Below are 288,358 nucleotides of genomic sequence, written 5' to 3'. Positions count from 1 at the left end.
GTTAGCAAGAGGGTGGAGATTTATTCCAAGAGTCATTGCTCCGGATTTCCACTTCCACCCGGGTTAGGAACGCGGTACAGTACCGCACATATACCCGCTGCACCTCCACAGTACAGTGATTTTTTTTAGCTGAATCACTACCGTGTGTACAGCAATGTGCGCTCGGTCTTTCCATTTCCGGCCACCAGCCTAGCTACCTTATTGGCCACATCTCTTTACAGTCCCACCCCTTCCCTTCTTATATGGGCACACTGACACTATATGGCCAGACAAGCACTACAGCTCCAGGTAACGTATTTAACTCCCCCTTCAATATCCCCGGTCTTTTTTCTTTTATTATAAGTTGTCACTTCCTATTGCCTCCTTAGGAATTTCCCTATTTGCTCATAGCAGGTTTGCCTACAACAACCACGCTGAACTTATCTTGATATATGTAAGTGGACCAGATTTTCCTATAACTACTTGGCACCTACACATGTAGTCCACTTACTTCACTCTTATCTGTATACAGGATCGTGCAGCGATTAAATTCCCGTTACCGGTTTTTATTAAACAACTTCCTGGTATGTCCCTTTTGACCTATCCGGGCACTTCTTCACTTTCTCTTGATTATAGATTCAACATTTGAGATTGGAATTGGTATTGTGCTTGATTCCCAGCTCTGCCAGTATATTGTTATGTGATATTATGACCCTATATTGTTTTCTATGTTCTTTGTATATATTTTGTTATTGTTATTATTTTGTTTGTCATTTTTTCCTTATACCGACACAGATGTCTGTGTTTTTGTAGTAATTGATGAAGGTCACAATTGACCGAAACGTTTTCCTGTATTTACTACAATACATTTTCCTGCTGCATCTTACCTAAAGTTGAGTGCTAGGTCTCTTACTATTTATTCTCCTGGAGAAAGGGGACCCAGATCTGATGGGTCCCATGAGTATTGGTGGCAAGTCTGTTACAGACTAACTGCTTTGTTAGCAAGAGTGTGGATATTTATTCCAAGAGTCATGGAGAGGGTATGGGTATGGGTGGTAAGACTTGGCACCATCATGGGCAGCCTATTTTCATCATAGTTATAGTTCTATTATGTGTACCATTTATCTTGATTTAGCACAAGACCAAGGACAAAGTATTTAAATAATACCTCTACAATTAAATACTAAATTACGGGTGTGGTAATGTCACAACACCGGCAGTACTTCAACTTATCTGGTGCCTAAAGTACTACATTCAGTGTTTATAGAATACCGCCATAAAATTCTTCCGTTCTTCCATTCACATTTGGGTCCTAAGCCCATCCATATTGAAGAGTAAGGATTTAAAGATCAGTCATAAACAATGATCCAGGCCAGTGAATGGCAAAAGCCTCTGATCGCTGGCAGGGCCGGACTGGGACTAAAATTTAGCCCTGGCATTTGAAGTTACAAAGGCCCACTTGCCACATGGTGACTTTATAATATCTTTGTACACTTGTAGGTTACAAGTGAGGGGAGTATAACACGACTATATAACATATACAGTCATGGCCAAAAGTATTGACACCCCTGCAATTCTGTCAGATAATACTCATTTTCTTGCTGAAAATGATTGCAAACACAAATTATTTGGTATTATTATCTTCATTTAATTTGTCTTAAATGAAAAAACACAAAAAGAATTGTCCTAAAGCCAAATTGGATATAATTCCACACCAAACATTAAAAAGGGGGTGGACAAAAGTATTGGCACTGTTCGAAAAATCATGTGATGCTTCTCTAATTTGTGTAATTAACAGCACCTGTAACTTACCTGTGGCACCTAACAGGTGTTGGCAATAACTAAATCACGCTTGCAGCCGGTTGACATGGATTAAAGTTGACTCAACCGCTGTCCTGTGTCCTTGTGTGTACCACATTGAGCATGGAGAAAAGAAAGACCAAAGAACTGTCTGAGGACTTGAGAAACCAAATTGTGAGGAAGCATGAGCAATCTCAAGGCTACAAGTCCATCTCCAAAGACCTGAATGTTCCTGTGTCTACCGTGCGCAGTGTCATCAAGAAGTTTAAAGCCCATGGCACTGTGGCTAACCTCCCTAGATGTGGACGGAAAAGAAAAATTGACAAGAGATTTCAACACAAGATTGTGCGAATGTTGGATAAAGAACCTCAACTAACATCCAAACAAGTTCAAGCTGCCCTGCAGTCCGAGGGTACAACAGTGTCAACCCGTACTATCCGTCGGCGTCTGAATGAAAAGGGACTGTATGGTAGGAGTCCCAGGAAGACCCCACTTCTTACCCCGAGACATAAAAACGCCAGGCTGGAGTTTGCCAAAACTTACCTGAAAAAGCCTAAAACGTTTTGGAAGAATGTTCTCTGCTCAGATGAGACAAAAGTAGAGCTTTTTGGGCAAAGGCATCAACATAGAGTTTACAGGAGAAAAAAAAGAGGCATTCAAAGAAAAGAGCACGGTCCTTACAGTCAAACATGGCAGAGGTTCCCTGATGTTCTGGGGTTGCTTTGCTGCCTCTGGCACTGGACTGCTTGACTGTGTGCATGGTATTATGAAGTCTGAAGACTTCCAACAAATTTTGCAGCATAATGTAGGGCCCAGTGTGAGAGAGCTGGGTCTCCCTCAGAGGTCATGGGTCTTCTAGCAGGACAATGACCAAAACACACTTCAAAAAGCACTAGAAAATGGTTTGAGAGAAAGCACTTGAGACTTCTATGGTGGCCAGCAATGAGTCCAGACCTGAATCCCATAGAACACCTGTGGAGAGATCTAAAAATGGCAGTTTGGAGAAGGCACCATTGAAATATCAGGGACCTGGAGCAGTTTGCCACAGAAGAATGGTCTAAAATTCCAACAGAGCATTGTAAGAAACTCATTGATGGTTACCAGAAGTGGTTGGTCGCAGTAGTTATTTTGGCTAAAGTTTGTGCAACCAAGTATTAGGCTGGGGGTGCCAATACTTTTGTCTGGCCAATTTTTGGAGTTTTGTGTGAAATGATCAATGTTTTGTTTTTTTGCTTCATTCTCTTTTGTGTTTTTTCATTTAAGACAAATTAAATGAAGATAATAATACCAAATAATTTGTGTTTGCAATCATTTTCAGCAAGAAAATGAGTATTATCTGACAGAATTGCAGGGGTGTCAGTACTTTTGGCCATGACTGTAATTACAGCTGTATCCAGCATTACAGCTCAGTCCTATTCATGGCTTTTAGTTGCAGTACCAAGTACCTACATAACTGGATCTTGTAGATAATGAAGGGATTGAGACGACCAAAGGCTATGGAACCTAATTCTGATGCTCCATATACTTTGCCTACAGTCACTTTTGGTTCCGCTGCGCAGCACGAGACCCGGTGACTCTGAAGAGCGGTGACATTAGTAATGTCACCGCTCTTCAGATATTCCTGGTCTTGCGCTGAGCTCGGCAACTGTGAAGAGCGGTATTTTTACTACCGTCACCGCTCTTCAGAGTTGCTGGATCTCGCCCGGTCTGGGCTAGTAGTGGGGGTGTCTGATAGTCACCTCTCCATTACTTACACCAGGGATTGATAGCAGCTGACATTAAGCAGCTGACATCAACCCTAAAAATCATTACACATACCAGAATTAAATGCTCTGGTGGCTGGGGAAGGCAGAAGAGTTAGCGCTATTCCCAGGCGCTGGGTGCTAACTACAACTGTCATCATCCTTGCCTGGTCTCCCTGCGAAGCATTTCTGTTGTATTTACATGCGCTGATCTCAGGCCACTAAACGAGTGTGATCGACAATACTGAAGTCGTTCGCTTGTGTCTCTTTATACCAACTGAGAAAGAATGAAGGGAACATAGCAATCACAATTAGATCAATCTGTCCCCATACAGTATCATGTTATCAGCAGCACAACTACATTTTACACCAGCGATGTGCTGCTGAGAACAAGGATTTCTGTTCCCACATAAACAATCCAATCACTTGATGAATAGGCAGCATTTTGCTTGTCTAGTATAATACACCCCATAGTCCTCCATATGTTATAATGTGCACCTCAGTCCTCCATATAGTATAATACACTCCTCCATATAGTATAATATACAGTTAGGTCCATATATATTTGGACAGAGACAACATTTTTCTAATTTTGGTTATAGACATTAGCATAATGAATTTTAAACAAAACAATTCAGATGCAGTTGAAGTTCAGACTTTCAGCTTTCATTTGAGGGTATCCACATTAAAATTGGATGAAGGGTTTAGGAGTTTCAGCTCCTTAACATGTGCCACTCTGTTTTTAAAGGGACCAATAGTAATTGGACAGATTCAATAATTTTAAATAAAATGTACCGTTTTAGTACTTGGTTTAAAACCCTTTGTTGGCAATGACTGCCTGAAGTCTTGAACTCATGGACATCACCAGACGCTGTGTTTCCTCCTTTTTGATGCTCTGCCAGGCCTTCACTGCGGTGGTTTTCAGTTGCTGTTTGTTTGTGGGCCTTTCTGTCTGAAGTTTAGTCTTTAACAAGTGAAATGCATGCTCAATTGGGTTGAGATCAGGTGACTGACTTGGCCATTCAAGAATATTCCACTTCTTTGCTTTAATAAACTCCTGGGTTGCTTTGGCTTTATGTTTTGGGTCATTGTCCATCTGTAGTATGAAAGGACGACCAATCAGTTTGGCTCATTTGGCTGGATCTGAGCACACAGTATGTCTCTGAATACCTCAGAATTCATTCGGCTGCTTCTGTCCTGTGTCACATCATCAATAAACACTAGTGACCCAGTGCCACTGGCAGCCATGCATGCCCAAGCCATCACACTGCCTCCACCGTGTTTTACAGATGATGTGGTATGCTTTGGATCATGAGCTGTACCATGCCTTTGCCATACTTTTCTCTTTCCATCATTCTGGTAGAGGTTGATCTTGGTTTCATCTGTCCATAGAATGTTCTTCCAGAACTGTGCTGGCTTTTTTATATGTTTTTTTAGCATAGTCCAGTCTAGCCTTTTTATTCTTGATGCTTATGAGTGGCTTGCACCTTGCAGTGAACCCTCTGTATTTACTTTCATGCAGTCTTCTCTTTATGGTAGATTTGGATATTGATACGCCTACCTCCTGGAGAGTGTTGTTCACTTGGTTGGCTGTTGTGAAGGGGTTTCTCTTCACCATGGAGATTATTCTGCGATCATCCACCACTGTTGTCTTCCGTGGGCGCCCAGGTCTTTTTGCATTGATGAGTTCACCAGTGCTTTCTTTCTTTCTCAGGATGTACCAAACTGTAGATTTTGCCACTCCTAATATTGTAGCAATTTCTCGGATGGGTTTTTTCTGTTTTCACAGCTTAAGGATGGCTTGTTTCACCTGCATGGAGAGCTCCTTTGACTGCATATTTACTTCACAGCAAAACCTTCCAAATGCAAGCACCACACCTCAAATCAACTCCAGGCCTTTTATCTGCTTAATTGATAATGACATAATGAAGGGATTGCCCACACCTGTCCATGAAATAGCCTTGGAGTCAATTGTCCAATTACTTTTGGTCCCTTTAAAAACAGGGTGGCACATGTTAAGGAGGTGAAACTCTTAAACCCGTCATCCAATTTGAATGTGGATACCCTCAAATGAAAGCTGAAAGTCTGAACTTCAACTGCATCTGAATTGTTTTGTTTAAAATTCATTGTGGCAATGTCTATAACCAAAATTAGAAAAATGTTGTCTATGTCCAAATATATATGGCCCTAACTGTACTCCTCATAGTCTTTCATGTAGTATAATACACTCCTCAGTCCTCCATATATTATAATACACTCCTCATAGTCCTCCATATATTAAAATACACTGCAATTCCTCCATATAGTATAATACACTCCTCAGTCCTCCATATAGTATAATGTACTGCCACAGTCCTCCAAATAGTATAATACATCATCGTCATTATCATTATCGTCATTTTCTGTCATGGCATTTGTGGATTCAGGCGCCGCTCTGAACTTAATGGACTTAGAATTTGCCAGACGTTGTGTTTCCCCTTGCAGCCTTTGCAGAACCCTATTCCTTTAAGGGGGATTGATGCAACACCGTTGGCTATAAATAAACCTCAGTTTTGGACACAGCTGACCATGCGCATGGCGCCAGCCCATCAGGAAGATTGTCGTTTTCTGGTGTTGCATAATTTGCATGATGATATTGTGCTGGGTTTTCCATGGTTACAGGTACATAATCCTGTTTTGGATTGGAAGTCTATGTCTGTGACTAGTTGGGGTTGTCAGGGGGTTCATGGTCACGTTCCTTTGATGTCAATTTCCTCTTCCCCCCAAATCCAGTTCCCTTCCACCACATAGGGACTGTGATTGTGCTATTGACTTGATTCCAGGTTGTAAGTTCCCTAAGGGCCGACTTTTCAACCTGTCTGTGCCAGAACATGCCGCCATGCGGAGCTATACTAAGGAGTCTTTGGAGAAGGGGCATATTCGGCCATCTTCTTCACCATTGGGAGCAGGTTTTTTTTTTGTTGCCAAGAAGGATGGTTCCTTGAGACCGTGTATTGATTATCGCCTCTTGAATAAGATCACGGTCAAATTTCAATACCCTTTGCCTTTGCTTACTGATTTGTTTGCTAGGATTAAGGGGGCTAGCTGGTTTACTAAGATTGACCTTCGAGGGGCATATAATCTTATTCGTATTAAGCAGGGTGACGAATGGAAAACTGCATTTAATACGCCCGAAGGCCATTTTGAATACCTTGTGATGCCATTCGGACTCTCTAATGCCCCATCTGTGTTCCAATCCTTCATGCATGATATCTTTCGGAGTTATCTTGATAAATTCATGGTTGTATATTTGGATGATATTTTGATTTTTTCCGATGATTGGGAGTCTCATGTGAAACAGGTCAGGATGGTATTTCAGATCCTCCGTAATAATGCTTTATTTGTGAAGGGGTCGAAGTGCCTCTTTGGAGTGCAGAAGATATCTTTTTTGGGCTTCATTTTTTCTCCTTCATCTATAGAAATGGATCCGGTTAAGGTTCAGGCCATTCATGATTGGATTCAGCCCACATCTGTGAAGAGCCTTCAGAAATTCTTGGGCTTTGCTAATTTTTATCGTCGTTTCATTGCCAACTTCTCCAGTGTGGTTAAACCTCTGACCGATTTGACGAAGAAAGGCGCTGATGTGACGAATTGGTCCTCTGCGGCTGTTTCTGCCTTTCAGGAGCTTAAACGCCGATTTACTTCTGCCCCTGTGTTGCGTCAGCCGGATGTTTCTCTTCCATTTCAGGTTGAGGTTGACGCGTCTGAGATTGGGGCAGCGGCCGTTTTGTCTCAGAGGAATTCTGATGGTTCCTTGATGAAACCGTGTGCCTTCTTTTCTTGGAAGTTTTCACCTGCGGAACGCAATTATGATGTCGGCAATCGGGAGTTGTTGGCTATGAAGTGGGCATTTGAGGAGTGGCGTCATTGGCTTGAGGGGGCCAAGCACCGTATTGTGGTCCTGACCGATCATAAGAATCTGATTTACCTCGAGTCTGCCAAACGACTGAATCCTAGACAGGCTTGATGGTCCCTGTTTTTCTCCCGTTTTGATTTTGTGGTCTCGTACCTTCCTGGTACTAAGAATGTTAAAGCGGATGCCCTTTCTAGGAGTTTTTTTCTTGATTCCCCTGGGGTTCTTGAGCCGGTCGGCATTCTGAAGGAAGGGGTGATTCTTTCTGCCATCTCCCCTGATTTACAACGGGTTCTTCAGGAATTTCAGGCTAATAAACCTGACCGCTGTCCAGTGGGGAAACTGTTTGTTCCTGATAGATGGACTAGTAAAGTGATTTCTGAGGTTCATTGTTCTGTGTTGGCTGGCCATCCTGGGATTTTTGGTACCAGAGATTTGGTTGGTAGGTCCTTTTGGTGGCCTTCTTTGTCGCGGGATGTGCGTTCTTTTGTGCAGTCCTGTGGGATTTGTGCGCGGGCTAAGCCTTGCTGTTCCCGCGCTAGTGGGTTGCTTCTGCCTTTGCCGGTCCCTGAGAGACCTTGGACGCATATTTCTATGGATTTTATTTCAGATCTTCCGGTTTCCCAGAGGATGTCGGTTATCTGGGTGGTTTGTGACCGGTTTTCTAAGATGGTTCATTTGGTACCTTTGCCTAAATTGCCTTCCTCTTCTGATTTGGTTCCGTTGTTTTTTCAGCATGTGGTTCGTTTGCATGGCATTCCGGAGAATATTGTGTCCGATAGAGGTTTCCAGTTTGTTTCTAGGTTTTGGCGGGCCTTTTGTGCTAGGCTGGGCATTGATTTGTCTTTTTCTTCTGCATTTCATCCTCAGACAAATGGCCAAACCGAGCGAACTAATCAGACTTTGGAAACCTATTTGAGATGCTTTGTGTCTGCTGATCAGGAAGATTGGGTGGCTTTCTTGCCATTGGCCGAGTTTGCCCTTAATAATCGGGCTAGTTCTGCTACCTTGGATTCGCCTTTTTTTGTAATTTTGGTTTTCATCCTCGTTTTTCTTCAGGGCAGATTGAGCCTTCTGATTGTCCTGGTGTGGATTCTGTGGTTGACAGGCTGCAGCAGATTTGGGCTCATGTGATGGACAATTTGGTGTTGACTCAGGAGGAGGCTCAGCGTTTTGCTAACCGTGGTCGGTGTGTTGGTTCCCGGCTTCAAGTTGGGGATTTGGTCTGGTTGTCTTCCCGTCATGTTCCTATGAAGGTTTCTTCCCCTAAGTTCAAGCCTCGGTTTATTGGTCCTTATAGGATTTCTGAGATTATCAATCCAGTGTCTTTTCGTTTGGCCCTTCCGGCCTCTTTTTCCATCCATAATGTGTTCCATAGATCTTTGTTGCGGAAGTATGTGGTGCCCGTTGTTCCCTCTGTTGATCCTCCGGCCCCGGTGTTGATTGATGGGAAGTTGGAGTATGTGGTTGAGAAGATTTTGGATTCTCGTTTTTCGAGGCGGAAGCTTCAGTATCTGGTCAAATGGAAGGGTTATGGCCAGGAGGATAATTCTTGGGTTGTTGCCTCCGATGTTCATGCTGACGATTTGGTTCGTGCCTTTCATTTGGCTCGTCCTGATCGGCCTGGGGGCTCTGGTGAGGGTTCAGTGACCCCTCCTCAAAGGTGGGGGGTACTGTTGTGAATTCTGCTCTTGGGCTCCCTCCGGTGGTTATGAGTGGTAGTGCTGCTGTCTTTGGATCGCAGCATTTATCAGGTGTATCCACTTTTTGCAATTTGGGCTGGGCTATTTAGTCCTGCTTTATCCTTTAGTCAGTGCCAGTTGTCCATTGTTTTTGGAGGATTCACATCCATACCTGGTCTCTCCTGTTTTGCTGTTCATTTCAACAAAGATAAGTTCTGGCTTTGTTTTTGCTGTCCACCTGCTGTGTACCTTATAGTTCTGTGCATTTTCATGTTTTGTCTTGTCCAGCTTTGTCTGTGAAGGATTTGTTTGCAGCCAAGCTGTGTCTCTGGAGATGCAGATATACCCTCCATGTCTTTAGTCTGATGTGGAGATTTGTATTTTCTGTGGTGGATATTTTCTAGTGTTTTAATACTGACCGCATAGTACTCTGTCCTATTCTTTCTTTTTAGCTAGAATGGCCTCCTATGCTAAATCCTGATTTCAAGTCTGCGTATGTTATTTCCCTCTCCTCTCACAGTCAATATTTGTGGGGGGCTGTCTATCCTTTGGGGATTTTCTCTGAGGCAAGATAGTTTTCCCGTTTCTGTCTTTAGGGGAAGTTAGTTCTTAGGCTGTGTCGAGGGGTCTAGGGAGTGTTAGGTACTCCCCACGGCTACTTCTAGTTGCAGTGCTAAGTTCAGGGTTTGCAGTCAGTACAGGTACCACCTTCTCCACAGTACGTCTCATGCTGCTCCAAGGCCACCAGATCATAACACTTCCCATAGTATAATGCACCCCATAGTTCTTCATATAGTATAATGTATTCCCCATAGTCCTCGATACAGCATAATGCAGCCCACATATAGTATAACAATGCCACCCCAGAGTATAATGCAGCCACCCCACAGAATATACTGTAGCCCTGAGTATAATGTAACCCCTCAGAGAATATAATGCAGCCCCCTCATATAGTATAATGCAGCCCCTGCATATATAACATATGGTAGCCCCCTCATAGAGCATAATGCAGCCCCCCATAGAATATAATGTAGCCCCTCCATAGAATACAATGCAGCCCTCCTCATATAGTATAATGCAGCTCCCCATAGAATATAGTGTAGCCCCCTCATAGAGTATGATGCAATCACCCCTCATAGAATATAATGCAGCCCTCCATAGAATATAATGTAGCCCCTAGAGAATGTAATACAGCCCCCCATAGAATATAATACAGACCCCCATAGAATATAATACAGCACCCCATAGAATGTAATACAGCCCCCCATAGAATGTAATACAGCCCACCTCCCCATAGAATATAATACAGCCCCCAATAGAATATAATGTAGCTCCCAGAGAATGTAATACTGCCCCTCATAGAATGTAATACAGCCCCCCATAGAATGTAATACAGCCCCCCCATAGAATGTAATACAGCACTCCCCCATAGAATGTAATGCAGCCAGCCCACATAGAATGTAATGCAGCCAGCCCCCATAGAATGTAATGCAGCCAGCCACCATAGAATGTAATGCAGCCAGCCCCCCATAGAATGTTATGCAGCCAGCCCCAATAGAATGTAATAAATCCCCCCATAGAATGTAATACAACACAGCGCCCATAGAATGTAATACAGCCCCCCCTAATAGCCCCCAATCCAGTTATCACTCATTGATATACTTTAAAAAAAAAAAAACCACTCTCCTCACCTCTCCTTGTGCTCAGTGCTCCTCCTGGCTCCGGACTCAGCGGCTGCAGTCTGCCCGGCACACAGCAGGTACGCAATGATATGACGTCATCGCGCACCCGCAGTGTCAGAGGCAGAGCGGGGAATGATGGGAGAGGGAGCGTCAGCATTGCATTCAATTGGCATTCTGATAACTGGCCCACTAGCCACCTCTTATAGTCATGCCCTGGTTGTCTCAGCAATGGGCAATCCAATCACCACCTGCAGGAATCTCTCAAGTTGGTCATGTTGTGAGGTTTGTCCACAAGACTCATCATGGGAGTTCATAGCAATGGCTATTTATATATCCAAGCTCAGCTTCAGGTATATTAAGGCCCTTTGGTGACAGAGTCCCAATAGATCCCTCTTTGCTTTCGATTTAGCATTTTGGGGTTCATATAATTTTCTGATTCCTCTCTGTTATTTTTTTTGTGAAGCAAATTGACCCCCAAAACATTAATTGAAAAAAAAAAAAAAAATTACCCTAATGGGATAAATATTATGATATTTTATCAGTTTGGACAGTTATGCAAACAGAAGTACCAAATCCAAATGTGTTATTATTTTTTTTTTATAGATTTTATCTATTTGCTTGTTAACCCCTTCATGACCCAGCCTATTTTGACCTTAAAGACCTTGCCGCTTTTTGCAATTCTGACCAGTGTCCCTTTATGAGGTAATAACTCAGGAACGCTTCAACGGATCCTAGCGGTTCTGAGAATGTTTTTTCGTGACATATTGGGCTTCATGTTAGTGGTAAATTTAGGTCAATAAATTCTGCGTTTATTTGTGATCAAAACGGAAATTTGGCGAAAATTTTGAAAATTTCGCAATTTTCACATTTTGAATTTTTATTCTGTTAAACCAGAGAGTTATGTGACACAAAATAGTTAATAAATAACATTTTCCACATCTATACTTTACATCAGCACAATTTTGGAAATTTACAAAACCACTTTTTTTAGGGACCACCTCACATTTGAAGTCAGTTTGAGGGGTCTATATGGCTGAAAATACCCAAAAGTGACACCATTCTAAAAACTGTACCCCTCAAGGTACTCAAAACCACATTCAAGAAGTTTATTAACCCTTCAGGTGCTTCACAGCAGCAGAAGCAACATGGAAGGAAAAAAATGAACATTTAACTTTTTAGTCACAAAAATGATCTTTCAGCAACAATTTTTTTATTTTCCCAATGGTAAAAGGAGAAACTGAACCATGAAAGTTGTTGTCCAATTTGTCCTGAGTACGCTGATACCTAAAAAACCAGGGATTCAAGCTTGAGGAGGCTAATTTGCATATTCCAGGTGCCTTCTGGGAAAAGCGAAGAGTCTCCCTAAGCTAGAAGATCGTTGGGTACAGCCGGGACCAGCTGCTTGGAAAGAATCACCAAACCAGGGATTCAAGCTTGAGGAGGCTAATTTGCATATTCCAGGTGCCTTCTGGGAAAAGCGAAGAGTCTCCCTAAGCTAGAAGATCGTTGGGTACAGCCGGGACCAGCTGCTTGGAAAGAATCACCAAACCAGCGATTCAAGCTTGAGGAGGCTAATTTGCATATTCCAGGTGCCTTCTGGGAAAAGCGAAGAGTCTCCCTAAGCTAGAAGATCGTTGGGTACAGCCGGGACCAGCTGCTTGGAAAGAATCACCAAACCAGTGATTCAAGCTTGAGGAGGCTAATTTGCATATTCCAGGTGCCTTCTGGGAAAAGCGAAGAGTCTCCCTAAGCTAGAAGATCGTTGGGTACAGCCGGGACCAGCTGCTTGGAAAGAATCACCAAACCAGGGATTCAAGCTTGAGGAGGCTAATTTGCATATTCCAGGTGCCTTCTGAGAAAAGCGAAGAGTCTCCCTAAGCTAGAAGATCGTTGGGTACAGCCGGGACCAGCTGCTTGGAAAGAATCACCAAACCAGCGATTCAAGCTTGAGGAGGCTAATTTGCATATTCCAGGTGCCTTCTGGGAAAAGCGAAGAGTCTCCCTAAGCTAGAAGATCGTTGGGTACAGCCGGGACCAGCTGCTTGGAAAGAATCACCAAACCAGGGATTCAAGCTTGAGGAGGCTAATTTGCATATTCCAGGTGCCTTCTGAGAAAAGCGAAGAGTCTCCCTAAGCTAGAAGATCGTTGGGTACAGCCGGGACCAGCTGCTTGGAAAGAATCACCAAACCAGGGATTCAAGCTTGAGGAGGCTAATTTGCATATTCCAGGTGCCTTCTGGGAAAAGCGAAGAGTCTCCCTAAGCTAGAAGATCGTTGGGTACAGCCGGGACCAGCTGCTTGGAAAGAATCACCAAACCAGGGATTCAAGCTTGAGGAGGCTAATTTGCATATTCCAGGTGCCTTCTGGGAAAAGCGAAGAGTCTCCCTAAGCTAGAAGATCGTTGGGTACAGCCGGGACCAGCTGCTTGGAAAGAATCACCAAACCAGGGATTCAAGCTTGAGGAGGCTAATTTGCATATTCCAGGTGCCTTCTGGGAAAAGCGAAGAGTCTCCCTAAGCTAGAAGATCGTTGGGTACAGCCGGGACCAGCTGCTTGGAAAGAATCACCAAACCAGGGATTCAAGCTTGAGGAGGCTAATTTGCATATTCCAGGTGCCTTCTGGGAAAAGCGAAGAGTCTCCCTAAGCTAGAAGATCGTTGGGTACAGCCGGGACCAGCTGCTTGGAAAGAATCACCAAACCAGGGATTCAAGCTTGAGGAGGCTAATTTGCATATTCCAGGTGCCTTCTGGGAAAAGCGAAGAGTCTCCCTAAGCTAGAAGATCGTTGGGTACAGCCGGGACCAGCTGCTTGGAAAGAATCACCAAACCAGGGATTCAAGCTTGAGGAGGCTAATTTGCATATTCCAGGTGCCTTCTGGGAAAAGCGAAGAGTCTCCCTAAGCTAGAAGATCGTTGGGTACAGCCGGGACCAGCTGCTTGGAAAGAATCACCAAACCAGGGATTCAAGCTTGAGGAGGCTAATTTGCATATTCCAGGTGCCTTCTGGGAAAAGCGAAGAGTCTCCCTAAGCTAGAAGATCGTTGGGTACAGCCGGGACCAGCTGCTTGGAAAGAATCACCAAACCAGGGATTCAAGCTTGAGGAGGCTAATTTGCATATTCCAGGTGCCTTCTGGGAAAAGCGAAGAGTCTCCCTAAGCTAGAAGATCGTTGGGTACAGCCGGGACCAGCTGCTTGGAAAGAATCACCAAACCAGGGATTCAAGCTTGAGGAGGCTAATTTGCATATTCCAGGTGCCTTCTGGGAAAAGCGAAGAGTCTCCCTAAGCTAGAAGATCGTTGGGTACAGCCGGGACCAGCTGCTTGGAAAGAATCACCAAACCAGGGATTCAAGCTTGAGGAGGCTAATTTGCATATTCCAGGTGCCTTCTGGGAAAAGCGAAGAGTCTCCCTAAGCTAGAAGATCGTTGGGTACAGCCGGGACCAGCTGCTTGGAAAGAATCACCAAACCAGGGATTCAAGCTTGAGGAGGCTAATTTGCATATTCCAGGTGCCTTCTGGGAAAAGCGAAGAGTCTCCCTAAGCTAGAAGATCGTTGGGTACAGCCGGGACCAGCTGCTTGGAAAGAATCACCAAACCAGGGATTCAAGCTTGAGGAGGCTAATTTGCATATTCCAGGTGCCTTCTGGGAAAAGCGAAGAGTCTCCCTAAGCTAGAAGATCGTTGGGTACAGCCGGGACCAGCTGCTTGGAAAGAATCACCAAACCAGGGATTCAAGCTTGAGGAGGCTAATTTGCATATTCCAGGTGCCTTCTGGGAAAAGCGAAGAGTCTCCCTAAGCTAGAAGATCGTTGGGTACAGCCGGGACCAGCTGCTTGGAAAGAATCACCAAACCAGGGATTCAAGCTTGAGGAGGCTAATTTGCATATTCCAGGTGCCTTCTGGGAAAAGCGAAGAGTCTCCCTAAGCTAGAAGATCGTTGGGTACAGCCGGGACCAGCTGCTTGGAAAGAATCACCAAACCAGGGATTCAAGCTTGAGGAGGCTAATTTGCATATTCCAGGTGCCTTCTGGGAAAAGCGAAGAGTCTCCCTAAGCTAGAAGATCGTTGGGTACAGCCGGGACCAGCTGCTTGGAAAGAATCACCAAACCAGGGATTCAAGCTTGAGGAGGCTAATTTGCATATTCCAGGTGCCTTCTGGGAAAAGCGAAGAGTCTCCCTAAGCTAGAAGATCGTTGGGTACAGCCGGGACCAGCTGCTTGGAAAGAATCACCAAACCAGGGATTCAAGCTTGAGGAGGCTAATTTGCATATTCCAGGTGCCTTCTGGGAAAAGCGAAGAGTCTCCCTAAGCTAGAAGATCGTTGGGTACAGCCGGGACCAGCTGCTTGGAAAGAATCACCAAACCGCGCGCCTTATGGCGCGCGAATTTTTGCCTGTAGGACATTATTGCAAGAGAGCTTGGCTGAGTAGATTACACAAGAAGGAAAACACACAGCAAGTCAGCAGCATCTAGGAGCAACATGGCAGATGTGACAACCTACATGGTGAGCTGCAGCATGTGCTACATGTTCACAGATCGACCAGAAGAAGAATTAAATTTCACCTGTCAGAAGTGTAGACTAGTGGCCCTTTTAGAAGAAAAGGTGCGGGGTCTGGAAGAAAGAATAGCAACTTTGAAACCCATCAAAGAGAATGAAGACTTTCTAGACAGAACAGAAGCATCTCTACTGGTCACAGAAGGTGAAAAAAGTGTCAGAGAACCTTCAAAAGCAGATGAGTGGAAGCATGTGACCAAAAGAAGCAAGAAGACCATGGAGAAATCACCAACCACACAACTGAAGAACCGATATCAAATCTTTGTAGAGGATGAAGATGGCACACCTAAGGATGAAGCAATACCAGCAAGCAAAAAAGAAAAGGGCACACAGCAACAAGTGACAGCAAAAAGTACAGCCAAGAAGCAACGAAGAGTGGTGGTGGTGGGAGACTCACTACTGAGAGGCACAGAAGCAGCCATCTGCAGACCGGACATAACTGCAAGAGAAGTATGCTGCCTTCCAGGTGCGATGATCAAGGATGTGACCGATAGGATACCAAAGCTCTTCAACTCCAAGGACGTCCGCCCATTTCTTCTGATACATGTTGGCACCAATGACACGGCAAGGAAGGACCTACCGACAATCTGCAAGGACTTTGAAGAGTTGGGGAAGAAAGTAAAGGAACTGGATGCACAGGTAGTTTTTTCTTCTATCCTTCCAGTAGACGGGCATGGCACCAGGAGATGGAACAGGATCCTTGATGCAAACAACTGGCTAAGGCGATGGTGCAGACAACAAGGATTCGGATTCCTGGACCACGGTGTGAATTACTTGTACGATGGACTCCTCACCAGAGACGGACTACACCTCAACAAACCTGGGAAACACACATTCGCCAGAAGACTCGCTACACTCATCAGGAGGGCGTTAAACTAGAAGAAGAGGGGACGGGAAGAAAAACATTAGACTTGAACAAAGAAGATCCAGGAAAACATACTCAGAAGGGAGGTAAGAACATTTCTAAAACAATCCACAGCGAGGAGATTGGAACAAAACAAAATCCTCTAAACTGCATGCTCGCAAACGCCAGAAGCCTGACAAACAAGATGGAAGAACTAGAAGCAGAAATATCTACAGGTAACTTTGACATAGTGGGAATAACCGAAACATGGTTAGATGAAAGCTATGACTGGGCAGTTAACTTACAGGGTTACAGTCTGTTTAGAAAGGATCGTAAAAATCGGAGAGGAGGAGGGGTTTGTCTCTATGTAAAGTCTTGTCTAAAGGCCACTTTAAGGGAGGATATTAGCGAAGGAAATGAGGATGTCGAGTCCATATGGGTCGAAATTCATGGAGGGAAAAATGGTAACAAAATTCTCATTGGGGTCTGTTACAAACCCCCAAATATAACAGAAACCATGGAAAGTCTACTTCTAAAGCAGATAGATGAAGCTGCAACCCATAATGAGGTCCTGGTTATGGGGGACTTTAACTACCCGGATATTAACTGGGAAACAGAAACCTGTGAAACCCATAAAGGCAACAGGTTTCTGCTAATAACCAAGAAAAATTATCTTTCACAATTGGTGCAGAATCCAACCAGAGGAGCAGCACTTTTAGACCTAATACTATCTAATAGACCTGACAGAATAACAAATCTGCAGGTGGTCGGGCATCTAGGAAATAGCGACCACAATATTGTACAGTTTCACCTGTCTTTCACTAGGGGGACTTGTCAGGGAGTCACAAAAACACTGAACTTTAGGAAGGCAAAGTTTGACCAGCTTAGAGATGCCCTTAATCTGGTAGACTGGGACAATATCCTCAGAAATAAGAATACAGATAATAAATGGGAAATGTTTAAGAACATCCTAAATAGGCAGTGTAAGCGGTTTATACCTTGTGGGAATAAAAGGACTAGAAATAGGAAAAACCCAATGTGGCTAAACAAAGAAGTAAGACAGGCAATTAACAGTAAAAAGAAAGCATTTGCACTACTAAAGCAGGATGGCACCATTGAAGCTCTAAAAAACTATAGGGAGAAAAATACTTTATCTAAAAAACTAATTAAAGCTGCCAAAAAGGAAACAGAGAAGCACATTGCTAAGGAGAGTAAAACTAATCCCAAACTGTTCTTCAACTATATCAATAGTAAAAGAATAAAAACTGAAAATGTAGGCCCCTTAAAAAATAGTGAGGAAAGAATGGTTGTAGATGACGAGGAAAAAGCTAACATATTAAACACCTTCTTCTCCACGGTATTCACGGTGGAAAATGAAATGCTAGGTGAAATCCCAAGAAACAATGAAAACCCTATATGAAGGGTCACCAATCTAACCCAAGAAGAGGTGCGAAACCGGCTAAATAAGATTAAAATAGATAAATCTCTGGGTCCGGATGGCATACACCCACGAGTACTAAGAGAACTAAGTAATGTAATAGATAAACCATTATTTCTTATTTTTAGGGACTCTATAGCGACAGGGTCTGTTCCGCAGGATTGGCGCATAGCAAATGTGGTGCCAATATTCAAAAAGGGCTCTAAAAGTGAACCTGGAAATTATAGGCCAGTAAGTCTAACCTCTATTGTTGGTAAAATATTTGAAGGGTTTCTGAGGGATGTTATTCTGGATTATCTCAATGAGAATAACTGTGTAACTCCATATCAGCATGGGTTTATGAGAAATCGCTCCTGTCAAACCAATCTAATCAGTTTTTATGAAGAGGTAAGCTATAGGCTGGACCACGGTGAGTCATTGGACGTGGTATATCTCGATTTTTCCAAAGCGTTTGATACCGTGCCGCACAAGAGGTTGGTACACAAAATGAGAATGCTTGGTCTGGGGGAAAATGTGTGTAAATGGGTTAGTAACTGGCTTAGTGATAGAAAGCAGAGGGTGGTTATAAATGGTATAGTCTCTAACTGGGTCGCTGTGACCAGTGGGGTACCGCAGGGGTCAGTATTGGGACCTGTTCTCTTCAACATATTCATTAATGATCTGGTAGAAGGTTTACACAGTAAAATATCGATATTTGCAGATGATACAAAACTATGTAAAGCAGTTAATACAAGAGAAGATAGTATTCTGCTACAGATGGATCTGGATAAGTTGGAAACTTGGGCTGAAAGGTGGCAGATGAGGTTTAACAATGATAAATGTAAGGTTATACACATGGGAAGAAGGAATCAATGTCACCATTACACACTGAATGGGAAACCACTGGGTAAATCTGACAGGGAGAAGGACTTGGGGATCCTAGTTAATGATAAACTTACCTGGAGCAGCCAGTGCCAGGCAGCAGCTGCCAAGGCAAACAGGATCATGGGGTGCATTAAAAGAGGTCTGGATACACATGATGAGAGCATTATACTGCCTCTGTACAAATCCCTAGTTAGACCGCACATGGAGTACTGTGTCCAGTTTTGGGCACCGGTGCTCAGGAAGGATATAATGGAACTAGAGAGAGTACAAAGGAGGGCAACAAAATTAATAAAGGGGATGGGAGAACTACAATACCCAGATAGATTAGCGAAATTAGGATTATTTAGTCTAGAAAAAAGACGACTGAGGGGCGATCTAATAACCATGTATAAGTATATAAGGGGACAATACAAATATCTCGCTGAGGATCTGTTTATACCAAGGAAGGTGACGGGCACAAGGGGGCATTCTTTGCGTCTGGAGGAGAGAAGGTTTTTCCACCAACATAGAAGAGGATTCTTTACTGTTAGGGCAGTGAGAATCTGGAATTGCTTGCCTGAGGAGGTGGTGATGGCGAACTCAGTCGAGGGGTTCAAGAGAGGCCTGGATGTCTTCCTGGAGCAGAACAATATTGTATCATACAATTAGGTTCTGTAGAAGGACGTAGATCTGGGTATTTATTATGATGGAATATAGGCTGAACTGGATGGACAAATGTCTTTTTTCGGCCTTACTAACTATGTTACTATGTTATATGTGGGGGTAAACCACTGTTTGGGCGCACGGCAGGGCTTGGAAGGGAAGGAGCGCCATTTGACTTTTTGAATGAAAAATTGGCTCCACTCTTTAGCGGACACCATGTCACGTTTGGAGAGCCCCCTTGTGCCTATAATTTGAAGCTCCCACACAAGTGACCCCATTTTGGAAACTAGACGCCCCAAGGAACTTATCTAGATGCATAGTGAGCACTTTGAACCCCCAGGTGCTTCACAAATTGATCCGTAAAAATTAAAAAGTACTTTTTTTTCACAAAAAAATTCTTTTAGCCTCAATTTTTTCATTTTCACATGGGCAACAGGATAAAATGGATCCTAAAATTTGTTGGGCAATTTCTCCTGAGTACACCAATACCTCACATGTGGGGGTAAACCACTGTTTGGGCACATGGTAAGGCTCGGAAGGGAAGGAGCGCCATTTGACTTTTTGAATGAAAAATTATCTCCATCGTTAGCGGACACCATGTCGCGTTTGGAGAGCCCCTGTGTGCCTAAACATTGGCGCTCCCCCACAAGTGACCCCATTTTGGAAACTAGACCCCCCAAGGAACTTATCTAGATGCCTAGTGAGCACTTTAAACCCTCAGGTGCTTCACAAATTGATCTGTAAAAATGAAAAAGTACTTTTTTTTCACAAAAAAATTCTTTTCGCCTCAATTTTTTCATTTTCACATGGGCAATAGGATAAAATGGATCATAAAATTTGTTGGGCAATTTCTCCCGAGTACGCCGATACCTCATATGTGGGGGTAAACCACTGTTTGGGCACTCGGCAGGGCTCGGAAGGGAAGGCGCGCCATTTGACTTTTTGAATGGAAAATTAGCTCCAATTGTTAGCGGACACCATGTCGCGTTTGGAGAGCCCCTGTGTGCCTAAACATTGGAGCTCCCCCACAAGTGACCCCATTTTGGAAACTAGACCCCCCAAGGAACTTATCTAGATGCATATTGAGCACTTTAAACCCCCAGGTGCTTCACAGAAGTTTATAACGCAGAGTCATGAAAATAAAAAATAATTTTTCTTTCCTCAAAAATGATTTTTTAGCCTGGAATTTCCTATTTTGCCAAGGGTAATAGGAGAAATTGGACCCCAAATGTTGTTGTCCAGTTTGTCCTGAGTACGCTGATACCCCATATGTGGGGGTAAACCACTGTTTGGGCGCACGGCAGGGCTCGGAATGGAAGGCACGCCATTTGGCTTTTTAAATGGAAAATTAGCTCCAATCATTAGCGGACACCATGTCACGTTTGGAGAGCCCCTGTGTGCCTAAACATTGGAGATCCCGCAGAAATGACCCGATTTTGGAAACTAGACCCCCAAAGGAACTAATCTAGATGTGTGGTGAGGACTTTGAACCCCCAAGTGCTTCACAGACGTTTATAACGCAGAGCCATGAAAATAAAAATAAAAAATTATTTTCTCAAAAATGATCTTTTAGCCTGCAATTTTTTTATTTTCCCAAGGGTATCAGGAGAAATTTGACCCCAAAAGTTGTTGTCCAGTTTCTCCTGAGTACGCTGATACCCCATATGTGGGGGTAAACCACTGTTTGGGCACATGCCGGGGCTCGGAAGTGAAGTAGTGACGTTTTGTAATGCAGACTTTGATGGAATGCTCTGCGGGCGTCACGTTGCATTTGCAGAGCCCCTGATGTGGCTAAACAGTAGAAACCCCCCACAAGTGACCCCATTTTGGAAACTAGACCCCGAAAGGAACTTATCTAGATGTGTGGTGAGCACTTTGAACCCCCAAGTGCTTCATAGAAGTTTATAATGCAGGGCCGTGAAAATAATAAATACGTTTTCTTTCCTCAAAAATTATTATTTAGCCCAGAATTTTTACAGGAGAAATTGGACCCCAAAAGTTGTTGTCCAGTTTCTCCTGAGTACGCTGATACCCCATGTGTGGAGGTAAACCACAGTTTGGGCACACGTCGGGGCTCAGAAGGGAAGTAGTGACTTTTGAAATGCAGACTTTGATGGAATGGTCTGCGGGCGTCACATTGCGTTTGCAGAGCCCCTGGTGTGCCTAAACAGTAGAAACCCCCCACAAGTGACCCCATTTTAGAAACTAGACCCCCCAAGGAACTTATCTAGATATGTGGTGAGCACTTTGATCCCCCAAGTGCTTCACAGATGTTTACAACAAAAAATCATTTTTCTTTCCTCAAAAATGATGTTTTAGCAAGCATTTTTTTATTTTCACAAGGGTAACAGGAGAAATTGGACCCCAGTAATTGTTGCGCAGTTTATCCTGAGTACACTGGTACCCCATATGTGGGGGTAAACCACTGTTTGGGCACACGTCGGGGCTCGGAATTGAGGGAGCACCATTTGACTTTTTGAATACGAGATTGGCTGGAATCAATGGTGGCGCCATGTTGCGTTTGGAGACCCCTGATGTGCCTAAACAGTGGAAACCCCTCAATTCTACCTCCAACACTAACCCCAACACACCCCTAACTCTAATCCCAACTGTAGCCATAACCCTAATCACACCCCTAACCACAACCCTAATTCCAACCCTAACCCTAAGGCTATGTGCCCACGTTGCGGATTCGTGTGAGATTTTTCAGCATCATTTTTGAAAAATCCGCGGGTAAAAGGCACTGCGTTTTACCTGCGGATTTTCCGCGGATTTCCAGTGTTTTTTGTGCGGATTTCACCTGCGGATTCCTATTGAGGAACAGGTGTAAAACACTGCGGAATCCGCACAAAGAATTGACATGCTGCGGAAAATACAACGCAGCGTTTCCGCGCGGTATTTTCCGCACTATGGGCACAGTGGATTTGGTTTTCCATAGGTTTACATGGTACTGTAAACCTGATGGAAAACTGCTACGAATCCGCAGTGGCCAATCCGCTGCGGATCCGCAGCCAAATCCGCACCGTGTGCACATGGCCTAATTCTAAAGGTATGTGCACACGCTGCGGAAAACGCTGCGGATCCGCAGCAGTTTCCCATGAGTTTACAGTTCAATGTAAACCTATGGGAAACAAAAATCGCTGTACACATGCTGCGGAAAAACTGCACGGAAACGCAGCGGTTTACATTCCGCAGCATGTCACTTCTTTCTGCGGATTCCGCAGCGGTTTTACAACTGCTCAAATAGAAAATCGCAGTTGTAAAACCGCAGTGAAATGCGCAGAAAAAATGCGGTAAATCCACCATAAATCCGCAGCGGTTTAGCACTGCGGATTTATCAAATCCGCAGCAGAAAAATCCGCAGAGGACCAGAATACGTGTGCACATACCGAAACGCTAACCCTAACCCTACCCCTAACCCCAGCCCTAGCCCTAACCCTAACCCTAACCCTACCCCTAACCCTAACCCTATTCTAACATTAGTGGGAAAAAAATTTATTTATTTTGTTATTGTCCCTACCTATGGGGGTGACAAAGGGGGGGGGGGGTCATTTATTATTTTTTTTATTTTGATCACTGAGATAGATTATATCTCAGTGATCAAAATGCACTTTGGAACGAATCTGCCGGCCATTTTGGAAGATGGCGGCGCCCAGGGAGAAGACGGACGGACCCCGGCAGGATCGGTAAGTATGATGCGGTGGGGGGGAGCACGGGGGGGGGGGGGGGATCGGAGCACGGGGGTGGATCGGAGCGCGGGAGGGGTGGAACGGAGCATGGGGGGGTGGAACGGAGCACGGGGGGGTGGAACAGAGCACGGGGGGGTGGATCGGAGTGCAGGGGGGGTGATTGGAGCACGGGGAGGGTGATTGGAGCACAGGGGGAGCGGACAAGAGCAAGGGGGGAGCGGACAAGAGCACGGGGGGAGCGGAGCACAGGACGGAGGGGAGCCGGAGCAGTGTACCGGACAGATCGGAGGGCTGGGGGGGCGATCGGTGGGGTGGGGTGGGGGCACATTAGTGTTTCCAGCCATGGCCGATGATATTGCAGCATCGGCCATGGCTGGATTGTAATATTTCACCAGCTATAATAGGTGAAATATTACAAATCGCTCTGATTGGCAGTTTCACTTTCAACAGCCAATCAGAGCGATCGTAGCCACGGGGGGGTGAAGCCACCCCCCCTGGGCTAAACTACCACTCCCCCTGTCCCTGCAGATCGGGTGGAATGGGAGTTAACCCTTTCACCCGATCTGCAGGGACGCGATCTTTCCATGACGCCACATAGGCGTCATGGGTCGGATTGGCACCAACTTTCATGACGCCTACGTGGCGTCATGGGTCGGGAAGGGGTTAAACAATGTGGGAGGGGGGAATTTTTACATTTGTTTCATTATAAAAATATATATATATATAAACATTTTTTGAACAAATATGGCAGACAAAGGGTGTCTTTAGTAGGCTTACCTGTTATGATCCGGTGACCTTGGAGCTGCATGAGAACTTTCACTGGAGAAAGTGGCCACTATACTGACCGCAAACCTGAACTTAACACCGCAACTAGAAGTAGCCGTGGAGTGTACCTAACACACCTAGACACCTCGTCACAGCCGGAGGACTAAATACCCCTAAAGATGGAAATCAGAATACTATCTTGCCTCAGAGAAAATCCCCAAAGGATAGACAGCTCCCCACAAATATTGGCGGTGAGTCGGAGAGGAAAAAACATACACAGGCAGAAAAAACAGGATTTAGCACAGGAGGCCACTCTAGCTAGATAGGACAGGATAGGACAGAGTTCTGTGCGGTCAGTATTAAAACCCTTCAAAAAAATCCACAGCAGAATATACAAAAAACTTCCTACATCTAACTAAAGATGTAGGAGCGTATATCTGCAACTCTAGTGAATCCTACAAACAGAGCAGGAATAAACTGAAACAAGCACACAACAGTGTGCCACAGATACAAAAACAAAACACTTATATTTGCTGAATTTGGCAGCAAGCAGGAGAAGCCAGAAAGAGATCCAACACTTCACAAGGAACATTGACAACGGGCAAGGGCTAAAGGATCCTGCACACCTAAATATCCCAGTCAGAATTGTAATTATCCGATACACCTGGCCAGGACTGCGAGTCAGAGACAACTGCATTCCCACCAACAACCACTGGAGGAAACCCAAGAGCAGAATTCACAGCACCTACCGGCGGCCATTAAGGTGCCATCAGCACCCGCAATCATATAGGGGAGGGTGGTAAGTGGGCTACAGCAGGTACACTTTCCCCCATTTCCAACTTCTTACAAGGAGACTTTCAGCCCAAATCCCAAGGTTGGACCCCTAATGATCAGCAGATAGCGCCTTTAAAAGTTAAAGTTATCACCTATCAGTAGTAGCCGAGTGCCCACTGAACACAGTAGTGCCAGCAGTTTCTCCTATAAACAATAATTGCACCTGAATGCCCATCATTAACAGTAGATGGGATGAGGAGCGCGTGGGGGTGCATTATAAACAGCGATGGAGACATGATGCAGGAACCCCTTTAGACTGCTGACATGGTGGAAAACAAGAACAATTACGCTACATTTTTTATCCCCCACGTAAATCCTGATAACAATAACAAACTTAAGTAGTGACAGGAAGAGTTATGCTATATTATTTATTATTCACTATCTATGTTCGTATACAACCTCTTTGAACCAGCTCGGATGTATAGATTGGACATGACGGCTGGGACGTCCCCTTCTGACCTCCTATAGATTTCAATCAACAGGGTGAAACTTTGAAACATTTCTGCAGATGTTTATCGTGTTATTTTCTAATTGTTACCAGTTTACAATAGTAATAATACCCTCTGCCAACTCCGAAATAATAGGCACTTTCTTTCCTTTGCGGTCTCTCTCTCGTCTGCCAGGAAATGCCCTACCCAAGACCATTCCAACCAAGATATACAATTTCATTCCTGTATATAGAAAAAGGTCACGTATCTCTTATATACATCCTAAAAAAATATCATATAGATGACAGCATCAACATGAAGAAAAAAAAAAGGCTTGTGGTACACGTGTCAGCATGTGAACACATAAAAAGACAGGTGCATTTTTTGCTCTGGTCTATTTTGCGTACAGAACTCGCCAATCTAAGTGAATGGGTCCCTCTCGGTTCTCGGGATGGGCACATCCCAGTCACTTGCTCTCTCAGCAACTAATTCTTAGCCCTGGCCTTCTTTCCCTGCTGTGGCTCTTCCTCACTTGCAGAACAGCTCCTTGGCCTGGCCCTCCCTGGTCTAGTACTCCGGGACTATCAACTAGCCTGTACTTCAGGTGGCAACCTCACACCACACTCTTGGTGTCACACCTCACGATCACAGATCACCAGTTCTCCTCACCCCCTGGCAGTTTTGTCTCATTTTGACCACATTCACACATTCAGTATTTGCTCAGCATTTTATATTAGTATTGGTAAGCCAAAATTAGGGGGAAAAGTATAATAGAAACATGTCACCACTTCTGCATTTTTCACGCGCTCCTGGTTTTGGCTTACAAATACTGATTTAAAATATTAACCAAATACTGAAGGTCTGAACATGGCCTTTCACTGAGACAGACATTACAGCAAATTTTTCCTTGGCTCTGACTTGCTATAGGGGCGGCTCTTCACAGTAGACAATGATTTTCCTCCATTCTGTACAGATACTGCAGCTTCACAATAGACATTCATAGACTCTACAGGGTAACCTGAAGCAACACAATGTATTTGTGGGTTATATCTGTAACTGAACATAGATGGAGGGGAATCCAGCCTGTAAAAAGGGCCAGGCCACATACAAGGATGCGTCCAGGGCCGGTTTTAGGCAAAATGGAGCCCCAAATGCTAACATATTGCACATCACACAGAAGCATTTCTGTTCTATTTACATGTGCTGAGTTCAGGCCGCTAAACAAGTAGTTTGCTTGTTTCCCAGCCTCTTTACACCAACTGAGAAAGAATGATGGAAACAGAACAATCACTATTAGATTAATCTGTCCCCATACAGTATCATGTTATCAGCAGCACATCTACAGTTTACACCGGCGATGTGCTGCTGAGAACAATGATTTTTGTTCCCGCATAAACAATCACTCGATGAATATGCAGCATTTTGCTTGTTTAGTATAATACACCCCATAGTCCTCGACATAGTATAATGTGCACCACAGTCCTCCATATTGTAAAATGCAAACCCCATAGTCCTCCATATAATATAATGTGCCCCACAGTCCTCCATATAGTATAATACACTCCCCATAGTCCTCAATATAGTATAATACACTCTCTAGTCCTCCATATATTATAGATGGTTATGATTAAGAACACTTTTGTTCGAAACGTGTAATCCCTCACTCACTAAAAACATGCTGTTAAAATAAAGGAATTGCAATAAAATGAAGTTTTTAATGTCCACTCAATAACCTGATTTTGGATGTTTGTTGCTGGAACCTTTTTGTTTCACGTCTATATATTAAAATACACTCCTCAGTCCTCCATATAGTATTATGCACTACTCATAGTCCTCCGTATACTATAATACACTCCTCATAGTCCTCCGTATAGTATAATACACTCCTCATAGTCCTCCATATATTAAATAAAAGCTCACCGACACAAAAAGAGGACTTACAAATCCTCCAAAAAAATTCAAAAAAAGTCACAGAAAAAAGCAGAGATGTTTTACCTGCTGAAGCCTCCAACTAAATGCACCAGCAGGGCGCAGCGGACCTGATAAATGATGGCAAACACACAGGTGCAAAAAATACCGATGAAACAACCACTTTCAATCCAGTGTTGGCTGTTTGGCATTACGGTACCGTCACACAGTGGCATTTTGATCGCTACGACGGCACGATCCGTGACGCTCCAGCATCGTAACAATATCGCTCCAGCGTCGTAGACTGCTGTCACACTTTGCAATGTACGACGCTGGAGCGATAATTTCATGACGTATGTGCGATGTAGAAGCCGTTGGTTACTATGCGCACATCGTATACAATATCGTGCACACCTTTGTTACACCATGCGATCATGCCGCCACAGCGGGACACTAGACGACGAAAGAAAGTTTCAAACGATCTGCTACGACGTACGATTCTCAGCGGGGTCCCTGATCGCAGGAGCGTGTCACACACAGCGAGATCGCTGGAACGTCACGGATATATCGCTGGAACGTCACGGATCGTGCCGTCGTAGCGATCAAAATGCCACTGTGTGACGGTACCCTTAGTGCACAAAAAGATAAGAGATACTAGTCTGTATATGGCATAATTCACACACGCAATGCAAGGCATCTGGTTTGCAACCTATTAATAACGCACATACAGGCGGGCTGCCCAGTGCTACAAAATGCATGCTGTGTGAACAGAGGCCAATAGTTTACAGAGCCATCATGGTCCGACTGCGCCCTGCAAGATAAAGTGCAAAAAGAAAACCACATATCAATGTATGTAAGGTATTAGTTTATATTGGGGCCTCAATACGTAAGCTGGCAACCCACGTCACGGGTCCTTACAATTTGCCAGTCCTAACGCTAAACATTGAATAAAAGCTCACCGACACAAAAAGAGGACTTACAAATCCTCCAAAAAAATTCAAAAAAGTCACAGAAAAAAGCAGAGATGTTTTACCTGCTGAAGCCTCCAACTAAATGCACCAGCAGGGCGCAGCGGACCTGATAAATGATGGCAAACACACAGGTGCAAAAAATACCGATGAAACAACCACTTTCAATCCAGTGTTGGCTGTTTGGCATTAGTGCACAAAAAGATAAGAGATACTAGTCTGTATATGGCATAATTCACACACGCAATGCAAGGCATCTGGTTTGCAACCTATTAATAACGCACATACAGGCGGGCTGCCCAGTGCTACAAAATGCATGCTGTGTGAACAGAGGCCAATAGTTTACAGAGCCATCATGGTCCGACTGCGCCCTGCAAGATAAAGTGCAAAAAGAAAACCACATATCAATGTATGTAAGGTATTAGTTTATATTGGGGCCTCAGTACGTAAGCTGGCAACCCACGTCACAGGTCCTTACAATTTGCCAGTCCTAACACTAAACATTGAATAAAAGCTCACCGACACAAAAAGAGGACTTACAAATCCTCCAAAAAAATTCAAAAAAGTCACAGAAAAAAGCAGAGATGTTTTACCTCTATATATTAAAATACACTGCTCAGTCCTCCATATAGTATAATACACTCCTCAGTCCTCCATATAGTATAATATACTCCTCATAGTCCTCCATATATTAAAATACACTGCTCAGTCCTCCATATAGTATAATACACTCCTCAGTCCTCTGTATAGTATAATACACTCCTCAGTCCTCCATATAGTATAACACACTCCTCAGTCCTCTGTATAGTATAATACACTCCTCAGTCCTCCATATGGTATAACACACTCCTCAGTCCTCCATATAGTATAATACACTCCTCAGTCCTCTGTATAGTATAATACACTCCTCAGTCTTCCATATAGTATAATACACTCCTCAGTCCTCTGTATAGTATAATACACTCCTCAGTCCTCCATATAGTATAATACACTCCTCAGTCCTCTGTATAGTATAATACACTCCTCAGTCCTCCATATAGTATAACACACTCCTCAGTCCTCCATATAGTATAATACATTCCTCATAGTCCTCCATATATTAAAATACACTGCTCAGTCCTCCATATAGTATAATATACTCCTCAGTCCTCCATATAGTATAATACACTCCTCAGTCCTCTGTATAGTATAATACACTCCTCAGTCCTCCATATAGTATAACACACTCCTCAGTCCTCCATATAGTATAATACATTCCTCATAGTCCTCCATATATTAAAATACACTGCTCAGTCCTCCATATAGTATAATACGCTCCTCATAGTGCTCCATATAGTATAATGCACTGCCATAGTCATCCATGTAGTACAATTCACTTCCCATAGTATAATACACCCCATAGTTCTTCATATAGTATAATGTATTCCCCATAGTCTTCGATAAAGTATAATGCAGCCGACATATAGTATAATGCTGCCACCCCACAGAGTATAATGCAGCCACCCCACAGAATATAATGTAGCCCCCTGAGTATAATGCAGCCCCGCCATACAATATAATGTAACCCCCCATAGAATATAATGCAGCCCACTCATATAGTATAATGCAGCCCCTCCATAGAATTTAAGTTGCCGACTCAGAGTATAATGCAGCCCCCATAGGATATAATTCAGCCCCACATACAATATAATGTAGCCCCTCTATAGAATACAATGTAGCTCTCCTCATATAGTATAATGCAGCCCCACATAGAACATAATGTAGCCCACTCAGAGTATAAAGAAGCCCCACATACAGAGTTTGATGCAATCCTCCCCCATAGAATATAATACAGCCCCCATAGAATGTAATGTAGGCCCCCATAGAATATAATACAGCCCCCACACAGAATATAATACAGCCCCCCATAGAATATAATACAGCTCCCCAACAGAATATAATACAGCCCCCCATAGAACATAATACAGCCCCCACATAGAATATAATGTAGGCCCCCATAGAACATAATACAGCCCCCCATAGAATATAGTGTAGGCCCCCATAGAATCTAATACAGCCCCCCATAGAATATAATGTAGCTGACCCCCTTCCTTCACTCATTCATATATTTAAAAAAAACACAATCCTCAACTCTCCTTATGCACTGTGCTGCTCCCGGCTCGGCTCTGGTCTAAGCAGCTGCAGTCTGCCCGGCACACAGCATGTATGCGATGCTGTGATGTCGTCGCGCACCCGCAGTGTCAGAGGCAGAGGGGAATGATGGAGAGGGAGCGTCAACCGACATCTTAGGGACCTGTATAGTTGAATGAGTCGGCTCTGGTGGGGGGGCAGTCGGCGCTGGTGGGGGAGTCGGCGCTGGCAGCAGGCGACTGGCTGGAGTCCCCTGGGGGAGCGAGGGGCCCTAGGCAGCTGCCTGGTCTGCCTGCCGCTAACGCCGGCCCTGGTTGCGTACCTACGCAAACTCAAAGGGCACATTCTTTGCCTAGTCTTATTCCAAATTAAAAAAACCTACACCACCAGTACAGTTAGGGACACAGCTAGTCTCCAAGCCCCAGATACCCACAAGTTCCACCAAATATACAATGCCCGATCCAGTGCACAGAAAAAAACCATGTTGCAAGAACATATACTGTATATCCATAGGCTATCTGCCTAAAACATGGCAAAAAAAGAACCAACAACATACTGTATGTGATGGGCACAAGAAAGTGGGGAGAGTGTAGATGGACAACTGAAGGACACCAGTACTCTGTAAGAGGGTGAGCGCCATCAGTCCATTTTCAGCCCTCTTACAGACTGAAGGGACTTTACCCAAGAGGTCCCAAATCACTATCAGGCTATGTGCACACGTTCAGGTTTTTTCGCGTTTTTGTTTTGCGTTTTTTCGCGATAAAAACACTATAAAAACTCATTAAAAACACATACATTATGCATCCTATCATTTAGAATGCATTCTGCATGTTTTGTTTGTTTGTGCACATGATACGTTTTTTTCAGCGAAAATAACGCATCGCGGTAAAAAAAAGCAGCATGTTCATTAATTTAGCAGATTTTCTGGCTTTTTCCCGCTATTCTATGCATTTGGGAAAAACGCACAAAAAACGCATGAAAAAACGGGAAAAAAACGCATGCGGATTTCTGGCAGAAATGTCTGTTTTTTTGTCAGGAAAATTTCTGCAGGAAATCCTGACGTGTGCACATACCCTCAATCTGTTCTTATATTGTAGAGGGGTTGTCTTAGCAACACAGAGCTTCACCATTCTCTGTGTTAGTCAGGCAGAGATTGGAGGCCCATAGTGGGAAGAATGTCCAATGATTGTTATCACTTGAAGTCCCTTTCAACATGCTAGATACAATCTCCGGCAGAAGACATGTCTCACCAGCCTTCAGTGATTATAAGACATCTTACCATTCATCCTAAAGGTACCTTCACACATAACGATTTCGTTAACGATATCGTTGAAATGTCACGCTTTTTGTGACGTAGCAACGATCCCGCTAACAATCTCGTTATGTGAGACAGCGACCAACGATCAGGCCCCTGCTGGGAGATCGTTGGTCGCTGGGGAATGATCAGGACCTTTTTTTGGTCGCTGATCACCCGATGTCATCGCTGGATCGGCGTGTGTGACGCCGATCCAGCGATGTGTTCACTTGTAAAAAAGGGTAAATATCGGGTTACTAAGTGCAGGGCCGCGCTTAGTAACCCGATATTTACCCTGGTTACCATTGTAAAAGTTAAAAAAAAAACAAAAAACAGTACATACTCACATTCTGATGTCTGTCACGTCCCCCGCCATCAGCTTCCCTGCACTGACTGTCAGCGCCGGCCATACCCTGGTTACTTCCCGGGTACTTCGGCATCGTTGAAGACAGTTTCAACGATGCCAACGTCGTTCTCCTGATCGTTGGTCGCTGGAGAGAGCTGTCTGTGTGACAGCTCCCCAGCGACCACACAACAACTTACCAACGATCACGGCCAGGTCGTATCGCTGGTCGTGATCGTTGGTAAGTCGTTTAGTGTAACGGTACCTTTAGTCACCTATAGTGTACATGGGAATCTACTAGCACAAAAAAAGATAGAACACATTCCTAATAAGGTTACACAAATGGGAGATATCATGCGAGCATACTGGGGTAATGGGACTGTCTAGTGCAGAGGCGTAGCTAGGGTTGTGGTTCAGGGGGGCGAAGCTTCTGAGTGAGCCCCTAACCAGGTAACCTTGATTACAATTTGGTGACGCACCCTAATACTGGAAGAGAACCTCAGCAGATGACCGCGCTGTTACTGAAGATAATCTATATATATATAGACCAACATGGATATTAACGCCATATGGTCAGTGGTAGATACCAGCCCTACAGAACATATAAGAGATCACAGCACAGTTACAGATAATAACTTACCGCTGACGTCCTTTCTGATGGAATCATTCATTTTTCCCGTCTTTTCCATCTGGCCCAGACCGACATGACAACTTCTTCCAGCAACAACTGACCTGCAGAGAATACAACAAAGACACATTTCACTTCTCATATTCCAGCCCCATTTTATTATTATTATTATACATTTTTATAGCGCCATTTATTCCATGGCGCTTTACATGTGAATACGGGGCAAATATAGACAAATACATTAAACATGAGCAGATAACAAGGCACACGAGTACATAAGGAGGGAGGACCCTGCCCGCGAGGGCTCACAGTCTGCAGGGGGTGGGTGAGGATACACTAGGAGAGGGAAGAGCTGGCTGTGCGGCTGTTCAGTAGGTTGAGGATCACTGCAGGCTGTAGGCTTGTCGGAAGAGATGAGTCTTCAGGTTCTTTTTGAAGGTTTCTATGGTAGGCGCAAGTCTGATGTGTTGGGGTAGAGAGTTCCAGAGTATGGGGGAAGCACCATCTATTCCAAAACTGCACAACCTCCTTATCCTGCTGATACCCCAATACTGACCCACTGCTGCCGTATGTGTCCCTATTACATACTTACATTGTATTACTTACTGCTGTCTATCCATGCTGGGGTCACAGGAGATATTATCATGTTCAAGGTGTTAGAGCATATGTTTGCAGCCAGGTCTAGTGCCTTTGATCATGTAACCTCCCCTGGGGTGTTGGCCAATTGCTAATTTATCCCAAATAAGGACCCACAATCCCTCTCACCTGATCCTTTAGTCAGTCCTATAAATGTAGTAGCATCTTAAGGGGGATACGCGTGTGGGGTCAGGCATGCACATCCCTGCAGCAAAGCATCACGGCAGCTAAGCATACAGACGCCGCAGTTATTTCAACGGCAGTTAGTCACGGCAGGAGTCAGGACCCCACTCTATGTTCTGTTTCTTCTGGGTGCATCTTCTGAGTAAGCACTTCTTATTACTTGGATCTAGCTTTTCTATTAACCCATCTTATTTCTTCGCCATGTTTACCTATGCCCCTACAGTGTTTGCTCCACTAGTCCCCTCTCTCCTTCGCTATCACAAATCCCAGCACTCTCTAACCTAGTAATCATCTCCCCCTCCCTCTTACCTCCCCACCTGTCCTCTGCTGACCACTCCTCAACCTCAAATCTGTCCTACAAACACATAGAACAAGTCGGCCACTCTCTTTCTCCCACCTGCTCTCTCTCTCTCTGCTTCTCCTCACTGCTGGAGACATATCTCCCATCCCTGGACCCCCACATCTCATACCTCCCATTACTACTCCCTCCTTTCACTCCCTATCCAACATGAACTTCCGCAAACCCGTGCCCCTGACGCCCACCCCCCTGCTCCCTCTCTCTGGAGCACTCTGGAATGCCCGCTCAATCTGCAATAAGCTTCATGTGATTCACGACCTTTTTCTCTCCCGCAACCTTGCCTTCCTTGGCCTCACAGAAACATGGCTAACACCCTCTGACACCGCCTCCCCTGCTGCGCTGTGTTACGGAGGCCTCCACTTCACCCACACCCCTCGACCCGGCAACAAACATGGTGGAGGAGTGGGTCTTCTCCTTTCTTCAAACTGCACCTTTAATCCAATCCCACCTCTTCCCTCCCTTATCCTCCCCTCTTTTGAAGTCCATTCTGTCCGCATCTACTCTCCCTCCAACCTCCAAGTGGCCGTCATATACCGAATTCCGGGCCCGGCCACTGCCTTTATTGACCAATTCTCCACCTGGCTTCTTCACTTTCTCTCTGCTGACATTCCCACCATCATCATGGGTGACTTCAACATCCCCATTGATACCCTTCAGTCAACAGCCTCCAAACTTCTGTCCCTTACCTCATCCTTTGGACTTACTCACTGCTCCTCCGCAGCCACCCACATGGATGGGCATACACTAGACCTGGTATTCACCCGTCTCTGCTCTCTATCTAACTTCACCAACTCCCCTCTCCCTCTATCCGACCACCATCTGCTCACCTTCTCATCCCTGTCCTCCTCACCAGTCATCCATGTCCAGCAACATGCGCACCCACGCAGAAACCTTGCACACCTAGACACCCACAAACTCTCTGACTCCATCCTACCACTGGCATCCATATCCTCACTCCACGACACAGACACTGCCACTGCTTTCTACAATGCCACTCTCGCATCAGCTATTGACACGGTTGCCCCTCTCGTCCATGGCAGAGTGCGACGTATCAATAGACAACCTTGGCACAATAACACCACCAAAAAGCTCCGGCAAGTGTCCAGAGTTGCGGAGTAGCATTGGAAGAAAACACACTCGCAAGATGACTTCACTGTATTCAAACAAGCAACACTCGCTTTTAAATCTGCACTCACCTCTGCTAAACAGGCCTACTTCACAACCCTCGTATCTTCCCTATCCTACAACCCCAAACAGTTATTCAAAACCTTTAACTCCCTCCTCCGCCCCCCACTGCCCCCTCCAACCTCCCTCATCTCTGCTGAGGACTTTGCCACACACTTTAAAAATAAGATCGACCAGACAAGGCAAGTCTTCATTGTTCAACCCCCACAACCCCTTTGTATACCAGACCAATGCCCAAACCCCATAGCCTCCCTATCCAACATCACTGAAGGGGGGCTTAATTGTCTCCTCTCCAAATCGCACCTCACCACCTGTGCGCTCGACCCCATCCCATCCCACCTCCTCCCCGACCTCACCACCACACTTATCCCATCCCTAACCCACCTCTTCAACCTATCACTAACTTCTGCCACCTTCCCCTCTGCGTTCAAACATGCCACAATCACGCCTATCCTTAAAAAGCCAACCCTCGATCCAACTGCTATGTCCAGCTATCGCCCAATATCGCTGCTCCCATTCGCTTCCAAACTCCTGGAGCAGCACGTCCATGCTGAACTCTCCTCCCACCTCATCTAACTTGTTGTTCGACAATCTACAAGCTGGTTTCCACCCCCACCACTCAACTGAGACTGCCCAAAATCACTAACGACCTACTTACCGCCAAAGCTACTGGACAATACTCTGTACTCCTCCTTCTAGACCTGTCATCTGCTTTCGACACAGTTGACCACTGCCTCCTACTACAGATCCTCTCCTCCTTTGGCATCAAAGACCTCACCCTATCCTGGATCGCCTCGTACCTTTCCAACCGCACATTCAGCGTCTCCCACTCCCATACTACCTCCTCATCCCACCCTCTCTCTGTTGGAGTCCCCCAAGGCTCTGTTCTAGGACCCCTACTCTTCTCAATCTATACACTTGGCTTGGGACAACTCATAAAGTCCCATAGATTCCAGTACCACCTCTATGCTGATGACACTCAGATCTACCTCTCTGGCCCAGACGTCACCGCTCTGCTGTCCAGAATCCCAGAGTGCCTATCAGCCATATCCTCCTTCTTCTCCTCTCGCTTCCTCAAACTCAATGTGGACAAATCTGAACTCATCATCTTTCCTCCATCCCACAAATCTTCCTTACCTGACCTATCTATCGCAGTCAATGACATCATGCTTTCCCCCGTACCCGAAGTCCGCTGCCTCGGAGTAACCTTCGACTCTGCCATGTCCATCGAACCACACATCCAAGCTCTTTCCACCTCCTGTCGCCTCCAGCTCAAAAATATCTCCAGGATCCGTCCTTTCCTCAACCCCCAATCTACTAAAATGCTTGTGCACGCCCTCATCATCTCCCGCCTTGACTACTGCAACATCCTTTTCTGTGGCCTCCCTGCTAACACCCTTGCACCTCTCCAGTCCATCCTTAACTCTACTAATCCATCTCTCTCCTCGCTATTCCTCCGCTTCCCCCCCTCTGCAAATCTCTTCACTGGCTCCCATTCCCTCAGCGTATCCAGCTCAAATTACTAATACTGACCTAGAAAGCCATCCACAACCTGTCTTCTCCATATATCTCTGAACTAATCTCCCGATATCTTCCCTCACATGATCTCCGGTCCTCCCAAGACCTCCTTCTCTCCTCCACACTTATTCGCTCCTCATCCAATCACCTCAAAGACTTCTCCCGAATATCCCCCATCCTCTGGAACTTTCTGCCCCAACAAGTCCGACTATCAACCACAGTCGGATCCTTCAGACGGAACCTGAAAACTCATCTCTTCAGGAAAGCCTACAGCCTGTACTGACACCGCTGCCGCCTCATCACTATCGAAGCTACCGCCTCACCAACATCGGAGCTCCTGCAACCCTCAACCTACTGTCTCCTTCCCCATAATCCTGTAGAATGTAAGCCCGCAAGGGCAGGGTCCTCGCCCCTCTGTATCCGTCCGTCATTGTTAGTTTGTTTACTGTATGTGATATCTGTAACTTGGATGTAACCCCTTCTCATGTACAGCACCATGGAATCAATGGTGCTATATAAATAAATAATAATAATAATATTACTGCTCCTAATACCCCAATACTGAGCCGCTGCTGCCGTATGTGTCCCTATTACTGCTCCTGATACCCCAATACTGAGCCGCTGCTGCCGTATGTGTCCCTATTACTGCTCCTGATACCCCAATACTGAGCCACTGCTGCCGTATTTGTCCATATTATTGCACCTGATACCCCAATACTAAGCCACTGCTACCGTGTGTGACCCTATTACTGCCCCTGATACCCCAATACTGAGCCGCTGCTGCCGTATGTGTCCCTATTACTGCACCTGATACCCCAATACTGAGCCGCTGCTGCCGTATGTGTCCCTATTACTGCACCTGATACCCCAATACTGAGCCGCTGCTGCCGTATGTGTCCCTATTACTGCCCCTGCTGTGTGGTTCTTTGTGCCCTCTAAATTCTAAAGCACCCCTCTATAATATAGTAATGCCAGGTGCTAGTGCCCTAGAAAACGGTGCCCATATTTTGCCCCCTAGAAAGTAATAATGCCCTGTGTGCCCCTTTGATAGCTACAGTAACCTGAGTTCCCCTATAACAAGAAGTGCCCACTTTACATTTAATAATGTCCCGAGTCTCCCCCCTCTACAGCTTCCCTATACACAGCATGATGCTCTCTTATACACAATATAATGCCCCCTCATTGTATAGTACCACCCACACAATACACTGACTCCTTAGTAAATAAATAAATAAATACTCACCTCTCTTCTTCCTGGTTCCTGCGCTGCTTCCGCTGATCTCCTGACAGTGGGCGCCGGGGAGTGATGTCATCACGCCCGCTGCCTGTGTCGGCGATGTCAGACACTGACACTGACAGGGGGATGATGGGAGAAGGAGCGCAGTGCTCCTGCTCCCATCATTGCGATCAGCTGTATAGGCTAAATGCCGGTACAGCTGATCTTCCGATGACGGTGGGGGGCCCCATAGTGGCAGAGCAGGGAGATCGATTCTCCCTGCTCTGCCACAGAATGTAACTATATTGGCGCGCGCAGCACAGTTACAGTAGCGTAGATAGTTACAGTAGCGTAGCTCCGGGTGGGCCCCCGCATAGCACCGAGCCCGGGGTGCCTGCACCCTCTGCCCCCCCAGGTAGCTACGCTACTGGTCTAGTGACTGTCCCAAGAGATGAACCTTCCTTCTAGTAAGTGAACTTGTATAAGTCAATAATAATTTATATTGGGTTGTTCATGCATACTCTCCTGGCAGATCCAGCATTGATGTTGAGAGACACAAGTTCACACTGGACTGCACAGTTTCTGAGACAACTGTCATACAGCATGCATCATGCATGGCTCCTATTCTAATTATTCTCCAGGAATATGGTTAACCAAAGTATTAGCAGAAGTGTATGTGTATGCTAGAGCGGGGCAGTAACCGAGGGCAAAGCACTCAGCTGTGGAACCCTAGCACATTTCATGAAAGTGGAGGTCCTGGCTGGGTGTGTGGACTTGTGCTGTGAGGGCAATACACCTGTGCAGGTTGCATGTAACCGATGTTGTTGGTTTGCCAAGACCAGATGTTTTGCCTATTATCTTCTGCATTACAAGCCCAAGGTCTCGTGGCTAGGCATCATCTCCCAGGACCAGTTTCCAGAAGGCCACTCTGTCCCTCTGTCACTTTTCCTCAGGATATCACTATCCCTTCTCTTCATTTCAAAAACCTGACCGGCACATCCAAACATAGACTCAGTGTGAACAGGTGCTGAACCTAGAGTCGCCAACTCGTATATAGTTAAGTAAATAAGGCAGCACACTGCAGCGCTAGAACATACAAACTTTAAAAAATGAAATTTGAACTGCATTACTGCACTAGAAATATGAAAAATGAGAGCGTTTAGCGCATAAAAATGGCCAATTTTATGTGTACCTGGTAGCCTCTTTACAGCATCTCTCTTATACCAGGTCCTACACTTGCCTTACCTCGCTGAGAATAAACGTCTCCATCTGAATGGGTGCATGTGAAACCTCTTCCTAGACTAAAATTCTCTCTCTCTGTGGAGGGGTATTGGACCTGCTGTAATAAAAACACCTGTGGCTACGAGGCGGACTGCACGATCAGAAGGCTAGAGAATACATTTCAAAAACCTGACCGGCACATCCAAACATAGACTCAGTGTGAACAGGTGCTGAACCTAGAGTCGCCAACTCGTATATAGTTAAGTAAATAAGGCAGCACACTGCAGCGCTAGAACATACAAACTTGAAAAACTAAATTTGAACTGCAGTACTGCACTAGAAATATGAAAAATGAGAGCGTTTAGCGCATAAAAATGGCCAATTTTATGTGTACCTGGTTTTCATATTTCTAGTGCAGTAATGCAGTTCAAATTTCGTGTTTTCAAGTTTACATGTTTTAGCGCTGCAGTGTGCTGCCTTATTTACTTAACTATATACGAGTTGGCGACTCTAGGTTCAGCACCTGTTCACACTTAGTCTATGTTTGGATGTGCCGGTCAGGTTATTGAAATGTATTCTTTAGCCTTCTGGTTGTGCACTCCGCCTCCTAGCTTCAGGTGTTTTAATTACAGCAGGTCCAATACCCCTCCACAGAGAGAGAGAATTTTAGTCTAGGAAGAGGTTTCACATGTACCCATTCAGATGGAGACGTTTATTCTCAGCGAGGTAAGGCAAGTTTAGGACCTGGTATAAGAGAGATGCCGTAAAGGGGCTACCAGGTACACATAAAATTGGCCATTTTTATGCGCTAAACGCTCTAATTTTTCATATTTCTAGTGCAGTAATGCAGTTCAAATTTCGTTTTTCAAGTTTGTATGTTCTAGCGCTGCAGTGTGCTGCCTTATTTACTTAACTATATACGAGTTGGCGACTCTAGGTTCAGCACCTGTTCACACTGAGTCTATGTTTGGATGTGCCGGTCAGGTTTTTGAAATGTATTCTCTAGCCTTCTGATCGTGCACTCCGCCTCCTAGCCACAGGTGTTTTTATTACAGCAGGTCCAATACCCCTCCACAGAGAGAGAAAATTTTAGTCTAGGAAGAGGTTTCACATGCACCCATTCAGATGGAGACGTTTATTCTCAGCGAGGTGTTATGGACCTGGTGGTTAGAAGCACCCGGAACGACCTGATGGTTAAACTAACACAGAACAAGCTCTGGGAAGTGGGAGCTCTGCTGACCGCAACCCCTAATCCTATCACACACACTAGAAATAGCCGTGGAGCGTACCTAACTCTACCTAGATGTCTCTTCACAGCCTAAGAGCCAACTAGCCCTACAGAAAGAAAATAAAGCCTACCTTGCCTCAGAGAAATTCCCCAAAGGAAAAGGCAGCCCCCCACATATATTGACTGTGAGTTAAGATGAAAGTCACAAACACAGGAATGAAACAAGTTTCCGCAAAGGGAGGCCAGACTAACTAAACAGACTGAGGATAGGAAAGGTATCTTTGCGGTCAGCACAAAAAACTACAAAAAGACCACGCAGAGTGTGCAAAAAGACCTCCGCACCGACTCACGGTGCGGAGGTGCCACTCTGCATCCCAGAGCTTCCAGCTAGCAAGGCAAAATCATGATAGCAAGCTGGACAAGAAAACAATGAACAAATAATAAACTAGCAGGGACTTAGCTTCTGCTGGAGTAGACAGGTCACCCGAAAGATCCAAGAGCGAACTGAACCAGTACAAGAACATTGACAGCTGGCATGGAGTAACGATCTGAGTGGAGTTAAATAGAGCAGCCAGCCAAAGAATAAACTACGTCACCTGTGGAAGGAACCTCAGAAGCAGCAGCTCCACTCACAGCCACCAGAGGGAGTCCATGGACAGAACTCGCCGAAGTACCATTCATGACCACAGGAGGGAGTTCAATAACAGAATTCACAACAGCGAGGTAAGGCAAGTGTAGGACCTGGTATAAGAGAGATGCCGTAAAGGGGCTACCAGGTACACATAAAATTGGCCATTTTTATGCGCTAAACGCTCTCATTTTTCATATTTCTAGTGCAGTAATGCAGTTCAAATTTCGTTTTTCAAGTTTGTATGTTCTAGCGCTGCAGTGTGCTGCCTTATTTACTTGTCCCTTCTCTTCAGTCTCCTCTCACTCAGGATCACCCTCTAATGCGGCGCTGCTCATGATGAACCTCTCAGTCTGCTCACTTTGCACTCTCGACCCATTCTGACTTCCTAGCAAGAAGGAGTCACTTTACCTTACACTAGCCCCTGCAACTGTGGGCTATTCACAACTATCAGCTCTTAACTTACCCTATAATCTAACTACACATAGCTGTAAATCCCTTCACTGGCTTCTCATTGCCGAGAGACTCCTGCTCAAAAAATTCTAACCATGGCATACAAATCCATTCACAACATGTCTCCTCCATATATCTGTGACTTAGTCTCTTGGTACTCACCTGCACACAACCTCCGATCCTCACAAGATTTCCTTCTCTACTCTCCTTTTTTCTACTCTTCCCACAATCACATATAAGATTTCTCCCACGCATCTCCCCCTACTTTGGAACTCTCTACCCCAACATATCAGACTCTCGCCTACCGTGGAAACCTTGAAAAGGGACCTGAAGACTTACCTCTTCTGACAAGCCTACAACCTGCAGCAACCACCAATCCACCAAACCTCTGCACGACCAGCTCTACCCTCACCTACTGTATCCTCACCATCCCTTATAGATTGTAAGCCCTCATGGGCAGGTTCCTCTCTTTCCTCCTGTACCAGTCGGTAACTTGTTTTGTTCAAGATTACTGTACTTGTTTTTATTATGTACACCACTCCTAACATGTAAAGTGCCATGGAATAAATGGCGCTATAATAATAAATAATAATTATGACACAATACACATTACATGGTACTGTGAGATAGTGCTACCTGAGTGTGTTGAGGGATACTCGCTTGGCAACTGGATTAAAGCACTCAGGCAGCATAGTTTCTCACAAAAACAGTCTATTTGGTTTATTTAGGAATCATAAACCACACAGTAGGCCATGTTGCACATCACAGGCCTACACATAGACCATAGCACTTTAACTCGCCGAACAGTTCATTAACATCCACAGAACACAACAAGCGCCATCAGTCTGTTCCAATGGCAGATAGGCAAATACTTCTCTGCCCGTAACCCCTTTTATCTGGAGTTCCCTTACAGGAGCTCCTGCTCCACACACCAGCTCCTGTAAATCCTGGTTCCTAGGGAAGCTGCTGATCTAGGATCACCGTCCTTTTGACCAGGGCACTTCAGATATTCCAGACCCGCAGATGGAACTGTAGCTTCCCCAACACAGTAGCCATCACAGGCTCTGCAGATACGGCCTCTCCGTGTGCTATTCAGAAAGTCCAGGCCCAGGCACTTGCAACCCACAGGCCCTCAGCACATAGCCTCACCTCGTGCTTCCAGGAATCCAGTCCACTCCAGGACATTCCAACACACAGGCCATTCACAGGACCTCACACTCTGACCATTACAGTCCATACACTCTGAACATGTGACCCAAACCCTGGTAAAATTATGTACCTGTAACCACCCCCATAGGTGGGAGGTGTGTGGTTAGCCAGTCTCACCCAACTCTCCAGCTAGCCCTGCAAGCCTCCCTTTTAAATAAAACACAAATACTTGTGGGACTACAGGTCCCAGAATGACAATACTACAGGCTTACAGTGCAGACTCCCTCTGTGAAACATACCGGCCATTTACCATCATGCCGGACACTGTTTCATTATTACCACTACAGATATGCCTTCATGTGTATCTTGAGAAGCACATACAGCGCCACCTGGCTGTTACATGGGTCACTGCATCACAGTACTTACAAAAAACTCTATACATTATTCACATTACAACATGTAACACAATCGGTGTCTTCAGGGGTAGGAAAGTGACAGTCATTGTCCACCACCCTTACATATGTACATATAGGTACATAATAATTTGCAATTTGTAGCCAGATGAGCAGTTCAGAGAGCAATACCAATAGGATTCACTGTACTGACCTAGTAGTGCCCTCCGTTCTACAAATGAGCTAAGACTAACATCCCCCATAATCCGAACCTCACACCTCCGTCTCCAAGACTTCTCTCGTGCTGCGCCAGCTCTCTGGAATGCACTTCCCCAGACGATCAGACTGATACCTAGCCCCGACCTATTCAAGCGCGCTTTAAAACCCCATCTCTTCAAACAAGCCTACCACATCAACTACTCAGTAGACTAACTTTGTCCTGTTCCCTCCTTCCAAATATTATCTGCATGTGAATCTGCACCCTACTATTCATCTGTCTCCACACCCTCCATGCACACGATAACTGCACTTGATACTTGACTATTGAACTTAAACACACGGGCTGATGACCGGATCATGCAGCTTCATATGAAAATCCCTATTTATTATAATTGCCAGACCTGAAATAACAAACACTTTTCACCTATTGTGTCCCCCCATTTCCTTGTAGATTGTAAGCTTGCGAGCAGGGACCTCACCCCTAATGTCACTGTTTAAATTGTCTTAACTTGTACTGAATTTATTGTCTGTACATGTCCCCGCTTAATTGTAAAGTGCTGCGGAATATGTTGGCGCTATATAAATAAAAATTATTATAAAAATTATTATTAGTAGTAGAAGTAGTAGATGGTTGCTGTAAAGCAGGCAGGTTAACCATCTGCTTGAAGCCAAGTGTGAATTAGATGGGATTAATTCCTGGAAAAGGATGTGCTATCCTTTCCTGAATACTCAGGCAACACATGGCTGCCTAAGCCAGCCTTAAAAGGTCTAGGGTGATGACATCAGAGATGTTTGCCAGTGGCTGGTACAGATGAAGTCGGCTGTAGGAGAACGGAGCAAGGCTCAGCACAGGAGCCGAGGCAGGTGAGTGACAACTAAATTCAATACTGGACTGATGGAAGAGAGTCATTAAGAGCACGGGCTAGAGGGACCATGTTACTTGCTTTGTCCCAGGCGCTGGCAATCCATTCCATTCCACAGGTATTATAGACAAGCGTTATGCTGTCATATGCAGCCTCCACAAAAATACAGTATTTATCTATAGAAGTAAGTCTTATAGGAATACCTCCCTAACACATCATAATGATAAATAATGAATAAATAATGGTAATATGATATAATACGGACTAAAACAATAAATCTTCATCAACAAGACGCCTAAGGCTACTTTCACACTAGCGTTGGTACAGGGCCGTCGCCATGCGTCGGCCCGACGTACCGACGCAAACTGCGAAAAAAATTAACAACGGGGGCAGCGGATGCAGTTTCACAACGCATCCGCTGCCCCATTGTAAAGTCCGGGGAGGAGGGGGCGGAGTTCCGGCCGCGCATGAGCGGTCGAAAATGGCGGACAACGACGCACAAAAAAGTTACATGCAACTTTTTTTGTGCCGACGGTCCGCCAAAACACGACGCATCCGTCGCACGATGGATGCAACGTGTGGCCATACGTCGCAATGCGTTGGCTAATACAAGTCCATGGAAAAAAACGCATCCTGCGGGCAACTTTGCAGGATGCGTTTTTTCTCCAAAAGACGCATTGCAACGTACGTCTCACAACGCTAGTGTGAAAGTAGCCTAACTTGTCCTGAGTCCAGATTTCAGTTCTTCCAGCCTCTGCTGTTGTAACTTTCTGCACACATCAGATGGCACAGTCCAGCCAAGTCTGTATTTTGGCTGCGGCTGCTACGTGAAGTCATGGCACCACACACAACGCCCGGTGCTGCATTGTTTGGCTGCCCAGCACTTTTACTGATAGCTGACTCAGCCTCAGCGGCTGGTGAGGTCGGGACTCTGACAGAGACATCTCCTGGAGCAGTCTGCGTCCTAGTGGCCCTAACGTGGCGCCTTATTCTTGAGATGTTATCCCCCTTTATTTGAGACGCTCATATCCTGGAATGTTTCTTCAAAGCAATTGTGTTAGTTTTCTTGAAGTTAACACGCTGTAACATTTCCTGGACTAATTACAGAAGAATATATGTCTATATATTGAAAGGAAGAATTAAATGAAATTGTCTGGTTTGGACACCTCCGGAGTTATTGGAAGAGACCCCCCGATGACAAGTTGATATGCTGGTATAGATAAAGGAAGCCGCCTGGGAATTATATCAGGGCATTATACAGATAGCCTAATGATATCAGTGGAACTGAACCTGTCAAAAACTGAACTCCTTGTGTTTTCTCCCTCTATTAACCTACCTTTGCCTGACATTGCCATCTCCGTGTGCGGTTCCACCATTATTCCAAAGCAACATGCCCGCTGCCTTGGGGTCATACTTGATTCCGAGCTTTCATTCACCCCCCACATCCTATCACTGGCTCGCTCTTCTCATCTCAAAAACATTTCTAGAATTTGCCCTTTTCTTACTTTCGACTCAGCAAAAACTCTTACTGTTTCACTTAAGCTACATTCACATTTGCGTTGTGCGCCGCTGCGTCGGCGACGCAACGCACAACGCAAATAAAAACGTACCAAAACACACGCTAAAACGCTGCGTCTTGCGACGCATGCGTCCTTTTTTGCCGAAATTTGGACGCAAAAAAAATGCAACTTGTTGCGTTTTCTGCGCCCAACACTTGCGGCAAAAAAAACGCAAGCGTCGCACAACGCAGCACAACGCATGTCCATGCGCCCCCCATGTTAAATATAGGGGCGCATGACGCATGCGTCGCCGCTGCTGCGCCCGATACAAAACGCTAATGTGAACGTAGCCTTATTCATTCCCGTCTGAACTATTGTAACTCTTTCTTAATCGGCCTCCCTCTTACCAAACTCTCCCCGCTCCAATCTGCCCTGAATGCGGCTGCCAGGATCATATTCCTCACCAACCGTTACACCGATGCCTATACCTTGTGCCAGTCATTACACTGGTTACCCATCCACTCAAGAATCCAGTACAAAACTACTACCCTCATCCACAAAGCACTCCTCTCTGGTCACAGTCTACCACCCTACCCGTGCCCTCCGCTCCGCTAATGACCTCAGGTTAGCATCCTCAATAATCAGAACCTTACACTCCCGTCTCCAAGACTTTACACGTGTTGCACTGATTCTTTGGAATGCACTACCCAGGTTAATATGATTAATCCCCAATCGCCCCAGTTTTAAGCGTGCCCTAAAAACACATTTGTTCAGATTGGCCTCCCGCCTCAACGCATAACCTAACTATATGTGTGTGGCCCATTAAAAAAAAAAAATAAGAAACTTAAACCATAATCAGGTTCCTCGCATCATGTTCTCATACACTTTATGCAGTTAATAGCCTCTGTGTCTGTACTGCTACATACTTAGGCAGTTAACTGGTTCATTAGACCTAATATTAGATTCCTATTGGGTACATGGACATTATTAGCAATAGACTTACTGAGACAGTGTGTGTTTGCATTGAAACTTTATCTGAGCATGCGCTAATCTGTTCACAGGTCATTGTCAAAGGAGGGGGAGGAGGTGAGCTGTGACACCACCTATTGTGAATGGTGGAGCCGAAGTAATCTATGTATATAGAGGTGTTATGTCCTATTTAAAGTGGTTAATCCTATTACAATAGGTGCCAACTCCCATACTCAAATTCAATTTAACACAACATCCCAGATAGGTATAGCACCACAGGATAAAGGAGTGAAGCTAAATCCATAATTCAAAAAATATTATTTTTTATTGAATCAAAAATATGATAAAATACAGATGTAAAAATACTAAGAAAGGTGCAGAAAAAGTAAAGGAGAGACTTAGGACTCAAATTAATAAAATTTCTGTCTAGTAAATAGCATGATCAAACCTCAAACTCAAAGTACCGTAATCAAGAAATCCACGTACTGAGACTAATGAGTGATTCTGTGCTAAGTGCGATAAGCACTGAGAATAACTTACAGACCTTTAATAAATACCGTATGTAGTATACAAATTATTGCATCTATGCAATTCTTTGCAGAGGCCTAGATGCTTACCTAATATTACAATCTCATTACCAAATTGGTATTTTTAACCTATAGCAAATGCATCTTAAGGTACCTTCACACTGAGCAACTTTTGAACGATAACGATAGCGATCCGTGACGTTGCAGCGTCCTGGATAGCAATCTCGTTGTGTTTGACACGCAGCAGCGATCAGGATCCTGCTGTGACATCGCTGGTCGGAGCTAGAAGGCCAGAACTTTATTTCACTTGTAACCAGGGTAAACATCGGGTTACTAAGCACAGGGCCGCGCTTAGTAACCCGATATTTATCCTGGTTACCATTGTAAATGTAAAAAAAACAAAACACAACATACTCACATTCCGGTGTCTGTCACGTCCCCCGGCGTCAGCTTCCCGCACTGACTGTGTCAGCGCCGGCCGGCCGTAAAGCAGAGCACAGCGGTGACGTCATGACGTCACCGCTGTGCTCTGCTTTACGGCCGGCCGGCGCTGACAGTCAGTGCGGGAAGGTGATGGCGGGGGACGTGACAGACACCGGAATGTGAGTATGTAGTGTTTTTTTTTTTTTTACATTTACAATGGTAACCAGGGTAAACATCGGGTTACTAAGCGCGGCCCTGCGCTTAGTAACCCGATGTTTACCCTGGTTACCCAGGGACTTCGGCATCGTTGGTCGCTGGAGAGCTGTCTGTGTGACAGCTCTCCAGCGACCACACAACGACTTACCAACGATCACGGCCAGGTCGTATCGCTGGTCGTGATCGTTGGTAAATCGTTTAGTGTAACGGTACCTTTAGTGTTTGCAAAACAAAGCACCCAACCTACATGTATCCTTGTTGGAGCCAAAACACAAATATGGGGTTACAAAAACCACCCATAGAATTACAGTACTTTGATTTCATCAAGTACAATGGCACAATATAAAAGGAAGGTCATGACATTATTACCTGGATCCAGGCAGCGTAACGGGGCTTGTAAATGAGTCCTGTCCCTCTGCCCCGACGCACAGGGTGCGAGATAAAATATAAAGCAAAAAGCATTACACTGAGCAATTTTAGGCTCCAGGTTAGATGCATTTTGGGTGGAATTACCCTTTAAGCTTTATGTTCAATATAACTGCATTCATGTAATATCTCATATGAATTATGACTACAAAAGTTTCAAATTCCAAGGCAGGGAGAGAGTTAATACATAAGAATTTGGTTTCTTCACAGCAGTAATTTCCTTCCTAGCGCTGTAAGGCTTTGATCCTTTGTTCTTGGCGCAATTTAATTTTGATTTTGTTTGTTTCTATAAACAGTTTTATGGAATAAAAATTTGGCTGGCGAATATTTTTTTCTCAACATACCGAATTAAAATGATATATCTGACGGGATGTATCTATCTAATTAAACATATAGTATACATACAGTTTAGGTTTAAATGCAAAATGCAAAGAAATATTCCAGAACTGAGAGATCAGTTTACAGCTCTGTCCTTATTTGCCCTAATTAACCCCTTGCCCTCCATCCTGGCATGATAAAAGAAATGTCTCAAGGGTTCGTGATCAAACTGGAAAATGTCGAAATGTTTGTTTTTCACGAGATCATCTCACATTCATGTGAGGACTATTGTTTTATACCGGAAATCTATGGTATTAAACAGAGGCGCTGCAGATTTTTTTCAGTTAGGAACTGAAATGTCGCTGTCTTTGTTCTAAGTCCAATCGTTCTATGATGAAGGTGACAAAATTTTATGAAATATGTTGAGTTTATGGTTTATAGCCTGTGATCTTTATTTTTTAGAATGTCATTGTGCCTTTGTATTAAAGGGGTAGCTACATTCAGACAATCCCTATTTTGTCAGAAGGGTCATTTAATGATTAATTGATTGCAGGGTGTTGCTGGGATCCATAGTGATCATCTAAGGCAGGGGTCCCCAACTCCAGTCCTCAAGGCCCACCAACATGTCATGTTTTCAGGATTTCCTTAGTCTTGCCCAGGTAATAATTGCATCACCTGTGCAATGCAAAGGAAATCCTGAAAACATGACCTGTTGGTGGGCCTTGAGGACTGGAGTTGGGGACCCCTGATCTAAGGTACCTTTTCCGTAGGTATTCAATTTCTCTGCAGCACCCCCACAGGACAAATTAAGTATTACACATTTACTATTAAAATATATTGCCTTGTCTGTCTAATTTTGGGTTCAACAAAGCAAAGAAATTGCACTACATCCTTAATAATAAGAATTATAATAATAATCTCTTTATTTATATAGCGCCAACATATTCCGCAGCGCTTTACAATTTGCACACATTATCATCACTGTCCCCAATGGGACCACAATCTAGATTACCTATCAGTATGCCTTTGGAGTGTGGGAGGAAACCCACGCAAACACGGGGAGGACATACAAACTCCTTGCAGATGTTTTCCTGTGGGATTTGAACCCAGGACTCCAGCACTGCAAGGCTGCAGTGCTAACCACTGAGTCACCGTGCTGCCCTAAACATTCAAATAACTCAAAATGGGATCTTCCTCTCTTTCATAAACATACCCTGCTAAGAAAACATATAAGGGAACACTTAAAGGGATTGTCCTCTTAAAACAAGTTAACAACTATCCACAGGATAGGTGATAACTTCTTGATCATGGAGGTCTGACCACTGGGACCCGCACTAATCATCAGAAAGGGGCACTTATACCCCATTAGATTGGATCGGTAATGTCCATTTGTTATGGGATTGCCAAGTGCTTCACTTGGCTTTTTCAAAGCAAGGAATAGAGCAACGGTCAAACATCCGACTTTCCACAATACATTGTAATGTGCATATAAGCTCCCCAATCAGTATGGATCCTAATAGTCGGACCACCATCGATTAAATTACTACCTACCCAATGGATAGATCATAATTTATTTTAAATTGGACAATCCCTTTAAGCATCACAGGCCCACCAATGGAGCTACATTCTCTTCAGATAAGAGCAAATTCACATTAATTGGATATGACATATGAGAAAGAGTGTGGAAATGCTATGGCCAAACCGTGCAATTTGAAGGGTCATTCAAAGCTAATTATGATAGCTAACAGTACCCTGATGAAATCCTTGGATTACTACAATGGCACCAGGTTCCTCCTGGTACGGGACAATGTCTGACAATGTTCCTATTGATCAGCAATATCAATGTAATGGACAACCCCTTTAAAAATAAAACAGCCATATATTGAGCAGTTAAGCATGTCTGTGCTGGATGTATTCGTATTGAGAGAAAATTTATATGTATGTATATATCTAATATATAATTGCCTAGAATACTACTTCCTGCAATTTGTGCCAACTTCCGTGGCTTTGTCCGGAGCTAATGTCCGGAGCTAATGTCCGGAGCTAATGTCCGGAGCTAATGTCCGGAGATAAGTGACGTCAACAGTGTCCAGTGTCTGATTGGTTGCCGCCTGCTGCGAGCGACCAATCAGAAACGTGCCGTACTGTGACACACTCCGCCCGCCATTTTGGTGTGATTTTTGAATTTTTACCTCACAGCAAGTTTCTACTGCGTGGAGGCGGGCCCAGTGACGTTGCTCTTCAAGCTCCTGCCGAATTTCGTAAAAAAAATGATAATACCATTTACCAAAACTATATATATTTAGTTGTGAAGTGGTTCAGTGACATTTTCACACCAATTTTGAACTTTTGTTTGGTGTTTTCTCCATATACTGCCTATTATTTTTGTTCTTTCTTACTATTATTTATTAATTGTATTATTCTTACATTTGAATAAATAAAGTATATATGGATTCTAGACTCCCGATTCTTTAGAATCGGGCTGCCATCTAGTATATATATATATATATATATATATATATATATATATATATATATATATATATAGCTCTAGAGTGCAAATTGTGCTTTGATTCCATATCTTGGCTGAAAATCAAAGAGCCGACTGCACTGGGGAAACAGAAGAGTCACGTAGCAGGAGGTGGAATTTTCCATCTGGCGCAGACTCTACGTCTGTGTGGGGCGACTCAACGGAGGGGTCAAAAATAAAGAAAAAAAAAAAAGATTAGGAAGAGTCGTTATCAGAATGAAATTTTCAGCTGCGTCAGACACAAGAATTTTTAAACAACCAAAAAAAAAGTTATGTTTCCCCTTCAGGCTCATTGACAACAAAGGGGGTCCCCATGGCGCCATGTGTGCGGGTCACAGCTCAATAGAGGCAGCAGGCGGTGCTCAGAGCTGGGCATGACGCCAGGCTGTGGCTTCCTTACAATACACAGCACAGGAAGGCCTCAAGCTTTGCACTAACTTCCAAGGACGCGACTGGAAGGAAAAAAGTGTTATATACAGAACATATTTTACATCCATATCAACCTGATGGAATGTCAATAGGGAGACACTACAGTGCCATCAGTTGTGTACATGAAGAACATAGAGATATTAGGTACCTTTCTGGGGTTTATCGTTGCCATCACATTTATAACAACCCCTAATAAAAGGTGCTGGAAAGCCTATTTTCATTATTTGCCCTTCAGAAATATGGGTTAGTCCTTATGGAACAAGTATCCTAGTTGAATAAAAATGATACCTTGATATTTGTGATCCGATGTCTTATTCGTACATGCCCATATAGACGGCTTAGGAAGGCTGATCCTACTGCAGATTCCCTTTAACCCCTTTGCAACCTATGGCGCACCTATACGTCATAGGTCATATCTTCCCCTTTGATGCAGGCTAAGCATCTTTTCAGGCACATGATAGATGATTTGATCAGCTGACTTGTGGCCCTAACAGCCGCCGGTGGAATCGCGATCCACTTGCTGCTGTTAATTTGTTAAATGCCACTGTCAATCTCAGATTTAACATGGTCGCACTGGAAGCACAACACTAACCCCGCCTTTCGGTGCCCCTTTCACATGATCATGGGGCGCCGATGGGTTGGCATGAAATCCAGAGGTCTACAGGAGACGCTCCATGCTTGTTATTCCAGATCTGCTATAAACGCTGCCCCGTGGCTGGCATTTATAGCAGACTAGATGGTGGCCCAATTCTAACGCATCGGGTATTCTAGAATATGTATGTAGTATATAGCACAGCCCACGTAATATATAACACAGGCCACACAGTATATAACACAGCCCACGTAGTTCATTGCACAGCCACGTAGTAAATGAAACACCCCACGTACTATATAGCACATCGACGTAGTATAAAACACAGCCCACGTAGTATATTGCACAGCCCATGCAGTATATAACACAGCCCACGTAGTATATAGCACAGCGACGTAGTATATAACACAGCCCACGCAGTATACAACACAGCCCACACAGTATATAACACAGCCCACATAGTATATAGCAGTGTGGGCACCATATCCCTGTTAAAAAAAAACAATTAAAATGAAAAATAGTTATATACTCACCTTCTGTCGGACCCCGGATCCAGCCCAGGCCTTTAGCGATGCTCCTCGCGACGCTCCGTTCCCAGTAATGCCTTGCGGCAATAACTCGTGATAATGTAGCGGTCTCGCGAAACCGCTACGTCATCATCTCGCGAGACTGCTACGTGATCTCGAGTCATTGCCGCAATGCATTCTTGGGACCGGAGCATCTCGATGAGCGGGAAAAGGTGCCGCGGACACCGGAAGGTGAGAATATGATGTTTTGTTTTTATTATTATTTTTAACATTATATGTTTTTACTATTAATGCTGCATAGGCAGCACCAATAGTAAAAATCGAAGCAGTGTTTAAATCCCGCCCCAATATCGCTGAATCAGCGACCCGGGATTTCCGTTACAGAAGTTACAAACAGGCGGAAGCACCCCTTAGACAATTATATATATAGCTGAGCATTTGTGCTACACATAGCAGGGCCGATCAGAAGATCGCAGCTTCAAGTCTCCTAAGGAGACTGTTGAAGCAAGTAAAAAAGTTTAAAAAAAAAAAAAATTAAAAAAAGTTTAAATCACACCCCCTTTTGCCCCATTTAAAATAAAACAATTAAAAAAAAAATCAAAACCACATATTTGATATTGTCGCGTTCAGAAACCCCCGATCTATGAAAATATAAAAATAAGGAATCCGATCAGTAAACGGTGTAACAAGAAAAAAAATCAAAAGGCCAGAATTACGTTTTTTTGGTTGCTGCAACATTACAATAAAATGCAAAATCAGGCGATCAAAACATCGTATGTACCAAAAAATGATATAGCTAAAAACATCATCTTGGTGCACAAAAAGTAAGCTTCACCCATCTCCTGAGCCAGAAAAATTGAGACGCTACAAGTCTTGGAAATTGATGCCTTTTTATTTATTTTTATTTTCTTTTTTCACCAATTAAATAAAAAAGAAGCTATACCTGTTTGGTATATGAAAACTCGTAATGACCTGGAGAATCATAATGGCAGGTCAGTTTTAGCATGTAGTGAACATGGTAAAAAAAAAAATGTAAAAAAAAATTATGGGATTGCACTTTTTTTTTGCAATTTCACCGCACTTGGAATTTTTTTCCTGTTTTCCAGTACACTATATGGTAAAAAGTACAACTTGTCCCGCAAAAAAACAAGCCTTGACACAGCCATTTTGACAGAAAGAAAAAATAAGTTATGGCTCTGGAAAGAAAAAAATGAAAACGGAAAATCTCAAGGTGGTAAAGGGGTTAAATCAACAGTAATTCATATAATGCTGGGGACAAGTTCACTAATATTGCTAAAGACTGGTCTTTGATGACTAAAGTAATGATTTGTTTACCCAATTGTGAATTCTGATAATTAGAAAGAATTACAAACTTTCCACAACTAATATACTAAGTTATTTCTTCAAGGTCAACACAAAGCGTCACTTTTATTGACTACTGAAGACTCAGAATTATTCATCCCTTACAAGACAAGCACTAGTACTTAGTAAAGCCCCCTCGTCTGATATAACCTGCAGTACGCATGATGAACACACCAGCTACTGAAGAATTGAGACTGCCCTTGGCGCTGAGTTTGGAGAAGTCTCGTTATAGTACTGTTGGACAATTCACCTTTTCGTTGTTTGATTAGTTTATTGCAGACGACAAAAGGTTTATACATTTTGCTAATAAACCAAATATGCAAGGAGGAGGTGAGATGGGGGGTATGAATAATTTTGATTACAACTGTAGCTCAGAGAATACAAAAATATTATTTTCAATATCTAAGATGTTATGGAAAAGGTCTCACTTGGTGAGATTGCTCCTCTATGTCCAAAATCCGGGTGGTCACAAGTGTCAGTGCAGTAGGTGGGTGTTGCACGCAGGAAACAGGTAGCAGAGTTACTGGAAGATGTATGCCATAGGCAGACTGGAGACGTCCTGGAGACTGCAGACAGGTAGCAGCAGGGTTACTGGAAGATGCTGGCAGACCAGAGACATCCGGAAGACCACAGATAGGGAGCAGAGTTACAGGAAGCCGCATGCAGACAGGAGATGTCCGGGACATTACGGACAGTGCAGAGGAGATGCTGGAGACCGTAAGCAGGCAGATGTCCTGGAGACCACACATAGGTAGCTGGGATGCTGGAAACCCCAACCGGACAAGAGAGGTCCTGTAGACCGCAGGCAGCCAGCAGAGCTGGTCAGGGTGTACAGACAAACAGTCTTGGCACTGAAATCTTAATACTATGATCCAGGTGTGTCTCTTTGTGAGCCCAGAGATATAGGCCCAGGCAGTTAACCACTTGGGAGCACGGGTTTTCCGACATCAGAAAACCTCTTTAAGGAGATGATATTGGATTGTATGTATATCTCGCAATATAGTCACCATGAAGCAACATTGTTTTATGAAATGGAAGTTTTTTTACTTTTTTAAAGAAACAGTAAGCAGCAATCACCAGTAAATGTAACATACTTCGAAGGTTCTACAGCACTTCATACTGTCTCTTGCATACAATTATTCCACTAGTTAAAGGTCTATTGGATTAAAGGGGTACGAGTAAACAGATAGCAGCTTACACAACTCTGTCATGAGAATTATTTCCTCTCTGGACTGCAGGGGGCACATTCTTTTCCATGGAACAAATTGCTGATTGTTTAAAACCAGTAAAACATTATATTACAGGCAGAAAGGTCTCCGGTGTTGTAGGTTTAGACATTTTCCAAAAATATAGCAGATATTCCAACACCTACAGTGGCATGTAAAAGTTCAGGCACCCCTGCTAAAAATTACTGTTATTATGAACAGTTAAGCAAGTTGAAGATGTAATGATCTCTAAAAGGCCTGAAGTTAAGACTGACACATTTCCTTTGTATATTAGGCAAAAAAAAAAAAAATCGTATTGCCCATTTACATTTTAAAAACTACAAAAAGGAAAATGGGCCGATGCAAAAGTTTGGGTAACCTGTATGGTTAGTACCTAGCAATACCCCTTTTGAAAGTATCAGAGCTTGTAAATGCTTTTTGTATCCAGACAAGAGTCTTTCAATTATCATTTGAGGATTTTGTATCCATTTCTCCTTGAAAAATTGTTCCAGTTCTGTGAGATTCCTTGGTCGACTTGCATCTTCTGCTATTTTGAGGTCAAGCCACAGATTTTCAATTATGTTCAGATGAGTGGACTGTGAGGGCCATTGTAAAACATTCAACTTGCACCTTTTGAGATCATCTATTGTGGACTTTGAGGTGTGTTTAGGATGATTATCCATTTCTAGAAGCCACCCTCTTTCATCCTCACCCTTTTTACAGATGGTGTTATGGTTGCATCAAGAATTTGTTGAAATTTAATTGGATCAATTCTTCCCACTACACATGAAATGTTCCCCATGCCATTGGCTGTAACACAATCCCAAAGCATGATTCATCCACCCCTATGCTTAATGGTTGGCGAGATGGTCACTTCCTGAAATTCTGTGCCCTTTTTTCTCCACACATACAAATGCTTCTCACTAAATAAGAATGTTATCAAAAAGTCAATTTTGTTTCTGTTCTTCAATACAAAAAGTGACAAAAGTGAAACTCATTATATAGTCATTGATCTACAGGGTGGGCCATGTATTATTATTTATTATTATAGCGCCATTTATTCCATGGCGCTTTACATGTGAGGAGGGGTATACATAATAAAACAAGTACAATAAGCTTGAACAATACAAGTCACAACTGGTACAGGAGGAGAGAGGACCCTGCCCGCGAGGGCTCACAATCTACAAGGGATGGGTGAGGATACAGTAGGTGAGGGTAGAGCTGGCCGTGCAGTGGTTTGGTCAATCGGTGGTTACTGCAGGTTGTAGGCTTGTCGGAAGAGGTGGGTCTTCAGGTTCTTTTTGAAGGTTTCGATGGTAGGCGAGAGTCTGATATGTTGTGGTAGAGAATTCCAGAGTAGGGGGGATGCACGAGAGAAATCTTGTATGCGATTGTGGAGATAATAGGGGAGTAGAGAAGGAGATCTTGTGAGGATCGGAGGTTGCGTGCAGGAAAGTACCGGGAGACGAGGTCACAGATGTATGGAGGAGACAGGTTGTGGATGGCTTTGTATGTCATGGTTAGGCTTTTGTACTGGAGTCTCTGGGTGATGGGGAGCCAGTGCAGGGATTGACAGAGGGGAGAGGCCGGGGAATAGCGGGGGGACAGGTGGATTAGTCGGGCAGCAGAGTTTAGAATAGATTGGAGGGGTGCAAGAGTGTTAGAGGGGAGGCCACAGAGCAGGAGGTTACAGTAGTCAAGGCGTGAGATGATGAGGGCATGGACTAGGGTCTTTGCAGACTCTTGGTTTAGGAATGTGCGGATCCGTGAAATATTTTTGAGTTGGAGGCGGCAGGAAGTGGAAAGGGTTTGGACATGTGGTTTAAAGGAGAGATCAGTGTCAAGGATTACCCCAAGACAGCGGGCTTGTGGGACTGGGGAGAGCGGGCAGCCGTTTACTGTAATGGATAGGTTCGTTGGGGAGGTCGTGTGAGATGGGGGAAAGATGATGAATTCTGCTTTGTCCATGTTAAGTTTTAGAAATCTAGTGGAGAAGGATGAAATAGCAGACATACATTGAGGGATTCTGGTTAGTAGGGAGGTGATATCTGGTCCAGAGATGTAGATCTGTGTGTCATCAGCGTAGAGATGATACTGAAAGCCGTGAGATTCTATGAGCTGTCCCAGGCCAAAGGTGTAAATGGAGAAGAGCAGGGGTCCTAGAACTGAACCTTGCGGGACTCCGACAGATAGGGGGCGAGGTGAGGAGGTGGTGTGTGAGTGGGAGACGCTGAATGTACCGTCAGTTAGGTATGATGAGATCCAGGATAGGGCCTATTCTGTGATTCCAAGGGATGAGAGGGTCTGCAGCAGCAGGGAATGGCCCACTGTGTCAAAGGCAGAGGACAGGTCCAGGAGGAGGAGGATAGAGAAGTGTCGCTTGCTCTTGGCGGTTAATAGGTCATTGGTGACCTTAGTTAGGGCAGTTTCAGTGGAGTGGTGTGACCGGAAGCCTGATTGAAAGCGGTCGAAGAAGGAGCAGGAAGATAGATGGGAGGACAGTTCAAGATGGACATGTTGTTCCAGTAGTTTTGAGGCAAAGGGGAGAAGTGATATAGGGCGATAGCTAGATACAGAGGATGGGTCAAGAGAGGGCTTTTTTAGGATAGGTGTGATTGAGGCATGTTTAAAGCTTGAGGGGAAAATGCCAGTTGTTAGTGATAGGTTGAAGAGATGGGTTATGGTTGGGATGAAGACTGTGGTGAGGTTTGGGATGAAGTGGGATGGGAGTGGGTCAAGTGCACAGGTGGTGAGATGCGATCTTGAGAGTAGAGTGGAGAGTCCGTCTTCTGTAATGGTGGAGAAGTTGGTTTTGGAGGTGGAGGGCTGGGTAGTTGGATACACCTAAAAAAAAATGGGAATGGTTGGTGAGATCAACTTCCTGTTTGTGGCACATTAGTATATGGGAGGGGATAAACTTTTCAGGATGGGTGGTGACCATGGCGGCCATTTTGGATCCAACTTTTTTTTTCCCAATGGGAATAGAGTCATGTGACATCAAACATATTGAGAATTTCACAAGAAAAACAATGGTGTGCTTGGTTTTAATGTAACTTTATTCTTTCATGAGTTATTTACAAGTTTCTCTTTGCTTACAGCCATTGACATGTTGCAGAGGTTAACACATGAGGAGCGGATAGAAATTGTGTTCATGTACCCGGGTCATTGCAGCAGATTTCAATGCAAGACACCCTACGCCAGAAAACTGTCACTACTCCCATGTTATTTAAGTGTATCCATATAAATGGCCCACCCAAAAAAGTTTGCCTCATCACTGAACATAAACTGAGGGTCCTGTTCCAATCTTTGTTTTGCCCTTTCTGCAAATTCTGCGCACCGATCTGGCATAAGTCGAACATCCCTTCGGCGGATATTAGCTACTCACAATTGGCACCCTTACAAAATCCAAGTATTGAGTGCATTTACTGAACATACATTTCAGTAGGCCAACATTATGAATTTTATAATCACTTTTCAAGCTAGTGTTATAAAGTATTCTAATTTACTGAGAAATACTGTTAGGTTTTCATTGGCTGTAAGCCATAATCATCAATATTAACAGAAACACTTGAAATAGATCACTCTATATATGAATTACACTTTTTGCATTGAAGAACTAAAAATAAATGAACTTTTTGATGATATTCTAATTTAGTGAGAAGCACTGGTACCTTTGATCATTACGGCTAAAGAGTTCCATAGGACTTGTTTCCAAAATGCATCAGGTTTGTTTAGACATTCCCTTGCATTCTTCTGACGCTGGATTTTATGGTGAGGATGCAGCAGAGGTTTTCGTCTGATGACTTTTCCATGAACGTCATATTTGTGCAGGTGAATCTGAACAGTAGACCAATGTACCACAGCTACAGAGTCTCCTAAATCTGTCTGAAAGTCTTTTGCAGTCAAGCGGGGGTTCTGATTTGCCTAACAATTCTATGAGCAGCTGTCACTGAAATATTGTTTGGTCTTCCAAACCTTATCTTGACCTCCACTGTTTATTGCCATTAATTACATTTCAAATTGAGGAAAGGGCAACTTGAAAATGCTTTACCATCATCTTATATAGTCTTCTACTTTGTGGGCCTCCACCATTTTCAGAGTGCTAGACAGCTTCTTAGAAACCATGGCTGCTGTTTTTTTGGCACAAGGTTAGAGGAGGCTGAGTTTTTATAAAGCTGGGAAATTTGCTTCACCTGGCCTTTCCTAACAATGATAAGGAACAAGCCATAGCCCTAACAAGCTATTTGAGGTCTGAAACCTTGGTCAAAGTTATTTGAGCACAAATCTCCAAGAGTATCCAACCTTTTAAATTGGACCATTACCTTTTTTGTAATTTTTAAAATGTAAAAAAATGACTTTTTTGTCTAAGAAAGGAAATGTGTCATTTTAACTGTAGGCCTTTTAGAGATAGTTTCATCATCGTCAACTTGCTTAACTGTTCACAATAACTGTTATTTTGACCCGGAGTGCTTAAACTTTTACATGCCACTGTATATTAGTTATGTGTTTAAGTTATTCCTAGAATATCATCCATGTGACTGTAGATTTCAGATAAGTACCGGATGTAGGAGGAAATAATTCCTAAAAGAAGGCGGGCCAACATGATTGTGCAATTAAGGCCCTAACAGGTTTTTCTAATCTTCTATCTTCAGGGACACACCGCTACCCTGCCTCCCAGCTTCTTGCTTGCAGGGGAGTGGTGTGCACCTGAAGACTGAAAGCTCAGGCCAGCGGCACACCCATTCTTCTGGACCAAACAACGCATGTCAGATGCTGCTGCAGAGGATGTTTTGCTTCTGCAGCATTATTTGATGCCAATTCCCCTTTAAGCAGTAGTGGGAGGTGCATTAAAAGTCATGCCTTGTGTGTTTAAAGGACAGTCTAAAAAAAGAAAATAATAATTTTCTTCCTTCAAGAAAAGGCACCAATTTGGTCAGCAAGACATATTTGGTACAGCAGGTCATCTCTTGTCAAGTGAACAGAGCCGACTCGCAAAATCAGACATGCTCCATAGACAAAACTGGTTGGTTTTGGACAAACCACCTAATCTTAAGCTTTAGTCACACTAAACGACTTACTAACAATCTTACTAACAATCACGACCAGCGATACGACCTGGCTGTGATCGTTGGTAAGTCGTCGTGTGGTCGCTGGGGAGCGCTCACACAGACAGCTCTCTCCAGCGACCAACGATCAGGGGAACGACTTCGGCATCGTTGAAACTGTCTTCAACTATGCCGAAGTCCCCCTGCAGCACCAGGGTAACCATCGGGTTACTAAGTGCAGGGCCGCGCTTAGTAACCCGATATTTACCCTGGTTACCATTGTAAAAGTAAAAAAAAAAAAAAAAACACTACATACTCACATTCTGATGTCTGTCACATCCCCCGTCGTCAGCTTCCCTGCACTGTGTCAGCGCCGGCAGTAACAGCGATGACGTCACCGCTGTGCTCTGCTTTACGGCCGGCATTCACAGTCAGTGCGGGAAGCTGACGGCGGGGGACGTGACAGACATCAGAATGTGAGTATGTAGTTTTTTTTACAATGGTAACCAGGGTAAATATCGGGTTACTAAGCGCGGCCCTGCTCTTAGTAACCCGATGTTTACCCTGGTTACAAGTGAACACATCGCTGGATCGGCGTCACACACGCCGATCCAGCGAGTGATCAGTGACCAAAAAATGGTCCTGATCATTCCCCAACGATCTCCCAGCATGGGCCTGATCGTTGGTCGCTGTCACACATAACGAGATAGTTAGTGGGATCGTTGCTCCGTCACAAAAAGCATGACATTGCAACGATATCGTTATGTGTGACTCCAGCTTTACACACTCCTATAATTAGCCTTGTATGGCTAAAGTTTTTAGCTGTGGACAACTTGTCCACAAGTGGTTTTCTTTTCTTGCACGTTTAAAGCGCAAAAAAAAACTTCTGCACTTTCCAGTAGCAAAGTACCTCATACACATGCTGCTTATTTTTTTCCAGTAGCATATCAATTCTTTCAGTGTTTTTCACCTATATGAATGGGGGACAAAATGCACGTAAAAATCTAAACCGTGTGGTTTTCATATTTTTTCTACCAACACTGGTTTTTGTGCAGAAAAATCTTCTGCAAAATACACAAGGTGTGCACATAGCATCGAAGGAGCGCTCTCCCTCAGCTTCATCACTGACTTACCCGCATCTTACTTAGATCCGAACTCCTATAAAAGAATGGAGCTTTGCCCAAAATCTGGAAATGGGTGGACCATTACCCATTAATGATTCCCCCCTCCACTAGAGATGATGTCACGTCCGTTATTCATGAGAACACTGCTGCCATTCACTGGACTCAACAGTAACATTCGCGTATGGCACATGACCGCTGGGATCAGTAACTGGCTGCAGCGATCACATGAATGATGGACATGCGAAGACCAAAAGATTGAAAGTAGATTGAATAAGTAAGTAAAAGTTAAGGTACCTTCACACATAACGATATTGTTAACGATATCGTTGCTTTTTGTGACGTAGCAACGATATCGTTAAGGAAATCGTTCTGTGTGACAGCGACCAACGATCATGCCCCTGCTGGGAGATCGTTGGTCACTGAGGAAAGTCCAGAACTTTATTTCGTCGCTGGATCTCCCGCTGACATCGCTGGATCGGCGTGTGTGACACCGATCCAGCGATGTCTTCACTGGTAACCAGGGTAAACATCGGGTTACTAAGCGCAGGGCCGCGCTTAGTAACCCGATGTTTACCCTGGTTACCAGCGTAAAAGTAAATAAAAAAAACAAACACTACATACTTACCTACCGTTGTCTGTCCCCGGCGCTCTGCTTCTCTGCACTCCTCCTGCACTGGCTGTGAGCGTCGGTCAGCCGGAAAGCAGAGTGGTGACATCACCGCTGTGCTTTCCGGCCGCTGTGCTCACAGCCAGTACAGGAAAGCACAGCGCCGGGGACAGACAGCGGTAGGTAAGTATGTAGTGTTTGTTTTTTTTACTTTTACTCTGGTAACCAGGGTAAACATCGGGTTACTAAGCGCGGCCCTGCGCTTAGTAACCCGATGTTTACCCTGGTTACCCGGGGACCTCGGGATCGTTGGTCGCTGGAGAGCGGTCTGTGTGACAGCTCTCCAGCGACCAAACAGCGACGCTGCAGCGATCGACATCGTTGTCGGTATCGCTGCAGCGTCGCTGAGTGTGAAGGTACCTTAAGTCTATTGTGTTAACAAGTTTTCTTGGACAGTTTTCTTTCCCGTAACCAAGTGTAAGTCCAAATATCTGTATTTCTTATCCAGTCTGACTGTATTCTTTATATTATATATGATATGCGACCATTTATAACCTTTATCAGTTCATCCATAACCGTCCCCTATTGCATGAGCGCCACTTGCTGGAAAAATGAAGAATGACACCAGAAAGTAGAAACCACAAGCAATGTTAATAAATATATTCTGCAAGAAAGGAGGAAACAAAAAAAAAAAAAAAAAGTCAGCTTGAACCAAATATCTTCCAACTATGTACAGAGAAGATGTCAGTATTACTATCATTTTTAATTAATTGGGACATATGTAAAATAGCAGCCCTTTTTGTAAGAGATGGTCCAGTGGTAGACGGTTGAGGCTAATACTAGGAGCATGGTGTAAAATTACATTTTTATAGAATAAAAAAAAAAAAAAAAATGCTAGTCCCATGTCAGGCAGTATGAGGGTCCAACGTTCAAGTAAACCGTGTGCGTTACCGGACTAATAAACCGTGTCAGTCATTCAGTAAGAGACTGATCGATCAGTTTCAGAGCTCCTCCGACCAGATGCAGGCTTCCGGTGATGAGAATCTGGATTTGAGCAGCTTCCCGCAGCAGTACCGAGCCAGAACTGGCTACAGGATGGTGGTGGAGAAGATTAGCGTGTGGGCTAGGAAAGTCAGGGTCCCTACCCTGGGTGGCCCACTGCAGCGCATGAGAGATGCAAGGGAACACCAGAGAGTTACAGTTTAAGAGACGCTCTGAAGAAGGGGCGAGGAGCAGCGGCGTACCGCGTTGGCTGTCCTTAATCAGAGTATCAACCGGCAGGGAGGAGCTCCAGGGATCCAAACAACTTCTCTCCTCCATGAGAAGGTTCCACTTCTTCTGGTTCTCCAGACACCTGGTGAGGACGTTCTCCAAGGTCACATTGTAATTCTGCTGATCTGAAGACACAAAATGTTTAGAAGAGTTCACCCATACAGTGCCTTTCTCACTCCCGTATCAGGAACTGAGCAGCACTACTGCCCCAAACATCAGAATAGGGCAAGACCTGGCATAGAAATGTCAGCAGCACCTGTCCATGATGAAGGGAGTGATGCTGGATAACCTACCCGATCATTCTAAACAGTAAGAAAATTGCTTAAAAGACAGCTCCGTGCAAACAACCACTTGCTCATCACCAAAGATGGCCGTGCGCTTGATTGAAAGCTGAACATGAACACTGGGATTAATGGAGCATGAACAAAGTTATTGTTTTTTTTAATGATGGGGGGGTTTAGGAGCCCAAGCACTGCTAGTAACGCATCCCTTAGGGCCACTGGCAAATGACACCTTCCAGGCACAGTGAGGCTGTGTGCACACGTTCAGGATTTCTTGCAGAAATTTCCTGAGCAAAACAGGACATTTTCTGCAAGAAATCCGCATGCATTTTTCTCGCGTTTTAACCGTGTTTTTGGTGCGGTTTGATTTCCGGAGGTTACCAATGCAATAATATAGTGGGAAATCTGTATAATTAATAAACATGCTGCGTTTTTTTACCGCGATGCGGAATGCATTTTAAGTGATGGGATGCATAATTTATGCGTTTTTTTCGCGAAAAAACGTGAAAAATCTGCAACATGTGCACACAGCCCGAATCTAGTTGCTTCACACCCTGCAGAGCAGCAGATTAGGATTCTGGCAAGAGTGCAAAATTATTTCCATGGGGAGACAGGAATTTTAGCAGTATCGGCTGATTATCTTGTGTCTTTTTGGTGGGAAAGAAGTATTGGGCAGCTTTAATTTCCCCACCCGATGAGTTTTCCTTCCACCCCAGGAGACAGGCCCCCGTCAGGGGTGTCTTCTTCCCCTCTCCTAATTATAACCATCATTATGGGGATGTACAGACACCATTGTGAGAGCCTCACTACGCTCTGTTCTGCAGAGACACAGACGAGATGGGCACGTGCATGGATTTTGGCAGCGGCACTTCATACATAACACAGGAATGTCCAAACTTTCTGCCAAGTGTCTGATTTACTTCCTAACGTTAGATCAGACATTGTTTAGCAGCGCAGGTTACAAAGGACACACAGATCGGGAGGAAAAGCACAAGGAACATCTGGTAAATAATTTTGCAGCGGTAAACAGACATTAAAAAGGCACACAACAACTATTTAGTTGTAAGTTCCATTTTGGTCCTAAAGACACTTAACATTAGCACAAGGGCACAGGCAGATTTAACGATTTATATTCCTGCGCTCTCATTATGCCGGATTTATGGAGCACCCGGAGTAGAAATCTCTTCTCTTTTTGGAGGAATGAATCAGGCTGCACAAGTCATTTATTGGACTAGTTTCATGGAGCGTGACAGGTGACTCTGCCCTACCAGAAGAGACGGATGTGACGCTTTCAGTACAGAAGTGCCCTCTTTGCTCCCCAGCAGATCGGGGTCTGGTGCACCCCCATAGGTGTCTTTAGTGCCTCATCTCCGGTGAAAAGGATCGGTTATGCTGGGAGTACCACTGATCGCAAATTGTGCAGCCACTGCCCCAGATTTACAAAAACAGGATCTAAATTCCACAGAGAGTTACTACTATGAGTAATATGCCCGACATAAAATGCTTACCTGCAATCCCCACACCGGACACCTCGCTGATGTTGGGACAGAAAACAGCATAGTCAAAGTGGCAGGGCTGAAAAATAGTAAGAAAGAAGTACTAAGAACTGAACTAGTGATGTACAATGCCATAACTGATTGCACTTAGGTTAGGTTCACACTGCACTTTTGCCCTACGGTTAAAGGGGTTCATCGGTGAAAACAAGATATCCACATAAGAAGTGATTATTTAACCCCTTCAAGACCCAGCCTATTTTGACCTTAAAGACCTTGCCGTTTTTTTGCAATTCTGACCAGTGTCCCTTTATGAGGTAATAACTCAGGAACGCTTCAACGGATCCTAGCGGTTCTGAGATTGTTTTTTCGTGACATATTGGGCTTCATGTTAGTGGTAAATTTAGGTCAATAAATTCTGCATTTATTTGTGATAAACACGGAAATTTGGCGAAAATTTTGAAAATTTCGCAATTTTCACATTTTGAATTTTTATTCTGTTAAACCAGAGAGATATGTGACACAAAATAGTTAATAAATAACATTTCCCACATGTTTACTTTACATCAGCACAATTTTGGAAACAAAATTTTTTTTTGTTAGGAAGTTATAAGGGTTAAAATTCGACCAGCGATTTGTCATTTTTACAACGAAATTTACAAAACCATTTTTTTTAGGGACCACCTCACATTTGAAGTCAGTTTGAGGGGTCTATTTGGCTGAAAATACCCAAAAGTTACACCATTCTAAAAACTGCACCCCTCAAGGTACTCAAAACCACATTCAAGAAGTTTATTAACCCTTCAGGTGCTTCACAGCAGCAGAAGCAACATGGAAGGAAAAAATGAACATTTAACTTTTTAGTCACAAAAATTATCTTTTAGCAACAATTTTTTTATTTTCCCAATGGTAAAAGGAGAAACTGAACCACGAAAGTTGTTGTCCAATTTGTTCTGAGTACGCTGATACCTCATATGTGGGGGTAAACCACTGTTTTGGCGCACGGCAGGGCTTGGAAGGGAAGGAGCGCCATTTGACTTTTTGAATCAAAAATTGGCTGCACTCTTTAGCGGACACCATGTCACGTTTGGAGAGCCCCCGTGTGCCTAAAAATTGGAGCTCCCCCACAAGTGACCCCATTTTGGAAACTAGACGCCCCAAGGAACTTATCTAGATGCATAGTGAGCACTTTGAACCCCCAGGTGCTTCACAAATTGATCCGTAAAAATGAAAAAGTACTTTTTTTTCACAAAAAAATTCTTTTAGCCTCAATTTTTTCATTTTCACATGGGCAACAGGATAAAATGGATCCTAAAATGTGTTGGGCAATTTCTCCTGAGTACACCAATACCTCACATGTGGAGGTAAACCACTGTTTGGGCACATGGTAAGGCTCGGAAGGGAAGGAGCGCCATTTGACTTTTTGAATGAAAAATTATTTCCATCGTTAGCGGACACCATGTCGCGTTTGGATAGCTCCTGTGTGCCTAAACATTGGCGCTCCCCCACAAGTGACCCCATTTTGGAAACTAGACCCCCCAAGGAACTAATTTAGATGCCTAGTGAGCACTTTAAACCCTCAGGTGCTTCACAAATTGATCTGTAAAAATGAAAAAGTAATTTTTTTTCACAAAAAAATTCTTTTCGCCTCAATTTTTTCATTTTCACATGGGCAGTAGGATAAAATGGATCATAAAATTTGTTGGGCAATTTCTCCCGAGTACGCCGATACCTCATATGTGGGGGTAAACCACTGTTTGGGCACTCGGCAGGGCTCGGAAGAGAAGGCGCGCCATTTGACTTTTTGAATGGAAAATTAGCTCCAATTGTTAGCGGACACCATGTCGCGTTTGGAGAGCCCCTGTGTGCCTAAACATTGGAGCTCCCGCACAAGTGACCCCATTTTGGAAACTAGACCCCCCAGGGAACTTATCTAGATGCATATTGAGCACTTTAAACCCCCAGGTGCTTCACAGAAGTTTATAACGCAGAGCCATGAAAATAAAAAATAATTTTTCTTTCCTCAAAAATTATTTTTTAGCCTGGAATTTCCTATTTTGCCAAGGATAATAGGAGAAATTGGACCCCAAATATTGTTGTCCAGTTTGTCCTGAGTACGCTGATACCCCATATGTGGGGGTAAACCACTGTTTGGGCGCACGGCAGGGCTCGGAAGGGATGGCACGCCATTTGGCTTTTTAAATGGAAAATTAGCTCCAATCATTAGCGGACACCATGTCACGTTTGGAGAGCCCCTGTGTGCCTAAACATTGGAGATCCCCCAGAAATGACACCATTTTAGAAACTAGACCCCCAAAGGAACTAATCTAGATGTGTGGTGAGGACTTTGAACCCCCAAGTGCTTCACAGAAGTTTATAACGCAGAGCCATGAAAATAAAAAAAAAAATTATTTTCTCAAAAATGATTATTTAGCCTGCAATTTTTTATTTTCCCAAGGGTAACAGGAGAAATTTGACCCCAAAAGTTGTTGTCCAGTTTCTCCTGAGTACGCTGATACCCCATATGTGGGGGTAAATCACTGTTTGGGCACATGCCGGGGCTCGGAAGTGAAGTAGTGACGTTTTGAAATGCAGACTTTGATGGAATGCTCTGTGGGCGTCACGTTGCGTTTGCAGAGCCCCTGATGTGGCTTAACAGTAGAAACCCCCCACAAGTGACCCCATTTTGGAAACTAGACCCCCAAAGGAACTTATCTAGATGTGTGGTGAGCACTTTGAACCCCCAAGTGCTTCATAGAAGTTTATAATGCAGAGCCGTGAAAATAATAAATACGTTTTCTTTCCTCAAAAATAATTATTTAGCCCAGAATTTTTTATTTTCCCAAGGGTTACAGGAGAAATTGGACCCCAAAAGTTGTTGTCCAGTTTCTCCTGAGTACGCTGATACCCCATATGTGGGGGTAAACCACTGTTTGGGCACACGTCGGGGTTCAGAAGGGAAGTAGTGACTTTTGAAATGCAGACTTTGATGGAATGGTCTGCGGGTGTCACGTTGCGTTTGCAGAGCCCCTGGTGTGCCTAAACAGTAGAAACCCCCCACAAGTGACCCCATTTTAGAAACTAGACCCCCCAAGGAACTTATCTAGATATGTGGTGAGCACTTTGAACCCCCAAGTGCTTCACAGACGTTTACAACGCAGAGCCGTGAAAATAAAAAATCATTTTTCTTTCCTTAAAAATTATGTTTTAGCAAGCATTTTTTTAGATTCACAAGGGTAACAGGAGAAATTGGACCCCAGTAATTGTTGCGCAGTTTGTCCTGAGTATGCTGGTACCCCATATGTGGGGGTAAACCACTGTTTGGGCACACGTCAGGGCTCGGAAGTGAGGGAGCACCATTTGACTTTTTGAATACGAGATTGGCTGGAATCAATGGTGGCGCCATGTTGCGTTTGGAGACCCCTGATGTGCCTAAACAGTGGTAACCCCTCAATTCTAACTCCAACACTAACCCCAACACACCCCTAACCCTAATCCCAACTGTAGCCATAATCCTAATCACAACCCTAACCCCAACACACCCCTAACCACAACCCTAACCCCAACACACCCCTAACCCTAACCACAACCCTAATTCCAACCCTAACCCTAAGGCTATGTGCCCACGTTGCGGATTCGTGTGAGATATTTCCGCACCATTTTTGAAAAATCTGCGGGTAAAAGGCAGTGTTTTACCTGCGGATTTTCCGCGGATTTCCAGTGTTTTTTGTGCGGATTTCACCTGCGGATTCCTATTGAGGAACAGGTGTAAAACGCTGCGGAATCCGCACAAAGAATTGACATGCTGCGGAAAATACAACGCAGCGTTCCCGCACGGTATTTTCCGCACCATGGGCACAGCGGATTTGGTTTTTCATATGTTTACATGGTACTGTAAACCTGATGGAACACTGCTGCGAATCCGCAGCCAAATCCGCACCGTGTGCACATAGCCTAATTCTAAAGGTATGTGCACACGCTGCGGAAAACGCTGCGGATCCGCAGCAGTTTCCCATGAGTTTACAGTTCAATGCAAACCTATGGAAAACAAAAATCGCTGTACACATGCTGCGGAAAAACTGCACGGAAACGCAGCGGTTTACATTCCGCAGCATGTCACTTCTTTGTGCGGATTCCGCAGCGGTTTTACAACTGCTCCAATAGAAAATCGCAATTGTAAAACCGCAGTGAAATGCGCAGAAAAAAACGCGGTAAATCCGCCATAAATCCGCAGCGGTTTAGCACTGCGGATTTATCAAATCCGCAGCGGAAAAATCCACAGAGGAACAGAATACGTGTGCACATTCCTAACCCTAACCCTAGCCCTAACCCTACCCCTAACCCTACCCCTAACCCTACCCCTAACCCTAACCCTAGCCCTACCCCTAACCCTACCCCTAACCCTAACCCTATTCTAACATTAGTGGAAAAAAAAAAATTTCTTTATTTTTTTTATTGTCCCTACCTATGGGGGTGACAAAGGGGGGGGGTCATTTATTATTTTTTTTATTTTGATCACTGAGATATAATCTATCTCAGTGATCAAAATGCACTTTGGAACGAATCTGCCGGCCGGCAGATTCGGCGGGCGCACTGCGCATGCGCCCGCCATTTTGGAAGATGGCGGCGCCCGGGAGAAGACGGACGGGACCACGGCTGGATCGGTAAGTATGATAGGGTGGGGGGGGGACCACGGGGGGGGGATCGGAGCACGGGGGGGGGAATCGGAGCGCGGGAGGGGTGGAACGGAGCGCGGGGGGCGTGGAACGGAGCACGGGGGGGCTGGAACGGAGCACGGGGGGGTGGAACGGAGCACGGGGGGGGGGGTGGATCGGAGTGCAGGGGGGGGTGATTGGAGCACGGGGGGAGCGGACACGAGCACGGGGGGGAGCGGAGCACTGGACGGAGGGGAGCCGGAGCAGTGTACTGGCCAGATCGGGGGGGTGGGGGGGCGATCGGAGGGGTGGGGTGGGGGCACACTAGTATTTCCAGCCATGGCCGATGATATTGCAGCATCGGCCATGGCTGGATTGTAATATTTCACCCGTTATAATGGGTGAAATATTACAAATCGCTCTGATTGGCAGTTTCACTTTCAACAGCCAATCAGAGCGATCGTAGCCACGAGGGGGTGAAGCCACCCCCCCTGGGCTAAACTACCACTCCCCCTGTCCCTGCAGATCGGGTGAAATGGGAGTTAACCCTTTCACCCGGTCTGCAGGGACGCGATCTTTCCATGACGCCGCATAGGCGTCATGGGTCGGATTGGCACCGACTTTCATGACGCCTACGTGGCGTCAAAGGTCGGGAAGGGGTTAATGATTGACGGAGGGAAAGGGGGGGGGGGGGGGGGGTAAGCCACACCGATTGGAAGAAAGATGCACTTTTATCCCAATAAGAAGGGATCAACAGTGCACGTTCTCTATCTCTGCTCCATTCATTACAAATGACGCTTCTGAGCTCTGCATTTAGCCTTTTCCAAAATCCCCATAGAGAATGAATGGAAAGTGGGCGAGCATTCCCCTCCATGCTAAAAGGGATATCAATGCAATGTTCTGCCGATTGGTGCAGGTCTTGGCGGTCAGAAACTTGCCGATCATGAAGTTATCACCCATTTTGTGACCAGATGATAAAAGTATTAACTGGTGAAGAGTGAACATGTCCCTAAGGAAAGCTCGCGGCATGCGTATTTCTGGTATCTGTAGGGTGGAATTAGCCTGGCAGAGGCCAAAAGTGTCCTTCTGATATCAGTTAGGCTGAAACATCAGTAATCTGCAAAAGTTAAGTATGAAAGTATAGATTAATTATGTATATATATTTCTATCAGGATTAGCACTGGTTCTGCCAGTGATAACATGTGGATAGGACTGCATAAATTAGTGCATATCCTCACTCACCTGCAGTAGTTTTAACAGAGCAGCAGTGTCCCTGTCCCCTGTGGCATTAAACACTAGCACCCGCACCACAGCACCTCTGCAAAAAGAGTAAGTCCACTGTATGATACACATAACCGACATCAAGTCACAGACCGAGTCCTACAAATTTATCAACTTCTGAGTAGCATTAACCCTGAATATTACCAGACTACAGCACAATGCCTCTGACTTATACAAATATTACCAAGAAATAAACTTACCCCCCAGCTTTTTCCTCGTTGAGCGCCACCTCCTGGAACCATCGGACACAAGCCTTCACACTGCTGCTGGTATGTGCACCATCAATATAATAGGATATGGGCCCGCGCTGCAATACCTGTGTACGACCCAGCCACAACGTGTGCTGCAATCCTAAAAGACCAAACAGAAAAAACTTCTAGGTAAAAGAGCAACAGGTGCGTAAACCATCCTTAACAAAATAAAACGTTATTTCATATGGACCGAATGCGCTGCGTATTTTACATCTACGTTGCAGATTTTACCCTTTGCAACACATAAGGTGAAAACCCAACAACTCTGGATTTTATTGAGGATTTTTATGCAGATCCACAGCAAAATCATCAGCAAATATTTGTATCAGCTAGTGTACACTAAAAAAACTTGGCTACACGGCGAGGTGTCACATTGCAACATCACACCTGTTGATTTTTTTTTATGGTGTCATATTGCGACCTATTGGGGCGGCAACAGACACAAAAGTTTACAAATGTGTTGAGAGTTTGCAGCTGGCCTTCAATGCTATCGTATGCGACTTGGTTGCAATTCAGCAGAAATCGCAGCAACAGTTTCAAACATTTTTGGTTGTGACACTTGCCTGAAAATTGCTGTCGCAAGACATGTCGCCATGTAGGTCCAGCCTTAAAGGGAATCCGTCAGCACAAAATAACTGTTGAAATCAAGCACAGATACTTGGTGCACCGGCATAGTCAAATATTTAAGTGCGTCTTTCAACCTGCTGGTTTTCCATCTATTCCCTTCTTTGGCTCTGTAAAGCCAAAGATATCAATCAAAAAAGAGGGGGAACAGAGAAAGATGGAAAACAAGTAGGTGGGAAGGTGCGCTAAAGTATTTAGCTACACCAAGGGCGCGCCGAGAGCCTGTACATGGCCTGAACCGCCATTCTGTGCCGACATACTCACTATAAAAGTTAGCAAATCTTACCTTGCACCATTGGAAGAGAAGGTCGGAAAACGGATGCCAGGGGCAGAGGCCACTTAATGTTAGGAAGGTGTGGGTTTAGATTTTTCATTTGTCCAAAACCTGTAGGATGAAAATCAACAGCGATAATATGGTTGTGTAAATGTAGACTACCTAGGTTAATACGATTAATCCCCAATCCCCACAGTTTTAAGCGTGCCCTAAAAACTCATTTGTTCAGACTGGCCTACCGCCTCAATGCATTAACCTAACGATCCCTGTGTGGCCTATTTATAATAAAAAAAAAAAAAAAAGGTTCCTCGCATCATGTTCTCATACACTTTATGCAGTATTAGCCCTCTGTGTCTGTACTGCTACATACTTAGGCAGGTAACTGGTTCATGCAGCTTTACATGAACACCTGAGCCTTACACTATAGCTGGTCCGAATAACTAAAGCAATTGTTACCATCCACCTCTCGTGTCTCCCCTTTTCCCCATAGTTTGTAAGCTTGCGAGCAGGGCCCTCACTCCTCCTGGTATCTGTTTTGAACTGTATTTCTGTTATGCTGTAATGTCTATTGTCTGTACAAGTCCCCTCTATAATTTGTAAAGCGCTGCGGAATATGTTGGCGCTATATAAATAAAATTATTATTATTATTATTATTATTATTATGTGGAAACCAACTGGATATCTGTGACAAGACATATGTACTCCTATTATCAGCTGTGTGCAAGAAACTCGGATTTAAGTAGTTGTTTAATGCATTAATGAGCCGAAAAGATTTCTCGGAATCCCTGTAGTGGATAACAATCTTACAGATGCACTCTACCTTGACAGCCTTGCCGCTGGAGCCACGTTTGTGCCAACTGCAGCGCGAGGGAGGCGTTACTTCTTTGATGATCTCCAGCCAAACCAAGATGAAGCGAGATGCCATCCTCCTCATACTCTGCCAAGTCTGGGCACATGTACAGTGGGCACTGGGACAACAAAGAAAAGGCTTGAAAAAAAAAAAAAAAAAAAAAACACACCCCAAAATATTCTGGACAGAGAAATGAGCTGCACAACGGGTATAGGCTTACCCCGATTTCCTGGGCTCGGTTTTGTAGCACCTTCAGGGGGCTCGCAGGCTGAGGAACAGTAAATGCTGGAACACCTGGCTGAGAGACAGAATAAATCAGAAGTATGCAGACTTTGGGAATTTAGGTGCGGAGTAAGGAGATAATTTCAGAACTTTCATCAATTGTTGGTCTGCAGGGTTGAATACCAAGGACTCCCTTGGTGCTTGGGATCACTGAAGCCTCTTCACTTTACAAAATGCTATCCACAGGGATGGAGTTGTGCCCAACACTGCAGATCGGATCCATGTGTCAAGTAAAATAGTGCAGGGGAGTGCCCCGTTGTTCACACATTTATTACCCATGATTGTCAACTTCTAATTACCATTGCAATATTTTAGCATTTGTTTTAATAGTTGTAACCATTACAGCTGATATCTCCAACAGAAACAACTTCTTTAGGAAAACTTTCAGTTTCAGTTGGAAATGTAAATGAAACAGATTAACTCCATTATCCCAACCTTAAATATGCCGCCTTTCTGCCAGGCAATCTTTTCAATGGTGTCCCCCAGGATGGCAGTGTGGTCGATGCCAAGAGAAGAAACCCCACAAACAATGGGCTTCCTGCAGGAATGAGAATAGTTCATATTTCAAAAGCAACGTCTATCACTTTCCAGAATGTTGGTCACTAGGTGGCAGTATGTGTAAAAAGTTATATAATATTAAATAATCTTTATTTTTATATAGCGCTAAAATATTCCGCAGCGTCTTACAGGTTGCACACATTATCGTCGCTGTCCTCGATGGGGCTCACAATCTAAATTCCCTATCAGTATGTCTTTGGAATGTGGGAGGAAACCGGAGTGCCCAGAGGAAACCCACGCAAACACGGAGAGAACATACAAACTCTTTGCAGATGTTGTCCTTAGTGGGGTTTGAACCCAGGACTCCAGCGCTACAAGGCTGCAGTGCTAACCACTGCGCCACCGTTATATAAAGATTTTATAAATATAAGCAGAACAAGTTACCCACCTAATGATATTTGTGCAGTCGTAGGCACCACCAATCCCAACTTCTAGCACTGCCAGGTCCACCTGCATCAGAGAGGAGGAAATGGTAAGAGGTAGCTTCAAAGACCATGTCCTTGAGTACAAAAGGCTAAGGGTCTGATAAGGCCACAGACCTTCTCCTGCAGAAACACGTGGAAGGCCATTATTGTCAAAAATCGGAAGTAAGCTGGCATGGAGCACATGTCATCGCTCTGAGGAAAAAAAATGCATAACAGATGAGAATATAAAATAAAAGACTGCATGATGTTCACAATTCAAGTTACATGATCTTGTCTCAAATTCTGAGACCTCCATCAATCTATTGATAGAGGGGATGTATCAGCAGAACAGCCAGCTATGTGAAGGAGCAGCACAGACTGTACAACAGCAACATGTCAGGAAACTTAGAGGATATTTCCATTTTATATTTTTTTTAAAGGATATCTTCTGATTTTCTGATGGGATCTGATCTCTGGGACTCCACCTCTCTTTAAAATGTACAAACAACAGCAATGATTCAGAGCTGCCTCCCTTTCTATGTTAACCACATGGATGTACAGGTATTGCACTGTCCAATTATCTTAAATAAAGCTTTGGTGCAGAGCCAGGACCACAAAAACTGTTAAAAAGCCTCAGTGTTACACCATGCTTTGCCACTTCATTTAGCATTGGTGAGGGTCTTGGAGACCATAGCAATATGCAAACACTTTCTAATGGAATTTCCATTTCGCGAACATTTCTGGAAGCTTTTCATCTTTATTAAAATAGAAAAAAACAAACACACGCATATAAGGAGGAAGCAGTCAGTACGATACACTGCAAGTAACCAGGGTATGAAGCACTGGCAGGAAGGGATACTGGTGCATGATGAAATGGGACTTATCCAATTAGTTCTGCACACAAGACCATTAAATATACCAACAACATAACAGAGGAATGTATTCATTTCCAAATTGAATACAACCTGTGACTTCTTAACAACTTATTAAATTTGGTCTCCCGTCTTGAGTTCAAGCAGGGTCACCGAGAATAGTTGTCGAGACCCCCATAGGTAACAAACTTAAAAGGGCTGAAGCCCTGAGCTTTAGGTCCACTTCCTAGAAACGAAAGTGCAGTGTAATGCTCGCTTCACAATCATGCAATCTAAAGGGCTGCCGATCACCCGACTAACGGACAAAACACTCGATAGTTGGGTGAAATGATCAAACATGTTGCCGGTCTATGATCATTTAATGTTATGCATTGTGCAGTGTAAAGGGGCCCTTCCTATTGAAAGCAAGCGGAGCGGTGTACGGACCCCCTGACCTCCTACTAAGGGCATATGCTGATCTGCTCAAGGATGAGGATAAGCTGAGCGTTTACAACTTTTGGTTCCAGTTATCAGATCAGCGGGATTTAAAGACCCAGATCTCTACTGATCAAAAAGAGGTGTAGCTGCACACGCATAAATCAGCATATAATCATGCATATTCCCGTACGAGACTCTTCATAATCAACTGATCTGCGCTGTCATGACTGCTGCTGCAAAAAAACTGCACATCATAACCTTCCACAGTTTATGCAACCAGGAAAAAAAGCTGAAGACTGCACAGCCACATCCTAGGCATTTACAGTGGTCAGACCCCCTATCATCAGACTCACATCATAGCAATGTTCTGCCAAGGTCAGTAGGGGGGGGAAGACACTGTAAAGGTACCGTCACACATAACGATATTGTTAACGATATCGTTGCTTTTTGTGACGTAGCAACGATATCGTTAAGGAAATCGTTATGTGTGACAGCGACCAACGATCAGGCCCCTGCTGGGAGATCGTTGCTCGCTGAGGAAAGTCCAGAACTTTATTTCGTCGCTGGATCTCCTGCTGACATCGCTGGATCGGCGTGTGTGACGCCGATCCAGCGATGTCTTCACTGGTAACCAGGGTAAACATCGGGTTACTAAGCGCAGGGCCGCGCTTAGTAACCCGATGTTTACCCTGGTTACCAGCGTAAACGTTAAAAAAAACAAACAGTACATACTTACCTTCAGCTGTCTGTCCCCGGCGCTCAGCTTCTCTGCACTCCTCCTGCATCCTGTGTCAGCACCGGCCAGCCGGAAAGCAGAGCGGTGACGTCACCGCTCTGCTTTCCGGTTGACCGGCGCTGACAGTGCAGAGGAAAGCAGAGCGCCGGAGGACAGACAGCTGAAGGTAAGTATGTAGTGTTTTTTTTTTTTTTTTACGTTTACACTGGTAACCATGGTAAACATCGGGTTACTAAGCGCGACCCTGCGCTTAGTAACCCGATGTTTACCCTGGTCACCCGGTGACTTCGGGATCGTTGGTCGCTGGAGAGCTGTCTGTGTGACAGCTCTCCAGCGACCAAACAGCGACGCTGCAGCGATCGGCATCGTTGTCGGTATCGCTGCTGCGTCGCTGAGTGTGACGGTACCTTAAGGAAAGAAATTACACCCGATTATCTGGAATGCATATGATAAGCAGGACTGAATGATTAAAGGTTAGATTAATTGGCCTTCGCTTTAAAATTCCTGATACATCAAAGCCGCAGATGCAGTCAGGTATGAGGCAGCACTTCTGTTCCCGTCCATTTTCATGGCTGATACTGGAATTATGTTATTTCCAAGCAGACCACACGACTATAACTTTCAGCATAGTATGGAAATATCCAAACTTTCTCAGAGTAGGATGATAGCAAGTTAATATCTTAAAAGGTGACATGTCTGTGTTACATCTTTGTAGACTTATACACCAAATTTAAACTTTCCATATTAAATTTTAAAGCCAAAAAACCCCACACGGAATAATTATCCCCTTTAGTGGCTGACCTTGGTTTCTTCCAAGCGATTGTACACTTGCCAGAAGTATTTGCTGAATAGCTCCTTGCTGATCGGCTGCCCATTGATGCGAATCCTCTCCCTCACCTGAACCAAATGTGGAGAGCTGGGAGGAAGCCAAGGAGAGGAAAAATTAACAGACTAAACTTTCATCAGACTCCTGAGATCATCTCAGTGTGTAAATGTAGTTCAAAGGTTTATTTCACTTTTTTTTTTTTTTTTTTTAATTGAAATAGTATAACCCTTGTTCCAAACTCAGAGACCTCCATGACAGAAAAAATGATAGGGTTGCTGTGCAGGTGTAGCAGCAGGACAGTAAGCCATGTGAAGGAGTAGCACAGACTACAGCAGCAAATATTTTGATCAAAAGGCTAGTAACAATAGCTCCCTTCTGCAAGCGTCAGCACTCAGCTCCTGCATGAGTGCAATCATAGAGCAGCGTACGGAGCCAAGGACTTCACTCCTGTATGAGCAATCTGACAGAGCAGTGTTGAGTAATGATGAGCGAACGTGCTTGGAAAAAGTGTTATGCGAGCATGCTCGGGTGCTAACCGAGTGTCTTCAGCGTGCTCGAAATACTATGTTCGAGTCACCGGGGCTGCATGTCTCGTGGCTGCATGTCTCGTGGCTGTTCGACAGCCGAATCATGTGCAAGCTGCAGCAAGTCGAACATAGTGTTCAAGCACGCCGAAGACACTCTTAGCACCCGAGCATGCTTGTATAAGGCGTTACTAGTGCTGAGCTGATACTTGCTGAATGGAGCCTTTGTGAGCAGTCTTCTACAAAGCCTATAATAATAAGCAAATCCTTACCTGTAGAATCCAGTCTTCAAGCCGCAGTTTCTAAGAATTTGCTCAGTAAAGGCACAAGTGGATCCCTTAAAAAAAGATCAAAATGTAAAAACAACAGTTTCCAATATATAGTGGGAATGAGGATAAAATATACAAAAATTATAGATGCACAATACCTAATGCCCATGGTTCTGTCACCTATATAAATGTACTCTGTGACTTTTTGCTTTTATACCAGCAATAGAGGGTGCGCCATCCCCTATATACATTTTACTTGATCATCATTTGGAGACCCCCATGTGTAGCAGCACAGGAGGTTATCCCACGACAAAGCTTTATCACTTCTATGCAGGATAGGTGATTACAGTAAATCAGAGCACCCCTCATGCATTTCAGCACTCATATCACCATCAGTCCCATAAACATTCAATGGAGAAACAGGGCGCTTGTGCGACCACTTGAGTTGGTGCAAATCGATTCGCACATCGCAGTCCGTCGGCCACGAAGCAAGGATGACGTCGCACCAGATTAAAGAGCTGTGGATGCAGTCAGGTGATAACAGCTGATCGGCGGGGGGTGCTGGGTGTCGGAACCTGACCGATCAGACATTGACGGATCCTTAGGATAGACCATCAATTAAAAAGTATTGGATAAGCTCTGTATGAGTCTTTTCCATCACTCACCTTCCCCTTGGTTCCAGTAACATGAATGATATTCAGCCGATCCAAGTCTTCTACCTGTAAGAAGAGGTAGACCGATAAAAAAAAAAAAAAAAAAGAATGAGACTACACACAGTATGTATATTTATGGAAGATCAAAGTTAAGTACAGGGCTGTATACACAAAACGGTGGGAGACTGTAATTTGAGACTTTGCAAAGTTCCCCGATGAAGCTAGAACAAGGCTGACATGAGCGCTCCCAGCACATGAGGTGTCACCTACCCGCAGGCCGCTTCTCTCCAGGAACCCCTTCATGGCCGCCATCTGCTCCTGGGGGTCATTGCGTTGTCTCTTCACCTGATCCAGGTAGCTGGCATTTGTCTGCAGGGTGTTGAGAGTGCGTATGGCATCCTAAAAGCAGAAACCACAAGATTATTCACTGATTCTCTGCAAATAATCTATGTAAGAAATAATCCGGCACCGCATCCTCTGCCGATGTGCATGTGACATCGCACAAGGCCGGCCAATCAAGAGAAGAGCCGCTGATGTTGGCAGGTAAGAGGAGCTTCTCCTGCCCCCGTCCAGCGGCCACCGATTACTGATTTGGGGCTGACGGGACAAAATCGATCAGTACCAGCTCTAAAAAGTTAAAAATAGACACAAAAAGTAAAAAAAAAAAAAAAAAAAAAAAAAACCACACACCTTTCTTGCTTTTCTGGAAAGAATTCATAAGCAGACAACATGTACAGAGTCCTGCTCACACAGCAGCATTATCAGTGCATGTGAGGCCTCGTCCTGCCATGTGTGTACCACGGCCGTGTACGGACTGCGACGTCTGGACCGGCCGAGGGTCTACTCCCCTGAAATTGAGACAGCCCCACAGGCATGTACAAGGCAGCCGAGGTCGGGACAGGAGACTTGCAGACAGGCCACACTTGGACTGTAATACACATGTCTGAAGGAGGCCTAAGGCCCAGTTCACACTACCCTACAACTCATAGTTGGGTTACCGCCATTTTAAAAGGCATAAATAAGGGCCACACGCTGCACTATTCTTGCCGCCAAAAGTGCCATAAACTTCTACGAAACCTCTAAGACTCTGATCACAGAAGAGCAATCGGCCTAGAAGAAAGTAGAAACGAGGGTAGCATGGATACCCCTTTAAAAGGGCTTGTTCTTTTATGCCTACTTTCGTGGGGTAGGTGACGTCACATGTAAAAGGTGCCTGCCAGGCCGAGCTCATAATCGGGAGGCATCGTCCATCCATTTTCTCCATAGCTGCCGACAACGAACCCGACCCTACGGGTGTCCGCAGACATGAGGTCACCCGCCACCCGTGGAAGTCAGTGGAAAAGCCCATGGTACATTGTAACGACACAGCAGCTGGGTAAACAGGACTAGATCTAGATGGGTTTTCGCTTCTGAAAGTAAATAATATTTATGGTACAGTCACTGACAACAATCAGATAGACGACATCGGTTACAGCCCATGGTACAGAGTTCTCAGCCATCTGCTGCCCATGGAAGTCTACGATCCAAGTCTTCATGTTACCCAGTGAAGTAGAGAAACAGACCGAGCAGCGGGCAGAGACTACGCCCCACAAATGGAGAATTCGCTATGGCTGTACTCCTGTAGGTGCCAGGTAGCGGGTGGCAGAGTGACCATCGTCTGTACATCACACAGAGCTCAGCATTTACCCTGGGGGGCTCGCTGCTGTGGGAACCCGGCTGCCTTCTGACAACTATTACACAACGGGCTGCGCTAGTAAAGTGCCATTCAGAGATTCCTGCCCCAGAAACCCGCTACGCCCCGTGCTGCAGCCCGTCCTGCCTGAGGAACATGAACGGACAGTGCCAAGAACGAGGCTGTATTGCAATGGCACACATTGTGTGATGGTGGAAAATGAGTCGAGACCCCCACTCACCTCCAAGACAAAGCAGATACAGTTCATGCAGCCGGACTAGAAACTGCGGCTGTCTGAATTAGGCCCTCAAGTCCTAATATTCCCAGCTGCTGAGCCGCGACAAAGGGGGGATACATACAACTGTGAATAATGTGAGGTGGGGAGGGGGGGTAGGAGGAGACACTGGGTGCCAAATTCAATGGGGGGACGAATAAATGTCACCCTACTCCACTGTCAAATGAGCCCGTGAGACGTGAGTGGACAAAGCTCTCAGTGCACGGAGACAAGTTGTCATCTTTTGTTGCTGCCTATGCAGAGCACAACAAGCTAAAGCAAACCAATCTCTAGCTCTGCACTCTGCATAGGCAGCAACAGAATCACACGTGTTGCACTGCACGTTCCTCTCGCTAGAAGTTTAGGCTTCTGATAGAAGAGATATGGGAGAACTGTCCCAAACTTAAAGGGACCCGTCAGCAACGGATAGATCCCCGTGATGTTGCGCGAGATCTCGTCTGGGGGAGCGAGTTACAGAGAAGAGTCAGGAGAAGTCCTGGACTGGGGTCAGCAGCTGGGGGGGCTCAGCATACTTGTGGGGTCCTATCAATGTACAGCACCGTGGAATCAATGGTGCTATATAAATAATAATAATTTCCCCCCATACATCACTACGAAGGGATGAGCTGTCACAGTCATCGCCCTCTGGAGCTGGCATGGTTCCCCGACACATTGCAACAAAATACAGAAATCCTAACACACAGCTAGGTAATATGTGGATAGCAGTGCATGCTGGGACTTGTAGTCCTCGTGCGTATCAGGCGCCCATGTGCTGCTACGAATAGTCACGTGTGTCCGGCTGATGTAATACCTGATACTCCATCCTGACAGCCAGGGCAGCCTGAGCGCTGAGACTTCGGACCTGTGATCTGGTACCGGGATATGGCAGCAGCCTGAGCACTGAATATAGTACCCGGTACCGTGGAGCCATGCTGCGGACACCAGACACACCTCCTGACCCCGCCGTAACCCAGAGTGCGGCGCCACAACGACGCCATGTTGCGTGTGGCAAAGAGACTAACTTGCGATGTGACGTCACCTGGCCCCGCCCCCTTTCGTATTTTGGCGCCATAGTCTCAAATTATCATGTGGTGACAGAATAGTTGTACATTAGTGATGATTGGCGCCATTTTATGTGATGACTGAGTACAAACCCCACTGCTGTAACCTGTATACATTATTATTACATTATTAACAGAAATTAAAATAAAGGGGGACACTGATGTTGGTGAGAGGTTGACCATTAAGTGGGATTTAACCTCCGGATAATCCCCCAAACATCCAAATAGAAATTCTGTTAATCCCGTAGGGGCTCACACATTTTCACTTTTGAGCTTTTCCCCTCCTTTTCTTCCACATGCCATATCTTTTTTTTTATTTTTAGGTCTATTAAGGCTAGTGTTTTTTTTGCAGGATGAGTTTAGTTCTGAATGTCACCATTTTACCAAATAATCTACTGAAAAAGGGAAAAAATATGTTGGCTAAAATAATATAAATGTAAAAACCAGCCCACAGTGCTGTGTTTTTTTTTCCCAAGTGCCTTTTTCCCCGCATATGAAGAGTCGTTTACTTGAAAAAAAATATATAGAACTCCAGATTTGACCAACAAAAACACATCAATTAACACTATAAAAAATTTTTTTTAACAGAATGGATTTTTCTGACTGAAGAATCGTTGTAAATAAAAAAAACTTTAGGTCCTGATTACTCATTTGTTTTTTCACTCAGTCGCTTTTCCTTTTTTTGTCTTTTATTCATTGACTTTCTGCAGCAGATAATTCAAAATGGAGTACGAGGACGTTCATGAATAGTAATCAAAATAAAAAAAGCTTTTTTTCAACTCATCTTTAATCCGTTTTACCACTTTTTAGCACAAAAGAGCAAGAAAACATCACTGTGTGCTATAGTGCTTTCCCATTGAAATGGATGAGAAGCCTATTAAAAAAGTGTTTCAATTTGAATTTTCAAGTGGATTTTTGAGCAGAATCTGCTCCAAAATTCACATCAAACAACTTCTTGTGAACATACATCAAATCGCTATGAATTCCCCACAAAGAGCTTGTTCACGTGCTGTGTTTTTGGCTAAGGCCGGGGTCACACTAGACCGTAATACGGCCGAGTGCAATGCGATAAAAAATCGCATTGCACTCGGACCAATGTTGCCATATGGGGCCGCTCCCACCAGCCGACTTTTTGTCGGCCGTTTTCCTCGGTCCGAGACAATCGCAGCATGCTGCGATTGTCTCGGACCGAGGAAAACTCTCGGCTCGCTCGCACCCATATAAGCCTATGGGTGCGAGTGAGACAGCGCACACCACTCGGATATCATCCGAGTGATGTGCGCTACAAGCGGACCCCAGCAATGGAGGAGATGGAGAAATTCATTTCTCCGCCTCCTCCGCAGCTGTGCTCCGATCCTCCCTGTGCGAGAGAATCTGAGCACAGACGCATGATACTCGGCTCCTGCTCTGCTTCAAGCAGGAGCCGAGTGTCATTAGCATATTGCATCCGATGCTTTCGCATCGGATGCAATACGCTAGTGTGACCCCGGCCTCATTTTTCCAATACCAGCAAAGTGAATGAAATTTCTGAAATCTCATGCACAATTTTTTGTCTTGCAGATTTTTGATCTTCAAATCATCTTTTCTACTCTGCAGCATCTCAATTTTTTCAGGGAGTTTTCAGCATTTTTCACCAATTCAAGTGAATAGACAAAAATGCATGCAAAAACACGTCTTTTTACACAGAGTTTTTCCTGTCAACAGTCAGGGTCACTATATTCTCCACATTTACTGCTTCATTGCAAAACATATATACTTGTATGTTACTAAAAAAAAAACTCACCCGTCTGACTAGTAAGTTTTTGTGGGAAAGCGAAGTATTTGCACAACCCTACATTTTCTGGCAAGGACACCATGTGTATAAGCAAACCGGTATCAGGTAGAAGTTAATCTTTGACTCTCACCTTGAATACTGAATGGAAATATTGAAAATTTGTATATTTATTTGTATTTCTACACCCCCGTAGGTGGTTAGCACGTTAATGACCAGGCCAATTTTTACAATTCTGACCACTGTCACTTTATGAGTTAATAACTCTGGAGCCCTTCACCATGCTGTGATTTTAATTACATCTAAACACAGTTGGTTCTGAGCTTCCTATAAAAGCAGGCTTTACCATGTTATTAGCCATAGGTAAGTGTTCACACTAGGCAGTCAGCTCAGGTACCCATCCGTTCTGAGATTACCTTGACGTTTGGTGGATGGGCTCACAACTTTTGGCCAAATCTTTTGCTAAGAATCTCGTGTTTTTTCATAAATTTCACAAGCCATTATGCCATTCACATTTCATGTATCGCACATTTCCTTGCTTTAGCACAGTACATTTTGAGTGCAGCCATTGATCTATTTGCTATATGACTTTTTTGGTTATGCACCAGTTCAGACTAGATTGCTGTTCAGTCAGTTTTCCTATATTTACTAGGTAAAATTTCTTCAATATGATTTGTGTTTGTAGAAAAAAATGAAATTTTTTTGAAAAATTATAATTTTTCGCAATTTTCAAATTTTGGTTTTCATGCCCTTAAATCACAGAGATGTGTCACACGAAATAGTTAATAAATAACATTTCCCACATGTCTACTTCTACATCAGCACAATTTTAGAACCCACATTTTATTTTCTTAGGGAGTTATAAGGGTTAAAAGTTGACCAGCAATTTCTCATTTTTCCAATAAACAAAACCATTTTTTTAGGGACCACATCACATTTGACGTCACTTTGAGGGGTCTACATGATATAAAATATCCTAAAGTGACACCGTTCTCAAAACTGCACCCTGCAAGATGCTCAAAACCACATTCAAGAAGTTTATTAACCCTTCAGGTGCTTCACAGGAATTTTTGGAATGTGGAAAACAAAATGTGCAAAAGGAAAACAAAATGAACATTTACCGTAACTTTTTTTCACAAACAGTTTACTTCAGATCCAATTTTTTTATTTTGACAAGGATAACGGAAAAATGGACCCCAATATTTGTTGTGTAATTTCTCCTGAGCATGCCGATACACAGTATGAGGGACAAAACCACTGTTTGGGCACACGGCAGAGCTCGGAAGGGAAGGAGCGCTATTTGACTTTTTTTAATGCAAAATTTGCTGGAACAATTGGCGGACACCATGTCGCGTTTCCCACAAATGACACCATTTTGGAAACTAGACCCCTCAGGGAACTGATCTAGATGTGTGGTGAGCACATTGAACCCTCAGGTGCTTCACAGAAGTTTATAACGTTAATCTGTGAAAATTAAAAAAAAATCACAATTTACCCACAAATAAGTTTTTAGCCCCAAATGTTGTATTTTCATAAGGGTAACAGAAGAAATTGCACTACGCAAGTGCAGCGTCCCAGAGATCTGGTCGTTGCAGTATGACACTCTGCTGCTAAGGGGAGTGATGGTACGTCTGATGGCACTGAAGGAATTCTACTGACCAGGTATCACCAGCACACATTACACTTCACACTCCGGCCACTAAGGGAGAAAAAGGCTTTATTTATTGGGCCACTCCTCACACTGGTAAAACTAGGGGTTGGATAGGAAGTTAGTCAGAAGCTGACTGGGTTGGATTCAGGCAACATCCCGTGGCATGGGGTGTTGCAGAAAGAAGACACAGGGGGTCCCTGTCAGGCGTGGGAACCTGGCAGGTGCCTAGCGAACAGAGCAGAACGATACGGAACCGCGCCTGCACACCCCGCGGCGGTGTCCTAAGAAAGTGACACGAAGGGAAGGATATTGTGGAACAGTGTAAACGAGATCAAGCACAAAGGAGAGCCAGTAGGAGTCGTGCCGTGAGACTGAGGCAACATCCTACTGAGGCGCGTAGCCGGTGGCCGGAACACCGCAGGAGTAACTGACTCTACGCCTTACTTCGAACTCCGCAGGACAGTTAATGATAGGTTGGCTGTCTACCTTAAATTTCCTACGAAGACATAGGGTGCAACGCGTGGAGAGGGGCGTCTCTATGGTCCCGGAAGAGCTCCGAGCCTTCCCGTCATACGGGTGCGTCCTAGCCATAACATACCTGGGGGACGAGAAACTAGTAACATCTGGAACAAGCGAGAGAGAATTAGAAAGAACGAACGAACGAGAACAGAAGTTGTGAGGACTATTCCGAATGCTCAGCAGGGTAGCACTACAACACACAGGCGCTAGTGGTAGGCACTGATTTCCACCTGCAAAGGGAACTCTGGATGTGCCCATCGGACCGGCCGGTCTCAGATAGCCCTGTTAAGCGTGCTCTGGATTGAGGATCCTGAAGTCTACAGTAAAGACGTAAAGAGACTGCAACCTTGTGTCCTCGTTATTGACTGCACCTCACACCATCACCATCTACCTTACTGGGAAGCCCTGGGGACATACTTCACCTGTGGGAAGGTATACCATCCAGCTGCCATTCCATCACCCCAGCGGACCCCACAGCAGCGTCGGTCACCCTGACCGAACACCACAGGTGGCGTCACGAATCCCTGATAGACTGTACCACCTTTATTGGACGCCCCTTAGCAGGGTCGCGGACCGGGTCTAGCCACCGTGACAGCCTCAGAACCGAACCAGAGAGGCCCGGTACCGAGAACTCATGGCCCTGTGTCTGGGGGCAATCCAACTTGGCGTCACGAACAGGATCGTACTTAAGCCTGAGAAGCAGGTCATGTGTGCCTTGGAATTGTGATTGAAACGTGTTTGGACTGTGATTTATTGCAAGGACTGTGTATTGCTGTTTGCTGCAAGATTCCTGCCAAAACCGCCGCCATTGCCGCGCCAAAGGGAGCGCAGGAGAAGAAGAAGGGCATGGAAGTGGGCGTGAAAGAACTGAAGAGCGCGAAAGATAATGGCCGCCCAGTCTAAATATTTCTGTACCTTGAGGACGTGTCCGTCAGCAGCTGAGATCCGCCTCCTGATCCTTAATGGAGGGCGGAGAAACAAGAAACGAAACCGCCGACGAAGGAGAGAGCGGGAAAAGGACAAGGAGGAAGAAGTTAACCACGTGGGAGACGCCATGGCCCGCAGACCGGGATCGGAGCGTGGGGTCGGAGCAGAGGACTCCCCCAGCTACCCAGAGAGATACCGCGGCCAGGCGTCACCTGTTGGCCCCGACTTCCTGCAGGCCGGAGTGGACGAGCTCAGCGATCAACTCCGGCGGACGCAGCTGAGCACTGAGGCCGGGTGGAAGGAGACCGTCATCAGGGGCCTCACCAGATGTCTGTCGGCAGCCTCGTGTGGTCCGGAGCGAGAAAGAAGTTCCAGCACTCCGAAGCCAGAAAGCAAGGCCCTGCCAGAAAGCGAGATACTGCAAACAGAGATGACAACGCCACAGCGCAAGGCCCCGCAGTCAGCGTTCCAGATCCCAGCGGAGACGGAGCAGGCCGGCACCGGAGGGACCGCATCTGAAGCAGGTATGAAGAACGACCCTGTCCCAGTGACAGAAGACCTACTGATAAGCTCCGTAGCAGCGCCACCTGCTACCATGACTAAGACCAACTCTGAACTGACAAATCCTAATACTACTACCACAGTGGGCATTATTGCCGCTACTGAACCTACTACCAAAACTGACATCCGAACCCAGATTATACCTGAAAAACCGATTAGTGACATTGATACCGCATCGGATGAGAAAAGAGATATGCAAAGCCATAAGACCCCCATCTGGAGTGAGGGAGCTCCTTATGTGGCACCTGGTAGCCGCCAGTATCCAGCTGGGCTACCCCCTGAGTTACAGCATTAAACCTCGAAACCCCAACAAATGTACATAGTTATTTAACTGTTTCCTGTTTTGCTGCTTTAGACCCGTCCAGGGTTATTTCTTAAAGGGATCCCTTTGTTGACCCGGGATCCCTACTGTTTTACATTTCTCTTTTTATTTCCTTTTGCACAAGTTATCATTGTTTCCAAAGACTGCCAGATCATGAACAGTGAATGATTCCAAGGCTGTTTTGTACATAGTTTGCACCTTCTTAAAGGTGCTCCCTACTGGTTTTACAAAGGAAAGAAGACTTTGCGAAGAGATTGTTTTTTGGACATGACGCAGAGGGTCTTGCTTTCGTTGGACTTGCAGACAGAGAGAATCTGCACTACCTCATAGAGACTTGGTTCCCTCCTAAAGGGAATGTTCACATGTAGCCTTAAGAAATGTTGAGTTATTTTTATAGTATTCTATAGTAGGCCTTTAGTGGGTTCAGCTTATACGCCCTTAAAGGAAAAGTTAAATTATTGTTCACTTAGTAGAATACCCGGCTGGGTAATGAGAGTTATTTATAGTACGTAGAATAGGATGTTATTTAAAAAAAATATTTAACCTTGTTTTGTTTGTAACGTTCAAGTGTCCTCACCTCCCATAAAGGGAAGCATTGTTCTATTTACTTGTTTTAAGCATTTCAAAATTTTGTATGTCTTTTGCTGAAATGTGTTGTTGTTCTTCTTCCCAGTCCAGGAGTACTGGATTTAACCGCGGGGGAGTGCAGCTCCCCAGAGATCTGGTTTTGCAGTATGACACTCTGCCGCTAAGGAGAGTGGCGGTACGTCTGATGGCACTAAGGAGTTCTCCTGACCAGGTATCACCAGAACACATTACACTTCACACTCCGGCCACTAGGGGGAGAAAAAGGCTTTATTTATTGGGCCACTCCTCACACTGGTAAAACTAGGGGTTGGATAGGAAGTTAGTCAGAAGCTGACTGGGTTGGATTCAGGCAACATCCCGTGGCAGGGGGTGTTGCAGGGAGAAGACACAGGGGGGTCCCTGTCAGGCGTGGGAACCTGGCAGGTGCCTAGGATATTGTGGAACAGTGGGAAACGAGATCAAGCACAAAGGAGAGCCAGTAGGAGTCGTGCCGTGAGACCGAGGCAACATCCTACTGAGGCGCGCAGCCGGTGGCCGGAACACCGCGGGAGTAACTGACTCTAGGCCTTACTTCGAACTCCGCAGGACAGTTAATTATAGGTTGGCTGTCTACCTTAAATTTCCTACGAAGACATAGGGGGCAACGCGTGGAGAGGGGCGTCTCTAGGGTCCCGGAAGAGCTCCGAGCCTTCCCATGATACGGCTGCGTCCTAGCCATAACATACCTGGGGGACGAGAAACTAGTAACATCTGGAACAAGTGAGAATTAGAAAGAACGAACGAACAAGAACAGAAGTTGTGAGGACTATTCCGAATGCTCAGCAGGGTAGCACTACAACACACAGGCGCTAGTGGTAGGCACTGATTTCCACCTGCAAAGGGAACTCTGGATGTGCCCATCGGACCGGCCGGTCTCAGATAGCCCTGTTAAGCGTGCTCTGGATTGAGGATCCTGAAGTCTACAGTAAAGAGGTAAAGAGACTGCAACCTTGTGTCCTCGTTATTGACTGCACCTCACACCATCACCATCTACCTTACTGGGAAGCCCTGGGAACATACTTCACCTGTGGGAAGGTATACCATCCAGCTGCCATTCCATCACCCCAGCGGACCCCACAGCAGCGTCGGTCACCCTGACCGAACACCACAGGTGGAGTCACGAATCCCTGATAGACTGTACCACCTTTATTGGACGCCCCTTAGCAGGGTCGCGGACCGGGTCTAGCCACTGTGACAGCCTCAGAACCAAACCAGAGAGGCCCGGTACCGAGAACTCGTGGCCCTGTGTCTGGGGGCGATCCACAATCTGTAGTGCAATTACTCCTGAGTGGGCCTCTAACCAGGTAACCTTGATTACAACTGGGTGACGCACCCTAATAGTTGAGGAGAATCTCAGCAGATCACCTTGCTGTTACTGAAGATAATCCCTATATAAAGACCAATATTGATATTACCGCCATATGGTCAGTGGTAGACAGGGCCGGACTGGCCATCGCGCAGTTCTGGCAAATGCCAGAAGGGCCGGTGCCAGTAGTGGGCCGCTGTACGCCGACTCACCCCCCCACCAGCGCCGCCGTCATATTCAACTATAGCGGCGTCTATGACACCGGTACAGTTGAATGCAATGATGGAGGAGAGCGTCTGCTGACGCTCCCTCTCCCATCATTCCCTGCTCTGACACTGCGGGTGCGCGCGCACTCACTGTGTCCCAGGCAGTGCAGCGGCAGCCGCCGAGACAGGAGCAAGGAGCAATGCGGGCACGAGGAGACAGTGAGGAGTGTTTTTTTTATTTTACTGGACTGTGGGGCCATTCTCGGCGAGGGGGAGATGCGGGCTGTGCTGTATACTACTATGTGGGCTGTGCTATATACTACTGTGTGGGCTGTGCTGTATACTACTATGTGGGCTGTGCTATATACTGTGTGTGGGCTGTGCTATATACTACTATGTGGGCTGTGCAATATACTACTATGTGGGCTGTGCTGTATACTACTATGTGGGCTGTGCTGTATACTATTGTGTGGGCTCTGCTATATACTACTGTGTGGGCTGTGCTGTATACTACTGTGTGGGCTGTGCTATATACTACTATTATGTGGGCTGTGCTATATACTACTATGTGGGCTGTGCTGTATACTACTGTGTGGGCTGTGCTATATACTACTATGTGGGCTGTGCTGTATACTACTGTGTTGGCTGTGATGTATACTACTGTGTGGGCAGTGCTGTATACTACTGTGTGGGCAGTGCTGTATACTACTGTGTGGGCTGTGCTATATGCTACTATGTGGACTGTGCTATATACTACTACGTGGGCTGTGCTGTATACTACTACGTGGGCTGTGCTGTATACTACTACGTGGGCTGTGCTATATACTGCTACGTGGTCTGTGCTGTATACTGCTACGTGGGCTGTGCTGTATACTGCTACGTGGGCTGTACTGTATACTGCTACGTGGGCTGTACTGTATACTACTGTGTGGGCTGTGCTGTATACTACTGTGTGGGCTGTGCTGTATACTACTGTGTGGGCTGTGCTCTGTATACTACTGTGTGGGCTGTGCTGTATACTGCTACGTGGGCTGTACTGTATACTGCTATGTGGGCTGTGCTGTATACTACTGTGTGGGCTGTGCTGTATACTACTGTGTGGGCTGTGCTGTATACTACTGTGTGGGCTGTGCTGTATACTACTACGTGGGCTGTGTTATCTGCTATGCAGGTTGTGCTACATGCTATGTGGGTTGTGCTATATACTATGCGGGTTGTGCTATATACTATGCGGGTTGTGCTATATACTATGCGGATTGTGCTATGTACTATGCGGGCTTTGCTATATACTATGTGGGCTTTGCTATATACTATGCAGGTTGTGCTATATACAATATGATCTTTGCTATATACTATGGGGGTATATTATATTCTATTGGGGAGGACGTGTTATATACTATGTGGCTGTGTTATATACTATTGTGGGGGTATAGTATATTCTATAGGGGAGGCTGTGTTATATACTATGGGGGTATATTATATTCTATGGGGGCTGCATTATATTCTATGGGGTCTACATTATATATTATGGGGAGGTGGACTGTATTATATTCTATGGGGGATGATTGCATCATACTTTTTGATGGGGCTGCATTATATTCTGTGGGGAGGTGAGCTGTATTCTATTCTATTCGGGGCTGCATTATATTCTATGGGGGGCTGTATTCTATTCTATTCGGGGCTACATTATATTCTATGGGGGGCTGTATTATATTTATATTCTTTGAGGGATGATTGCATCATACTCTATGAGGGGGCTGCATTAAACTAAGAGGGGGGCTGCATTATATTCTATGGGGTGGCTGCATTATACTCTGGGGTGGCTGCATTATATTCTGTAGGGTGGTGGTTGCATTATACTATATGTGGGCTGAATTATACTGTATTGAGGACTATGGGGCATACGTTATACTATATGAAGAACTATGGGGTGCATTATACCATGGGAAGTGAATTGTACTACCTGGATGTCTATGGCGGTGCATTATACTATATGGAGCACTATGACGAGTGTATTATGCTATATGGAGGACTGAGCAGTGTATTTTAATATATGGATGACTATAGGGAGTGTATTTTACTATATGGAGGACTATGGTGCACATTATAATATATGGAGGACTATGGGGTGTATTTTGCTAAATAAGTAAAATGCTGCATATTCAGATGGTTTTTGCTGGAACAAAAATCATTGTTCTCATCAGCACATCACCGGTGTAAACTGTAGATGTGCTGCTGATAACATGATACTGTATGGTGATCTGTTAGTGATCTATTAGTGATCGTTCTGTCCCATCATTATTCCTCAGCTGGTGGAAAGAGGCCGGGAAACAAGCGTTGAAGAACTTCAGTATTGTCGATCAAACTCATTTAGCGGCCTGAGATCAGCGCATGTAAATACATCCGAAATGCTTTTGTGTGATGTGCAATATGTTAGCATTTGGGGCCCCATTTTAAACTTTGCCTAGGGCCCCACTTTGCCTAAAACCGGCCCTGCCTACAAGTGTACAAAGATATTATACAGTCACTATGTGACAAGTGGGCCTGTGGAACTTCAAATGCCAGGGCTGAATTTTAGTCCCAGTCCGGCCCTGGTGGTAGATACCAGCCCTACGGAACATATAACAGATCAATGCAGAGTTACAGATAATGTCTTAGGGCTGAAGTTCTTTCTGATGGAATGGTTCATTTTTCCTGTCTTTTCTATCTGGCCCAGACCGACATGACAACCTCTTCCAGCTACAACTTGTCTGCAGAGAATACAACAAAGACACATTTAACTTCTCATATTCCAGCCATCAACATCTATTCCTAACCTGCACAAACTCCTCATCCTGCTGATACCCCAATACTGAGCCTCTGCTGCCATATGTGACCCTATTACTGCCCCTGATACCCCAATACTGAGCCGCTGCTGCCGTATGTGACCCTATTACTGCACCTGATACCCCAATACTGAGCCGCTGCTGCCGTATGTATCCCTATTACTCCACCTGATACCCCAAAACTGAGCCGCTGCTGCCGTATGTGTCCCTATTACTGCCCCCGATACCCCAATACTGAGCCGCTGCTGCTGTATGTGTCCCTATTACAGCACCTGCTGTGTGGTTCTCTGTGCCCTCTAAATTCTAAAGCATCCCTCTATAATATAGTAATACAGGGTGCAAGTGCCCTAGAAAACAGTGCCCATATTTTGCCCCCTAGAAAGTAAAAATGCCCTGTGTGCCCCTTTGATAGTAACCTGAGTTCCCCTATAACAATATGTGCCCACTTTACATTTAATAATGTCCCGAGTCGCTCCCCTATACAGCTACCCTATATACAGCATATAACCAAAAGAGAAATGACCTAGTTACAAATGGTGCTTCCAAAATAGCATACCACCTACAAATAAACTGAAGCATATGTCAAGTAAAAATTCAAAAAAATTTTTTATTTAACAAATATTGACTCACAACAGGTTTAAAAAGATTCAGTGGATGAATACACACATATGGACATGAAACCACAGGACAATGCCCTGTGTGCCCCATTGATAGCCACAGTAACCTGAGTTCCCCTATACCCACTTTACATTTAATAATGTCCCGAGTCGCTTCCCTATACAGCTACCCTATACACAGCATGATGCTCTCTTATACACAGTATAATGCCCCCTCACTGTATAGTACAACCCACACAGTATAGTGACCCCTTAGTAGCCCCCAAACTGTTTGATGGCTCCAACAATGCATAATGACCCCCACACTGTAATCTCCATACTGTATAATGGCCCCCTAGATAGCCTCCATATACAGTAGCATAATGCACCAAATAGTCCACAATATAGTATAATGCACTCCCCATAGGCAGACTCTATAGCATACGGCAGCCCCCATAGACAGACACTGTAATAAGGCAGCACCCCCATATAGGCAGACCCTGTAATAAGGCAGTACCCCCATATAGGCAGACCCTGTAATAAGGCAGCCCCAATAGTCAGACCCTGTAATAAGGCAGCCCCCATAGTCAAACCGTGTAATAAGTCAACCCCCGTAGTCAGACCCTGTAATAAAGCAGCACCCCTATAGGTAGACCCTGTAATAAGGCAGCAACCCGTAGTCATACCCTGTAATAAGGCAGCAACCCTGTGGTCATACCCTGTAATAAGGCAGCCCCATAGTTAGACCCTGTAATAAGACAGCACCCCCATAGTCAGACCCTGTAATAAGGCAGCACCCCTATCGGCAAACCCTGTAATAAGGCAGCACACCCATAGTCAGACCCTGTAATAAGGCAGCACCCCTATAGTCAGACCCTGTAATAAGGCAGCCCCCATAGTCAGACCCTGTAATAAGGCAGCACCCCTATAGGCAGACCCTGTAATAAGGCAGCAACCCCGTAGTCATACCCTATAATAAGGCAGCAACCCCGTAGTCATACCCTGTAATAAGGCAGCCCCCATAGTCAGACCCTGTAATAATAATAATAATCTTTATTTATATAGCGCCAACATATTCCGCAGCGCTTTACAGTTTAACAGTTTCAAACACAACAGTAACAACATTAACAATACAATAATTAAAGCGAAATAAAACAACCCTGCTCGTGAGAGCTTACAATCTACAATGAGGTGGGGGAGATACAAAGTCCAGGTTTGTATTTACAATGATGTATTTACAATGATGGTCCAGCCATCTTCAGGGGGTGGGGGATAGATGGAGATAGTGAATGGGCTACACACACACACAGACATAAAATGACTTTGATTACTCAATCTGATAGGCCGCTCTGAACAAATGTGTTTTGAGCGAGCGCCTAAAACTATGCAAGTTGTGGATGGTCCTAATATCTTGGGGTAGAGCATTCCAGAGGATTGGCGCAGCACGGGAGAAGTCTTGGAGTTGGGACTGGGAGGTACGGATTAATGCAGAGGTTAGTCGAAAGTCATTTGCAGAGAGCAGCGGTCGGTTAGGCCGATAGACAGAAATGAGGGAGGAGATTATGGGGGTGCCGCACTGTGGAGAGCTTTGTGGGTGAGAACAAGTACTTTGAATTGTATCCTGTAATGAATGGGCAGCCAGTGTAACGACTGGCGAAGAGCGGACGAGTCCGAGTAACGATTAGCCAGATGGACGACCCTGGCTGCTGCATTAAGGATAGACTGGAGAGGGGAAAGTCGAGTAAGGGGGATGCCAATTAGTAGAGCATTACAGTAGTCCATGCGGGAGTGGATCAGGGCGACAGTGAGGGTTTTTGTTTCCATGGTGAGAAAAGGGCGGAGTCTAGAGATGTTCTTTAGGTGTAAGCGGCACGAGCGGGCAAGAGATTGTATATGGAAGGTGAGGGAGAGATCGGAGTCAAACATAACACCCAGACAGCGTGCCTGCTGCCGGGGTGTTATTATGGTGTCACCCACGGAGAGGGAAATGTCAGATTTAGGGAGGTTAGTAGATGGCGGGAGCAGAAGAAGCTCAGTTTTGGAGAGGTTGAGTTTCAGATAGAGAGCAGACATGATGTTGGAGACTGCAGACAGACAGTCAGTGGCGTTCTGTAGTACAGCGAGGGTAAGGTCAGGGGAGGATGTGTATAGTTGTGTGTCATCGGCATAAAGATGGTACTGAAAGCCAAATCTGCTGATGGTCTGTCCAATTGGGGCCGTGTAGAGGGAGAAGAGAAGGGGGCCAAGGACTAAGCCCTGAGGTACCCCGACAGTGAGAGGAAGAGGAGATGAAGTGGAGCCAGAGAACAGAACACTGAAAGAGCGGTCAGAAAGATAGGAGGAGAACCAGGAGAGAGCAGTGCCCTTAATGCCTAGTGACTGGAGCCTAGAGAGTAGGAGAGGGTGGTCAACAGTGTCGAAAGCTGCAGAAAGGTCGAGAAGAATAAGCAGAGAGTGGTCACCGTTACGTTTTGCTGTCAAAAGGTCATTGGTCACTTTGATGAGTGCAGTTTCTGTCGAATGTAGGGGGTGGAAACCGGACTGTGAAGGGTCTATAATAAGGCAGCACCCCCATATTCAGACCCTGTAATAAGGCAGCACCCCCATTGTCAGACCCTGTAATAAGGCAGCTGTTGTGAATTCTGTTGTCGAACTCCCTCCTGTGGTCGTGAGTGGTACTTCGGCGAGTTCTGTCTATGGGCTCCCTCTGGTGGCTATGAGTGAAGCTGCTGCTTCTGAGGTTCCTTACACAGGTGACGTAATTTATCCTTTGGTTGGCTGCTCTATTTAACTCCTCTCAGATCGTTACTCCATGCCAGCTGTCAATGTTTTTGCATTGGTTCAGTTCGCTCCTGGATCTCTCTGGTGACCTGCCTTCTCCTGCAGAAGCTAAGTTCCTGATAGTCATTATTTGTTCACTGTTTTCTTGTCCAGCTGGTTATCATGATTTTGTCTTGCTAGCTGGAAGCTCTGGGATGCAGAGTGGCCCCTCCGCACCGTGAGTCGGTGCGGAGGTCCTTTTTGCACACTCTGCGTGGTCTTTTGTAGGTTTTTGTGCTGATCGCAAAGTTACCTTTCCTATCCTCTGTCTATTTAGTAAGTCTGGCCTCCCTTTGCTGAAACCTGTTTCATTTCTGCGTTTGTGACTTTCATCTTTACTCACAGTCAATATATGTGGGGGGCTTCCTTTACCTTTGGGGAATTTCTCTGAGGCAAGGTAGGCTTTATTTTCTATCTCTAGGGCTAGATAGTTCTTAGGCTGTGACGAGGCGCCTAGGTCTGGTCAGGAACGCTCCACGGCTATTTCTAGTGTGTGTGATAGGATTAGGGCTTGCAGTCAGCAGAGCTCCCACATCCCAGAGCTCATCCTGTATGAGGTTTAACTATCAGGTCATTCCGGGTGCTCCTAACCACCAGGTCATAACAGGCAGCACCCCTAAAGGCAGACCCTGTAATAAGGCAGCCCCCATAGTCAGACCCTGTAATAAGGCAGCACCCCTATAGTCAGACCCTGTAATAAGGCAGCACCCCTATAGGCGGCCCCCATAGTCAGACCCTGTAATAAGGCAGCACCCCCATAGTCAGACCCTGTAATAAGGAAGCCCCCAAAGGCAGACCCTGTAATAAGACAGCACCCCCATAGTCAAACCCTGTAATAAGGCAGCACCCTTGTAGGCAGCCCCCTGTTGTGAATTCGGTTGTCGGGCTCCCTCCTGTGGTCATGAATGGTACTTCGGCTGGTTCTGTCCATGGACTTCCTCTGGTGGGTGTTTCTGAGTTTCACAGGTGACGAGGTTAATTCGTTAGCTGCTGCTCTATTTAACTCCACTTAGATCTTTGCTCCATGCCACCTGTCAATGTTCCAGTATTGGTCTAGTTCACTCCTGGATCGTTCTTGTGACCTGTCTTCCCATCAGAAGCTAAGTTCCAGCTTGTATTTCTTTGGTTTTCTATTTTTCTGTCCAGCTTGCTATTTAATTTGTTGTCTTGCTTGCTGGAAGCTCTGGGACGCAGAGGGAGCGCCTCCGCACCGTGAGTCGGTGCGGAGGGTCTTTTTGCGCCCTCTGTGTGGTCTTTTTGTAGGTTTTTGTGCTGACCGCAAAGTAACCTTTCCTATCCTCGGTCTGTTCAGTAAGTCGGGCCTCACTTTGCTAAATCTATTTCATCTCTGTGTTTGTATTTTCATCTTTACTCACAGTCATTATATGTAGGGGGCTGCCTTTTCCTTTGGGGAATTTCTCTGAGGCAAGGTAGGCTTTATTTTTCTATCTTCAGGGTTAGCTAGTTTCTTAGGCTGTGCCGAGTTGCATAGGGAGCGTTAGGCGCAATCCACGGCTATTTCTAGTGTGTTTGATAGGTTTAGGGATTGCGGTCAGCAGAGTTCCCACGTCCCAGAGCTCGTCCTTATTATCAGTAACTATCGGGTCATTCCGTGTGCTCTTAACCACCAGATCCATTATTGTCCTGACCACCAGGTCATAACAGTACAGGTGGCCCAAAGTACTAATGCATCTCAATAGAGGGATAAGAGAAGTTCTGAGACCATTTTTTTTTCTTTGCAGTGTGTTTTGTCTCTATTTTCCCCTTTACCTCTGGGTGGTTCAGGACACTGGTGTAAACATGGACATTCAAGGTCTGTCCTCTTGGATGGATAATCTCATTACAAGGATACAAAACATTCAAGATTTTGTGGTTCAGAATCCGATGTCAGAGCCTAGGATTCCAATTCCTGATTTGTTTTTTGGTGATAGATCTAAGTTCTTGAATTTCAAAAATAATTGTAAATTGTTTCTTGCCTTGAAACCTCGCTCCTCAGGTGACCCTGTTCAACAAGTAAAGATCATTATTTCTTTGTTACGTGGTGACCCTCAAGACTGGGCATTTTCCCTTGCGCCAGGAGATCCGGCATTGCGTGATGTTGATGCGTTTTTCCTGGTGCTTGGATTGCTTTATGACGAACCTAATTCAGTAGATCAGGCAGAGAAAATCTTGCTGGCTCTGTGTCAGGGTCAGGATGAAGCGGAGATATATTGTCAGAAGTTTAGAAAGTGGTCTGTGCTCACTCAGTGGAATGAATGTGCCCTGGCAGCAATCTTCAGAAAGGGTCTCTCTGCAGCCCTTAAGGATGTCATGGTGGGGTTTCCCATGCCTGCTGGTCTGAACGAGTCTATGTCCTTGGCCATTCAGATCGATCGACGCTTGCGTGAGCGTAAAGCTGTGCACCATTTGGCGGTACTATCTGAGCATGGGCCTGAGCCTATGCAATGTGATAGGACTTTGACCAGAGCTGAACGGCAAGAACACAGACGTCGGAATGGGCTATGTTTTTACTGTGGTGATTCCACTCATGCTATCTCCGATTGTCCTAAGCGCACTAAGCGGTTCGCTAGGTCTTCCACCATTGGTACGGTACAGTCTAAATTTCTATTGTCTGTTACTCTGATTTGCTCTTTGTCATCCTATTCTGTTATGGCATTTGTGGATTCAGGCGCTGCCCTGAATGTGATGGACTTGGAGTATGCTAGGCGCTGTGGTTTTTTCTTGGAGCCCTTGCAGTATCCTATTCCATTGAGAGGAATTGATGCTACGCCTTTGGCCAAGAATAAGCCTCAGTATTGGACCCAATTGACCATGTTCATGGCTCCTGCACATCAGGAGGATATCCGCTTTCTGGTGTTGCATAATCTGCATGATGTGGTCGTTTTGGGGTTGCCATGGCTACAGGTTCATAATCCAGTATTGGACTGGAAATCTATGTCTGTGTCCAGCTGGGGTTGCCAGGGGGTACATGGTGATGTTCCATTTTTGTCTATTTCGTCTTCCACTCCTTCTGAAGTTCCAGAGTTTTTGTCGGATTATCGGGATGTATTTGATGAGCCCAAAGCCAGTGCCCTACCTCCTCATAGGGATTGCGATTGTGCAATTAATTTGATTCCTGGTAGTATGTTTCCTAAGGGCCGATTGTTCAATTTATCTGTGCCAGAACACGCCGCTATGTGGAGTTATATAAAGGAATCCTTGGAGAAAGGCCATATTAGCCCGTCGTCATCACCGTTAGGAGCAGGGTTCTTTTTTGTGGCCAAGAAGGATGGTTCTTTGAGACCTTGTATTGATTACCGCCTTCTTAATAAAATAAAATAGATCTTCGAGGGGCGTATAATCTTGTGCGTATTAAACAGGGCGATGAATGGAAAACAGCATTTAATACGCCCGAGGGCCATTTTGAGTACCTGGTTATGCCATTCGGGCTTTCCAATGCTCCATCAGTATTTCAGTCCCCAACACGAAGTCGAGGACCCACACAGCGCCTGCGGTTAGCAAAACGTTGAGCCTTCTCCTGGGACAAAGTCAAATTGTCCACTACATGAGTCCAAATCTGCTGCAACCTATCCACCCCAGTATCCACACCAGGACAGTCCGAAGACTCAACCTGCCCTGAAGAGAAACGAGGGTGGAACCCAGAATTGCAGAAAAACGGCGAAACCAAAGTAGCCAAGCTGGCCCGATTATTAAGGGCGAACTCAGCCAAAGGCAAAAAGGACACCCAATCATCCTGATCAGCAGAAACAAAACATCTCAGATATGTTTCCAAGGTCTGATTGGTTCGTTCAGTCTGGCCATTTGTCTGAGGATGGAAAGCCGAGGAAAAAGACAAATCAATGCCCATCCTAGCACAAAAGGCTCGCCAAAACCTCGAAACAAACTGGGAACCTCTGTCAGAAACGATGTTCTCTGGAATGCCATGTAAACGAACCACATGCTGGAAAAACAATGGCACCAAATCAGAGGAGGAAGGCAATTTAGACAAGGGTACCAAATGGACCATCTTAGAGAAGCGATCACAAACCACCCAAATGACCGACATTCTTTGAGAGACGGGGAGATCCGAAATAAAATCCATAGAGATATGTGTCCAAGGCCTCTTCGGGACCGGCAAGGGCAAAAGCAACCCACTGGCACGAGAACAGCAGGGCTTAGCCCGAGCACAAATCCCACAGGACTGCACGAAAGAACGCACATCCCGCGACAGAGACGGCCACCAAAAGGATCTAGCCACCAAATCTCTGGTACCAAAGATTCCAGGATGACCAGCCAACACCGAACAATGAACCTCAGAGATAACTTTATTCGTCCACCTATCAGGGACAAACAGTTTCTCCGCTGGGCAACGGTCAGGTCTATTAGCCTGAAATTTTTGCAGCACCCGCCGCAAATCAGGGGAGATGGCAGACAAAATTACCCCCTCTTTAAGAACACCCGCCGGCTCAGGCAAACCCGGAGAATCGGGCACAAAACTCCTAGACAGGGCATCCGCCTTCACATTTTTAGAGCCCGGAAGGTACGAAACCACAAAGTCAAAACGGGAGAAAAACAGCGACCAACGAGCCTGTCTAGGATTCAACCGTTTGGCAGACTCGAGATAAGTCAAGTTCTTGTGATCAGTCAAGACCACCACGCGATGCTTAGCTCCTTCAAGCCAATGATGCCACTCCTCGAATGCCCACTTCATGGCTAGCAACTCTCGATTGCCAACATCATAATTTCGCTCAGCAGGCGAAAATTTCCTGGAAAAGAAGGCGCATGGTTTCATCACCGAGCAATCAGAACTTCTCTGCGACAAAACAGCCCCTGCTCCAATTTCAGAAGCATCAACCTCGACCTGGAACGGAAGCGAAACATCTGGTTGGCACAACACAGGGGCAGAAGAAAAACGACGCTTCAACTCCTGAAAAGCTTCCACAGCAGCAGAAGACCAATTGACCACATCAGCACCCTTCTTGGTCAAATCAGTCAACGGTTTAGCAACAGTAGAAAAATTAGCGATGAAGCGCCGATAAAAATTAGCAAAGCCCAGGAACTTTTGCAGACTCTTCAGAGATGTTGGCTGAGTCCAATCATAAATGGCCTGGACTTTAACAGGGTCCATCTCGATAGTAGAAGGGGAAAAAATGAACCCCAGAAATGAAACCTTCTGAACTCCAAAGAGACACTTTGACCCCTTCACAAACAAGGAATTCGCACGAAGGACTTGGAACACCATTTTGACCTGCTTCACATGAGACTCCCAATCATCCGAAAAGACCAAAATATCATCCAAATACACAATCAGGAATTTATCCAGGTACTCTCGGAAGATGTCATGCATAAAGGACTGAAACACTGATGGAGCATTAGAAAGCCCGAATGGCATAACCAGGTACTCAAAATGGCCTTCGGGCGTATTAAATGCTGTTTTCCATTCATCGCCCCGTTTAATACGCACAAGATTATATGCACCACGAAGATCTATCTTGGTGAACCAACTAGCCCCCTTAATCCGAGCAAACAAATCAGACAGCAGCGGCAAGGGGTACTGAAATTTGACCGTAATTTTATTTAGAAGGCGGTAATCAATACAAGGTCTCAGCGAACCATCCTTCTTGGCCACAAAAAAGAACCCCGCTCCCAATGGCGACTATGACGGGCGAATATGACCCTTCTCCAAAGACTCCTTCACGTAACTCCGCATAGCGGCGTGCTCAGGTACAGATAAATTAAACAGTCGACCCTTAGGAAACTTACTACCAGGAATCAAATCGATAGCACAATCACAATCCCTATGCGGAGGTAGGGCATTGGACTTGGGCTCATCGAATACATCCCGGTAATCAGACAAGAACTCTGGGACCTCAGAAGGGGTGGATGATGAGATAGACAGAAATGGAACATCACCATGTACCCCCTGACAACCCCAGCTGGACACAGACATTGATTTCCAATCTAATACTGGGTTATGGACTTGTAGCCATGGCAACCCCAAGACAACCACATCATGCAGATTATGCAACACCAGAAAGCGAATATCCTCCTGGTGCGCAGGAGCCATGCACATGGTCAGCTGGGTCCAATACTGAGGCTTATTCTTGGCCAAAGGCGTAGCATCAATTCCTCTCAATGGAATAGGACACTGCAAGGGCTCCAAGACAAACCCACAGCGCCTAGCAAATTCCAAGTCCATCAAATTCAGGGCAACGCCTGAATCCACAAATGCCATCACAGAATAGGAAGACAAAGAGCAGATCAAAGTAACGGACAAAAGAAATTTCGACTGTACCGTACCAATGGTGGCAGACCTAGCGAACCGCTTAGTGCGCTTAGGACAATCGGAGATAGCATGAGTGGAATCACCACAGTAGAAACACAGCCCATTCTGACGTCTGTGTTCTTGCCTTTCAGCTCTGGTCAAAGTCCTATCGCACTGCATAGGCTGTTATGAAAGGTAATTCAGTACCACAATGGACATAGAGGTCAGCGCACATACAGTGACCTGGCAATAACCCAAAAAACAAGAACGAGCTCTGAGACTCTGTTGACCGCAATCCCTAATCCTTTCCAACCACACTAAAGGCAGCCGTGGATTGCGCCTATCGCTCCCTATGCAACTCGGCACGGCCTGAGAAACTAGCTAGCCTGAAGATAGAAAATAAGCCTACCTAGCCTCAGAGAAATACCCCAAAGGAAAAGGCAGCCCCCCACATATAATGACTGTGAGTTAAGATGAAAAGACAAACGTAGAGATGAAATAGATTTAGCAAAGTGAGGCCCGACTTTCTGAACAGAGCGAGGATAGGAAAGGTAACTTTGCGGTCAACACAAAACCCTACAAACAACCATGCAAAGGGGGCAAAAAGACCCTCCGTACCGAACTAACGGCACGGAGGTACACCCTCTGCGTCCCAGAGCTTCCAGCAAGCAGTAAAAAACAAAATGACAAGCTGGACAGAAAAAAACAGCAAACAAATAGCAAAGAGGAACTTAGCTATGCAGAGCAGCAGGCCACAGGAACAATCCAGGAGGAGACAGGTCCAATACTAGAACATTGACTGGAGGCCAGGATCAAAGCACTAGGTGGAGTTAAATAGAGCAGCAAATAACGACTTCACCACATTACCTGAGGAAGGAAACTCAGAAGCCGCAGTACCACTTTCCTCCACCAACGGAAGCTCACAGAGAGAACCAGCCGAAGTACCACTTGTGACCACAGGAGGGAGCTCTGCCACAGAATTCACAACAATAGGCTCAGGTTTATGCTCAGATAATACCGCCAAATGGTGCACAGATTTACGCTCACGCAAGCGTCGACCGATCTGAATGGCCAAAGACATAGACTCATTCAGACCAGCAGGCATAGGAAATCCCACCATGACATCCTTAAGGGCTTCAGAGAGACCCTTTCTGAAAATAGCTGCCAGCGCACATTCATTCCATTGAGTGAGCACGGACCACTTTCTAAACTTCTGACAATAAATCTCTATCTCATCCTGACCCTGACACAGAGCCAGCAAATTTTTCTCTGCCTGATCCACTGAATTAGGTTCATCGTACAGCAATCCGAGCGCCAGAAAAAACGCATCAATATTACATAATGCAGGATCTCCTGGCGCAAGGGAAAATGCCCAGTCTTGAGGGTCGCCACGTAATAAAGAAATAATGATCTTAACTTGTTGAACTGGGTCACCAGAGGAGCGGGGTTTCAAAGCCAAAAATAGTTTACAATTATTTTTAAAATTCAAAAACTTAGCTCTATCTCCAGAAAATAACTCAGGAATAGGAATTTTAGGTTCTAACATAGGATTCTGAACCACTAAATCTTGAATATTCTGTACATTTATAGCGAGATTATCCATCAAAGAGAACAGACCCTGAATGTCCATGTCCACACCTGTGTTCTGAACCACCCTGATGTAAAGTGGAAAAGAAAGACAGAACACAGTGCAAAGAAAAAAAAATGGTCTCAGAACTTCTCTTTTCCCTCTATTGAGAAGCATTAGTACTTTGGGCCTCCAGTACTGTTATGCACAGGTAATTCAGAACCACAATGGACCTTGAAGTTCAGAGCACACAAAGTGACCTGACAATTACCAAAAACATAGGACGAGCTCTGAGACGTGGGAACTCTGCTGACCGCAATCCCTAATCCTATCCAACCACACTAGAGGTAGCCGTGGAGCGCTCCTGACCAGTCCTATGCGCCTCGAGCACAGCCTGAGAAACTAGCTAGCCCTAAGAAAGAAAAATAAGCCTAGCTTGCCTCAGAGAAATACCCCAAAGGAAAAGGCAGCCCCCCACAAATAATGACTGTGAGTTGAGATGAAAATACAAACGCAGAGATGAAATAGATTTAGCAAAGTGAGGCCCAACTTACTGAACAGACCAAAGATAGGAAAGATTGCTTTGCGGTCAACACAAAACCCTACAAACAACCACGCAGAGGGGGCAAAAAGACCCTCCGCACCGACTAACGGTACGGAGGTGCTCCCTCTGCGTCCCAGAGCTTCCAGCAAGCAAGAAAAACCAATATAGCAAGCTGACAGAAAAAATAGCAAACAAAAATAACACAAGCAAAACTTAGCTTATGCAGGAAGACAGGCCACAGGAACGATCCAGGAGAAAGCAAGACCAATACTAGAACATTGACTGGAGGCCAGGATCAAAGCACTAGGTGGAGTTAAATAGAGCAGCCCTTAACGACTTAACCTCATCACCTGAGGAAGGAAACTCTGAAGCCGCAGTACCACTCTCATCTACCAAAGGAAGCTCATAGACAGAACCAGCCGAAGTACCACTCACGACCACAGGAGGGAGCTTGGCCACAGAATTCACAACAGTTGTCGTCTCGTTATGTTCCTATGAAGGTTTCCTCTCCTAAGTTTAAGCCTCGTTTCATTGGTCCGTATAAGATTTCTGAGGTTATCAATCCTGTGTCATTTCGTTTGGCCCTTCCTGCTTCTTTTGCCATCCATAATGTGTTCCATAGGTCGTTATTGCGGAGATACGTGGCGCCTGTGGTTCCATCCGTTGATCCTCCTGCCCCGGTGTTAGTTGAGGGGGAGTTGGAGTATGTGGTGGAGAAGATTTTGGATTCTCGTGTTTCGAGATGGAAACTCCAGTACCTGGTCAAGTGGAAGGGTTATGGTCAGGAAGATAATTCCTGGGTTTTTGCCTCTGATGTTCATGCTGCCGATCTGGTTCGTGCCTTTCATTTGGCTCATCCTGGTCGGCCTGGGGGCTCTGGTGAGGGTTCGGTGACCCCTCCTCAAGGGGGGGTACTGTTGTGAATTCGGTTGTCGGGCTCCCTCCTGTGGTCATGAATGGTACTACGGCTGGTTCTGTCCATGGACTTCCTCTGGTGGGTGTTTCTGAGTTTCACAGGTGACGAGGTTAATTCATTAGCTGCTGCTCTATTTAACTCCACTTAGATCTTTGCTCCATGCCACCTGTCAATGTTCCAGTATTGGTCTAGTTCACTCCTGGATCGTTCTTGTGACCTGTCTTCCCATCAGAAGCTAAGTTCCAGCTTGTATTTCTTTGATTTTCTATTTTTCTGTCCAGCTTGCTATTTAATTTGTTGTCTTGCTTGCTGGAAGCTCTGGGACGCAGAGGGAGCGCCTCCACACCGTGAGTCAGTGCGGAGGGTCTTTTTGCGCCCTCTGCGTGGTCTTTTTGTAGGTTTTTGTGCTGACCGCAAAGTAACCTTTCCTATCCTCGGTCTGTTCAGTAAGTCGGGCCTCACTTTGCTAAATCTATTTCATCTCTGTGTTTGTATTTTCATCTTTACTCACAGTCATTATATGTGGGGGGCTGCCTTTTCCTTTGGGGAATTTCTCTGAGGCAAGGTAGGCTTTATTTTTCTATCTTCAGGGCTAGCTAGTTTCTTAGGCTGTGCCGAGTTGCATAGGGAGCGTTAGGCGCAATCCACGGCTATTTCTAGTGTGTTTGATAGGTTTAGGGATTGCGGTCAGCAGAGTTCCCACGTCCCAGAGCTCGTCCTTATTATCAGTAACTATCAGGTCATTCCGTGTGCTCTTAACCACCAGATCCATTATTGTCCTGACCACCAGGTCATAACAGCCCCCATAGTCAGACCCTGTAATATGGCAGCCCCCATAGTCAGACCCTGTAATAAGGCAGCCCCCATAGTCAGAACCTGTAATAAGGCAGCCCCCATACTCAGACCCTGTAATAAGGCAGCACCCCTATAGTCAGACCCTGTAATAAGGCAGCACCCCTATAGGCGGCCCCCATAGTCAGACCCTGTAATAAGGCAGCCCCCATAGTCAGACCCTGTAATAAGGCAGCCCCCATAGTCAGACCCTGTAATAAGGCAGCCCCCATAGTCAGACCCTGCAATAAGGCAGCCCCCATAGTCAGACCCTGTAATAAGGCAGCCCCCATAGTCAGACCCTGTAATAAGGCAGCCCCCATAGTCAGACCCTGTAATAAGGCAGCACCCTTATAGGCAGCCCCCATAGTCAGACCCTGTAATAAGGCAGCCCCCATAGTCAGACCCTATAATAAGGCAGCCCCCATAGTCAGACCCTGTAATAAGGCAGACCCCATAGTCAGAGCCTGTAATAAGGCAGCCCCCATAGTCAGACCCTGCAATAAGGCAGCCCCCCATAGGCAGACCCTGTAATAAGGCAGCAGCACCCATAAAAAAAAATACTCACCTCTCTTCTTCCTGGTTCCTGTGCTGCTCCCACTGATCTCCGGACTGCGGGTGCCGGGCGGTGACGTCATCGCGCCAGCTGTCAGTGTCGGCGACGTCAGACGCCAATACTGACAGGGGGATGATGGGAGAAGGGGCGTAGCGCTCCTTCTCCCATCAATGCGATCAGCTGTATCGGATAAATGCCGGAACAGCTGATCTTCCAATGACGGCGGGGTGCCGACTGCTGGCACCGGGCCCCCCCCGCCTGCTCAGGGGCCCCAGAGCAGCCGGACGCAGAGCAGGGAGATCGATTGTCCCTGCTCTGCTGCAGAATGTAACTGTATCGTAGCTCCGGGTGGGCCCCCTCAGAACACCGGGCCGGGGTGACCGCACCCTCTGCCCCCCCCCCCCCCCCCAGTAGCTACGCTACTGCTCAGAAGGCAAGGAGCGCCAGATTTTACTGTCATGGTTTGCAGGTACCATGACCCACTGGGAGAGCCCATGAGGTGCCAGAACAGCAGAACCCACCATAAGTGACCCCATTTTACAAACTACACCTCTCAACGAATTCATCTAGGGATGCAGTGATCATATTAACACCACGGGTGTGTCACAGAATTTTACACCATTGGTACTGAATGTGGCAATACCACATCTGTGGCTGTACAGTACTACTTAGCAATACGGAGAGACTCGGGAGGAATGGAGTGCTATTTGTCTCCTGGAGCGCAGATTTTCCTAGAACAGTTTGCGGACTCCCTATACAGAACCCTTATTTGCTAGAAGAGCAGAATCTTCCCTAAAGTGACCCCATTTTGGAAATTATACCCCTTTGGGAATTTATCTACAGGTGTAGTGACGATTTTGATTCTGTATTTTCCAGAAACAACAGCAATGAATTTTGCCGAGTAGAAATTGCAAACTGCCATTATAGTGACCACCAGTATGCTGTAGTGACCAGTATGTTGCAGTCACCAGTTCGTTAAGCCCAGCCCGTACTTCTGGAGACATGCACCGGTAAGTTAGGTGGGTTTTCATAGTTGCAGAAATGGCAAATGTGGATGCTATATTTGGTTTAGGTATCATCGATACTAGAATAATATCATTTTTTTATGTTTGGCTGCTGTCACACACTAAAAGACGCTTTTTATTGCAAGAAATAGTTTTTGCATCACCATATTTTGAGCGCTATAATTTTTCCATATTTTGGCCCACAGAGTCATGTGATGGGCTGTTTTTTTTTGCGGGACAAGTTGACGTTTTTATTGGTACCATTTTCAGACACATGATGTTTTTTGATCGCTTTCTATTCCAATTTTTGGGAGGCAGAATGAACAAAAAAACAGCAATTCTGTAATTTTTTTTGGGGGGTGAGGGGGTTTATGTCATTTTGCATGTTGTAAAATTGATAAGGCAGTTTTATTCTTTGGCTCAGTAAGATTACAGCGATACCACATTTAAGATCGAAGAGCTGTGGATATTCTCTCCCAGGCCGGGAGAGATAACCTTCCCCCACTGGGGAAAGCCCCCATTAGGATTGCTTCCTGTTGTCATTGGGGGGTCTGTTGAACAAGAACCCTTTGGTTTTTCTTCTATCCTCCCCCTTCCTGGGGGGCTTCCTCCGGATAGTTCCTACTCTGGATTTCCTATAAGGGGTGTTGGAGAGGACAGGGAAGCAATTTTTATTATCCCCCGCTTTATCCAGAATATCATCAAGCATAGGCCCTAATAAAATTTCGCCCTCACAGGGAATGGAGCATGATTTTGACTTTGGAGGTCTCCTGGCCAACATTTAAGCCAGAAGGCTCGCTGGGATGCGTTAGAAAAAACTACCGATCTGGCTGCCAGCCTGACCGAGTCCACCAATGCGTCAGCCAAGAAGCAGCTGCCCCTTTCATTACTGGAATGGAGTCTAGTATAGCGTCCCTAGATGTTTTTTCCTCTCAGCCGTGATAGTCAGACCATCAGTGGTAGCGGTAGTGCCTCAGGACTCCGCACCAGCCGAGGCAAGGGAACCCTGCAGCCTGAATCAGTCTGGCCGGGCCTGGCATCCCACGATGATCCTTTTCTTCTTCTGCCTTACAGGCCCCCCGACTGTAGGTTCCCTGTCAAGGACTGGAAACCAACTGATGCGGGAGAGAGGTACCGCCCTTTGTATCTGTAGGTTTCCTGTCTTTGAAGGGCGGGTCCCCTCTCTCCGTGGTGCCGTCATGGGGGAAGGAGAAATAATTATTTTTGCATCACTTTATTCTGACAGCTATAACTTTTTTATTTTTCGGAGCTGTATCTTTGCTTGTGTTTTGGGAGACAAGATGACGTTTTCAGTGGTACCATGTTTATTTATATCCTTTTTTTTTACTGTAAATTTTTATTAAGGTTTTTAAAATGTTAACAAAGAACATGAGTTCAAACAAACAAAATATTCAAAAACATCCCACAATAAGTAATAAAGAGAAGGTTAGAAAAGTTAAAAAGTAATGTGAGGTTAAATACAGGGAATTACTCCCTCTAGAGGTAGAACACCCAATTGTAAAATGAAGCATTGAATACAAATTTCCAAGTATACTTATTAACATATATTCCCAGACCTTCCATTAGCTAGAACCAATCATCATTATACAGGAAAATAACATAAGAAAATTAACTTGGATAATATATAAATGTACCTCACATAGACGGAGAAAAGGACAAGACTCACATAAAGAGGGTAGGGAAATGGGGAGATACATGTTCCAAAAGAGGCAGTATGTAGTAAGAAAAGCCTAACTATTTCTCTGAGCCCAGTAATAATCCAATGGGTCCCAAACAGAATCAAATCCATCCACTCTCACTCCTAAAAGAGATGTCATGTACTCCATTTTACGAATGTCATCTTTTATATAATAATCTTTTATTTTATATAGCGCCATCATATTCCACAGCGCTTTACAGTTTACACACATTATCATCGCTGTCCCTGATGGTGCTCACAATCTAAATTCCCTATCAGTATGTCTTTGGAATGTGGGAGGAAACTGGAGTACCGGTCCTTGCAGATGTTGTCCTTGGTAAGATTTGAACCCAGGACTCCAGCGCTGCAAGGCTGCAGTGCTATCCACTGAGCCACCGTGCTGCCCTCTATTCAGTAAATGCTGGTGGGTAGAAAGAGTAGTTTGCTTCCAGTGAAGGGCTATCAAACACCATACCGCTGTAAGGATATGTAATAACAGCTTGGCTGAGTTTTTCCACATCACCTTAGGGGGAACATTTAACAAATATAGAATTGGGTCAAGCCCCATCGCGACATAGAGAACGCTGTTATTTGAAACTCTCACTTCTTCCCAAAAACCTGTGATCCCAGGACAAGACCAAAAAATATGGAATTGAGTGCCCACCTCTGAACCGCAATGCCAAAACAGATTTGAGAGTTGAGGGTTCAATCTGTGGAGGAGGTCAGGCGTGTGATACCAGAACATCAGTATTTTGTACTGATTTTCCTTATAAAAACTTATAAAAAGTGCAAATGGAGGACTTGGCTGCTTTCTCCCAAATGATGTGCCAACATTGAGGTGTTATCCCCCTTCTCAGGATAGACTCCCATCTGCTCATGTAGGAATGCTTTAGTTGTTGGCCTTCCTGAGGAAAACCTAGAATCCTATATTTTTCTGAGATTAATCCTTTGGTCGACAGACCTCTTCTGCAAATCCTGTGGAAATCAGTCGGCAAAGAGACATTTGGTATGCCATAGATAGAGCGAGGAAGCAAAATGTTTGACCTGCAAATACTGGAATAACTCTTTATTAGAGATGGCAAACTTGGACTTGATAGCTGTCAGGCTGCTGCAGTGCAGTACAGCGCAACTTCCACCAGGGGGAGCTTGAGAGGAAAGTGAGACTGCACACACAGGCCAGCAGAATAGACGCCACCAAGTGGCGAGAGAGTGGTCAGACAAGCCGAGTCAAAAGCACGAGATAGCACGACAGTATAATAGGATTAGACAGATGGATAGTCAGGATATAGCCAGAGATCAGTAAACCAGAACGGGCAATATACGGTACAATAGGGACAAAGAGTAACAAAGTAAATAACCAAGCCAGCAGATCAGAACCGGAGAGTCAAGCAGACAAATAGACAGAGAAATACTGGGAAAAGGGCAGAGGGAGTTAACAGACACAGGACAAGTCAGGGTCCACAGCAGGGCAAATCAAGAGCTACCAGCAGGGTCAGGTTAACACACCAAAGGCAGAACTATAGCTGACACTGCCAGCAAGATTCATGGGAGCTAAATAGCAAACCTGAACCCAGAATGAGGCAGAGCAAAGTTAAACCTTGACATGATCCATCCCAAAAAAAAGGGCAGACACTAATAAACCCTAGAACGGATCATGACAATAGCATGGAAGAAGCTATAGCATGTCCCCGTCTACTAGGTCCGAAAACCAAAATAATCCCGCAGAGGTCAACGCGTGAACCATTGCGTGGTCCATACTATTTGGTAACAAAGGTTGATATATGAAAGAAATAATTGGCGAGTTAGGGGAAGCCAGATTAAACCTCTTCATACATGAAAACCAGACCTCCCTCATGAACAGCATAGAGCCCAGCAAGAATAACGGGGTTCTAGAGGTCCTAACTGACCATAATAGCAGGTTCTGTTTAAATGCTGCTAGCCATAGCTTTTCTATTTCTGTCCATTTGTTGCATGCATATAATGAAGGCAATGAGGGAATCCTACGTAAATGAGCGGCCCAGTAATATTTAATAATGTCAGGGACTGCTGTTCCTGGCAGATCCAGACGATTCAGTAAGAGGGGCCATTGAAATTGTTGAGAGATTTGGTACTGTGTCGGGATTGACAATTAATTGGGATAAGTCGGTTCTTTTTAGGGTGGATGACGTAGGTGAGAATGTGAGTGAGGATGTTGGTGATGAAAGGTTACAGGTGGTTTCTAAATTTAAATACCTTGGAATTTATGTTTCGGTGCCAATTGCGGAGTACCTACAGAGGAATTTGGCTCCTGTTATGGGAGTACTCAAGGCGAAGGTAGATGCCTGGAATAAACTACATCTATCGGTCGTCGGTAGGGTAAACCTTATTAATATGGTCCTGATGCCTAAAATTCTATATGTTCTACATAACGCACCAATTTGGATCCCTCGGGGGAAGTTCAGGCAGATTAATGCTCTCTTTAGAAGTTTGATATGGGGAAGACAATATCCACGTATTAGCCTGGAGACGCTTCAGCGACCTAAGGAGGATGGTGGTTTGGCTTTGCCCAACCCGGAAATATACTTCCTTGCGGCACAGAGCCAGCATTTGAAGGGCTGGGCGCGGGGGGCGTCATCCAGTGCAGTACAACATCTAATGGAAGAGGTAACGGACCGACGACCGATGGCTAGGTATTTGGAAGATGGCTCTTTGGGCGCTTTGGGGAAAGTATACCCAACCCTGTTCCTGATTCGTAAAATATGGAATAGACTAAGGCAGATTCGTGGGGTTACAGGGTTGACTAAATTCACACCGATATGGTCTAATAGCAATTTAAAAGAATTTGAGGCTTTGGGAGGACTGATGGAATGGCAGAATAAGGGAATTTGTTTTGTTCACCAGATAATTCAGCAGCAAGCATTGAAGTCCTTTTCTCAATTGCAGGTAGAATTTGGGCTGCGATCCACAGGGGTATATCAGTACACGCAGATGAGACATGCCTTTAGAGCTCAGAAGAAGAAGGTTGATATCAGAGTTCAAGAGGATATTGTGTTGGAGTATATGTGTGGTGACGGGACTACAAGGGGAGTTATTTCTACTCTGTACAAGGACCTTATGCACACGTTTTTGCTAGATTTCCCTATAAAGGCGAGAGCTAAGTGGGAGAGGGAAGTAGGGCCGATGGAGAATGAAACCTGGGAATCGGTGATGGAGTGGGTTCCGCGACTATCCTTGAGTGAACCATATAGACTCTCGCAGTTATATATTCTGCATAGAGTATATAAATCTCCGGAAGTGCTATACAAAGCGGGATTGCGTGCCAACTCTGAGTGCCCGAGGTGTGCGAGTGAGAATGCAGGAATATATCATATGATGTGGACGTGTTCTAGGCTAGCTGCTTTTTGGGTGGTGGTTTTGAGCCGGGTTGAAGTAGCGTATAAGTGCAGAGTTCTTAGAGACCCGATAGTATGCGTGCTGGGATATGTGGAAGAAATTGGAGTTGACAATACTTGGAAGATTGCAATTGCTAGGTTACTCTACATGGCAAGGAAAGTAATAGCACGAAATTGGATTAATGTGGAACCACCTGCGAGAAGGGAATTTCTCCAATATGTTCAACATGGTTTGAAATTGGAAAAGGGGGTGTACAAAAAAAGGGGAAGAATAGAAATGTATAATAAGATGTGGTCTCCTTGGCTTGAATTGGATTGAGGAGTATAGACGTCGAGTTTCTTAAGACCTGGATAAGGATAAACTACACGAGGCAGGGAAGGCCTCAGTGGGGTGTAGATTGGGTATGAGCTGTCTTAGGGGGGAGGGGGGTAGTTGGGGTAATGTTGGGGTGTATTGAAATAAGAAAATGTGTATGTGACATAATGCAATGTTAATGGCTTCCGGATGGTCTTCTTTATATTGTTAATAAAAATCTATTTAAATAAAAAAAAAAAAATAATGTCAGGGACTAAAAGGACCCCTTATGACTTATGAGAGACAAGGACACTCTTGGACGTTTATCATTCCAAATGAACCTCATCATAGCTGCCTGAAGGGACTTAAGTTCGCTTAAGGGAACCTTGACCGGTAAAGTCTCAAAATAATAGAGTAGCTTAGGAAGGAGAGACATTTTAATTGAAGTAATACGGCCTATTAATGAGAGAGAGAGAGAGTGGTTTCCACTTGTCCATCAGTCTCCTTAATTCACTTAAATGTCGCAGAATGTTAGTGCAGCGCCCCAGAGACCTGGTCGTTGCAGTATGATGCTCTGCCACTAAGGGGAGTGATGGTACGTCTGATGGCACTAAAGGAGTTCTCCTGACCAGGTATCACCAGAACACATTACACTTCACACTCCGGCCACTAGGGGGAGCAAAAGGCTTTATTTATTGGGCCACTCCTCACACTGGTAAAACTAGGGGTTGGGGACGAAGTTAGTCAGAAGCTGACTGGGTTGGATTCAGGCAACATCCCGTGGCAGGGGGTGTTGCAGGGAGAAGACACAGGGGGGTCCCTGTCAGGCGTGGGAACCTTGCAGGTGTCTAGCGAACAGAGCAGAACGTAACGGAACCGCGCCTGCACACCCCACGGTGGCATCCTAAGAGAGACATGAAGGGAAGGATATTGTGGAACAGTGTAAACGAGATCAAGCACAAAGGAGTACCAGTAGGAGTCGTGCTGTGAGACTGAGGCAACATCCTACTGAGGCGCGTAGCCAGTGGCCGGAACACCGCGGGAGTAACTGACTCTAGGCCTTACTTCGAACTCCACAGGACAGTTAATCATAGGTTGGCTGTCTACCTTACTACACCTATGAAGACATAGGGGGCAACAGTGGGAGAGGGGCGTCTCTAGGGTCCCGGAAGACCTCCAGGCCTTCCCGTCATACGGGTGCGTCCTAGCCATAACATACCTGGGGGACGTTGAAACTAGAAACATCTGGAACCAAAGAGAGAGAGAGAGAGCTGTAGAGAACGAACTAACGAGAACAGCAGTTGTGAGGACTATTCCGAATGCTCAGCAGAGTAGGACTACAACACACAGGCGCTAGTGGTAGGCAACGATTTCCATCTGCGAAGGAAACCCTGGATGTGCCCATCGGATCGGCCAGTCTCGGATAGCCCTGTTAAGCGTGGATTGAGGATCCTGAAGTCTTCAGTAAAGAGACTGCAACCCTGTGTCCTTGTTATTGACTGCACCTCACACCATCACCATCCACCTTACTGGGAAGCCCTGGGACATACTTCACCTGTGGGAAGGTATACCATCCAGCTGCCATTCCATCACCCCAGCGGATCCCACAGCAGCGTCGGTCACCCTGACTGAACACCACAGGTGGCGTCACGAACCCCTGACAGACTGCACCACCTTTATTGGACGCCCCTTAGCAGGGTCACGGACCGGGTCTAGCCACTGTGACAGCCTCAGAACCGAACTAGAGAGGCCCGGTACCGAGAACTCGTGGCCCTGTGTCTGGGGGCGCTCCATTGGTACTATATAGATTACTGTAGGAAGAAGACAAGTTTACCTCAAGGTATTTAATGGCCTTGGACTTCCATCTAAATTTGAAGTTTAGCTTTAGATGATCTAATTCATCAGGAGGAATATTTAAAGGGAATCTGTCACCCCAAAATTCGCCTATAAGCTAATGCCACCGGCATCAGGGGCTTATCTAAAGAATTCTGTAATGCTGTATGTAACGGGGTCTAACAACCTGAGGTACCTCTTTCAGTACCACCCCGTGTTTCAGGAGGTCCACGCTGCTTTTGCTGGATTCTGAATGAAGGATGCTGGCTGGAATTCCTTGGTTACGTGAGAGCATATAAAAGCTGACTGCTACCCCACGTATTTCCAGTCTAAAAGAACACACTTTATTTTCAGCACACAAATATATAACACAGATACACAGGACAGGCCAATAGGAAAACAGCTGGCCAGACATACATTACAATAGCCGCAGGGGGCCAGAGCCTGCCACTATTTACTGTGGGAATTACAAAGGTGGGGGGAGGTCAGAAAGAGAATATCTTGTCCAGGGGCGCAGCCTGTGGACTGATGCATTTCACATGGAAACTATTATACATACATATACTGGATAACATTCTTGGTGCTGGGGGGTTCTGTAACACAACTCCCCTTTTCAGCGACGCGATCGGCATACACAGTCTGATCCTTAACGGATCGGTTTGGGGATGACCGAAGTTTATGGGGTTGGTACGAGTTCCGTTTGTCGACTTAGTCCATCGGCGTTACCGTTTTGTTTGCCGGGTCTGTAGTGGATGGTGAAGTCCAGAGGTTGTAGGGCTAAACTCCACCGCAGTAATCTGGCGTTGTCTCCGGAGACCCGATTAAGCCAGACTAGGGAATTATGGTCCGTTAGGAGGGAAAACTGTCGTCCATACAAATATGGTTGTAACTTTTTGAGTGCCCATACTATTGCCAGGCACTCCTTCTCGATGGCCGCATAGCTCACTTCACGGGGCAGTAGTTTCCGACTCAGGTAAGCTACTGTGTGTTCTTGGCCGTCTGGCCCGACTTGGCTCAGTACTGCCCCCAATCCAAACATAGAAGCGTCTGTGTGGACCAGGAAACGTTTAGTTGGATCGGGTGCGGCCAATACAGGGGTATTGGTGAGGGCGTCCTTTAGCTGGCGGAAGGCTTCCTCACACTCTGGGGTCCAGGTTACCTGGCGGGGTTGGTTCTTATGGGTCAGATCAGTGAGGGGCTTGGCTACGCTGCTGTAATTGGGAACGAATTTCCTGTAATACCCTGCTGTCCCTAGAAACGCCATGACCTGGGTTTTAGTGCGTGGGGTGGGCTATTTGGCTATGGCCTCAATCTTGGCTGGTTCTGGTCTCTGTTTCCCACTTCCCACCCAATGCCCTAAATACTGAACCTCTGCTTTGCCCATGTGACACTTGTTTGGGTTCAGGGTGATTCCGGCCTGGTGGATCCTGTCCAGTACTGTCTCTAGGTGATTTAGATGCTCTTCCCATGTCGCGCTGTAGATGGCGATGTCATCCAGGTAGGCACACGCATAGTCCTGGAGACCATCCAGAAGCCGGTCAGCCAGCCTCTGGAAGTTCGCCGGGGCAGTCTTCATCCCGAATGGCATAACTCGAAACTGGAATAAGCCAAACAGGGTGACAAATGCCGACTTGGGAATAGCATCAGGACTAAGGGGAATCTGCCAGTAGCCTTTGCATAGATCGATGGTGGTCAAATACTTTGCCCCCGCCAGCCGGTCTAACAAGTCATCCACACGCGGCATGGGATACGCATCCGTCACTGTTTTCTCATTGATCTTACGATAGTCTACACAAAACCGTGTAGTCCCATCCTTCTTGGGCACTAACACTACGGGGGATGCCCAGGGACTATCTGACTCTTCAATGACCCCTAAACGCAACATCTCTTGTATCTCTTGTCGCATCCCTTCTCGTACAGACTCATGGACGCGGAAGGGGGGTTGTCGCAGGGGGGTCTGATCCTGGGTCTCAACCTTGTGTTGTGCCAGGTGAGTGTACCCGGGTTTCCCCGAAAACATCCTCTGTCGCTGCCTCAACAACTCCTCCGCCTGCTGTCTCTCCCGGGGACCTAAGTCTTCACCCCAGTGTACCTGGTCCCATGTTTTAGACTGAGTCCTTTCCCCTAAGACATCAGGCAAGGGAAGTCCGGCTAAATCCTCTGCTTCAGGTGCACAGATGGCCACCACCTCTTCAGGGCGCTCCCGATAGGGCTTCAGCATATTCACGTGGAACATGCGGATAACCCTGGGGTCGTCACAATCGGCAACATTATAGGTGGTGTCGGCTATTTTCCCCACTACCTGGTAGGGCCCCTGCCATGCAGCTTGGAACTTGTTCTGCCTAGTGGGCTCTAACACCAGGACCTTCTGCCCTATTTCCAAGGTGCGCTCTCTGGCCCTCCGATCGTACCATACGCGCTGGCGCCGCTGGGCCACCTGCATGTTCCCACGTACAGCCTGGGTCAGCTCCTGTAGGCGGTCCCGGAATTCCAGCACATAGGGTACAATAGGTACTCCTTCTATGGTGCCCTCCCCTTCCCAGTGTTCTAGCACTAAGTATAGGGGTCCCCTTACCCGTCTCCCGTATACCAGTTCGAATGGGGAGAACCCCGTGGATTCTTGGGGCACCTCTCGATAGGCAAACAGGAGGAGAGGCAAGAATTTCTCCCAGTCCCTGTAGGTCCTGGTAAAAGTCCCAATGAGTTGTTTTAACGTCCCGTTAAAGCGTTCACACAACCCATTGGTTTGCGGGTGGTACGGGGCGCTTCTAATGGACTTTACGCCGCACAGCTTCCACAGTTGGTTGGTCACCTCTGCTGTAAACTGGGTACCCTGGTCTGAGATAATCTCCCGGGGAAATCCAACCCGTGAGAAAACCTGGAGCAAGGCAGCCGCCACCGTCTCTGCCAGTATGTTAGGCAACGCAACCGCCTCTGGATACCGTGTGGCATAATCTACCACTGTCAATATATACCTTTTTTCCTGACGGACTGGGTTTGGCTAACGGCCCTATCAGATCTACCGCTACTCGGCTAAATGGTTCCTCCACAATAGGGAGGGGGCGTAATTTGGCCTTGCATCGATCTCCCCTCTTGCCAATGCGCTGGCAACTGTCACAGGTCTGGCAGTATTGATGAACATCATAGGTTACCCCCGGCCAAAAGAAGTTTTGTGTCAGATGATGCCTGGTGCGACTGACGCCGAAGTGCCCGGCCAAGGGTATGTCATGAGAGATTCGCAGTAACTCCTGCCTATACTTCTTAGGAACTACCAGCTGTCGTTTTATAGTGGGGCTCGTCCCTGTGTGGTGCTGCTCTGTGATCCGGTAGAGGAGTCCCTGCTTCCATATAAACTGTTCCCCTTCCAGTACCCCTCTCCCCTCCTGTGCCTTCCCACAATATCCCTCCAATGAAGGATCCTCAAGTAACTCCCTCTTAAATTCATCTGGGGTGGCCCAAGAAATGTGTCTAGCTATGGGAATACGTGTAGGGCTGGGATGTCTTACCTGGGCCTCCTCTAAGTGTGATTCCGCCTCCGCAGCTCGAGCTTGTCTCCGGGTGGTCACAGGATATGTCTCAGCCAGAGGGGCAACCGAGAAGGCAGACAACATGGGCCCCAAGTCATTTCCCAGCAAAACGTCTGCAGGCAAGTCCTCCATCAAGCCGACCTCAACAAGGCCATCCCCAACTCCCCAGTTCAGGTGAATCCTGGCAGTGGGCAGTCGATGTATGGCTCCCCCTGCTACACGGACTGCCACTGTCCGGTCCGTCTTCTCTTGGTCCCGGACGAGATGAGGCTTCACAAGGGTCAAAGTGGCTCCGGAATCTCTTAGTCCCTGCATGCGTTTCCCATTAACCCACACGACCTGTCGATGCTGTTGTCGATTATCTGCCCGGGCTGCCTGCACGGGGTCTACTTCATGCAGCACTTTCTCCATGTCTTCCACCCCTTGGTTAGTTGTAGCCCCCAATGCCGGGTCAGCTTCGCCTTGGTAGCAGTGTACAGCGGCCCGGCGGAAGGTAGCTGTTCCCGCCTTTGGCCACTGGGTATGCTGAGTCCAGTTGGGACATTGTCTTTGCAGGTGGCCCAGCTGACGGCAGGTGTGGCATCGCGCCCCAGGGGAACTGTGGTAGGCTGGGTTTCTAGCTGGTCCCCCTACAATCTTCGGTGGTTTGGGGCCCTCCAGGTCCATGGGTGGACCCCTAGTGACCATCTTTGATCCTGACAACTGAGGCCTCCTGGCGTCATGATGTTCATCGGCCAGACGAGCGGCTTCCTCAAGAGTCATTGGCCGCCTGTCCCGAAGCCATTCCTGTGTCTCGGGGTTTAGTCCATTAAAGAATCGTTCTAACAAGAAGAGCTGGAGGATGTCCTCCTTAGTGGTTGCTTGGCTCCCTTGTACCCACTGTAGCAGTGACCGCCGTAATTTACAGGCCCATTCAGCGTGGTTATCAATTACTCGTTTTATAAGTCCGCGGAACTTTTGGCGGTATGCCTCTGGTGTCAGCGCATACCGGGCCAAGATCACTTCTTTGATCCACTCATAGTCCATACAGTCCTCATCAGGTACTGTGCGATAGGTGTCCGCTGCCCGGCCTGTCAGCTTGCTGGCCAGAATCTGAACCCGTTCCTCCGGCTTCACTTGATGAAGGGCACACTGCCGCTCAAAGTCCTGCAGAAAGCCATCAATGTCTTCCTCTGCCTCCCCCAACTGTCGGAAGGCATTATACTGGATCTTTTTGTGGCTTACTGTTGAAGGTACTTGGGCGGAAGCCAGAGCTCCCCCTGCTCGCTGACTCTCCTCTCTCCGCTCTGCCATCTCCATCTTGGCCAGTTCCACTTTGGTCTGTTCTGCCATCTCCATCTTGGCCAGCTCTATCCTGGTCCGCTCGGCCATCTTTTCCTTCAGATCAGTACACACATCAGCCATCACCTCTCGTATGATCTCTACTGCAGGGTTTGGGCCATAGAACGCCAGTCTGTTCTTTACCTCCCTCTGGAATTCAGTCTCCTCCACGTTCACATTGGGGGGCGCTGCACTGTCGTGTTCCATGATGGCTGCTATCAAATCCGCTTTTGTTTTGTTGCTGGCGATTAACCCTCGGGCTTCCACCAGATCTTTTAATGTAGTCCTCTTTAACTTCTGGTAGTTGTCTTCCATTCATTCCTTCCCTCCTGTAGTAGGGGTATCAGATCCCGCTGTCTGCCACCAGTGTAACGGGGTCTAACAAGCTGGAGTACCTCTTTCAGTACCACCCCGTGTTTCAGGAGGTCCACGCTGCTTTTGCTGGATTCTGAATGAAGGATGCTGGCTGGAATTCCTTGGTTACATGAGAGCATATAAAAGCTGACTGCTACCCCACGTATTTCCAGTCTAAAAGAACACACTTTATTTTCAGCACACAGAATATATAACACAGATACACAGGACAGGCCAATAGGAAAACAGCTGGCCAGACATACATTACAATAGCCGCAGGGGGCCGGAGCCTGCCGCTATTAACTGTGGGAATTACAAAGGTGGGGGGAGGTCAGAAAGAGAATATCTTGTCCAGGGGCGCAGCCTGTGGACTGATGCATTTCACATGGAAACTATTATACATACATATACTGCATAACATTCTTGGTGCTGGGGGGTTCTGTAACACTGTAGATAAGCCCCCGATGTAACCTGCAACATAAGAAAAATAAATTAGATTATACTCACCCAGGGGCGGTCCGGTGCGGTTCGTGTCCAATGGGCGTTGCGGTCCGGGTCCAGCGCCTCCCATCTTCATACGATGACATCCTCTTTTTTGCTTCCTGCCTCAGCTCCTGCCCAGGCATACTTTATCTGCCCTGTTGAGGGCAACGTAAAGTACTGCAGTGCGCAAGCGCCGGGCCTCTCTGACCTTTCCTGGCACCTGTGCACTGTAGTACTTTGCTCTGCCCTCAACAGCCAACCTTCTTTGATACAGTAACCCCTCATGACGGCCTTGTGAGCTTCCCATAAGACTGAAGGTTAGGAAACTGACCCCTCAATCAAATGGAAGAAGTCAGTGAGATGGTCTAATAAGGTCTTCCAGATACTTGGATCCTTAATTAGAAATTCATTCAACCGCCAATGACAAGCCCTAGTAAACAGTTGAGTGGATTTGAGGTCCAACACAATGGTGGCGTGCTCTGACCAGGTAATTTGGTCCATCTCGACCCTCACTATCATCTTAAAGGTCAATACATTTGCAAAAAAGAAAATCAATTCTGGTATGGGTGTGATGAGGGGGGAAGGAGAAGGCCCTGTCCCTAGAATGGTCTATTCTCCATATATCAAATAAGGAATTAGTCCTAATTAGTTTTCTGACATCTATAATCAAGTTTTGTGATGGAGGTTTATTAGTGACGGATTGTCTATCAAAAACCTCTGAAAAAGGGATATTAAAATCACCTCCAACCAATAAGGCTGCCGCTGTAAGTTTTTGAATATTCAGAAAAAAAAAACTTGGCACTCAAAAATTGAAAAAAGCAATGTTCATTTATTATGCATCCAAACAATAAATTGTTGAACGTTTTTGGTCCACTGCTGGACCTTCATCAGAACAGTCTTTTGTCCATGTGAAGAAATTACATGTGGGTAAAGAAGGAACATAAAAAGAATACATTTATATATCCAATGTTGCAAAAATTATATAAAGTCAAAGAATCTTGCAATGAAGTTAATATGTCAAAAAAGGAAAATTATCTCTGTGACTGTTGCTACGGCAATCATATCCCTGGTGGAGAGCATCGAGCCATGGGAATTGTATATAAGACATTAATGCATTTATAGGTTTAGCATAGAGGCAAGTTGGAAAGCGTGAAATGAAGATACCCACATTATATACAAAAGGATATACAACCCTTGCCAAAAATTATGTAAACAAACTCTTAAAAGAGGGTAAATCATCACGGAATGTTGCCAAAGATGTTGGTTGTTCACAGTCATCTGTGTCTAAAATCTGGTCCAAATACAAACAACATGGGAAGGTTGTTAAAGGCAAATATACTGGTAGACCAAGGAAGACATCAAAGCGTCAAGACCGGAAACTTAACGCAATATGTCTCCAAAACAGGAAATGCACAACAAAACAAATGAGGAACGAATGGGAGGAAACTGGTGTCCACGTCTGTGACCGAACTGTAAGAAACCACCTAAAGGAAATGGGAGTTACATACAGAAAAGCTAAGCGAAAACCATCATTAACACCTAAACAGAAAAAAACAAGGTTACAATGGGCTAAGGAAAAGCAAACATGGACTGTGGATGACTGGCTGAAAGTCATATTCAGTGATGAATTGCGAATCTGCATTGGGCAAGGTGATGATGATTGAACTTTTGTTGGGTGCCGTTCCAATGAAATTTATAAAGATGACTGCCTGAAGAGAACATGCAAATTTCCACAGTCATTGATGATATGGGGCTGCATGTCAGGTAAAGGCACTGGGGAGATGGCTGTCATTACATCTTCAATAAATGCACAAATTTATGTTGATATTTTGGATACTTTTCTTATCCCATCAATTGAAAGGATGTTTGGGGATGATGAAATCATTTTTCAAAATGATAATGCATCCTGCCATAGAGCAAAAACTGTGCAAACATTCCTTGAAAATAGACACATAAGTGTTGTGAATTCTGTTGTTAAGCTCCCTCCTGTGGTCATGAATGGTACTTCGGCTGGTTCTGTCCATGGGCTTCCTCTGGTGGTTGTGAGTGGGGCTGCGGCTTCTGAGGTTCCTTCCACAGGTGACGAGGTTAATTCGTTAGCTGGCTGCTCTATTTAACTCCACCTAGATCATTGCTCCATGCCACCTGTCAATGTTCCAGTATTGGTCTAGTTCGCTCCTGGATCGTTCTTGTGACCTGTCTTCCCAGCAGAAGCTAAGTTCCTGCTTGTTTTTCTCTGTTTGCTATTTTTTCTGTCCAGCTTGCTATTTTGATTTTTGTCTTGCTTGCTGGAAGCTCTGGGACGCAGAGGGAGTGCGGAGGGTCTTTTGCGCCCTCTGCGTGGTCTTTTTGTAGTTTTTTGTGCTGACCGCAAAGTTACCTTTCCTATCCTCTGTCTGTTCAGTAAGTCGGGCCTCACTTTGCTAAATCTATTTCATCTCTGTGTTTGTAATTTTCATCTTAACTCACAGTCATTATATGTGGGGGGCTGCCTGTTCCTTTGGGGAATTTCTCTGAGGCAAGGTAGGCTTTATTTTTCTATCTTTAGGGCTAGCTAGTTCCTTAGGCTGTGACGAGTTGCATAGGGAGCGTTAGGACCAATCCACGGCTATTTCTAGTGTGTGTGATAGGATTAGGGATTGCGGTCAGCAGAGTTCCCACGTCTCAGAGCTTGTCCTGTATTATTAGTAACTATCAGGTCATTCCGTGTGCTCTTAACCACCAGGTCCATTATTGTCCTCACCACCAGGTCATAACAGTACAGGTGGCCCAAAAGTATTAATGCATCTCAATAGAGGGATAAGAGAAGTTCTGAGACCATTTTTTTTTCTTTGCAGTGTGTTTTGTCTCTCTTTTCCCCTTTACCTCTGGGTGGTTCAGGATACAGGTGTAGATATGGACATTCAAGGTCTGTTCTCTTGTATGGATAATCTCACTGCAAGGGTACAAAACATTCAAGATTTTGTGGTTCAGAATCCGATGTTAGAGCCTAGGATTCCAATTCCTGATTTGTTTTTTGGGGATAGATCTAAGTTTCTGAATTTCAAAAATAATTGTAAATTGTTTCTTGCTTTGAAACCTCGCTCCTCAGGTGACCCTGTTCAACAAGTGAAAATCATTATTTCTTTGTTACATGGCGACCCTCAAGACTGGGCATTTTCCCTTGCGCCAGGAGATCCGGCATTGCGTGATGTTGATGCGTTTTTTTCTGGCGCTTGGATTGCTTTATGATGAACCAAATTCAGTGGATCAGGCAGAGAAAATCTTGCCAGCTCTGTGTCAGGGTCAGGATGAGGTAGAGATATATTGTCAGAAGTTTAGGAAGTGGTCTGTACTTACTCAGTGGAATGAATGTGCGCTGGCAGCAATTTTCAGAAAGGGTCTCTCTGAAGCCCTTAAGGATGTCATGGTGGGATTTCCCATGCCTGCTGGTCTGAATGAGTCTATGTCTTTGGCCATTCAGATCGATCGACGCTTGCGTGAGCGTAAAGTTGTGCACCATTTGGCGGTATTATCTGAGCATAGACCTGAGCCTATGCAATGTGATAGGACTTTGACCAGAGCTGAACGGCAAGAACACAGACGTCGGAATGGGCTGTGTTTTTACTGTGGTGATTCCACTCGTGCTATCTCCGATTGTCCTAAGCGCACTAAGCGTTTCGCTAGGTCTTCCACCATTGGTACGGTACAGTCGAAATTTCTTTTGTCCGTTACTCTGATTTGCTCTTTGTCATCCTATTCTGTTATGGCATTTGTGGATTCAGGCGCTGCCCTGAATTTGATGGACTTGGAGTTTGCTAGGCGCTGTGGTTTTTTCTTGGAGCCCTTGCAGTATCCTATTCCATTGAGAGGAATTGATGCTACGCCTTTGGCCAAGAATAAGCCCCAGTACTGGACCCAATTGACCATGTGCATGGCTCCTGCACATCAGGAGGATATTCGCTTTTTGGTGTTGCATAATCTGCATGATGTGGTCGTTTTGGGGTTGCCATGGCTACAGGTCCATAATCCAGTATTGGATTGGAAATCTATGTCTGTGTCCAGCTGGGGTTGTCAGGGGGTACATGGTGATGTTCCATTTTTGTCTATTTTGTCATCCACCCCTTCTGAAGTCCCAGAGTTTTTGTCGGATTACCGGGATGTATTTGATGAGCCCAAATCCAGTGCCCTACCTCCTCATAGGGATTGCGATTGTGCTATCAATTTGATTCCTGGTAGTAAGTTTCCTAAGGGCCGACTGTTCAATTTATCTGTGCCAGAACACGCCGCTATGCGGAGTTATATAAAGGAATCCTTGGAGAAGGGTCATATTCGCCCGTCGTCGTCACCATTGGGAGCAGGGTTCTTTTTTGTGGCCAAGAAGGATGGTTCTTTGAGACCTTGTATTGATTACCGCCTTCTTAATAAGATCACAGTCAAATTTCAGTACCCTTTGCCGCTGCTGTCTGATTTATTTGCTCGGATTAAGGGGGCTAGTTGGTTCACCAAGATAGATCTTCGTGGTGCGTATAATCTTGTGCGTATTAAACAGGGCGATGAATGGAAAACAGCATTTAATACGCCCGAGGGCCATTTTGAGTACCTGGTTATGCCATTCGGGCTTTCCAATGCTCCATCAGTATTTCAGTCCTTTATGCATGACATCTTCCGAGAGTACCTGGATAAATTCCTGATTCTATATTTGGATGATATTTTGGTCTTCTCGGATGATTGGGAGTCTCCTTTGTGCTAATTCTTTGTTTGTGAAGGGGTCTAAGTGTCTCTTTGGAGTTCAGAAGGTTTCATTTTTGGGTTTCATTTTTTCCCCTTCTACTATCGAGATGGACCCTGTTAAAGTCCAGGCCATTTATGATTGGACTCAGCCGACATCTGTGAAGAGTCTGCAAAAGTTCCTGGGCTTTGCTAATTTTTATCGTCGCTTCATCAGTAATTTTTCTAGTGTTGCTAAACCGTTGACTGATTTGACCAAGAAGGGTGCTGATGTGGTCAATTGGTCTTCTGCGGCTGTGGAAGCTTTTCAGGAGTTGAAGCGTCGTTTTTCTTCTGCCCCTGTGTTGTGCCAGCCAGATGTTTCGCTTCCGTTTCAGGTCGAGGTTGATTCTTCTGAAATTGGAGCAGGAGCTGTTTTGTCGCAAAGAAGTTCTGATGGCTCGGTGATGAAACCATGTGCCTTCTTTTCTAGAAAGTTTTCGCCTGCTAAGCGCAATTATGATGTTGGCAATCGAGAGTTGTTGGCCATGAAGTGGGCATTCGAGGAGTGGTGTCATTGGCTGGAAGGAGCCAAGCATCGCGTGGTGGTCTTGACGGATCACAAGAATTTGACTTATCTCGAGTCTGCCAAACGGTTGAATCCTAGACAGGCTCGTTGGTCGCTATTTTTCTCCCGTTTTGATTTTGTGGTTTCGTACCTTCCGGGCTCTAAGAATGTGAAGGCTGATGCCCTGTCAAGAAGTTTTGTGCCCGACTCTCCGGGTGTTCCTGAGCCGGCGGGTATTCTCAAAGAGGGGGTAATTTTGTCTGCCATCTCCCCTGATTTGCGGCGGGTGCTGCAAAAATTTCAGGCTGATAGACCTGACCGTTGCCCAGCGGAGAAACTGTTTGTCCCTGATAAATGGACTAGTAGAGTTATCTCTGAGGTTCATTGTTCGGTGTTGGTTGGGCATCCTGGAATCTTTGGTACCAGAGATTAGGTGGCTAGATCCTTTTGGTGGCCGTCTTTGTCGCGGGATGTGCGTTCTTTTGTGCAGTCCTGTGGGACTTGTGCTCGGGCTAAGCCCTGCTGTTCTCGTGCCAGTGGGTTGCTTTTGCCCTTGCCGGTCCCGAAGAGGCCCTGGACGCATCTTTCTTTGGATTTTATTTCAGATCTCCCTGTCTCTCAAAAGATGTCGGTCATTTGGGTGGTTTGTGATCGCTTCTCTAAGATGGTCCATTTGGTACCCTTGTCTAAATTGCCTTCCTCCTCTGATTTGGTGCCGTTGTTTTTCCAGCATGTGGTTCGTTTACATGGCATTCCGGAGAACATCGTTTCGGACAGAGGTTCCCAGTTTGTTTCGAGGTTTTGGCGATCCTTTTGTGCTAGGATGGGCATTGATTTATCTTTTTCCTCGGCTTTCCATCCTCAGACAAATGGCCAAACCGAACGTACTAATCAGACTTTGGGAACATATCTGAGATGCTTTGTTTCTGCTGATCAGGATGATTGGGTGTCCTTTTTGCCTTTGGCTGAGTTCGCCCTTAATAATCGGGCCAGCTCGGCTACTTTGGTTTCGCCGTTTTTCTGCAATTCTGGTTTCCATCCTCGTTTCTCTTCAGGGCAGGTTGAGTCTTCGGACTGTCCTGGTGTAGATACTGTGGTGGATAGGTTGCAGCAGATTTGGACTCATGTGGTGGACAATTTGACATTGTCCCAGGAGAAGGCTCAACGTTTCGCTAACCGCCGGCGCTGTGTGGGTCCCCGACTTCGTGTTGGGGATTTGGTTTGGTTGTCGTCTCGTTATGTTCCTATGAAGGTTTCCTCTCCTAAGTTTAAGCCTCGTTTCATTGGTCTGTATAAGATTTCTGAGGTTCTCAATCCTGTGTCATTTCGTTTGACCCTTCCAGCTTCTTTTGCCATCCATAATGTTTTCCATAGGTCGTTGTTGCGGAGATACGTGGCGCCTGTGGTTCCATCCGTTGATCCTCCTGCCCCGGTGTTGGTTGAGGGGGAGTTGGAGTATGTGGTGGAGAAGATTTTGGATTCTCGTATTTCGAGACGGAAACTCCAGTACCGGGTCAAGTGGAAGGGTTATGGTCAGGAAGATAATTCCTGGGTCTTTGCCTCTGATGTTCATGCTGCCGGTCTGGTTCGTGCCTTTCATTTGGCTCGTCCTGGTCGGCCTGGGGGCTCTGGTGAGGGTTCGGTGACCCCTCCTCAAGGGGGGGGTACTGTTGTGAATTTTGTTGTTAAGCTCCCTCCTGTGGTCATGAATGGTACTTCGGCTGCTTCTGTCCATGGGCTTCGTCTGGTGGTTGTTAGTGGGGCTGCGGCTTCTGAGGTTCCTTCCACAGGTGACGAGGTTAATTCGTTAGCTGGCTGCTCTATTTAACTCCACCTAGATCATTGCTCCATGCCACCTGTCAATGTTCCAGTATTGGTCTAGTTCGCTCCTGGATCGTTCTTGTGACCTGTCTTCCCAGCAGAAGCTAAGTTCCTGCTTGTTTTTCTCTGTTTGCTATTTTTTCTGTCCAGCTTGCTATTTTGATTTTTGTCTTGCTTGCTGGAAGCTCTGGGACGCAGAGGGAGTGCGGAGGGTCTTTTGCGCCCTCTGCGTGGTCTTTTTGTAGTTTTTTGTGCTGACCGCAAAGTTACCTTTCCTATCCTCTGTCTGTTCAGTAAGTCGGGCCTCACTTTGCTAAATCTATTTCATCTCTGTGTTTGTAATTTTCATCTTAACTCACAGTCATTATATGTGGGGGGCTGCCTGTTCCTTTGGGGAATTTCTCTGAGGCAAGGTAGGCTTTATTTTTCTATCTTTAGGGCTAGCTAGTTCCTTAGGCTGTGACGAGTTGCATAGGGAGCGTTAGGACCAATCCACGGCTATTTCTAGTGTGTGTGATAGGATTAGGGATTGCGGTCAGCAGAGTTCCCACGTCTCAGAGCTTGTCCTGTATTATTAGTAACTATCAGGTCATTCCGTGTGCTCTTAACCACCAGGTCCATTATTGTCCTCACCACCAGGTCATAACAGTACAGGTGGCCCAAAAGTATTAATGCATCTCAATAGAGGGATAAGAGAAGTTCTGAGACCATTTTTTTTTCTTTGCAGTGTGTTTTGTCTCTCTTTTCCCCTTTACCTCTGGGTGGTTCAGGATACAGGTGTAGATATGGACATTCAAGGTCTGTTCTCTTGTATGGATAATCTCACTGCAAGGGTACAAAACATTCAAGATTTTGTGGTTCAGAATCCGATGTTAGAGCCTAGGATTCCAATTCCTGATTTGTTTTTTGGGGATAGATCTAAGTTTCTGAATTTCAAAAATAATTGTAAATTGTTTCTTGCTTTGAAACCTCGCTCCTCAGGTGACCCTGTTCAACAAGTGAAAATCATTATTTCTTTGTTACATGGCGACCCTCAAGACTGGGCATTTTCCCTTGCGCCAGGAGATCCGGCATTGCGTGATGTTGATGCGTTTTTTTCTGGCGCTTGGATTGCTTTATGATGGTCATGAATGGTACTTCGGCTGCTTCTGTCCATGGGCTTCCTCTGGTGGTTGTTAGTGGGGCTGCGGCTTCTGAGGTTCCTTCCACAGGTGACGAGGTTAATTCGTTAGCTGGCTGCTCTATTTAACTCCACCTAGATCATTGCTCCATGCCACCTGTCAATGTTCCAGTATTGGTCTAGTTCGCTCCTGGATCGTTCTTGTGACCTGTCTTCCCAGCAGAAGCTAAGTTCCTGCTTGTTTTTCTCTGTTTGCTATTTTTTCTGTCCAGCTTGCTATTTTGATTTTTGTCTTGCTTGCTGGAAGCTCTGGGACGCAGAGGGAGCGCCTCCGCACCGTGAGTCGGTGCGGAGGGTCTTTTGCGCCCTCTGCGTGGTCTTTTTGTAGTTTTTTGTGCTGACCGCAAAGTAACCTTTCCTATCCTCTGTCTGTTCAGTAAGTCGGGCCTCACTTTGCTAAATCTATTTCATCTCTGTGTTTGTAATTTGCATCTTAACTCACAGTCATATGTGGGGGGCTGCCTGTTCCTTTGGGGAATTTCTCTGAGGCAAGGTAGGCTTTATTTTTCTATCTTTAGGGCTAGCTAGTTCCTTAGGCTGTGACGAGTTGCATAGGGAGCGTTAGGAGCAATCCACGGCTATTTCTAGTGTGTGTGATAGGATTAGGGATTGCGGTCAGCAGAGTTCCCACGTCTCAGAGCTTGTCCTGTATTATTAGTAACTATCAGGTCATTCCGTGTGCTCTTAACCACCAGGTCCATTATTGTCCTCACCACCAGGTCATAACACATAAGATCAATGTCATGGCCTGCAAATAGTCTGGATTTCAATCCAATTGAAAATCTTTGGTGGAAGTTGAAGAAAATGGTCCATGACAAGGCTCCAATCTGCAAAGCTGATCTGCCAACAGCAATCAGAGAAAGTTGGAGCCAGACTGATGAAGAGTCCTGTGTGACACTCATTAAGTCCATGCCTCAGAGACTGCAAGCTGTAATAAAAGCCAGAGGTGGTGCAACAAAATACTAGTGATGTGTTGGAGTGTTTTTTTGTTTGTTTGTTTTTCATGATTCCGTAATTTTTTCCCACATAATTGAGTGAGTTCATAATTTTTCCCCTCTGCTTGTCCTAAAAAAGTAACCATTACTGACTACAACATTTTTTGTTCTTTATTTCTTTTAGTGTTTATTAAAGCCAGAAAGTTGTCATTTGAAATGACTTTAGTTTTGTGCCATGTCTGTGATCTGCTTTTTTTCTACAAATTTAAACAACTGAATGAACATCCTCCAAGGACGGTGATTACATAATTTTTGCCAGGGGTTGTATGTGCTCCATGGTAGAGGTTTGTAGTAGAAGAGAATCCATTTGCACCTAGTTTACACAAAAGGGTACTTTACATGTGCGTCCACACATGTTTTTTTACATGATCAAGTGCCCATGTGGCTTAGCCTATATAGGGGAAACAACACAGGTGGTAAGAGATAGGATATCACAACATACCGTATATACTCGAGTATAAGCCGACCCGAGTATAAGCCGACCCCCCTAATTTTGCCACAAAAAACTGGGAAAACTTATTGACTCGAGTATAAGCCTAGGGTGGAAATGTAGCATTTACCGGTGAAATTCAAAAATAAAAATAGATCATTATTTCCCCATAGCTGTGCCATATAGTGCTCTGCACCGTTCATATTGCCCCATAGATGCTGCACAGATGCCCCATATAGTGCTGTGTGCCGTTCATACTGCCCCATAGATGCTGCACAAATGCCCCATATAGTGCTGTGTGCCGTTCATACTGCCCCCATATAGTGCTGTGTGCCGTTCATACTGCCCCCATAGATGCTGCACAGATGCCCCATATAGTGCTGTGTGCCGTTCATACTGCCCCCATATAGTGCTGTGTGCCGTTCATACTGCCCCCATATAGTGCTGTGTGCCGTTCATACTGCCCCCATATAGTGCTGTGTGCCGTTCATACTGCCCCCATATAGTGCTGTGTGCCGTTCATACTGCCCCCATATAGTGCTGTGTGCCGTTCATACTGCCCCCATATAGTGCTGTGTGCTGTTCATACTGCCCCCATATAGTGCTGTGTGCCGTTCATACTGCCCCCATAGATGCTGCACATAAATCTGTGCTGCCGCTGCTGCTGCTGCAATAAAAAAAAAAACCACATACTCACCTCCCTTGATTGCAGCTCCCAGCGTCCGGTCCCGGCGCCTCCATCTTCCCGGCGTCTCCGCTCTGACTGATCAGGCAGAGGGCGCCGCGCACACTATATGCGTCATCGCGCCCTCTGCCTGAACAGTCAGAGCGCAGACGCCGGGAAGATGGAGGCGCCGGGAAGATGGAGCGGCGCCCGGCGGCTGGAACGCGGACAGGTGAATATAACATACTTACCTAGTCCCAGCGATCCTCGCGCTGTCCCTGCCTTCCTCCCCATCTTCTGTGCTGCAGCATCTTCCTGTCAGCGGTCACCGGCACTGCTGATTAGAGAAATGAATAGGCGGCTCCGCCCCTATGGGAGGTGGAGCCGCTTATTCATTTCTGTAATGAGCGGTCCCACGTGACCGCTAAAGAGGGGAAGACGCTGCAGCACAGAAGACGGGGAGGAAGGCAGGGACAGCGCGAGGATCGCTGGGACTAGGTAAGTATACCTCAGCGCCCTCTCCCCCTCACCCGCCGTCCCCACCACTACCGTGACTCGAGTATAAGCCGAGGGGGGCACTTTCAGCCCAAAAATTTGGGCTGAAAATCTCGGCTTATACTCGAGTATATACGGTAAGTGTAATATAACATGCAATAGCGATCACCTCCCTCTCCCACATCATTTTCGAAGAATGGGCCACAACATAGCACAGCTTAGATTCCAGGTTCTGATGCAAATCGATCCTTGCAGAAGGGGTCAAAATAGGACTAAGATCCCAAAAAGGAGAGAAGCTTATTGGATCTTCACTCTACAAACCCTGGAACTGAAAGGACTCAATAGACTATGATGTAATAACTCTGGAACTCTTCATTGTAGCCCAGTGATTATGAGACTGTTTATTCGTGACATGTTGTACTTCATGTTAGTGGTAAATTTTGGTTGATATGATTTGCATTTATTTATGAAAATATAGAAAATTTGACAAAAAAATGTAATATTTAGCAATTTTCAACTTTACATTTTTATGCCCTTAAATAAGTTATAACGCACAAAATAATTAATAAATAAGATTTACCACATCTACTTTACATTAGTATAATTTTTAAGCATCATTTTTATTGGTCGGAAGTTAAAAGAGTGAAAAGTGTATAACTAGAATCAATTTTCAATTTTTTTCAACAAAATTTCCAAAACCAATTTTTCAGGGACCACAGCACATTTGAGGTTACTGTGAGTTGCCCCAAAAGTGACACCATCTTAAAAACTGCACCCTTCAAAGTGCTAAAAATCAAATTAAAATATGGTATAAAATGTTACTTTTACCCACAAAAAAAATATTGCTTTAGCCCCAAAGTTTTCATTTTCACAAGGATAACAGGAGAAAATGGACCATACAATTTGTTGTCCAATTTCTCCTGAGTGCACGGATACCCCATATGTGGTGGAAAACTACAGTTTGGGTGCACAGCAAGGAGCGAATGGGAAAGAGCACCATTTAACTTTTGGAGCACAAAATTGTCTGGAATAGATAGCGGATACCATGTCGCATTTGCAGAGCCACTGCTGTGTCTAAACAGTGGAAACCCAGCACATGTCACATCATTTTGGAAGCTACACCCCTTAAGGAATTTATCTAGAACTGTGATGAGCATCCCATAGGTGCACAGAATTTAAATCATTGGATTGTAAAAAAAATGTAATTTTTTTCCCCCACAAAATGCTGTCTTAGCCCCAAATTTTTCATTTTCACAGAGAAGGAAAATGGACCATACAATTTGTTGTACAATTTCTCTTAAGTACACCAATACCCCAAATATGCTGTGAGGCAGTGACCTGTGTCACAGGTAGGGGTCAGTGTTTGTTCTCCCCAAAATGCACACAGAGACGTATTGAGGCCATGGTGAAGCATTGCCAGCACAGGCGTAGCTGTGATTACAGTGAAGAGGTAGTGACCGATGTCATAGATATGGGTCCCTGTGTATTCTCCCCTGGTGGTGCACGGAGGCGTATGAAGGTCCATGGGATTGCATGGCAGTCACAAGTGTAGCTGTGACTGCAATGCAGATTACAAATAATAAAAATAAGTGTTAGTCTTGAACATGCTAGTGTCCAAGACAGATGTAGGGAAAACCTGCTGTGGGATATTGTGTTTTGAAACTGACTGCAGTATGTCAGTGGTGCAGTCTGTTTCATTCCCAGCCCAGGTTTTCCATGTGGCTGAAGGCCACTGGTTTCTATGTGGTATAGGGTAGGGGTGTGTCAGGTGTCAGGTCAATCCTTTGTCAGGGTCAGTGTGAATCTGGTGTTCTGCGAAAGTGCAGAGCAGAGGCCCTGCAGAGTGCTGGCTGTGTGTGAAGTGACACAACGAAGCGGAGCCGAACAGCCAAGGCTGCTGAAAAGTCTGGCACCCAGCGTACACACACGGTAACTGGTCTCGGAGGTGGACAATCTTGTGCCTGGAAGTGAACCGGAGGTAGACTGTCCTGTGCTCGAAGGAGGACTGGCGTGTGTAACGGCTGCAAACAGATGGATATGATTCCAGCTGTAATCTGGAGAATATCATGGACTGTGTACGGCTGAGTAAGACATTGATGCGGCGGTGTGGTCACCCACGGTAACAGGTCAGAAGTGGACTGGCATGTGTAGCGATTGCAAACTAAAGGATATCATGGACTGTGTTATGCTGTGAGTAAAACATTGACACGGCAGTGCAGTCGCCCACGGCAACTGGTCAAAGAGAGGTCCAGCATGTTTAGTGACTGTAGTATAAAGGATGCCATGCAGTATATAGTGCTGTGAAACGGACACTAATATTATATGCACTTGTGTGAATTTGAACTTTAATGCTGTGAAGAAAACATATTAAAGAGACTTTGTGTTTGAACTTTTTGGGTCCCTGCCTCTTCACTGCATACGGTGCTACCGCTGTACTACAGTGCTCAGAAACTCTTGTTTCTGCAAACAGCAGGGCTTAGAAGGGAAGGAGCGCTATTTGATTTTTGAATGCCATGTCACATTTGGAGAGTTGCCAAGGTTCCAGAAAACCAGAAAAGCCCATAAGTGACCCCATTTTGGAAACTACACATCTTGAAGAATTCCTCTAGGGATGTAGTGAACATTTTGAACCTACAGGCACTTCACAGCATTGTATAACATTGGGCTTCGAAAATGAAAAGTTACATTTTTTCCTCTAAAATGTTGTTTTAGTGACAAGTTTTTAAATTTCTAAAGGGATAATAGGAGAAAATGAACCACTAAGCTTGTTAGGCAAGCTCCTGAGTACGTCAATACCCCATATGTGGTAAAAAAATAACTTTTTAGGCACAGTGCAAAGCTCAGAAGTGAAGGAGCGTCATATCAGAGTGCAGGTTTGCCTGGAATGGTTTGTGGGTGCCAAGTCAGGTTGGCAAAGCCCCTATGGTGCTAGAACAACAAGCCCCCAATAAGTGACCTCATTTTACAAACTACATCTCTTAATTAAATCACCTAGGGGTGCAGTGATCATACTGACACCACAGGTGTGTCACAGAATTGTATACCATTGGGCGGTAAAGAAAAAATAATTACATTTTTACCACTATAATGTTTTAGCAACCAAATTTTACATTTTGACAAGGGGATATTTTCCCATAACCAGGTTACTTGTATCATGTTCCCACACACTTTATGCATTTTATAGCACTCTGTGTCTTTACTTTTACATATTCTGGTTGAAAACCAGTTCATGCAGCATTACAGGAACACCTGATTTCTTATAATATGGCTGCTCAGAACATTGAAAGCAATTGTTACAATCCACCTTTCGGGTCTCCCCTATTTCCTCATAGATTGTAAGCTTGCGAGCAGGGCCCTAATTCCTCTTGGTATTTGTGGATTTATGTGATTATTGTTATTCTGTAATGTATTTTATTGTCTGCACAAGTCCCCTCTAAAATGTAAAGTGCTGCGGGATATGTCGGCGCTATAGAAATAAAATTATTATTATTATTATTATTATTACATTGTGCCCAGCTTGTTCTTCTGGAGAGATAAATGGAAGAACTAGAAGTGTGTAAACAATGGCAACATAGTAAACAAAAATAAATTAATTAGATTTATTGAAATTCACAAATACAAGAAAGACAAAATGTTTTGTAAAAACAATTAAAAAAGCCAAAGGGCTACTGTAAATAACAACCGGAGGACCATAGAGTTTAAGGACTGTCCAGACTCCTCCACTGTGTGCATCGGAGTGTGCTATAAATATTGCACACTTAAAGTGTCCTGGGGAAGTAACTGTTCAAAAATCATGGCAGTCAATATAATACAATTCATAGGTTATAAACATGAACAAGTAGAGACAGAAAGATAATATAGTCTTAAGCCATTGAGCCCCCAAACAAGGATAATTCCTGAAAAGTAATAGGTGGGAAATAGGCAAATCTTGTGGTATACCAAGAATGAGGGATACAACACATACAATAGAAGGACAAGAGAATCCAGGAAAGCAAGACTGTATAAGACCTGTTTGGTAGAGGTATTAAATGGAAATCAAATCACCCGTTCACACCAGGATGTGTGGAGGAAAAAGCCCCACGCGTATCACCACAAAGTGTGGCTTCCTCAAAGGAAAGTAGAGAAGGAAGAGTTGTTTGTCAACTTATATAATCAAATAAATTACCTATGAGACAGGTGTGTAGAGGTAGGGTAGCATCCGGAAGCAGCAACAGCACAAGTGCGCAGAAGAAAGGCGGTCACTTCCAAGAAAATGCTGGATGGCATAAGTGCGCTTGCGCATCCCAGATACCCTAATTACATCAAAAGCGGCGCATGCACATAAGCAGAACAACTAACAGGACCTGTGGGTCACATGTAAGCCCATGTGCAATGTGAAAATCCCTTTGGCGTGACCTAAAGAATGAATGAAGGGACCTGTATAGAACAGGACCTTGTGGTCACGTGTCGGCACAAGCGCACTAAATGTAAAAAATGACCTGTAAGTAACATATTAGCACATGCGCAATGGGAATGCCTTACGACAACAGTACATGAATGAAAGGACCTGTATAGAACAGGACTTTATGGTCACAAGGCGGCACAAGCGCATACGCATTAGGATGTAAGGCGAAAAAAAAACCTTGTAAGTCACATATAAGCGCCTGCGCAGTAGGGATGCCTTTCAGCAAACGAGTATGAGTGTCAGAGCCTTATGATCACAAATCGGAAAGTGTACTTATCAGATGGACTATTTTAATGGGGAAGGGAAAAATACTACACAAGTGCAGGCATTAATGGAAGGAACAAATATTCATACAGCAATAAATCAAAGGAAGTAGCGATTGCTTACATGGTGTAATTGTATGTCCTTCATGAGTAAATTTACCAACACAACATCGGCTAAGATAGAACAACGGAAGAGTATCTGCATGTTACAAGCAACCATAGTTATACAAAGAAAGAACATTAAACAGTCCAATAGCAAAGAGGCATACATATCACAAAATTTGTGATTGTATGGTTGATTACATGAGATAGTTGTGAGACTCACTAGGGCACATCCAACCACACAGTATAGGTTACAGCTTAATAACGCAAAAGTGACTGATTAAAATGTGGTTGCAAATGAACAAACAAAAATAAGAACGATTGATTTGTGAAGGTATTTTCTTACATGAAGAAGTAGTAAAAGTTTACATGAGCAAATTTACCCACACTACATGGACTGAAATAAAGCGGTGAATAGATGCCAAGTTGTTATAGGCGACAACTTGTTCTTCTGGAGACATGCACCCCGTAAATTAAGTGGGCTCTCCTCGCTACAGTAATGCCAAACATGTGGACGCTAACTGCAGGTTAGGCACCCCAGGGGCTCAGAAGGGAAAGGGGCATTTGGATTTGAGAGCACAGAGTTAGCAGGATTTATTTTGGTGGGAGTCGCGTCACATTTCCAGACCATTTGTGCTACCAGTAATGTGGACACCCTCTATATTTCAGTTAACAGATGAGGGACCTGAGTGGGGACTTGTTTTTTGGGGGGGTTGAGTAGAACATTGTATTGGTGCCATTTTGGGGTACAGAACATTTTGGATAATTTCACATTTATCCTGCGCTCTACGCTGTGCACTTACATCGGGGTTTCAATCTAAATCTAATGAGGCTGCAGAGTTGCTCTGGACTCTGTGTGGCTTCTGTTTGGTGAAATCCGCTTTTAAGAGGTACACAAAAGTGCGTCCCTACCTCGCTTTTTTGCAGGCCTAAAAAGAAGGCCATGGCCGGATCATATGACAAACGGCATCCGCAGTGTGTACACCTGCCTCATTACAGGGAATCTTCAGCTCGGGATTCCATCTGAATCACGTATTTCAGAGATGTACACAGAAACCCAGATGTAAGCGCTCAGAACAGAGCGCAGGACAAATGTGAGCCTAGCCTTACTGTGATCTTTGGGAGGCAGAATGAACAAATCAACAACAGGTGAAGAATTGATTTTATTTATTATTTTTACGTCATTCCTCGTGCAGTATAAGTCATTAGATGACTTTACTCTTCGGGTCAGGGATAGCTTTTTTTTCATGCCATTCACCATGTGGTAAAATTGATAAGGTAGCTTTATTTGGGTCAGTACAGTTACAGTGATAACACATTTATATAATTTGTTATGTTTTGTCGCTTCTACACAATAAAAATGTAATTGTCCATTAAAGTGTTAAAATTACTAAGTACAGTTTCCTGTGTTAATAATTGTAAGTGTAAACACTTTCCCTGTCCTGGAAATCTGCTGCCTCGGAGTAACCCTTGACTCTGCCCTGTCCTTCAAACAGAACATCCAAGCTCTCGCCACCTCCTGACGCCTCCAGCTCAAAAATATGTCCAGAATCTGTCCTTTCCTCAACCCTCAATCTACCAAAATGCTTGTGCATGCCCTCGTCATCTCCCGCCTCGACTACTGCAACAACCTCCTCTGTGGCTTACCTTCTAACACTCTCGCACTTCTCCAGTCCATCCATAACTCTGCTGCCCAACTAATTAATCTCTCTCCTCGCTACACTCCTACTTCCCCTCTTTGCAAATCCCTTCACTGGCTCCCATTTTCCCAACGTATCCAGTTTAACCCCTTCCCAACCTCTGCCGTACTACAGTATTACTGCGGAGGTTGGTACCCCCGTTTTGATGCTGGCTGCGGTGGTGAACCCGTATCAAAGCCGGGACATGTCAGCTGTTTTTAACTATTAGCTAGTTAAATGCCGCTGTCAAACGCTGACAGCAGCATTTAACTACCGCTTCCGGCTATCGGGCCGGAAATGAACGCACATGATCGGGGGTCAGCGATGCGTCAGCATGACAACTTGAGGTCTCCTTGAGACCTCTATGGTTGTTGATGCCAGATTGCTATGAGTGCCACCCTGTGGTCGACGCTCATAGCAATGCAGTAAATATACTACATAGGGGTCTGACGATTGCTCCTATGTAGCAGAGCCGATCAGGCTATGCCAGCTTCTAGCCTCCCATGGAGGCTATAGAAGCATGGCAAATGTAAAAAAAAAAATGTTTTAAAAAATATGAAAAAAATAAAAAATACAAAAGTTTAAATCACGCCCCTTTCACCCCATTCAAAATAAAACAATGAAAAAAAAAAATCAAACTTACACATATTTGGTATCGCAACGTTCAGAATCGCCTGATCTATCAATTAAAGAAAATAATTAACCTAATTGATAAACGGCGTACCAAGAAAAAAATTCGAAACGCCAGAATTACGTGTTTTTGGTCGCCATGACATTGCATTAAAATGTAATAACGGGCGATCAAAAGAACGTATCTGCACCAAAATGGTATAATTAAAAACGTCAGCTCGGCACGCAAAAAATAAGCCTTCACCTGACCCTAGATCACAAAAAACGGAGACGCTACGGGTATTGGAAAATTGCGCATTTTTTTTTTTTTTTTAGCAAAGTATGGAATTTTTTTAAATGCAACCTAGACATGTTTGGTGTCTATGAACTCGTAATGATCTGGAGAATCAAAATGGCAGGTCAGTTTTAGCATTTAGTGAACATAGCAAACAGCCAAACAAAAAAACAAGTGCACTTTTTTTGCAATTTCACCTCACTTGGAATTTTTTTCTCGTTTTCTAGTACACGACATGCTAAAACCAGTGAGGTTGTTCAAAAGTGCAACTTGTCCCGCAAAAAACAAGCCCTCACATGGCCATATTGACGGAAAAATAAAAAAGATATGGCTCTGGGAAGGAGGGGAGCACAAAACTAAAACGCAAAAATGGAAAAGGGCAAGGTCTTGAAGGGGTTAAACTACTAACACTGACCTACAAAGCCATCCATAACCTTTCTCCTCCATACATTTCCGAACTAATCTCCCAATATTTTCCCTCACGTGATCGCCGGTCCTCCCAAGACCTCCTTCTCTCCTCCACACTTATTCGCTCCTCACCCAACCGCCTTCAAGACTTCTCCCGAATGTCCCCCATCCTCTGGAACTCTCTACCCCAATACGTCCGACTATCAACCACATTCGGATCCTTCAGACGGAACCTGAAAACCCATCCCTTCAAAAAAGCTTACAACCTGTAATGACCAAACGGCCACCTCAACACCATTGGAGCTACTGCAACCCCTGACCTACTGTCTCCTTCCCCATAAGGCCGCCGTCACACTTGCGAGTTTTACGGACGTATGAGCGCAGAAAATACGTCCGTAAAACTCGCAAAACAAACGGCACAATTATTCTCTATGCCCCTGCTCCTATCTGCCGTATTTTACTGATCCGTATTATACGGCTTTCTACGGCCGTAGAAAATCGCAGCATGCTGCATTTGTCACCGTATTGCGCAAGAAATACGCCAATGAAAGTCTATGGAAGCCTGAAAAATACGGATCACACACGGACCAGCAGTGTGACTTGCGAGAAATACGCAGCGGTGTTAGAGAGAAAAGCCGGTAATTCATTGCGGTGTACAGTAAAATCACACTGACAGCTTCCAGTAGAATAGGTAGAATAAATGTGTACACATAGAATAGGTATATATATATATATATATGTCAGTGAAACACATATATATATATATTAATATTTCTTCCAGCGCGAGATAGCTTTAAAGCCGGTAATTCAATTACCGGCTTTTGCTCTCTCCTTCCTAAACCCGACATGATATGAGGCCTGGTTTACATACAGTAAACCATGTCATATCCCCCTTTTTTTTGCATATTCCACACTACTAATGTTAGTAGTGTAGAATATGCAAAAAAAATGGGGATATGACATGGTTTACTGTATGTAAACCAGGTCTCAAATCATGTCGGGTTTAGGAAGGAGAGAGCAAAAGCCGGTAATTGAATTACCGGCTTTAAAGCTATCTCGCGCTGGAAGAAATATTAATATATATATATATATATATATATATATATATATGTGTGTGTGTGTGTGTTTCACTGATATATATATATATATATATATATATATATATAGACAGTATATATATATATTTTTTTTTTTTTGTGACACATGGATCCCTTCTATAGCGGTATGTTGGTGTTGCAAGCCTGCGAGAAAAACACGCAGTACGGATGACATACGGATTACATACGGAGGATGCCATGCGCAAAAAACGCTGACACACCCTGCCTACGGAGGAGCTACGGACCACTCTTTTGGGGACTTTTCAGCGTATTACGGCCGTAATATACGGACCGTATTGTTTTACACTGTGTGTGACGCCGGCCTAATCCTGTAGAATGTAAGCCCGCAAGGGCAGGGTCCTCGCCCCTTTGTACCAGTCTGTCATTGTTAGTTTGCTTACTGTGATATTTGTATTTTGATGAAACCCCTTCTCATGTACAGCACCATGGAGTCAATGGCGCTATATAAATAAATAATAATTACAACAGGTCTGTAAAATCAGATGCAACACAGATGTTTCATATGAGATCCAAGTTTCTTTTTGCGTACCCATAGCCTTTTTGCGCACCCATAGCCTTCAATGTGCGAGTCTCATCTGATATACTGTATGGTAGAGACATTTTTCAACCCTCTTCCATTTACAACATCCTGTCCCCCTGCAGCTAGGCTGTAGGATATGCAGACCTTTGTCACAGGATGTAGCTCACACTTTCACTGCACATGCTGCTCACAGAAACTACTGGAAAAAGTCAGTGACACATTCAATGCAATAGTGGAAGAAAATGTAAGTAACCGAGACTTATTACTTTACACATATTGGCCAATAGGAAAGTTTTATCACAATATTTTATTGTTGAAGCACTATTATTATATGTTCCAAACTATCCGCTATGTAACAAATATGTTGCTTTAATATGCAGTTTTTGTTGCAGTCAAATATAAAAGGAAGCTTGTGTACTTCTTAGGCTACGTTCAGACTAGCGTTGCGCGCCGCTGCGTCGGCGACGCAACGCACGACGCACACAAAAACGCGGCAAAACGCACGCAAAAACGCTGCGTTTTGCGACGCGTGCGTCGTTTTTTGCCGAAAATCGGACGCAAGAAAAATGCAACTTGTTGCGTTTTCTTGGTCCGACGCTAGCGGCAAAAAAGACGCAAGTGTTGCAAAACGCAACACACAAAAACGCATGCATCCCCCATGTTATACATAGGGGCGCATGACGCGTGCATCGCCGCTGCGTCGCCCGACGCTAAGGCGACGCACACTAGCAGAACGCTAGTGTGAACGTAGCCTTACAGATGAATTATCTTCTGAATTTGGCTTGCATTTGTGGCTTCGGGTCAGATTTGCTGCAGATATTCTGTCCAAAATCTACAGCGTGCTACAGTACCAGCATGGTGGATGAGATTTTATTAAATTTAATGTATATCCTGCTGAGAAAATCTGCAACGGAAATTGACTAGGTCCACGGATTTGCTAAGTGTTAATTTATGCTCAGATGATCACTACCGGATTCAAGTTAGTCTGCAGTTAGCTATTAGATATTAGTTAGTTATTCGATTTTCATGTATGGCAGTTAGCTATTAGTTATTAGTTAGCTATTTGATTTTCTATGCATGGTGAATTATACATAGAGTGGATATTGTTTGGGTAAAATTTTGATCAGGACTTTGAGACGTTTATTTTGACTACTTGTGGTCCTGGGTTATTCACATAAATCGCTTATGTCAAGAATAAACAAACGCACTCAATCGTACGTAAATTCAATTTGAAAACAGGTACCCTGGACCACTACTACTCAAAATGACCAGATCAATGTCCTGAACAATATTTACCAAAAAAAATATCAACTCTATGTGTAGTTCAGAAGTTATTCACGTAAATCGCTTATGTCGCGAATAAACAAACGCACTTAATTGTACGTAAGTTCAATTTGAAAAGAGGTACCCTTGACCACTACTACTCAAAATGAACATATCAATGTCCTGAACAATATTTACCAAAAAAATATCAACTCTGTGTAGTTTAGAAGTTATTCACGTAAATCGCTTATGTCGCGAATAAACAAACGCACTCAATCGTACGTAAGTTCAATTTGAAAACAGGTACTCTTGACCACTACTACTCAAAATGAACATATCAATGTCCTTAACAATATTTACCCAAAAAAATATCAACTCTATGTGTAGTTCAGAAGTTATTCACGTAAATCGCTTATGTCGCGAATAAACAAACACACTCAATCTAACAAATATTGCCCCAAAAATTCACAACTCTATGTATAGTTGAAGAATTATACAAAATATGCTAACTCAACATGTGAAACATTTTATAGGTACCTCACTGTTTGCTATCACAACTTACTTGAAGTTTCCATAAGGGCTTATCCCACTAATCTATGTTTAATTCAAGGGTTGTTGAACAGATGCTAAGTTTGTGTGTGAAATCTACTATATAAAGCTGAATGTGTGTGTGTGTGTATGTGTGTGTGTATGTCCGGGATTGGCATCGGCACCGTCGCAGCTACAGCCACAAAATTTTGCACAGTCACACGTCTGGACCCCGAGAGCGTCATAGGCTATGTTGTGAGGTGAAATTTTAACCCCGCGCGTTCCAATTCACCAAACAATTTTGCCCCTATCTACATAATGGGGAAAAAAGTGAAAGGAAAAGTGTTGGAGGCGTCGAAGCTACAGCCACAAAATTTTGCACAGTCACACGTCTGGACCCTGAGAGCGTCATAGGCTACGTTGTGAGGTGAAATTTTAACCCCGCGCTTTCCAATTCACCAAACAATTTTGCCCCTATCTACATAATGGGGAAAAAAGTGAAAGGAAAAGTGTTGGAGGCGTCACAGCTACAGAAACAAAATTTTGCACAGTCACACGTCTGGACCCTGAGAGCGTCATAGCCTACGTTGTGAGGTGAAATTTTAACCCCGCGCTTTCCAATTCACCAAACAATTTTGCCCCAATCTACATAATGGGGAAAAGTGAAAGGAAAAGTGTTGGAGGCAAATTGACAGCTGCCAGATGTGAACAAGGGGGACTTAAAGAATGAGAGCGATGGCGCAAAAGAGTATATACCGATCAGTTGCTAAGGTGGGGCCCCGACATGGAACACTCACCACACACGGGGATATGAACACACACACAAAATGCGCCACACACTACCACGTGCTTGAACACATATACCACCCTCAGCACACATTTCACCACACATACACCAACCTCGCCAAATAAAAGTCGAAACACAAAAGTCGCCGCTCAAAACTCGCCACGCGCAAAACTCGCCACATGCAAAAACTAGGCTCACGCAAAACTCGCCACAAGTGCAAAACTCACCTCATGGAAAACTGACCACACGCAAAACTTGCACACGCGGAAAAATTGCCACATGCACAAAATTTGCAACACATGCAAAAGTTGCCTCACACAAAACTTGCACATACTCAAAAGGCACCAGACATAAAACTCACCACGCGCAAAACTCGCCATGCGCAAAACTTGCTGCACACAACTTGCTACACTAACCTGTCCCATGCAACTCAACACACAAAAAGTTGCTACACGCATGTTGCCACACAAAACTCATCTCACAAAAGTCGCTACATGCATGTCGCCACACACAACTCAACACACACAACTTGACAAACGAAACTCGCCCTAAAACACACACAAGTCTGGTATTAGCCTTCAAAAATAAAAATCTGATTAATAAGCAGACAAACTACAAGAGCAACAAATGTACCGTATAGGAAATACAGCAGCTGTCAGTCACATGACCTGTTTATTATGTGTATGTGTGAGCTAATATATACTGCCAGGGGGAGGGCTTCCTGTTGGCTGGGGATTTATCAAGCTGCCAATTTATCTTACAAATACTGAGGTAAAAATACTGAGCAAATAACGTGTTAACGAGGTCTAATACAGGAGATCACACAGGTATATACTATATACAGGGGAGATGACACACAGATATATACTATATACAGGAGAGATGACACACAGGTATATACTATATAGAGGAGGAGATGACATACAGGTATATACTATATACAGGAGGAGATGACACACAGGTATATACTATATACAGGAGCAGATTACCTACAGGTATATACTATATACAGGAGGAGATGACATACAGGTATATGCTATATATAGAAGATGACATACAGGTATATACTATATACAGGAGGAGATGACACACAGATATATACTATATACAGGGGAGATGACACACAGGTATATACTATATACAGGAGGAGATGACATACAGGTATATACTATATATAGAAGGAGATGACATACAGGTATATACTATATATAGGAGGAGATGACATACAGGTATATACTATATATAGGAGGAGATTACATACAGGTATATACTATATACAGGGGAGATGACACACAGCAGGTATATACTATATACAGGGGAGATGACATACAGGTATATACTTTATACAGGAGATGACATACAGGTGTATACTATATATAAGGGAGATGACAAACATGTATATACTGAGGTGAAAATGAGAGGTGTGAGGTGAAAATGAAAAGGTGTGAGTGCAAAATGAGAGGAGTGAGGGAAAATAGTGTAGTGATCGGAAAATGACAGATGTGAGGTCGAAATGATAAGTGTTAGGGGGGAATGAGAGGAGTGAGGGAGAAAATGAGAGGTGTGAGGGAGAAAATGAGAGATATGAGGGGGAAAATTAAAGATGTGATTGGGAAAATGAGAGGCGTGATGGGAAAATAAGAGAAGTGACGTGCTATAACTAACCACAGATATTTACTATGCCCAGGCAACGCCAGGCTCTTCAGCTAGTTACACTTAATAAAGTTTTATGTAATCAAATTATTTATATGTAATTGTAACGTCATCATTAACCTTTTTTTAACTTTACATAGTGTTTCTTGTGAAAACGCAAAACACTACCAATTTATGGATACCCAAAGAAACCACCAACAGAAAGTAGATATAAAAATGCCTTTATTGTATATGATTGGCTAGATAATACAAACAATTGTGCGCACAACAGGACTAAAAAAGTTATACTATAGAATTAATATAAAATTAATGGTAGCGGCTGACCCAGTTTATATATGTATATATATATATATATATATATATATAAATATATATATATATATATATATAGGAGTAGTGTTTCTCTATTTTAATATGTGCATACAGAAGGAAAGGGGAGATTTATTTATAAATGTACTAGTGCTATACTTCCACAATTAATTATGAGGGGATTACCTCATTTGAGGTGCAATAGTGCATTGTGCAAAAAACTGCAATTAACAATGTGCAAAAAGGAAAAGCAAAAAAGCATGTGAGAAAAAGTAATCCTCCTTTGCTAGAGTGGTATTAACCTCCATAATGCATGTTTTGCCACCACATATCCACATAGGTGGCAAATGTGAAGTGCCACAGTGCAATGTGCAAACTGCAAATAATGTGCAAGGGAATAACTCAGAAAGCGATCAAATAAAGTGCGGAGTGCAAGAAAAGGGAGGTACACAATAACTACCTTATTGTCTGGGTCTGCCACGTCCTGTAATAGCGCACCACAATGCACCATTGCACCTAAAATTAGGTATTCCCCTCACCCACCGAGAACGGAATAATGTCAGATTTAGGAAGCTGACTGAGTACCGCAAATTCTGTAGTCAGGAGACTTGATTGTTCCAAGCTGTATACCATCCTTATGTAGTCTTTGATATCTCAACCGAATCCTTCCATTCGTTGCTGAAGTCCATGTAGTCTTATAATCCATGTTCGGTTATGGCCTGCCAATCGGATCCGCAGATCAAAAATTGGTATCATGCAGCAAGAGAGACTTGGTCACTGGACAGTCCTTCTATACCCATGAGCTGTCATTTCAGACCCTTGGGGCTTCATGATTGGTGGAATAAGAGTGTGCTAGATTGGCTACATTCCAAGCCGCAAAACATACTATCCCTAGTACTAATGGTGTCTAACAGAGATGGGATAGAGTCAGCTAACCCTAGAACGCGTACCTGGGGCCTCGCAGGCCTGCTAGGTTACTTGTTTTCTATTATCTGTAAAACTACATTAGTTAGAATTTTGAAACTCAAGGTAATCCTCAGGTATATAGTTGTTAGTAATATCCAGTTGTTCATATATTTTTATGTTATAGGCATCTCGTATAGCAACGCTTTTTTTGTGACTACCCCAGATTCACGTACCTGGGGCCTTTGAGGCCTGCTTTGGTTTACATGTACTCCTCAGTCTTTTTGTCTGTACTGTGGATGTGCGATTCAGCAACTTATTATGGGATGAATGGCATGATTTACTGTGGAAAAGAAGCTGACTCTCCAGTCCAGAAAAATCTATGTTCCAACATAGTGAAAACACTAGCTTTACCAATTTTCCATTCTGGAAAAAATATCACTATGGATAATTATTTTACTAATTTAGAACTGGCCAATTTTTTGCTTCAGAAACAACTAACACTTGTTGGTACAATTAGACCAAACCGCCGCGAAATTCCACCAATAATGAAGCACAATGCACAGCGACCAATCTACGAGAGTGTATTCGGTTTCTGCAATGAGGCAACAATGGTGTCCTATAAAGCCAAGAAAGAAAAATCTGTGATATTACTGAGCACAATGCATCACGATGAAAGTATTGACACCAATGACAGGAAACAAAAACCTGAAATTATACTTCATTATAATAAGACAAAAGGAGGTGTCGACAAGATGGACGAAATGATTACTGAATATTCGTGTAAAAGGCAGACTAAACGTTGGCCTGTTGCCCTTTTTTCCAATATCCTTGATGTGTCATCCCTCAATAGCTATATTGTTTATTGTCAAACTAATCCAGAATTCCATGCCAACAGGAATGACAAGAGACGTCTATTTTTGACAGAACTTTGTTATGAACTTTTGATGCCTACTATGCTAGAGAGAAGCAGCACAAAATGCTTATCAAGGCAAATTACAGAGGCAATGTTCCGATGTGGAATATGCTTTCAGGAACAGCCAGAGCAAAGAGAAAAAAAAAGAAAGCGCTGCTATATTTGTCCAGCAAAGAAAGAAAGAAAATCGGAGCGTTTCTGTTCTACTTGCGGACAAAATGTATGCAGGGAACATTCTGAAGAAAAAATAATATGCAAGAATTGTCGGGGGAATATGTAAAGTGGAAAATAAATATTCCTGCACCAAGTTTGCTACAGACTTTATGTAAAAACTTTTTATAAGAAAAAATGTATCCATCATAAAAAATTGTACTGAGTGAATATATTGGGCGTGCCCGTTTAGTTACATTTTTGTTGTTTTATGTACATAATTTTTTTTTGGAATTATACACATCTTAGGCTATGTTCCAAGTAGCGCTGGGGTTCACCAGAATGGGATCCATAATGGATCTGACCTCCTGGTAACTCCAGCTAAGGCTGATGGAATGCCGGGATTCCACCAGCCTTAGCTGAGGTCACCAAGAGGTCAGATCCATTACGGATCCCCTCCTGGTGGACCCCAGCGCTAGTGGGAATGCATCCTTACTTTGCAAATTTAAAATAAACTTTGAAAAGTATTTTTATTTGAGTTATTCCATGTTATTTGCACACAGGCCTAAAAGGCCCCAGGTACGTGAATATGGGGTAGTCACAAAAAAAGCGTTGCTATACGAAATGCCTATAACATAAAAATATACGAACAACTGGAAATTACTAACAACTATATAGCTGAGGAATACCTAGAGTTTCAAAATTGTAACTAAAGTAGTTTTACAGAAAATAATAAAAAAGTAACCTGACAGGCCTGCGAGGCCCCAGGTACGCGTTCTACCAGCCTTAGCCGGGGTCACCAGGAGGTCAGATCCATTACGAAATCCCGTCCAGGCGGACCCCAGAGCTAGTGGGAATGCATGCTTACTTTCAAATAACTTTGAAAAAAATTTTTTTTTTAGTTATTCCATGTTATTTGAAAACAGGCCTCAAAGGCCACAGGTACGTAATAGTGTAGATTTCTATGGTCACGCATTCTAGGGTTAATTAACATAGAATCAAGCAATACAATGAAAGGTTAGCATAATTGATTTGTCTGGGTCTGTGACCTTCCCTGGCAAAGGTAATTATATGAGTCAACAGGAACTGTAAACCTAGACTCCTTAGAGTCTTGTAGAAACAATGAGGGCTTATCACATGGTAATAAACAGAATACCATCATGTGTGACCAAATTTTAAGAAACTCCACCCATGCTAGGCATTGAAAGAGTCCATGTCATCACTGTTCTGAAGTGATACACTCACTTGGAAGCCATCAAAGTATTCCATAGAGCGGCCCTACTTGGAGGATTGTCTGTGAAAGTCATCTGTCCATGGTAAGGATTTGTGTTGAATTGGCATACTGGAGTTAAGTTACACTGTAACCTCAAGTCTGAATTTCCGTGTTGTTATGTTTGTCCTGTTTGAAAGCTATATTTATATTTGGGTATATAAAATATTTAATATGTTTAAGAATAAAAGTAAATGATGAGATCAGTCTCAACATCTTACTTAAAAATGTACTTGCTTAATGTAAATTTTTTGAATCATTTTTGTTTTGATATCTCAAAAAGGTTAGATATTGGAGGTCTTGCTATACTATTTTTGTCTTAATACGAAACTGCTACAGTGTATGTATAAATATTGTTGACAAGTATCAACTTGTCAACTAGTGTGCAAGAAAGTAGTGCTTCAAGCAGATATTCATACTCTATGTATTATAGACACAAATTATGTGAAATTAAATTATTATGTACATTATAAAGTATACATATTATAAATGCTTATTATATTCATGTCACTGACAATAATTTCAAAATATGTGGATTATTAAGTTTTATGTACCTGATCAAGTTTGTTGATTTAGTAGTATGGTTTTAGTAAACTATGATAATTAGACATACATTTTAGTTGTTACCAATCCTTGTAATATCTATGAAATGCAACTAAAGTGAGTTGTGGCATTGTGAAAAGTGTAACATTTATGCATTTTAAATACAGTGGATAATTTTAATGCGCATACAATTTTTAGATTGTTGGCTTAGGAATGCTTTGATGTACGAAGAGCAGCCATAGTCACATTAAGAAGGAAAATGGAACGCACTCACCAGTCTTGAAAAAAGTTCCAAACCTTTATTCACTCTACACATAGAGTTGATATTTTTTTTGGTAAATATTGTTCAGGACATTGATATGTTCATTTTGAGTACTAGTGGTCAAGGGTACCTGTTTTCAAATTGAACTTACGTACGATTGAGTGCGTTTGTTTATTCGCGACATAAGCGATTTACGTGAATAACTTCTGAACTACACATAGAGTTGATATTTTTTTTGGTAAATATTGTTCAGGACATTGATCTGGTCATTTTGAGTAGTAGTGGTCAAGGGTACCTCTTTTCAAATTGAACTTACGTACGATTGAGTGCGTTTGTTTATTCGCGACATAAGCGATTTACGTGAATAGCTTCTGAACTACACATAGAGTTGATATTTTTTTTGGTAAATATTGTTCAGGACATTGATATGTTCATTTTGAGTACTAGTGATCCAGGGTACCTGTTTTCAAATTGAACTTACGTACGATTGAATGCGTTTGTTTATTCGCAACATAAGCGATTTACGTGAATAACTTCTGAACTACACATAGAGTTGATAATTTTTTTGGTAAATATTGTTCAGGACATTGATATGTTCATTATGAGTACTAGTTGTCAAGGGTACCTGTTTTCAAATTGAACTTACGTACGACTAAGTGCGTTTGTTTATTCGCGACATAAGCGATTTACGTGAATAACTTCTGAACTACACATAGAGTTGATATTTTTTTGGGTAAATATTGTTCAGGACATTGATATGTTCATTTTGAGTACTAGTGGTCAAGGGTACCTCTTTTCAAATTGAACTTACGTACGATTGAGTACGTTTGTTTATTCGCGACATAAGCGATTTACGTGAATAACTTCTGAACTACACATAGAGTTGATATTTTTTTTGGAAAATATTATTCAGGACATTGATATGTTCATTTTGAGTACTAGTGGTCAAGGGTACCTCTTTTCAAATTGAACTTACGTACGATTGAGTGCGTTTGTTTATTCGCGACATAAGCGATTTACGTGAATAACTTCTGAACTACACATAGAGTTGATAATTTTTTTGGTAAATATTGTTCAGGACATTGATGTGTTCATTTTGAGTACTAGTGGTCTAGGGTACCTCTTTTCAAATTGAACTTACGTACGATTGAGTGCGTTTGTTTATTCGCGACATAAGCGATTTACGTGAATAACTTCTGAACTACACATAGAGTTGATAATTTTTTTGGTAAATATTGTTCAGGACATTGATGTGTTCATTTTGAGTACTAGTGGTCTAGGGTACCTCTTTTCAAATTGAACTTACGTACGATTGAGTGCGTTTGTTTATTCGCGACATAAGCGATTTACGTGAATAACTTCTGAACTACACATAGAGTTGATAATTTTTTTGGTAAATATTGTTCAGGACATTGATATGTTCATTATGAGTACTTGTGGTCAAGGGTACCTGTTTTCAAATTGAACTTACGTACGATTGAGTGCGTTTGTTTATTCGCGACATTAGCAATTTAAGTGAATAACTTCTGCACTACACATAGAGTTGATAATTTTTTTGACAAATATTATTCAGGACATTGATCTGCTCATTTTGAGTACTAGTGGTCAAGGGTACCGCTTTTCAAATTGAACTTACGTACGATTGAGTGCGTTTGTTTATTCGCGACATAAGCGATTTACGTGAATAACTTCTGAACTACAGATAGAGTTGATATTTTTTTGGGTAAATATTGTTCAGGACATTGATGTGTTCATTTTGAGTACTAGTGGTCCAGGGTACCTCTTTTCAAATTGAACTTACGTTCGATTGAGTGCGTTTGTTTATTCGCGACATAAGCGATTTACGTGAATAACTTCTGAACTACACGTAGAGTTGATATTATTTTTGGAAAATATTATTCAGGACATTGATATGTTCATTTTGAGTACTAGTGGTCAAGGGTACCTCTTTTCAAATTGAATTTACGTACGATTGAGTGCGTTTGTTTATTCTCGACATAAGCGATTTATGTGAATAACCGAGGACCACAAGTAGTCAAAATAAACGTCTCAAAGTCCTGATCAAAATTTTACCCAAACAATATCCACTCTATGTATAATTCACCATGCATGGAAAATCGAATAGCTAACTAATAACTAATAGCTAACTGCCATACATGAAAATCGAATAACTAACTTATGTCTAACAGCTAACTGCAGACTAACTTGAATCCGGTATGATCACTGTACAATATCTGCAATGCAAAGAGTCAGGCTAGGTTTACACTTGGCGTTTTGGAAGCGTTTTTTAATGCATTTTTTGTGTGCAAATTTTCTATAAGATTTCAGAAATCTCATGCAATCTCACTTTTGTTTTTTGTTTTTGTCATCAGGATTTTGAGCTTTGCATGTTTTTTACACAATGGAGCATGTCACTTCTTTCAGCATTTTTTCAGCGTTTTTGACCTATTGAAATTAATGGATGGTGAAAAAATGCACCAAAAACGCAGGTATCATGTTTGTTGCGTTTTTTTGTGCCAAAACCTGATTCTATATTATAGGACTTTATTTTTCAACACTAAACTTTATCAGCATGCACAAAATAACAAATTTAGAATGGCAAAACCGCAGCAAAAACCTCACAAAAAAATTCAAGAGAATCAAGCAAAACCTGTTTTTTTTTCTGTAGCTTCTTTCCGGTCAAGAGATCACATGCCTTGCTCTAAAGTCTGTTGTATATTCCCTCCTAAGGCTGCTTTCACACATCATGTTTTTGGTTTCAGGCCTAAATCCGGCAAATTTGCTAAAAAAACGGAAGAGAGAGAGACTCGGAAAGCTTCTGGCATGCTCAATGTGTAAAAAACGGATTCGGTCGCCAGAAACGTTCATTCACACATCTGTTCCATGGGTTTATTGCCGGAAACGTCCCTTCAGGCTTTTTCGCCGGACACAAAAAACGTTGCAGGAGACGTTTTTTGTGTCCGGCAAAAAAGCCTGAAGGGACGGATCCGGCACAAAACGGATGAAACGCATGTCCTCCAGGCACAATCCGGCACTAATACAACTCTATGGGAAAAAAAACGGATCAGGCGTAATAAAAAAACGGATCCGGTTTGTGCCTGAAACTGCCGGATTGTGCCTGAAAGAAAAAACCTGATGTGTGAAAGCAGCCTTATTTTCTGCTCACACCAGTAGCTTAACAATTAGCTTTAAAAAGGCATCAGACTGGAATATGTGAGAACAATCTTTGGGCATTTCTGCAACAGCAAAAAATAGCTTTGCAAAACTTATCTTCACATTATCTCATACCTCCGTAAGATGCATATAAAGTTTACAAAGTTTCAAACGTTTATTGAGCCATTTCTGTTATGCTGTAATGTCTATTGTCTGTACAAGTCCCCTCTATGATTTGTAAAGCGCTGCGGAATATGTTGGCGCTATATAAATAAAATTATTATTATTATTCAGTTTTCACAAAAAAATATAATATATTTTTTGAAGTATAAGGTTAGGTTCTCACAATGAGTTTTTGCCACTGCATATTTTTGCTGCACTGAAAATACAGAATCTTACAGTTCCAGCAAAGTGGATGGAATTTATATAAGTCTCATGCCTGCCGTGATTTTTTTAAATGTATTTTTACTCAGCGTAACTGCTCTGCTGTGCGTTTGAAATCTGCAGCATGTCAATTTTTCTTGCAAGCACGCTGAATTTTAGGTGCGGATTTTCCCAATATCTACAGGTATAAAATGTGTATATGTTTTTAGTGCTTTTCTGCTGTGGATATGCACTAAAACGGCATGTAACCGCACATGATTGTATCAATTTTGTTTAGTCAAAACCAAATGCCAGGAAATATTAATAACAAAGCAGATTTATTTAAAACTTGACGTACCAAAAAAAATACACTAAAAAACGCAATAAAAGTAAGTAACCTAATAGGGTGCAGAAATGGTGCAGAAAATCTGCAACATTAAAAACTCACCAAAATTCATCATTGTAACGTAACCTAATGCCATGTTCACACGTTCAGTATTTCGTCAGTATTTTTCATCATTAAATATAAGCCAAAACCAGGAGTGGGTGATAAATACAGAAGTGGTGCATATGTTTCTATTATACTTTTCCTCTGATTGTTTCACTCCTATTTTTGGCTTACAAATACTGATGTAAAATACTGACCAAATACTGAATGTGTGAATGTGGCCTAAATGCACTTTTTAGGACCTGTACTCTGTAAAGCTGCAGGGATACTGTTAATCATCCACATGCCTGGAAGGAATAGCAAAATGTTATAATGTAGGAGTGGGCAATTAATTTTCACAAAGGGCCACATGAGAGACTGAAGGCCCCTTCACATTAAGCGACGCTGCAGCGCTACCGACAACGATCCGGATCGCTGCAGCGTCGCTGTTTGGTCGCTGGAGAGCTGTCACACAGACCGCTCTCCAGCGACCAACGATGCCGGTAACCAGGGTAAACATCGGGTAACTAAGCGCAGGGCCGCGCTTAGTAACCCGATGTTTACCCTGGTTACCATCCTAAAAGTAAAAAAAACAAACAGTACATACTTACCTACCGCTGTCTGTCCTCCAGCGCTGTGCTCTGCACTCCTCCTGTACTGTCTGTGTGAGCACAGCGGCCAGAAAGCACAGCGGTGACGTCACCGCTCTGCTTTCCGGCTGACCGACGCTCACAGCCAGTACAGGAGGAGTGCAGAGCACAGCGCTGGAGGACAGACAGCGTTAGGTAAGTATGTAGTGTTTGTTTTTTTTACTTTTAGGATGGTAACCAGGGTAAACATCGGGTTACTAAGCGCGGCCCTGCGCTTAGTTACCCGATGTTTACCCTGGTTACCAGTGAAGACATCGCTGGATCGGTGTCACACACGCCGATCCAGCGATGTCCACGGGAGATCCAGCGACGAAATAAAGTTCTGGACTTTATTCAGCGACCAACGATCTCCCAGCAGGGGCCTGATCGTTGGTCGCTGTCACACATAACGATTTTATTAACGATATCGTTGCTACGTCACAAAAAGCAACGATATCGTTAACAATATCGTTATGTGTGAAGGTACCTTGAGAGTGTTGCGGACCAATAGGCTGAAATTAACTCTGCTCAGTATAAACATACTACTATTATTATTTTATATTAATTGTATCACTTAATATTAAGCAGAAAAAAGTCTGCTGACTAAAACATATTTTGATAGGTCTTACTGTAACGCATTCTTATTAGTATTGGCTAATCAACACCATATAATTTACTGCTTTTTATAAAGTTGGAAAAGAAATAAAGGATTCCGCTATCTTTTCCTGTCATCCATTTCGTATGTAATATGATTTTGATTTTTAAACTGTTATCAAAGAATATATTTCTACAAAATACTGATTACATCTTATCTGCAATGTCAGGACTCTCAGATACAGCTCTGGCAAAAATTTAGAGACCACCACATCAAAACCCTATCATGGGCAGCCCAATCTCCAGACCTGAACCCTATTGAAAACCTCTGGAATGTAATCAAGAGGATGATGGATAGTCACAAGCCATCAAATAAAGAAGAACTGCTTACATTTTTGCACCAGAAGCAGTGGGAAAGACTGGTGGAAAGCATGCCAAGACGCATGAAAGCTGTGATTAAAAATCATGGTTATTCCACAAAATATTGATTTCTGATCTCTTCCTGAGTTGAAACATTAGTATTGTTGTTTCTAAATGATTATGAACTTGTTTTCTTTCCATTATTTGAAGACTGAAAGCACTGTTTTTTTTTGTTTTTTTTTATTTTGACCATTTTTCTTTGTCAGAAAAAAATACATTTATTGCTTGGAAATTTGAAGACATGTCAGAAGTTTGTAGATTAAAAGAACAATTTACATTTTACTCAAAAATATACCTATAAAGAGAAAAATCAGACAAACTGAACATTTTGCAGTGGTCTCTTAATTTTTGCCAGAGCTGTATATAACCAAGAAAATATAAGGCCGGGATCACACACAGCGAGATACGGTCAAGTCTCACAGGTTAAAACCAAGCTCTGGCACCGGCACTCCAGAGCGGAGCGTGCGGCCGCACAGCAATACATGGAGCCGCACGCTCCGCTCCAGAGTGTCGGTGCCAGAGCTTGGTTTTAACCTGCGAGACTCGGCCATATCTCGCTGTAGTGTGACTCCGGCTTTAAAGAAAAAGCCAAGAAATCTAAAGAGCCCACCCAGCCAGGGCTGTCCTGTGTCCAAGAGATAACAGGGAAAGCCTGAGCCTATGTGTCCACTCCTGAATCAATAGGTTGTAAAGAAAGAGGATCTGTCAGCACAATTTTGGACTCATAATAAAACAAAGCTTTAATAACATTTTGAAGCTGATTAAAATGATACTTTTTTCGATAAATTCGTTATGCCATTTTTCTGCAGTCAGCTGCGAACATTTTATGCTAATGATGCGCAAAGGTAGCGCTTGAGTATAATACCCGAGGATCAGTACAGGATCAGTAATGTAATGTATGTACACAGTGACTGCACCAGCAGAATAGTGAGTGCAGCTCTGGAGTGTAACTCAGGATCAGTGGAGGATAAGTAATGTAAAATGTCTTTTGAGGGGGTGTTGGATACAACATGGACAATGCACGTATCATAGAAATCACTGAGGCTACGTTCGGACTAGCGTTGTGCGCCGCTGCGTCGGCGGCGCAACGCACAACGGACCGAAAAACGCAGCAAAACGCACGCAAAAACGCTGCGTTTTGCGACGCGTGCGTCGTTTTTTGCCAAAAATCGGACGCAAGAAAAATGCAACTTGTTGCGTTTTCTTGGTCCGACGCTAGCGGCAAAAAAGACGCACGCGTCGCAAAACGCAACAAACAAAAACGCATGCGTCCCCCATGTTAAACATAGGGGCGCATGACGCGTGCGTCGCCGCTGCGTCGCCCGACGCTAACGCGACGCACACTAGCACAACGCTAGTCTGAACGTAGCCTGAGATATATTGAATTTATGAGTGCTGAATATTTCCTGGACTCTGTTGATGAGATAAACCAGATACAAGACTGTGTAAAGGTACCTTCACACATAACGATATTGTTAACGATATCGTTGCTATGTGTGACGTAGCAACGATATCGTTAATGAAATCGTTATGTGTGACAGCGACCAACGATCAGGCCCCTGCTGGGAGATCGTTGGTCGCTGAATAAAGTCCAGAACTTTATTTCGTCGCTGGACTCCCTGGAGACATCGCTGGATCGGCGTGTGTGACACCGATCCAGCGATGTCTTCACTGGTAACCAGGGTAAACATCGGGTAACTAAGCGCAGGGCCGCGCTTAGTAACCCGATGTTTACCCTGGTTACCATGCTAAAAGTAAAAAAAAACAAACAGTAGATACTTACCTACAGCCGTCTGTCCTCCAGCGCTGTGCTCTGCTCTCCTCCTGTACTGTCTGTGAGCCGGAAAGCAGAGCGGTGACGTCACCGCTCTGCTTTCCGGCTCCCAGACAGTACAGGAGGAGTGCAGAGAAGCAGAGCGCAGCACTGGAGGACAGACAGCGGTAGGTAAGTATCTAGTGTTTGTTTTTTTTTACTTTTAGCATGGTAACCAGGGTAAACATCGGGTTACTAAGCGCGGCCCTGCGCTTAGTTACCCGATGTTTACCCTGGTTACCGGCATCGTTGGTCGCTGGAGAGCGGTCTGTGTGACAGCTCTCCAGTGACCAAACAGCGACGCTGCAGCGATTCGGATCGTTGTCGGTATCGCTGCAGCGTCGCTAAATGTGAAGGGGCCTTAAACCTATTAGACAGGCAGGCCTGTGTTCTTTTGTGTGATGTCCTTTGTTTAGTGAGAAGGCAGAGGTGCATCTACATACTAAATGAATATTGGCCCTCCAACCTAATGGAGGATACAGGTATACACTGTGGAAATCTTGAATGAATAGCGTCTATCTTGTTTGTGACCTATCATTATCTACACATGTACACAACTCCTGTGGGTTTCCATTATAAGCCAGTGGTCCTGAGATAGACATTCTGTCTTCGGCCTATGGATATGTATATTGATACACAATGCCTGTGGTGTTTGGGTGATAAACCATTGCTCTTTGAATGGACATGTTGGAGCCAGCCCAAATGGAGTTGAACCTGTTCTACACAAGAACGTTCTTCCCAAGTACGAGGACGCCATCTGCAGGAAGGTGATGATTACTGCAGCCAATGACAGTGTTCACATTGCCAGAAGACGATTGGACATTTGCCACAGAAGATACTGGAAGCAAGGGTGGAGTCATGGCTTGTATGTGGGTGTGGATGTGTATTGGTTTAATATATATGTAAGGTTCAGTTATGTATCTTTTCCTTTTCCCACATCCCAGTTTCCTCTACCCTCTCCTATTACCTCTTCCCTTTAATTTACCCTTGTCCCTTAGTTAGACTTCCCATATGTATGTTATTGTAAATACCTTGTTTGTAATAAACCCCCTTTTAAAGATCCAGTAGCTCTTGTTAATTAGTATTAACTGGCACCCCAAAACTCAGCAGATTCTACAGGGGGTTTTACACAAAACAGATTTTGACTGTATTTTTTGTACAGCAGGGCAAAAGTGTGACCAACACTACCTCAAGCTTATAAGGTGGAACCAGGATTCTTGTTCTAGTGATTGTTGGTGGCCCCAGCGATCAGACATTTATTACCTATCTCTGGATAGGTGAAAAATAGCATTTGCGCCCTTTGTACAGCAACCCCTTTAAAGGGGTTTTCCATTACTTTTATCTTAATAACCTATCTTATCCATCTATTGAGGTAGACCTCACTTCAATGCCCCCCGCTCACCTCCCGATACAGAATTGAGCGAAGCTGGAATAACCCTTTATTTAAATTTCCAACTCTTCCTTTAGATGTCCCAGGAAAGTTTCACAGATGAAAATAACTCCTGTTATATATCAGATTCTGAATTAGGTAACTATATTATATGAGTACTATTTATGTATTTCACAGAATAGTCATGAATTATGACATTGTGGCTAATTATGTTTCCACTAGTTGCATTTTTGCAAGATTATGCTGCTGAGGAAGAGATCAGTCACGGTAACAGATGCCTTTTACAACATCCTGTCAATGGTGAGAGAGCAATTTGTCTTTACTACCTTTAGCTGTACATTTTAAATGGGTTTGCTGGCCTTAGGCTACAAGCCTGCAGTCACTCTATGTGAGTGCAGCCTTGCGAATACTCATAGCACACTAATTGCAGGCTGTGTTGATTCTCCATTGCCAGAACAGGAGGTGGCAGGCGAGTGACCCAAGTATGAGATTTGCATACATGCGCTCATGTGCCGACTACATGGGCGCAGCCTTGCTCAAGGCAAGTGTATTGAGCGAGGCCGGACACAGACGAGTCAGAAAGTTGACAAAAGTATATAAATTGCATACTTGCAGTCACATGACCACCTGCCGCTAGCACCGGAGAATCCTCAAATTCATTGATTTTGCTTGCAGCTACCATTTAAAGGAGTCTACAACATACATTGTCTGGGGCAATGAGTTCCCGAAGATTGAAAGTTCGGGACAGCTGCTTGATTGCACTATTGGTCCAAATTGTGCACTCTCTCATGTTGCAATTGCCTAAGTACTATCAGAGGAGCACAAGGACCTTGTAGTAGAGGCCATGATTGTTCTATAAGTAGGAAACCGGCCACCTCGGACACAATGCAGAGGAGGCAGGTAAGCTAAGCAAGAAGCAGTACAGTGCACTATAAAATTAAAAATCCCTTCCTAAAAATCCTTCCCTTCCCTTCCTTCTTGAGAAAATAAAGGACTTTAATAATAGGGAAAGTTCCTGTTTTTTCAAAATTTTTGCAATTTTACAAGTGTAACAAGATGAGACAACCCTTTTAAATGATGTAGTGAAATTGCCTAGTGGCAGCTGCAGACAAATATACGCGGAATGCTTGTTCGCCAGACACCTCTGCCAGCAGCTTTTCTACCAGGGAATAAAAAGGGTGGTGTGTTGTAATTCTGCATGGCCCGTCCTCCTTTCCAACAACTTCATCTGTCAGGGAAGAGTCTGGAGCCCACACTAATTGATTGGTCCAGCTAAAATTAGGGAGGTTGATTTAATGTATAAAGGCTTTTACGGCACTATAGTGCTTATAGGAACTGTTTAGTTGCATTTTCTCTATGACGCCACAATGCATTTTTTTTTTGTTTTTGACAGGGAAACCAAAACCAACTAAAAAAGTGTATGATGTTGTTCAAACGGACACCCTGAAAACTGTCATAAACCCTCCAGCTCTTGAACAAAGGAAGGAGTCAGAAAAGAAGGACAGGGCAACCTGTGCGGATCTGCAACCACGCAAACATCCCACAAGTAACAGTTCAGTGTGTGAAGTAGATGTGTCTACAATTACAAGTTCAGGACAGAATCAAAAGCTTCGGATTACAACAGCCAGCAAAGGGGGAGAATTAAAGAGATATTTGCCTTTTAAAGACACACTAGCACCAAAAAAGTCTAAGAAGGAGCAGACTATAAATCCACTACATGCCACAAAAATATCAACATGTACTAAGCAGTCAGTAAACAGCAAGCGGAAGTTAAAAGGTGTCAGCAACAAGAATGTATCAAGTAAAGCACAACAGGCCAACATCATATTGGGTAATGATGAGGCACAATTTAGTGATGTGCACCTAGGTGGCAATAATGGCACAACACAGAATCAACCACATGGCAACACTGACAGAATGATCGATTCTACAGGAATATTACACCATATAGCTCATAGACAGCGAGACTTCCCCAAATTCAACAGTGTCATGCATATTGACTATTTCAGATTTGTGAATGTAGACAGAATACAGTCATTTCTGAAGGCCGTGAACGCCGTGAATTCTGCCGTTCAGACTCTGTTGGATGGGATTAAGGTGGATATCAGCCCTGGTGACTTTGTGCAACTTAGACTTACAGGTGGAAGCTCCTTCGACCTTGTGTTTTCATCAAAGCATTCCACTACAGATTTGACGGCAGAGGTATTTTTAAATTCAGCTGCCAAAACCCTCCAAAGCAATGAGGACGGCTTACGTGGCGCTACCCTAAAACTTACAGCCACTATACTGAAAAACCGAAGAGGGGGTGCAAAACGGCACCTGAAATCCATAGCATACAGCCAGATAATTAAACAGAAGAGACAATGGCTGTACGACTTTAACAATTACAATTCCAATCTTTGCTTGGCTGCCAGTATATCTGTGCTCATAGCTGATTCTGACGTCAGCGATGCCATTATAATGGCTCGTGCCACACAACTGCACAAGGACTTGTCCATCCCAGACGACCAGCTCGTAAGTTTCAACGACATTGCCAAATTTGAGAAACATCTGGGCATCAACATCAAAGTTCTTTATTACAACCAGGACAAATGGCAATACTTCCACACGAAATCAAGCCAGACGGGCAAAAACGTCTATGTTTTACACCACGACAATCACTATTATGGCATCAAGAATGTGAAAGGTTTTCTGGGGGAGTCTTATTTTTGTCAGCAATGCAGTTCAGTGTTTCACCACAAGAACAATCACTCTTGCAAATACTTTTGTAAAGCTTGCCAAAAAGACAACTGCATGGAAAGTGCTGATGACCAACCGAGATGCCCCAAATGTCGCATATTCTGCCGTTCCAGTGAATGTTTCAAGGAGCACCAACGATTAGCCAGCGACAATAAAATGTTCTGTAAAGTGAAGACTTTTTGTGATTCTTGTATGCGGTACGTAGGATCCGGGATTGACCATAAGTGTAGGGGCCCAGTATGTAATGTGTGCGGAGTAAGTCTTGATAGATATGCCAGTCATCAGTGTTATATGCCACCTTACACTGCACCAGAAAAGACTGATAAATATATTTTCTATGACTATCAATGCCAAATGGAGAATCATGTATGTGTACCAAACTTTGTCTGCTGCTCTACACTGCATGGGGACATTACTAGGGAATTTGAGGGCAAAGGATGTCTACAGGAATTTGTACAATTATTTACCAATGGTAAATTTCATGGATTCACCTTTATTGCGCATGATGGTGACCGATACGATACCCGCTTTATTGTTCAGGCATTGATAAAAGAAAAGCTACAAGTAAAACTGCTCACACAAGGCCCCAGACTATTGTGTGTGACTTTACCCGATTTAAATATACGATTCATAGACTTTCTAAATTTCCTACCTGTGAATTTCGGTAATCTTCCTTCCACTATGGGTTTTCCGGTGTTAACGGGATACTTTCCTCACTCTTTTAATACTGAAACCAACCAGACCTACGTTGGCCCTTTGCCTCCTATGGAGTATTACGATGTTGCATCTATGACTCTCAGTGATCGAGAAGTATTTACGGTATGGTACGAGAAACACAGAAATGCCACATTTAACCTAAAGTCAGAGCTCAGTTCACACTGTAGTCAATCTGTGGAGGTTTTGAGGCAGGCATGTGAGCGATACCGAGATCTAGTAATGGAAATGAGCAAGAAGCAAATGACAACATATTGTAACCAAAGAGAAAGAAATGTAGAAGTGGTTGAGTGCATTGACCCCTTTCAGCTGATTTCATTGCCCTCTGTCTGCATGGCAATGTATAGATTCAATTTCCTTCCCAAAGACACCATTGCCATTCTACCTAGTGATAATTACCATAAAGCTCAAAAACGCATGTCGTCACCAGGAATTCAGTGGCTTCTATATGTTGCGCATACAGAAAATATCACCATACGGCACGCTTTAAGTGGTGGTGAAAAGCAAGTTGGCAAATATTCCCTGGATGGGTATGCTCGGGTTAACGGTAGGGAAATAGCCTTTGAATATCTCCCGTGCACCAATTATGGCTGTCGGATTTGTAGCAAAAAAATTGATTGCAGTGTTGCCCCCAAATCTCACTACAGTCAGTCATATCAGACCTTCTTGGTAAAAAAGCAGTATCTACTGCATTGTGGATTCACAGTCCGTGCAATATGTGAAAACAAATGGAATGAGATGCTGGAAAGCAAAAGGAGACTTCAAGATTTCCTTCTTAAAAAGCAACTACCAACCCAACTGGCCCCTCGGGATGCACTTTATGGCAGTAGAACAAACACAACTAAGCTTTATCACAAAGTGACTGAAGGAGAGAAGATACATCACTACCACATAACAAGTCTTTACCCATTTGTCAACCAGACCAAGACATACCCAGTGGGCCACCCAGAAATCATTTTTGAAAACATTGGTCCTATTGGCAAGTACTATGGCATAGCTAAAGTTAAGATCCATCCACCACGAGGTTTGCTATTTCCAGTTCTACCTATTAAGATTAATAAAAAAATAGTCTTCACCCTATGTTACACATGTGCCACAAACCCTCCGAAGCGGCTATGTTCCCACAATGATGAAGAACGCTCACTAAGAGGCACTTGGTGCACTACAGAGCTGCAGACAGCAGTAGAGAAAGGTTATAGGATAGGACATATCTATGAGATTTGGAATTTTCCCAATACCACAGATGAACTGTTTGCACCCTACATTAAATTACACCGTAGGGATCACGAGGAGGCTTTAGGTTACCCAAGTTGGTGCACAGATGATGACAAGAAAAGTCATTTCATTGACACCATCCTTGAGAAAGAAGGAATACAATTACGGGCTGATAATATAATGGTGGATCCAGCAAAAAGGCAAATATCTGACCTATTCATAAACTCCCTGTGGGGTAAATTTGGTCAGAGATCTGATTTCCCAAAAACGAACATTGTGACTGACCCTGATGAGCTTTTTCGCTATGTTTTCCAACCATCCTATGAGGTTTCTGAGATAAGTTTTATAGATGAGGACACAGCAGCCATCAACTGGAAATTCACCAAAGGACACAACAAGTCCAGCAAGAATGCCAATGTCTTTATAGCCAGTTTTACCATGGCTTATGCCAGACTAGAGCTGTACAAGCTTCTGGACAGACTACAAGAGAGATGTCTCTATCATGATGCAGACTCTGTCATTTTTACAAGCAAAGATGGGGAGTGGAACCCACCTTTAGGTGATCGCTTTGGGGAATTCACTAGCAAGGTGCCACAGGGCACACATATCACAGAATTTGCAGCTATTGGGCCCAATACCTATGGCTACAGACTGAGCACAGGTAAAGCAATCTTAAAAATTAAAGGAATGGCTTTGGATTTAGAACATACACAGGATATTTATTTTGAGAACAACCTAGTGCTTGATGATCCAGAACCATGAAATAATATTATTGGTAAAGATGTTTCTTAGTTATAGCTGGTGTTCGGAAAGAAGGATGTCAATCAATATAGCCGACAAATGATTTTGCCCAGCTTTCCTGATCAGTAGTCTTGGAGCTGTAAGTTGGTTGTTACAGCACTTTCCCAGACACATAAATGGCTCATACAGGAACTTGTAATAGGGTACGTGTATATGAAAAAAATATGGTCTCGATTCATCAAAGTGCATCGTAAAACACTTTGAAAAGTCACAAAATTTTGGTTTTGCTAAAAATTTTGTGACTTTTGGCGTTTTAACCCGTTTCAGCCAGCTCCACCAAAATGGACGAAGTTGGGATGGGGAATGGCAACGCACACTCGTCTATTTTATGACTGGTTGTGGCACACCTTACGCCAGCTCACATTTAAGATGCATGTAATTCATTAACAGGCACCTCTGACTCCAACATACACCCTCATCTAGACTGGTATGAATCGGGCCTAAATGTCTTGTTTTCCTGTTGTCGAGAGTATCATATTGACATGTCTAGTTGTCAATCGTTTGTAATTCATCCAATATTAAAATATAAATTAAAAATAACGGATGAAAAATCTGTTTTAGTTGTGTTTGTAATGGATTCATGTTTACTAGAGGTGTCTCTAATTTCAGTGTTAAAAAAAATAAATCCAATTGCTGTTTTTTTGTGGGTTTTTTTTTTGGGGGGGGGGACAAAAAAGTTGTGCAGACTCCATTTTTTATTTACCAAAAGACAGATTCTAGCTAGAAAAGGCGCAAACTTCCATTCCCATTCAAATGAACGAGGCCTGTACTGGAAAAATTTTAATTTCGGCTTTTCTGTTTTATATACGGTAACTACCGGATATGTGAACAGTCACATGTCCAGTTGTTTTATTTAAAAAAAAAAATAAAATACCTGTTCAGTGGCTTTTGTGTTATTGTTGTAATCCATGCTTGAAATTACAGTCCAAAATTATGCAGATTTTATTATTTGTGCCAAGGATATTACTTCTTGTCCGTGACATGACACTATTTAGCAACGTCTGGCCATACACACATGATGGCTGTCATCTATCTCTCCTGACTTTCTCATACCCAAGAATATTTGACTCAGTATTCTCCTTGAGAAACCCACCGAGCAAAATGTGCTCTGGAGTCTAGGGGTCTCTTATCCTGTGTTATTCCCTGTTTACATGGTATGTCTGAGTCCTTTGATATCTGCTGAGGTTTTAATATACTTATTAATTACCCATCCATTTGGAATTTATTTATATATATACATTTTCATGTTTTGCTACCACACAACCTGGAATTTCACAATTTTTTTTTTTTTTTTGAGAGCTTGGATCAGTAAAGAACAGGCCTACAACTGTGAACATTTGCTTTTCTTTCTATTGTGAAGCAAACAATACGATAAAAGAACTGAAAACTTCAATGTGCTTAACTATTTACCGCCATCGCTCTAAAGTCAGTACTTTGTAGCACCTCCTTTTGCAGCAAGTACAGCTGTAAATCTATTTGGATGAGTCTCTATGAGCTTTCCACATCTTGCCACTGGGATCTTTGCCAATTCCTCAAGGCAAAACAACTCCATCTCCTTCAAGTTAGATGGTTTCCTTTTATTCTGTCCCCGGGGCCTGTGGCTGCAAATATGGCTCTGAGATGCTGGATCTCTTCACCTTACTTACAATTGGCGATGGTCACAGATAGCTTAACTCAACTGCAGGCACCCATGTTATGAAGAATCCAGAAGAGACTTTGATTTCTTTAAGAAGTCTTGTTAAATGCATACAAACAGCAGCAGGTAAAAAATACTTTCTTCAGACAAGCTGAAAGCACATGTGCCTCTAATGAAGCCAAGATGGAGACTGAGACACAGGGAAAGGAAGGAAGTGATATGACACCCAGTAGAGGGAGACAGAAGGGACAAACTTCATGGAAAGGGAGGATTTCAGCTATGCAAAACACAGGAACATATAGCAACAATAAACAATATGAGAGACTGCAATACAGCATATAAAATGTACAGGACAGTCTGTAAAATGTCTCATTCATGGGACATAACACCTTTAGTGAATAGTAATCTTCAAGTGTGAAGACAAATTCTCAATAGGATTAAGATCTGACTTTGACTAGGCCACTCCAAAACATTTACATCTTTCCCCTTAAACCACCCGAGTGCTGCTTCAGCAGTATGCATTGGGTCATTATCTTGTTGGAAGGTGCACCTCCATACTAGTCTTAAATCACTGACAGACTGAAACAGGTTTTGCTAAAGAATATCCCTAGATTTCGCACCACCCATCTTTCCTTCAGTTCAGACCATTTTCCCTGTCCCTGCTGCCGAACAACATCCCCACGGCATGATGCTGCCACCACCATGTTTCATTATGGGGATGGTGTTCTTGGGATGATGAGCTGTGTTGGTTTGGCGCCAGACGTAGTGTTTACCTTAGTGGCCAAAACGATTGGTTTTGGCCTCATGTGACTACAGCACCTTCCTCCATACATTTGGAGAGTCTCCCACATTTCTTTTGGCAAACTCAAAACGAGCATTACAATTTTTGTTTTTAAGTTAAGGATTTTTTCTACCCACTCTTCCATAAAGACCACCTCTATGCAGTATATGGCTTATTGTAGTCGTATGGACAGATATTCCAGTCTCTGGGAACTCTGCAGCTCCTTCATGGTCACCTTTGTCCTCTGTGCTGCCTCTCTGATTAATGCCCTCTTGCCCGCGCTGAGAGTTTTGGTGGGCAGCCCTCTCTTGGCAAGTTTGTTGTGGTGTTTTCCCCATTTGATGATAATGGATTTGATGGTGCTCTGGGGGACCATCAGAGATTGGGATATTGTTTATGACCCATCCCTGACTTGTACTTCTCAACAACTTTGTTCCTGACTTGCCTTTCAGAAAAAGTAAAATAAAATACTGACAACCATGTGACACCTAGATTACACACAGGGGGACGTTCTCTGACTAAGCATGGGACTTATGAAGGTAATTGCTCACACCAGAAATTTGTAGGGGCTTCATGGCAAAAGGGGTGAATATTCACATGCCAATTTTTAGTCATTTGATCCCATAAATTTAATTTATGCCGATATTTTTCTCACTTCAGCAGCTTAGACAATTTAGTGCTGATGCATCACACACAAATCGGATTACAAAAATATTTATACACAGGTTGTAATGTAAGAAAAAAGGTAAATAGCCAGGGGGTGAATAATTTTGCAAACCACTGTATGTCAAGGTAAGGCCTCCATACATCTAGAACATCATAGCACGCCGCTATGGATGAAAGCACTTTGTCGTCAATTAGTCTGAGGATAAAAATGATTTTACTAGACTGTATATTCAATAAAAGTCTTTACTTTTACGATTGTGTAGCTCAACACCATCCGTTAGCTCTAAATTTCAGCGATTTTCTTGCAGTGATGTGTTTTTCATCATGATAAGTGACAATCTATTATCCCTCATACCCTAGAGTAATGTGGAAAACAAACAAACAAAAAGAAACAAACAAATTCTTTAAAATATCTTGAGAGCTCATTGAATTCTGCTGATATTTGTAATGTGGACATGTATTGATGAATTTATATAGACTTTTATCAATATGGTTGTACAATTGTGCTAAAGTCCTTAAAGGAGTGTTTATCCCCTTTCTGACATCGGACGTACTATCCCGACGAGGTGGGGTGGGCCCCCATGACCATGGACGGGATAGTACGTCCAGCGCGATCGGCGGCGCTCACGGGAGGAGCGCCGCCGATCGCGGCCGGGTGTCAGCTGCCTATCGCAGCTGACATCCGGCACTATGTGCCAGGAGCGGTCACGGACCGCCCCCGGCACATTAACCCCTGGCACACCGCGATCAAAGATGATCGCGATGTGCCGGCGGTGCAGGGAAGCATCGCTGTTATGATAGGCAATTCAGTAACACAATGTACATAGCGATCAGAGCACATACAGTGATCTGACAATAACCCAAAATAATAGAACGAGCTCTGAGACGTGGAAACTCTGTAGACCGCAATTCCTGATCCTCTCCAAACACAACTAGAGGCAGCTGTGGATTGCGCCTAACGCTCCCTATGCAACTCGGCACAGCCTGAGAAACTAACTAGCCTGAAGATAGAAAAATAAGCCTACCTTGCCTCAGAGAAATACCCCAAAGGAAAAGGCAGCCCCCCACATATAATGACTGTGAGTAAGATGAAAAGACAAACGTAGGGATGAAATAGATTCAGCAAAGTGAGGCCCGATATTCTAGACAGAACGAGGATAGGAAAGATAACTTTGCGGTCTACACAAAACCCTAAAGAAAACCACGCAAAGGGGGCAAAAAGACCCTCCGTACCGAACTAACGGCACGGAGGTACACCCTTTGCGTCCCAGAGCTTCCAGCAAAACAAATAGACAAGCTGGACAGAAAAAATAGCAACAAATAGCAAAGAAGCACTTAGCTATGCAGAGCAGCAGGCCACAGGAATGATCCAGAGAAACACAAGTCCAACACTGGAACATTGACAGGAAGCATGGATCAAAGCATCAGGTGGAGTTAAGTAGAGAAGCAGCTAACGACCTCACCAGACCACCTGAGGGAGGAAACTCAGAAGCTGCAGTACCACTTTCCTCCACAAACGGAAGCTCCCAGAGAGAATCAGCCGAAGTACCACTTGTGACCACAGGAGTGAACTCTGCCACAGAATTCACAACACATCGCGCAGGGAGGGGGCTCCCTGCGGGCTTCCCTGAGCCCCCCGGAGCAACGCGATGTGATCGCATTGCTGCAAGGGTCTTACCTCCCTCCCTGCTTGTTCCAGGCCCGGATCCAAGATGGCCGCGGATCCGGGTCCTGCAGGGAGGGAGGTGGCTTCACAGAGCCTGCTCAGAGCAGGCACTGTGAAGCAGCCTGCACTGCTATCAGATCGGTGATCTGACAGAGTGCTGTGCAAACTGTCAGATCACCGATCTGTGATGTCCCCCCCGGGACAAAGTAAAAAAGTTAAAAAAAAATTTTCAAATGTGTAAAAAAAAATATTCCAAAATAATTAAAAAAAACTATATATATTATTCCCATAAATACATTTCTTTATCTAAATTAAAAAAAAAACAATAAAAGTACACATATTTAGTATCGCCGCGTCCGTAACGGCCCGACCTATAAAACTGGCCCACTAGTTAACCCCTTCAGTAAACACCGTAAGAAAGGAAAAAAAAAACGAGGCAAAAAACAACGCTTTATTATCATACCGCCGAACAAAAAATGGAATAACACGCGATCAAAAAGACAGATATAAATAACCATGGTACCGCTGAAAACGTCATCTTGTCCCGCAAAAAACGAGCCGCCATAAAGCATCATCAGCAAAAAAATAAAAAAGTTATAGTCCTGAGAATAAAGCGATGCAAAAATAATTATTTTTTCTATAAAATAGTTTTTATCGTATAAAAGCGCCAAAACATAAAAAAAATGATATAAATGAGGTGTCGCTGTAATCGTACTGACCCGAAGAATAGTCCTGAGAATAAAGCGATGCAAAAATAATTATTTTTTCTATAAAATAGTTTTTATTGTATAAAAGCGCCAAAACATAAAAAAAATGATATAAATGAGGTGTCGCTGTAATCGTACTGACCCGAAGAATAAAACTGCTTTATCAATTTTACCAAACGCGGAACGGTATAAACGCCTCCCCCAAAAGAAATTCATGAATAGCTGTTTTTTGGTCATTCTGCCTCACAACAATTGGAATAAAAAGCGATCAAAAAAAGTCACGTGCCCGAAAATGTTACCAATAAAAACGTCAACTCGTCCCGCAAAAAACAAGACCTCACATGACTCTGTGGACCAAAATATGGAAAAATTATAGCTCTCAAAATGTGGTAACGCAAAAAGTATTTTTTGCAATAAAAAGCGTCTTTCAGTGTGTGACGGCTGCCAATCATAAAAATCCGCTAAATAACCCGCTATAAAAGTAAATCAAACCCCCCTTCATCACCCCCTTAGTTAGGGAAAAATTAAAAAAATGTATTTATTTCCATTTTCCCATTAGGGTTAGGGTTAGGGCTAGGGTTAGGGCTAGGGTTAGGGCTAGGGTTAGGGCTAGGGCTAGGGTTAGGGCTAGGGTTAGGGCTAGGGTTAGGGCTAGGGTTAGGGCTACAGTTTGGGTTGGGGCTAAAGTTAGGGTTCGGGTTGGGGCTAAAGTTACAGTTAGGGTTTAGATTACATTTACAGTTGGGAATAGGGTTGGGATTAGGGTTAGGGGTGTGTCAGGGTTAGAGGTGTGGTTAGGGTTACTGTTGGGATTAGGGTTAGGGGTGTGTTTGGATTAGGGTTTCAGTTATAATTGTGGGGTTTCCACTGTTTAGGCACATCAGGGGCTCCCCAAACGCGACATGGCGTCCGATCTCAATTCCAGCCAATTCTGCGTTGAAAAAGTAAAACAGTGCTTCTTCCTTTCCGAGCTCTCCCGTGTGCCCAAACAGGGGTTTACCCCAACATATGGGGTATCAGCGTACTCAGGACAAATAGGACAACAACTTCTGGGGTCCAATTTCTCCTGTTACCCTTGGGAAAATACAAAACTGGGGGCTAAAAAATAATTTTTGTGGGAAAAAAAAGGATTTTTTATTTTCACGGCTCTGCGTTATAAACTGTAGTGAAACACTTGGGGGTTCAAAGTTCTCACAACACATGTAGATTAGTTCCCTGGGGGTCTAGTTTCCAATATGGGGTCACTTGTGGGGGGTTTCCACTGTTTAGGTACATTAGGGGTTCTGCAAACGCAATGCGACGCCTGCAGACCATTCCATCTAAGTCTGCATTCCAAATGGCGCTCCTTCCCTTCCGAGCTCTGCCATGCGCTCAAACGGTGGTTCCCCCCAACATACGGGGTATCAGCGTACTCAGGACAAATTGGACAACAACTTTTGGGGTCGAATTTCTCCTCTTACCCTTGGGAAAATACAAAACTGGGGGCTAAAAAATAATTTTTGTGGGAAAAAAATTTTGTTTTATTTTTACGGCTCTCCATTATAAACTTCTGTGAAGCCCTTGGTGGGTCAAAGCGCTCAGCACACATCTAGATAAGTTCCTAAGGGGGTCTACTTTCCAAAATGGTGTCACTTGTGGGGGGTTTCTACTGTTTAGGTACATTAGGGGCTCTGCAAACGCAATGTGACACCTGCAGACCATTCCATCTAAGTCTGCATTCAAATGGCACTCCTTCCCTTCCGAGCCCTCCCATGTGCCCAAACAGTGGTTCCCCCCACATATGGTGTATCATCGCACTCAGGACAAATTGGGCAACAAATTTTGGGGTCCAATTTCTCCTGTTACCCTCGGGAAAATACAAAACTGGGGGCTAAAAAAATAATTTTTGTGTGAAAAAAATTTTGTTTTATTTTTACGGCTCTGCATTATAAACTTCTGTGAAGCACTTGGTGGGTCAAAGTGCTCACCACACCTCTAGATAAGTTCCTTAGGGGTCTACTTTCCAAAATGGTGTCACTTATGGGGGGTTTCAATGTTTAGGCACATCAGTGGCTCTTCAAACGCAACATGGCGTCCCATCTCAATTCCTGTCAATTTTGCATCTAGAACATCATAGCACGCCGCTATGGATGAAAGCACTTTGTCGTCAATTAGTCTGAGGATAAAAATGATTTTACTAGACTGTATATTCAATAAAAGTCTTTACTTTTACGATTGTGTAGCTCAACACCATCCGTTAGCTCTAAATTTCAGCGATTTTCTTGCAGTGATGTGTTTTTCATCATGATAAGTGACAATCTATTATCCCTCATACCCTAGAGTAATGTGGAAAACAAACAAACAAAAAGAAACAAACAAATTCTTTAAAATATCTTGAGAGCTCATTGAATTCTGCTGATATTTGTAATGTGGACATGTATTGATGAATTTATATAGACTTTTATCAATATGGTTGTACAATTGTGCTAAAGTCCTTAAAGGAGTGTTTATCCCCTTTCTGACATCGGACGTACTATCCCGTCGAGGTGGGGTGGGCCCCCATGACCATGGACGGGATAGTACGTCCAGCGCGATCGGCGGCGCTCACGGGAGGAGCGCCGCCGATCGCGGCCGGGTGTCAGCTGCCTATCGCAGCTGACATCCGGCACTATGTGCCAGGAGCGGTCACGGACCGCCCCCGGCACATTAACCCCTGGCACACCGCGATCAAAGATGATCGCGATGTGCCGGCGGTGCAGGGAAGCATCGCTGTTATTATAGGCAATTCAGTAACACAATGTACATAGCGATCAGAGCACATACAGTGATCTGACAATAACCCAAAATAATAGAACGAGCTCTGAGACGTGGAAACTCTGTAGACCGCAATTCCTGATCCTCTCCAAACACAACTAGAGGCAGCTGTGGATTGCGCCTAACGCTCCCTATGCAACTCGGCACAGCCTGAGAAACTAACTAGCCTGAAGATAGAAAAATAAGCCTACCTTGCCTCAGAGAAATACCCCAAAGGAAAAGGCAGCCCCCCACATATAATGACTGTGAGTAAGATGAAAAGACAAACGTAGGGATGAAATAGATTCAGCAAAGTGAGGCCCGATATTCTAGACAGAACGAGGATAGGAAAGATAACTTTGCGGTCTACACAAAACCCTAAAGAAAACCACGCAAAGGGGGCAAAAAGACCCTCCGTACCGAACTAACGGCACGGAGGTACACCCTTTGCGTCCCAGAGCTTCCAGCAAAACAAATAGACAAGCTGGACAGAAAAAATAGCAACAAATAGCAAAGAAGCACTTAGCTATGCAGAGCAGCAGGCCACAGGAATGATCCAGAGAAACACAAGTCCAACACTGGAACATTGACAGGAAGCATGGATCAAAGCATCAGGTGGAGTTAAGTAGAGAAGCAGCTAACGACCTCACCAGATCACCTGAGGGAGGAAACTCAGAAGCTGCAGTACCACTTTCCTCCACAAACGGAAGCTCCCAGAGAGAATCAGCCGAAGTACCACTTGTGACCACAGGAGTGAACTCTGCCACAGAATTCACAACAGTACCCTCCCCTTGAGGAGGGGTCACCGAACCCTCACCAGAGCCCCCAGGCCGACCAGGATGAGCCACATGAAAGGCACGAACAAGATCGGGAGCATGGACATCAGAGGCAAAAACCCAGGAATTATCTTCCTGAGCATAACCCTTCCATTTAAAGGGAACCTGTCACCTGAATTTGGCGGGACAGGTTTGCGGTCATATGGGCGGGGTTTTCGGGTGTTTGATTCACCCTTTCTTTACCCGCTGGCTGCATGCTGGCCTCAATATTGGGTTGAAGTTTATGCTGTGTCCACCGAAGTACACGCCTGCGCAAGGCAAGATTGCTTTGCGCAGGCGTGTACTTCAGAGAACACAGCATGAATTTCAACCCAATATTGCGGCCAGCATGCCGCCTGCGGGTAAGTAAAGGGTGAATCAAACACCCGAAAACCCCGCCCATATGACCGCAAACCTGTCCCGCCAAATTCAGGTGACAGGTTCCCTTTAACCAGATACTGGAGTTTCCGTCTTGAAACACGAGAATCCAAAATCTTCTCCACAATATACTCCAATTCCCCCTCCACCAAAACCGGGGCAGGAGGCTCAACAGATGGGACCATAGGTGCCACGTATCTCCGCAACAATGACCTATGGAATACGTTATGTATGGAAAAAGAATCTGGAAGGGTCAGACGAAAAGACACAGGATTAAGAACCTCAGAAATCCTATACGGACCAATAAAACGAGGTTTAAACTTAGGAGAGGAAACCTTCATAGGAATATGACGAGAAGATAACCAAACCAGATCCCCAACACGAAGTCGGGGACCCACACGGCGTCTGCGATTAGCGAAAAGTTGAGCCTTCTCCTGGGACAAGGTCAAATTGTCCACTACCTGAGTCCAAATCTGCTGCAACCTGTCCACCACAGTATCCACACCAGGACAGTCCGAAGACTCAACCTGTCCTGAAGAGAAACGAGGATGGAACCCAGAATTGCAGAAAAACGGCGAAACCAAGGTAGCCGAGCTGGCCCGATTATTAAGGGCGAACTCAGCCAAAGGCAAAAAGGACACCCAGTCATCCTGATCAGCAGAAACAAAGCATCTCAGATATGTTTCCAAGGTCTGATTGGTTCGTTCGGTCTGGCCATTAGTCTGAGGATGGAAAGCCGAGGAAAAAGACAAGTCAATGCCCATCCTACCACAAAAGGCTCGCCAAAACCTCGAAACAAACTGGGAACCTCTGTCAGAAACAATATTCTCTGGAATGCCATGCAAACGAACCACATGCTGGAAGAACAAAGGCACCAAATCAGAAGAGGAAGGCAATTTAGACAAGGGTACCAGATGGACCATCTTAGAAAAGCGATCACAGACCACCCAAATGACTGACATCTTTTGAGAAACGGGAAGGTCAGAAATAAAATCCATAGAGATATGTGTCCAAGGCCTCTTCGGGACCGGCAAGGGCAAAAGCAACCCACTGGCACGAGAACAGCAGGGCTTAGCCCGAGCACAAATCCCACAGGACTGCACAAAAGTACGCACATCCCGCGACAGAGAGGGCCACCAAAAGGATCTAGCCACTAACTCTCTGGTACCAAAGATTCCAGGATGACCAGCCAACACCGAACAATGAAGTTCAGAGATAACTCTATTCGTCCACCTATCAGGGACAAACAGTTTCTCCGCTGGGCAACGATCAGGTTTATTAGCCTGAAATTTTTGCAGCACCCGCCGCAAATCAGGGGAGATGGCAGACACAATTACTCCTTCCTTGAGGATACCCGCCGGCTCAGATAAACCTGGAGAGTCGGGCACAAAACTCCTAGACAGAGCATCTGCCTTCACATTTTTAGAGCCCGGAAGGTACGAAATCACAAAGTCAAAATGGGCAAAAAACAACGACCAACGAGCTTGTCTAGGATTCAAGCGCTTGGCAGACTCGAGATAAGTCAAGTTCTTATGATCAGTCAATACCACCACGCGATGCTTAGCTCCTTCAAGCCAATGACGCCACTCCTCGAATGCCCACTTCATGGCCAGCAACTCTCGGTTGCCCACATCATAATTTCGCTCAGCAGGCGAAAACTTCCTGGAAAAGAAAGCGCATGGTTTCATCACTGAGCAACCAGAACCTCTCTGTGACAAAACAGCCCCTGCTCCAATCTCAGAAGCATCAACCTCGACCTGGAACGGAAGAGAAACATCTGGTTGACACAACACAGGGGCAGAAGAAAAATGACGCTTCAACTCCTGAAAAGCTTCCACAGCAGCAGAAGACCAATTGACCAAATCAGCACCCTTCTTGGTCAAATCGGTCAATGGTTTGGCAACACTAGAAAAATTGCAGATGAAGCGACGATAAAAATTAGCAAAGCCCAGGAACTTTTGCAGACTTTTCAGAGATGTCGGCTGAGTCCAATCATGGATGGCTTGGACCTTAACCGGATCCATCTCGATAGTAGAAGGGGAAAAGATGAACCCCAAAAATGAAACCTTCTGCACACCAAAGAGACACTTTGATCCCTTCACAAACAAAGAATTAGCACGCAGGACCTGAAAAACCGTTCTGACCTGCTTCACATGAGACTCCCAATCATCCGAGAAGATCAAAATGTCATCCAAGTACACAATCAGGAATTTATCCAGGTACTCACGGAAGATGTCATGCATAAAGGATTGAAACACTGATGGAGCATTGGCGAGTCCGAACGGCATCACTAGATACTCAAAATGACCCTCGGGCGTATTAAATGCAGTTTTCCATTCATCGCCTTGCCTGATTCTCACCAGATTATACGCACCACGAAGATCTATCTTAGTGAACCAACTAGCCCCCTTAATCCGAGCAAACAAATCAGATAACAATGGCAAGGGGTACTGAAATTTAACCGTGATCTTATTAAGAAGGCGGTAATCTATACACGGTCTCAGCGAACCATCCTTCTTGGCCACAAAAAAGAACCCTGCTCCTAATGGCGACGACGACGGGCGAATATGCCCCTTCTCCAGGGATTCCTTCACATAACTGCGCATAGCGGTGTGCTCAGGCACGGATAAATTAAACAGTCGACCTTTTGGGAATTTACTACCAGGAATCAAATTGATAGCACAATCACAATCCCTATGCGGAGGCAGGGCATCGGACTTGGGCTCATCAAATACATCCTGATAATCAGACAAGAACTCTGGAACCTCAGAAGGGGTGGATGACGAAATTGACAGAAATGGAACATCACCATGTACCCCCTGACAACCCCAGCTGGACACCAACATGGAATTCCAATCCAATACTGGATTATGGACTTGTAGCCATGGCAACCCCAAGACGACCACATCATGCAGATTATGCAACACCAGAAAGCGAATAACCTCCTGATGTGCAGGAGCCATGCACATGGTCAGCTGGGTCCAGTATTGAGGCTTATTCTTGGCCAAAGGTGTAGCATCAATTCCTCTCAATGGAATAGGACACTGCAAGGGCTCCAATAAAAACCCACAACGTTTAGCATAATCCAAGTCCATCAAATTCAGGGCAGCGCCTGAATCCACAAACGCCATGACAGAATACGACGACAAGGAGCATATCAAGGTAACGGACAGAAGAAATTTTGACTGTACAGTACCAATGGCGGCAGACCTAGCGAACCGCTTAGTGCGCTTAGGACAATCAGAGATAGCATGAGTGGAATCACCACAGTAGAAACACAGCCCATTCAGACGTCTGTGTTCTTGCCGTGAGCTGATCCACACATGAAGACAGACCTTTAATGTCCATTGCTACACCTGTGTCCTGAACCACCCAAATGTCTAGGGGAAAAAAAGGCAAAACACAGTGCAAAGAAAAAAAAATGGTCTCAGAACTTCTTTTTTCCCTCTATTGAGAATCATTAGCACTTTTGGCTTCCTGTACTGTTGTGATAGGCAATTCAGTATCACAATGGACATAGCGGTCAGAGCACATACAGTGATCTGACAATAACCCAAAATAATAGAACAAGCTCTGAGACGTGGGAACTCTGCAGACCGCAATCCCTAATCCTCTCCAAACAACACTAGAGGCAGCCGTGGATTGCGCCTAACTCTGCCTATGCAACTCGGCACAGCCTGAGAAACTAACTAGCCTGAAGATAGAAAATAAGCCTACCTTGCCTCAGAGAAATACCCCAAAGGAAAAGGCAGCCCCCCACATATAATGACTGTGAGTAAGATGAAAAGACAAACAGAGCGAGGATAGGAAAGATAACTTTGCGGTCTACACAAAACCCTAAAGAAAACCACGCAAAGGGGGCAAAAAGACCCTCCGTACCGAACTAACGGCACGGAGGTACACCCTTTGCGTCCCAGAGCTTCCAGCAAAACAATTAGACAAGCTGGACAGAAAAAATAGCAAACAAATAGCAAAGAAGAACTTAGCTATGCAGAGCAGCAGGCCACAGGAATGATCCAGGGAAAATCAAGTCCAACACTGGAACATTGACAGGAAGCATGGATCAAAGCATCAGGTGGAGTTAAGTAGAGAAGCAGCTAACGACCTCACCAGACCACCTGAGGGAGGAAACTCAGAAGCTGCAGTACCACTTTCCTCCACAAACGGAAGCTCCCAGAGAGAATCAGCCGAAGTACCACTTGTGACCACAGGAGTGAACTCTGCCACAGAATTCACAACACATCGCGCAGGGAGGGGGCTCCCTGCGGGCTTCCCTGAGCCCCCCGCAGCAACGCGATATGATCGCGTTGCTGCAAGGGTCTTACCTCCCTCCCTGCTTGTTCCAGGCCCGGATCCAAGATGGCCGCGGATCCGGGTCCTGCAGGGAGGGAGGTGGCTTCACAGAGCCTGCTCAGAGCAGGCACTGTGAAGCAGCCTGCACTGCTATCAGATCGGTGATCTGACAGAGTGCTGTGCAAACTGTCAGATCACCGATCTGTGATGTCCCCCCCGGGACAAAGTAAAAAAGTAAAAAAAAAATTTTCAAATGTGTAAAAAAAAATATTCCAAAATAATTAAAAAAAACTATATATATTATTCCCATAAATACATTTCTTTATCTAAATTAAAAAAAAAACAATAAAAGTACACATATTTAGTATCGCCGCGTCCGTAACGGCCCGACCTATAAAACTGGCCCACTAGTTAACCCCTTCAGTAAACACCGTAAGAAAGGAAAAAAAAAACGAGGCAAAAAACAACGCTTTATTATCATACCGCCGAACAAAAAATGGAATAACACGCGATCAAAAAGACAGATATAAATAACCATGGTACCGCTGAAAACGTCATCTTGTCCCGCAAAAAACGAGCCGCCATAAAGCATCATCAGCAAAAAAATAAAAAAGTTATAGTCCTGAGAATAAAGCGATGCAAAAATAATTATTTTTTCTATAAAATAGTTTTTATCGTATAAAAGCGCCAAAACATAAAAAAAATGATATAAATGAGGTGTCGCTGTAATCGTACTGACCCGAAGAATAGTCCTGAGAATAAAGCGATGCAAAAATAATTATTTTTTCTATAAAATAGTTTTTATTGTATAAAAGCGCCAAAACATAAAAAAAATGATATAAATGAGGTGTCGCTGTAATCGTACTGACCCGAAGAATAAAACTGCTTTATCAATTTTACCAAACGCGGAACGGTATAAACGCCTCCCCCAAAAGAAATTCATGAATAGCTGTTTTTTGGTCATTCTGCCTCACAACAATTGGAATAAAAAGCGATCAAAAAAATGTCACGTGCCCGAAAATGTTACCAATAAAAACGTCAACTCGTCCCGCAAAAAACAAGACCTCACATGACTCTGTGGACCAAAATATGGAAAAATTATAGCTCTCAAAATGTGGTAACGCAAAAAGTATTTTTTGCAATAAAAAGCGTCTTTCAGTGTGTGACGGCTGCCAATCATAAAAATCCGCTAAATAACCCGCTATAAAAGTAAATCAAACCCCCCTTCATCACCCCCTTAGTTAGGGAAAAATTAAAAAAATGTATTTATTTCCATTTTCCCATTAGGGTTAGGGTTAGGGCTAGGGTTAGGGCTAGGGTTAGGGCTAGGGTTAGGGCTAGGGCTAGGGTTAGGGCTAGGGTTAGGGCTAGGGTTAGGGCTAGGGTTAGGGCTACAGTTTGGGTTGGGGCTAAAGTTAGGGTTCGGGTTGGGGCTAAAGTTACAGTTAGGGTTTAGATTACATTTACAGTTGGGAATAGGGTTGGGATTAGGGTTAGGGGTGTGTCAGGGTTAGAGGTGTGGTTAGGGTTACTGTTGGGATTAGGGTTAGGGGTGTGTTTGGATTAGGGTTTCAGTTATAATTGTGGGGTTTCCACTGTTTAGGCACATCAGGGGCTCCCCAAACGCGACATGGCGTCCGATCTCAATTCCAGCCAATTCTGCGTTGAAAAAGTAAAACAGTGCTTCTTCCTTTCCGAGCTCTCCCGTGTGCCCAAACAGGGGTTTACCCCAACATATGGGGTATCAGCGTACTCAGGACAAATAGGACAACAACTTTTGGGGTCGAATTTCTCCTCTTACCCTTGGGAAAATACAAAACTGGGGGCTAAAAAATAATTTTTGTGGGAAAAAAATTTTGTTTTATTTTTACGGCTCTCCATTATAAACTTCTGTGAAGCCCTTGGTGGGTCAAAGCGCTCAGCACACATCTAGATAAGTTCCTAAGGGGGTCTACTTTCCAAAATGGTGTCACTTGTGGGGGGTTTCTACTGTTTAGGTACATTAGGGGCTCTGCAAACGCAATGTGACACCTGCAGACCATTCCATCTAAGTCTGCATTCAAATGGCACTCCTTCCCTTCCGAGCCCTCCCATGTGCCCAAACAGTGGTTCCCCCCACATATGGTGTATCATCGCACTCAGGACAAATTGGGCAACAAATTTTGGGGTCCAATTTCTCCTGTTACCCTCGGGAAAATACAAAACTGGGGGCTAAAAAAATAATTTTTGTGTGAAAAAAATTTTGTTTTATTTTTACGGCTCTGCATTATAAACTTCTGTGAAGCACTTGGTGGGTCAAAGTGCTCACCACACCTCTAGATAAGTTCCTTAGGGGGTCTACTTTCCAAAATGGTGTCACTTATGGGGGGTTTCAATGTTTAGGCACATCAGTGGCTCTTCAAACGCAACATGGCGTCCCATCTCAATTCCTGTCAATTTTGCATTGAAAAGTCAAACGGCGCTCCTTCCCTTCCGAGCTCTCCCATCCGCCCAAACAGTGGTTTATCCCCACATATGGGCTATCAGCGTACTCAGGACAAATTGTACAACAACTTTGGGGTCCAATTTCTTCTCTTACCCTTGGGAAAATAAAAAATTGGGGGCGAAAAGGTAATTTTTGTGAAAAAATATGATTTTTTAATTTTACGGTTCTACATTATAAACTTCTGTGAAGCACTTGGTGGGTCAAAGTGCTCACCACACCTCTAGATAAGTTCCTTAGGGGGTCTACTTTCCAAAATGGTGTCACTTGTGGGGGGTTTCAATGTTTAGGCACATCAGGGGCTCTCCAAACGAAACATGGCGTCCCATCTCAATGCCAGTCAATTTTGCATTGAAAAGTCAAATGGCGCTCCTTCGCCTCCGAGCTCTGCCATGCGCCCAAACAGTGGTTTACCCCCACATGTGGGGTATTGGCGTACTCAGGACAAATTGTACAACAATGTTTGGGGTCCATTTTCTCCTGTTACCCTTGGTAAAGTAAAACAAATTGGAGCTGAATTAAATTTTTTGTGAAAAAAAGTTAAATGTTCATTTTTATTTAACCCCTTCCCGACCTGTGACACAGCGTATGCGTCATGAAAGTCGGTGCCAATCCGACCTGTGACGCATATGCTGTGTCACAGAATGATCGCGTCCCTGCAGATCGGGTGAAAGGGTTAACTCCCATTTCACCCGATCTGCAGGAACAGGGGGAGTGGTAGTTTAGCCCAGGGGGGGTGGCTTCATCCCCCCGTGGCTACGATCGCTCTGATTGGCTGTTGAAAGTGAAACTGCCAATCAGAGCGATTTGTAATATTTCACCTATTATAACTGGTGAAATATTACAATCCAGCCATGGCCGATGCTGCAATATCATCGGCCATGGCTGGAAACATTGATGTGCCCCCACCCCACCGATCGCCCCCCCAGCCCCCCGATCTGTCCGGTACACTGCTCCGCTCCCCTCCGTCCTCCTGTCCGCTCCCCCCATGCTCTTGTCCGCTCACCCCCGTGCTCCAATTACCCCCCCCGTGCTCCAACCACCCCCCCTGCACTCCGATCCACCCCCCCCTGCAGTCCGATCCACCCCCCCTGCAGTCCGATCCACCCCCCGATGCTCCAATGCACCCCCCCGTGCTTCGATCCACCCCCGTGCTCCGATTTACCCCCCCATGCTCCGATCCACCCCCCCATGCTCCCCCCCCCCCACCCCATCATACTTACCGAGCCTCCCGTGGTCCGTGGTCTTCTTTCCTGGGCGCCGCCATCTTCCAAAATGGCGGGCGCATGCGCAGTGCGCCCGCCGAATCTGCCGGCCGGCAGATTCGTTTCAAGTGCATTTTGATCACTGCGATAAAACCTATCGCAGTGATCAAAATAAAAAAAATACTGAATGACCCCCCCCCCTTTGTCACCCCCATAGGTAGGGACAATAATAAAATAAAGATTTTATTTTTCTTCCACTAAGGTTGGGGTAAGAATTAGGGTTAGGGGTAGGGGTAGGGTTAGGGCTAGGGTTAGGGCTAGTGTTAGGGTTAGGGGTAGGGTTAGGGGTAGGGTTAGGGTTAGGGTTTCGGTATGTGCACACGTATTCTGGTCCTCTGCGGATTTTTCCGCTGCGGATTTGATAAATCCGCAGTGCTAAACCACTGCGGATTTATGGCAGATTTACCATGGTTTTTCTGCGCATTTCACTGCAGTTTTACAACTGCGATTTTCTATTGGAGCAGTTGTAAAACCGCTGTGGAATCCGCAGAAAGAAGCGACATGCTGTGGAATGTAAACCGCTGCGTTTCCGTGCAGTTTTTCTGCAGCATGTGTACAGCGATTTTTGTTTCCCATAGGTTTACATTGAACTGTAAACTCATGGGAAGCTGCTGCGGATCCGCAGCGTTTTCCGCAGCGTGTGCACATACCTTTAGAATTAGGCCATGTGCACACGGTGCGGATTTGGCTGCGGATCCGCAGCAGTGTTCCATCAGGTTTACAGTACCAAGTATACCTATGGAAAACCAAATCCGCTGTGCCCATGGTGCGGAAAATACCACGCGGAAACGCTGCGTTGTATTTTCCGCAGCATGTCAATTCTTTGTGCGGATTCCGCGGCGTTTTACACCTGTTCCTCAATAGGAATCCGCAGGTGAAATCCGCACAAAAAACACTGGAAATCCACGGTAAATCCGCAGGTAAAACGCAGTGCCTTTTACCCGCGGATTTTTCAAAAATGATGCTGAAAAATCTCACACGAATCCGCAATGTGGGCACATAGCCTTAGGGTTAGGGTTGGAATTAGGGTTGTGGTTAGGGTTAGGGGTGTGTTGGGGTTAGGGTTGTGGTTAGGGGTGTGTTGCGGTTAGGGTTGTGATAAGGGTTATGGCTACAGTTGGGATAAGGGTTAGGGGTGTGTTGGGGTTAGCGTTGGAGGTAGAATTCAGGGGTTTCCACTGTTTAGGCACATCAGGGGTCTCCAAACGCAACATGGCGCCTGTTGCGAATTCTGTGGCAGAGCTCCCTCCTGTGGTCACAAGTGGTACTTCGGCTGATTCTCTCTGGGAGCTTCCGTTTGTGGAGGAAAGTGGTACTGCGGCTTCTGAGTTTCCTCCCTCAGGTGATCTGGTGAGGTCGTTAGGTGTTTCTCTACTTAACTCCACCTAATGCTTTGATCCATGCTTCCTGTCAATGTTCCAGTGTTGGACTTGATTTTCCCTGGATCATTCCTGTGGCCTGCTGCTCTGCATAGCTAAGTTCTTCTTTGCTATTTGTTTGCTATTTTTTCTGTCCAGCTTGTCTAATTGTTTTGCTGGAAGCTCTGGGACGCAAAGGGTGTACCTCCGTGCCGTTAGTTCGGTACGGAGGGTCTTTTTGCCCCCTTTGCGTGGTTTTCTTTAGGGTTTTGTGTAGACCGCAAAGTTATCTTTCCTATCCTCGCTCTGTTAAGAAAGTCGGGCCTCACTTTGCTGAATCTATTTCATCCCTACGTTTGTCTTTTCATCTTACTCACAGTCATTATATGTGGGGGGCTGCCTTTTCCTTTGGGGTATTTCTCTGAGGCAAGGTAGGCTTATTTTCTATGTTCAGGCTAGTTAGTTTCTCAGGCTGTGCCGAGTTGCATAGGCAGAGTTAGGCGCAATCCACGGCTGCCTCTAGTGTTGTTTGGAGAGGATTAGGGATTGCGGTCTGCAGAGTTCCCACGTCTCAGAGCTTGTTCTATTATTTTGGGTTATTGTCAGATCACTGTATGTGCTCTGACCGCTATGTCCATTGTGATACTGAATTGCCTATCACAACAGTACAGGAAGCCAAAAGTGCTAATGATTCTCAATAGAGGGAAAAAAGAAGTTCTGAGACCATTTTTTTTTCTTTGCACTGTGTTTTGCCTTTTTTTCCCCTAGACATTTGGGTGGTTCAGGACACAGGTGTAGCAATGGACATTAAAGGTCTGTCTTCATGTGTGGATCAGCTCACGGCAAGAACACAGACGTCTGAATGGGCTGTGTTTCTACTGTGGTGATTCCACTCATGCTATCTCTGATTGTCCTAAGCGCACTAAGCGGTTCGCTAGGTCTGCCACCATTGGTACAGTACAGTCAAAATTTCTTCTGTCCGTTACCTTGATCTGCTCTTTGTCATCGTATTCTGTCATGGCGTTTGTGGATTCAGGCGCTGCCCTGAATTTGATGGACTTGGAATATGCTAAGCGTTGTGGGTTTTTCTTGGAGTCCTTGCAGTGTCCTATTCCATTGAGAGGAATTGATGCTACGCCTTTGGCCAAGAATAAGCCTCAATACTGGACCCAGCTGACCATGTGCATGGCTCCTGCACATCAGGAGGTTATTCGCTTTCTGGTGTTGCATAATCTGCATGATGTGGTCGTGTTGGGGTTGCCATGGCTACAAGCCCATAATCCATGTCGGTGTCCAGCTGGGGTTGTCAGGGGGTACATGGTGATGTTCCATTTCTGTCAATTTCGTCATCCACCCCTTCTGAGGTTCCAGAGTTCTTGTCTGATTACCGGGATGTATTTGATGAGCCCAAGTCCGATACCCTACCTCCGCATAGGGATTGTGATTGTGCTATCAATTTGATTCCTGGTAGTAAATTCCCAAGAGGTCGACTGTTTAATTTATCCGTGCCTGAGCACACCGCTATGCGCAGCTATGTGAAGGAATCCCTGGAGAAGGGGCATATTCGCCCGTCATCGTCGCCATTAGGAGCAGGGTTCTTTTTTGTAGCCAAGAAGGATGGTTCGCTGAGACCTTGTATAGATTACCGCCTTCTTAATAAGATCACGGTTAAATTTCAGTACCCCTTGCCATTGTTATCTGATTTGTTTGCTCGGATTAAGGGGGCTAGTTGGTTCACCAAGATAGATCTTCGTGGTGATTTGGTGCCATTGTTCTTCCAGCATGTAGTTCGTTTACATGGCATTCCAGAGAATATCGTTTCTGACAGAGGTTCCCAGTTTGTTTTGAGGTTTTGGCGAGCCTTTTGTGGTAGGATGGGCATTGACTTGTCTTTTTCCTCGGCTTTCCATCCTCAGACTAATGGCCAGACCGAACGAACCAATCAGACCTTGGAAACATATCTGAGATGCTTTGTTTCTGCCGATCAGGATGACTGGGTGTCCTTTTTGCCTTTGGCTGAGTTCGCCCTTAATAATCGGGCCAGCTCGGCTACCTTGGTTTCGCCATTTTTCTGCAATTCTGGGTTCCATCCTCGTTTCTCTTCAGGACAGGTTGAGTCTTCGGACTGTCCTGGTGTGGATACTGTGGTGGACAGGTTGCAGCAGATTTGGACTCATGTAGTGGACAATTTGACCTTGTCCCAGGAGAAGGCTCAACGTTTCGCTAATCGCAGACGCCGTGTGGGTCCCCGACTTCTTGTTGGGGATCTGGTTTGGTTATCTTCTCGTCATATTCCTATGAAAATGTCCTCTCCTAAGTTTAAACCTCGTTTCATTGGTCCGTATAGGATTTCTGAGGTTCTTAATCCTGTGTCTTTTCGTCTGACCCTTCCAGATTCTTTTTCCATACATAACGTATTCCATAGGTCATTGTTGCGGAGATACGTGGCACCTATGGTTCCATCTGTTGACCCTCCTGCCCCGGTTTTGGTGGAGGGGGAGTTGGAGTATATTGTGGAGAAGATTTTGGATTCTCGTGTTTCAAGACGGAAACTCCAGTATCTGGTTATATGGAAGGGTTATGCTCAGGAAGATAATTCCTGGGTTTTTGCCTCTGATGTCCATGCTCCCGATCTTGTTCGTGCCTTTCATGTGGCTCATCCTGGTCGGCCTGGGGGCTCTGGTGAGGGTTCGGTGACCCCTCCTCAAGGGGGGAGTACTGTTGTGAATTCTGTGGCAGAGCTCCCTCCTGTGGTCACAAGTGGTACTTCGGCTGATTCTCTCTGGGAGCTTCCGTTTGTGGAGGAAAGTGGTACTGCGGCTTCTGAGTTTCCTCCCTCAGGTGATCTGGTGAGGTCGTTAGGTGCTTCTCTACTTAACTCCACCTAATGCTTTGATCCTGGCTTCCTGTCAATGTTCCAGTGTTGGACTTGTTTTTCCCTGGATCATTCCTGTGGCCTGCTGCTCTGCATAGCTAAGTGCTTCTTTGCTATTTGTTTGCTATTTTTTATGTCCAGCTTGTCTAATTGTTTTGCTGGAAGCTCTGGGACGCAAAGGGTGTACCTCCGTGCCGTTAGTTCGGTACGGAGGGTCTTTTTGCCCCCTTTGCGTGGTTTTCTTTAGGGTTTTGTGTAGACCGCAAAGTTATCTTTCCTATCCTCGCTCTGTTAAGAAAGTCGGGCCTCACTTTGCTGAATCTATTTCATCCCTATGTTTGTCTTTTCATCTTACTCACAGTCATTATATGTGGGGGGCTGCCTTTTCCTTTGGGGTATTTCTCTGAGGCAAGGTAGGCTTATTTTCTATCTTCAGGCTAGTTAGTTTCTCAGGCTGTGCCGAGTTGCATAGGCAGAGTTAGGCGCAATCCACGGCTGCCTCTAGTGTTGTTTGGAGAGGATTAGGGATTGTGGTCTGCAGAGTTCCCACGTCTCAGAGCTCGTTCTATTATTTTGGGTTATTGTCAGATCACTGTATGTGCTCTGACCGCTATGTCCATTGTGATACTGAATTGCCTATCACAACAGGCGCCACCACTGATTCCAGCCAATCTTGTATTCAAAAAGTCAAATGGTGCTCCCTCAATTCCGAGCCCCGACGTGTGCCCAAACAGTGGTTTACCCCCACATATGGGGTACCAGCATACTCAGGACAAACTGCGCAACAATTACTGGGGTCCAATTTCTCCTGTTACCCTTGTGAAAATAAAAAAATGCTTGCTAAAACATCATTTTTGAGGAAAGAAAAATGATTTTTTATTTTCACGGCTCTGCGTTGTAAACGTCTGTGAAGCACTTGGGGGTTCAAAGTGCTCACCACATATCTAGATAAGTTCCTTGGGGGGTGTAGTTTCTAAAATGGGGTCACTTGTGGGGGGTTTCTACTGTTTAGGCACACCAGGGGCTCTGCAATCGCAACGTGACGCCCGCAGAGCATTCCATCAAAGTCTGCATTTCAAAACGTCACTACTTCACTTCCGAGCCCCGGCATGTGCCCAAACAGTAGTTTACCCCCACATATGGGGTATCACCATACTCAGGAGAAACTGGACAACAAATATTAGGGTCAAATTTCTCCTGTTACCCTTGGGAAAATAAAAAATTGCAGGCTAAAAGATCATTTTTGAGAAAATAAATTTTTATTTTATTTTCATGGCTCTGCGTTATAAACTTCTGTGAAGCACTTGGGGGTTCAAAGTCCTCACCACACATCTAGATTAGTTCCTTTGGGGGTCTAGTTTCCAAAATTGGGTCATTTGTGGGGGATCTCCAATGTTTAGGCACACAAGGGCTCTCCAAACGTGACATGGTGTCCGCTAATGATTGGAGCTAATTTTCCATTTAAAAAGCCAAATGGCGTGCCTTCCCTTCCGAGCCCTGCCGTGCGCCCAAACAGTGGTTTACCCCCACATATGGGGTATCAGCATACTCAGGACAAACTGGACAACAACATTTGGGGTCCAATTTCTCCTAATACCCTTGGCAAAATAGGAAATTCCAGGCTAAAAAATCATTTTTGAGGAAAGAAAAGTTATTTTTTATTTTCTTGGCTCTGCGTTATAAACTTCTGTGAAGCAGCTGGGGGTTTAAAGTGCTCAATATGCATCTAGATAAGTTCCTTGGGGGGTCTAGTGTCCAAAATGGGGTCACTTGTGGGGGAGCTCCAATGTTTAGGCACACAGGGGCTCTCCAAACGTGACATGGTGTCCGCTAACAATTGGAGCTAATTTTCCATTCAAAAAGTCAAATGGTGCGCCTTCCCTTCCGAGCCCTGCCGTGTGCCCAAACAGTGGTTTGCCCCCACATATAAAGTATCGGCGTACTCGGGAGAAATTGCCCAACAAATTTTAGGATCCATTTTATCCTATTGCCCATGTGAAAATGAAAAAATTGAGGCGAAAAAAAATTTTTTGTGAAAAAAAAGTACTTTTTCATTTTTACAGATCAATTTGTGAAGCACCTGAGGGTTTAAAGTGCTCACTAGGCATCTAGATAAGTTCCTTGGGGGGTCTAGTTTCCAAAATGGGGTCACTTGTGGGGGAGCTCCAATGTTTAGGCACACAGGGGCTCTCCAAACGCGACATGGTGTCCGCTAACGATGGAGATAATTTTTCATTAAAAAAGTCAAATGGCGCTCCTTCCCTTCCGAGCCTTACCATGTGCCCAAACAGTGGTTTACCCCCACATGTGAGGTATTGGTGTACTCAGGAGAAATTGCCCAACAAATTTTAGGATCCATTTTATCCTGTTGCCCATGTGAAAATGAAAAAAATGAGGCTAAAAGAATTTTTTTGTGAAAAAAAAGTACTTTTTCATTTTTACGGATCAATTTGTGAAGCACCTGGGGGTTCAAAGTGCTCACTATGCATCTAGATAAGTTCCTTGGGGTGTCTAGTTTCCAAAATCGGGTCACTTGTGGGGGAGCTTCAATTTTTAGGCACACGGGGGCTCTCCAAACGTGACATGGTGTCCGCTAAAGAGTGGAGCCAATTTTTCATTCAAAAAGTCAAATGGCGCTCCTTCCCTTCCAAGCCCTGCCGTGCGCCCAAACAGTGGTTTACCCCTACATATGAGGTATCAGCATACTCAGGACAAATTGGACAACAACTTTCGTGGTTCAGTTTCTCCTTTTACCATTGTGAAATCAAAAAAATTGTTGCTAAAAATAATTTTTGTGACTAAAAAGTTAAATGTTCATTTTTTCCTTCCATGTTGCTTCTGCTGCTGTGAAGCACCTGAAGGGTTAATAAACTTCTTGAATGTGGTTTTGTGCACCTTGAGGGGTGCAGTTTTTAGAATGGTGTCACTTTTGGGTATTTTCAGCCATATAGACCCCGTAAACTGACTTCAAATGTGAGGTGGTCCCTAAAAAAATGGTTTTGTAAATTTCGTTGTAAAAATGAGAAATCGCTGGTCAAATTTTAACCCTTATAACTTCCTAGCAAAAAAAAATTTTGTTTCCAAAATTGTGCTGATGTAAAGTATACATGTGCGAAATGTTATTTATTAACTATTTTGTGTCACATAACTCTCTGGTTTAACAGAATAAAAATTCAAATTGTGAAAATTGCAAAATTTTCAAAATTTTCGCCAAATTTCCGTTTTTATCACAAATAAACGCATAATTTATTGACCTAAATTTACCACTAACATGAAGCCCAGTATGTCACGAAAAAACAGTCTCAGAACCGCTAGGATCCGTTGAAGCGTTCCTGAGTTATTACCTCATAAAGGGACACTGGTCAGAATTGCAAAAAACGGCAAGGTCTTTAAGGTCAAAATAGGCTGGGTCATGAAGGGGTTAAACATTCAAAAAATTCCAGTGAAGCACCAGAAGGGTTAATAAACTTCTTGAATATGGTTTTGAGCACCTTTGAGGGGTGTAGTTTTTAGATTGGTGTCACACTTGGGTATTTTCTATCATATAGACCCCTCAAAATGACTTCAAATGAGATGTGGTCCCTAAAAAAAAAATGGTGTTGTATAAATGAGAAATTGCTGGTCAACTTTTAACCCTTATAACTCCCTAACAAAAAAAAATTTTGGTTCCAAAATTGTGCTGATGTAAAGTAGACATGTGGGAAATGTTACTTATTAAATATTTTGTGTGACATATCTCTGTGATTTAATTGCATAAAAATTCAAAGTTGGAAAATTGTGAAATTTTCATAATTTTCGCCAAATTTCCATTTTTTTCACAAATAAACGCAGGTACTATCAAATAATTTTTACCATTGTCATGAAGTACAATATGTCACGAGAAAACAATGTCAGAATCACTGTGATCCGTTGAAGCGTTCCAGAGTTATAACCTCATAAAGGGACAGTGGTCAGAATTGTAAAAATTGGCCCGGTCATTAACGTGCAAACCACCCTTAAAGGTAAAGGGGTTATATAATCAAAATTACCAACCCATAGTTAAGGTGGGGCCATGGGGGTTAGACAGCCATACACAAGTGAGAGCTGTCAGCCAAACCAAAGGCTGTCAGCTATCTCTCCAGACTCAACCATAATAATAATCTTTTATTTTTATATAGTGCCAACATATTCCGCAGCGCTTTACAGTTTTGCACACATTATCATCACTGTGCCCAATGGGGCTCACAATCTAAATTCCCTATCAGTATGTCTTTGAATGTGAGACGAAACCGAAGAACCGGGAGGAAACCCATACAAACTCCTTGCAGATGTTGTCCTTGGTGGGATTTGAACCCAGGACCCCAGCGCTGCAATGCTAACCACTGAGCCACTGTGCTGCCTATCATACATAGTAACATAGTAACATAGTAACATAGTTAGTAAGGCCGAAAAAAGACATTTGTCCATCCAGTTCAGCCTATATTCCATCATAATAAATCCCCAGATCTACGTCCTTCTACAGAACCTAATTGTATGATACAATATTGTTCTGCTCCAGGAAGACATCCAGGCCTCTCTTGAACCCCTCGACTGAGTTCGCCATCACCACCTCCTCAGGCAAGCAATTCCAGATTCTCACTGCCCTAACAGTAAAGAATCCTCTTCTATGTTGGTGGAAAAACCTTCTCTCCTCCAGACGCAAAGAATGCCCCCTTGTGCCCGTCACCTTCCTTGGTATAAACAGATCCTCAGCGAGATATTTGTATTGTCCCCTTATATACTTATACATGGTTATTAGATCGCCCCTCAATCGTCTTTTTTCTAGACTAAATAATCCTAATTTCGCTAATCTATCTGGGTATTGTAGTTCTCCCATCCCCTTTATTAATTTTGTTGCCCTCCTTTGTACTCTCTCTAGTTCCATTATATCCTTCCTGAGCACAGGTGCCCAAAACTGGACACAGTACTCCATGTGCGGTCTAACTAGGGATTTGTACAGAGGCAGTATAATGCTCTCATCATGTGTATCCAGACCTCTTTTAATGCACCCCATGATCCTGTTTGCCTTGGCAGCTGCTGCCTGGCACTGGCTGCTCCAGGTAAGTTTATCATTAACTAGGATCCCCAAGTACTTCTCCCTGTCAGATTTACCCAGTGGTTTCCCATTCAGTGATTTCCCATACACATAAACGCCTGAACCAAGTGCTCCAATGCTTTTGATTGGCAGATTTTAATCAGATTATAATCTGACACTTCTCCATTTGTATTTGTGCACCACTTACAAAACCAGCCTTAGGCCTCATTCACACTTCTGTCTTTTAATATGCTTTATACATGTTTTTCACAGCTAGAAGAAATTCCCCATTGGGTGTGGGCACGTGATGTCTTTTTCAGGTGGCTCCCGTTCCAAAAAAAAGCACTAACTAAACACTCAAAACCAGCGGTGGGCAATTAATTTTGCCATGGGGCCGCATGAGAAATTTGGATGGTTTTAGAGGGCCGGACTAATATAATTAACTCATTTTTACCCAATACTGTAGTATACATATGCTATATTTTCATAAACAAACAGTATGTTAAACAATGCAGAGATTTACAATACATAATGTCCAGATCTCATTTGTGCCCCCATAATGTCCGGATTTCATTTGTGCCCCCATAATATCCAAATTTCATTTGTGCCCCCATAATGTCCAGATTTCATTTGTGCCCCCATAATGTCCAGATTTCATTAGTGCCCCCATAATGTCCAGATTTCATTAGTGCCCCCATAATGTCCAGATTTCATTTGTGCCCCCATAATGTCCAGATTTCATTTGTGCCCCCATAATGTCCAGATTTCATTTGTGCCTCCATAATGTCCAGACTTCATTTGTGCCCCCATAATGTCCAGATTTCATTTGTGCCCCCATACTGTCCTGATTTGTCACTTGTGCCCCCATAGTGACAAATCAGGACAGTATGGGGGCACAAGTGACAAATCAGGACAGTATGGGGCACAAGTGACAAATCAGGACAGTATGGGGCTCATACTGTCCTGATTTGTCACTTGTGCCCCCATCATACTGTCCTGACTCCTGATAATTGTGCCCCACAGCCCCATAATGTCCTGTTTGTGCTGCCCCCATCTGCATTCCCCCCAGGGCTGGCCGCTGCTCCCTCCCCCCCTATCATGCATGCAGGCAGGCAGGCACCAGGCAGCTCCATCACCCGGTCCCCGCGGCATGGTGCACTTACCACCGACCACCGGCACCGTCCGACTCCACAAGTGACCTCAGTACAGCCGCACGCACAGAACAGCGGCGCAACGGAGCAGAGCAGCGCAGCAGCCTGTGTCACGCTGAGTGACGTCACCCGCTGCTGGCGCTTCCCTGATGCGGAAGTGCCAGCGGCGGTCAGCGTCTCTCAGCGGACAGGGGTTTGAATGCAGGGCGCACAGGCACAGCGTGGCTGAAGGGAAGGGGAACCAGCGACGTGCAGCAGCTGCACTGTCTCTGGCGGCTGGCCGAGCGGTGCCGGGGGCAGCGGGCCGTTTACAATCGTCAGGCTGGGCTGGATGCGGCCCGCGGGCCGCATCTTGCCCAGGTCTGCTCAAAACACTCAGTCTTTTGGTCTTTTTTACCCACTTTTCATTTCCAAAGACACTAGCTGTTTAAAGAAGTGAGTGGACCATTCTGCAGGCATTTTCCACTACATTTTATAATAGAAGTCAATGGGAAGGCTCAAAATACGCCAGGAAGATGCTTCAGGAAACACCAGAGGATTTTTTCTGAAGCATCTTTTTTAGTATTATTTTGGTAGTTTCCTGAGCACTTTTTTATGTTTTGACCACCACCATTTTTGCTAGTGCAGCGCCCCAGAGACCTGGTCGTTGCAGTAGTATCGCTCTGCCACTAAGGGGAGTGATGGTACGTCTGATGGCACTAAAGGGGTTCATCTGACCAGGTATCACCAGCACACATTACACTTCACACTCCGGCCACTAGGGGGAGCAAAAGGTTTTATTTATTAGGCCACTCCTCACACTGGTAAAACTAGGGGTTGGATAGGAAGTTAGTCAGAAGCTGACTGGGTTTTGTTCAAAGAAAGGACACAAAGCAAAGGATATTGTGGACAGTGAGAAACGAGATCAAAGCACAAAGGAGAGCCAGTAGGAGTCGTGCCCGGTGAACGGCAACATTTTACTGAGGCGCGTAGACGGTGCCCGCAACACCGAGGAAGTAACTGACTTTATGCCTTACTTCAAATACCGCAGGACAGTTAATTATAGGTTGGCTGTCTACCTTACATCACCTAAGCAGACATAGGGGGCAACGCGTGGAGAGGTGTTGTGAATTCTGTGGCTGAATTCACTCCTGTGGTCACAAGTGGTACTGCAGCTTCTGAGCTTCCTCCCTCAGGTGTTCTGGTGAGCTCGTTAACTGCTTCACTACTTAACTCCGCCTGATGCTGCTATCCTTGCTCCTTGTCAATGTTTCAGTGTTGGATCTGAGCTTCTCCTGATTGTTCCTGTGACCTGCTGCTCTGTATAGCTAAGTGCTTTTTGCTTTTTTGTTGCTTTTTTTCTGTCCAGCTTGTCTTTTGTTTTGCTGGAAGCTCTGAGACGCAAAGGGTGTACCGCCGTGCCGTTAGTTCGGCACGGTGGGTTTTTTTTGCCCCCTTTGCGTGGTTTTGCTTTAGGGTTTTTTGTAGACTGCAAAGTTCGCTTTACTGTCCTCGCTCTGTCCTAGAATTTCGGGCCCCACTTTGCTGAATCTATTTCATCCCTACGTTTTGTCTTTTCATCTTACTCACAGTCATTATATGTGGGGCGCTGCCTTTTCCTTTGGGGAATTTCTCTGGGGCAAGTCAGGCCTATTTTTCTATCTTCAGGCTAGCTAGTTTCTTAGGCTGTGCCGAGTTGCCTAGGTAGTTGTTAGGCGCAATCCACAGCCGCTTTTAGTTGTGTTTAGGATAGGATCAGGTGTGCAGTCTACAGAGTTTCCACGTCTCAGAGCTCGTTCTTGTATTTTTGGGTATTTGTCAGATCACTGTGTGCGCTCTGATCGCTAAGCACACTGTGTTTCTGGATTGCCTTCATAACACCTGTCATTAGCAAACATAACAGTACAAGGAGCCCAACTAATGATTCTCAGTAGAGGGAAAGAAAAAGTTCTGACATCATTTTTTTTTTTTTTTTTTTCTGCTCTGTGTTCACTTTTTTTTTCCCCCTAGACATTTGGGTGATTCTGGACACAGGTGTGGACATGGATATTCAGGGTCTGTGCTCTTCAATGAATAATCTCGTTATAAATGTACAAAAAATTCAAGATACTATTGATCAGAAATCTATGTTAGAACCAAGAATTCCTATTCCTGATTTGTTTTTTGGAGATAGAACTAAGTTTCTAAGTTTCAAAAATAATTGTAAGCTATTTCTGGCCTTGAAACCTCATTCTTCTGGTAATCCTATTCAACAGGTTTTGATTATTATTTATTTTTTGCGCGGCGACCCTCAAGACTGGGCATTTTCTCTTGCGCCAGGAGACCCTGCATTGAGTAGTGTCGATGCGTTTTTCCTGGCCCTCGGATTGCTGTACGATGAGCCTAATTCAGTGGATCAGGCTGAGAAAAATTTGCTGGCTTTGTGCCAGGGTCAGGATGATATAGAAGTATATTGTCAGAAATTTAGGAAATGGTCAGTACTCACTCAGTGGAATGAATCTGCGCTGGCAGCTTTGTTCAGAAAGGGTCTCTCTGAGGCTCTTAAGGATGTCATGGTGGGATTTCCTATGCCTGCTGGTTTGAATGAGTCTTTGTCTTTGGCCATTCAGATCGGTCGACGCTTGCGCGAGCGTAAATCTGTGCACCATTTGGCGGTACTGCCTGAGGTTAAACCTGAGCCTATGCAGTGCGATAGGACTATGACTAGAGTTGAACGGCAGGAATACAGACGTCTGAATGGTCTGTGTTTCTACTGTGGTGATTCCACTCATGCTATTTCTGATTGTCCTAAGCGCACTAAGCGGTCCGCTAGGTCTGCCGTCATTGGTACTGTACAGTCCAAATTCCTTCTGTCCATTACCTTGATATGCTCTTTGTCGTCGTTTTCTGTCATGGCGTTTGTGGATTCGGGCGCTGCCCTGAATCTGATGGATTTGGATTATGCTAAACGTTGTGGGTTTTTCTTGGAGCCTTTGCGGTGTCCTATTCCATTGAGAGGAATTGATGCTACACCTTTGGCCAAGAATAAACCTCAATACTGGGCCCAGCTGACCATGTGCATGGCTCCTGCACATCAGGAAGTTATTCGCTTTCTGGTGTTGCATAATCTGCATGATGTGGTCGTGTTGGGGTTGCCATGGCTACAAACCCATAATCCAGTATTGGATTGGAATTCCATGTCGGTATCCAGCTGGGGTTGTCAGGGGGTACATGGTGATGTTCCATTTTTGTCGATTTCGTCATCCACCCCTTCTGAGGTCCCAGAGTTCTTGTCTGATTATCAGGATGTATTTGAAGAGCCCAAGTCCGATGCTCTACCTCCGCATAGGAATTGTGATTGTGCTATCAATTTGATTCCTGGTAGTAAATTCCCTAAAGGTCGATTATTTAATTTATCCGTGCCCGAACACGCCGCTATGCGCAGTTATGTGAAGGAATCCCTGGAGAAGGGACATATTCGCCCATCGTCATCACCACTGGGAGCAGGGTTCTTCTTTGTAGCCAAGAAGGATGGTTCGCTGAGACCGTGTATTGATTACCGCCTTCTTAATAAGATCACTGTTAAATTTCAGTATCCCTTGCCATTGTTATCTGACTTGTTTGCTCGGATTAAGGGGGCTAGTTGGTTCACTAAGATAGATCTTCGTGGTGCGTATAATCTGGTGAGAATCAGGCAAGGAGATGAATGGAAAACTGCATTCAATACGCCCGAGGGTCATTTTGAGTATCTAGTGATGCCGTTCGGACTTGCCAATGCTCCATCTGTGTTTCAGTCTTTTATGCATGACATCTTCCGTGAGTATCTGGATAAATTCCTGATTGTTTACTTGGATGACATTTTGATCTTCTCAGATGATTGGGAGTCTCATGTGAAGCAGGTCAGAATGGTTTTTCAGGTCCTGCGTGCTAACTCTTTGTTTGTGAAGGGATCAAAGTGTCTCTTCGGTGTGCAGAAAGTTTCATTTTTGGGGTTCATCTTTACCCCTTCTACTATCGAGATGGATCCAGTTAAGGTCCAAGCCATCCAGGATTGGATTCAGCCGACATCTCTGAAAAGTCTGCAAAAGTTCCTGGGCTTTGCTAATTTTTATCGTCGCTTCATCTGTAATTTTTCTAGCATTGCCAAACCATTGACCGATTTGACCAAGAAGGGTGCTGATTTGGTTAATTGGTCTTCTGCTGCTGTGGAAGCTTTTCAGGAGTTGAAGCGTCGTTTTTGTTCTGCCCCTGTGTTGTGTCAGCCAGATGTTTCTCTTCCGTTCCAGGTCGAGGTTGATGCTTCTGAGATTGGAGCAGGGGCGGTTTTGTCACAGAGAGGTTCTGATTGCTCAGTGATGAAACCATGTGCTTTCTTTTCCAGGAAGTTTTCGCCCGCTGAGCGTAATTATGATGTGGGCAATCGAGAGTTGCTGGCCATGAAGTGGGCATTCGAGGAGTGGCGTCATTGGCTTGAAGGAGCTAAGCATCGCGTGGTGATATTGACTGATCATAAGAACTTGACTTATCTCGAGTCTGCCAAGCGCTTGAATCCTAGACAGGCCCGTTGGTCGTTATTTTTTGCCCGCTTCGACTTTGTGATTTCGTACCTTCCGGGCTCTAAAAATGTGAAGGCGGATGCTCTGTCTAGGAGTTTTGTGCCCGACTCTCCGGGTTTATCTGAGCCAGCGGGTATCCTCAAGGAAGGAGTCATTGTGTCTGCCATCTCCCCTGATTTGCGGCGGGTGCTGCAAAAATTTCAGGCGAATAAACCTGATCGTTGTCCAGCAGAGAAACTGTTCGTCCCTGATAGGTGGACTAATAAACTTATCTCTGAACTTCATTGTTCGGTGTTGGCTGGTCATCCTGGAATCTTTGGTACCAGAGAGTTAGTGGCTAGATCCTTCTGGTGGCCATCTCTGTCACGGGATGTACGTACTTTTGTGCAGTCCTGTGGGATTTATGCTAGGGCTAAGCCCTGCTGTTCTCGTGCCAGTGGGTTGCTTTTGCCCTTGCCGGTCCCAAAGAGGCCTTGGACACATATTTCGATGGATTTCATTTCTGACCTTCCCGTTTCTCAAAAGATGTCAGTCATTTGGGTGGTCTGTGATCGCTTTTCTAAAATGGTCCATCTGGTGCCCTTGGCTAAATTGCCTTCCTCCTCTGATTTGGTACCTTTGTTCTTTCAGCATGTGGTTCGGTTGCATGGCATTCCTGAGAATATTGTTTCTGACAGAGGTTCCCAGTTTGTTTCAAGGTTTTGGCGAGCCTTTTGTGGTAGGATGGGCATTGACCTATCCTTTTCCTCGGCTTTCCATCCTCAGACTAATGGCCAGACCGAACGAACCAATCAGACCTTGGAAACATATCTGAGATGCTTTGTTTCTGCTGATCAGGATGACTGGGTGTCCTTTTTGCCTTTGGCTGAGTTCGCCCTTAATAATCGGGCCAGCTCGGCTACCTTGGTTTCTCCATTTTTTTGCAATTCTGGGTTCCATCCTCGTTTCTCTTCAGGACAGGTTGAGTCTTCGGACTGTCCTGGTGTGGATTCTGTGGTGGATAGGTTGCAGCAGATCTGGACTCAGGTAGTGGACAATTTGATCTTGTCCCAGGAGAAAGCTCAACTTTTCGCTAATCGCAGACGCCGTGTGGGTCCCCGACTTCGTGTTGGGGATCTGGTTTGGTTATCTTCTCGTCATATTCCTATGAAGGTTTCCTCTCCTAAATTTAAACCTCGTTTTATTGGTCCGTATAGGATTTCTGAGGTTCTCAATCCTGTGTCTTTTCGTTTGACCCTCCCAGACTCCTTTTCCATACATAATGTATTCCATAGGTCGTTGTTGCGGAGATACGTGGCACCTATGGTTCCATCTGTTGAGCCTCCTGCCCCGGTTTTGGTGGAGGGGGAATTGGAGTATATTGTGGAGAAGATTTTGGATTCTCGTGTTTCTAGACGGAAACTCCAGTATCTGGTTAAATGGAAGGGTTATGCTCAGGAAGATAATTCCTGGGTTTTTGCCTCTGATGTTCATGCTTCCGATCTTGTTCGTGCCTTTCATGCGGCTCATCCTGGTCGGCCTGGGGGCTCTGGTGAGGGTTCGGTGACCCCTCCTCAAGGGGGGGGTACTGTTGTGAATTCTGTGGCTGAATTCACTCCTGTGGTCACAAGTGGTACTGCAGCTTCTGAGCTTCCTCCCTCAGGTGTTCTGGTGAGCTCGTTAACTGCTTCATTACTTAACTCCGCCTGATGCTGCTATCCTTGCTCCTTGTCAATGTTTCAGTGTTGGATCTGAGCTTCTCCTGATTGTTCCTGTGACCTGCTGCTCTGTATAGCTAAGTGCTTTTTGCTTTTTTGTTGCTTTTTTTCTGTCCAGCTTGTCTTTTGTTTTGCTGGAAGCTCTGAGACGCAAAGGGTGTACCGCCGTGCCGTTAGTTCGGCACGGTGGGTTTTTTTTGCCCCCTTTGCGTGGTTTTGCTTTAGGGTTTTTTGTAGACTGCAAAGTTCGCTTTACTGTCCTCGCTCTGTCCTAGAATTTCGGGCCCCACTTTGCTGAATCTATTTCATCCCTACGTTTTGTCTTTTCATCTTACTCACAGTCATTATATGTGGGGCGCTGCCTTTTCCTTTGGGGAATTTCTCTGGGGCAAGTCAGGCCTATTTTTCTATCTTCAGGCTAGCTAGTTTCTTAGGCTGTGCCGAGTTGCCTAGGTAGTTGTTAGGCGCAATCCACAGCCGCTTTTAGTTGTGTTTAGGATAGGATCAGGTGTGCAGTCTACAGAGTTTCCACGTCTCAGAGCTCGTTCTTGTATTTTTGGGTATTTGTCAGATCACTGTGTGCGCTCTGATCGCTAAGCACACTGTGTTTCTGGATTGCCTTCATAACACCTGTCATTAGCAAACATAACAGAGAGGGGCGTCTCTAGAGTCCCGGAAGAGCTCCGAGCCTACCCGTCAAACGGGTGCGTCCTAGCCATAACAAACCTGGGGGACGGAGAATAGAAAGAACGAGAAAGAACTAGAAAGAACTGGAATGAACGAGAATAGAAGTTGTGAGGACTATCCCGAATGCTCAGCAGGGAAGCACTACAACACACAGGTGCTAGTGGTAGGCCACGATTTCCACTTGTAAAGAGAACTCTGGATGTGCCTTTGGACCGGCCGGTCTCAGACAGCCCTGTTAACTGTGCTCTGGATTGAGGATCCTGAAGTCACCAGTAAAGAGGTAAAGAGACTGCAACCCTGTGTCCTCGTTATTGTCTGCACCTCACATTATCACCACCTACACTACTGGGAAGCCCTGGGGATTCACTTCACCTGTGGGAAGGTATACCATCTAGCTGCCATCACATCACCCCAGTGGACCCCAAGCAGCGTCGGTCACCCTGACCGAATACCACAGGTGGCGTCACGAAACCTTGACAGACTGGTATCACCTTTTATTGGACGCCCCTTAGCAGGGTCACGGACCGGGTCCAGCCACCGTGACAACCCCAGAACTGAGCCAGAGAGGACCGGTACTGAGTCACCTGTGGCCCTGTGTCTGGGGGAGCTCCACTAGCATTTCCTTGTGTCTTCTCTTTTTACTGTAGTTTTCTAGTGAAAAAAACTTTGACATTTCCTGTAGGGTCTTCCTCTTGAAAAATATTGTGGATCTGCCTGGCAAATTGGATCAAAATCGGATGTCTCAATTTTTTAAAGGGTGGAAAATCTGTTTGCAAAATAACAAACAAAAAAAACATATATGTCTGATACTGATCTGATTTGTGAATCAAAATCACTCATTCAAGTCAATGGGTCAACGAAAAAAAACAGACCCTACTTGTATGCCATCCGTACTGCATATTAGTGCTTTCCAGTTTTGTATTGTCTAATGAGTAGGAAAAACTTGGAAACTTTTTTTCTTGCATACAAAATAAGCGGATGCCGCCCTGATGGTAAAAACGGGCACATTGACCCCCAAAAAAAGGATGAGTAACAGATGAAAAAAACACTGATCAACATTAATATGTTTTTCTTAAGAAAAATAACAAGCAAATGAGTCTGTAGGAGCATATTAAACAAATCAAGCAAAGGCACGAACTGATGGTAATAGACTTTCTACCTGTGAATTTTAACAATCTGCCTTCAGCTATGTCATTTCATCATGGCAAGTGAGAGTCTGCCATCCCAGGGTTACCCTGGACTAATGCAGAACTACAAGTGTTAACAGTTCCTGTCCTGGAGGAATTAGCCTAATTTCTAGGGCAGCCCTTTAAGACTAAACCTACACACACATATTAGTACATTGCCCCAAGGAGCTTTTTTTTATTACCTGGTGCCGACACTTGATCATTGTAAGCTGTTCCATGCAGGACGTAAACATGTCACAGAATACTATGGGCCAAAGGTTATAGTACCTGGCAGTGCGACAAAGCACTCCCATGTACTGTACACTGCGAGAAGTTCATAATGAGGCAGATCCCCATCCAATCCCCAGCAGTAGTTCTCAGAGGTGTGTATATAACCAGGAGGAGCTGTGCAGATCAGTGCTGGAGGGTGTTCTCTCAGGAAAAGCATGATTCCTGATAATCACCAGCATGCCGATCATCAGAGCATGATGGTCACTAATAAATGCTTGACTATCAGCTGATAGCGAGAAGTTCAGTAAAAAAAAAGAGTTGAGCAAAAAGTTTCACACTTACTTGGTTTGTCATTCAGTCCGATTCCCCACAGAAGCCGGATCAAGACATTGATCACTTCTGCAGCTGGGAGCCTTGCCGCCTCTTTCTCTTAGGCTTCCTTCACACATCAGTATCTCTGGTATGTGTGGGGACAGTTTCTACATGTACCAGAGACACTTACGTACACCCATTCAAATGAATGGATCTGCGCACATCAGTGTGTTTCCACAGACCATGTGTCCGTGGGCAAAACATGCTGACATGTTCATTTTGTAACAGTAGCAAAGCGTCCCGCACATGTGCACACTGATGACATACGGATGACTCCCATGTGTCATCAGTGTGACACGTACCGGCGCCTGGGAAAAAGCGGTATAGTTTGCATTTTTCCCAAGCACCGTGTGCTGAAGGTAGCTCTCATAGTTGTCGCTTGGTCTCTCTGATATTAGCGTGACCAGGCGACAATGATGGGGAGGTGCATTCAGCACCCGCTGTGTACATCTGGGAAATCCCAGAAAAAAATAATGTAGGGTCCCCCTATAATTTCTAACCAGCAAAGGCTAAACATACAGCTGTGGGCTGATACTATTAGCCTGGGAAGGGGCCATGGATATGGCCCCCCTCCCAGGCTAAGAACATCTGCCCTCAGCTGCCCCAAATCTGGCACTTAGCCTCACTCTTTCCACTTGTCCTGGTACGGTGGCAAGTGGGGTAATAGGGTTGGGGTTGATGTCAGCTGTTTTATGGCCGCTGACATCCAACCCAGGGGTTAGAATGGAAAGGTATCTATAAGATACCGTCATTACTAACCTCATAGTCATATTGTAAAAAATACACTGTAGCACCGGCGTCCCTGCACACTTCTCTCCTACCCTGACAGGGACGCCGGCTCACCGCCGCGGTCCCTGTCCCGCACGTCTCCCTCCTCCCTCTTCAGCTGTGGAGCGCAGATGCCCGGGCACTATGCTTAGGGTGCGCGCACCTGCTTCCTCCTTAAAGGGGCTGTGAACACCATAGTAAAGTGTCCTGCACCTGCCTGTGCTCATCTGTACAGTATATACCGGCCTGCGGAGAGAAGACCTGTGTGCTTGGCACCTACCTTTCAAAGGCCAATCATGCAGCAAACCTCAGCTGCGGCACCCTCCCCAGAGTCCATGGAAATCGACCAGGTGAAGATGGCCAAGCATCGTCAGGACTCACGTCATCCTGAGGGAAGTTTCTATTGCAACATTCCAGAAAATTGAATCCACTTCTGCCCTGAAAAAAATGGGAAACTACAGAGCCAAGGGTCTGTTGGAGAGGCTACCCTGGGCTAGGATCACTCCTCTCCATCTCCATCACTGACTCTGTCAGTATCTGTTTTCTATGGCAACATCTGTTTTGTCAAGTCGGCCTACTAGGACTCTGGTTCTGCAGGAAATCTCATTCAACAGGCCATTGTGGAGTGTTATCAAATCCTGACCCAGTGTCTATAGGATCCATTGGTGGTTTCATTGGGGGATGGAAAACTTCTTTCCGAGACTATCATTTTCATTACCGAGTCTGTGGAACTTCGGGTATGAATGCTACACTCGGAGAGAATCTCTGTGTACTGTCTGGTCTGTCTCATTCCCTGCTCCTGTATCTTCCATGGCAGCGAAAAGTAAACACGAGCCTGTCTTGGAAATATGGAGAAATACTCTGTTGGAGTTAGGAGTGCCACGAGAATTACCTAGTTCCCATTCGTCTTGCTCAACCTTTGGCTACTGCATCAAATTTGCCTGGCCTGCCTTCCGCTTATTGGATGTACGTTGAGGTTTGTGACAAAAAGGGGGCTGAGATGCTACCACCTCATAGGCAGTATGACTGCCCTATCAATCTTCGAGGCCGAATCTAGCACCACTCCCATTATATACACAGCCAGAATAAAGTCCTTTAATTGATAGAAAGACACAGATTCCTTTATTTGAAATAAACACTTCCTACCCTCTTTTCCCATTTATTACTATCCATTTCTTATTTATTACAGTCCATTTGTCCCACAAAGGACTCCAGCTCTGCTACATCTGGATTGCATGGCTGAGTGGTGGCATGATGCGACCGCTCAGCCATGAATTCAGGAGACACTGAGCTGAGCTTGGGACGTAGTATCAGTGATTAGCGGGTAACGCTATAAAGGTTACTGCAGGTCACAGCCAGCTGTTCAGTGTGAGCCAGCCGATGAGCTGCAGTAACCTTCGCAACGTCACCGCTAGCACCTTGAGATATTTCTGGCCCCTTCACAAGCTAATATCAGCCCACAGTTTAGCCTCTGCTGGTTAGAAATTATAGGGGGACCCTATGTCATTTTCTTCTGGTGTCCCTCATAAGCTAACCAGTAAAGGCTAAGCCAACAGCTGTGAGTTGTTATTAATAGCCTGAGAACCTTTTGGGATATTGGCTCCTTTCCCAGATTATTACCATCAGCCCCCAGAGATCAGCTTTCTCTATGCTAGTTATGAAAATGCTGGAGCCCACGGCATTTAAAAAAAAACAATTATTTATTTGATGTACACAGCGGGTGCTGAATACAATTCCCATCATTGTCGCCTGGTCGCGCTGATCCCAGTGAGTTCATGCGACAATGATGAGAGCTGCCTTCAGCAGTACCGGAAATATCGAAACATGTGAAAGAGGCCTTACTTGGTCCCGTAAGGTCAAATCATTTAGACCTCACACTGCATCATGTTGGGCATCACGCCACAAAGTCATGTCGCTGCAGGGTCTAGTTATGTGCAAAAGTGAACACTGCCCAGCTCCGCTGGCACAGAGGACTGGACATCAGTATTGGCACACCAGGACTGGATTGGACGCCGGACCAATGTTTTTGCTCAACTGTAATAAATATATCTATGGGGCCTGATTCATCATTCCTTTTCGGTCAGTTGTTAGGCATGAATACATTTTGATCTGCGACAAATTCATAAAATGATTTGCGCCTTTTTTCAAGTTGTTGCTTTTCTGATTTTTTTTATGTCAATGTGTTTTTTTATTTTCAGATGTTTTAGACAGATTCATCAAATGCGACTTTTTTCAAAAGTTGCTAAATTTGGTGCAACTCTATTTCAGTCCTCCCCTTCCCTGGAGTTATTTCATTTAAGCAAGTTATTTTTTTGCATGTTTGTTATGACATTTTGCAAAAAGTGCAACTTTTTCCACTAAAAAAAGGTAGCAAAACCACTTGAAGACAGAAAAGTTACAATGTTTGGCATTGCACAAAACTACTGAATTGTATGTGCCATTCCGATGAATTTGACAGGAAAAAACATAAGTAAAATCACCAGACTGACTTCACCTTGGATGACCCTACACTTAGTTATCAGAGGATCTCAAGTAACTATTCTGATTCCTTTCTTTATAACAGAGATCAACATTGTTTAAAGGGAACCTGTCACTCGATTCATGCTGCCCAATCTATAGGAAGCATGGATCAGAGCTCGGCTGCACAATGGCAAACAGATATATTTTCCTCTGGAAGGCTCTGGCTTTTCAGAAGAAATCTCATTAGAAGGACTGGACAGGGGCTATAGGGAGAGACGACACTAATTCTGGACGGATTTTCCCTGTGCCACTTAGCGAGAGACCTGTCAATCACCGGGAACAGGCTGGACTTGTCTCGTCACTTCTTATAGTCTCTGGCTGTGTATTCCAACTACATCTTATCTGAAACACCGGAACATTTCAGAAAATAATATACCTTGTTGCAACCATGCAGCCAAGCTGTGATTACAGCGGTTTGGGCAGCTGCTGATAGGTTGACAGTTGTAGGCTCACAATAGCCATTATGCTGCGGGCGGCTGTTGACAGGAGACTGCCCTCTGTCTGTAAGCAGAATATCATAGGAAATAACAGAGCTAAATAGCCAATCATACAATCATACCTGAAAGCGTGACTCCATCATTGAAGACGGCACCATTGTGAATGTGATAAGTCCTGCTCAGTGTATTGTCGGTTTATTGCCGTGTATGACAGTCCCATCATGTGAAGTGAGGCAAAGGTCTGTGACGTGAATATATAAAGGAAAAAAAAATTGCAACACTTCCAGAAAATATCTGCGATCGTACACCACAAGACCTGCTGGTCAGGATTCAGCAAGCACCTAGAGCACATCACACACCCAAGCACCATTGTACTGTATGTGCCTGCAGAGGTATTTGTGTATGACACACTAAGCTTCGTCAGGTAAAGTTGCAAAAAATGCCTTTGTTTTTGTAAGCTTTGCATATGAGTATTTTGAGCGCATACATACATGGCTGTAAAACCAGCCATACATATTAGAAAGCCGTTGACAGAACGTTTGCTTCCCCAACAGCCGTCTCTCCTGGCTCCCCATACACAGGAGCACTTGGCCGACCAGGAGCTCCTCCAAGTACATTAGGTGGTTAGCCGACTTTAATTTATTGGTCCCCTTGTTTTATCTACACAGACAGCTCTGGCATAAATTTAGAGACCACCACATCAAAACCCAGTCATGGGCAGCCCAATCTCCAGACCTGAACCCCATTGAAAACCTCTGGAATGTAATCAAGAGGATGATGGATAGTCACAAGCCATCAAACAAAGAAGAACTGCTTACATTTTTGCGCCAGAAGCAGTGTGAAAGACTGGTGGAAAGCATGCCAAAACGCATGAAAGCTGTGATTAAAAATCATGGTTATTCCACAAAATATTGATTTCTGAACTCTTCCTGAGTTGAAACATTAGTATTGTTGTTTCTAAATGATTATGAACTTGTTTTCTTTGCATTATTTGAGGTCTGAAAGCACTTTTTTTTTTCATTTTGATCATTTTTCTTTGTCAGAAAAAAAATACAAAAATTATTGCTTAGAAATTCAGAGACATGTTGTCAGAAGTTTATAGAATAAAAGAACAATTTACATTTTACTCAAAAATAATTGCAGCGCCCCTGAGTCCTGGTTCGTTGCAGTAATGTTATTCTTCCACCAGGGGGAGTGATGTTACGTCTGAAGGCAATGAAGGAGATCTTCTGTCCAGGTATCACAACCACACAACACACTTCACACTCCAGCCACCAGGGGGAGCAAAGGGTCTATTTACTAGGCCACTCCTCACAGTTAGGTAAAACTGGTAGTTGGAGGGAAAGTTAGAGAGTTCCTGGCTGGGGACCGACACGGAAAGGTCTCCAGGTCGAGCTGGCTGGAGCGATCTCCAGTCAGATCCAGACTGCGGTCTGAGGAAGACGAGGGTCCACGGAGCTGCGCCTGCCCCATGTGCGGCAGCATCCTAAGAAAGAGATATAGAAGAGAAGTGTATTGCAGTGAGTGAGAAACGAAGGCATAGCAACAAGTGGATACCAGAGAGGAGAGTGGCCGAGAGAAGATGCATCCTTCTGGTGCGCGATCCGGTAGCCGGAATACCGAGGGAGTAAGTGCTCTACGCCTTGCTTCAGAAACCGGCAGGGCAGGTGATTCCAAGTTGCCTGTCCGCCTTTTATACACAGGAGGCAAGGTGGCAACCTTAAAGAGGCTGGGGCGTGCTAGAGTCCCTAACCAAAGTCTCAGGTCACCGGTCATACGTGTTGTGTTCTATCCGACCACGGGGAACAGTGAGAGGAGTAACAACAGTGAGGACCTTATTGGAGCTTATGCAAGTAAGGACCTACTATGTTACTGTGCGCATAGGAAGGCTATTGAATTCCACCTAGATAAGGGGACTCTGGATTTGCCTTCAGACCGGCCGGACTCTGCCTACCCTGTCATCCGGCACCCTGGACTGTGGATGCTGAAGCCTTCAGTAAAGGTAAAGAGACTGCACCCATTGTGTCCTCGTTATTCACCGCGCCTTGCACCATCCACCATCACCATCTACACTCTGGGAAGCCCTGAGGACATACTTCACCTGTGGGAAGGTATACCATCTAGCTGCCATAACATCACCCCAGCTGACCCCTAAGCAGCGTCGGTCACCCTGACCGAATACCACAGGTGGCGTAACGAACATTACCCCTTTAAAGACCTTTCCCCCACATCATCAACGGACCTCCCGAGGGCCACGGACCGGGTCAGCCACCGTGACATCCCCACTGAGAACAGAAGGGCCCGGATCTGAGTACCCCACGACCCTTGGGGGCGCTCCATATACCTATAAAGAGAAAAATCAGACAAACTGACCATTTTGCAGTGGTCTCTTAATTTTTGCCAGAGCTGTAAATGCATTTATACAAATTAAACAAAATGGGCTGTAACTGGGTGTGCTATTGCAAGCTTCTTGGAGCCCGTCCGGAGTGTGTATGGCCTCTCGAAACAGGCGATCAATCATTATTGAAAGTATATGAGAACTTTAAGGGTAAAGGATGAAGGCACAGCGCCAGGTTTCCTAGTATTATTTCTGTCCTTGATTATAATAGTACCTCCTCCATATAAAATAATGTAATACAGTAGCTTGCAAAAGTATTGTCCTTCTTGGTTTTGTACTTATTTTGTTACATTAAATCCTGCGTTGAAATATTTTTGTAATCTGATTTATATGTGATTTATCAGTACTAGTGATGGGCGAACATGCTCACATAAAGTGTTATCCAAGCATGACAGGGTGTTATCTGAGTATCTTGGGCATGCTTAGATAATATAAACACAAATAAATCAAATAATTAGTTGTTGTGTATCCATCAAAATGTGAAACCTATAAACACGATACACAACTAATTGCTCAAAACAATGTAAATTTTATTTATCAGAAAATATTAACCCCTTCACAACCTATGAAGTCATAGGTCTTGTCCCTGCATATTTTCTGGCATGTCAGCTGATTTCTTCAGATGTCATGTGCCGCTCACAGTCGCGGGTGGAATCGCAATCCACCAGCGGCTGTTAACATCTTAAATGACGCTGTCAATCTCCAACAGCAGCAATTTAACAGGGGTCACTAATATAACAGATGATCATTTTAGCTACACATAAAACAGGCGATCGGATGATCGCAGCTTCTAGTCTCCCCCATGGAGACTATTGAAGCAAGTAAAAAATGAAGGAAAAAAAAATGTTTTTAAAAATATAAAAAGTCAGTTTTAGCATTTACTGAACATAGTAAAAAAAAAACAATTGTGGAATTGCACTATTTTTGCAATTTCACTAAACTTTGATGTTTTTTCCCATTTTCCAGCGCACAATATGGTAAAACAATGGTGTCTTTCAAAAGTACAACTCACAAAAACAAGCCTTGACAAGGCCATATTGACCAAAAAAATAAAAAAAGTTTTGGCTCTGGGAAGAAGGTGAGCAAAAAACGGAAAAGGAAAAACGGAAAACCCACAGGGTAGTAAAGGGGTAAAAAACAATTAGAAATAACAAGGAAAAGAGAATCCTCACAATATTGCAGTCCAGTGCAGCTATCATAAGATGGTATAAAATAGAATACAAACGCATTACACATGTTATTAAAGGTAAGACATGGCCATGAGTTGCATAGTCTTTTGTCCAAAATTGTAAATAATTGTGAACAGGGAAAAGCACAGACTCAAATAAATGTAATATTCAGTGAGTTCAACACAATATGTTATAAAAACATTGATGAAAGGCACTCAGATAAAAGTATAATGAAAAACCCAATGGTGGAATCAGTATCATAAATTGACTATTGCATCTGAAAAAGCTGTGCAAATATCACTGTGCAAATAAAAACTTATTAAGTTTATTAAGGAAAACCTGAGCTAAAAAATGGTCCTTATTCAAGTACAATACGACTTGCAAAGGCTAATATCACGATGACATAATGTATGTAATATATGTAGAAGAGACGGCAGGGTGATGATTTAAAGTAGCAAAGCACAATGATAACATGATGTATGTGGAAAAGATGTCAAAGTGATATCAAGTACTAACCCCACTGTGGCCTCACATGCCCGACACACGTTTCGTCTGTGGCTTCAAAGAGGGAACCTAGATGTATTGAGGTAAAAGGTATATAAAGAACGGATTGCCAATCACTTTCGCATGCCTTGATTAAATCACTCATAGATGTTCACTAAAGTGTCCCCATCCACCATGCATGGTAGCACCAACGTCAGTTCCACCCAGTGTGACGCATCTCCAAGTGAGTGCGGCACGCCAGGCATAAGTGACGCCAGCATTCGCTCCACCCTGTACCGAATGAGAGCATCACATGTTGACGCTGTGTCCAGGTGGAAATGACGTCATGTGAGTTTCATGCTGGACCGCACTGTCGAATCACAGGAAATACCGATCAGATAGACCAGAAAGTGTAGTGCATATGTAAAGTGCAGAAGTGCATATAAAAAAGAAACATATGATAAAAAGGTAGAGTGAGTGACATAATGAGTATTATCATAATACAGAATTTTAAAACATCTGATATGCTATATAACAATAATAAAGTGTTACCAATAAGACAGGCAAAAAACTGTAAGTATGAATTCAACAGTGCGTGAGTAAAGAGGTGTGTGAGCTAGAGCATATTACAACATCTGATAAATTGTTACAGTAAAATATTGCTCATGAAATAGACAAAAGCCTGTGAGTGCGTTTTCAATAATAGTCAAATAGTGTATAAATTACAAGCAATAATAAATAAGCAAGGTGGGAATGAGTAGGAAAGGGAAGAAAACATGGGAAAGCAAAAAAGGGGTGGGGGTAATTGACGGGAAGAGTAGAAGAAACAAAAAATGTGATATCACATGCAGCCGCAGTGACTCTAACATATTATCTGAACATGCCCCAAGATACTCGGATAACACTCGAGCACGTTTGCGGATCACTAATCAGCACTAAATAGTCTAAGTTGGTAAAGTGAGAAAAATATAGGCATAAAATAAAATATATGAGATCAAATAATTAAAAATTGGCATGTGCATATGTATTCAACCCCCTAAAGTCAGTACTTTGTAGAGCCTCCTTTTACAGCAATTACAGCTGCAAGTTGCTTTAGATAAGTCCCTATGAGCTTTCTACATCTTACCACTGGGATTTTTGCCCATTCCTCAAGGCAAACATGCTTCAGTTCCTTCACGGTATATAGCTTCCTCTGGTGAACAGCAATCTTCAAGTCTGACCACAGATTCTCAATTGGATTAAGGTCTGGGCTTTGACTAGGTCACTCCAAAACATTAACACGTTTCCTCTGAAACCATTCGAGTGTTGCTTTAGCAGAATGCTTTAGGTTATTTTCTTGTTGAAAGGTGAACCTCCATACTAGTCTCAAATCACTGACAGACTGAAACAAGTTTTGCTCAAGAATAACGCTGCATTTCGCATCATCCATCTTCCCCTTCACTTGGACCATTTTCCCTGTCCCTGCTGTCGAAAAACACCATGTTTCACTGTGGGGGTGGTGTTCTTTGGGTGATGATCTGTGTTGGTTTGGCGGCAGACATAGTGTTTACCTTGGTGGCCAAAAAGTTCAATTTTGGTCTAATCTGACTACAACACCTTCCTCCATATATTTGGGGAGTCTCCCACATGTCTTTTGGCAAACTCAAAATGAGCCTTACAATTTTTCTTCCCATTCTTCCATAAAGGCCAACTCTATGTAGCGTACGGCTTATTGTGGTCGTATGGACAGATATTCCAGTCTCTGCTTGGGAACTCTGCTGCTCCTTCAGGGTTACCTTTGGTTTCTGTGCTGCCTCTCTGATTATTGCCCTCCTTGCCCGGGCTGAGAGTTTTGGTGAGTGCCCTCTCTTGGCAGGTTTGTTGTGGTGTCGTTTTTTTTAATGATAATGGATTTGATGGTGCTCTGGGGATCATCAGAGATTGGGATATTATTTATAACCTAACCCTGACTGGTACTTCTCAACAACTTTGCACCTGACTTGTTTGGAGATGTTCTTGGTCTTCATGGTGTTTGGAGATCTCCTTGGTCTTCATGGTGTTTGGTCAGTGATGCCTCTTGCTAATGGTGTTGGAGCCTCTGTGGCCTTTCAGAAAAGGTAAAGTGTATAAACTGACAACCATGTGACACTTAGATTGCACACAGGGGGACGTCCAGTCACTGAGCATGGGACTTATGAAGGGAATTGCTTGCACTGGAAATTTTTAGGGGCTTCATCGCAAAAGGGGTGAATACAAATGCACATGCCAATTTTTAGTTATTTGATCCCATAAATTTAATTTTTGCTTTTATTTTTCTCACTATACATTCCTAAACTTAAGACTATTTATTTCTGATGTATCACACACAAATTGGATTACAAAAATATTTAAACTCAGGTTGTAATGTAACAAAATAGGTAAAAAGCCAAGGGATTGTCTTGAAAACTTTTGCAAGCCACTGTATCTTTACAATGCAGGATCACAGCTAAGTGCAAGCTCAACAGGGTAGATTTTTGCAAAAGTATGGCTGGACCTCTCCAAACTTTTTCTAAAAATATTGACTTTACGCCTTTTTTTGCACCCAATTCATTATCCTTTTGGCACCTTTTTTTAAAAGTCTATTGTTTATGCGCTCTTATGATGCGTGACATTTAAATAAAAAAACAAACACAACATTTTGGCACAACTCCACCCCTTGGTGTGTAATCTATCAGACTTAACTAAAATATTGATGAATGTTGAATCAGCTTACTGTCATGGCCACTCCTTCCGCTCATTCTTACCCGCTGTGGCGCGCTCCTCCTGCAGGCGCCCGTCCTCTCCTTCATTCTCTGCTCTCTGGTTCTCGTCGGGTGCGCGTGCGCACCACCCACTCCAGCACTTCCTCTTTCTGATTTGCAGGCGCTCTGTATCTCCTCTTTGTGACCCTGGAGGACCGTGACCTGGAAGTTCTCCAGCACTCCATGTATATAAGGTATAAGGTGATTCCTTCCTCTGCTCCTTGCCTGTCTGTCATTTGTGCTTCTGTGACTCAGGTCTACCATTGTCTTTGCACTGCCTGTTCTGAGTCTCCGCTCTGTCCAGCTAGTTCAGCTTCTCTGCCTTCCCAGGCTTCCTTGTCTCCTCGTCCAGTCCAGTCCTCCCAGTGTCCTCTCCGTACTATGTAGTCTGGAGTCTCTGTCCTGTCCGGCTTCCTTTGTGTCTTCCCCTTCGCAGTTCTCCTTTGGTCTCAACGGTTCCCAGCTCTTACCTAACTGTATTTCATCTTGTCTCACTCTGTCCGTCCTGCGCCTAGCTTCTCTATCTTGTACTTCCTACTATCTGTCTCCGGGTTCCAGCTTCTGCGGCAATAGTCTCCCTTGGGTCTGCCCCTAACGCTCCCTGTATAGGGGGTGGTCTACCTGGTCAGCTCACCCTTGGGAGGTTCGTTGTCGTGGATCTGTGGGTCCACCCCAGGTATTCCAATAGGACTGCACTCGGATGACATCTGAGTGCAGTCTGATTCTCACATTTACCTTACATCCATCCTTCTGTTCGCCACAGGCTATTCTACAGTTGTTGAATGCCGGCACATGGATGTAGGGGGCTGGTAATGGAGCGCATGTCACAAGTTTGGCACTGACCTCTTCATTCGCATTTCTGTTTGACTGCCATCTTGTGTCAGACTATAGAATTGCATTAAGCAAACCAGACATTGATTAGGCTGCCATCTAGAGTCCGTCTGTGGAAAAACATTAGACAAAGATAGACTAGACTGTCGTCAACACTATTTCTAGCTTGGATTCAGTGAAGTCTACTATAGAGCTCAGAGTCTTTATACACAGGCAGATACATTACCACTCAAAGAATGAATATAGCAAGTCGATTGGCACGTTTATTATTATTCATAAACACTTGTAAAGGGTGCACTCAAGCTGTATACACAAATAAATGTTATAGGGTGCAGTGCCTAGTCCATCCTCTTATGCATATATGGATGCGTTTCCCTTTCAACTAGGGGGTATTATTTCATCTATATAAGGTGACATATATTATGCTGACCCATTGTATTATGTTTCATGTCGACTTCATACTTATTTGTAGGGCATTTGAATAGGGGTGTTTTTGTACACTATTGGTACATTTTAAATGTTTTTATATGTTTTGCTGTGATGTTCAATAAACATTGTGTTATTTTTCTACTTTCTATGGTTGTGCGGGCCTGTTTCATAGTCCATTCTGTTTTCTTTTTTTGGTTTATTATTATTCATAAGTGACAAACATTGCCAGGCGGTCGTCCGGTAGCCCCATTTTCATACGGTTTTCATTATAGTTGACAGCAGATGGCCCGATGTATTTTGCTCATTGGACATATTTAACCTGGGCATAAACCATCACCATACCAACCAATCCTATGAAGAAAAAAAATACATTTAAAGAGGTGGTAATGAGTACACATTAAATGTTTTTGAGATTTTTGCTGCGATGCAGCATGTGCCAAACTCTTACACGAGTCTAAACTGAATGAAATGAAAACATTCATAATTATAATTCTTGGAAATGTTTAGAATGAATGGGAATAGAATACATCAACTATACTTGAAATTTTTTCAACGAATATAAATGCTCCTTACAAAGTCTTCATCCCCTGGTTAGAATTTGGTAATCACACAAAGCTGTTAAACCAATTAAAACAATTGGATTATGTTAGTGTTTTGTGAGGTCTGCTGGATACACCACTAATCTACTTCAGATGATGCCTAATTTCTGGGTAATGTCTGGTTTGAAAAAGACTTTGGAATTTAAAGCAGAAATGTGTCACTGTATTGACTGTACTGGATAATCCATGGAATAAAAGTACATATTGATCGAGTATTGGTCCTCATATCTGATGCATTTCTGACAGTGACACTTTTTTGACAGATACAGGTCCTGTTGATATGCCAAAAAATTTTCTAGAAGAAAAAAAACATTTAAGGAAGTAGTAATTAGGATGAAAAATGCAGGTCCCACCCCTAACAAAAATACACAAAATTGAGTACCGTAATCTATGACCGGAGACCTTTGGAAAGTGTCATGTACTGGATAGGTGACGCTATGGCAAAATATTGTAGATACCTTAGAGAAGTATCATGTCAAATTCATATAATTCATGTAGCCAAGAGTAAACAAGTATAAAGTAGAGAGCAATACATACATATGCATGTCAATTATATACTCTAGACAAAGAGAAGACTGTCATTGTAATGCCAATGTGCATCATGACCAATAAGTGTCAGCACTGCCCATTAGATACATGTCGTTTTGCATTGAAATGCTTCGTCCAGGGGTGATGGAATGCTGGTCCCCAAATATGTTTGTTTGTCCTTAGTAATCTATGTCTATGACATGTATGTAAAGGGCAATGCTAATGCGGCACCCCAGGAGTTCAGGTACCACAGTGGTATTGCCCTTCTCTCGGGGAGGGAAATGCCATGCCTGGACACAGGAGTAATCCCTTTGGCAGGTAACCTTACATGCAACACATTTTGACTCCAGGACAGAAGGGGGAGCTCTACATCCGACTTGAGGGGAGCTGCTCTCTCTGGTCGGGAGGAGTTAGTTGCTAGGCAGTTACAGTCGACAGTTGGTAGCAGTGATGGAGGACAGAGGTACTTAGGAGCTAGAGGAGGACTGCTACTGGGCCTCTCTAAGCTGAGCGCAGAAACCGGGCACCGGGAGCCCGAGGTTGTGAGGGACTACAGGTCCCACGGCAGATCCGGAGGGCAGGAAACTAAAAAGGAATTGCCCACATAATACCTGAGGTACAGCAGCAATCAGAGTACGGAGTCGCCATGGACAGAAACCCCAAAGGGATGGCTCAAGTTGCCTACCGTGCAGGTACTGTCCCTGGACAGGGAAGAAAGAGTGCCTTATTAGAGAGCTACAGGCAGCAAGGGACCACAGACCAGCGTGGTAGGCTCCCAAACGGACTTGTCAACGGGATTTCCACCTTTGGGCTGCCTGGACTCCATCTTTACCTGTTGCTGGTACCCTGGACTGAGGCGGCTAAACACCAGTAAACCAGGCAAAGACTGCAACCCTGTGCCCTCCATTTATTTGCCGGCATTCACCATTCCTGCCAAATACAGCGGGAGCCCTGGGGACACCGCTTCACCTGTGGGAAGCGACACCATCTTTGCTGCAACACCATCGCCCCCAGAGGACCCCTTTAAGCAGTGTCGGTCACCTCTGACTGAGAACCACAGGTGGCGTCACAAACTTTTTTTTTTCCACAACCCCTTTAAAGACCATTACTTTTACTTGGGCGCCCAGGGCCATGGACCGGGTTTCTGCCACCGTGACCACCACTTTATAATTGCGACTGGACCCGGTACAGAGTACCCCACTGCCCTGGCGGGCATCTCACTAACACTTATTCGTCATGATGCACATTGGCGTTACAATGCCAGTCTTTTCTATGTCTAGAGTACCGTATATATTTGACATTTTGCATATGTATCGCTTTCCACTTTATACTTGTTTACTGATGGCTACATGAATTCTATGAATTTGACATGATATATACTATATCCTGTATGCCATCTTAGTTCTCCGTACTATTCCCCTGACTGCAGTATATATACTATAGCTACAGGATTGTTATATTCTTAGTCATCCCTTTACTTGTCACACATTTATAGATTTGTATTTTTATACATACGCATTACCTACCATCCTGGGTTTTCCCCACAGACTTTTGTTTGTTTTTCTGTTTTCTTCATAAATACACTATTGTATTTTTATCAATTGTTTTTACTGTTGTAAAGGTTTATTGGCCTTTCCTTGTGGATTTTTTGGTGTTCTCATCTAATATAATTGCCTAGAATACTACTTCCTGCAATTTGTGCCAACTTCCGTGGCTTTGTCCGGAGCTAATGTCCGGAGATTAATTGCCTAGAATACTACTTCCTGCAATTTGTGCCAACTTCCGTGGCTTTGTCCGGAGCTAATGTCCGGAGCTAATGTCCGGAGCTAATGTCCGGAGATAAGTGACGTCAACAGTGTCCAGTGTCTGATTGGTTGCCGCCTGCTGCGAGCGACCAATCAGAAACGTGCCGTACTGTGACACACTCCGCCCGCCATTTTGGTGTGATTTTTGAATTTTTACCTCACAGCAAGTTTCTACTGCGTGGAGGCGGGCCCAGTGATGTTGCTCTTCAAGCTCCTGCCGAATTTCGTCAAAAAAATGATAATACCATTTACCAGAACTATATATATTTAGTTGTGAAGTGGTTCAGTGACATTTTCACACCAATTTTGAACTTTTGTTTGGTGTTTTCTCCATATACTGCCTATTATTTTTGTTATTTCTTACTATTATTTATTAATTGTATTATTCTTACATTTGAATAAATAAAGTATATATGGATTCTAGACTCCCGATTCTTTAGAATCGGGCTGCCATCTAGTAAGCAGCATAATTTACTATATAGGTGTATCTGTATAAATTTAGGTGACACCTTGTGGCTCCACTGAATGAAACTTGGTTGAGTTCATTTTCCTAGAGTAATAGGACCTATAAAAATAGCCGCACTACAGACATCTGTACTTGGCCTTACTGCGTAAACCCTTATTCAGATGCCTGTTTTTTTCATGTATGAGAAAAATGGATAAAGCTTTATCAGAGTTTTTCATCCCAGTTTTCATCCACATTTCATCAGTTTTTCTTGGATGAGGGGAAACAAAAAGTTTCTCCTATCAGTCAGTAATCAACATACAGGATTGGCATCTAAGTGGTGTCTAGTTTTTTTCACGACTCATAGTCTAGTATTGTTGATTTTGAGCAGACATTTGGACCAACACTGGTCATGCCTCTGCAATATTGCGAGGAGCACAAAAAAAATAAACAGATGAAAACAGTCTAAGACTATCCTGAGTACAAGTTCTAGCTGTAAAAAAAAAAAAATCAGGTGAAAAATGGACATCTGGATGAGCCCAAATCTTCAGAGTTATGACTTGTGATCCGTACCATTGAGCGATCATGTCTGGAACCCAACCGACCTCATCGCCGCAGTGAATGACAATGAGAAGCAAGAACAAGACAAGGAGTAAGAGGAGACCATTTAATAACATCTCTCTTTCATACATACTATAGAAAACAAAGAAATAAAAAAACTAAAACGAGAACATATTACAGTTATCGATGCAACGATTCCTTCTCATCAGTGCTGATCATTATGGCTATCATTTGCTACTCCCTGAAGGAGAAGATTTCAGATATGAGCATATGCAACAAGATAATGTAATAAGGAAACTCAGTCCATTCACAGCGAGCGGATCAGCTCTGGGTGGCACACAGTGCCAAGGTGCTAACCATTAGGCTAGACTTCCACATAACAAGAAAGCGTCTTTACCGGATGCCACAGCGGGGGTACATTTTTGCTTTATTCTAGATTACGGATCAGTCCAGTCAACATACTGGTTCCATAAATATGTGAAATTAGCTACTTAGATTACATTGGATGATTTACTCCTCTCTATACAAGGGACCGACATGTGCCAGCATGGATAGTTCCTATTGATAATGGCCTCAAAATACCCGTTCAAATTCGGATTGATTTGTGGCAGGGTTCCTTCCCTGATTAGCTGGTTGCTGTGGCATGTGACCACCTCTTCGCCGAGGAGGCGCCAAATACTCAAACATGGACTGGTTGTGTGTAGAAAGCATGTTCTTCAAGTCGGAAGGCATGGGGTCGGACCAAAAGAAGTCGTGGTTGAGGGCATTGTCACTATCGATTCTCTGTGCTGGATCCAAGACGAGCAACTTGTCTATGAGGTCTAAAGCGTAGGCGTCTTTCACATATGCCTTTAACCTTTCCTTTACTTTCCTCTTTTGACCTTTTGGTAGTTCCAGTTTTTGGTACAGTTCATATTTATCCACATTTGGCCAGACCTGTAAATAGGAAAGAGAGGATGATAAGGACGTTTCGAAAAGTAATCCTATAGTCTTCCCTTACGTCCCCAGTTTTCAGAAAGGAAATCTGTCGGCAGCGCCATCCTTTCATGATGATAACGATAAAGGCACAGCAGGTTTTAACAAGAGCGTTCATCCAATCTACTACTATCACCCTAGTGCCTAATTCTATGCACGCCAGTCCGTCATCAGCTTTTGGGTTTCTGATGCCATTAAATCTCATAGAATCACAACCAATACTAACCTCAGGTGTAATGGATCCACACAACTGGCTGATGAGGGTCAGCTGATGTTGCTCTGTATTTCCTTGCATGATTGGGCTTCTGGTCCACATTTCTGCCATGATGCATCCAGCACCCCATAAGTCAATGGGTGGTCCATAAATTCGTTCACCTGGGAGTAAAAAAAAACAATTACAAGTTTACTAATGGCCAATGCACCACAATCTTCTAATAAGTAAAATCTCAGGTAGAAATGATATAAAACGTTTTCACAATTCTAAAAGTTTAGACAAATTTTCTGCACAGTCAGAAGGGGCTTCTTGCTTCTTCTCAGCCAATGCATGCTTACCTAGAAGCAGCTCAGGGGGCCGATACCAAAGAGTGACCACCCGATTAGTGTATCTGTTCGGCTGGCTGTTTTTGGAGAGACTAAATGCCCTTGCTAGCCCAAAATCAGCGAGTTTCAGGACCCCATCTCTGGTGATAAGAACATTTGCAGCTTTCATGTCTCTGTGAAGGATCTGTATTGGTAAAAAAGAAAAACAGAGAAAATAATGCATTAATCAATATACAACAAGTCACTCATCTGTAAGGGTACCGTCACACAGTGGCACTTTGATCGCTAGGACGGCACGATCCGTGACGTTCCAGCGATATCGTTACGATCTCGCTGTGTCTGACACGCTACTGCGATCAGGGACCCCGCTGAGTATCGTACGTCATAGCAGATCGTTTGAAACTTTCTTTCGTCGCTGGATCTCCCGCTGACATCGCTGAATCGGCGCGTGTGACGCCGATTCAGCGATGTCTTCACTGGTAACCAGGGTAAAAATCGGGTTACTAAGCGCAGGGCCGCACTTAGTAACTCGATGTTTACCCTGGTTACCAGCGTAAACGTTAAAAAAACAAACACTACATACTTACCTTCAGCTGTCTGTCCCCGGCGCTCTGCTTCTCTGCACTCCTCCTGCATCCTGTGTCAGCGCCGGCCAGCCGGAAAGCAGAGCGGTGACGTCCCCGCTCTGCTTTCCGGCTGACAGTGCAGAGGAAAGCTGAGCGCCGGAGGACAGACAGCTGAAGGTAAGTATGTAGTGTTTGTTTTTTTAACGTTTACGCTGGTAACCAGGGTAAACATCGGGTTACTAAGCGCGGCCCTGCGCTTAGTAACCCGATGTTTACCCTGGTTACCGGGGACCTCGGGATCGTTGGTCGCTGGAGAGCTGTCTGTGTGACAGCTCTCCAGCGACCAAACAGCGCCGCTGCAGCAATCGACATCGTTGTCGGTATCGCTGCAGCGTCGCTTAGTGTGACGGTACCCTAAGGCTACTTTCACACTGGCGTTTTTTTTAATACGTCGCAATGCGTCGTTTAGGGGAAAAAACGCATCCTGCAAAGTTGTTTGCAGGATGCGTTTTTGCCCCATAGAGTAACATTACCGACGCATTGCGACGTATTTACACACGTCGCAACCGTCGTGCGACGGTTGCGCCGTGTTGTGGCGGACCGCCGGGAGCAAAAAACGTTAAATTTAACGTTTTTTGCTGCCGACGGACCGCTTTTTCCGACCGCGCATGCGTGGCCGGAACTCCGCCCCCACCTCCCCACACCTCACAATGGGGCAGCGGATGCACCGGAGAAATGCATCCACTGCACCCGTTGTGCAGCGCATCCAACGCTAGCGTCAGAATCTCGGCCCGACGCACTGCGACGGGCCGAATCCGACGCTAGTGTGAAAGTAGCCTAACCCAGCAGCAGTTCTCCTGAACTCTACAGATAATGTCTGACGGCTTATATCTGCACAGACAGTAGAAGAGCAGAAGGCGAGCCTCACCTTGTTCCTGTGGATGTAGTACAGGCCGTTGAGGAGCATTTGCATGACTTTCTTGATCTCGGAGAGTGTGAACTTGACGTGTGTGTTGCTCAGCAGCCCCGCTAGGTCGTGCTCACAGAAATCAAACACCAAGAAGATGCTTCCTTTGTATCTATTATACTGGTTCGCTGTGGGAGAAACTAGGTGGGCAAGAGAGTCTCGGAAAGGTTCTGACACTCACAGCAGAAGCTTATACATGGAGCATTGGTTAAAGCGTACCTGTCGCCTGTGCCCAGCAGCAAGAGGCCATGCCAGCAATGTGACAGTAAAACAATAGGCAGCACCCCCTCCACCCCACCAGGCTAAAACTTGAAAATAGCTGCGGCAGGCGATAGATGCACTTTAATAAATTACAAAACTAACCAAGACCAACATTTTCTTCAATCTTTTACCCCCCCAATGTACTGATGGCATTTCACAAGTATACGTGGTGAGGGGGCAGTTCTGCTGCTGCAGAATTTCTTCTGTCATTTTACAGATTTTCCCCTACCAATTTGGATCTTAGATGTTACTGGACGGTTTGTATCCACCATTGGACATTGGTCTGGATTAGCTTTGTTAGTGATGTAAACCCTCTCAGTGCCAGAGCGCAGGAGAGCAGAAGGCAGACTCCCACATCCCACTAATATAGAGGTCTGCATCACTACCTAGTAAGGGATAGTGATGATGTATCAGTATGGAAAAACATGCAGATGTTACTACTGGCCACACAAAGTTACCTCCACATTTAGTGCTCGCATCTGCCTGCGCTCTTCTAAAGCGTTATTGTGCTCACTGTAAGGAGCTGTCCGGCATCCATTAATGACCATCAAGATCAGATCACTGGGGATCGCACCCACTATCAGCTTAAATTAGCAACAGCCATGCTGCTGTCATCAGCGGATGCGACACAATCAGTGCTTCACCCAGCCGTAGCCAATGCTAATAGCAGCTGATAGGTGGAGGGGTTCCGGCTGTTGGACCACCACCGATCTGATAGTAAAGACCTATTCTGAGGACAGGTCTATCGATGGGAGAATCGATTCGCAGGACCCCGGTTCATCTACAGGAGCAGTAATCTGCAAATCTCTTTACCTCCTCTCTCTGCTTTTGATTAGTCAGGCGGGTGTGACGTTGTGTGTGTGCGTCCCTCTGCAATAACACCAGTGAGACAGCAGGTAAGGAGATGCACAGGACTCCCGTCCAGCAGCCATAAATCACTGATCTGGCCGATGGACAGGAGTCCTGTGAATTGATTCTCCCGTCTCTAGGTCATTGATATTAAATGCACGGAGATCCACTTTAGTCTGCACCTCACAGTGGACACCCTTTTCGTATTTACATTTTAGAAGAACGCAAGCAGACAATCAAATACAATTAAATAGATTTTTCAGGACTGCTACATTTTTTTTTCTATAATTGAACATGCTCCTCCTACACTGACATTTTGCCTCCATTCCTTAAAATTAAGAAGTAAATGAGGGAACGTATCAAAGTGCAAAGATAAGGTGATCACATAGCGGTGACCGTGGAGGGTTCCCACCACTATAAAGCTATAATATTGTGAAGGTGGGGGGGGGGCATATTGTACATGGTAAGGTTTTATTTTAGAAACATGAGATATCGGTTAGGCTGCAGTCAACACTGGCTTTTTTGTCTTGTTTTAGACAGAGGCAAAAAAATAAAAATTGTTTCCTTAAGCGTTATATAGGGCGACTTAAAGTCAGTGTGTGACAGCTGAGAAAAAAAAAAGTATTGGAGGTGGAGATGGCAAAATCAGCCATGCTCCCCTGCATGCGTGGCTGACAGCAAAATCCACGCAAAATCAGACCACAGTGAACGCAGCCTTACTGATTCATTATAAGATATTTCCTGGGAAATCTAGCAGTCTCGAAAAGAAACCCTTTAACTGCTGGCACTGAATAGAGTCTATAAAGTAATCATCTAGTGATCGCGCTCACCTCGATGCCAAGCACTAAAAAACATGCAGAAGTCTGAGCATGCACCACCAGATGCACAGAATATTCTGTACCTTTTGTCCTGCAGATCTCAATGAGGTTCACAACATTTTCATGTTTCAGGAGCTGAAGAATTTTGATTTCACGAAGAGCGGTGATCGGGAACTGGAGAGGAGAAAAAAAATTATATAGTTATACCTCCTGTACTTGGTTAGTAATCAATACGACCGTCATCTTCAGTAATAGTGAAATGTACATAAAGATAAATGAATAAACTGCACAAATACGGTTAAGAGCTTAAAGGGGTGTCTAGAAATTGATCTGCAGGCAGGAGGAGCTGAGCAGACTTTTTTTTATGGGAAAAGTTTTAGCGAAAGTAGCAATTTATTCATTTAAATCCCTGGAGTTTGTATGTAGGAGTCCAGTGGGCGGTCCCAGTCTGCATTGTCTATCATTAATAGGACCGCCCACTGGACTCCTGCATACAACTGCCAGGGACCTATGAATTAAATGCTATACTGGACCTTTTCCTACAAACATGTATATAGAGCTGCTCGTCTTCTCCTGCTCTATACCGTTCTGGCCACAGATTGGACTGCAGGAACAACGTGACAGGTTCACTTTCAGGATATGTTCACGTGTTGCATTTTTCATCCAAATTATTAGCTGTGGTTTATAGTAACAGCAAATCTCATGCACACTTTTCCTGACTGAATTGGAATACTGACGCTTTATTGAAATCTGCAGCACGTCAATTCTTTCAGCGATTTCTCTCCCTTTTTTTTTTTTGCATAATTTTTAGTGAAAAACAGCAGGTTCAGAAGTATATGAAATTTTTGTTATTTTCCCAAGTTAAACCCATAATGTCTCCCTGTACTAGTAAAGGTTAATTAACTTTGTGATGTGTAAAAGTAAACATTGGCCACCAAGGTGTGAAACTGAACAATAGCTGACCAACCAATGTGTGAAAATCAACAATGTCTACCTACTCCAGGTAAACTACTCCTGACCTATTCAACTCCCCCTGCTGGTTTCACATTTGCAATTGTGTACTTTTTCATGAACTCATATGAACTTTTTTTTGTACAGAATAGTCACTATTTGTTCAGATGTAAAAATCTTTTTCCACTAAATAATTGCCCATTTAAAAAAAATAAAAAACGTTTTATGGTGTCACATACGTCTTGCATTAGTAGCCTAACACCTTGTATTGCTCATAGTTGTATGGTGGAAGCAAAGCTGAACTTTGGGATCCTGAAAAATGCAGCAAAACTTGCTTTTTGTCGCAGCTTTTTTTTCTGCCAAAAGATCAGGTGTTGGCTGCAGTAAAAAAAAAGCAGCAAAAAGCAACGTGTGAACATAACCTAAGAATCATGACATGGCCAGCAATGATCCTGCACACTCAGTCATGACACGGCCAGCAATGATCCTGCACACTCAGTCATGACACGGCCAGCAATGATCCTGCACACTCAGTCATGACATGGCCAGCAATGATCCTGCACACTCAGTCATGACATGGCCAGCAATGATCCTGCACACTCAGTCATGACACGGCCAGCAATGATCCTGCACACTCAGTCATGACACGGCCAGCAATGATCCTGCACACTCAGTCATGACATGGCCAGCAATGATCCTGCACACTCAGTCATGACATGGCCAGCAATGATCCTGCACACTCAGTCATGACATGGCCAGCAATGATCCTGCACACTCAGTCATGACACGGCCAGCAATGATCCTGCACACTCAGTCATGACATGGCCAGCAATGATCCTGCACACTCAGTCATGACACGGCCAGCAATGATCCTGCACACTCAGTCATGACATGGCCAGCAATGATCCTGCACACTCAGTCATGACACGGCCAGCAATGATCCTGCACACTCAGTCATGACACGGCCAGCAATGATCCTGCACACTCAGTCATGACATGGCCAGCAATGATCCTGCACACTCAGTCATGACACGGCCAGCAATGATCCTGCACACTCAGTCATGACACGGCCAGCAATGATCCTGCACACTCAGTCATGACATGGCCAGCAATGATCCTGCACACTCAGTCATGACATGGCCAGCAATGATCCTGCACACTCAGTCATGACATGGCCAGCAATGTTCCTGCACACTCAGTCATGACATGGCCAGCAATGATCCTGCACACTCAGTCATGACATGGCCAGCAATGATCCTGCACACTCAGTCATGACATGGCCAGCAATGATCCTGCACACTGCAGTTCTCCACTTACCCCTTCTTTCTCATTCTCCATCAGAACTTTCTTCAGCGCCACCTTCTTCCCCGTCTGTCGATGTTTGGCCTTGAACACTTCCCTAAAGAGAGAAAGACACGAGAAGCAGCGGGTCAGGGGCAGCCCCACACTGAATGTGATGCTGAAGAGACGACTACAGACACTTGGGGCATATAGAGGACTACAGCTCCATACACTTCTATGGGGCGGCCCATACCGCAATCAGAAGTGAACGGAGCAGTGGTCACACATGCACAATACGGCTCAATTCACACAGGGACATTTCTCATGATACGTGGTGGAGGGGGGCTGAGGTCGGACCCCCACAGAGATAGGTGATCAGAGTTGTGTAGAGACAGAAATAAAAAAAAATTAACCCCTGCTGGCACACTTCAGCAGCGGCATTTAAATGGTGTAATCCCAGTAAAGGCTCTGAGATCTTACAAGTATCGCTGTAATCGAGAATCCACGTCATTATTTTTTACGAACCAATGAAAACCATACAAACAGAATCCCCGCCAAAATTAAAAACAATAGGAGAATTGCATTTTTGTTATCACCATTTCATTCCAGATCTTTAAATTGAAAGAGCGCAGAATATTTCTATTTTGCACTCACTATGTAATTTATATGCATATTATTGGAAGCCGCACAAAGAAGCAAAAACGTAAAATCTTCAAGACATGTGCTCAGGAAAAAGAGGCATTATAACCAATCACAGCTTAGCTTTCATTTTCTCCCCACCACCACCGTACATACAAGCTCAACCCTGATTGGCTGATACACAACTGATTCCCCCGTCTCTCTCACCCCCGGAGAACAATGGCGGTCCCGTCCCGGAGTCAGATCCGTACCGGCCGCCCCCATTACTCACCCGAACGTCCCCTGACCGATCTTGGCCAGCCGCTCGTACTTGGAGACCTCATCGCAGTAAGGAAACTCCAGCGAGTCGTAGTTCTTCGCCATGGCCGAGGCGGGCGCGGGAGGAGGCTCAGACCCGGACGGCGCGCGGGTATCTGGTTCCGGGCACAGGCCGCCGACCCCCGGCCTCTCCCGGTGCTGAGCGGAGGAGTTCAGGCTGGAGGCTTGTAGAAGCTTGGCAGGAGACTGAAATAAAGGCGCTAAAAGGAGGCGAGCGCGGTCCAACGGGTGACACCGAGCGTTATCCGGCCGGAGCACACACGTCCGAGCACCGCCCGTGAGAACGAAACCTCTACACCACAGAGCGAAGCTAACCGGAAGTCGGGCAACGGCGAAGGGCGGAAGTGGCGCCGGAAGAGGCGGGACGTGTGGTCTAACGACGTCACGCGTGCTGGGGCGGGGCTTCCTGTGTAGCTGGTGCAGGGCGGCGGTGTGAGTGCGTTCTCCAAGCGTCCTGCGGTTCTTGGAGGGGTCATGTGTGGACGATCCCTTTTAGGCGCAGCGTTTTCTTTCTGTTTTTCATTTTCCGTAATCACAGGCAGATGAAGCTGTTACTTCTTGGTATTTGCTGTTAACGTGTGCACTCAACTTAGTATTTGTTGCAGTAAAGCTTTTATAGCTGGTTGAAGGGTGTTTTTTTGTGGGGGGCGGGGGAATTTTTCTTTATGTTTTGCATCATTTATTATCTTGTTGCTTTTTTTCTGATCCCTTTGCTGTTTTTCTTCCTTTTTGTTCAGTTCCACACAGTCTGTACTTTATATAAAGGCCGCCGACCCACTGGCGTATATTTTTTGTATTCGTTTTGTTTTGTGTCCAAAACTGGATTGGGGGGGGCCATAGACTATAATGGGGTTGACAAGAGTCACAGCAACAGCAGCGGTCGGTCTCCAGGGCAACGAGCTGTAAACAAAACAAAAGTGTTAACATCTAAAGAACTGCTGCAAATTTTAATAAGCGGTAAATTTCAGAATTGCTGGCATTTACAAGCTCTATGTGAATATAGTTATCTATGAAGATGGGAATAGCCTTTTAAAAGAAGATCAATGAGGAAACTGGGCTTTAACCCTTTCGTGACCGGGCCAATTTTTTTTAAATCTGACCAGTGTCACTTTATGTAGTACTAACTCTGGAACAATTCAACAAATCTCAGTGATTTTGAGATTGTTTTTTCGTGACGCATTATACTGTATGATAATGGTAAATTTAGGTCCACATGTTTTGTTTATTTACAAAAAATATCAGAAATTTGAGAAAAATGTTAAAAAATTAGCAATTTTCAAACTTTGAATGATTATCCTTTAATCCAGATAGTCGTACCATAGAAAAACATAAATAAATGTCATTTCCCTCATGCCTGCTTTATATCCGCACCATTTGTAAAATGTTCTTTTATTTTGTTACTAGATGGTGGGCCGATTCTAACACATCGGGTATTCTAGAATATGCATGTCCACGTAGTATGTAGCACAGCCACATAGTATATTGCCCAGCCACGTAATATATTCCCCAGCCACGTAATATATTGCCCAGCCACGTAATATATTGCCCAGTCACGTAGTATATTGCCCAGCCACCTAGTATATTGCCCAGCCGCGTAGTATATTGCCCAGCTACCTAGTATATTGCCCAGCCACCTAGTATATTGCCCAGCCGCATAGTATATTGCCCAGCCGCGTAGTATATTGCCCAGCCACGTAGTATATTGCCCAGCCACGTAGTATATTGCACAGCGACGTAGTATATTGCCCAGCCACGTAGTATATTGCACAGCCCAAGAAGTATATTGCCCAGCTACGTAGTATATTGCCCAGCCACGTAGTATATTGCACAGCGACGTAGTATATTGCCCAGCCACGTAGTATATTGCACAGCCCAAGAAGTATATTGCCCAGCCACGTAGTGTATTGCACAGCCCAAGAAGTATATTGCCCAGCCACGTAGTATATTGCACAGCTACGTAGTATATTGCCCAGCCACATAGTATATTGCACAGCCCAAGAAGTATATTGCCCAGCCACGTAGTATATTGCACAGCCCAAGAAGTATATTGCCCAGCCACGTAGTATATTGCACAGCTACGTAGTATATTGCCCAGCCACATAGTATATTGCACAGCGACGTAGTATATTGCACAGCCCAAGTAGTATATTGCCTGTTGTGAATTCTGTGGCAGAGCTCCCTCCTGTGGTCACAAGTGGTACTTCGGCTGATTCTCTCTGTGAGCTTCCGTTGGTGGAGGAGAGTGGTACTGCGGCTTCTGAGTTTCCTTCCTCAGGTAATGTGGTGAAGTGGTTAGGTGCTGCTCTATTTAACTCCACCTAGTGCTTTGATCCTGGCCTCCAGTCAATGTTCTAGTATTGGACCTGTTTCCTCCTGGATCGTTCCTGTGGCCTGCTGCTCTGCATAGCTAAGTTCCGCTTTGCTATTTTGTTTGCTGTTTTTTTCTGTCCAGCTTGTCTATTTGTTTTTTCTTGCTTGCTGGAAGCTCTGGGACGCAGAGGGTGTACCTCCGTGCCGTTAGTTCGGTACGGAGGGTCTTTTTGCCCCCTTTGCTTGGTTGTTTGTAGGGTTTTGTGTTGACCGCAAAGTTACCTTTCCTATCCTCGCTCTGTTTAGTAAGTCGGGCCTCACTTTGCTAAATCTATTTCATCTCTACGTTTGTCTTTTCATCTTAACTCACAGTCATTATATGTGGGGGCTGCCTTTTCCTTTGGGGTATTTCTCTGAGGCAAGGTAGGCTTATTTTCTATCTTCAGGCTAGCTAGTTTCTCAGGCTGTGCCGAGTTGCATAGGGAGCGTTAGGCGCAATCCACGGCTGCCTCTAGTGTGGTTGGAGAGGATTAGGGATTGCGGTCAGCAGAGTTCCCACGTCTCAGAGCTCGTTCTATGTTTTTGGGTTATTGTCAGATCACTGTATGTGCTCTGACTTCTATGTCCATTGTGGTACTGAATTACCTCATCATAACAATTGCCCAGCCACGTAGTATATTGCCCAGCTACGTAGTATATTGCCCAGCTACGTAGTATATTGCCCAGCTACGTAGTATATTGCCCAGCCACGTAGTATATTGCACAGCGACGTAGTATATTGCACAGCGACATAGTATATTGCACAGCGACGTAGTATATTGCCCAGCCACGTAGTATATTGCCCAGTGACGTAGTATACAGCACAGAGCCACGTAGTATATTGCACAGCGACGTAGTATACAGCACAGAGCCACGTAGTATATTGCCCAGCCACATATGTCACAGGTTAAAAAATAAACATATACTCACCTAACGATCTGAGGGCCCCTTGTAGTTTAACATACTTACCATTCTGGTCCCTGCTCATCAGCGTCCTGTCTCTCCGCCTCCTGGGATCCAACGTCGCTGCGCCGATGGGTGTGCGGCTGCCGCCATCTTCCGTTCCCAGGATGCTTTGCGAAGACCGCTAGGTCTTCTGGGTAATTTCGCAAAGCATCGCTGGGAAAAGAAGATGGCGGCAGGCGCGAGCGCCTCAGCGGACAACGGAGGGTGAGTATAGCAGGCTTTTTGTTTTTTTTCAACATTACTTTTACTATTGAAGAAGCATAGGCAGCATCAATAGTAAAAGGTTGTGGACACACAGGGTTAATAGCGGCGGTAACGGAGTGCGTTACCCGCGGCATAACGCGGTCCATTACCGCCGGCATTAACCCTGTGTTAGCGGTTACCGGAGGGGAGTATGGAGCGGAGCGCCGGGGACAATGACTGCGGGGAGTATGGAGCGGGTGCCGGGAACACTGCGGGGAGTATGGAGCGGGCGCCGGGGACACCTCGGGGAGTATGGAGCGGGCGCCGGGGACACCGCGGGAGTATGGAGCGGGCGCCGGGGACACCGCGGGAAGTAGAAAGCGGGCGCCGGGGACACCGCGGGGAGTATGGAGCGGGCGCCAGGACACTGCGGAGAGCGGGGAGTTTGGAGCGGGTACCAGGGACACTGCGGGGAGTATGGAGCGGGCGCCGGCCACTGACTGCGGGGAGTAAGGAGCGGCCATTTTCTCCTGGACTGTGCCCGTCGCTGATTGGTCGTGGCTGTTTTGCGGCGACCAATCAACGACTTGGATTTCCATGATAGACAGAGGCCACGACCAATGAATATCCGTGACGGACAGATAGAAGGACAGACGGAAGTACCCCTTAGACAATTATATAGTAGATTATTTTAGGAGGTTTAAAAATGTCGCAGTCATTTTTCATTTTTTCAAGGAAATTTACAAATTGTATTTTTTAAGGGACTTATTCATATTTGAAGTGACTTTAGGGGTCCCATATATTTGAAAACCCCCACAAGTGAGACCAATTTAAAAACAGACCCCCCCCCCCCCCCACTCACACACACACACACACATATTCAAAACTGTTGTCAGGTAGTTTATTAACCCTTCAGGTAATTTTCAGGAATTAATGCAATGACAAGCCTACAACCTGCAGTAACCACCGATTGACCAAACCGCTGCACGGCCAGCTCTACCCTCACCTACTGTATCCTCACCCATCCCTTGTAGATTGTGAGCCCTCGCGGGCAGGGTCCTCTCTCCTCCTGTACCAGTTGTGACTTGTATTGTTAAAGATTATTGTACTCGTTTTACTATGTATACCCCTCCTCACATGTAAAGCGCCATGGAATAAATGGCGCTATAATAATAAATAATAATAATAATAATGTAACATGATAGGAATGAAAAAGTGTATTTTTACCACCTAAATGTCGGTAACTTCTGAAAAGGCCGCTATAGCCAGCAGACTCTAAAGGTACCGTCACACTAGACGATATCGCTAGCGATCCGTGACGTTGCAGCGTCCTGGCTAGCGATATCGTCCAGTGTGACACGCAGCAGCGATCAGGATCCTGCTGTGCTGTCGCTGGTCGGGGAAGAAAGGCCAGAACTTTGTTTAGTCGCTGGCTCTCCCGCTGACATCGCTGAATCGGCGTGTGTGACGCCGATTCAGCGATGTCTTCGCTGGTAACCAGGGTAAACATCGGGTTACTAAGCGCAGGGCCGCGCTTAGTAACCCGATGTTTACCCTGGTTACCATCGTTAAAGTAAAAAAAACAAACGCTTCATACTTACCTACCGCTGTCTGTCCTCGGCGCTCTGCTTCTCTGCTCTGCCTGTGAGCGCCGGGCAGCCGGAAAGCAGAGCGGTGACGTCACCGCTCTGCTTTCCGGCCGCTGTGCTCACAGGCAGAGCAGAGAAGCAGAGCGCCGGGGACAGACAGCGGTAGGTAAGTATAACATAGTAACATAACATAGTAACATAACATAGTTAGTAAGGCCGAAAAAAGACATTTGTCCATCCAGTTCTAATCTAATCAAAGCAGTACCATGGACAATACAAAATCCAGTAGTCCTCACTACCGATGCGAGCCCATGGGGATGGGGGGCTCACGTGAAAGATCAGATCCTACAGGGTCAATGGGAGGCCTCAATGACAGCAGCGTCTTCCAATCTAAAAGAACTGTCGGCAGTGAGGCAAGCACTTCTTCAAATAGGAGAAGAGATACAAGGAAGACATGTGGTGGTGTTGTCCGACAACAACACGACGATAGCCTATATAAATCGCCAAGGGGGCACAAGATCTCCATTCCTCATGGCAGAAGCCAAAGAGCTTTTTATGTGGGCCGAAAGCAACCTTCTCTCTCTAACCGGAACATACTTAAGAGGATCAGAGAACCAAGTAGCCGACTTCCTAAGCCGTCACTCATTACATCAAGGGGAGTGGTCCCTGAACCAGGAAGTCTTTGGGGAAATATGTGCCAACTGGGGCGTTCCAGAAATAGACTTATTCGCCACAAAACAAAATCGGAAAGTGAAGAAGTTTTATTCTCTCAACCCAAGAGAACACCCGGAGGGAGTAAACGCGTTTCTATACCAGTGGAACTTCCATCTGGCATACGCATTTCCCCCAATACCGTTAATCCCGACAGTCCTCAGGAAAATTCGGGAAGACAAGGCGCGAGTTATCCTCATAGCTCCCTTTTGGCCGAAAAGGGCATGGTTCACATGGCTCAGACGCATGTCTATCTCGGACCCGTGGATCCTCCCAGATGCCTCGGATCTCCTATACCAGGGACCAGTTCAACACCCTCAAGTACACAGGCTACATCTCACCGCCTGGAACTTGAGAGGGGACTTCTATTAGCAAAGGGATTCTCGAACCCTTTAGTGACCACACTGCTCGCCAGCAGGAAAAAAGTCACCTCAGAAAAATATCAAAAAATTTGGCAAAAATTCCTGGAATTCTCAGGGCGACAGTTGTCCGAGTCAAGCCAAGAAGTCCCGGTAAAAGAAATTTTAGAATTTCTCCAAAAAGGGTTGGAAAGGGGGCTATCTACTAGCACCCTAAAGGTGCATGTCTCCGCCCTGGGTGCGCTGTTTGATCAGAAACTTGCTGACCACCCTTGGGTCTATAGGTTCATCCAAGCCTCTTTTACATCTAGACCCTCAAAATTATTACCTAAGGTGGCTCCCTGGGATTTAAATTTAGTTTTGAATGCTTTAACTGTTTCCCCCTTTAACATAGTAACATAGTAACATAGTTAGTAAGGCCGAAAAAAGACATTTGTCCATCCAGTTCAGCCTATATTCCATCATAATAAATCCCCAGATCTACGTCCTTCTACAGAACCTAATAATTGTATGATACAATATTGTTCTGCTCCAGGAAGACATCCAGGCCTCTCTTGAACCCCTCGACTGAGTTCGCCATCACCACCTCCTCAGGCAAGCAATTCCAGATTCTCACTGCCCTAACAGTAAAGAATCCTCTTCTATGTTGGTGGAAAAACCTTCTCTCCTCCAGACGCAAAGAATGCCCCCTTGTGCCCGTCACCTTCCTTGGTATAAACAGATCCTCAGCGAGATATTTGTATTGTCCCCTTATATACTTATACATGGTTATTAGATCGCCCCTCAGTCGTCTTTTTTCTAGACTAAATAATCCTAATTTCGCTAATCTATCTGGGTATTGTAGTTCTCCCATCCCCTTTATTAATTTTGTTGCCCTCCTTTGTACTCTCTCTAGTTCCATTATATCCTTCCTGAGCACCGGTGCCCAAAACTGAACACAGTACTCCATGTGCGGTCTAACTAGGGATTTGTACAGAGGCAGTATAATGCTCTCATCATGTGTATCCAGACCTCTTTTAATGCACCCCATGATCCTGTTTGCCTTGGCAGCTGCTGCCTGGCACTGGCTGCTCCAGGTAAGTTTATCATTAACTAGGATCCCCAAGTCCTTCTCCCTGTCAGATTTACCCAGTGGTTTCCCGTTCAGTGTGTAATGGTGATATTGATTCCCTCTTCCCATGTGTATAACCTTACATTTATCATTGTTAAACCTCATCTGCCACCTTTCAGCCCAAGTTTCCAACTTATCCAGATCCATCTGTAGCAGAATACTATCTTCTCTTGTATTAACTGCTTTACATAGTTTTGTATCATCTGCAAATATCGATATTTTACTGTGTAAACCTTCTACCAGATCATTAATGAATATGTTGAAGAGAACAGGTCCCAATACTGACCCCTGCGGTACCCCACTGGTCACAGCGACCCAGTTAGAGACTATACCATTTATAACCACCCTCTGCTTTCTATCACTAAGCCAGTTACTAACCCATTTACACACATTTTCCCCCAGGCCAAGCATTCTCATTTTGTGTACCAACCTCTTGTGCGGCACGGTATCAAACGCTTTGGAAAAATCGAGATATACCACGTCCAATGACTCACCGTGGTCCAGCCTATAGCTTACCTCTTCATAAAAACTGATTAGATTGGTTTGACAGGAGCGATTTCTCATAAACCCATGCTGATATGGAGTTAAACAGTTATTCTCATTGAGATAATCCAGAATAACATCCCTCAGAAACCCTTCAAATATTTTACCAACAATAGAGGTTAGACTTACTGGCCTATAATTTCCAGGTTCACTTTTAGAGCCCTTTTTGAATATTGGCACCACATTTGCTATGCGCCAGTCCTGCGGAACAGACCCTGTCGCTATAGAGTCACTAAAAATAAGAAATAATGGTTTATCTATTACATTACTTAGTTCTCTTAGTACTCGTGGGTGTATGCCATCCGGACCCGGAGATTTATCTATTTTAATCTTATTTAGCCGGTTTCGCACCTCTTCTTGGGTTAGATTGGTGACCCTTAATATAGGGTTTTCATTGTTTCTTGGGATTTCACCTAGCATTTCATTTTCCACCGTGAATACCGTGGAGAAGAAGGTGTTTAATATGTTAGCTTTTTCCTCGTCATCTACAACCATTCTTTCCTCACTACTTTTTAAGGGGCCTACATTTTCAGTTTTTATTCTTTTACTATTGATATAGTTGAAGAACAGTTTGGGATTAGTTTTACTCTCCTTAGCAATGTGCTTCTCTGTTTCCTTTTTGGCAGCTTTAATTAGTTTTTTAGATAAAGTATTTTTCTCCCTATAGTTTTTTAGAGCTTCAATGGTGCCATCCTGCTTTAGTAGTGCAAATGCTTTCTTTTTACTGTTAATTGCCTGTCTTACTTCTTTGTTTAGCCACATTGGGTTTTTCCTATTTCTAGTCCTTTTATTCCCACAAGGTATAAACCGCTTACACTGCCTATTTAGGATGTTCTTAAACATTTCCCATTTATTATCTGTATTCTCATTTCTGAGGATATTGTCCCAGTCTACCAGATTAAGGGCATCTCTAAGCTGGTCAAACTTTGCCTTCCTAAAGTTCAGTGTTTTTGTGACTTGAAGCGTTTGTTTTTTTTACTTTAACGATGGTAACCAGGGTAAACATCGGGTTACTTGAAGCGTTTGTTTTTTTTACTTTAACGATGGTAACCAGGGTAAACATCGGGTTACTAAGCGCGGTCCCGCGCTTAGTAACCCGATGTTTACCCTGGTTACTGGCATCGTTGGTCGCTGGAGAGCGGTCTGTGTGACAGCTCTCCAGCGACCAAACAGCGACGCTGCAGCGATCCGGATCGTTGTCGGTATCGCTGCAGCGTCGCTTAGGGTACCGTCACACAGTGCAATTTTCATCGCTACGACGGTACGATCCGTGACGCTCCAGCGTCGTAACAATATCGCTCCAGCGTCGTAGACTGCGGTCACACTTTGCAATCTACGACGCTGGAGCGATAATTTCATGACGTATGTGCGATGTAGAAGCCGTTGGTTACTATGCGCACATCGTATACGATATATGTTACACCATGCAATCATGCCGCCACAGCGGGACACTAGACGACGAAAGAAAGTTTCAAACGATCTGCTACGACGTACGATTCTCAGCGGGGTCCCTGATCGCAGGAGCGTGTCAGACATTGCGATATCGCTCGAACGTCACAGATATATCGCTCGAACGTCACGAATCGTGCCGTCGTAGCGATCAAAATTTCACTGTGTGACGGTACCCTAAGTGTGACGGTACCTTAAGGCCGCTATTTGGCTGTGAATTGCCATGGGAAATATGAGGACCACACAATCATGATCTCAGGGTACCAATGGGGATAAAGAGGAAGCCCCCACACTTTGTTAACCATTTATCTGATGCAGACACTATTGACAGCAGCGTCTGTGATGACTCAATGCTTTTTCTTAATTATGCCAGACATAAACTGTTGTCTGAAGTATTGACTCTTCTTGTAGGACAAATATAAACCCCTAATATTATCTCCTACAATTTATCTTCTGTAAGCTTTGTGAAACAGTGAGGCATGGCCACTGAACAATGATGTTTTCTGATATGCTAATTGTGCATTGTGTTACAGAGCCAGTTTGTTGTTCGAAAGCAGAGAGGGAAAAACTATGCAAATAATGCTACTTAATCTAATCACCATTATTCCCCTTATCTGTGATCTTAGACTGAAGGACACTGGTGAAGTCTAAAAATAGGTTACATGCCACTGTATAAAGAGACTTTTTCTTCTGGTTGGGTGACTCTTCAGGACCTCAGCTTAGGGTACTATGGGCCCGGCTGGTAGAACTCAGGACTGCTTCACTGAAACCGCAGAGACATCTTAAAGAATCTAGATTGGGACAGTCAGTTCACCTGGCCACATACGTCACTGCTCACGGTCAGCTTCCTGAGGCTACTTTCACACTAGCGTCGGATTCGGCCCGTCGCAGTGCGTCGGGCCGAGATTCTGACGCTAGATTTGGATCACTGCACAACGGGTGCAGCGGATGCATTTCTCCGGCGCATCCGCTGCCCCATTATGAGGTGCGGGGAGGTGGGGGCGGAGTTCCGGCCACGCATGCGCGGTCGGAAAAAGAGGTCCGTCGGCAGCAAAAAACGTTACATGTAACGTTTTTTGCTCCCGGCGGTCCGCCAGAACACGGCGCAACCGTCGCACGACGGTTGCGACGTGTGTCAATACGTCGCAATGCGTCGGTAATGTTACTCTATGGGGCAAAAACGCATCCTGCAAACAACTTTGCAGGATGCGTTTTTTCCCCTAAACGACGCATTGAGACGTATTAAAAAAAACACCAGTGTGAAAGTAGCCTTAGCTTCTCGTTACCTCCTCACTGTGGGAGCCCGCCAAAAGCAGGGAGCCACTGGTGGGGTTATGCGACACTGGAAGCAGCTCTAATCCCGGCTAGTCAGCTGAACCGTGAGACTCTGTAATTTGCTCCATCTTGGGTATTTGCTGGGACTGTTCTGTATACTATTGTGTGTTGGTGGTCAATAAATTATTGCCACACTGTTTTACCCTCATCCTGTGTTGTCTGAGTAGTGTTCTGCCCACATTAACCCCTTCATGACCTTGGGATTTTCCGTTTTTCCGTGTTCGTTTTTCGCTCCCCTCCTTCCCAGAGCCATAACTTTTTTATTTTTCCGTTAATTTGGCCATGTGAGGGCTTAATTTTTGCGGGACGAGTTGTACTTTTGAACGACATCATTGGTTTTACCATGTCCTGTACTAGAAAACGGGAAAAAAATTCCAAGTGCGGTGAAATTGCAAAAAAAGTGCAATCCTACACTTGTTTTTTGCTTGTTTTTTTTTTGCTAGGTTCACTAAATGCTAAAACTGACCAGCCATTATGATTCTCCAGGTCATTACGAGTTCATAGACACCTAACATGACTAGGTTATTTTTTATTTACGTGGTGAAAAAAAATTCCAAACTTTGCTAAAAAAAAAAAAAAAAAAGTTGCGCCATATTCCGATACTCGTAACGTCTCCATTTTTCATGATCTGGGGTCGGTTGAGGGCTTATTTTTTGCGTACCGAGCTGGCGTTTTTAATGATAGCATTTTGGTGCAGATACGTTCTTTTGATCGCCCGTTATTGCATTTTAATTCAATGTCACGGCGACCAAAAAAACGTAATTCTGGAATTTCGAATTTTTTTCTCGCTACGCCGTTTAGCGATCAGGTTAATCCTTTTTTTTTTATTGATAGATCAGGCGATTCTGAACGCGGCAATACCAAATATCTGTAGGTTCGATTTTTTTTTTTTTTTAAATTGATTTATTTTGAATGGGGGGTGATTTAAACTTTTATATTTTTTTCACTTTTTTTTAACTTTTTTTTTTTTTACTTTTGCCATGCTTCAATAGCCTCCATGGGAGGCTAGAAGCAGGCACAACGCGATCACCTCTGCTACATAGCAGCGATCTGATGTTCGCTGCTATGTATCAGAAATGCGGGTGTGCTATGAGCGCTGACCACAGGGTGGCGTTCACAGCTACCGGCGATCAGTAACCATAGAGGTCTCAGGGACCTCTATGGTTACTATTCAGAAGCATTGCCGACCTCCGATCATGTGACGGGGGTCGACGATGCGATCATTTCCGGCCGCCTGGCCGGAAGCGGTAGTTAAATGCCGCTGTCTGTGTTTGACAGCGGCATTTAACTAGTTAATAGGCGCGGGCAGATCGCGATTCTGCCCGCGCCTATGACGGGCACATGTCAGCTGTTCAAAACAGCTGACATGTCCCGGCTTTGATGTGGGCTCACCGCCAGAGCCCGCATCAAAGCGGGGCTTCTGACCTCGGACGTACTATCCCGTCCGAGGTCAGAGAGGGGTTAAAAGGAGAGCGAGCGTTCTGCAGGACGATCCCTGGTCCATGCGGTTTACGGCTAGCGGACCTGGGTGCCTACCGATCACCCGTGTCTCCACAGCATCTAAGGAGTTAAACAGATATGTACGGTGCAAACACTGATCGTGGCTGATACAGCAACTTGCCAGCTATAGTGGACAGCCGACAGCTGCTGGATTGTCACCTGTATGGGGAGGCTATTCTCTTATATCTCAGGTCAGTAAAAAGACGTATTGGCGGTCATTAAGGGGTTAAACTTTTTATATGTTCTAGCCGCTTACAAAGCCCTGGAGCAGTGACCAGTGAGGCATTTGTGCACTTGCAAAACAGATGAAAACTGGCTGCTGTGGAAAGGGGTTACAGCAAACCACCTAAGGCCATGTTCACACGATCCTTTTTTTCATGCGGAATTGCCGCGATTTTCCCGCTGCGGGTCCGCAGCTGTTTTCCATGCAGGGTACATTACATTGTACCCTATGGAAAACAGGAACTGCTGTGCCCACAATGCGGAAAATAAAAAAAAAAAGCCGCGCTGAATAGCTGCGGGAAAAAAGAAGTACCATGTCACTTCTTTTTTCGGAGCCGCAGCGGTTCTGCACCCATTGACCTCCACTGTGAGGTCAAACCCGCAGTAAAACCCGCAGATGAAAAAAATATCTGCCGGTTTTACTGCGGTTTGTGGTGCAGAACCGCTGCAGCAGGAAGTGCGGGGAAGCGGGCGGAAGTGCGTGGGCGGAGTGTGGCTGCCCCCCCGTGCTCCGATCCCGCCCCCCCGTGCTCCAATCCCACCGCCCCGTGCTCCGATGCCCCCCCCCCCAGTGCTCCGATGCCCCCCCGTGCCCTAATCTCCCCCCCCTTATACTTACCCGGCGTCCCGGTGTCCGTCCGGCCGTCTTCTCCCTGGGCGCCGCCATCTTGCAAAATGGCGGGCGCATGCGCAGTGCGCCCGCCGAATCTGCCGGCTGGCAGATTCGTTTCAAAGTGCATTTTGATCACTGAGATATAATCTATCTCAGTGATCAAAATAAAAAAAAATAGTAAATGACACCCCCCCCCCCCTTTGTCACCCCCATAGGTAGGGACAATAAAAAAAAATTAAGAATTTTTTTTTTTTCCCACTAAGGTTAGAATAGGGTTAGGGGTAGGGTTAGGGTATTTTCAGCCATTTTAACCCTAAAAAACTTCCTAGAAAACACACAGACTCTGCATAGAAAACTGCATAAAAAAAAGGATCAAAAAAAGGATCAAAAAACGCATCAAAAAAGGACAAAAAAAGGACCTGCGTTTTCTGCCAAGAGCTGCAGTTTTTTAAAAAACAGTCCTGAAAAAAAAAGGATGGAAATCAGGAACGTGTGAACATACCCTTAAACTATCAGGACCAGGGTTGCCCAGCTTTTGTATGATGATCTGTATAGTGTGTGTCTGCGCATATGTACTAGAAAGGGTAAAGCGAGGGGCACAATAGCACAGTTACCAAAATAACAGTTTACTGTAAGGTAAAATTCTCCCCTTTACATGTTGTGAGTATGCACAACACATATAGTAAGTGTGATAGGAGGGCTGCAGATGGCACCGGACCCGCGAAGGATCTTCAAGAAATTCTGGATAGGATATTCAAGATGCCGACAATTCCGCACTCCTCCAAAATCAGGCAAGGGAATCACAGAGTTCAGAAGAGGGGCATACTTTATTCAGGGCTATAAAACTACGCATCTCCTGGAAGTCCTGTCCACTTCCTCAGATACATAGCCAATACTAACCACATGGTATTACTCACATATATAGATTGGGCTGGACATAGAAAAAAATGGGCGTCTAACACCTGACACCCTGAATGCTGCAGTTATATTTAAAATACAAACATAAATTTGTTGCATATCTACACAACATACCATATATACTCGAGTATAAGCCGACCCCCTTAATTTTGCCACAAAAAACTGGGAAAACTTAACCCCTTCATGACCCAGCCTATTTTGACCTTAAAGACCTTGCCGTTTTTTGCAATTCTGACCAGTGTCCCTTTATGAGGTAATAACTCAGGAACGCTTCAACGGATCCTAGCGGTTCTGAGATTGTTTTTTCGTGACATATTAGGCTTCATGTTAGTGGTAAATTTAGGTCAATAAATTCTGCGTTTATTTGTGATAAAAACGGAAATTTGGCGAAAATTTTGAAAATTTCGCAATTTTCACATTTTGAATTTTTATTCTGTTAAACCAGAGAGTTATGTGACACAAAATAGTTAATAAATAACATTTCCCACATGTTTACTTTACATCAGCACAATATTGGAAACAAAATTTTTTTTTGCTAGGAAGTTATAAGGGTTAAAATTTGACCAGCGATTTCTCATTTTTACAACGAAATTTACAAAACCATTTTTTTTAGGGACCACCTCACATTTGAATTCAGTTTGAGGGGTCTATATGGCTGAAAATACCCAAAAGTGACACCATTCTAAAAACTGCACCCCTGAAGGTACTCAAAACCACATTCAAGAAGTTTATTAACCCTTCAGGTGCTTCACAGCAGCAGAAGCAACATGGAAGGAAAAAATTAACATTTAACTTTTTAGTCACAAAAATTATCTTTTAGCAACAATTTTTTTATTTTCCCAATGGTAAAAGGAGAAACTGAACCACGAAAGTTGTCCAATTTGTCCTGAGTACGCTGATACCTCATATGTGGGGGTAAACCACTGTTTGGGCGCACGGCAGGGCTTGGAAGGGAAGGAGCGCCATTTGACTTTTTGAATGGAAAAATGATAATTACTTACGGGTAATTTGATTTTCCAGAACCATGACAGCACCGCACATGAGATATGGCATCCGCCCCCAGGAACAGGAAACCTGCAGCAGAGATAAAAGAATGGGGCGGCACTCTCTCCTCAGTTTGTTTCAGAGTATGGAAGATGACCGCTTTGTTAGTACACACTCATATATCATATTTACATTGTGTAGCTGTTCATTAGCTCTTATCTATACATATATGTTTTAAAGTATATTTAGATATATAGAAACCTTTTTTTTTTTTTTTTTTTTTTTGATGAATCACACAACCATCACCAAGATAGGGCGGGAATTAATGCGGTGCTGTCATGGTTCTGGAAAATCAAATTACCCGTAAGTAATTATCATTTTTTCCCTTCACCATGACAGCACCGCACATGAGAAGAAGAAATAGAAGATTCCTAGGGTGGCACAACAGCAGATAACACCTTTCTCCCGAAAGACAAGTTTGATAGACCTAAATCTAACCTATAATGTCGGAAGAAGGTAGAGGGTGAAGACCATACTGCCGCCCTACAAATCTGTTCCACCGAGGCGTTTGCCCTTTCCGCCCAGGATGTGGCAATAGCACGCGTGGAGTGGGCCGCAACACCCTGTGGGGGGATTTGGCCAGAAGAGGAATACGAAAGTGAAATAGCCGTACGCAACCACCGTGCAATAGTTGCCTTTGAGGCCTTTTTTCCCCTGTTTGTCCCCTGGAAGGTGACAAAAAGGGCTGATGACTGACGCCAAGATTTTGTGGCTTCTATGTATTGAAGCAGGCAGCGTCTGACATCTAGACAATGGAAGGTTTGCTCTCCCTGGGATTTTGGTTGAGAACAAAAAGAGGGCAAAATAATTTCCTGGTCCCTATGAAATTTAGAATTGACCTTCGGAAGGAAGGCCGGGTCGGTTTTGATAACCACTCTGTCATCCTGGAAGGTAGTATAAGGAGGGTTTACAGAAATAGCTTGCAGCTCGCAAATACGGCGGGCTGAAGTTAAAGCAACCAGGAGGACAGTTTTTAATGTCAAAGATTTTATTGAAATAGAATTAAGAGGTTCAAAGTAAAACTAATCCCAAACTGTTCTTCAACTATATCAATAGTAAAAGAATAAAAACTGAAAATGTAGGCCCCTTAAAAAATAGTGAGGAAAGAATGGTTGTAGATGACGAGGAAAAAGCTAACATATTAAACACCTTCTTCTCCACGATATTCATGGTGGAAAATGAAATGCTAGGTGAAATCCCAAGAAACAATGAAAACCCTATATTAAGGGTCACCCATCTAACCCAAGAAGAGGTGCGAAACCGGCTAAATAAGATCAAAATAGATAAATCTCCGGGTCCAGATGGCATACACCCACGAGTACTAAGAGAACTAAGTAATGTAATAGATAAACCATTATTTCTTATTTTTAGGGACTCTATAGCGACAGGGTCTGTTCCGCAGGACTGGCGCATAGCAAATGTGGTGCCAATATTCAAAAAGGGCTCTAAAAGTGAACCTGGAAATTATAGGCCAGTAAGTCTAACCTCTATTGTTGGTAAAATATTTGAAGGGTTTCTGAGGGATGTTATTCTGGATTATCTCAATGAGAATAACTGTTTAACTCCATATCAGCATGGGTTTATGAGAAATCGCTCCTGTCAAACCAATCTAATCAGTTTTTATGAAGAGGTAAGCTATAGGCTGGACCACGGTGAGTCATTGGACGTGGTATATCTCGATTTTTCCAAAGCGTTTGATACCGTGCCGCACAAGAGGTTGGTACACAAAATGAGAATGCTTGGTCTGGGGGAAAATGTGTGTAAATGGGTTAGTAACTGGCTTAGTGATAGAAAGCAGAGGGTGGTTATAAATGGTATAGTCTCTAACTGGGTCGCTGTGACCAGTGGGGTACCGCAGGGGTCAGTATTGGGACCTGTTCTCTTCAACATATTAATGATCTGGTAGAAGGTTTACACAGTAAAATATCGATATTTGCAGATGATACAAAACTATGTAAAGCAGTTAATACAAGAGAAGATAGTATTCTGCTACAGATGGATCTGGATAAGTTGGAAACTTGGGCTGAAAGGTGGCAGATGAGGTTTAACAATGACAAATGTAAGGTTATACACATGGGAAGAAGGAATCAATATCACCATTACACACTGAATGGGAAACCACTGGGTAAATCTGACAGGGAGAAGGACTTGGGGATCCTAGTTAATGATAAACTTACCTGGAGCAGCCAGTGCCAGGCAGCAGCTGCCAAGGCAAACAGGATCATGGGGTGCATTAAAAGAGGTCTGGATACACATGATGAGAGCATTATACTGCCTCTGTACAAATCCCTAGTTAGACCGCACATGGAGTACTGTGTCCAGTTTTGGGCACCGGTGCTCAGGAAGGATATAATGGAACTAGAGAGAGTACAAAGGAGGGCAACAAAATTAATAAAGGGGATGGGAGAACTACAATACCCAGATAGATTAGCGAAATTAGGATTATTTAGTCTAGAAAAAAGACGACTGAGGGGCGATCTAATAACCATGTATAAGTATATAAGGGGACAATACAAATATCTCGCTGGGGATCTGTTTATACCAAGGAAGGTGACGGGCACAAGGGGGCATTCTTTGCGTCTGGAGGAGAGAAGGTTTTTCCACCAACATAGAAGAGGATTCTTTACTGTTAGGGCAGTGAGAATCTGGAATTGCTTGCCTGAGGAGGTGGTGATGGCGAACTCAGTCGAGGGGTTCAAGAGAGGCCTGGATGTCTTCCTGGAGCAGAACAATATTGTATCATACAATTATTAGGTTCTGTAGAAGGACGTAGATCTGGGGATTTATTATGATGGAATATAGGCTGAACTGGATGGACAAATGTCTTTTTTCGGCCTTACTAACTATGTTACTATGTTACTATGTTAAAGGGGGAAACAGTTAAAGCATTCAAAACTAAATTTAAATCCCAGGGAGCCACCTTAGGTAATAATTTTGAGGGTCTAGATGTAAAAGAGGCTTGGATGAACCTATAGACCCAAGGGTGGTCAGCAAGTTTCTGATCAAACAGCGCACCCAGGGCGGAGACATGCACCTTTAGGGTGCTAGTAGATAGCCCCCTTTCCAACCCTTTTTGGAGAAATTCTAAAATTTCTTTTACCGGGACTTCTTGGCTTGACTCGGACAACTGTCGCCCTGAGAATTCCAGGAATTTTTGCCAAATTTTTTGATATTTTTCTGAGGTGACTTTTTTCCTGCTGGCGAGCAGTGTGGTCACTAAAGGGTTCGAGAATCCCTTTGCTAATAGAAGTCCCCTCTCAAGTTCCAGGCGGTGAGATGTAGCCTGTGTACTTGAGGGTGTTGAACTGGTCCCTGGTATAGGAGATCCGAGGCATCTGGGAGGATCCACGGGTCCGAGATAGACATGCGTCTGAGCCATGTGAACCATGCCCTTTTCGGCCAAAAGGGAGCTATGAGGATAACTCGCGCCTTGTCTTCCCGAATTTTCCTGAGGACTGTCGGGATTAACGGTATTGGGGGAAATGCGTATGCCAGATGGAAGTTCCACTGGTATAGAAACGCGTTTACTCCCTCCGGGTGTTCTCTTGGGTTGAGAGAATAAAACTTCTTCACTTTCCGATTTTGTTTTGTGGCGAATAAGTCTATTTCTGGAATGCCCCAGTTGGCACATATTTCCCCAAAGACTTCCTGGTTCAGGGACCACTCCCCTTGATGTAATGAGTGACGGCTTAGGAAGTCGGCTACTTGGTTCTCTGATCCTCTTAAGTATGTTCCGGTTAGAGAGAGAAGGTTGCTTTCGGCCCACATAAAAAGCTCTTTGGCTTCTGCCATGAGGAATGGAGATCTTGTGCCCCCTTGGCGATTTATATAGGCTATCGTCGTGTTGTTGTCGGACAACACCACCACATGTCTTCCTTGTATCTCTTCTCCTATTTGAAGAAGTGCTTGCCTCACTGCCGACAGTTCTTTTAGATTGGAAGACGCTGCTGTCATTGAGGCCTCCCATTGACCCTGTAGGATCTGATCTTTCACGTGAGCCCCCCATCCCCATGGGCTCGCATCGGTAGTGAGGACTACTGGATTTTGTATTGTCCATGGTACTGCTTTGATTAGATTTTTTGTTTCTAGCCACCATTCTAAAGACTCCTGAACCCTTGGGGATAGGAGAATCTTCCGATTCAGATTGTAAGGATTCCTCACTTGTTCGGCTAGTATCTGCCATTGTAATTCCCTTGTGTGGCTTTGAGCCCACCGCGTTGCTGGAATTGTCGCCGTTAGAACTCCCAGGAGCGACATTGCATTCCGTAGAGATATAGATCGTTGTTGAAATTGTCGTATTTTTTGTTGGATTGACTGGATTTTCCTTTGTGGGAGGATACACTCTTGATTGACGGAATCTAGTAGGATCCCGAGGAATTCCTGAGACTGTGTTGGAATAAGCCTTGACTTCTTCCGGTTTATCAGCCATCCTAATTTGGTTAACACGTCTAGCACTCTTGTGATCGTTTTCTCGCAATCTTCTTTGCTGTTTGCTATTATCAAAAAATCGTCTAAATAAGGGACCAGCAATATGTCTTCTTTTCTGATGAAGGACGCTACTTCGGAAATAATTTTGGTAAACACTCGGGGTGCTACAGCTACCCCAAAGGGAAGACATTGATACTGTAGGTGGGTGGGGGTTTCTCCTAGGTTTACCAGTAGTCTCAGATATTGCTGATGTTGGACTGCGATCGGCACATGGTAGTAAGCATCGGTGAGATCGATTACTGCCATATAACAGTTTGGGTTGAGTACTTTTATCGCCGTTTTTAGAGTTTCCATTTTGAATTTGTCTATTTGAATGTAACGATTTAGAGCTTTCAAATTGAATATCACTCTCAATGAGCCGTCTGGTTTCGGCGTTAGGAACAAGGTGCTGTAGAACCCTTTCCCTATTTCCTGAAGAGGAACCTTTACTAATACCTCTTTTTGTATGAGGCGATGAATTTCTCTTTCTAGCGTGGCCTGATTTGTTTTCCCTACATGGGTCATTATCACACGATTTGGTGGGAGGCTGGAGAACTTGAGTTTTAGACCTTCTGACAATAAGTTGGTTATCCATTGGGAAGCTGGTAGTGCCGCCCAGTGGTGGACAAACAATCGAAGTCTTCCCCCCACCGGAATCCTGGCGTCATTGGTGTTTGGGATCAGACTTAGGGGGAGTCTTGTTGAACAGGAATCCCTTTTCCCTTCGATTCCTCCAAGGTCTGCCTCGGCCCGACCTGTCATCTGAACGACCGCGGGTCCCTCTGTATCCAGATCCCCGAAAGGACGAACGGGAAGTCTCCCACCGGCGCCTAGGAAAGGAAGGAGGTGGAAAACGTTTCTTTTTGTCTGATGCTTTCTCAAGAATCTCGTCTAGAGCTTTGCCAAAAAGATATTGTCCTTCACAAGGTACCCCACAAAGTTTGACCTTCGATTGGAAGTCAGCCGACCAATTCTTCAGCCACAATGCTCTACGACCTGAATTGGACAAAGCACAGGCACGTGCGGCACTTCTGACGGAATCGATTGAGGCATCTGCCAGGAATTTTGCGGCACCTTGAAGGGAGGGCAATGCCTCCAGTAGCCTTTCTCGTGGACACTTATTTTTGATTTGGTCACTTAACTCTTCCAACCACTTGACCATAGCACGGGCCGTACAAGTGGCAGCAACCCCGGGTTTAAATGACCATGTTGATGCCTCCCAAGCCGATTTTAGAAAGGCATCTGCCTTTTTGTCGAGGGGGTCTTTTAGGGCTCCCATATCCTCAAATGGCAATGCTACCCCTTTAGAGGTGCTGGCTATAGCAGCGTCTAATTTGGGAGCCTTTTCCCACTTCTCACAGACCTCTTCATCAAAGGGGTACTTGCGTTTAAGGGCTTGAGGGATGGACATCTTTTTATTGGGCTTTTTCCACTCTTTTTTAATTAAATTAACTATATTATCATGGAAGGGAAAAACCTTACGCTTTTTCTCCTCCAAGTTACTGAACATACTATCTTGAATAGATCGTAGCTCCTTTGGGGTTTCAACCCCCATAGTTGCTCTAACAAGTTTGAGCAGTTTTCCAATATCTTCGGATTGAAAATATGGGTGGCCATACTCCTCATCCGAGGAGTCTAAGTCTGAGGCATCAGAGGGGGTTAATGCTCCCGGCTCATCCCCTGAATCCATGCACGAACCCTGTTCACTTGTTGGAGGAGGGGGGGTTTCTCTTGTTGTATGATGTTTCAGTTGTTCCTTAACTGTAGTTTTAACTTTTTCCCGTATTATTGTTTTAATATTCTGTAACAAGGAAGATGATTCTTCTGCCACTGTCTTGTCTATACAGGTCTGACAGATTCTTTTATTATATAGCCTATGGAGCGTTTCCTTACATAGTGGACACACCCTATTCTTTTGTTTGGAGGTGGCTTTTCTTCCCTAAAAGACACAGTATACAGGGTATCAGTATGTGTGGATTGCCTTACAAAGGCACTCACCCCTCCAGGACCCTGGATACCACGGTAACTTTTGCCTCTTCAGACATTCTGGGCGCAGGCATCTCAGGATCCATCGCTGTTTCGGTCATTTTAGCAGGCAGACTCGCTTGCTGAAGAGAGACCAGCGACCATACCCGGTTGCTTCTGTTATATTGGAAAGGAGCGGTGTGCGTCTGGAGCAACTTCCACCCGGAAGTGTCCAGCACACCGGCTCCTTTCGGCGTGTGACGTTACTTCCGGCGCGACCGGAAGTAGTCTTCCTTCACTTCGGCGGCCGGCGTCAGTGAAGGACACGCCCCCCGGACCTGCCTCCTACCCAGAGCGGTCGCCGGGGAGTCCGGCGAGGGGAGAAACAGGCGCGCACAGAAGCCTTTTCACCCGGGCAGCACCGCACACAGCGCCGCCGAGCATGGCTGGCCCCCCCGCGGACCTCGGCCTCCGGACCGGAATCGTCAGAGGGGTATCCCTCCGGAGGTAGGAGCTCTGCCACAGGCGTCCACCTGCAGGAACAGGAAACCAAAACTGAGGAGAGAGTGGCCGCCCCATTCTTTTATCTCTGCTGCAGGTTTCCTGTTCCTGGGGGCGGATGCCATATCTCATGTGCGGTGCTGTCATGGTGAAGGGAAAAATTAGCTCCAATTGTTAGCGGACACCATGTCGCGTTTGGAGAGCCCCTGTGTGCCTAAACATTGGAGCTCCCCCACAAGTGACCCCATTTTGGAAACTAGACCCCCCCAAGGACCTTATCTAGATGCATATTGAGCACATTAAACCCCCAGGTGCTTCACAGAAGTTTATAACGCAGAGCCATGAAAATAAAAAATAATTTCTCTTTCCTCAAAAATGATTTTTTAGCCTGGAATTTCCTATTTTGCCAAGGGTAATAGGAGAAATTGGACCCCAAATGTTGTTGTCCAGTTTGTCCTGAGTACGCTGATACCCCATATGTGGGGGTAAACCACTGTTTGGGCGCACGGCAGGGCTCGGAAGGGAAGGCACGCCATTTGGCTTTTTAAATGGAAAATTAGCTCCAATCATTAGCGGACACCATGTTACGTTTGGAGAGCCCCTGTGTGCCTAAACATTGGAGATCCCCCAGAAATGACCCCATTTTGGAAACTAGTCCACCAAAGGAACTAATCTAGATGTGTGGTGAGGACTTTGAACCCCCAAGTGCTTCACAGAAGTTTATAACGCAGAGCCATGAAAATAAAAAAATATAAATTATTTTCTCAAAAATGATCTTTTAGCCTGCAATTTTTTATTTTCCCAAGGGTAACAGGAGAAATTTGACCCCAAAAGTTGTTGTCCAGTTTCTCCTGAGTACGCTGATACCCCATATGTGGGGGTAAACCACTGTTTGGGCACATGCTGGGGCTCGGAAGTGAAGTAGTGACGTTTTGAAATGCAGACTTTGATGGAATGCTCTGTGGGCGTCACGTTGCGTTTGCAGAGCCCCTGATGTGGCTTAACAGTAGAAACCCCCCACAAGTGACCCCATTTTGGAAACTAGACCCCGAAAGGAACTTATCTAGATGTGTGGTGAGCACTTTGAACCCCCAAGTGCTTCACAGAAGTTTATAGTGCAGAGCCGTGAAAATAATAAATACGTTTTCTTTCCTCAAAAATAATTATTTAGCCCAGAATTTTTTAATTTTCCCAAGGGTAACAGGAGAAATTTGACCCCAATATTTGTTGTCCAGTTTCTCCTGAGTACGGTGATACCCCATATGTGGGGGTAAACTACTGTTTGGGCACATGCCGGGGCTCGGAATTGAAGTAGTGACGTTTTGAAATGCAGACTTTGATGGAATGCTCTGTGGGCGTCACGTTGCGTTTGCAGAGCCCCTGATGTGGCTAAACAGTAGAAACCCCCCACAAGTGACCCCATTTTGGAAACTAGACCCCGAAAGGAACTTATCTAGATGTGTGGTGAGCACTGTGAACCCCCAAGTGCTTCATAGAAGTTTATAATGCAGAGCCGTGAAAATAATAAATACGTTTTCTTTCCTCAAAAATAACTAGCCCAGAATTTTTTATTTTCCCAAGGGTTACAGGAGAAATTGGACCCCAAAAGTTGTTGTCCAGTTTCTCCTGAGTACGCTGATACCCCATGTGTGGAGGTAAACCACTGTTTGGGCACACGTCGGGGCTCAGAAGGGAAGTAGTGACTTTTGAAATGCAGACTTTGATGGAATGGTCTGCGGGCGTCACGTTGCGTTTGCAGAGCCCCTGGTGTGCCTAAACAGTAGAAACCCCCGACAAGTGACCCCATTTTAGAAACTAGACCCTCCAAGGAACTTATCTAGATATGTGGTGAGCACTTTGAACCCCCAAGTGCTTCACAGACGTTTACAACGCAGAGCCGTGAAAATAAAAAATCATTTTTCTTTCCTCAAAAATGATGTTTTAGAAAGCATTTTTTTATTTTCACAAGGGTAACAGGAGAAATTGGAGCCCAGTAATTGTTGCGCAGTTTATCCTGAGTATGTTGGTACCCCATATGTGGGGGTAAACCACTGTTTGGGCACACGTCGGGGCTCGGAATTGAGGGAGCACCATTTGACTTTTTGAATACGAGATTGGCTGGAATCAATGGTGGCGTTATGTTGCGTTTGGAGACCCCTGATGTGCCTAAACAGTGGTAACCCCTCAATTCTACCTCCAACACTAACCCCAACACACCCCTAACTCTAATCCCAACTGTAGCCATAACCCTAAACACATCCCTAACCACAACCCTAATTCCAACCCTAACCCTAAGGCTATGTGCCCACGTTGCGGATTCGTGTGAGATTTTTCAGCATCATTTTTGAAAAATCCGCGGGTAAAAGGCACTGCATTTTACCTGCGGATTTTCCGCGGATTTCCAGTGTTTTTTGTGCGGATTTCACCTGCGGATTCCTACTGAGGAACAGGTGTAAAATGCTGCGGAATCCGCACAAAGAATTGACATGCTGCGGAAAATACAATGCAGCGTTTCCGCGCGGTATTTTCCGCACCATGGGCACAGCGGATTTGGTTTTCCATATGTTTACATGGTACTGTAAACCTGATGGAACACTGCTGCGGATCCGCAGCCAAATCCGCACCGTGTGCACATAGCCTAATTCTAAAGGTATGTGCACACGCTGCGGAAAACGCGGATCCGCAGCAGTTTCCCATGAGTTTACAGTTCAATGTAAACCTATGGGAAACAAAAATCGCTGTACACATGCTTCCGGATTCCGCAGCGGTTTTACAACTGCTCAAATAGAAAATCGCAGTTGTAAAACCGCAGTGAAATGCGCAGAAAAAACTCGGTAAATCCGCCATAAATCCGCAGCGGTTTAGCACTGCGGATTTATCAAATCCGCAGCGGAAAAATCCGCAGAGGACCAGAATACGTGTGCACATACCGAAACCCTAACCCTACCCCTAGCCCTACCCCTAACCCTAACCCTACCCCTAACCCTATTCTAACATTAGTGGGAAAAAAAAATTCTTTATTTTTTATTGTCCCTATCTATGGGGGTGACAAAGGGAGGTGTGGGGGGGGGTCATTTATTATTTTTTTATTTTGATCACTGAGAGATTATATCTCAGTGATCAAAATGCACTTTGGAACGAATCTGCCGGCCGGCAGATTCGGCGGGCGCACTGCGCATGCGCCCGCCATTTTGGAAGATGGCAGCGCCCGGGGAGAAGACGGACGGACCCCGGCAGGATCGGTAAGTATGATGGGATGGGGGGGAGCACGGGGGAGGGGGGGGATCGGAGCATGGGGGGTGGATCGGAGCGCGGGAGGGGTGGAACGGAGCACGGGGGGTGTGGAACGGAGCACGGGGGGGTGGAACAGAGCACGGGGGGGTGGATCGGAGTGCAGGGGGGGTGATTGGAGCACGGGGAGGGTGATTGGAGCACGGGGGGAGCGGACAAGAGCACGGGGGGAGCGGAGCACAGGACGGAGGGGAGCCGGAGCTGTGTACCGGACAGATCGGAGGTCCGGGGGGGCGATCGGTGGGGTGGGGGCACATTAGTGTTTCCAGCCATGGCCGATGATATTGCAGCATCGGCCATGGCTGGATTGTAATATTTCACCAGTTATAATAGGTGAAATATTACAAATCGCTCTGATTGGCTGTTGAAAGTGAAACTGCCAATCAGAGCGATCGTAGCCACGGGGGGGTGAAGCCACCCCCCCTAGGCTAAACTACCACTCCCCCTGTCCCTGCAGATCGGGTGAAATGGGAGTTAACCCTTTCACCCGATCTGCAGGGACGCGATCTTTCCATGACGCCACATAGGCGTCATGGGTCGGATTGGCACCGACTTTCATGACGCCTACGTGGCGTCAAAGGTCGGGAAGGGGTTAATGACTCGAGTGTAAGCTTAGGGTGGGAAATGCAGCAGCTATCAGTAAATGTCAAAAGTAAAAATAGATACCAATAAAAGTAAAATTAATTGAGACATCAGTAGGTTAAGTGTTTTTGAATATCCATAATGAATCAGGAGCCCCATATAATGCTCCATACAGTTTATGATGGGCCCCATAAGATGCTCCATATTAAAATATGCCCCAAATAATCCTGCATAAAGGTTAATAATGGCCCCATAAGATGCTCCATAGACATATTTGCCCAATATACAGACACTTGCCCCATATAATGCTGCACAAACGTTATGGCCCCATAAGAGGCTCTATATAGACACTTGCCCCCTTATAGTGCTGCACAAACGTTATGGCCCCATAAGATGCTCTATACAGACATTTGCTCCATTATTGTGCTGCACAAACGTTATGGCCCCAGAAGATCATCCATACAGACACTTGTCCCATTTGCTGTTGCTGCTGTAAAAAAAAAATCACATACTCTCCTCTCCGTCGCTTAGGCCCCCGGCACTTTCAATATTCACCTGACTTCGTTGCTGCGCCGCTCCATCTTCCGCGTCTCCTGCACTGAGGTTCAGGCAGAGGGTGCGCACTAACCACGTCACCGCGCCCTCTGACCTGAGCGTCTCTGCAGAAGACGCTGAAGACAGCGGCGGCTGGAGCGAGGAGCTGGTGAATATCGCGCAGCGCTCCCCTCCCCGTTATACTCACCTGCTCCTGGCGCTGTGCAGTCCCTGCTTCCCCAGCGCTGCTGCTTCTTCCTGTACTGAGCGGTCACCGTTACAGCTCATTACAGTAATGAATATGCGGCTCCACCCTTATGGGAGGTGGAGCCGCATATTCATTACTGTAATAAGCGGTACCATGTGACCGCTCAGTACAGGAAGAAGCTGCCAGCGCTGGGGAAAAGAAGTGCACGGACCGCGCCAGGAGCAGGTGAGTATAATTAGACAGCCCCCGCTCCCCCTCCCCTGCCGACCTCTGGGTATGACTCGAGTATAAGCCGAGAGGGGGAATTTCAGCCCCAAAAAATGGGATGAAAATCTCGGCTTATACTCGAGTATATACGGTAAATCTAATATATAAAGCTGAATGTGTATGTGTGTGTATGTCCGGGACTGACATCTGCACCGTCGCAGCTACAGCCACAAAATTTTGCACAGTCACACGTCTGGACCCCGAGAGCGTCATAGGCTATGTTGTGAGGCAAAATTTTAACCCCGTACTTTCCAATTCACCAAACAATTTTGCCTCTATCTACATAATGGGGAAAAAGTGAAAGGAAGTGTTAGAGGCAAATTGACAGCTGCCAGATGTGACCAAGGGGGACTTAAAGAATGAGAGCGATGGCGCCAAAGAGTATATACCATACAGTTACTAAGGTGGGGCCCCGACATGGGATACTCACCACACACAGAGATATGAACACACAAAATGCGCCACACACTACCATGTGCTTGAACACATATACCACCTTCAGCACACATTTCACCACACATACACCAACCTCGCCACATGAAAGTCGAAACACCGCTCAAAACTCGCTACACGCAAAATTTGCCACATGCAAAACTCACCACATGCAAAACTAGGCTCACGCAAAACTCGCCACACGTGCAAAACTCACCTCATGGAAAACTTGCACACGCGGAAAAATTGCCACATGCACTTAAGTTGCAACACATGCAAAAGTTGCCTCATACAAACCTTGCACATACTCAAAACGCACCACACATAAAACTCGCCACGTTCAAAACTCGCCATGCGCAAAACTTGCTGCACACAACTTGCTACACTAACCTGTCACATGCAACTCGACACAAGTTGCTACATGCTTGTCACCACACAAAACTCATCACAAAAGTCGCTACATGCATGTCGCCACATGCAACTCAACACACACAACTTGACAGATGAAACTCGCCCTAAAACACACTCAAGTCTGGTATTATCCTTCAAAAATAAAAATCTGATTAATAAGCAGACAAACTACAAGAGCAACAAATGTACCATATAGGAAATACGGCAGCTGTCAGTCACATGACCTGTCTATTATGTGTATGTGTGAGCTAATATATACTGCCAGGGGGGAGGGCTTCCTGTTGGCTGGGGATTTATCAGGCTGCCAATTTAGCTTACAAATACTGAGGTAAAAATACTGACCAAATAACGTGTGAACGAGGTCTAATACAGGAGGAGATGACATACAGGTACATACTATATACAGGGGAGATGACACAGGTATATACAGGAGCAGATGACACACAGATATATACTATATACAGGAGGAGATGACATACAGGTATATACTATATACAGGAGGAGATGACACACATGTATACACTATATATAGGAGATGACACACAGGTATATACTATATACAGGAGGAGATGACACAGGTATATAGAGGAGGAGATGACACAGCAGGTATATACTAAATGCAGGGGAGATGACATACAGGTATATACTATATATAGAAGGGGATGACATACAGGTATATACTATATATAGGAGGAGATGACACATAGGTATATAGAGGAGGAGATGATATACAGCAGGTATATACTATATAGATGGGAGATGACATACAGGTATATTGTAACAACTCTGCTGGCATCACGGCATGGCCTCTCATCTCACACTATCTTACCCACTGCTCCAGGCCATTATGTGGTTTCTGTTTCTTGCCAGCTCTATGTTCTGTTCCTCTGATCTCTGCATGCTTCCTGGCTGTGTGTATAGGGGGCCGGCGCCTCAACTCTCTCGCTCTTATAGGAATCAGGTGCACCTGTCTAATCTGTTCCTGACCAATTACCAAGAGGTCTCCAGTATTTAGTGCAGCTCCACCCAGTGGACTGGGCCTGTGCAATGTGTTAGCTCAGTTTGTGTTTAGCTTCTGAGTTTGCCAGGCCTTGCTCTGTTTTATTCCCTCTCTATAGGCTTTTCTCCTTCTCTTGCCTTGATCTTGTTGTCCGCCCTCCAGGAGGCAGAATATCCTGGTCCCTGTGTCTTTGTCCTTTGTGTCTTGTTCCATTGCCTTGTCTGTACTTTGTCTTATCTCAGTCTCCTTGTCTGTGGCTTCCTTCCCTGCTGTGTCTTTCCTTGTGTTCTCAGTCTGCTTACGCTCCGCACTCTTGCGGCTCTGCCTGCTCTGTACCTTTGTGGCTTTACCTTTGCTCCGCATTCTTGCGGTTCTGCTCCATTCTACTCTACTCCGCTCCTGCAGTAATCTCTTGCTGCAGCTCCCCTCCGCATTCCTTGCGGTTCTGCTCTGCTTAGCTTTTGTTGCTGCGCTATCTCTTGTTGCTCTGCCACTCCTATCCGCAGCCTTGTGGTTCTCTTCCTGTGTGAACAGGTCTCAACCTGTTCCTTCATTCCCCTTTCCTTCTGGCTTGTTTCTGTACCTGCATTTCCAGTGTGAACAGGTCCCAACCTGTTCCTTCATTCTCCTTTCCTTCTGGCTTGTTTCCATACCTGCATCTCCTGTGTGAATAGGTCCCAACCTGTTACGTCATACTTCATTCATTTCTATTTGTTTTCTTACCTGCACCTCCTGTGTGAACAGGTCGCTACCTGTTCCTTCATACACCACACCTACCAGTCCTGTGTGCCTGCCAGCCCTGCATTCTCTGCCGTGCCTGCCGTCCCTGTGTTCTCTGCCAGTCCTGTGTTCTCTGCCGTGTCTCTGCCAGCCCTGTCTCAGCCGTGCCAGCCTACTCATCTGAGTTTCAGCCGTGCTCTTCTGCCAGTCCTGCCTGATGCCCACACCTGTCCTAATGTTCCTGTTCTCCAAGTGGGATCAGCAGCCACAGCCAGACTCCACCCTGGAGTAGCACCTGGCAGCTGCCTGCTGCACAAGCCTGACCTCACCATGAGAGGCTTCAGTGAAAACCCAGGCAGCTGTCATAGTCACGCCCTTTCCAGGGTAGTCTGGTTTGTGGCTCAGTGGGGCTACAAACCCCCCGAGCTCACGCCTACCAGTCAGGGCGTGAGCGTGACATATATACTATATACAGGAAATGACATACAGATATATACTATATATAGGAGGAGATGACATACAGGTATATACAGAAGAGATGACATACAGGCATATACTATATACAGGAGGAGATGACACATAGATACAATATACAGGAGGAGATGACATACAGCAGGTATATACTATATACAGGGGAGATGACATACAGGTATATACTATATACAGGAGATGATATACAGGTATATACTATATATAGGAGGAGATGACATACAGGTATATAGTATATACAGAAGAGATGACGTACAGGTATATGCTATATACAGGAGGAGATGACACATAGGTATATACAGTAGGAGATGACGTACAGCAGGTATATACTATTTACAGGGGAGATGACATACAGGTATATACTATATACAGGAGATGACATACAGGTGTGTGCTATATATAAGGGAGATGACAAACATGTATATACTGAGGGGAAAATGAGGTGTGAGGTGAAAATGAAAAGGTGTGAGTGCAAAATGAGAGGAGTGAGGGAAAATAGTGGAGTGATCGGTAAATGACAGATGTGAGGTCGAAATGACAAGTGCTAGGGGGGAATGAGAGGAGTGAGGGGGAAAATAAGAGGAGTGAGGGGGGAAATGAGAGATGTGAGGGGGAAAATGAGAGGCGTGATGGGAAAATAAGAGAAGTGAGGTGCTATAACTAACCACAGATATTTACTATGCCCAGGCAACGCCGAGCTCTTCAGCTAGTTTAAATATAACTGCTATTGCATGTTTAATCACTGTTATATAGATACTAGCTATTGAACCCATTCTACGCCCGGGTGGCGAGCATCTATATTGGTATATGGTCTCCATCCTGGTATGTGCTGCTCCATCCTGCGTCCCCATCCTGTCATGAGCTGCTCCATCCTGCACCCCCATTCTGACATGTGCTACTCCCATCCTGCACCCCCATTCTGACATGTGCTGCTCCATCCTGCGTCCCCATCCTGTCATGTGCTGCACCCATCCTGCGCCCCCATCCTGCCATGTGTTGCACCCATCTTGCGCCCCCATTCTGTCATGTGTTGCACCCATCCTGTGCCCCCATTCTGTCATGTGCTGCTCCCATCCTGCGCCCCCATTGTGACATGTGCTGCTCCCATCCTGCGCCCCCATTCTGACATGTGCTGCACCCATCCTGCGCCTCCATTCTGACATGTTCTGCACCCATCCTGCGCCTCCATTCTGTCATTTGCTGCTCCCATCCTGTCATGTGCTGCTCCCATCCTGTGCCCCCGTTCTGTCATGTGCTGCTCCCATCCTGCGCCCCTGTTCTGTCATGTGCTGCTCCCATCTTGTGCCCCTGTTCTGTCATGTGCTGCTCCCATCCTGTGCCCCTGTTCTGTCATGTGCTGCTCCCATCCTGTGCCCCTGTTCTGTCATGTGCTGCTCCCATCCTTTGCCCCTGTTCTGTCATGTGCTGCTCCCATCCTGCGCCCGTTCTGTCATGTGCTGCTTCCATCCTGCACCCCCGTTCTGTCATGTGCTGCCCTATTCTGTCATGTGCTGCTCCCATCCTGCGCCCCCGTTCTGTCATGTGCTGCTCCCATCCTGCGCCACCATTCTTTAATTTGCTTCTCCCATCCATATGCCCCATACGCTGCTCCATTATGGTTGATGGCCCCCATAAGATGCTCCATAGTATATGCCCCCGTACACTGCTCCATTATGGTTTATGGCCCCCATAAGATGCTCCATAGTGTATGCCCCCCGTACACTGCTCCATAAAGGTTTATGGCCCCCATAAGATGCTCCATAGTGTATGCCCCCGTACACTGCTCCATAAAGGTTTATGGCCCCCATAAGATGCTCCAGTGTGTATGCCCCCGTACACTGCTCCATAAAGGTTTATGGCCCCCATAAGACGCTCCAGTGTGTATGCCCCCCGTACACTGCTCCATAAAGGTTTATGGCCCCCATAAGACGCTCCAGTGTGTATGCCCCCGTACACAGCTCCATAAAGGTTTATGGCCCCCATAAGACGCTCCAGTGTGTATGCCCCCGTACACAGCTCCATAAAGCTTTATGGCCCCCATAAGACGCTCCAGTGTGTATGCCCCTGTACACTGCTCCATAAAGGTTTATGGCCCCCATAAGATGCTCCAGTGTGTATGCCCCCGTACACTGCTCCATAAAGGTTTATGGCACCCATAAGACCCTCCAGTGTGTATGCCCCCGTACACTGCTCCATAAAGGTTTATGGCCCCCATAAGACGCTCCAGTGTGTATGCCCCCGTACACTGCTCCATAAAGGTTTATGGCCCCCATAAGACGCTCCAGTTTGTATGCCCCCGTACACAGCTCCATAAAGGTTTATGGCCCCCATAAGACGCTCCAGTGTGTATGCCCCCGTACACAGCTCCATTATGGTTTATGGCCCCCATAAGATGCTCCATAGCGTATGCCCCCCGTACACTGCTCCATAAAGGTTTATGGCCCCCATAAGATGCTCCATAGTGTATGCCCCCGTACACTGCTCCATAAAGGTTTATGGCCCCCATAAGACGCTCCAGTGGGTATGCCCCCGTACACTGCTCCATACAGGTTTATTGCCCCCATAATACGCTCCAGAGTGTATGCCCCCCGTACACTGCTCCATAAAGGTTTATGGCCCCCATAAGATGCTCCAGTGTGTATGCCCCCGTACACAGCTCCATAAAGGTTTATGGCCCCCATAAGACGCTCCAGTGTGTATGCCCCCGTACACAGCTCCATAAAGGTTTATGGCCCCCATAAGACGCTCCAGTGTGTATGCCCCTGTACACTGCTCCATAAAGGTTTATGGCCCCCATAAGATGCTCCAGTGTGTATGCCCCCGTACACTGCTCCATAAAGGTTTATGGCACCCATAAGACCCTCCAGTGTGTATGCCCCCGTACACTGCTCCATAAAGGTTTATGGCCCCCATAAGACGCTCCAGTGTGTATGCCCCCGTACACTGCTCCATAAAGGTTTATGGCCCCCATAAGACGCTCCAGTTTGTATGCCCCCGTACACAGCTCCATAAAGGTTTATGGCCCCCATAAGACGCTCCAGTGTGTATGCCCCCGTACACAGCTCCATTATGGTTTATGGCCCCCATAAGATGCTCCATAGCGTATGCCCCCCGTACACTGCTCCATAAAGGTTTATGGCCCCCATAAGATGCTCCATAGTGTATGCCCCCGTACACTGCTCCATAAAGGTTTATGGCCCCCATAAGACGCTCCAGTGTGTATGCCCCCGTACACTGCTCCATAAAGGTTTATGGCCCCCATAAGACGCTCCAGTGTGTATGCCCCCGTACACTGCTCCATAAAGGTTTATGGCCCCCATAAGATGCTCCAGTTTGTATGCCCCCGTACACTGCTCCATAAAGGTTTATGGCCCCCATAAGACGCTCCAGTGTGTATGCCCCCGTACACTGCTCCATAAAGGTTTATGGCCCCCATAAGACGCTCCAGTTTGTATGCCCCCGTACACAGCTCCATAAAGGTTTATGGCCCCCATAAGACGCTCCAGTGTGTATGCCCCCGTACACAGCTCCATTATGGTTTATGGCCCCCATAAGATGCTCCATAGCGTATGCCCCCCGTACACTGCTCCATAAAGGTTTATGGCCCCCATAAGATGCTCCATAGTGTATGCCCCCGTACACTGCTCCATAAAGGTTTATGGCCCCCATAAGACCCTCCAGTGTGTATGCCCCCGTACACTGCTCCATAAAGGTTTATGGCCCCCATAAGACGCTCCAGTGTGTATGCCCCCGTACACTGCTCCATAAAGGTTTATGGCCCCCATAAGACGCTCCAGTTTGTATGCCCCCGTACACAGCTCCATAAAGGTTTATGGCCCCCATAAGACGCTCCAGTGTGTATGCCCCCGTACACAGCTCCATTATGGTTTATGGCCCCCATAAGATGCTCCATAGCGTATGCCCCCCGTACACTGCTCCATAAAGGTTTATGGCCCCCATAAGATGCTCCATAGTGTATGCCCCCGTACACTGCTCCATAAAGGTTTATGGCCCCCATAAGACGCTCCAGTGGGTATGCCCCCCTACACTGCTCCATACAGGTTTATTGCCCCCATAATACGCTCCAGAGTGTATGCCCCCCGTACACTGCTCCATAAAGGTTTATGGCCCCCATAAGATGCTCCAGTGTGTATGCCCCCGTACACAGCTCCATAAAGGTTTATGGCCCCCATAAGACGCTCCAGTGTGTATGCCCCCGTACACAGCTCCATAAAGGTTTATGGCCCCCATAAGACGCTCCAGTGTGTATGCCCCTGTACACTGCTCCATAAAGGTTTATGGCCCCCATAAGATGCTCCAGTTTGTATGCCCCCGTACACTGCTCCATAAAGGTTTATGGCACCCATAAGACGCTCCAGTGTGTATGCCCCCGTACACAGCTCCATTATGGTTTATGGCCCCCATAAGATGCTCCATAGCGTATGCCCCCCGTACACTGCTCCATAAAGGTTTATGGCCCCCATAAGATGCTCCATAGTGTATGCCCCCGTACACTGCTCCATAAAGGTTTATGGCCCCCATAAGACGCTCCAGTGTGTATGCCCCCGTACACTGCTCCATAAAGGTTTATGGCCCCCATAAGACGCTCCAGTGTGTATGCCCCCTGTACACTGCTCCATAAAGGTTTATGGCCCCCATAAGACGCTCCAGTGTGTATGCCCCCGTACACAGCTCTATAAAGGTTTATGGCCCCCATAAGACGCTCCAGTGTGTATGCCCCCGTACACTGCTCCATAAATTTTTATGGCCCCCATAAGATGCTCCATAATATATGCCCCCATACACTGCTCCATTATGGTTGATGGCCCCATAAGATGCTCCACTGTATTATATGCCCCCCATAAGATGCTCCATTGTATTATATGCCCCCCATAAGATGCTCCATTGTATATGCCCCGTATGCTGTTGCCATATATAAAAAAAAAAATGCCATACTCGCCTATCGTCGCTGGGCGCCGAGTGCTGGGGGGCCTGAGCAGGCGGGAACACCGGCGCGCTGTGGGGGTCAGGTGCCGGAGTCACCGCTAGCTCAGGCCCCCCAGCACTTGCTATACTCACCTATCAGTCCCGTTCCATCGCTGCGCATTAAGCGCGTCATCGCGCCCTCTGAACTGTGAACGTCACAGCAGAGGACCCGGGAGACGGAGCCGCACGCAGCGCTGGAACGGGGGACAGGTGAATATACTTACCCTCCTGGCAGTCCCTGACTCTCCGGTGGAGATCGCGGTGTGCGTTCAGTGTTTACGCATACCGCGATCTCCTGGGAGCGTCACTCTGTGGGGGCCAGACTGCGCCGGCGCTTGCACTTGCGCAGTCTATAAAGACTTCGGACAGAGTGACGCTCCCAGCGTTATATTATAGATGCAACAAATTTATGTATTTTAAATATAACTGCAGCGTTCAGGGCGCCAGGTGTGTTAGACGCCCATTTTTTTCTATGTCCAGCCCACCCTATATATGTAATACCATGTGGATAGTTTTGGCTATGTATCTGAGGAAGTGGACAGGACGTCCACGAGACGCGTAATTTTATAGCCCTGAATAAAGTATGCCCCTCTTCTGAACTCTGTGATTCCCTTGCCTGATTTTGGAGGAGTGCGGAATTGTCGGCATCTTGAATATCTTATCCAGAATTTCTGCACATATGTGGCATTTATGCTATGTAATGGTCATGCACTGTGTGGTGGTATTATTAAGCGCAGTGAGTAGTAACGATACACACTACAGTGGCTTTATGTGCTCTATATGGTATGTAATGGTATTAGGTCTGCACAGTATGGCACTATATAATGTCACTAGAAGTCACAGTAAGGCTGCCGTCACACTAGCAGTATTTGGTCAGTATTTTACATCAGTATTTGTAAGCCAAAACCAGGAGTGGGTGATAAATGCAGAAGTGGTGCATATGTTTCTATTATACTTTTCCTCTAATTGTTCCACTCCTGGTTTTGGCTCAGGAATACTGATGTAAAATACTGACCAAATACTGCGAGTGTGACGGCAGCCTAAGGCTGCCGTCACACTAGCAGTATTTGGTCAGTATTTTACATCAGTATTTGTAGCCAAAACCAGGAGTAGAACAATTAGAGGAAAAGTATAATAGAAACATATGCACCACTTCTGTATTTATCACCCACTCCTGGTTTTGGCTTACAAACACTGATGTAAAATACTGACCAAATACTGAACGTGTGACGGTCAGCCTTACAAATACTGATGTAAAATACTGACCAAATACTGCTAGTGTGACGGCAGCCTTACAAATACTGATGTAAAATTCTGACCAAATACTGCTAGTGTGATGGCAGCCTAAGTATGTATGGCACTCTATAATGTGGTCACTAGAGGTCAGTGTTCTGATGCCAGCCAATCTCCCACCTGAGAGGTTCTGCAGCAGTTATATAACAGTGCTTCTGCTGCTGCAGCGCTTCTTTTGAATACGTTCACTAGATGTTCTACTATGCAGCAGAGCACTTGGGGTACAATATATCCTCTACTAAAAATCAGGATAATGATTTGCAACATATTGTCAAATACAGTTCTAGCACTACTATCTAGGCACTATATGATGGAAGTAGATATACACAGTACCGCACTATTTTCTAGGCACTGTTTGGTATTACATTTGCACATTATGGCACTATATGCAAGCACAGTATAATGGTTTTAGATATGCACAGTATATTGCCATTACGTCGGCGCTGTATAGTGGTATTAGGTATGCACAGAATAGCACTGTTATGTACAGTAAGCACAGTATGATGGTATGATGTATGCACTATATGACGCTATATAGTGTATAGTACAGTATTAGATATGCACAGTATGGTGGTATTATGTATGAACAGTATAGTATTAGATATTTACAGTACGGTCTTATTACATACAGTATGCTCAGTATTGTGGTCTTATGTATGCACAGTATTGTGGTATTAGATATGCATAGTATGACAGTATTATGTATGTAAAGTATGGCGTTATTATGTTTGCACAGTATAATGGTTTTAGATATGCACAGTATATTATCATTATGTGTGCGCATGTGGGGGTGCACGCAAGCATCCCCGAAGCAATGCATCCCAGAAGATAAGCATCAAGCAAAAGGCAGCTATTCCTCCATAGCAAGGAATTCATATCCATTTTCTCTCTTCACACTTCCCACCTCTGCTTGCTGTCTCATCTGCTGCAATATATGGTAGAACTCCCCACCTCTGCTGGCTGTCTCATCTGCTGCAATATATTCTAATGGTACAACTTCCCACCTCTACTTGCTGTCTGCCATCTTCCACTCTACCATCTAGCAACATATTTTAATGTGCCTGCTAAATGATTGGTATAATTAATTTGCTGCATTGTACTGTTTGATGTATATACATGACTGTGGTCACTCTAGATAGAAGTTATCTGGTGGAAGGTGTTAAGGTACCTTCACACATAACGATATCGTTAACGATATCGTTGCTATTTGTGACGTAGCAACGATATCGTTAATGAAATCGTTATGTGTGACAGCGACCAACGATCAGGCCCCTGCTGGGAGATCGTTGGTCGCTGAATAAAGTCCAGAACTTTATTTCGTCGCTGGACTCCTGCTGACATCGCTGGATCGGCGTGTGTGACACCGATCCAGCGATGTCTTCACTGGTAACCAGGGTAAACATCGGGTAACTAAGCGCAGGGCCGCGCTTAGTAACCCGATGTTTACCCTGGTTACCATGCTAAAAGTAAAAAAAAACAAACACTACATACTTACCTACCGCTGTCTGTCCTCCAGCGCTGTGCTCTGCTCTCCTCCTGTACTGTCTGTGAGCCGGAAAGCAGTGCGGTGACGTCACCGCTCTGCTTTCCGGATCCCAGACAGTACAGGAGGAGAGCAGAGAAGCAGAGCGCAGCGCTGGAGGACAGACGGCTGTAGGTAAGTATGTAGTGTTTGTTTTTTTTACTTTTAGCATGGTAACCAGGGTAAACATCGGGTTACTAAGTGCGGCCCTGCGCTTAGTTACCCGATGTTTACCCTGGTTACCGGCATCGTTGGTCGCTGGAGAGCTGTCTGTGTGACAGCTCTCCAGCGACCAAACAGCGACGCTGCAGCGATCCGGATCGTTGTCGGTATCGCTGCAGCGTCGCTTAATGTGAAGGGGCCTTTATAGCATATAGATGTAGCCAACCCCAATGTCTTTGATCATCTAACCACCCCCTGATGTGCTGGCCCCAGTTGCCAAATTATCCCTAATCAGTTCCCACAATCCATCTCTTCTGACCCAGTAACATAGTAACATAGTTAGTAAGGCCGAAAAAAGACATTTGTCCATCCAGTTCAGCCTATAGTCCAGTATTGTGGACTATAAATTTAGACACCTCCTAAGGTGTGCACTCATGTGTGGGGGTGCACGCATGCACGCATGCGTCCCAGAAGATAACCATCAAGCAAAAGGCAGTTATTCCATGGCAGTTAGTCAGGGCAGGAGTCAAGTAACCCACACTTTGCACTCCCTTTTATCCATGTGCTTTATTTCTATCCTCCTGTGTTCCCTTGCCATCCAAATTCACCGCACCATCCCCCCTCCATCACGACTCATACACATCAGCCCCTCTATACTTCCCTCTCCCATGTACAGCTCCCATGCACTTCTCACCTTCCTGAAAAACCTCAGCCTGTCTTGCCCAAACAGATTGCACAAAAAAACTTTCAAAACAATCAAGAAAGCAGGTTTGACCGCACAGCTGCTATCAGATCAATAGGCTGACAGCGATGCCTCCAAAAAAACTTTCGTTCAATTCCAATAGCTACTTGCTCTTTATCTTCATACTCCTTCTGATTTCGGGAGATATCTCCCCCAACCCTGGTCCACCATCCCCAACCCCTATCCTATCTCATATCAAAACCACACTAATCTTATTAATATTAGTGGATGAGGAAAAAGGCGTGTACTCCAGCTCCTAAAATCTTGAAATTCTTTATTTGTGCATATCAATATAGCATAATAAAAATCCTTGCTCACAGATGGATGCAGTCGTGAAGATAGACAACGCGTGTCGATCTATACGATCTTAATCATGTCTAGCACATTATGAGCAGTGCCCGTATTCATAGTACTAAGTAGCCTATCACTGTAGATTTCACGATCACATGACTGAGAACTCACAGGTCCTAATGTCTAACTACTTTACAAATGAATTAGTTAATTAAAAATAAAACTGAACATTTATTAATTTAAAAAAAAACCTGTAACAATAATGATATAATATTTTGTTTTTCTTATTCAAACCTAAGGGTGATCTTGTTTGTAAGTTATATATCCAATATGCCTCTCTTGTTAGGAGGCGTCTCTTAATAACAAAGAGCTGTTTAAGTGGGCACCATCACATGTTAAATTATGATAACTAGTCAGGGATCACTACCATGCATGTAAAAAGCTATATTGATATGCACAAATAAAGAATTTCAAGATTTTAGGAGCTGGAGTACACGCCTTTTCCTCATCCTCCATTGCTGCACGTCTGGGTCGGGACAAACTCTGTTATGATCTGGTGGCCTAGGAGCAGCATGAGACGGACTCTGGAGAAGGTGGTCCCTGTACTGACCGCAAACCCTGTTGATCACAGGGTTGATCACAACTCGCTGGTGGCACCATTCCAAGGGCAACTTAAGGCCACCATTAATGCTTTTGAAAAAGAAATTACTAGCAGGAAGAGACACAAATTTAGGAGGGACCAAATGGATTTCAAAAATGGCCAGGCGTTCAAATGGACACATAAGGGCAATAGGAGGCCTGGAATTGGGCCAACCCAGACTGAGAACAGTGCGCCCACTCTATCTGATATTCCCTCCAGCGATGGTTTTTTATCCTCCGAACCAAGCGACGTCGAAGGCGGAGGAGGGGCCGCAGGAGGAGAAACGGTACAGAAAAAACGTACTCGGTATCGCAAATTGTGGTCACCCCGCTACCAACGGGAGACGCGGCAGAACAGGAGGCGTTGATTCCAGAGCCACTGTCCGCCACTGGTAAGCTGCAGATTATCAATTTATCAGATTATGTTTTGTCAGAACGTGAGACCACTTTGCTGGAGAAAGGCCTCTCTTTTTGCCCTACAAGTGGGCTTGACAAATTTACATTTATTAAAGATGTTTATCTGTTTTGCCGGCAGCTTACTTTTAAATTGCTTTACCATCGCCCTTCTACCTTAGATGAGCTGCCTGTGGCTGACAGATTGGTCCTAAGGGACCTGTTGGACCTGCTGGATGAGAGTGATGAGTTCCAGTCCAGAAGAAAATTTACTGGAAGACTTCCTTCACAAGCCACTCCCCCGTTGACGCTATGCCCGGCGGTGCAAAGTTTCTTCAATGCTGTCTGCAGAGAGGTACATAGTCTCAGACTTGACCCCAATAGAGGGAGGAATATCAGCCGCACAGATCAGGCTATCCTGGCCAAATTGGGTTCCAACAGGGACTTTGTAATCCGAGAAGCAAATAAGGGGGGCAACCTGGTGATTTGGCCGGTGGATCTGTACACACAAGAAGCCATGCGCCAACTGGGGAATGTGGAGTGTTATCAGGTGTTGCCCTCAGACCCTACATCTGTTTTCCAGGGTAAATTGAGTCGCCTTTTGGAGGCTGCCTATACACGTAACATTATTAACAAGCGTGAACGAGACTTCCTAATTAACCATCACCCCAGGACCCCCACCTTCTATATGCTCCCGAAGGTGCACAAGTCCCTACAGGCACCCCCGGGTAGGCCTATAGTGTCAGGGCTAGGGGGGTTACTTGAACGGCCGTGTTCTTACATCGATTTCTTTTTGCAACCTCTAGTTGTGGCTCTCAACTCGTATGTCAAGGACTCTACATCTCTTATCATGCAACTTCATGATCTGGAGATTCCGTTGGGGGCGTGGCTTGTCACCCTCGACGTGGAGTCTCTCTACACCTGCATTGGACACGGGTTGGGCATACGTGCTGTATCCTTCTTTTTGGATTCCAACTCCACGGGTGACAGAGGACATGACTCGTTCATCCTGGATTTATTGTCATTTGTTCTGAATCAGAATTATTTCATCTTTGATCGTGTATTTTACAGGCAGGTGAGGGGCACAGCTATGGGGGCTCGGTGTGCCCCCTCGTACGCCAACCTTTTTTTAGGTTGGTGGGAGGTCACATGGGTGTTCTGTCTTGAACAGTTTTCTAATCATGTCATCAAATGGCTCCGTTATATCGATGATGTCGTTTTTATTTGGACAGGCACCCTGGAACAATGTAAAGAGTTTGTTGACACTTTGAACGAGAATCCCTGGAATATACGACTGACGTCACAGTACTCCCAGACGGATATGGAATTTTTGGATCTGAGATTGCAGGTTAAAGGGCGGAAAATTCTTACGACCTTACATCGAAAACCTACGGCCACCAATAGCCTGCTGCATTTCGACAGTTTCCACCCGTGGCATCTAAAAACAGGTATCCCTAAGGGTCAATTCTATAGGGTCAAGAGGAACTGCAGTGAAGGTCTGGATTTTACTATGCATTCACGCGATCTTACTGCACGCTTCCGAGAGAGGGGTTACCCCAAACGGGTTATTTCCCGTGCTTTCTCTGCGGCCAATAACATTGATAGAAAAGATCTTTTACAGAATAGAGTCAGGGTTAATGACAGACCACTGGGGATAGTCACTATGTTCAACAACCAGTGGCAGGACCTACGGGGCATTTTATCAAAGTATTGGGGCATTCTACAAAGCGAATCCAAACTGCTTCCCCATATTGCCCCGCGGCCTAACTTAATAGCTAGGAGACAGGAACACATGGGCTACTTGCACAGTGAACAAGTCTGTATGATCATGTTCACACACCACCAAGAAACCTGAAGACACAAAAGAGAATAGTAAAACCAAAAACACTCAGTTTGAAAAAATGTTGCAGTAATCCGCCAGTGCTAGTAAAAGATGTAAAAAACAGGGTATTTGGTTGATACGTTTTTTGCAAAAAATGTATACTAAGCTGCTCTACCAATCTTCACGGTATACCCTTATCAGAGCAGTCCTAACTAATGTATGCAATCCCTATCTGATGTATTTAAAAACCTGATCATCTGTATATAACCTGTGTGAACAGGGTTCAGAGAGGAAAAATCCATGTGTGCATACAGGGTAGAACAGCTTTTGTGCAGATAGCCCAAGAGGAGTGGTGGAACTCCCCAGTCTTGTAGACACAAGAGAACAATTATGGAAACAGGAACACATGGGCTACTTGCACAGTGAACAAGTCTGTATGATCATGTTCACACACCACCAAGAAACCTGAAGACACAAAAGAGAATAGTAAAACCAAAAACACTCAGTTTGAAAAAATGTTGCAGTAATCCGCCAGTGCTAGTAAAAGATGTAAAAAACAGGGTATTTGGTTGATACGTTTTTTGCAAAAAATGTATACTAAGCTGCTCTACCAATCTTCACGGTATACCCTTATCAGAGCAGTCCTAACTAATGTATGCAATCCCTATCTGATGTATTTAAAAACCTGATCATCTGTATATAACCTGTGTGAACAGGGTTCAGAGAGGAAAAATCCATGTGTGCATACAGGGTAGAACAGCTTTTGTGCAGATAGCCCAAGAGGAGTGGTGGAACTCCCCAGTCTTGTAGACACAAGAGAACAATTATAGAAACAGGAACACATGGGCTACTTGCACAGTGAACAAGTCTGTATGATCATGTTCACACACCACCAAGAAACCTGAAGACACAAAAGAGAATAGTAAAACCAAAAACACTCAGTTTGAAAAAATGTTGCAGTAATCCGCCAGTGCTAGTAAAAGATGTAAAAAACAGGGTATTTGGTTGATACGTTTTTTGCAAAAAATGTATACTAAGCTGCTCTACCAATCTTCACGGTATACCCTTATCAGAGCAGTCCTAACTAATGTATGCAATCCCTATCTGATGTATTTAAAAACCTGATCATCTGTATATAACCTGTGTGAACAGGGTTCAGAGAGGAAAAATCCATGTGTGCATACAGGGTAGAACAGCTTTTGTGCAGATAGCCCAAGAGGAGTGGTGGAACTCCCCAGTCTTGTAGACACAAGAGAACAATTATGGAAACAGGAACACATGGGCTACTTGCACAGTGAACAAGTCTGTATGATCATGTTCACACACCACCAAGAAACCTGAAGACACAAAAGAGAATAGTAAAACCAAAAACACTCAGTTTGAAAAAATGTTGCAGTAATCCGCCAGTGCTAGTAAAAGATGTAAAAAACAGGGTATTTGGTTGATACGTTTTTTGCAAAAAATGTATACTAAGCTGCTCTACCAATCTTCACGGTATACCCTTATCAGAGCAGTCCTAACTAATGTATGCAATCCCTATCTGATGTATTTAAAAACCTGATCATCTGTATATAACCTGTGTGAACAGGGTTCAGAGAGGAAAAATCCATGTGTGCATACAGGGTAGAACAGCTTTTGTGCAGATAGCCCAAGAGGAGTGGTGGAACTCCCCAGTCTTGTAGACACAAGAGAACAATTTTGGAAACAGGAACACATGGGCTACTTGCACAGTGAACAAGTCTGTATGATCATGTTCACACACCACCAAGAAACCTGAAGACACAAAAGAGAATAGTAAAACCAAAAACACTCAGTTTGAAAAAATGTTGCAGTAATCCGCCAGTGCTAGTAAAAGATGTAAAAAACAGGGTATTTGGTTGATACGTTTTTTGCAAAAAATGTATACTAAGCTGCTCTACCAATCTTCACGGTATACCCTTATCAGAGCAGTCCTAACTAATGTATGCAATCCCTATCTGATGTATTTAAAAACCTGATCATCTGTATATAACCTGTGTGAACAGGGTTCAGAGAGGAAAAATCCATGTGTGCATACAGGGTAGAACAGCTTTTGTGCAGATAGCCCAAGAGGAGTGGTGGAACTCCCCAGTCTTGTAGACACAAGAGAACAATTATGGAAACAGGAACACATGGGCTACTTGCACAGTGAACAAGTCTGTATGATCATGTTCACACACCACCAAGAAACCTGAAGACACAAAAGAGAATAGTAAAACCAAAAACACTCAGTTTGAAAAAATGTTGCAGTAATCCGCCAGTGCTAGTAAAAGATGTAAAAAACAGGGTATTTGGTTGATACGTTTTTTGCAAAAAATGTATACTAAGCTGCTCTACCAATCTTCACGGTATACCCTTATCAGAGCAGTCCTAACTAATGTATGCAATCCCTATCTGATGTATTTAAAAACCTGATCATCTGTATATAACCTGTGTGAACAGGGTTCAGAGAGGAAAAATCCATGTGTGCATACAGGGTAGGACAGCTTTTGTGCAGATAGCCCAAGAGGAGTGGTGGAACTCCCCAGTCTTGTAGACACAAGAGAACAATTATGGAAACAGGAACACATGGGCTACTTGCACAGTGAACAAGTCTGTATGATCATGTTCACACACCACCAAGAAACCTGAAGACACAAAAGAGAATAGTAAAACCAAAAACACTCAGTTTGAAAAAATGTTGCAGTAATCCGCCAGTGCTAGTAAAAGATGTAAAAAACAGGGTATTTGGTTGATACGTTTTTTTGCAAAAAATGTATACTAAGCTGCTCTACCAATCTTCACGGTATACCCTTATCAGAGCAGTCCTAACTAATGTATGCAATCCCTATCTGATGTATTTAAAAACCTGATCATCTGTATATAACCTGTGTGAACAGGGTTCAGAGAGGAAAAATCCATGTGTGCATACAGGGTAGAACAGCTTTTGTGCAGATAGCCCAAGAGGAGTGGTGGAACTCCCCAGTCTTGTAGACACAAGAGAACAATTATGGAAACAGGAACACATGGGCTACTTGCACAGTGAACAAGTCTGTATGATCATGTTCACACACCACCAAGAAACCTGAAGACACAAAAGAGAATAGTAAAACCAAAAACACTCAGTTTGAAAAAATGTTGCAGTAATCCGCCAGTGCTAGTAAAAGATGTAAAAAACAGGGTATTTGGTTGATACGTTTTTTGCAAAAAATGTATACTAAGCTGCTCTACCAATCTTCACGGTATACCCTTATCAGAGCAGTCCTAACTAATGTATGCAATCCCTATCTGATGTATTTAAAAACCTGATCATCTGTATATAACCTGTGTGAACAGGGTTCAGAGAGGAAAAATCCATGTGTGCATACAGGGTAGAACAGCTTTTGTGCAGATAGCCCAAGAGGAGTGGTGGAACTCCCCAGTCTTGTAGACACAAGAGAACAATTATGGAAACAGGAACACATGGGCTACTTGCACAGTGAACAAGTCTGTATGATCATGTTCACACACCACCAAGAAACCTGAAGACACAAAAGAGAATAGTAAAACCAAAAACACTCAGTTTGAAAAAATGTTGCAGTAATCCGCCAGTGCTAGTAAAAGATGTAAAAAACAGGGTATTTGGTTGATACGTTTTTTTGCAAAAAATGTATACTAAGCTGCTCTACCAATCTTCACGGTATACCCTTATCAGAGCAGTCCTAACTAATGTATGCAATCCCTATCTGATGTATTTAAAAACCTGATCATCTGTATATAACCTGTGTGAACAGGGTTCAGAGAGGAAAAATCCATGTGTGCATACAGGGTAGAACAGCTTTTGTGCAGATCTTACTGCACGCTTCCGAGAGAGGGGTTACCCCAAACGGGTTATTTCCCGTGCTTTCTCTGCGGCCAATAACATTGATAGAAAAGATCTTTTACAGAATAGAGTCAGGGTTAATGACAGACCACTGGGGATAGTCACTATGTTCAACAACCAGTGGCAGGACCTACGGGGCATTTTATCAAAGTATTGGGGCATTCTACAAAGCGAATCCAAACTGCTTCCCCATATTGCCCCGCGGCCTAACTTAATAGCTAGGAGGTCTAGGAGCCTGAGGGATTGCTTGAGTCATAGCCCTGTCACTAAACTCCGTAGAGGGGGTAGAGTGTTTGGCACCTTCCCCTGTGGCAACTGCAATATTTGCCCTTATACCAGTGGTGATAATAGAATTATGGTGCCCTCTTTGTCTACTCAGACTCCCATCAAGGCCTACTTTAATTGTAGAACACAGAATTTGGTGTACGCATTGGTATGCCCTTGCCCAAAAGTGTATGTGGGCCAAACGACTCAAGAGCTAAGACGACGGATTCAGCAACATTTTTCTACCATAACCACGGCAAAAAGGGATAAAGCATTGGGGAAAACCCTTACATCTGTGGCTGCGCATTTCTTGGCCGAACACGATGCACAGTGGACTGGCACGAAGGTTTTAGGACTTGAGGAAGTACACATGAACATTCGGGGAGGAAATGTGACTCTTGAACTCCTGAAGCGGGAATCAAAGTGGATCTTTGATCTGAACTGTGTCATTCCTTATGGCATTAATGAAGACCTGTTATTCACGGGTTTTTACAAACAATAGGATATGACAACATTGTCCTTGATTACCTCCCCTCCAGTGGACTTTTATGAGCCTTGGCTCACTGTCCTACTCATTTGGGATATGTGTCTTTATATGCACTTACATGCGTCTTGCTTTCCAGGTTTTTTGGGGTTTTTTTTATGTACTTACCCCTGTGTAAAACTGGTTCGGTGGCCTAGGGTATAGTATTCTGATGCATATGTATGTGGGGGTGGGGGCTTTATTTCAACTTATTGGGCTTGGCACTATTGCTGCTCTTGACATGTGTGCATATTTTCTATGACCATTAATGCCCATTATGTGTCATGACATGCGCCTTAAGTTGGGGCTTCTCTACGTCCCCCTGACTAATACTATCATGTGTGTCTCTTTTGCCTCCAGGACTATACCTGGCCTCTTTAGCCCATTGTGCCTTTTGGCCGCTTCTTTCCCCTTAAGCCGTTACGTCTTGTTGTGTGTCCAGGTAGATTGTATTTTTACTCCCGGCGATCACTATATATGTCCATATGGCGCACGTTAGCGCAGTGAGCATATTGCCATGGTCATCTTTGGTTCCTATGTGTGCCCTTACTATTTATTACGGTGTTTCTTTAGGACCTTGGCGTGCACTGTACTTATTAACTATCTCTTTTTAGCTACTATGCCCCGATGTGTGCTCTTGTGACCAATTTCGGTGATTATTCATGTTTTGGACGTTTATTGTATTTGCATTTTAGGCGCACACCAGCGCTGTGTGCGTGTTGGCATGGAAACTGTGAAATGGAAGGTCTTTCCTTGCATTGATTACCGAGCTTGGTGATCCTCTATGTTCGCGGCGCTCCTTGCATTTGCCTTCATGGCGCGCGCAGGCGCAGTGCACGTGCTGCCTTGGCGACTGGGAGCGGAGTGTACATCTCCGCCCCCGGACGTCGGCGCATGCGCAGTGCACACACGCCGGGCCCGGCTTGCTGATATCGCCATGATGCGCTTGGTCACGCTCTCCGCCGCTGCGCAGCTGCTTCTCGGTAAGACGCTAATTAATAGCTATATAAGCAAAAGGCAGGCACTGCAGGCATTACCCCTGACGAAGCCACCAGTGTGTGGCGACACGCGTTGGGTGCCTGGTGCCCGCAACCTTTCTCTTCCAGAGTCCTTATGCCTGACTGCCCTGCCTTGGATAGGTATCATTCGGCATTTTGCCCATAGCATTTCTACATGGTGCCCTATGTGACTAGGCGATTAGTTTATGAGGGGTGAGCACTGGACTACCTGCAGCATTCACATTTTGTCTGCTTGATGAGTCCAATACTGGCATCAATTGTGTGTGCTCACCTTATCGTTACTATTGCCCTTTTGGTCATCATGGTACATTTATCTGGTGGGGTTAGTGCCCTTATCCTTGGATAGTCTCCTGTTCCTTTTTCATTTCTTGCAGGGACTTCCTTAGGGCTTCCGTGTTCAACGTTACCATATTGTTAGTAGGGTTATTGCTTACCCATAGGCATATGTATTGTACTCTGGTTGGGTAGGTGTGGGTTTTGTGGCCGTATTCTGGGCCTGAGTTTATATAGGGCTGAGTGTTTTTTTTTTCCCTATTTTTAATGTTTTTAATATGTACTCTGTCTTTTGCATATGTGTATCAATAAAGCTGTTTTGGTTATTTCTATATTTTGTGTGTGGTGTACTCCCCATTGTTTTGGGTCTACTTTTTGCTCTTGTTTAGTTTTATGTTGGTACTCTTTAGGCCCAGGGTTTGAGTCCCACCGACCGTGGTGCCCCCATTTTATTCATATCTAATACCAAAATCATTGCAATTCACATATTCCATGAATTCCGGTATGGCAGACACATCGCCCCCCACCCCCAAATAATGAGGGTGTCGTCGATGTATCTGCCATACCAGAACAAATCAGCAAAAAAGGGGTTATTCACCGAATAAATGTACATAGATTCCCAAAATGCTACAGAATAAATGTACATAGATTCCCAAAATGCTACAGAATAAATGTACATAGATTTCCAAAATGCAAAAGATAGAGAAGAATTATTAAAATCTAATCTCAAGTCTAAAAAAAGCAGGGCAAATAAACAGAACAAACCATATGTTTGCCTTCAATACAGTTCTCATTTCAATGAGATTAAATCCATCATACAGAATCAGCTGCCAATTTTAGAACAGGATGACATCTTGTCAAATATATTAAACAATGGTATAAACATAGTAGCCAGGAGAGCTCCAACCATAGGGGGCATTATTTCCCCAAGTTTATATACATCTAAATCCAGATCAAATATTTGGTTGGAATGATGTAAGTTTTTTTTTTTTTTTAAATCTTTTTATTAGAAATTTATAATATAATACAAAAACGTACAAAATATACATTTCCAAAGTTGATGAAATGGTAATGCGATAATGTGACAATATAATGATATTGTATCCCTTATCCCCCCACCCCAACATAAACCAAAAACCAAAAAACATGAACCTCCATACTTTGCGTACACTTAATCATAAAAGTACCTCATGAAATTGGTGAGTTACCTCCTATCCGCTGCAATAAATACCATTGAGTATTTTCAAACTGTGCCCTCAGTTTCTCCCTAGTCTCCAAAGGAAGTGATGGAATAAAAGTATCCCATGTGGAAAAAAATTTGCTTACTTGTTTTTCTTTGTTAGTTAATGTGTCTAACCATTCCATTCTAAATATGAACTGTATTTTTGTGCGGATGAAAGGGAGTGAAGGGATTAAGGGACTCAACCATTGATGTAAAATACTCTTCCTAGTTGCTGAAGCCCATATTGTAAGTGTTGCCTTGACGTATTTGGGTAGCTTTTGAGATGTTTCGTCTAGGATGTTAAAAATGGCCCACTGCGGAGTGAGTGTGAAGTCTACTCCACAGATTATTTGCAATTCATTATGTACCTCTCCCCAAAGTTTCCGAATCTGCGGGCAGCTCCATAAGTGATGATAAATGTCGGTGTTACGGGCTTTACATTTAGAACATAGGTAGATGATGGATGGGGACATTTTAGATTGCATGCACGGTGTGATATAGGCTCTATGTAGAATTAGAAGTGCCATATCAGTGTAACTGCTATATGGTAGAATCTTTCTTTGTGTTATGGTAGCTTCAAAAAGGTCACTCACCTCCAAGTTTGGTATATCTCTCAACCACCTCGCCACGCCCGTGGTTTTTCCTTCCCCCACCCATTTCCTACGCAATATTGAATAGATGTTACTTATAGAAGCCGGGTGGGCTTTTGTATTTCTGATAAACCCATCCAAATTGGACCTCGCCTCTGCCGTCCCCCCCAATGTCTGACATTTCTGTACTAAGCTACGTGCTTGGAGAAATAAGAACGGTTTATTATTAAATAATGGATATTGTTGTGATGCCGTTTCAAAGGATATTATTGAGAAATTAAGATCTAATAGGTCTATTACCTGCCCGCATCCCTGAGAAGCCAAAATCCTGTAGAAAGACGGTGCTGAACCCCCCATGAACCTCGGGTTTCCCAAAAAGGTCTGAAATGGGGATAAATTATATTTTAAATTACAAATCTTCCTACATAGTCTCCAAGTTTGCATTGTTTTCCATAGTGACGGGTGGTCATTTATTCCCACTGGGAGGTCTTCTCCACCCAAATGCAATAAAGCTGGTAGCGAAATGTGTGGGTAAAATTGTTGCTCTATTTCAACATTTGCAAAATGAGAAATACCTCTAATCCAGTCAATTGCATATCTGAGATTTGCCGCTAAATTATATCTTCCCAAATCAGGAAAATTAACACCACCCTCTAATTTGGTCGCCTGTAGTCTAGCGAGGCTTATGCGTGATCTACCTCCAACCCCCCAAATGAATCTTCTAAAGTTTAGGTTTAACAGATTCTGATCTGATTGAGTCAAGAGAAGGGGCAGAGTCTGAAAAGCGTATAGCAACTTAGGAAAAACTATCATTTTAATTAAATGGCATCTGCCAGAGAACGACAATGCGAAATGTTTCCAGGACTGGAGAAGATCAATTATGGAGGAGATTAGTGGTTTGTAGTTTGTTCTATATAAAATAGAAGGGTCCGCAGGTAGCCTTATCCCCAGGTATTTAATAGACTCTTGGCACCAGTGGAATGGGAATTTGGGATCACTCAACCTCCCAGATCTAAAAACTGCCAGGGCCTCAGATTTACTGTAATTAACTTTGAATCCAGAACACTTACCAAAACTCTCTAGGATATGCATGATGGCTGGGATTGCCCTAACCGGGTTAGCAATGAATAACAGAACATCATCAGCAAATGCTGATATCTTTACCGATGTAGTTCCCACCCTCACCCCTTCAAAGGCCACCTCATTCTGTAACATTCTCAAGAATGGGTCTAGAGCTATGTCGAACAATAGTGGGGATAGAGGGCATCCCTATCGGGTCCCCCTCTGAATCTCAAAGGGTTTGGATAGAACATTATTTACGGACATCCTGGATAATGGCTTTCTGTAAATTGATTTAACTGCTTCACTAAACCATGGGCCAAACTCTCTGAATGATAGCAAATCATATAGATAGTTCCATGCTACTCTATCAAACGCCTTGTCCGCGTCTAGGCTTACCACGATGGTTTTCATATGTTTATTTGCTCTACTATAAGATATGGCGCTCACCGCTGTCCTAATGTTGTATGTAATGGATTTCCCATGAATAAACCCGGTTTGTTGTGGCGATAATGTAAGGTTTTTATAAATGCGGTACCACTGCATGCAGTACATGTGCACACAGCCGATCAGGGAATACATTCACCAATCATGATAATTCTAAAACCTATAAAATTAGAGACTTCATAAACTGTCATTCTAAAAATGTAGTATACAAGATCAAGTGTTCAGAATGTAACATTTCATATGTAGGATGTACTACAAGAAGGCTCAAGACCAGAATCTCTGAACATATAAGAGATACGAGTAACTTTAATGGTAGTGATAAAAATATATCTATGGTTGCCAAACATTTTGCTACTTGTCATGGAGGTAATATTGCAGCCATGTCCGTCCAGGGCATAGAATTAGTGAAATGCTCAAATCACGGTGGGGACATTAAGAGACGCCTCCTAACAAGAGAGGCGTATTGGATATATAACTTACAAACAAGATCACCCTTAGGTTTGAATAAGAAAAACAAAATATTATATCATTATTGTTACAGGGTTTTTTTTTTATTAATAAATGTTCAGTTTTATTTTTAATTAACTAATTCATTTGTAAAGTAGTCAGACATTAGGACCTGTGAGTTCTCAGTTATGTGATCGTGAAATCTACAGTGATAGGCTACTTAGTACTATGAATACGGGCACTGCTCATAATGTGCTAGACATGATTAAGATCGTATAGATCGAAACGCGTTGTCTATCTTCATGACTGCATCCATCTGTGAGCAAGGATTTTTATTATTCTATATTGATATGCACAAATAAAGAATTTCAAGATTTTAGGAGCTGGAGTACACGCCTTTTCCTCATCCTCCATTGCTGCACGTCTGGGTCGGGACGAACTCTGTTATGATCTGGTGGCCTAGGAGCAGCATGAGACGGACTCTGGAGAAGGTGGTCCCTGTACTGACCGCAAACCCTGAACCTAACAGCGCAACTAGAAGTAGCCGTGGGGGGTACCTAACACTCCCTAGACCCCTCGGCACAGCCTAAGATCTAACTACCCCTAAAGACAGAAACAGGAAACCTATCTTGCCTCAGAGAAAATCCCCAAAGGATAGATAGCCCCCCACAAATATTGACTGTCAGAGGAGAGGGAAATAACATACGCAGATATGAAATCAGATTTTAGCATAGGAGGCCATACTAGCTAAAAAGAAAGAATAGAACAGAGTACTATGCGGTCAGTATAAAAACACTAGAAAATATCCACCGCAGAAAATACGAATCACCACATCTGACTAAAGACATGGGGGGTATATCTGTATCTCCAGAGAAATAGCTAGGCTGCAAAAAAATCCTTCACAGACTAAGCTGGACAAGACAAAAACATGAAAATGCACAGAACTCCAAGGTCCACAGCAGGTGGACAGCAAAAACAAAGCCAGGACTTATCTTTGTAGAAAAACACAGCAAACTGGAGAGATTAGCAGGGAAGTGAATCCTTCAAGAACAATGAACAACTTAAAGGATCCTGCAAAGCTGTATACCCCAGTAATTTTTGCAATTAGTAGATACACCTGTCCACTCCTGCAGTCCAGGCACAACTGCATTACCCTCTACAACCACCGAAGGGAGCCCAAAAGCTGAATTCACAACAGTACCCCCCCTTGAGGAGGGGTCACCAAACCCTCACCAGAGCCCCCAGGCCGATGAGGATGAGCCCGATGAAAGGCACGAACCAAATCAACGGCATGGACATCAGAGGCAGAAACCCAAGAATTATCCTCCTGGCCATAACCCTTCCACTTGACAAGGTACTGAAGCTTCCGCCTTGAAAAACGGGAATCGAAAATCTTCTCAACAACATATTCCAACTCCCCATCGACCAATACAGGGGCCGGAGGATCAACAGAGGGAACAACGGGCTCCACATATTTCCGCAACAAAGATTTATGGAAGACATTATGAATAGCAAAAGAGGCCGGAAGCGCCAGGCGAAAGGACACCGGATTAATAATCTCAGAAATCCTATAAGGACCAATAAATCGCGGCTTAAACTTAGGGGAAGAAACCTTCATAGGAACATGACGGGAAGATAACCAAACCAGATCACCAACCCGAAGCCGGGAACCAACACACCGACGACGGTTAGCAAAACGCTGAGCCTCCTCCTGAGACAGCACCAAATTGTCCACCACAAAAGCCCAAATCTGCTGCAACCTGTCGACCACAGAATCCACCCCAGGAAGGTCAGAAGGCTCAACCTGCCCAGAAGAAAAACGAGGATGAAAACCAAAATTACAAAAAAAAGGCGAAATCAAAGTAGCCGAACTAGCCCGATTATTAAGGGCAAACTCGGCCAATGGCAAAAAAGCCACCCAATCATCCTGATCAGCAGACACAAAGCATCTCAAATAGGTCTCCAAGGTCTGATTAGTTCGCTCAGTCTGGCCATTTGTCTGAGGATGAAATGCAGAGGAAAAAGACAAATCAATGCCCAGCTTGGCACAAAAGGCCCGCCAAAACCTAGAAACAAACTGGGAACCTCTGTCTGACACAATATTCTCCGGAATACCATGCAAATGTACCACATGCTGAAAAAACAACGGAACCAAATCAGAAGAAGAAGGCAATTTAGGCAAAGGCACCAAATGAACCATCTTAGAAAATCGGTCACAGACAACCCAGATAACAGACATTCTTTGGGAAACAGGAAGATCGGAAATAAAATCCATAGAAATATGCGTCCAAGGTCTCTCAGGGACCGGCAAAGGCAGAAGCAACCCACTAGTGCGGGAACAGCAAGGCTTAGCCCGCGCACAAGACTGCACAAAAGAACGCACATCCCGTGACAAAGAAGGCCACCAAAAGGACCTGCTAACCAAATATCTGGTACCAAAAATCCCAGGATGGCCAGCCAACACAGAACAATGAACCTCAGAAATCACTTTACTAGTCCATCTATCAGGAACAAACAGTTTCCCCACAGCACAGCGGTCAGGCTTATCAGCCTGAAATTCCTGAAGAACCCGTCGCAAATCAGGGGAGATGGCAGAAAGAAACACCCCTTCCTTCAAAATGCCAACCGGCTCAAGAACCCCAGGGGAATCAGGAAAAAAACTCCTAGAGAGGGCATCCGCCTTAACATTCTTAGTACCAGAAATGTACGAGACCACAAAATCAAAACGGGAGAAAAACAGGGACCATCGAGCCTGTCTAGGATTCAGCCGTTTGGCAGACTCAAGGTAAATCAGATTCTTATGATCGGTCAGGACCACAATACGGTGCTTGGCCCCCTCAAGCCAATGTCGCCACTCCTCAAATGCCCACTTCATAGCCAACAACTCCCGATTGCCAACATCAGAATTGCGTTCCGCAGGCGAAAACTTCCGAGAAAAGAAGGCACACGGTTTCATCAAGGAACCATAAGAATTCCTCTGAGACAAAACGGCCCCTGCCCCAAACTCAGACGCATCAACCTCAACCTGAAATGGAAGAGAAACATCTGGGGCAACACAGGGGCAGAAGTAAATCGGCGTTTAAGCTCCTGAAAGGCAGAAACAGCTGCGGAGGACCAATTCGTCACATCAGCGCCTTTCTTGGTCAAATCGGTTAGAGGTTTAACCACACTGGAGAAGTTGGCAATGAAACGACGATAAAAATTAGCAAAGCCCAAGAATTTCTGAAGGCTCTTCACAGATGTGGGCTGAATCCAATCATGAATGGCCTAAACCTTAACCCCTTCATGACCTTGGGATTTTCCATTTTTCCGTGTTCGTTTTTCGCTCCCCTTCTTCCCAGAGCCATAACTTTTTTATTTTTCCGTCAATTTGGCCATGTGAGGGCTTATTTTTTGCGGGACGAGTTGTACTTTTGAACGACATCATTGGTTTTAGCATGTCATGTACTAGAAAACGGGAAAAAAATTCCAAGTGCGGTGAAATTGCAAAAAAATGCAGTCCCACACTTGTTTTTTTGTTTGGCTTTTTTGCTAGGTTCACTAAATGCTAAAAATGACCTGACATTATGATTCTCCAGGTCAGTACGAGTTCATAGACACCTAACATGACTAGGTTATTTTTTACCTAAGTGGTGAAAAAAAATTCCAAACTTTGCTAAAAAAAATTAAAAAAAAATTGCGCCATTTTCCGATACTCGTAGCGTCTCCATTTTTCGTGATCTGGTGTCGATTTGAGGGCTTGTTTTTTGCGTGCCGAGATGACGTTTTTAATGATAGCATTTCGGTGCAGATACGTTCTTTTGATCGCCCGTTATTGCATTTTAATGCAATGTTGCGGCGACCAAAAAAACGTAATTCTGGCGTTTTGAATTTTTTTCCCGCTACGCTGTTTAGCGATCAGGTTAATGCTTTTTTTTAGTTGATAGATCGGACGATTCTGAGCGCGGTGATACCAAATATGCGTAGATTTTATATTTTTTTATTGATTTATTTTGATTGGGGCGAAAGGGGGGTGATTTAAACTTTTATATTTTCTTTATTTTTTTAACATTTTTTTCAACTTTTTTTTTTAACTTTTGCCATGCTTTTATAGCCTCCATGAGAGGCTAGAAGCAGGCACAACTCGATCGCATCTGCTACATAGCAGCGATCTGCTGATCGCTGCTATGTAGCAGAAATGGAGGTGTGCTGTGAGCGCCGACCACAGGGTGGCGCTCACAGCCACCGGCGATCAGTAACCATAGAGGTCTCAAGGACCTCTATGGTTACATTGGAGACGCATCGCCGACCCCCGAAAAATTCTCTCTCTCTGTGGAGGGGTATTGGACATGCTGTAATTAAAACACCTGAAGCTACTTAACTATATACGAGTTGGCGAATCTAGGTTCAGCACCTGTTCACACTGAGTCTATGTTTGGATGTGCAGGTCAGGTTTTTGAAATGTATTCTCTAGCCTTCTGATCGTGCACTCCGCCTCCTAGCTTCAGGTGTTTTAATTACAGCAGGTCCAATACCCCTCCACAGAGAGAGAGAATTTTAGTCTAAAAAGAGGTTTCACATGTACCCATTCAGATGGAGACGTTTATTCTCAGCGAGGTAAGGCAACCGTAGGACCTGGTATAAGAGAGATGCCGTAAAGAGGCTACCAGGTACACATAAAATTGGCCATTTTTACGCGCTAAAAGCTCTCATTTTTCATATTTCTAGTGCAGTAATGCAGTTCAAATTTCGTGTTTTCAAGTTTGCATGTTTTAGCGCTGCAGTGTGCTGCCTTATTTACTTAACTATTACGGGCACATGTCAGCTGTTCAAAACAGCTGACATGTCCCGGCTTTGGTGCGGGCTCACCGCGGAGCCCTGCATCAAAGCAGGGGATCTGACCTCGGACGTACTATCCCGTCCGAGGTCAGAAAGGGGTTAACCGGATCCATTTCTATAGATGAGGGAGAAAAAATGAAACCCAAAAAAGAAACCTTCTGCACTCCAAAGAGGCACTTTGACCCCTTCACAAATAAAGCATTATTACGGAGGATCTGAAATACCATCCTGACCTGTTTCACATGAGACTCCCAATCATTGGAAAAAATCAAAATATCATCCAAATATACAGTACAGACCAAAAGTTTGGACACACCTTCTCATTTAAAGATTTTTCTGTATTTTCATGACTATGAAAATTGTAAATTCACACTGAAGGCATCAAAACTATGAATTAACACATGTGGAATTATATACTTAACAAAAAAGTGTGAAACAACTGAAATTATGTCTTATATTCTAGGTTCTTCAAAGTAGCCACTTTTTGCTTTGATGACTGCTTTGCACACTCTTGGCATTCTCTTGATGAGCTTCAAGAGGTAGTCACCGGAAATGATTTTCACTTCACAGGTGTGTCCTGTCAGGTTTAATAAGTGGGATTTCTTGCCTTATGGGACCATCAGTTGTGTTGTGCAGAAGTCTGGTGAATACACAGCTGATAGTCCTACTGAATAGACTGCTAGAATTTGTATTATGGCAAGGAAAAAGCAGCTAAGTAAAGAAAAACAAGTGGTCATCATTACTTTAAGAAATGAAGGTCAGTCAGTCCGAAAAACTGGGAAAACTTTGAAAGTGTCCCCAAGTGCAGTTGCAAAAACCATCAAGCGCTACAAAGAAACTGGCTTACATGAGGAAAGGAAGACCAAGAGTCACCTCTGCTTCTGAGGATAAGTTTATCCGAGTCACCAGCTTCAGAAATCGCAGGTTAACAGCAGCTCAGATTAGAGACCAGGTCAATGTCACACAGAGTTCTAGCAGCAGACACATCTCTACAACAACTGTTAAGAGGAGACTTTATGCAGCAGGCCTTCATGGTAAAATATCTGCTAGGAAACCACTGCTAAGGACAGGCAACACGCAGAAGAGACTTGTTTGGGCTAAAGAACACAAGGAATGAACATTCGACCAGTGGATATCTGTGCTTTGGTCTGATGAGTCCAAATTTGAGATCTTTGGTTCCAACCACCGTGTCTTGTGCGATGCAGAAAAGGTGAACGGAGGGACTCTACATGCCTGGTTCCCATCGTGAAGCATGGAGGAGGAGGTGTGATGTGTGGGGGCGCTTTGCTGGTGACACCAGCAAAATTGAAGGCAAAATTCAAGGCATACTAAACCAGCATGGCTACCACAGCATCTTGCAGCGGCATGCTATTCCATCTGGTTTGGGTTTAGTTGGACCATCATTTATTTTTCAACAAGACAATGACCCTAAACCCACCTGCAGGCTGTGTAAGGGCTATTTGACCAAGAAGGAGAGTGATGGGGTGCTACGCCAGATGACCTGGCCTCCAGAGTCACCAGATCTGAACGCAATCGAGATGGTTTGGGGTGAGCTGGACCGCAGAGTGAAGGCAAAAGAGCCAACAAGTGCTAAGCACTTCCAAGATTGTTGGAAGACTATTCCTGGTGACTACCTCTTGAAGCTCATCAAGAGAATGCCAAGAGTGTGCAAAGCAGTCATCAGAGCAAAAGGTGGCTACTTTGAAGAACCTAGAATATAAGACATAATTTCAGTTGTTTCACACTTTTTTGTTAAGTATATAATTCCACAAGTGTTAATTCATAGTTTTGATGCTTTCAGTGTTAATTTACAGTTTTCATAGTCATGAAAATAAAGAAAAATCTTTAAATGAGAAGGAGTGTCCAAACTTTTGGTCTGTACTGTACAACCATGAATTTATCAAGATAACTCCGAAAGATATCATGCATGAAGGATTGGACCACAGATGGGGCATTAGAGAGTCCGAATGGCATCACAAGGTATTCAAAATGGCCTTCGGGCGTATTAAATGCAGTTTTCCATTCGTCACCCTGCTTGATACGAATAAGATTATATGCCCCTCGAAGGTCAATCTTGGTAAACCAGCTGGACCCCCTAATCCTAGCAAACAAATCAGTAAGCAAAGGCAAGGGGTATTGAAATTTAACCGTGATCTTATTCAAGAGGCGATAATCAATACAGGGTCTCAAGGAGCCATCCTTCTTGGCAATAAAAAAGAACCCCGCTCCCAACGGTGAAGAAGATGGCCGAATATGCCCTTTCTCCAAAGACTCCTTAATATAGCTCTGCATGGCGGCATGTTCAGGCACAGACAGGTTGAAAAGTCGGCCCTTAGGGAACTTACAACCTGGAATCAAGTCAATAGCACAATCACAGTCCCTATGCGGTGGAAGGGAACTGGATTTGGGCTCATCGAATACATCCTGGAAGTCAGACAAGAACTCAGGAACTTCAGAAGAGGGGGAAGAGGAAATTGACATCAAAGGAACCTGATCATGAATCCCCTGACAACCCCAACTAGTCACAGACATGGATTTCCAATCTAACACCGGATTATGTAGCTGCAACCATGGAAAACCCAGCACAATATCATCATGCAAATTATGCAACACCAGAAAACGACAATCTTCCTGATGGGCTGGCGCCATGCGCATGGTCAGCTGTGTCCAAAACTGAGGTTTATTTTTAGCCAACGGTGTAGCATCAATGCCCCTCAAAGAAATAGGGTTCTGCAAAGGCTGCAAGGGAAAACCACAACGTCTGGCAAATTCTAAGTCCATTAAGTTCAGAGCGGCACCTGAATCCACAAATGCCATGACAGAAAATGATGATAATGAGCAGATCAAGGTCACAGATAACAGAAATTTAGGTTGTATAGTACTGATGGCAACAGAACTAGCGATTCTCTTAGTACGCTTAGGGCAATCAGAAATAACATGAGCAGAATCGCCGCAGTAAAAACACAACATATTCTGAGGCCTGAATGTTTGACGTTCAGCTCTAGACAAAATCCTATCACATTGCATAGGCTCAGGGCTCCGCTCAGAGGATAACGCCACAGTGTGTACAACTCTGCGCTCGCGCAAGCGCCGATCAATCTGAATGGCCAGAGACATAGAATCACTCAGACCAGCAGGCGTGGGGAACCCCACCATAACATCTTTAACGGATTCAGAAAGACCCTTTCTGAAAATTGCCGCCAAGGCATCCTCATTCCATTTAGTCAGTACAGACCATTTTCTAAATTTCTGGCAATACAATTCTGCCGCTTCTTGACCTTGACACAGGGCTAATAAGATTTTCTCAGCCTGATCCACAGAATTAGGCTCATCATACAACAACCCCAATGCCTGAAAGAACGAATCAACATTAAGCAAAGCAGGATTGCCAGATTCCAGGGAAAATGCCCAATCCTGTGGGTCACCATGCAGCAGAGATGATTTTAACCTGCTGAATAGGATCACCAGAAGACCGGGGTCTTAATGCAAAAAACAGTTTACAGTTATTTTTGAAACTCAAAAATTTGGATCTGTCACCAAAGAATAAATCAGGAGTGGGAATCTTAGGTTCTAAGGCAGGAGTCTGAACAATGAAATCTGAAATACCCTGTACCCTAGCAGCAAGCTGATCCACCCGAGAAACTAACTCCTGAACATTCATGTTAATACTAGACTCCGTAGCCACCCAGAGGTAAAGAGGAAAGGAAAGACACAACAGACTACAGCAAAAAAAATGGCTCAGCACTTTCCTTCCCTTCTTCTGAGATGCGTTTAACTCATTGTTGGCCAGTTGTACTGTTATGATCTGGTGGCCTAGGAGCAGCATGAGACGGACTCTGGAGAAGGTGGTCCCTGTACTGACCGCAAACCCTGAACCTAACAGCGCAACTAGAAGTAGCCGTGGGGGGTACCTAACACTCCCTAGACTCCTCGGCACAGCCTAAGATCTAACTACCCCTAAAGACAGAAACAGGAAACCTATCTTGCCTCAGAGAAATTCCCCAAAGGATAGATAGCCCCCCACAAATATTGACTGTGAGAGGAGAGGGAAATAACATACGCAGATATGAAATCAGATTTTAGCATAGGAGGCCAAACTAGCTAAAAAGAAAGAATAGAACAGAGTACTATGCGGTCAGTATAAAAACACTAGAAAATATCCACCGCAGAAAATACGAATCACCACATCTGACTAAAGACATGGGGGGTATATCTGCATCTCCAGAGAAATAGCTAGGCTGCAAAAAATCCTTCACAGACTAAGCTGGACAAGACAAAAACATGAAAATGCACAGAACTCCAAGGTCCACAGCAGGTGGACAGCAAAAACAAAACCAGGACTTATCTTTGTTGAAAAACACAGCAAACTGGAGAGACCAGCAGGGAAGTGAATCCTTCAAGAACAATGAACAACTGGCACTGACTAAAGGATCCTGCAAAGCTATATACCCCAGTCAGTTTTGCAATTAGTAGATGCAACTGTCCACTCCTGCAGTCCAGGCACAACTGCATTACCCTCTACAACCACCGGAGGGAGCCCAAAAGCTGAATTCACAACAGAACTCTCCGCGCTCCTTCCGTCTGTCGGTGAGCTGGCTGTGGCTTATAGCCTTATTTTCTATATTTATTAATATTACTTGCACTCCTTCATATCATTCTTTTAATTGTGCCCTCTGGAATCCATGGTCTGTATGTAACAAACTTCCTTTTCTGCACAATTACTTTTTGAACAACTCTCTGAATCTGTTGGCCCTCACTGAAACCTGGATTCAGGATTCTGACACAATTTCCCCTGCTGCCTTTTCCCATGGTGGCTTACAATTTTCCCATTCCCCGAGACCCACAAACAGACCTGGTGGTGGAATCGGCATACTGCTGTCCCCACAATGCACTTTCCAGGTCATCCCCCCAGTTCCATCACTCTCATTCCCTTCTTTTGAGGTCCACACCATCAGGCTTTTCCGTCCCCTCTCCCTCAGAGTAACGGTCATATATCGGTCCCCAGGCTTACCTACCCAGTTCCTTGACTACTTATCACTTCAGCCAGGCTGCCGCACTTCATGTCCTCAGAACTCCAAACCCTTCCTGCGAGACTTCAACATCCCTATAAACAGTTCCACATCTGCGTCCCAGCTTCTATCACTAACTACTTCTCTAGGCCTCTCACAGCTCTCAACCTCTGAGACACACAAAGACGGTAACACCCTTGACCTGGTCTTCGCCCGACTCTGCTCAATCTCCTACCTAGATAACTCACCGCTTCCCCTCTCTGACCACAACATTTTCTCCTTCGCGCTCACAATTCCTCGCCCACCCCAGCGCACTCCTACCTAGCACACATTCAGAAATCTACATGCCATTAACCCTCATACACTTTCAGACTCCTTACATTCATCTCTGTCCCCAATCTCCTCGTCTGATCTAGCTGTACACCACTACAATGACACTCTCAGAAGCACCCTGAACCTAGTAGCGCCCCTCACCCTCAGAACCTCCAAACACAGAGCAAAACAGCCCTGGTTCACATCGCAAACTCTGCTTCTCCAGCGATGCTCTAGAAGTGCTGTACGCTTATGGAGGAAAACTCGCACACCAGAATACTTCATCCACTTCAAATTTATGTTAAGAACCTATAACTCTGTCCTTTACCTCACCAAACAGACCTACTTCACCACCCTGATCTCCTCACTATCCAACAACCCCAAGAAACTTTTTGGCACCTTTCACTCCCTCCTCAGGCCAAAAGCACAAGCCCCTATCACAAACATTTGTGCTGATGACCTGGCCTTCCACTTTATAGAGAAAATAGATAATATCCAACAGGAAATCGACTCCCAGCCACTAAGTGCTCTGACTTCCATCCCTCCCTGCATTTTCCCTGGCTCACTCTCCACATTCGATCCCATCACAGAAGAAGTCTCCAGGCTCCTCTCTTCTTCTTGTCCGACTACATGCACCACCGACCCCATTCCCTCACATCTCCAGTCGCTCTCTCCAGTCGTCACAACTCACCTAACTACAATCTTTAATCTCTCCCTCTCCTCGGGCATCTTCCCATCCTCCTTCAAACACTCTATCATTACTCCATTATTAAAGAAACCTGCCCTCGACCCATTCTGCACAAATAATTACAGACCGGTCTCCAACCTCCCCTTCATCTCTGAACTCCTGGAGTGACTGGTCTGCTCCCGCCTTACCCGCTACCTCTCCACTCACTCCCTCCTAGACCCTTCACAGTCCGATTTCCGCCCCCTACACTCGACAGAAACTGCACTAATCAAAGTGACCAACGACCTTCTGACAGCAAAATATAACGGTGACCACTCTCTGCTCATTCTTCTCAACCTCTCTGCAGCTTTTGACACTGTTGACCACCATCTCCTACTCTCTAGGCTCCAGTCACTAGGCATTAAGGATACTGCCCTCTCCTGGTTCTCCTCCTATCTTTCTGACCACTCCTTCAGTGTCTTGTTCATTTTCTCCACTTCGTCCCCTCCTCCTGTCACTGTCGGGGTACCTCAGGGCTCAGTCCTTGGCCCCCTTCTCTTCTCTCTCTACACGGCCCCAATTGGCCAGACCATCAGCAGGTTTGGCTTTCAGTACCATCTTTATGCTGATGAAATACAACTATATACGTCATCCCCTGACCTTACCCTCGCTGTACTACAGAACGCCACTGACTTTCTGTCTGCAGTCTCCAACATCATGTCCGCTCTCTATCTGAAACTCAACCTCTCCAAAACTGAACTTCTTCTGCTCCCACCTTCTACTAACCTCCCTAAATCTGACATTTCCCTCTCCGTGGGTGGCACCATAATAACACCCCGGCAGCAGGCGCGCTGTCTGGGTGTTATGTTTGACACCAATCTCTCCTTCACCTCCCTTATACAATCTCTTGCCCGCTCTTGCCGCTTACACCTAAAGAACATCTCTAGAATCCGCTCTTTTCTCACCATGGAAACAACAAAAACCCTTGATCCACTCCCGCCTGGACTACTGTAACGCTCTATTAATTGGCCTCCCCCTCACTCGACTTTCCCCTCTCCAGTCTATCTTTAATGCAGCAGCCAGGGTCGTCTGTCTGGCTAATCGGTATTCAGATGCAGCCGCTCTTCGTCAGTCGTTACACTGGCTGCCCATTCATTACAGGATACAATTCAAAGTACTTGTTCTCACCCACAAAGCTCTTCACAGTGCGGCACCCCCTTACATCTCCTCCCTTATTTCTGTCTTATCGGCCTAACCGACCGCTGCGCTCTGCAAACGACTTTCAACTAACCGCTGCACTAATCCGTACCTCCCACTCCCGTCTTTAAGACTTCTCCCGCGCTGCACCAATCATCTGGAATGTTCTACCCCAAGATATTAGGACCATTCACAATTTGCATAGTTTTAGGTGTGCCCTCAAAACATATTTGCTCACAGCGGTCTATCACGTTCCCCAATCAAATTCATTTTATGTGTAAGGGCGTGTGTGTAGCCCATTCACTACTTCCATCTATCCCCCACCCCCGGAAGATGGCTGGACCATCATTGTAAATACACCAATGTAAATACACACCTGTACTTTGTATCTCCCCCAGCTCATTGAAGATTGTAAGCTCTCACGAGCAGGGTCGTCTTATTTTGCTTTAATTATTGTTAACGCTGTTACTTATGACTGTTGTGTTTGAAGCTGTTAAAGCTGTTAAACTGTAAAGCGCTGCGGAATATGTTGGCGCTATAAATAAAGAATATTTATTATTATTAGGTATGCATAGTATGATACTATTATGTAAGTACAGTATGTGGTTTTATGTATGTAGGTGGTTTTATGTATGCACAATATGACACTATATAGCGTATAGTATAGTGCTATTATGTAAACACAGTATAGTGGTATTAAATATGCACATTATGGTGTTATTATATATGCACAGTATAGTGATATTAGATATTCACAGTATGGCAGTATTATGTATGTAAGTTATGGCAGCATTATGTCTGCACAGTATGATAGTATTAGATATTCACAGTATGGTCTTATTACACATGCTCAGTATTGTGGTAGTATTGCGGTATTATGTAAACAGATTAAAATTGTTCTGTTTTGCCTCCACAGACTTTGCTCTGTCCCCGCTGACATAATTTATGTAAAGCTTTCGGCAGCATGTCATCTTACTTCTCTTATGTTAAAGATCTCACAGGAAACCCTCAAAAAGCGGAAGTGAAAATTTACACCAAGGGTTGCATTATACAGATGACAGTAAGTGAGCTCTATTTATCTTCAGACACTATGGGGGGCATAGTATGCAGATCACCCCTCTATTGAGCTCCTGTGAAAGACAAAGAGGAGGGAGGTCATTTACATTTTCAAAGAAAAGTTCCCACCTTCCAGATAGACATCTCTGGGCACTATCCTGCACCCTACATTACAAGCCATCATGTGGTTATAGGGCTGTTCACCAAACCACAGGCTGACAGCACTGATCTGAGTAACTTACTACAGTGCTGCAGGGTGAGAGCCGGTGCAACACATGTCTGGGGCGTCAGCCAAAGTGGCCGAGATGGGCGACGGAGCAAAGAAGCCCAGCAACAAAAAATTCAGTAAGTATTAATACATCTTGACATGTCATTTATTGATAAACTACAGCATGCTATATGGGAGGAGGCCTTATTGGGGTCTCCGTACTGGAGGTCATGGTGTGTGACTGTGACCCTCAGGCAACTCCTTGTTTTCCCCTTTAGACCTGAGGCTTTTGGCTTCAGTGAGGAGAGGTCCACTATCCCTCTTTCACTTGCTGTAGCCTGTTTTTTTAAGAAGAATGAACAAAGGTTTGTTGGGGGTCTCTCTCCTTGCCGAAGGGCCTGCAGTAGACCACATCCTTGTGCACTTTTCTGTGTGACACATTGTTCTTTTTTACCAGTTCATCCATTGATCATGTGAGAGCAGCCCAACATTTCCCATCTTGGGGTAACAAGGATTATACAAGCTCCTTCTTAAAATAGGCAATGCCAGACGTATCTGTCAGGTGATTATCACCCTCCGAAAAATCTTTGTTAGGAATCATGTAATTAGTTATGGACTATGTAGCGTCTTTGTTGGACCCTCAGTAACTATTGTGCTGGCATTAATGGTGGGCATCTCCTGATATTCCGGCAGTTATGTCCTTACTGTGTGTTGTCTTGTACGAAAACCTCTGAGCAAAATAAATGTATTGACTGTCACTTTGTGACTATTCTATGGGGAGCAGGAGAAGAAAACACGGTGTAGAGTTTCCATCTTCATCATGAGTGAGATCAG

General features: G+C 44.7%; 3 protein-coding genes and 1 long non-coding RNA gene across 8 annotated transcripts in view; 2 read left to right on the top strand and 2 right to left on the bottom strand.

Moving 5' to 3' along the window:
- Positions 1 to 61,801: 61,801 nt before the first annotated feature.
- Positions 61,802 to 202,995, bottom strand: FPGS (folylpolyglutamate synthase). 4 transcript variants are annotated; one of them, XM_069748214.1, is made up of 15 exons: positions 202,896 to 202,995; positions 77,950 to 78,078; positions 77,692 to 77,745; positions 77,030 to 77,094; positions 76,209 to 76,323; positions 73,518 to 73,595; positions 73,367 to 73,428; positions 72,856 to 72,958; positions 72,359 to 72,436; positions 72,109 to 72,256; positions 71,300 to 71,398; positions 70,339 to 70,489; positions 70,100 to 70,175; positions 64,218 to 64,284; positions 61,802 to 62,553 (listed from the first exon to the last, which is right to left on the bottom strand). In XM_069748214.1, exons 1-15 carry the CDS (start codon positions 202,929 to 202,931, stop codon positions 62,129 to 62,131), a joined length of 1,686 nt encoding a protein of 561 aa, XP_069604315.1. In that variant the 5' UTR covers positions 202,932 to 202,995; the 3' UTR covers positions 61,802 to 62,128. The 4 variants fall into 4 exon arrangements, with proteins under 4 accessions (XP_069604315.1, XP_069604317.1, XP_069604314.1 ...); XM_069748216.1 differs by lacking the exon at positions 202,896 to 202,995 and adding an exon at positions 200,097 to 200,208; XM_069748213.1 differs by lacking the exon at positions 202,896 to 202,995 and adding an exon at positions 198,649 to 198,773.
- LOC138667292 (uncharacterized) lies at positions 139,848 to 157,288 on the top strand. Its single transcript, XR_011318690.1, has 3 exons — positions 139,848 to 139,885; positions 157,092 to 157,152; positions 157,237 to 157,288. It is a non-coding gene; the product is annotated as an uncharacterized lncRNA (long non-coding RNA).
- An 11,877-nt stretch (positions 202,996 to 214,872) lies between the features above and the next one.
- CDK9 (cyclin dependent kinase 9) lies at positions 214,873 to 223,262 on the bottom strand. Of its 2 annotated transcripts, none has more exons than XM_069748211.1 (7): positions 222,899 to 223,262; positions 222,025 to 222,106; positions 219,840 to 219,930; positions 217,790 to 217,956; positions 216,308 to 216,479; positions 215,982 to 216,130; positions 214,873 to 215,716 (listed from the first exon to the last, which is right to left on the bottom strand). In XM_069748211.1, exons 1-7 carry the CDS (start codon positions 222,988 to 222,990, stop codon positions 215,354 to 215,356), a joined length of 1,116 nt encoding a protein of 371 aa, XP_069604312.1. In that variant the 5' UTR covers positions 222,991 to 223,262; the 3' UTR covers positions 214,873 to 215,353. The 2 variants fall into 2 exon arrangements, with proteins under 2 accessions (XP_069604312.1, XP_069604311.1); XM_069748210.1 differs by having other exon boundaries at positions 217,790 to 217,968; positions 222,899 to 223,258.
- A 64,197-nt stretch (positions 223,263 to 287,459) lies between these two features.
- SH2D3C (SH2 domain containing 3C) overlaps positions 287,460 to 288,358 on the top strand; it is a 74,708-nt gene continuing 73,809 nt past the window's right edge. The window contains exon 1 of the mRNA XM_069748207.1: positions 287,460 to 287,661. Coding sequence (XP_069604308.1) covers positions 287,592 to 287,661 — 70 coding nt within the window. The 5' untranslated portion in view covers positions 287,460 to 287,591. The remainder of the gene's footprint in view (positions 287,662 to 288,358) is intronic.

Source organism: Ranitomeya imitator, chromosome 2 (assembly GCF_032444005.1).
Source record: "Ranitomeya imitator isolate aRanImi1 chromosome 2, aRanImi1.pri, whole genome shotgun sequence".
Lineage (NCBI taxonomy): Eukaryota > Metazoa > Chordata > Amphibia > Anura > Dendrobatidae > Ranitomeya > Ranitomeya imitator.
Note: the sequence above shows the minus strand (reverse complement) of the source record. Positions and strands in the feature narration are given on the sequence as shown.

Bases quoted from the DNA above. Each gene is read 5' to 3' on its own strand.
- CDK9 (XM_069748210.1), bottom strand. From the start codon at position 222,990: ATGGCGAAGAACTACGACTCGCTGGAGTTTCCTTACTGCGATGAGGTC. The intron at 222,107-222,898 runs GTGAGTAATGGG...TTCTCTCTTTAG, and splicing joins ATCGGTCAGGGGACGTTCGG to GGAAGTGTTCAAGGCCAAAC. The intron at 217,969-219,839 runs GTACAGAATATT...TTGCCCACCTAG, and splicing joins TGAGATCTGCAGGACAAAAG to TTTCTCCCACAGCGAACCAG.
- FPGS (XM_069748212.1), bottom strand. From the start codon at position 80,556: ATGGCTCCACGGTACCGGGTACTATATTCAGTGCTCAGGCTGCTGCCA. The intron at 78,079-80,436 runs GTATTACATCAG...TTCTGCTTTTAG, and splicing joins CTGTCAGGATGGAGTATCAG to GATGCCATACGCACTCTCAA. The intron at 64,285-70,099 runs GTGAGTGAGGAT...ACTATTTTTCAG, and splicing joins CTCTGTTAAAACTACTGCAG to CCCTGCCACTTTGACTATGC.